At 41.7% G+C, this 287603-nt stretch overlaps 8 protein-coding genes and 2 long non-coding RNA genes across 24 annotated transcripts; 5 read left to right on the top strand and 5 right to left on the bottom strand.

Annotated features, from left to right (window-relative positions):
• Positions 1-19088: 19088 nt before the first annotated feature.
• LOC128916344 (uncharacterized) lies at positions 19089-49010 on the bottom strand. Of its 4 annotated transcripts, XR_008468932.1 has the most exons (10): positions 48433-49010; positions 46348-46393; positions 45108-45271; positions 38349-38536; positions 37308-37664; positions 35139-35328; positions 33651-33724; positions 32853-33014; positions 21053-21171; positions 19089-19423 (listed from the first exon to the last, which is right to left on the bottom strand). It is a non-coding gene; the product is annotated as an uncharacterized LOC128916344 (long non-coding RNA). The 4 variants fall into 4 exon arrangements; XR_008468930.1 differs by having other exon boundaries at positions 32853-33724; XR_008468931.1 differs by lacking the exon at positions 33651-33724.
• Positions 49011-65305: 16295 nt separating this feature from the next.
• On the bottom strand, positions 65306-69403 carry PTTG1 (PTTG1 regulator of sister chromatid separation, securin). Of its 2 annotated transcripts, none has more exons than XM_054217406.1 (6): positions 69192-69403; positions 68293-68395; positions 67833-68011; positions 66836-66929; positions 65829-65978; positions 65306-65462 (listed from the first exon to the last, which is right to left on the bottom strand). In XM_054217406.1, the coding sequence occupies exons 2-6, from the start codon at positions 68372-68374 to the stop codon at positions 65383-65385; spliced, it is 585 nt and encodes a 194-aa protein (XP_054073381.1). In that variant the 5' UTR covers positions 68375-68395; positions 69192-69403; the 3' UTR covers positions 65306-65382. The 2 variants fall into 2 exon arrangements, with proteins under 2 accessions (XP_054073381.1, XP_054073380.1); XM_054217405.1 differs by having other exon boundaries at positions 69208-69402.
• Positions 69404-69589: 186 nt separating this feature from the next.
• On the top strand, positions 69590-83717 carry SLU7 (SLU7 homolog, splicing factor). Of its 3 annotated transcripts, none has more exons than XM_054217402.1 (16): positions 69590-69861; positions 70132-70307; positions 70942-71095; positions 71394-71474; positions 72074-72238; positions 73465-73530; positions 75096-75143; positions 75648-75779; positions 76059-76156; positions 77553-77620; positions 77839-77978; positions 78860-79021; positions 79479-79583; positions 79782-79856; positions 80112-80216; positions 81216-83717. In XM_054217402.1, the coding sequence occupies exons 2-16, from the start codon at positions 70144-70146 to the stop codon at positions 81393-81395; spliced, it is 1743 nt and encodes a 580-aa protein (XP_054073377.1). In that variant the 5' UTR covers positions 69590-69861; positions 70132-70143; the 3' UTR covers positions 81396-83717. The 3 variants fall into 3 exon arrangements, with proteins under 3 accessions (XP_054073377.1, XP_054073378.1, XP_054073379.1); XM_054217403.1 differs by having other exon boundaries at positions 69591-69755; XM_054217404.1 differs by lacking the exon at positions 75096-75143 and having other exon boundaries at positions 69591-69861.
• A 6253-nt stretch (positions 83718-89970) lies between these two features.
• C1QTNF2 (C1q and TNF related 2) lies at positions 89971-100414 on the top strand. The gene is made up of 3 exons (XM_054217392.1): positions 89971-90323; positions 96641-96889; positions 98221-100414. The coding sequence occupies exons 2-3, from the start codon at positions 96649-96651 to the stop codon at positions 98832-98834; spliced, it is 855 nt and encodes a 284-aa protein (XP_054073367.1). The 5' UTR covers positions 89971-90323; positions 96641-96648; the 3' UTR covers positions 98835-100414.
• Positions 100415-108479: 8065 nt separating this feature from the next.
• Positions 108480-133248, top strand: CCNJL (cyclin J like). Of its 4 annotated transcripts, none has more exons than XM_054216995.1 (6): positions 108510-108604; positions 108744-108856; positions 119841-120051; positions 128783-129082; positions 129851-130010; positions 130927-133248. In XM_054216995.1, exons 2-6 carry the CDS (start codon positions 108779-108781, stop codon positions 131363-131365), a joined length of 1188 nt encoding a protein of 395 aa, XP_054072970.1. In that variant the 5' UTR covers positions 108510-108604; positions 108744-108778; the 3' UTR covers positions 131366-133248. The 4 variants fall into 4 exon arrangements, with proteins under 4 accessions (XP_054072971.1, XP_054072970.1, XP_054072972.1 ...); XM_054216997.1 differs by having other exon boundaries at positions 108596-108604; positions 119950-120051; XM_054216996.1 differs by lacking the exon at positions 108744-108856 and having other exon boundaries at positions 108480-108604.
• A 2076-nt stretch (positions 133249-135324) lies between these two features.
• FABP6 (fatty acid binding protein 6) lies at positions 135325-173407 on the bottom strand. Of its 2 annotated transcripts, XM_054216999.1 has the most exons (7): positions 172961-173407; positions 172784-172862; positions 172017-172104; positions 139320-139424; positions 138303-138478; positions 136259-136348; positions 135325-135415 (listed from the first exon to the last, which is right to left on the bottom strand). In XM_054216999.1, the coding sequence occupies exons 3-7, from the start codon at positions 172045-172047 to the stop codon at positions 135362-135364; spliced, it is 456 nt and encodes a 151-aa protein (XP_054072974.1). In that variant the 5' UTR covers positions 172048-172104; positions 172784-172862; positions 172961-173407; the 3' UTR covers positions 135325-135361. The 2 variants fall into 2 exon arrangements, with proteins under 2 accessions (XP_054072974.1, XP_054072975.1); XM_054217000.1 differs by lacking the exons at positions 172784-172862; positions 172961-173407 and adding an exon at positions 165123-165270 and having other exon boundaries at positions 172017-172325.
• Positions 173408-174059: 652 nt separating this feature from the next.
• Positions 174060-216170, top strand: PWWP2A (PWWP domain containing 2A). Of its 5 annotated transcripts, XM_054216992.1 has the most exons (4): positions 174060-174806; positions 187366-188333; positions 213053-213153; positions 215995-216170. In XM_054216992.1, exons 1-4 carry the CDS (start codon positions 174121-174123, stop codon positions 216058-216060), a joined length of 1821 nt encoding a protein of 606 aa, XP_054072967.1. In that variant the 5' UTR covers positions 174060-174120; the 3' UTR covers positions 216061-216170. The 5 variants fall into 5 exon arrangements, with proteins under 5 accessions (XP_054072967.1, XP_054072966.1, XP_054072964.1 ...); XM_054216991.1 differs by lacking the exon at positions 215995-216170 and having other exon boundaries at positions 187366-189060; positions 213053-213070; XM_054216989.1 differs by lacking the exons at positions 213053-213153; positions 215995-216170 and adding an exon at positions 203780-206957 and having other exon boundaries at positions 187366-189060.
• Positions 216171-218103: 1933 nt separating this feature from the next.
• On the bottom strand, positions 218104-248355 carry TTC1 (tetratricopeptide repeat domain 1). The gene is made up of 8 exons (XM_054216998.1): positions 248286-248355; positions 247375-247707; positions 236481-236541; positions 234539-234651; positions 232496-232532; positions 230591-230739; positions 224533-224587; positions 218104-218752 (listed from the first exon to the last, which is right to left on the bottom strand). Exons 2-8 carry the CDS (start codon positions 247696-247698, stop codon positions 218619-218621), a joined length of 873 nt encoding a protein of 290 aa, XP_054072973.1. The 5' UTR covers positions 247699-247707; positions 248286-248355; the 3' UTR covers positions 218104-218618.
• LOC128915968 (uncharacterized) lies at positions 224503-230597 on the top strand. Its single transcript, XR_008468820.1, has 3 exons — positions 224503-224744; positions 225583-225748; positions 225849-230597. It is a non-coding gene; the product is annotated as an uncharacterized LOC128915968 (long non-coding RNA).
• Positions 248356-258791: 10436 nt separating the features above from the next.
• ADRA1B (adrenoceptor alpha 1B) lies at positions 258792-279756 on the bottom strand. The gene is made up of 2 exons (XM_054217634.1): positions 278138-279756; positions 258792-263757 (listed from the first exon to the last, which is right to left on the bottom strand). Exons 1-2 carry the CDS (start codon positions 279108-279110, stop codon positions 263195-263197), a joined length of 1536 nt encoding a protein of 511 aa, XP_054073609.1. The 5' UTR covers positions 279111-279756; the 3' UTR covers positions 258792-263194.
• Positions 279757-287603: the final 7847 nt, after the last annotated feature.

Genomic DNA, 287603 nt, shown 5'->3' with positions numbered 1-287603 from the left:
GTTGATAACCTCCCCTGCTCTGCCAGCCCGCCTAAGGATCGAGGCATGGAGTGCCATGGTGGTCCCTACTGTTGAAATCCAGTACCTTCCCCTTGAATTAGTGCTGCCACAGCTGCCCGGATTAACAGGCATGATGGCCGGCAAAATTTAGGCTGATTTTGGCTGATGGATGGGCTGACATGAGGGTCATGTCAACCAGCCAATCTCTCGGGTCAATGAATTAAAATTAGGAAAAAACACAATTAATAAAAGCTAAATTAGGACTAATAATTTGTGAGGGGAAGTCTTGAGTAGTCCAGCAGCAGAGAGGCAGGGTCTGAGCTCTCCGCTCCGCAGCTGAGAAGACAAAGTGTCCCTTGCGGTGATTTTCTAGGTTGGATTTGAATTATTAAAAGCTTTCACAGAAGAAAAAAATTTAGACAGGGAGCTTTCCTAAGAATTATCAGACATGTGATGCATCGGTCCATTTGCTAAAAGTAAGGGAAATAGAAGTTGCAAATATTCTAGAAACAGAGGCATGTGGGTATGTATTACACTGCACTGTCTGGCTCTTTGCGGTATTTTTTCTTTCCCCACGTGGCCTCTGTGGGTGATTTAGTTGGTCGCTGCACGTGTCCTCACCACTGCGGTCTCTGCTTGTCTCTGAGTTCACGCTTCTAGCCCTTCATCACCCTCCGGGTCACGCAAAGGGACTTCACCAAGGTGGGGGAAAGAGTAGGTGCTAATGGGATCTGCCTGCAGGCTTGTCCGAACAGATCCAAGCAGGCCAGCAGCGCTTTAAATCAAATCTCAGCCTGGAAAAGAGGAATCATTTGAGCGGTTAAAAAAAAAAAAAAAAAGAAAATACTTTAAAACCAGCGAGAGTGGAAAAAATATTTTACAGGGATTTGTTAATGGTTCTACCTCAAAACCTTTCCTTTCTGCTTTCCTCCTGTCTCCTGTCACCCCTGGGCTTTACCTGCGGTAAAACCGAGGATGGGCAGGTTGGATACCTCTGGCTGCTCCAAAGTGGAACAGCTCCCCGGGCTCAGCTCCCCGTCATTTCTGCCCTGGGAGGGCACAAGCGATATCTTTGCTGCCTTTTTTTATCTTCCACAAGCCTACGCCCGGTTTGGTAGAGGGGCAAACAGCTCCCGCGCGCTCCCTTCCCTGGCGCGGTGCGGGTCAGCCACGGGGAGCGGGGAGGCAGCCAGGCCGGGCAGCCCGCTGCCTACCTCCACACAGCTTCATTTCCCTTAGATTTAATTGCTTCATGCTCATGGATATCTTCCTCGTACATCTAAGGGCCAGGGCAGGTGTCGCTGGCTATTTTGGCACCAACCGACTTCTTTTCTATACATTGATAAACACAGGTCCCAGTCACGCACGTTTTTTCCTTCGCGATGGAGTGTAAGAGGAAAAGGCTCCCAATTTCCTGGACAAAGTTGCCAGTGGCGGCAGACAGAAAGTCTGGCTGTGAAGGGCACAGGACAAACCGTAGAAAAATAACGTGCTGAGGATTTCTTCTGCTTCTGGGAGGACTCTGGTTTCTTCAGCCTTGAAGAAAACTGATGGCAGCCGGATGACCGAGAAGCCCGGCCAGCAGGCAGGTCCAGGCTGCTCAGCCGGGCAGCGGATGGGCAGGAACAGGCAGTTGCCTTTGGTGCCTGCTGACCCAGGACAAACTGATGTTTTGTTAAACATCATTGGCACAGCCAGTCCTCTTTCAGTAGCCTGAAATAAGGCTCAAATTTCACGATTTCTGCTCCAGCATTCCGGTGCTCGTGGCACGGGGCTCATCCCGCTCATGCAGGACTGAGAGCATCTCGCCCGTGCCCCGCTCCGCACGGCCCCAGGGACCCTCAGGACCAGAAGAAAAAGGAGCAAGAAACAGAAAGGAGCGAGGAGCCGATTCCTCAGCAGAACGACATGCCGTGTTTTGCAGCGCAGTCAGTGGGATGTGGTACCCTGGTGTGCCCCAGAAGGTAAGTGTGGGCTGGGAGAGGAGCCCAAGCTTGCGGCAGGACGGAGCAAGGTGCCTCCGGCAGCAGCTGGAGGAATCACAAAAATACCCACTGACTCCTGGGTCAGTGCGGGGGCAGCGGGGCTTTGCGCCTGCCTGTAAACTGCCACGTGGGGCCGGCAGGATCAGACTGGTGGGGTAGCAGATTTTACTCCCAGATTCCCTCAACAAGCGCAGCTGAGGAAACTGTTGATTCCTTGAGTGTTACATCGTTTTAATTTCTGTCTTCGTCCATCTTTCTTCCCGCAGCTGAGCCATGAGCCGAGCTGAGACACCACATTCGGCAGAGCGCTGCAGGTTTGCAGGGCAGAGCGGCGTGTGCCAGGCCTGCCACGTGGGGTAAGGTGGCAGTCCAGGGGGCGTCTAGTGCAAGATGAAAGCACTATTACTACCACAGTGGTTAAATAGGATTTTTTTTTTTTCCCCTTAAGAACATATATCATATGCTACAAGGTCTGACACCAATGTATACACTTCCATTTGTGCTGCACAGTTCCCATAGCTTCACAAAACTTTTATTGACCAATTTTTCTGTTACACTGGCTGTACAACAAACAGGGTTCAGCCAGATAGATATATATATATGGTTATATATATATATGGCTATATATATGGCTATATATATATATATGTGGCTATATATGACGCTTTCTCCCTCTCCAGACATGGGGTATTTTTCATGAGTGAGAATGAGCAGCTCATTTTGTCCTAAAGTCAGCGAGCAATGCAGACTGCAGTGCAAAGGACTGAACGGCAAAAGCCTTGTTGCCTCTAAACAGAGTGCAATAAAAGGTAAAGTGACGATCCCCCCCCAACGATAACTGTTCCCCACAGGCATCAAGGTTTTTCTGTCATCTTTTCGTGCTCTCTGTAGGCGGGAGCAGCCTGGGACTGAGCAGAGAGCACCAGAACAAAGTGGTTTGTGACATACAGCAGCAGAGGGCTCCCCTTGGGATTGCCAAGAGCATAACATGGGATCCAGCAAAAGAAACAGTGAAAAACACAGTTTATTTGATTTTTTTTCTGACAAACTAATTAATCACTGAGGGAATCTATCTGTATGGCATTTGATCTGGCTTTCCAGAGTTTTCAGTTACACCTTTCATCTGTAATAGAAACTCTCTCTGTCTTTTTTTTTTCTTTAAATAAGCTTTTCCTTTCTCTTCATCCCACCTTTCACTGACATAATAAAATACAATTTTCTACTTTTTTATCATTACATTTCTCCATAGCTACTGGAGAAAAGCAGTGTTGAAGTGAAGCTGTGACCACAATGGAAGTTTGGATTTCTTCATCATAGGGAAGTTCCCATTTAGGAGACAAATGGCCTCATTTTGGAGGAAAAGAGTTTGCTTTGTTGTTTAAAGACTTTGTTTAAATACGTAGGCTGTTGAGGTGATGAGATTGTTTGGTGCGTTCCCTCATGGCTGTGTCATAGCACCGGGTGGTTGTGTTCCATCTCATTGATAGAAGACAAGTGGCAAGAGCACACGGAAACGCAGCATTGTGAACATGATTGCGGGTGGGTGGGAAACGAGCAGGAACAGCCTGAAACGTGCCTCGCTGACTGCATGGCGAGGTACCTCCGTGAGCTGATGCACACCAGCCGCACGGTGGGCGGGGAGACGTCGGGGAGCAAAGCGAGCCCGGCGTACCTTCGTCTCCAGGCGCTGAGTGCCCAACGGCAACGGAAAACCAGTTTCCGTTCCAAATGGGTAAAAACTCTTTGTATTAATCAAATCAATGCGAATTATGCAATTTAGATGACTGGCAGCCGTAATGGGCTGTATGAAGATACTCTGCCAGCTTAAGTAGAACTGGGAACGCAATCAACTCTCAGAGCTGAAGCAGCAGCTCACAGCTGGGGTTAAAAGCGCAGAGACGAGACAACCCCCTGTTGAATATCTCTGGACTAACAGCGGTGGTGGGGTTAATGGGTCTTTCCAAAAAAGACATGCTATTGATGTGTCCCCACTTCTGCTCGCTAATCGCAGGGCTCTACTTGTAGGCGTCGATTCACAGTCCCTGATAAACTTGGCTGCGGTGGTGGGAAAGGTTGCTCCCTTCTACGCCGGCTAAATCCATCACCTCAGACTAAACGTACCTGGTGTGAAGGGTCCTGCCTGAGGCTTCTTCACCGCATGCCTGCTAGCATGCAATGCGTCTGCATTTACACCCGGAGTTATTGATGCGGGGCGGGAGCTGCAGTCACGGGTAACGCAGCGGCGGAGGAGAGTCCCCAGAGAAGGAGTTTCTCCTCGCAGCTCTCCCTGCTCTTGCCGGCGCTCCTGCTTGATCCACCCCTGGGCAAAGGCACACAGGCTGATTTAAGCTGCCATGACGACAATCAAGGTCAACCCTTGACTTTGCCTCGAAATGGGCTATGTACTCCTTAGGCTATTTATAACCCACACAGAGGTATTCCTCTGCTTAATCAGTCTCCTGAGGGTGTGAGTCACTCCACGAAGGGTCGAGCACCTACCACACACCAGAGGATGAGCAGCTGCTCTGCCTCCCGTGTCTCTCAACCTTCCTGCCCATGCAGCTGGAGGCACAGGATTAAAGGTCTTCTGCAAGCACTGCAGCGCCCGGGAGGGTGCAGCCCCGCTGGGGTTAAACAGCAGGATGGGTGGAAGCGGAGGGGACTGTTTAAGGAGTTGTCTGAGGTCGGAGATAAGGGGAGAGGGAGGGAGGGGGAGAGGGAGGGAGAGGATGCAACACCAGCGCAAAAGAAAGCTGAATACAGCTGGACACTTGCGTGGCAGCGAGCCATTCTTTTTGTCCTTGCAGCGAGGACTCCCATCGTGTTCTGTGGTGGGTGACTTCTGGGGATGAAAAGCCGCCCTCGCCATGTGCCGTAAAGCGCAGAGATTGTCTGTTCCCTGCGACACGCAGGGCAGTGACTGTGACCCCTGAAGTCTTGTTTGACTCAAATCTTGCTGTTTCAAGGACAGTCTGCACAACATTTCTCCAGTTCTAACATCCCAAAATACTGAGTTCAACACAATATTTAACAGACCTTATATATGGTGAAAGGACCCCCCCAGCTCACCCCAGAGCACAATTTCCCCGGGGTTCTGTAATGGAATAAGAAAAGCACTTTAAAGACAAGAAAGTATATTGAGTTCTCTTACTCCAATTTAGATTAGCATTTTAATGTTGTTTAATTAGTTAGTTGCAGGATTTTTGTGCACCAGTTTATAATGTTGGGAAAGTGTATTTTACAACACCGCATATACACATAATAAATTGTGCAACGCAGATGTTGCCTCTAATTGTAATATTTTAAGTGAAGAGGAAAACACTCTGCTTAGCTTTTAATTAAGTTTATTCCGAGCAGACACACAAATAAAAATTTACTTGTCTCTTAAGTAAATGCCATCTGCAATATATTTCCATACCACAACCTAGCGCAAGGCATATCTGCAGCCTGCTATCTTCCTGCGTTATCTTCTCTATGGTGGGAAGCCCATTGGTACGGCGACGGTGAGTCCCAGCCATGGTGCCAGCGCGGCTCGGACGTGACGCTGCCCCGTCTCAGGTGCGTTTGGGGCGAGGGGTGCCCTTGCAGGAGTGGCAGCAAACCTCTGCCTGTGACCCCTCTCCGTACGTCACTCGTCCCTGTGGGACAGGCAGTGAGGCTGGCACCGCGGGCCAGAGGGGGAACTGCACTGCGCAATGACTCGCTGAGCCTCGCGCACCCAAGTTTTGGCATTATTTGAGCGGTGGGCAGCGATAGGCGCTGCAGGGAGCAAGCCAGAAGCGCCCCTTGCGTCCTCACAGCTGGCGTCTCTCAGTGTGCTGCACAACCAGGGAGTTTCTTCCTTTTGTAAAAAAAGATAAGTTCTAGTGAAATAAGCCTTAACACTGGCTGATTTATTCTCCCAGTCCCATTTCATGTTTCCAGCGCACAAAAGATACCAGTGTAAATGCCTGACGCCCGAGGAATCCGGCCACATTTGTCACTGTTTACTGATGTACAATTTGCATATACAAGTTCACTTCCAGCAGCACGGTTACAACGCCTGTAAAGTAAGAGGCTCAGTTCCGTGTCAGGCCATTACGAGAGTCATTTTTGCCCTGGGACCAGCAGCTGGCAGCCGGGCATCGCCGTCGGGAGCAGGGTGAGCCAGCTCCCAGGCACTCCTGGCATTGGCCCCGCTCGATACCAGAAGCCTTTAAGCTCAGCCCAAGGGTGGAAAAGCAGGACCTGCCAGGTGCCTGGCAGCTGCACGGGCCCCTCGGCTGAAGGACGGGATTTTCCCCCTTTTGCTGTGGCGGTTTAAAGCCTCTCGGAAACATGGAGCCCAACAGAGGTTGCTGCAGCGCGACCTGCGGCAGCTTTGCAGGCTGGATTCCTGCACCAAGGCCATTCCCCCTGCCCAGCTGGTGAGACACACCAACACCCTCCTTTCGGGTTAACAGTAGATTTACTCATCAAAAGTAAAACTGCCGCAAAGGAGCCTCTTCACAGGTGGGGTGGGTTTTTTTGCTTTTCTCTACGTGTGCACGCACCCCCACCCCCCCTTGCAATGCAACTGGAGACAAAAAAATAATAAAACTGCCCACCACTGCTTTTTTAACGGGGGATTTTACATCTGAACCCTCCTATCCACTATTCATTCCAGGCTGATTTTAGAACATACTCAAAGCCGAAAAGGCTAAAGCCTGAAGCCACCTTCAGCTGGTGGCAGACCGATGGGTTCTGTGTTCCTGCGCGTGAATGTCAGACGCTGTGGGGAAGGGACACACGGGGCTGTCACCGTCCCCTCTTGTTGCAGTTGCAGTATTGGTTCATCTCTACATCAAGCAGAATCAAAACCTGGAAATATATAGATATAAATGTTTATTTCATCTTTTGCTTTCTTTTCTACTTAGTTCTTGTTCTTGGGGAACCAGGGGGGAGAACAGGAGGAAATTATTGACTAAAGGGCTGTTTGTGCTCTCACACGGAGTAAATCATTTTAATTTGTTTTCATCGGTTTCCTCTGAAATCTTGGGGGTGTTTGCAATGCTCGGGAGCACTGAGCTTGCGCTCAACACGGCTGAGGCTCAGGTGGACGTTTCTCCTGCCCTGGTCCCCTCGCCCCCACGACGCTGCCGTTGGCGTGCCGAGCCCAAGCCCCTGGCCAGCCCCAGCGCTGGGGCGAGGACCCCCCCGCGGAGTCACCCGGGGGCCTGGGGACACAGCCGTCGGTGCCACTCGCCCAGCGTCAGCTTCTTCTGGAGGTCAGCCCTCCTGAGTTGCCACACAGCGACCTGCACACAAAATAATTAGCTCACAGACACTTCCTTTTTCTTTTTAAGGAATCTCGTAGTATTCCAGGTAGCCCTACGTTTCTCGCCTTATTAATTTTGCTCCGGTTAAATGAAAGCTGATAAAATAGAAACTGCTGTAAGACCCAGAGAAAATTAGGTTATGTAAGCTCTTTTTTATTTATTTAGCACGATATCAAAGTTGTTTCTTATCATTCTTCAGGTACATTGTGCTCAGGAATAAATTAAACTGTCTATTCAACAAAGAGGAGCTGCTTTTTCTCCTGCTAATTTTCTCTCTCTTTCTCAATTCTCACTCTATTATTAGGGGGAAAAAATAACAAGCTTAGCTGAAGCCAGAGGAGCCTTCCAGCTTTGCGCATTCACACCGTGCGATTACCTCGCGTAATCCAAGTGGTCCATCTATCGGTCTCTGGACGATACGACAAGCATCAAAGTCAAAAGTACAATGATGTTTTTCTTTACATAATTACTTGCTGATGTTGACAAATGGAGTGACAGCTGTGCCCTTTTTAGGGCAAGATTTGTGCAGAAATCAAAGTCACGTAAATAATTTCCCTGGGTGTTATTTTTTTCCCCTCTCCCGTTGCTCCCTGCTCTGCGCCCGCAGCCCCGGCCCTGTGCTGCCCTCCCGGGAGCAGCCGCGATGGCTGGAGCCACAGATGGGTCCCCGCTCCCCCAGGTGCCAAATTCTGCCTTGAACTGCTTCCATTGCAACATGGAATGGGGTTTTTGTTATAAATTGTGATGCGAAGAGCCAGCAGAGACCTCTACACCCCCGAAACTGAGAGGGGGCAAGGAAGGAGGAGAAGGGGGAGGGTAGCTGGAGACAGAGCCACCTCTTGGCAAATACAGCAGGGCCGTGGGGGTCGGGGGGTTACGGCCCCTTCCAGATTTACCTCTTGCATCCACCCACCCCCGGCTGTCATTTGCAGGCAAAGCTCAGAGCTCCCGCGGGGCTGGGACTCTGCTGGAAGCATCCAGAAGGAGAAACACATACCGGCGGGGAGCGGTGTTCGGGGTACAGCCAAGAAGTCACCTCACTGCCCTTCCCTGGGGTGCGGGCTGAGCCTCTGCCCCCCCCGCCCTGCTTCCCCCCGTCCTGCCACCCCCCCCAAGCCAGCAATGGCTGGTGCATGAGAACGCTGTCAGTCCCCCACCACATGGCACAAAAGTACCAAAAAAACCCCTAAGAAATTCCACCTCTGCTTCGTAAAGCGCTCACGGCCAGCGGGGCAGGTCTTCCAGAAATCACATTGTGTTTCTGGGGATGGCAGAGGCATGGGTGAAGGCGACTTGCTCAAGGTCACCAACCCAGCGAGCGGTTACTGGTGGTTGCAACCACTACAAATTTAATGTGACGTCTGTTTCTTCTGGAGCCGCTGTATTGCTCTGTTTCACCTGGAGGGCAGCAGCGTCTCGAGTCACCCGCACCGGCACGAGGAGGAGCCGCGGGCTGAAAAGGGGCAGGTTGCTGGGTCAAGCTGTTTCCTGACCACACATGGCTGTGTGATGCTCACGGTTTTGGCTAACACCAAAGAGTTTGGCAGAGCATGACCATCACATATACGTGTGCGTACATGTGCACACGTGTGTGTGTACACACTGGGGAGGGGTTCTCTCCCTGTGCTTGCAGTGAAGGGCAGGACGGCGTAAGTGGGTCTATCCCATGACATTGCACTGCAAATATTTAAGTAAGTGTTAAAATAACTAATCAGAACCTGACCCAGCAAATAGATGAGCAATTCCTGAAAGGCAGCAAGGTTCAGCTCCTGTGCTAATACTTTAACTGTCTATGTTAATCTCAATTAGGCAGAAAAGTCTATACTTATTAAAATTGTCAGCTTTCTATTTTATGAGTGTAAGCGCAAGAAAGAAGTCAAGCAAATGTGTGGGTGACACTGCTGAGGGAAAGCACAAAGTACATGGGGACAAAAGCCTTTTTGTCTCTTTTTTTTTTTTTAAAAAAAAAAAAAAGGCTAGTATGACGTCAGGGCTCATGAGCATGACAAGAACCTGTCTGCCATTGCGCGCCGTGCTGCTGTGCCAGAAACATCAGAGACAGCAGAAGGTGCCATGAAGGTCTCGCCAGCCTGCCACCTCCAGGGCATCATTCCAGCGTAAAGCTGGAGGAGAAGTGGTGTCTAATGGGGAGAGCAGAGGAATGAAGAGAAACTGAGGCGGGGGGGGACCTGGGGCACAAGGCTGTCGCAAAAATAAAGCCAAATCGCTAAGGAAAGAAAGGAGGAATGGAAGAAGCCAGTTGTTTCTCAGCCCAAGATAAATGATACTGGGAAATTTTATCCAATGCACAGCAATAAAATGTTATAGAACAGAAACATTTTCTGTGTCTGTCTGTGGGTGTTTACATGTGCTTCAGTGCATCAATGCAGCTAGAAATGGCACTAACAGGTAGTGATTTTTATTTATCTTATTTTCAGCATGACTTTCTTGTCCTGCTTCTTCAGCTTCACACCTGCCGGCCTGAAAATGGCAGTTCACCAGTTCAGATTTCACCATCAGCTTTGGTGGTTATCACATTTGTTCTTATGTAAAGGCTAAGAAAGACTTCAGTTCTTCTGTTTAAATCACAAATAAAATCAATCCTTTCTGTTCTTTCTTTTTTTTTTTCCTTCTTCCAAATGACAACAAAACTGTGAACACAGGTAGGAAAATAATTGATGCATTCTAAGAAACTGTCAGGTGTGAAAAATGTTGAAGGCTCAACAACCCTATTAATGCTATGAGAAGTTGTTAGACAGCAGATTTATGTAGCAGCACCAATACAGCATAAGATATATACGACAGAAATTAAGACAACAAAATTCTGTGCAACTACTCCCCATTTTTTTCTTCTAGAGCCGGCGCTGCAACACGGGGCCTGAAACCCAGCAGCTGACAGAGGGACGTGGGGCAGGTCCACCTAAACAGAGACGCCCATCGGCAATAAGCATCCCTCGGGCATTCCCACGGGGTTTTCGGGAGCAGGTGGCAATGAAAGGGCAGAGCTGTCTTTTCCCCCTTCCTCCATGTTTCTGTTGCTAGCTCATTTGCCCAGGAACTAGATGAGTTACAGGTTTAAATTGTGTCCCCTCTTAAGGAGCTTCCCCTCTCCCGCCCTAGGCACTCTGTCGTGTCCGTGAGCTGGTCTGGGTGCCCTCAACACCAGAGGGACCGTCAGTGCCCTTCTCCCCTGCTACCAGCCGTGCATATGGTTGGCCAGGTCCGTGCCCTCCCTTTGCATCGTCCCAAAGACGGGCGGGTTCCTATGGCCATGCTCCTTTGTGAAGCTGAATATGAACACCCTCCCCCCAGAAAAAATTCTGGTCTTATTTGTTTTCCGGTATTTGTAACCAGGCTTAGAGAGCTGAGGGCACTTTTCAAAGACTACCCGTGCTGCCTCTGGTGCCCCTCGAGGAGTTGGCTTCAGTAATTACCTCTTTCCTTCTCTCCATCCCTCAACACTATGTCCTTTATTTCAAACTGCACACTATCCCGCCCTGATCGGATTCAGGAAAGAGACACCCTTTTTCCATCCAGCCGTGGATAAGCCAACTGAACAGTATCGGCCGTGTTTGTCTACAGATAAAGGACCATGACAGAAAAACAAACTTTTCTGTAGTAGCCTGATTTTTTTTTTCTTTTAATCAAAAAGAAAACCAAACCCCTGAAACGCCTCGATTTCCGATTAGAACCGGAAACGTTCTGACATCCTACAATACTGCCTTTGCATTTCACTGTTCTGCTCGCATTTCAGAAGTTTAAAATGAAAAATTAGCTTTCAAAAAGAAGGATCTTCTTGATTAGAAAAACTTGTTGGAACTGTAATGGAAAGATCAGAACAACTTCATTAGTCTTCATTAAATAAAATAAATGTTATTTCTATTCCCTTCACATACAATCATATATTACAACTATTAATATTGCGGAGATGTTTCTTTTGTCCCAGAATTTAACGTATAAAGCTGCAAGCCTCCTTGCATGAAAAACAACTTACGATCACTAGAATGACGTGCAGTTCATCTTTTTTACGTTCATTAATTTTCTGTAAATAGAGCACAGTCGCTTTACATTGTTTGCACTAATGGAGAGCTCAGAGCAGTTTACCCTGTTACTGTTTATCATTTATTTGGGTGATAATTTTAAAAAGCTTTTAAATTAAAATGATAAACGTGGTTAGGGGGAAAGATACAGCCTTTCAGGATGTTTCAAGTATGACAGATTATCCCAGCGAAAAAGATGGCTCTCATTTAAGAGACGTGCCAGGGCTGGCTGCACATCTCAAGCAATTTTTCAAGCCCCCCACCTCGCGTGAGGCATCTTGCCCAAAGCCATTTTGGAGCATAATGGCACCAGCCTCCTGCCCGTCCCCCCCACCGGGGGCTCAGCCTCATCCAGCCGGTCCCTGCCAACACCCAGGGGTGGCTGTACCCTGGTAGAGCCCGGGCTGTGACGAGCGACCCACCACGGCTCTGCTCCGCTCCACGGCTTGGGGTGTCAGGCAGCTGTGGCCAGCGAGGGGCTGGTGGCTCCTCCAGCTGAAGCCACCATAGCCTTTGGCCTCGCTGCGTCCCCAGCCACCGCTCAGAGCAGGAGACGCTGGCACAAGGTATAGGACCTGGCATACGTGGGCCCATATTTGCACCCTCTGTGCATGCTGTCCAATACACATGCTCTCATCATGAAAAATATCATGTTTGTGACAGGGACGTTGCAAGCAAAGTGCTTGAGGAAAGGAGGGACCCTTGGTCCCTCAGCTGCCACCCTTCTGCAGTGCTCAACCAAATAGACACCTTCCAACCCTAGATTTAATAATTTTTTTCTCCCTAGATTTAATAATTCTGAAACAACAACTAATACTTTTGAAATACAAGCTCTATTTGCATTCCCGTTGCTCCTCAAGAGCCCTGGCCAGGCTGGGGCCCTGCACTGCCCTGACCAGGGGACGGGACACTGCCGGTGGGGGCTGTAGCAATGGGGGACACCCAGATATCTTGGGTTTCGCCCCAGGCTGTTAATAGGAGACAACTAGCTTCATAGCGAGCAGTGCTGTTGAGTAAAGACAGCCTGGAGAAAGTAAGTGACTGCCCCAGGTAGCTGAACGAGGGTGGTCCATGATAAGGCAGAAGGTGTCCTCAGCCCCCCCGCTGCCCCCCAGCAGCATTCCAGGTGCTCTCTCTTGCTGCTGTGGGGCTAACGTGGAGCTGTGGGAGCTCACCTATTATAGCCAAAGTACATTTATTCCCACTGTCAGCCTTATGAGCTCTGCTTACCAAGTCCCCCAGGGCTCTGCATTGCTTGCATCAGGTGTCCCGGTGCCCGTGGGAGTTTTTCGGCCGGGCAGGGTTGTTGGCGTAAGAGCAGCTGTGACACTGGCTGTGTGAGTGCTCCTCCGGGACCTGCTCCTCAGCTGAAGGGTTATAGAAATATAAAAATTTTTAAAAAGGGTATTTTTTTTGAAGGGGGAAGCTTGCTTAAAATGGTGAAAGTAGAGACAACACAAGTCTTTTCAGCACACAGCAAGGAAGAGGAGCATTTTGCCATAGGCAGGAGCAAAGCCGTTGATCTAACAGGTTGGTCTAACCTAGATTAGAATTACTTCTTTGTTTGTTTGTTTGTAGCTGTGTGTGACAGACAGTACCAGGTTTGACGTGTTAACTCTCTAACTAGGCTCTCCTTCTGCTCCTACAAGGGCTTCAGTTGCCTCCCAGAGAAATCTGGGGTGGGTAGGAAACCCTGGCCAGCTCTGGGGAATGATTTAATTTCCTCTCGCTAATCTGGTTAGGGGCTCTGAGACAAGGAGGACGAGGAATGGCAGCAGCAACTAGAATAGCTGCCCGTAGAAGCAGCTTAACTGTTTCTGATGACTATGGAGGGAGCCTAAAAGCCTAACTTAGACACAGAATTTGCGGGTCTAAAAAAAAAAAATAGTATAAAAAAGAGCCAATACTCCCATTCTCTCCATTGACTAGTCCCTCTAAGCCCTCCTCATGTATATGCATCAGAAAACAAGCCACATGTGTTAGCACAGCTTGGCTGCTAAAATCAAATCAGGTGCCTCCAGTCAAGATGCAGAAGCGAACACCTTAACCCTGCCAGTCGTCTTCAACGGGCAGCCTCCTCACCTGAGGCTGATGGCACAGGACTGCGTCATGTTGATGGCCACCACGCAGAAGAAAGTAGGTCTAAAACATTATTGCATTTAACTTGGCTCTTATGCCTCACTCAACATACTTTACATACTCATTTTTCCAAGCCTCTCCTGCCCATTAACTAGGACACCTTGCTCTTATAAGGCCAGTCGGATCACTCATCTAAATTTACGTCAGCTATCCATCAGCATTCATTATCTTATTACCATGCTTATATTATTATTGCAGCTTAGCCTGGAAATTACTTACTAAACAAAAAAACGATTCCAGCAGACAACTCAAACAAGTCTCATTTAACAAAATATCTTTTGTTTTCCTTTTTTCCCCACTAATACATGCAAGACCGCTGTAATTTCCTCTGGGCAATAGGCTTGCTTTGACTAAGCTTCTCAGGCCTATATTTCCACGCTTGCGTTTTTCAAAATTTAATAACAAATATTTAAAAAAAAATTAATCCAGTCAGTAGTGTTTTCCCTTGTCATCTCTAGGTGCTGGGACAAGAGGTGGGCTCTTGCTAATCTGAAACATCTAACACCAAGCAGCATGCAGTCAGCTGAGGAAGATGCTTTATACTCACGTTAGCTTCCAAAATCATGGGCCATTCCAGCATCTGGATGCTGCGGCTGCTTCCATTCATTATGCAGCCAGTGAGGCACTGCTATAAACTATAAACCTAATGTAAATTTAATATGTTGTCATTATGCAAACCAGTATTCTGCGAGCCAGGCAGAGACAGAGGGGTTGGTCGCCATTCCCCATTTTTTCAGAAAACACCAAGACTGCCCTCAGACTAAGAGCAGGTCAGACTTTAGTATCCAACATTTCTAAATCCACCCCCTTTCACTCCACATTTCAGCAAATTCAATAATGTACTTCCATAGAAAAAAATGCAGCAGATATAGATACTTCCCAGCAGTGAGACAGTAAGAAAGAATTGAACATTATTTGGTACCAGTTGTAAATTGAGTTCATCATAAAGCACTTAGGAGTAGGTTTTGCTCACAGTATTTGATTTGGGGAATGGCATATGGCATATCAAGTGATTAAGGCACTAAACTGCACATTTAAGGCCTGCTTATAATGAAGTTCTTGAGATTTTTGCAATTAATGGGAAAATTGGGCCTTCCATAATCTATTTAAGTAGAATGTTTCATGTACCATGATAAACTCCACAGCAAACAAGCTGCCCAGGCATTTGTGTCCCCTCGGAGCCCAGAAGCGCTCTGAAACGCGAAGGGCCCCTTCTCCCGCCCGTGGGGCAAGGGGCGGACGACGGGGCGCAGGCAGGGGGGTGCCTGCCCAGAAGGCCAAACACTCCGAGTCACGCGGCGCGATCTCCCCAGCGCCCCGCACGACGGTTTGAGCTATACAAACAGCTTTTCTCGTTCTGGTTTTGTCTGCTTTTTAAAATTTAGTGCAAACGACTTCATCCCGGGAGCTCCGCTCTCGCACATTGTGTCCTGCTCTCTTTCTTTTCATGGGCAATGTATAAACTCCTGAAAATAAGGAATTTTAATGGGAATGCTGATTCAGCCTGAACTTTGCTGTACCAGCACAGAGTACATTGAAAGGACAAAATAAAAGGACTTTACAAACTCCAGCTCTATGTGCCTGACGATTTTCTCTAGGGAACAACCTGGCAAGTTATCTGACAATACCCATCCAGAGAAGCTTTTGGTTTGCCTGTGCGCTGTGCATGCCAATGAGGTCTGGAATAAACAATCCATGCAGCAAAGCGGTGTATTATTTATGCATCGTCACATCCATCTATATAGAAAATTGGCTCTAAATTAAAAAAGCAGGTATCAATATTGCCTACATGCTGGCTCCCAGGGAGAAGCTTGAGGGAATAAGGCAAAATCTCAGTAATAAGGGCTCTTTTCCTCCTATCGATGTAAACAAACAGCCTGTGCCACTGGAGCAATGCTTATGTTAGTAAATACCCTGAGGTGTTTCACGGACATCAATCTGCAGAGAAAAACTGCCTAAGATAATAAAATTTCAGCACCTCCCCAAGTCAAGCCCAGGCCTTGCTGCATGTTTGGGGCTGGGGGCGACGGGTGAGGAGGAGCAATGGGTCAACTCTTTTAATTTTTCGGAGCACAGCTCATGAAACGATATCCTCCGAGCCCTGAATACCGCACTGGTTACAGCTTGGTTCGATCAAATTCAAGGACAGGAGAAATTGCAGGAGGGAAAGCAAGTGGAATTGGCTGCGAGCTGCAGGAATACGTGTTTAGAGAAAACTTCTGCAGCGGAGTGAACTGAGAGGGGACCACTCGTATGGAAACCAAATGACTTGGCAGGTAATTTTCCACCCTCCTCCCGTGGTTGCTGATTCTCGCTGCAGCACAGCCAGGCCAGGCATGGCAGCCTGGAAGGAAATGTCAGCCCCCGGCTCTGTCACCTCCAGGAGCCTCGTGCCCTGCAGTGATTGTGATATAGAGGACAGAATTACAGTTTCACTGTAAAACCAAGCAGGCTTGCTTCACTGCAAGACCAGGCAGTGGATGAAGTCAGGGGTTGTCTGTGATGATGGTAATTTGCGTGGCTATTCTGCATGTCGGCCAGGGCGTCTAGTAAAACAAGTGAAGGAATCAGCTAGCCTTAATTAACGAGCATAAAAATCCAAGCTTTGCTCTAATTTCCACCTAAAGCTCCCAGCGTTTCCGCAGCAGTGACATACTGTCCTTACTCATGCCACCTCCTTTTCTGTCCCCTCCTTCTGAGCACACAGGGCTACAGGGATGCCGGCTCCTGGGCTATGGGACTGGGCTCCAGTCACTCAAGTACAAACCAAACACAAATCTGTATTTTCCTTTATCTGCTCTTTAACTCTCCTCCCTGCTGCAAAAATCACAGCAAAGCCAAACCTCCACTGTGCAGAAAGGTTGGGCCATTCGTTAATGGTTACGAATGACCCTGAGATCGCTCTGACCTGGTGCCCATGCTTCACAATGCTTGTGGTGCCAAAGAGCCATGAAAATTCTGAAACTCCATCTCCCAAGTCCAAACACCCCTGAAATCCCACAGACCCTTTAAACATTGATCTTACCACTGGTGTTGTCCATGAAACTTCCTGAGCAGGTGGTCTATAAAAAGTTCAGGTTAGGTATTACCTGGCATCTGACTTAACGAAGCTTTGTGCCAGTCTGTACAACCAAGAGGTGACGGTGCCTCTGGAGTGTCAGCTCAGATGACTGCTCCAGCATTTGCTTGGTCATTCAACACTTCCATCTTGGTAAATCTCAGAGGGTTTCTGATCACACGTCCTTAAAATGTTTTCAGTTATCATGAAAGGCAAGGCTGGTGCTGCTTCCCGTGGCGTCAGAAACCCCATGAGAACTCATAGTCTCTTGCCAGGCCCCTCTCATTACCAAACCTGGGCAGAAACCAGATATACTGGGGGAAGGAGAGGGAAGGGAAAGGCGTTGGGTTAAGAAGAAATGAGCAAAACTTTCTTTTCAAACCTCAAACTTTTTTTTTGTACCAATTGTGAATGAAGATTGAAGTTGGCTTTTGTTCTATTGATTGAAAAAGGGAATGATGGGTGAAACTCATAGTGGGAAGGACGTGAGATTTTTTACAGAGGTGCTCAGATATGATTGATTCATATCACTGAGATTTAGAAGGCTGAAGAAAATCCATAGAAAGGATAGGGAGGGTTTTTCAGACCTCAGACACCATCAAGGCCACAAATGCACTACTGCTTTTTGAATGTGAAAAACCCACATATTGTAAGGAGCCTTTGGAATCCAGCATTTTTAGCTGAACTACTCTTACTACAGATTTTAGATTTCCCCTCACAGTATCTGTCCCTCGTTTCATCATCCTTCTCGCTACAACTTAAGAGAAGTAAGAAGCAGGAGACTCACAACTTACAGGCCTACCACTCACTGCTCTTTGTAACATTTTCTGAGTACATTTATTTAGAAAGAAAGAAAGAAAATGAGACTTTCGATAGTCAGGAAAATCTAGAAAAATGCAGTCCCCGCAGTTACACAGTCCTGGTCCTTTACGTCAGGTTTGTGCCAAGGACTGACCAGTTCCTGGAAGTCTACCAGCAATCAGATACGAATCCCAACCAGATACAGATCCCAACCAGATCCTATTTTAAATTCAAATGTCCCACAGGCTCACAACTTTACTTCTTCCTTTTGTAAGTAAGGAACTTTCGCTTTTGACTAGTGAATATATCAAGAAACCAGAGTTTTCTTTGGGTAGCTATTTCCCCAGCACCCTGTTAGACTCTCGTACCCACGTACACCAGGAATGGGTCCAGCAAACCCCACACTGCAGCACTGCAGCTGAGCACAGGCAAAAGCTGACTTTAGCCCCCACTGTCGGTGGGTCAGCTACGGCAGGGCTGTGCCACTGCTGCCTTTTCTTTTGATAAATTTTTGCAACCAGCCAAGTTTTACGACCAATTTGATTTTCTGCAAGTCTGCAATCTGGCCAGTCTTCCTGCCCTTCCCTGTGCCCTCGGAAGGTATGCGCTAAAATGAGTCAACAGTGGGGAGCAAAAAAAACAAAAAATGTTTCATAAGAAGTTTCCCTAGGACTGAATTCACAAATTAGTGAGACAGGCAGTTCAAAAGCTATTTGTCCCTAAAATACAGTTTACAGCATGGTGCAATTGTGGGACAGACGAGATTAGCTGCCGGAGCTATTAGGTTGTAATCTGAAAAACTGTGTCCTAGGTGAGCTGAGTGATACGTCCACTGGAGAAATTTCTAGTGGTGACCCTTGAGTTTACCTCAGCTGATCATACCGATTTCTCAAGTGACTCGATGCCACCACCTCTGCAGATCCCAAAGCATTTCACTGGTTTTGCTAAGGGACAATAATGGCAGAACCCGTTGGGCAACAGGCAATACACAGGATTTGCTCACTACGTCTGATTCACTCCAAAGCAGCTCAGATGATTTCTAACTTTCCTGCTGCTCGCTTTCTTTAAACTACTTCCCTCAATATCAATAAAAAAGTGTTCACAAATGAGTGTGGTAAAGCTAACTAGTCCAGTAAATGCATGAGAATATATTTCCTTCGTCTCTAACAATAAAATTAAAACCTAAGAGGGTTTCACCCTTCCCAGCACGTTTAGATTGTTCTTTTACCATTACCTTGGGTAAGATACAAGGCAGATGACATTTAATTTGGGTGATAAGGAACCCAAAGGGAGTTGTTTTTCTGCTGCTGGCAGTCTGGCAACCACTGGAGCTCTGTAGGGAGAGCTTTCCTCTTCCTGCATCTCTGGAGAAGTGCCCACGACACGGAGCCTCCGGCAGCCTCGGCTCTCCCATTCCCAATCCCGCAGCGCTGCAGGAGCCTTCGGGGGGGGGCACACAGCACATAGCTGAAAAGGAATCACAGCAATCCCCAAAATATTCTGGAGGATCTGGGGGGGCGGCACATGCACAGGTCCTACGGGTCCCCTCCCCATGCCCAGGGATACCCATCAGCCTGCCCACGCACTCAGGAGTTGCCAGCCTCCCCCAGCAGCTCAGGATCTTTCACTGCAATACTTACTTGCAACATCTACCAGCCCTGACTATTTAAAGCGATCAGAGATTTACATCAGGAGACTTTAAATATAGAAGTAATTTTGTGTAAACTCTTGCTTTTATTGCAGCTCAGAAAGGAGAAGGGAGGGAAAAGCCTTTCTTTTTTTAGACTTGGCAGGAAACAAGCAGTTAAATAAGTGAATACTATAAAATGAAAATCTTAAAGTGATTACAAATATGAAAGGAGTGAATACCAAATTGAAACAGCCGTTTAATCAAGATAAAGTACAGAAATCCAGCAATTGGCCTCCTTCCATGATCCTGTGGAGCTGCGCAAAGGAGGCGGCTTACTGTAGCATTACCAATCTCAGTTGTTCACTGCTGACTGCCGATACCCCAAAGTCTTCCACTCTTTGCAGCTTTTCACATGCAAAATGACTTCCTCTATGGATCACCCTTGATGTAAAGTGGCTTTAATTATTCAACAACTGAAATAAAGATGAAAAAGTAATTGCATTTTAATTGCTCTAATAATGGCAGGAAGCTGCTCTGTGACTTAAATACTGAAAGGTGAAGATTAAGGCTCTTTGTTAAGATGCCTTTCCTTCAAACCCAACTTCTTTGTATTCTCTGCCAGTCTTTGCTCCTTCCCTCACCCCATAACCAGTCACACCAGTGTACACCAGTTTTATTCTTAAACTCCTGAGATGGTTTGGTCTGTTGAGACAGTGACATCGACAAATTGGAGCTTTTTACCATAAGCAATTTTAAGGTTGAGGGATTTTCTTTAAAGCATCTACAGACTGGGCAACAACAGCCCTTCAGAGATGGGTGATGGCAGTGGGAGGTTGCAGCAATGATGCTATATGGTGGGGAAATTATGTCGTTTAAGGGGCAGCTCCTGTTGTTTGACAGGCCTGGTGGCCCCCTGGCTCTGGTGGCCAGGGGGAAGCTTGGGTTGGTTTTCCTTCTTATCTGCAATTGGCACACAAAACCTTCGGGATTTTGGAATGGGAGGGGAGTGCATTAGAGAGGATTTGTTTGCTCCTTGCCCATTATGCTAAAATGTATGTGGGAACAAGTCCTGTCAGCCAGCCGCAGCAGTGGGAAGCAGCCTCACCAGGCAGCAGCCTTTGGCAAGGAAGTTTCAAGACCTGACCTAGCCTGACATTAACAGCACTTTGGAAATTAGTGTGAAAGCCACTGCTCGATACCCATGTATCACCTCTGACTGTCTCAGTTATCACAAAGATGTTTTTTTCCTTCTGCATGAGGAAGTTTTCTGCTTTTGTTGCCATCTCTGTCACAACGGGAGCTTCAATTCCTCACACCAGCTTCCTACCACAAACCAGAGCGCTCTCTCCTGCACACAATTCCTCCTGTGACTACACCACCCGGCAGTATCAAGTCAGACAGAATAAGCTCAGGAAAGGAACAGGTGCGGGTGGAATATAGAGTGAGGCTATTGACTTGGAGTGCCAGACACGGGCTGGAGTCAGCTCCAGATGTGAGCTGAACAATAACGAAAATCTTGTACTTTATCACCTTTTAAAGTACACGGAGGAATGTCCAAACAATTGTTTTCAGTGAATGATTTCAGGCAGTCATTAGCCTCACACAGAGAGAATAACACACATAAATACACAGGCAAGTCTATTGTGAGAAGAAAAAAGTTATCAACACAATTTTTAAGAAAAAAACCTAATATATGGGGGGAAGCAAACTTCATTACTTCATTCTATCTCTCTCCTCTCCCTCTCACTATTCCTCTTCTTTCTTTCAATGCTTGCGATGCTCAGTACAAGTTCAGTACTGATGGAGGTTATGCAACATTTTCATAAGCAGTTCAAAAAGAAGCCTTGTGGTTATAAAGACACTGTTATTGGGGTAGTTTATTTTTTGCTGGAAGAATCATTAATTCAAATTGCAAATTGAAATAGGAGCAAATTCCTCTATTTATTAACGAACTAATTACTCGTTTAAATCAAAGTGAAAATATGCCAGATATTGGCTATGCCTCAGCAGGCCCCTGCTCTGCGGGTATTAGACTGCTGCAGGTTGGACTGACCCAGTTCCCACCAGGAATGAAACAAGAATGGAACTGTAAGTCACAATACCTCCTTTCTGGTCCCCCCAGGTGTCCAGAAGACTTATGTCCCAGGCGGTGCTGTTACCAGACGGGCTGAGGCGACCCTTCGGTGCAAAACTGCAACGTGAGCAACAGCACAAAAGGCTTCTGTGGGATGAGATGAAGCTTATTGAGAAAAGATTTTGCTAAGTTAAAAGCAAGAATAAAGTAAATATTATAGACATTCTTCAGCCCTGTGTAATGGGAATACCGCCATAGTTAAGGCTGAATTGCAATTTGCATTCAAAAGTAGGAAGAAATTACTCTAGTTCGCATTTCAATGCATGAAATTCATCTAATGAATTAGCATATGTTGCTGTGAGACAATTTCCAGTTTCAGAGGAAGCCAAAATTTGTGCATAAAGCTTTAAAAGTAAAATATTTTCTGGTTTTTTGCAGAAATACTCTCAAAAGTTCCTTCCTTAGAACATTGCCTCTCTTCCCCACACGCCACTGGGGAGTCCTGCCCAGGGGAACCCCCAGATTCCTGTTGCAATATGGAAATTTTGTGCAGCCTCTGAACTTTTTTCCAAGCAGGGGAAAGACCAGTGAAGCCATTTGTGGGCATGTCAACAAGAACATGCAGTTGCCCTGAGGAAAGGGGCTGGTGTGGGGCTGGGCGAGGAGGAGAAGGGGCAGCAGCCATGCAGGGGGAGCTGAAGGCCCGCCATGAGCAGAGGGACTGGCCATCACGTCCAGAAATGCCCCTGTGCTTCTCTCCAGGAAGCCTGGTGCCCCTGCAAGGCAGTGATGCTTTATCTATGAAACATCCCATAATGCTATTTATCACTGGCTGTACCTCCAAACTCCTCAGTAAGGAGCCAGCCAGCACGGCACCTGGGCAGCATGGGACGCTGTGAGCTGCTCCACGCTGCAAGGGCCCTCAGCTGGTCCCCTCCCTCCTACCCTGCTGCAGCTCCATGCTCTGGTCCTTGCGGGATGATTTTGGGACGCTCAGTAGTGTTTCACTCTCACTATCAATTGGACACACCAGACCTGAATATAGCACTCAACAGACCAGAAGGAAATAGGGGAGATGGTACCAATGGACACATGATCCTGAAATCCCCACCCACGCCTGTGCTCCTACATCAAATTTAGCACCCCACCAGAACCATCTCTGCCACTGATTTACAGATGCTTTAAGCACTGGCAAGATTTTCTCCCTCTGCATGCAGCTTGGACCCTATGGCTGGCCAGACCCTCTCTGCTGGGCTGCAAGGATAAAGGTAAAACTCACCCATGTGCTGCAAGAGCCCCTGAAGTATTTCTCATAACACCCTTAAATGACGAATCACCTGTAGTAATTGCTATATTTTTGGGTCACCTCAAAAAAGGGTGCTGGCATGATCCAGCACAGCTGCAAAACTGGACTTAGTCTCACAAAAACAAGCTTTCTCACAAGGGACTTGTGCTTCCTGTTCCTTCTTCAAATACCTTATTGTTACCACTAAAAATTCAGCACCTATATTGTTTAAGCCATCAAACCTATTATGAACAAAGTGCTAAGATATTTTAAAGTAATGAACCAAGCACGGTACCTAACAGCGAGGCCATTGCATTGTTCCTGGCAAGTGTGGTAGAAGGATGAAATTATATTTGTGACAAGGGATATCACTCGATTTGAATATCAGCTCTATTAAACAGAAAATAGCGAATGCATCAGCTCTACACCACCTCTGATGGCATGCTGAGGCAAGTATTTGGTAGGGTCAGTAGGTAAAAACTGAGCAGAATAATTCTACTCATTGCTGCCTTCACGGGAAGCTCCAGAAGTAATATGCATTTACAGGGAAATTTAACTGAGCCTATGGAGATTTATTCTGTGAGAATTTTCCTCTCTTCCATGGTAGTTGTTTGGGTTTTCTTTTCAGTTTCAGATTATGAAAATGATTATTCAGAGGGGAAAATAGCATTGCATAGATGCCACTGTGCAAACAGTAACTTTTGGAGGAGTAAAACATTATCATCAGAGAACATGGCAATTTGATTTACAAGCGAGCAGACAGGAGAATGTGACAGCAAGCGAATAAAGACTAGCTCTCACGGGGTGAAGCCACCTGTAGCGCTGACGCGGACTGATTGTGCAGCCGCTGCAGAGCCTCCCGCCGTGCTCACCGGCGTGTGTGCAGGCTCTGCGCTTTGCAGAGGACGCAGTGGTCTCTAGCAGGTTAGCCGCGGCGGAGATGAAGTTAGCCCCAATTTCCCCTTGGCTAAAGCTTCCTTGAGGGTATGCAAAACAATACTGTGCTAAAGGATAGTTCAAAGGGCTGTATGTTGCACCAACACTCCGTAAATTCAGCTCAACCATCTTAAGAGAACTTTATGTCTCTTTCTAGAGCCTTCTTCGCCTCATCAGGTTTCCATTTCTAAGGCAGAGACCCCTCAAAACCCTGTTCCAATCTCAGCCTCTGCTGGCGACCCTACTCTACAGCTCACACACTGGTCTAGGGCCTTATTATAACCCGTCCGCAGACAATTTCAGTAAAGGCACAAGGGAGAACACTTTTACAGAAAGCACGATCAAACTGTCAGTGCCCTCATTAAGCAGAGGGCACCTCGGTCCCCAGATGCACCGGGAGCAGCGCGTGGGCCATTAGCAAAACCGGGGCTGCCCAGGACACAGCGCAGGCTGCTGCGGGGCTTACAGCGGGATGAGTCTCACTGCCCTGGCAAAGGAAGAGGCAGAGAGCAGCGAGGTTAATTAGTTCGTACTTTTAATTAATTTGCCATTCTTAATAGATGCCACAGATATAGTCCTGAAGTCTTGCTTAACGGATAGGGTAAATTTATTACATGTCAAATGGGCAGCATATGCTTTCCCAACCAGCTGTGCCCACGTGTGCGTAGCCAGAGTTCCCGTGAGCTGTGGCTCAGCATGAGAAGGTATTTCAGTCTCCAATGCTCATTCTCTCCATTTCAGACTAACCATTAATCTGGTACCAGACAGGCTCCACCAACATGGACCATGATGTGCTGCGTGTGTGTTTGTGTGTGCTGCTTTGCCAGTGTGTGCACACACTGCTGGGGTTTCTTGTTATTGCTGGAAACGGTCATGTTTGAACCTGCCACCGTTTCTTCCTTTCTGGTCCCTCTTTTGCAAAGGAGGGAAGGAGTTGTTCACCACCTGCAGTGAGACCTGACCTGCTGCTGGCGGGGCAGGAGCTGATTCCGACTTCCTGCTGGGTCCTGCCAGCATCCCTTCCCGCAGCGGGCTGCCAACACCGGTGCTGCTTCTGCCACCGCCAGCCCACAGCTCCGCTGGTTCTGCCCCAGTTGCCACTCTCCAAAAGCACAAGCACTTGCTTAGTTTAAGCATGAGAGGCGCCTCACTGAACTTAAAGAGATACCCATGGATTTGAAATTAATCCTTTGGACAAATGTCTGTAGGAGCAGGCTTCTGCTCCACAGTCAGCACAGCCTGAGGAGGCAGGCTCTGATGCCCCCTAAGCTCTCACACCCCCTTTCAGTGTTGCACCACAAAACAGCACAGTTTAGCCCCAGAAATTACCAGCTCACCACATAGAAATGTCTGCCACGATTCCCAGCGGCTGAGGTATTGTGGTTCTTACACGTAAGCCAGCGGTACCTGGATCTGCATTTTAGCAGTAGGCAGCTGCCCTCTTCACATCACTGAGAGAGGTTAGAAATCTGATGTCAAGTGAAGAATGGTATTTCTGTTTCTTCCTTGGTGCGTGAGGGGAAAGGGGGGAGAAAGAAGAGGTGAGAGAATCAGACCTGAATGTTTCCAACAATAATTAATAGCGAATCTGGGCGGCACACACAGAGGGCTCCATGGCATCCATACAGACGAGCTTGTTTGAGCCAGAAAGCTGGCCTCCGAGACTGTCGAATCAGCCGGGAATATTGATGTGATTAACAATGATTTGATTTGGAAATCAATGCGAAGGAGATTGTTTGCTTGCTTTGTCCAATTTAGTCCGTGAAATACTGGCTTCAATGCAGGGAGAAATTCAGCTGAAGCAGGAAGGGGATTTTGAGGAGGGGTGGAGTGGGGTGTGTTTGTTATTTTATCAGACATCCGTCTGGATTCTAGCTGGTGAAAACTTGAGCATTCAATCAAATGTTTTATGTGTGTCTATAATAATCCAAACAAAGGAACAGCTGACAGCTCATGATCATTTAAAGATAGAGCAATTTCTATTTAGCAATCTTGTGACTGCATTTTCTGTATCTACGTGCAAGGCTTCTTAATCGTTGTGTGGGTTTTGTTGCAGTGTGGCTGCAAATGAAACACTATGAATTTACAGGAAGCCCAACACAAGCACTAAGTCTTTAAGAGGAATATTAAGAAGCCATTCTCCTGGGTCGCAGCGCAAAGAGGCTGCATATGCACAGCTATTAAAGGTTGCCAGGTAGAAGCTGTTGGGCTTATATTCTAACCCGAGGAGGAGTGGTAATTCATCGCGGATAATTTGTATCAGAAAGGAGAGAAGCATTTTTTGAACTTTAGTCACATTAAATAGTCTCTTCCACTTTAGCTCCAGAGAGTTGCTTCTGCCAATAACTCCTGGGAGCACTGCAAGAACCCCTGGGTGAATTTTTTTGTGGTGTGGGCTGGGAAACAAACTCGTAAAGAATTGATAAATGGTCTCGCCTAACTTTAATGTGTTTTTTGAAATATGTGAAAAGCTTAGTGATGAAATCCCAGACCCCATCTGAGGGTCTCATTCTGCCACATTAATTTTGCTGAGTAGCCACTTGCTCCACAGGAACCACTATAAGAGTCAACACAAGGAAGAGCAGTAAATGACACACTAGAGCTGAAAGCTTGTCACCTTAGTATTGCCCTTGGGAAATTTATCCTCCTTAAAATCAGCAGCTTTGCCAGTTATGATGTAATTATTTCATCACTCACTGTGGGAACTTGATTTTGTCACCCCCCCGCCATCCAACAGGTTACTCAGATTCCCATTAAATGCTTGGTCTCTCCACCTAGTTACTTTGGAGGTGCAAGACTCTCCCTAGCCTGAATCAAAATTAGATGTCCAACGCTCAGGCAATTAAGAGCAAGGAAAGTTGATGGAATATGACAGCGAGACAGCCCTGCCTTGCGTGCAGGTCCTTCCCACAGCCCGTGATCGGCACAGGCTGAGAGGATTGCAGGACACAGGCTGTACCAGGCAGCTCTGCCTACGGAGACAGAGCCATCTGATGATTCCCTTCCTCCCTCGCAGCTTCCAAGGCAGCACCCCTCTTTGGGTACAAATGGAGGTGTTGGAGGCTGTTTGCTCTGCTGTGGGAGGCTGTGCGAGTTCTGCTGGGTAGGACTGGCTTACTCAACAGCACAGAAAGGAGCAGCGCTGCCTATATGGCTTACTGGAGTCACCGATATCTTAGATACTCTCTGTTGAGACTGCTCACAGACACCCCTGGTTAGACCTTATCCTCTTGCCCTTGCCATCCTTAGACCCAGCCTCACCATAATAGCTGTTCTCCTTCAAGACTAAAACTTCAACCTCCTCAGAAAGTCCTCACCTTTCTGATCCAATCCTTCACCTGCTAGGAACAAAGCACCTCCTTTTTGACACAGGAAGTCACATCTGCAACGTTACCACCACAATTTCAGCATGTCCACGTAGGACTGGAGTCCTTTGATGGAGAAGTCCCACCAGCTGAAGATACCTCACTGCCTTTGAGCAGTGGGACCGCTGCAGCTCTCCTGTCTGTGCCAGGACATGTTTCCCCTTCAAACAGCTCAGGAAAAGTTGAAATAGCTACAGACCAAAGGAGGTGCCAAAATATCCACTTATAGTAGATGCTCTGCTGCCTAGAACACATTTTACATACAAAAGCACTGAGTGGAAACATTGAGTTACTCTATATTTTGACATTGGGCAATACCAACATGATCCAAAGAAAAAGTAGGAGAACAATCTTGCAGTGGAAAATGCCATCAGCAGTGAGGCTGAGCCCAGCCCACAGCAGTTAGCAAGTTAAAATGATTACAGCAGTTTGGGCTGTGATCACCTTAGACTTTAGAAGTTTTTCACTAACCTTTTTTCTGCAAGTAAATTCTTCACACAGTAGACAATTTGAGTAGTGATTCAATTCACTGCAGTCTCCTCCATGAGTCATTACTGAAGCAACTCTTAAACAAAGGTTAAGCATTTTAAACAGAAGTCTCTACCTTTCCAGATGGGATGCAAACCCCACTTGGTCACAACTAGAAATTCAGACAAAAGGGACTTCAACTCCCACAGGTGAGATCCATCTACATCCACAGATGTATTTTTATTCCATCAATTCAGTGCTATCCTTCAGCCTCTTTGTGCAGCTATTCAGTGAGGCTCTTTAGTTCTCTGGTGTATATTTATAATATTTATTTACATAAAAAAGACCTAGATGATTTGGACAGCGGACATAGCTTTTCAGATCCAAAAAAACCCCTCTACCATTAAAATTATTAACTAATTGGAGTAGTTCTGCAGTACGGTCAGCAGAAGAGACTATTCTTTCTCCTGTACGTGGAGAAGGAGCATTTTTGGTGCTACTGTGCATTGTGGAAAAGCAGCTCTACCCACAGGAGGGCAATGCCAGGTGAATTGTTTCTATTCTGTAATATGCTCTCCTAGCAAAGCACCTGAAGAGCTGCCTCTTTCTCTTTTATTTTATCAGTGTGGATGGAGAGTGACAGACACACAGTACCAGCCCTCACAGCACTCCACACCTCCATGGTGACAGGGTCTTCCAGCCTCTGTGTCCAGTCCAAGACAGCTAAAAGTTTTCTTTCGCTACAATGCTGCCCCCAAAGATCTGCATCCGTAAGGATGCTCGGCACTGCGTCTGGGGTCAGACTTCCAGCCCTGGAGGCAATCGGCTCTGCAGCTCAGTATTAAGCTCAGCAGCTATCTAGGCTTCTACACAGGCGCAGTCATACTTAATTCCAACACCATTCAAAGCTAATACCACCACTGTCTGTAATGCAATAGCTGAGCCATATCCAAACTCTGTGTGTGCGTGAGATAAACACTACACAGGCTCTTGGCTTGCCTATTAAGGTGTTTGCCCTGTTGTTCTTACCGACATCAGCACTGCTGACAAAAAGCAAGCAATGCATTTTAATAAATCTGGAGAGCTGTGTTCAGCTTCCCAAGCAGCTCTGCAGGCAGCTTGACAAAAGGGAGCTACAGGCTGCTGCAAACCAGGCTTCTTCGGGGAAGGGGGAAGGAGATGGAGTGAGTGCATCTGAGGTTCAGATGAGCAATCATCTTCTGTGCAAACACACAATCCCTGAAGCAAAGGCAACTGCAGAGCTATTTTGATTAAACAAGCCTGCGATCACTGAATTTCTTCTCCTGCGGAGTCCAGGAAAGGAGTGGGACAAATTCCCAGTGCCAGTCAGTGGAAGTAATGGTTTTGAAAATACCCCTTTACTGACTTTACCCCTTCTTCCAATACCACCTGTAAATTCTTTGCTAAAACTAATATTCTTAGAGCAAAACCGCCTTCCCCTTCACAATTCCACCAATAGCATTAACTGGCAAAGGTTCATTCTGTTTCCTCCCCTAAAATTCTTGACAGACACTTAGCAACCTATTTCACTAGATGCCCAGACCCCCGTTTGCCCCCCTTTCTCTTCCCTCCCCTTTCTGAAACGAAGAGCTTTTTTTTTCTTTTTTGAGAAACGGGAGTGCATTAACACGCATCCCGATCTAGACTCCACAGGGTTTGCGGTAGCGCCCGGGTTTGCCGGCTGGCGCGGTGCGGTACAGCGCGGTGCGGTGCGGTGCGGTGCGGTACGGTGCGGTGCGGTACAGCGCAGCTCCCGCGCCACGCTCTGCACGGTCATTGCTGTTACATTTCTGCCCTCTAATGGGTAAAAGGAGCTTCGCAACGTCTCTTTTTATTCCGAGGAAAGGGAGGAAAAGCCCCGAAGTAGTGAAGGCGCAGAATCGTCCCCATGGGGCGTGCGCCAGGGCCGAAGGGGCCGGGAAGGCTCCGGTGCCAGATGGCAGCAGGCAGAGCTCAGAAGGCACCTATAAATATTTGTTCTGCTCAAATAAATACACACGTTTTTCAGTTTCTCAGCCAATTTTGAGGAGTTTGCATCGGAGAATTAGGCTTTACCACAAGATTTCTTGGACCTCAAAAACATTTCATACGAGATGGTTTTATTTAACCTGAAGTTCATAGCAATTTTTTTTTTTTTTTTTTTTCCCTGTGGATGTGAGCTGCAAGGGTAAGGGGAGAGAGGAAAATCCCTGAAGGAAAGTAAAATCAAAGAGCAGAAACATGAGGCCGGAGATTGCCATGTGTATACCCAGGATGGAGTAATGAAAATTTGAATGCTAAGAAAATTACAGAGACGAATTTCACAGTTGCCAACACAGCAGATTTAGCTTCTATGAAATGATGGAGAGTCTTAAAACTCTTAATCTATTAAATTAGAGAGGGACTAGATATAATGGAATCATCACATTATATCCAAAACAAGGAAGCCAGATGGGTGACAGATTTTTAAAGGCTTCTACAAATATTTGTACATTTGTTGCAATGTAAGATATGCTGCAAGAGCTTGTCCTGGCAGCCCCAGCAGGCCATCGGTGCAGCAGGTCCGAGCAATGCAAGCAGCCATGAGCTGCTCCGGCAGAGCAGCAGGACCCAGTGAGCAATGAGGAGGTGCAGTGATTCAGTGTTTCCTGCATGCAGTTTCTGAAAACAGCTTTCATAAGTTGTAGCTCATGTATTTACTTGGTTAATTCCTTCCAATTGTGAGCTCTTGTTAGAATTTGTTTCTGTGTTTTGAGTAGCAGGGGGGAAAAAAAGTCCTTTTTTTCAGTGGGAAACTACAGAACAAAACAAACATTGCTGGTTCCTTTCCAAATTGCATTTTTCATTCCATTATAGTTTTGCAGCTAAAAGCACTGAATTGCTGAAAAGAATTAGATCTATCTACATCTTCTCATCACAAAAAGTGACTGGGAGAATTCCCATTAAGATGAAATCTAAGCAAAGGTGGATCACCAGCTGCAAGTAAAATTATATAGGGCACAAATGCTGCTGAAGCAAGTTATCCCAGCATCATTCCCTGTCTTTGGCCTTCTAATTGTGTTCGTTTTCTCCAACTGCTGAAAGAAGCCAATTTGACTTTAAAACCAACAAACAAACCAGGAAAACATAACAAGGTATGCCATAGCTTCTAACATAGCTTCTTGACTGCCCCTATGCAAATTGAAGATAACATTTTTTCTCAAGTGAGAAAGATTCGGCTTATGGTACAACTGCCTCAATACAGTGTCCCAAAGTAGATGGTGTTAATGCTATTTTAATCCGCAGTTTGGCATTGATCCTGCCATAACCACAGCATACGGACGACAATGCAGTGAAGCCCTGTGTGTCTGCATGCTGCACGTGGCACTTTCCAAAATAGGCAGAAGAGCTTTAATCCTTCAGGCTGACCAAGTCATTCCCTGCATAAGATCCAGTGGAAGAGAGGACAGACGTGACTGGATGATGCCTCTGCAGCCCTGTACCTCCAGCCTATTTCATGCTGCGCTGGTGTATAAAAGGCCTCGCTGCTACTCAGCGAAGGACAGACACACCTTAGCTCTCCTCATTCCTGCGTGTTCACCTCCATGCCAAAGGCAGGCAGGGCTGTGCAAATCCTTTGATATGTGGTTGTACTGTGATAGGGAAATTTTACAACATAGAACTGCTAAAGCCTAGATCCAGCCCTGAGCCCAAGCCCTGCATCTCCTTGATGTCTATCAATGCCTCTCAGCACATTGCATGGTCTAGACTAGAGGATTTCTTAAGATTCCACCCAGCCTTAATTTTCTTTGATCCTTCTCATTTCTTATTGAACCAGAAATTTCCCATTACAATACAGATGTAATTCCAGACCTTTTTTGCAGCTTTTCCAATCTCCATTAGAGCTTCAAAACCCTGAATAAAGTGTAGTTGGTTTAGCACAGTCAATGGACTGCAAAGTTCCATCATTTAATTTAATCTCTTTTGCTGTAGTGCAATTCCCCACCTAGAGCCCTGCCTATCTAATAGGTGTATATTCTTCTGTGTCCTGGTCCTGTTTTGTCTGATCGCAGCGATAGAGGTGGCATACGGATTAGACACTGGGATGTCCATTGTGCTGAGAGGAGGCTGGAGACAATGTCAGCCATCTGAAACGCAGAATGGGAGGGCCAGAGGGCGTTGAATGTTTCACATCCCTTGCATGTTTTCTCTTAGATGTATTGTGAGAAATGTGATCAATGCAACTCTTTTTTTCTACAGATTAGAATAAAGAAACACAAAAATCCTCTTTGATTACCTTGATAACACCTCCTCAGCTGGCTCATTATAACCTATTGTGAGGTATTTCCAAAAATGAACATTTCACCGTATGGGTCAGGAATAATCCTGTTGGTACAGATAAAAGGTGCCAATGCTCAGTTATAACAACCTGTGCCAGCTGAGGATTGTGCCTATCCACACCACAGGCATCTTCCAGTGCAAACCAGTAGCTTCAAACCTGCCCCAGCAAAAAAAAAAACAAACCCAAGAGTGACGAGGCAGTCACACACCTACAGCGGCTGGAGGCCAAAAACTCCATCAGAAAGAGCAAAATTCCGCGCCGCAGCACTGGGAGCTTCCTAGCAAAAAGCCCTTGCTGTTTCAGCTGTAATGACGTAAATCCCTTCGACGCATTTGTGTCAAAACCATTGATCAAGAAACATTATTAATTAGACCTAATCCACACTCCGGAGGCACCAGAACATATCGTCACAGCTCGAGGGGGTTTAGGGCAGCAGAGTGTATGTCTCAGCAAGGTTTCCTTAATTTTATCCTCATGATTTTGAAGGTGTGAATGCACAAAGAAAACAAAAGAAAAATAGCAGCTTTGCAAATTTAACCCTTCCGAGGTGCAGCTAGCACACTGAGCTGTCTGTGAGACTAAAACCTACCGTGGCTGTACCTAGACAAACAGTATGCCCTCTCAGAAGAAATATTGAAATATCATTGAGGTACGAAATAATCCAAGTGCAAGCACACCTATTTGCTTCTCAGAGCAGGCAGACAGCTGGCAACTGTGTGGGCAAAGGGCTAAATAAACCGCCTGGGTTATTTACTGCAGGAAGGTAAAGTCTGAGATCCCTGTCAATGCTCCAGCCCAACACAACTGGTTGCCCTGTCCCTCCACCATGCCACTACAAAACCAGCCCTCTGCTAGAGAGAGCAGGAGGCCAGGCACAGGTAGGAGGAGTAGGCATTTGGAAAGTGTCCCAGGTCTTAGGCTCTCAAGAGTTAAAGAAACCAGAGGAATCTTAATCAACGATTAAAAAAAAAAAAAGAGCTAAGCAGCAGCAGTTCCAAAATTAATGAGATTTTGATAACCCCCCTTTAAAAATGGAATATTTCCATTTTAAAATGTACAAAAACTAAAATCTTCATAAATATCCTATTAAGAAACTTCTGCTGCTGTTTTAGAGTTTCAATTGAAATACAGTGCATGAAGGTTGCCATAGCTACGAGCAAATTTTTAAATAACTGTTTTTCATCAGAGCAGCTGCAGTATCACCCAGAAACGAGGGTGAAGTGGGGAAGCTGGAAGCAGTCCGACCAACTTCAAGCTCCTAATCAACTGACTCTGAGATTTTCACACAGCATAGAAACTTTTAATACGCTTTCTGCTTTTTAAAGAAAATATTGCCCTTTGTTATTTGGCAGCACCCCAGCAAATGCTGTCAGCGCTGCGTGAGATCTCAGTCAGGAGAAGAGCTTTGATTTCACGTTGTAAAAGATAAAAATTTCCACTGCTAAGCCCCTACCATGGTGCAAGTGCCCAGGCACTGAAGGATGTGCTGTGGCCTCGGGTCCGCTCTGGAGAGCTTTCTGCATGAACCAGTTGATTGACAGCAATGCACCTAAAAATGCCATGAGAGCTGCAGATTTCTGTATCCAGGAAAAACTCTCCCTTGCCTGAGCTTGCACTAGAAAACACAGAAAGGAGGAAATGTAAAAAACAAGTGAAACTGTGAAATGTTAGCAGGAGGCTTTTGAAGTGGGGCTGTGATTTAGGTGATCCTGCCTCCGATGGTGTTTGGTGATTCGTGGGCATCGGGAGGCATTTTCCTCTCCTGTAAGGTCCCTCCCTGGCAGGAATAGGCAGAGCAACTTTCTGAGCAACCGTGCAAGCAGAAAATGGGCATTTCTGCACGGTGGGCATCTGTTCAGAGGGGGCTAGGCTACGGAAAACATTGACAGCCTCCTTTATACTCAAGCCTTTCAACCAGTGATATTAACTATGGCAAAATTCCTAGAAAACTTCAAATAGATTCATTTTATGTTCTCAGCCAAGTATGTCCCTATGTCCCAGTCTATAAAATGAGAATAAATAAAGAATAAAATTTCTCACAGGAATACAAAGAGATTTAACTCCAGCACAATAGTAATTGAATTGCTATCTACAGAAAGTGGAAATGCTTGGCTGAGTTAGGTTTTTTTCCCCAACAACAAATTAACAATCATTATTTAATACACGATTATGAATCTGAAAGGATCATCCCAGTGATGATTATTCTTATACAAATTGGTTCATTTATCTATGACCTGCTTCTAAGAGATACCTCCATGGTGCGGTGGAAGGGCTGCCTGATTCTTCTGTGGTGATGCATGAAGGCTTGCGGTGCTCTGCCATCACCTGCACAGCAGCAGAGTTCAAGGTTTACAGGCAAGCAACAGATACTAATCAACGCAGACAAATCTTCTGGGCGGTGTATTTTTATTTCAAATCTGATTTAAAAATTTCCTTCACGTCTCTAAATGAAACAGCTGCCTTCCTCAATGACTGTAGGTTTGTTTGTTCCAAAATATATGTTTTTTTCAACATGTAGTAGACAACAAATTTTTTGTGGGGGTAAAAGAACGAGAGAGGAAAACAAAAGGGGAAATTCAGAAAAAAAGCTTTTAAAAACAGAAAAATGAAAGTAAAAAAAATCCTATCTTTGCACGTTCTTCTAACAAATTACATTCTTTGATTATATTATCCTTAAATGCTGAGACAGTGTAAGCCCTATCTTTGGCACAGAAAAGAAAAAAAAAAAATGAAAAACTCCCTCATTTTAGAAATTAGGTACTTAATGGTAGCCAGAAACATCTCAGTGCCTCAGTGAGACAATGGCATGGCCAGCTTCAGGTGGCTTTGCCCAACACTCCTCTTCAGATTGGCAGTGGGCGGTCAGAAAACAGAAAATAAGGATGACTACCAGAGACACAACCTTGCAAGTATCTTTCATAATAACTTTAACTTAATGTAAATTTAAAAAGTGTCTCTTTGCCAGTGCAAAAATAGGTTATTACAGTAGAGTGAGGGAGGGATGCCAGTGAACAGATATTTCTATATTGGAGTGCATGTATCCTGTCGAAGGGACAGACCTTCCAAGGCATCTTTAGGTATTAACTTTTCTGATGCATAATTCTTTCAAAGGAAAGAAACAGAAGATAAAAAAAGCACAACCTGCTGTATGGTTGGGCTGCCAGAAAAACAGATTGCGAGTCACTGAAAACTAGTGACCTTACTCAGCATATTGTGACTCCATAGCTTTTACGCCCTGCTGTTTCTTTTCCGAGGCAGATGAGAGGCTTGTCAAAGCTGTAGTTTCCATATATACACATGCACACTCACACTCACATTAAAGTGCTATTTCTCTCAGCTGTGCAGACACCAGGATTACTGAACCTGACATAAACTCATCATTTTCCTGGAAGCAAAAAGGGATGCTAGCCAAAAAGATGAGCCACAGTCGGCAACAGCTAACCTGTCTTGGGGTACCAAAGGGCAGCAAGCGCAGAGCCATCTCTAGAGGAGTGTGCAATGCACAGCCAGTCGTTTGAAAAGGCCTAGGACCATTTGCTGAGAATAAATGCCTGTCTGCAGCCTGCACTAATGCCTCTCATCAGCATTCACTGGACAAGGCACACACGGCATAAAGAAGAAATGCAGAGGCTTAAGGAGAAGATGATGGGTGAGGGGCAGCAAAAGGGAGCAGTGCTTAATGCCACAGGGCAGTTTTCTCACCTTACTTGCAATGCGAAACATGCAAACACCTACAGACCTGTTACCGCTGCGGCAGCTCCTCTCTCTGTCTGCCTCCGTCCACTCCCTTCTCTGTGTTGCTTCACTCTTGGTTTCCATTCTGCCTTTGAAGTAGTGCACAAGCCCCTCCAGCACTCACAACGTTTGCTTTTTTTCACCAGATTCAAGCACTATCTTGAAGCAGGGAGAAAAGAATCCTGGGGGATGAGCTACAAAAAAAAAAAGAAAGAAAGAAAAAGAAAAAAAAAAGCCAATCCCACAATCTATGGGAGAGAAAAGGAGAAAAGCCAAAAAAACCACAAGAGAGATGCCCCAAGAGAGGCAGTGAGAGATCAAGGACCAAAAAGTGTGGACAGAATGTCAGCCAAGGGAAGGGGAGGCAGCAAACAGCACAAACAGAGGCAGTGGGTGACTCTGGGGCATGCTGATACCAGAAGACAAAGGGTGTAGGAGTTTGTCCTCATTTGTTTGTTGTGAATAGTAAGCAGAAAGCCACAAGTGAAGAGCAACAAGCATGCAACAGAATTCAGGGCTCCTTCTCCATTTTAAGTGTTTGGACTGTCAGTTTATTCGCCTGCAAAATGTAGGCAGCCTTGCTGGTCTGACAGAGCTGTGCCAGGGGGATTCGGCCCATTGATTTATTCAGCACAAAATAAACAGAGTAAGATCTGTGAATGAGCACCAGAATATGTCATAGATCAGCTTGAAAAAGATAGAGAGGGTGTATCTATTTAGCAAATGCTTTACTTGTCCCAAAAGCAAGTTTCAAATCTATAGCAGCACTAACAAATATAGCTGAATTCACCTGAATTATTCTGCCAAGAGGAAAAATAAGTACAATGAAAAATACAGATTTCACTCTGAAATGAAGCATTTAGAGGACTGGATTAAAGAGATCAGTTTTGTAAGTCAGTGAACAGGAGAAGATGAAAAAATGCAGTCATCAGAGTTGCGATGCTTTCATTTCTGGTGCTTGTGTACAAAGCTGGTGAATTCGGTAAGGACTTGTATCAATTAATACACATAACACGTCGTGCATCTGACAGAGCATCAGGAAATGAGTCACTGACTTGCTTTACCTTCGGCACTGTGACTCTGCATTACTTTGGTGTGCCAAGAGGCACGTATCCCCGTGCAGGCTGGCTGGGGTGTGAGCTGCAGGCTGGGGCAACCTGAGGACTGCCCTGGTTACAGTGAAGTAGAATAAACGTGTACGCTGCAAGGCAGCATAATTAGACAGACGGAAGGTACATTGGTTTGAAACCGCATGCTAAAAATATTTTCTATTCTGCTGGAAAGATACAGCACTGTCAGTAGGACAGTCTGGGACTTGAAAACTTATCTGGTTTAAAGATCCTAAAAATATCCAGAAGGAAGATGCCTTGTCATCCAGGGCAAGCAAGGTTTGAAAGTAACTACAGTAGCCTGTAGCAAAGGGAGAACACACTGAATGGTCGGTCACCATGGGGCTGAAAGGCAGGCTTGCTTCTGCTTTCAAAATAGCTCTGTGTCTAATAATTTTAATCTGTTCCCTCTCACCAAGCATCAGTTGTAGAGCACAGAAAACACCTAGGCAGCTTTGAGAGAAAAAAGGTTTGAGAATAATAAACTCTGGGAATAGCTTTTTCCTTCGCTATTTTTCACATGGACAGCTATGATCAGAACATACACTTGCTCAGGACACAAATACCAACTACTTTTTCATTACACAGGGGCTGTGAACTGTTTTCCTACATGCAAGCCCAGCATTCATGGAGAACTGGAGCTCAAGAGCTGGAGAGAAGTTTCATGACTTTCACCTAGACACAGGCAGTCTGTGGCACTTGGGGACGTTCAGTGCCATGCAGACATATCTACCAACTATTTGGTAGTGATATCTCATTTGCAGTGCACTGGAGGTGCAGTAATCTGGTGTGTGAATTTGCAGGGAGTGAAGAACCCCACTCTAGGGGTCCACACACATGGCTCAGACCCACCACAGGAACCCTCTCACCCTTCCTGCGAGTACAATCGCAGGCACGAGCCATTATCAGAGTAACAACAGCCCTATATCTGTTCCTTCACTTAAATGATAGTGACTTGTTCACCCCGCCATGTTTTAACTACTTAAGCTTGAGATAACATCAGTAGTGCTATTATTAGTTCACGACTTACTGTAGACTTGAGGAAAAAAAAAAGCATTACTTACACCACATTTTGTAGGACTGCCCTCAAAGAGATGGGACTGCAAAGACTCCTGTACCAAAGACCATCTTGATTTCATTAGAGGCCTTGTGTGGTTACCACCATACAAACATCATCTCTGCTGCATCACTGCCTGGAGGCTGGGTTTCATAGTGAAGAAAATGGATGAAGTTTTGCGCCTTCAGCCAAATGAAAAAAAGAGAAGCTTCAGTATCATCCTTTGCTTTGTGCATTTCTCCCTCTTGTTTAATGGATATTCCTGCAACAGGAGCTGGTGGAACTGGTGAGCTCCTCCAAGAAGCCTTCTCTAGACTGGTGAGCATGATACATTTCAGACAGCCACAAAGAAACTCTTCAACCCCTAAAATAAAAATTTACATGAAAGACACATCAGTGTGAAGGTACATCTGTATCCAAAGGCAACAGCGATTATATCTGATCATTTTTAGTATAAATACATTTTCAGAATAAAAGGCACATGAGAGTTTTAAGCTACTTAGCTGAACGCGCTGCTCCTGCACCTGTGGGATTTTAATATTTCTATGCTTTTAAGAGCAGTGCACCACAGGGATAAGATCAGTGCGTGATCCACTTTAATGAGCTGGAAAAATATAATTTAGGAAGGTGTGATTACTGCAGGAAAGAGGTGGAAAGCTCATTGGTAACGATAACCCTTTACATGCTTAAAAAACACAAATATTATTTTCCTGATGCCTAAACAAAAAATTTGAACATAGATCCTCCAAGAAATAAAACATCCACCTGTGACTTGAATGAATCCCCCTATAAGGGGATGCTGGTGCTGCCGAGCCTTCAAACAGCACACGCATTGCCATCACTGATTACTCTAGAAGCTCCCTAATTCACACACTTTGGAAGCACATTACCATCTTCAGGAAAACAAATCTGTGTTCATGTAAGCATGCTGGTGGCTGGTGCAAATGTATATTCTTTACAGTCACAAATGAGATTTTTTTTTTTGGCTGAAAATGGGTGTTTGGCATAAGACAAAGCAAAAGAAACAATAACTGTACAGCAGCAGTACCGGACAGAGGAGGTTACAGCAGATTATCAGTTAACAAACTTGGTGTTCAGAGCAGGGCAGTCCAAGATGTCTCTGGCCTAGTGCAGCTCACCATAGGTGCCGTTAAGAGCACTGCGCCACTTTGCAATATTTGGGGATCGTCATTCAATCAACGGCATCTCACGGATTTATATGTAACCTTGATAAAACTGAGGGGAAAGAACAGAGTGAATTAAAGAGCGAGCAGCAAGACAGAGCCTATCAGCTAAGAAGATACAATCACTATATAGGTATTTAACATGAGAGCGCCTAGCCTTTGCAATGAAATTTCCCTGTTAAAATGATTCACGTCAGTTATTCTTTCTCTCCTACTTGCTGCTATCACCATCCAGAAGAGTCAGCAAATGATCAAGTGCTGCTTTGATCTCCCGTGTATGTGAAGACAGAAATATCCAAGCTGAAGAACTGAGCCCCATGGGTCTGACAGCGGATTCAATTACAACCCATGGAATTCAGTTCTCAAAGCTGAGATTACACGACATTCATTTTAAGGCTGTCCTGACGCACAGTAGTATCTCATACTCCTGCTTGCTCTCTCCAGTGCCTGGCCTTCTTCCAGGTGCTGTAAAACAGAAGAGTGAAACCTTCACTGCAGCCAAAGCAGACTGTAGGTCAGATGCAGAATAATGGCTTTAGGACATATATATTGAAATATAGGCTATTTTATGTTTTCTTTCAGCACCAGAAGTGGCCACACATATAGACAGAATGTGCCCTAACACATAGCAGAATTCTTAGCAATAAAAACTGAAATTTATAGCCAAGAAGTATAACAGTATAACATTTTGCACTTTTCTGGAAGCCTTTGAGAATTTCAAAGAGGTAAGGTATAAATTTCCTTCTTTTTTTTAATTTTATTTTTTTATTTTATTAATACGACAACACAGACACAGAGGTAAAATCTTCCAGAGTTGCACAGCAATCTTTGTTAACAAAATAATCCATCCAGAAGCTCAAAAAGAAGGAAATCTGTCACTGGTGCATCCCTTCAGAGTTGTCAGAGTCTGGGTGGCAAAAAGGCAAGCAGAAGCCATCAGTATTGTAGCTGCATAGTTGTGCTCCGACACAACTTTGATGTGATGGGCTCACCCCAGGGTGACAATCTCATCCAAAGGCGGGAGTATTGGACTACAGATAAATACCGTTCAAACACACTGAAGATCAAAGCTGACATCTCAGACAGGAAACACCTTGTCGCTTCTTACAAACCTAAGAGAAGTCACACATTTCATTAAGCTTCATACCCCAAACTCAGAATTTTTGAGGAAAAATAGATTGGATAAGATGTTGGATGAAGCATTATTCTGTAAATTAGATGTTATGTCTGCATAGCACCACGATAAACAGTGTTGTTTAAGTTATAAAAAAAAAATCATTTCAGATTTATTTGGAACATTTTAAACATACTTCTTCATGTTCCAGTGAGATAAGGCATCACCAAAAAAATCCCTTCAAGTTCAATGAAAAGAAATATTTGGTCTGTAATAAAATATTTGGAGGTCAAGAGGGTTTCAGATTAAATCTTTTAGCCTTAAAAACTAAATTTAAGTAAATTTATTTAACAGAATGGTTCAAAGAGAATTAATTATTTTGTTTTAGTATTGCTTTTCTTAAAACGTAAATAAGTATAAATATTTTTGGAAATAAAAATGTTGAATGAAAAAAAAAAATCAAAAAGCATCAAGGAGTTTCTAGCTTTTCCCTGAGAAAGTAATTTGATTCAAAGCTGCAAAATATTTCCAATTTTTCAGCTAGAAACAGCCCAACTTACTCAAACCTACAATTTGCCCAGCCCTGGCAGGAATTCAAAGGTTCCCCAGTAAAGCTCACTAGCCAAGCCGAAGACAGGGGTACGGTGACTGTGCAGCCAGCACTGTGTGGATATGAAAACCTCATTCTTTGTACAGCCTGTCCTAGAGCAATTACTATCTGGTTTCCTAAATAATTTAATTTAACTAGGAACAGCTCTTAAATTTATCTCTAAAACCTTCATCCCAAATGAACAACAAATGTCTGAGAAAATTGCAATGAATGATTCTTGATAACACCCAGTGCCACTTTTTCAGCTAAATTAGCGACACACGCAGCCAAATCAGCAGAGGCTCAGGGCAGAGCGCGTTGTTTGGCAGGATATCCAACAGCTCCTCTGCTGCGGCATCCAACAGTGTGCCCGTGTCTTTATGGCTGTAATTGTTTTCTTAGGCTGTTGAACCAGTCAACCAAACAACGGAAATTAAAAATATGCTTCTTTAACTATTTCACTTGCTGGGAGGGGAACCTCTGAACAAAAATTTTTACAAAATAACTGTCTTGTGGTACCCACAGCCGAGTTCAGTCCCACCGGTCTGTCAGTTGACTCCGTGAGACTTCTATTACAGGAAAGAAAAAACAAATTAACAAAAATAACTTCTTGTTAAGGTCCTCAAATAACACGGAACTTCATCTGCAACTTTGAAATAGGGTACTACAGCAACATATTTTGCTTGTCTGATGTTTCTGATTGTTCACTGGAGTACTGCTTGCTAAGGATAGTGTTGTTGACGTTAAGACATTTGCCAGCAGCCCATCCCTTCTGTGGTAGTCAGTCTTCCACTCTCAAGCAGGAAAAAAATCAAACCATCATCAATGAAAATATATTATGGTGAAACAGAGAAAGGATTTGGAAGAACAAAAGATGGAAGTGCCCAGCCCTTGGGACAGTCCCCCTGCCTGTGTTAAGTGCATGGCATTTCTGTAGAGTACCCGGGAGAAGCTGGCACTACCTGGGCACCAGTGTGGTCCGCACGTGCAGCTGGGGACACCGAACTTTGGCACTCTGCGTTGCACAATCAGGCACACTAACGACTAGGAAAAATACTAAATCCCCCTCCACAAAACACAGTACATGGACCTGCGGTAGATCTAAGCTAGCTAGCTCGGGCACTGCTGGTGGCCACACCACGCCAGCCCCCACCCAGGCCAGAAGGGCAGCCGCGTGATGGGGCGCAGCGTGGGCTGCTTCCCAGCCCTGTGCTCATGGGAAGCTAAACCCACCCCTCTCACTTCCCAGGCGAGCGCTGACCCAGCAGCTTGCTGCGGAGCTGCTGTCTCCCAAGGAAGACGAGCGTGGAGCACAGACAACCCCAGACAGGGCCGTAGATGAATAAGTTTTAAGATTACCACCTCAGGCTGCCGCAGCAGCTCTGCTCCCTCCCAAAGCTCTGGGACAGACCTGTCCCAAAGGTGTTCCTGGGGAGGACAGCCCAGCTGAGCTCTTTACCAGCTGGGCCAGCATTTTAGTGAAATCCCTAAAGGGCAGGTATGGATTGGTGTATCCTCATAATTCCACAGTCACTTTCAAGGTAAGTTGGCTTTAGAGGTTTTTTAACTAAGCAGGAGAAAAGGTCAAACTCTCTCTCTCAATTTGCCTGTTGAGTTTAATACCGTCACAGTGCACTAGTTCTCTCTGATCTTAAAAAAACATAATGCCAGTTTCAGCCACGTTCTGCTTTGACCCTTTATCAAATTCATGTGTGCCATCCTCTATCCTTCCAGTGTCATTCCTGGAGTGTCTCCCTGCCTCTGAGCACTCATTTACTCAAGTGTTAAATTCATGTGTTTGCAAACAAGAAGATAGCCCATAAAATTATATTGTTCTGCCTTTGCAAGAGCAGCAAGGAGGTGAGTCTTTTCAACAGGCCATAAATCTACCTCTTGAAAAAACATTATTTTTTCCTATTCCAGCAAGGTCACTTAGTACTTCATAGCTTGGAGATCTTATTACACAAGAATTAACTATTCCTACAGGACAGATACTTAATAGGCAATCATCATATAAAGTTTTACTGCTACACCAAAAGGCAAACCTTTTTAGAGTGATTAACTATTGTTAAGTGCCTGAAGACTATTCTTCCATAAGTTTCCTTTTGAATTAAATATGTTTTAACAGGACAAGAACATAAAGATCCTAAAGCCATCAAGTTAATGGAATGTGTAAATTTTCTGCATTTTCCTTATCATCCCCTACTTTTACTCTCTATGTTGCCATTACTACCTTTCTTTTTAATACAACATCTACATTTGTCTGAACATACAACCAAAGAGTGAAATTTTAATGCTTCTTAACCAGTCAATGATCTACTGCAGCTTCACATGAAATCCAGATACTATTCAAATGAGCTCATCGTGGGTGGTAATTAATTAGCACCGATGGGGAACTTGGAATAAAATATTAATATGGTCACATTTCATTAGAAGCATAATGTATCTTCTTCACCCTTATTTAGTTAAGTACATTTTCCCCACAGCTAGTGGAAAAATACATATCTCACAGCTACACTGACCTCTGGTTAGTTGAAACAAGAAAGCAAAATGGAAGATGAAGTCATTCTAGAGATCTTGAGATTAAAAAGAAAAGAAAGCTCACAGCCAGAAAGGACCACAGTGACACCAGAGGTGGCCATACACTCGAACTCAGCAGGAGCTCTCAGGTTAAAACTGGCCTGCTATGTCGCAAGGCGTGAGAGCTGAGGGTTTCGGAAGCGGGGCCGTGGGCTGCATGCTCTGCAGAGCAGCGGGGTGTTTTGCTTGCTGGGCAGATGTCATTCATGCCCCATGACAGCACTGCCAGGTGCAGCTGCAGACTGGCCTCACGCCCGCCTGCGCGTTTGCTGGTAGGGCACTGGTCAGCGAGAAACTTCCGCTCAGCATGATCAACCCAAACCTCAACATTTAAATTCCAGACCAGCAATGTTTAAAACACTTACCTGAACTTTACGGTCTTCTCCATTTAAAAAAAACCATTTCTTTGACTTTCTCTCTTTGCCACGTTTCTTGAACTTTCCCACAGAGGAAGCGTCCCCACGTCCCCTGACCAGGCCGGCTGCTCACCCTGGCCTGGCTGTCCCTGCTCAGCCCACGGCAAGCAGCGTCCCTTGCTCTCCATGGTAATTCAAATTTTTTCCCCAACTCACTGTTGCACGGGGCCTTGGGGAGCCTGCCTTGTCCCCTCTCAGGGTTACACCACACCACACCAAAACCAGTCAAGCCCTTTCTACACTGAAGAGGTCTTCTTCCATCACTCCTACCGACAGCTGAGCAGCTCTGCTCATGAATTAAGGATCAACAAGGAAGTCTTGACACCATTGCTTAGGTATAAGGCAAATGTTGCCAATATCTTAACGCATCTGAAATAGTGTTAATCCCTTTCAGCAGACCTAACATGCAAGTATGGCTCACATGCAGAGAAGCTACTAATCTTTCCACGCTCTATGAAAATCATGTTCACCACTGAAAAATCCAAGTCCGAAGTTTCAGTGCAGGCTTAAAGAAAAGCACACCCAAGATTTGCTCTTGAGCTAAACTCTGCCAGTATCCACAGTTCACATCAGACATCGACACACTGGTGCTAAGCGCACCCTGCTCCACGACAACATCCCAGGCTCTCACCACATCAGTGAAGACTATCAGCAGTGTCAGATGAAGAACTGCCTGTAGGTATTCCCTCTCCTGAACCCTTCAAGATGCCAAATGCATCAGGTCCATAATGGATTCAGCCCAGGAACTACACAGACACTTTCACTGTCTGTCCCTCCCCACCCCACCATCCCTGACCCCCCAAAAAGGTGTTTTTTTTTAAAAAAGGAATGGTTAATTGGTATTTGGAAAAAAAAAAATCACATCTCATAATGAATTGGTATTAGCCCAAGCACACATTTTAGGCTTGGCAGAAGCAACTGCATTTGTTCCCAATATGCTTTCTGAAACTCCCAGTTATTTCCTGGATGCATTTTTGATTTCAAGCCCTGGTTATATTTCTACTGACAATGTCTATGTCAAGAATAACAAACATTCAATTTCCTCTCCTGTAGAATTACTCCACTCTGCTTATCTGGAGGTTCAATTCTGCTGTCTCCATTTTAATCACATTTTCCAACAACACAGTACTTTGTGCAACAGACCATTTTCCTTCATGAAAGATAAAAATGATTGCATATTCCATTTCATTTTTTGGCCTAAAATTTACTGCTGGTTTTTGCATTTTTTCACTAATTTAAAGAAAAAGTACATGTCAAAACGCATACCAGGCATAAATCACTAGGAAAAACATATATTTACACCTAGACTGCCATGTACGTACATTGTAGCTGGTTAAAAGAGTAATAGGGAAAATCGCATAATGATAAAGCTTATTTCACATTTCTAAAAAGTTCTGGCCATCAGGAATAATAATAAAGACTTCTGATACTAAGTATTATTTTTAGTAATCTCTATAGCATATACTTACAGTATAGTGATTATATAGTATAGTTTCAGTTATACTTACACTAAGCCATAATACGTCACTGCCCTGAAGACACAATTTCAGCAAGGTTGGGGTTTTGGGTTTTTTATTGAAAAATACAAACATTTATGAGCTCCATAATTTTTTGTGTATATTCTCAGATGACAGGATGAAACACAGTGCAGAGGAATGTAAACTGTGTAAAACGCATATTTTGCACGTTGACACAACTGCAGTAACCGCTGTATTAACAGTGCCCAGATGCTGTAAGAAACAGGAGCCAATTTGCAGTGTGCGAATAAGGGTAGCGAGAACCGAGAAGTTAAAAGCCCTTGCAGCTCTGTGAAACCCCAGCTCTATCTATTCCTTATAATTTCAGCAATAAATTTTTACTCTAAACAACCAAGAACTTTCATACCAGCTGACTAATAAGGATGAGGATGAAGGAAAAGGCCTACCTCTTCAAATACGGAGCTGTCTCCAAACCCAGCAATACTTCCTCCCGTGGTCGGGATATCTGATCACCATACCCACGGCAGATGCTGGAGGTGACACGTGCTGTCTCCCAGCCCATGAAGAGGCAGGCAGGGTGATAAGATGAACTGTTCATCTGAATCAATTCCTGAGAAATGTAGCGGAACAGAGTGAGCTCGAAATGACTGATCAATCCATGTGTTTCAGATGTGTTCTCAACACCCAAAAACATAGGAAGAGGGAAGAAAGTAAACAGGAGATGATAGATGGCCATTTCTTGTTCCCTTCCAATTTCCACATTTTTAATAATTCAAAAGAACTGGCCATGTTTCAACTGCTGAAAGTACGCAGATATTTACAGTATTTGTCACTGCATAACCACTGTACTATATATTAGTGATCCAAAACGGTTAGACTCTGTATAAGCAGTTAAAAAACAAACAGGCAAATATCAATTAATCACCTTTTTGTAACCCTCCCATTACTTAGAAAAGGAATGTGTCCCAGGAAGCAGTTTATTTAGAAAAGCACGTTGTAATAAATAACTGTAATGATAGTAATCCATTAGAAGCCAGAGATTTATTTTTTTCTTCAAACAGGTGCAATATATAAATACTTGAAATATAAAAGATTACTGTATTTATTTTTTGTATTGTAACTATACTGTAGTTATTGAAAATAAAGTAGTCTATGAATAGCAAACTTTCAATGCATACAAGGCCTGTCTCAATATTAATTCACTGAAATAAACCAGTGTAATATTAGAATAATGAAACAGGTCAAGTACTGTGGAAACTGGCCATAGTTGATTCAGACAAAGGTACATGACGGTTAATAAAGTAGTCTGAGAGCAATGAATTGTGACCCAGTTAAGGCACCCTAACCACTGCAAGCTATTTAGATAGCATTACTCAGCCTGTGGGCTGTGGACCACTGCTCTCAGACACCAGAAACTGGTCCATGAACAATCTCATTTAGAAGATTAAAAAAATGCACATCTATCCGCACACTGTTGGCAGCGATGCACGAGCACTGGCAGACAGTGTTGGGAGCCAGCTTCTGGATGCTGCCAGGGACTGCCTGCAGGTGCAGACGGCTCCTTTTCGGGCATGTGAAATGGTCCAGGATTTTTGTTTCAAAGGGGCTCCATTAGAAAAGGCCGAGAAACGCTGACGCAGGCAGCCAGCGGGGACCTGACCCTGTCCTCCTCTGGGATACACTCACCTCCTATTCAGTTTTTTAAATCTTGTTCCCCTTGAGTTCACCAGATCTGATTTTAAAGAAAATAATTTTAGTTGCTATTTAGATTCAATATAATGACATCTAGAATATTTAGTCAAGTATTTTGAGTACAACTAATAATTACAGTGAAAAATAAAGACATTCTTTGATGCAAGCACAGACTTTTAACATAAGATCACTAGAGCTGCCAATAGGGACATGGATCTCCAGTATCCACTAAAGGATTAAATGCAGCTTTGAATCAATTTTTTCAGACTTCTCCCTAATGAATCCTCACAAGAAGGTCACAGGTACTCATTGACATATCTGAAACCTCTTTCTTGCAGAAGAGCCCCCATTGCAATCTCAGGCCCTTGTCCTGCCACCACAGCAATCTTCAAACTCCTGCTCCCCCCGGGAGCTCCCAGGCCCTGCTTATCCAACAACAAAACTGTTTTAAGAACCTGTGAAGCCCCGTCCCCGAAGCAAACTGAGATGGAGTACGGATACCTGAAAAGCTGCAAAAAAGAGAGTAGCTGAAGCCTTGCTCACCACATTAGGGAATTGGTTCAAAAATGATACACAAAGTCTATTTCAATAATGAAAACTGACTTTCCTTCCCCCCCCCTTTTATAATTATGGGAAAATATGGGATGTTTAATTTGACCACTAAAAAGACATAAAAATATATTTTTTTATCATCAAAATAATTCATATTTTCATCACAGAAAATAAGATCTCAACATACTCCCAGATGACCGTGAAATACAGCTGGTCCCAATAATAGCGTGCACCAAAGCTATGGCAATTAGCAATTTTTTCATCCACTAGCCAAGAAGAAGAAAAATAAGGCAAAAGAAAAATGTTATTTGGACAAATCTGGAATTATTATTTTTAAAAATTATTTTCTGAAGAAAAAAACACATTTGTTTTAGATACTTTACAAGGTATTTTTTGGCCTAAAACAAAAAGCTTTTTTTTTCTTTTTTGCTATTATTATTATTGCATGAGAGCAATTAAGAAAATGAAAACAGTATTTTTAAAGAAAAAATTAAGGTTTAATTCTGAAAACGTTAGAATATTTTTACTTTTTGATTATTTACGTGCTACTATTTGCTGCACTCTGTTGAGCTTTGTAAATAATTTCAGTTCATTCAAAACTGCATTTTTCATCAAGCAAACTGTTCAGCAAAAGAGAGGAGTAAACTGCCTGTCTCTAATCAGGCTAATAGATGGAGGGATGGGAGCTGCTTTATCCTGCAGACTCCAGAAGCCCATCTCTGCACTTTTCCAACTCAACAGGGAATTTGTTGGAAATTCAACCATGGAAAACTGCGGCATTTCCTCCATCCCTTTTTTCCATGCTGTAAAACAAACTTTTGGATGCCTAGACAAGCTCAGAGCACACAGCAGAAAAAATAAATAAATCATCCTTAAAAAAGTAAGGGATCAATATGAAACAAAACCAGGTATAGCCAGTTAAACCCCTCGGCTGCAATCAAACATTGTACATTCAAAATCAAATGTCAAAAAGTGGCATTTGGTGGAGCGAGAGAAAAAAATACATACATCAGCTAACTCACATCCTCTCCCTGTTTAAATAGTTGTTATTTAAGTGTGTTAAGATACAGATTTAAAAGAAAAAATTGATATATAAAAATCATAATGCAAGTAAAATATTAATGCACGTAACACTACCACCATCCCTTCTTTCTGAATTGCCATTGGATTCAGAATAAAATAATAACAGCGCTGGAAGGACAATAGCAAAAAATTCCTGCCCGGTGAAGAGAAGCATTAGAAAACGTGCAGCTTCCCTGACACAACAGTATTTTAAAGTCATTCTAAATTTCTCATCGCTTTCGCAGAGATATAACTCAAAATGACTTAAAACACTTGATCTTGATTCTGCTGCTGTTTACAAAACGTAAATCTATCGAAGCTGACAGAATTACTCTGGTTTAAAGCTGGAGGAACTGAGGAAGAATTTGGCATTTTGATTCAATCTTTAATGTGCAATTTGCCTTTCACGTATACAAAGCGCACTGGCTCTCAGACAGAAGATAAGCATGTAATAAATCAGCTTACTTTTTTTTCAGCTCTTACTCACAGTGGAATCCCCAAAATTCATTTTATTTTATCTTTTTCCCACTCTTCAGCTTTTTCTCTTTCATTTTCCTTCCTCCTCTTCAATCACCACAGGTTTGCATTTCTCATTTTCTATTTTACATCACTCCGCTTTGTTCTCTACAATGGAAAGACAGACAGGCAGAAAGAAAGGCAGACAGACAGCAGGGAGAGAAACACAGCCAGTCCAAGGTAACAAGCTCAGACACCCACATTCTGGAGGATCTGTTTCTCTCTCAAAAACATTTTAACTTTATAAAGGGAAGGGAATCAAAACTCATTTGCATACGGGTTCATTCCATCTATTCAGCTCATATGTTTATAGCTCTGGAAAGTCCCTTTCTGATTCCCTGGTTGATAAAGAGCCAGGAAGGTAATGCAACAGTGGGGAGAGGTGAGAACTGTTTTGCTGACCTTGCAAGCAGCGCTTAAATGAAGCGCTCCGTTCGCCGTGCCCGGAGGACGCAACTGGGAGATTTGGGTGCTTTTTATCCTTTAGGTTTCAAGGCTCAGACCATGCATGTAGAGCTAAAGATTCAAGTCAGAGAAACCCCCACTCTTGCGCAGGAGGAAGCTCTGGTCAGGCGCTCAATACTTCAGCTTCCTGTCTGTACACTCCGCGGTCTAATCTGGGGAAATCCTGAAAACATTATCAGATGCATGATAAGCTCTTTAGCTTTCAAGTACATAGTGATTCAGTTTCGGTCAAAGTCTCATTTGAATACAGTTTTTAAATCTAAATAAAAAGCAAGACCCTAACAGAAAAGAGATTAGACTTGTAGTCTAACATCATTGGTATCCAAAATAACATGACTGATGTTTAAAACTGGCATTAAAAAAAATCTACTTTTCCATACCTGCATCAAGATGCTCAGTGTGTGTCATTCAAGCTGATTAAAAAGCAGTGGAATTATATGTCTGGTTAATTAAATGCCTTTATTTATCCACAAACAAATAACGCACCAGAAGCAGCAGCAGGGATTGCTTACCCCATCCCAACGTCATTCACTTGAGGCGGATTGTTTCTGAGAGAGAGAGTGCTTGAAACTCTGGTGCCCACTCATCCCACAGACTTCTCCCGCAAAGCTGGCAAGTGCAGCAATCCTTCTTTTGTTCACTGTAGACACTTGTTTAACAGGCATTAAACAGATGTTTCCAAACCCATTTCACAGCCACTCATCATAGGCTAAGAGCAGGCTCTGCTCTTTGATCGGTGGATTTAGCTCTGCAGGAGTAAATCTCCACCACCACAGACCGAACCCCCAATATTTTCCAATTCGGATGGGTACTGAATTGGGATTCACCCACAGAAAATCACTCCCACTCCACTGGTCTCCATCTCAGTTCAGGCCAGGGAGCTTTTCTAGGATACATTCCAAGAGGTTCTCCTTCACACACAACTTCTGAAGATCTTGGAGAAGCTCACTCCATCGACAAGTCTGGAAGCAACTAAGAACGTTTTCCCAGATGTTGCAGGTCTGCAAGCAGTCAGGGCTTAATCTGCTTTCCACTCCCAGAGCATAAAACATATCAAATGCTTTTCCTGAGAGCTCTGATGCTTTCTGCTACACTCGCTCTACGGGCTACCACAAAAACAAGCTCACATATGGACCAGCTACTTTGAAGAAGAGGAAAATGGGGAAGATATTTCTTGCTAATAACCACATTCCTCCAAGTCGCCCAGGTTGTCCATACACGGGGCAAATGTATGTACCATCTTTTGTTTCATCCCAAAACCTGATTTACAGGTCTCCAACTAGGCTAATACACAAGGTACATTTCACAGGAGCACAGGTTTCAGGTAAAAAAAACCCTCATCATTTTAATATCCGTGTTAAAATATATAACAGCAGTAATTCATACTGGAAGGCAGATCCATTGACACTGAGAGCAGACCCAGCTGGGAAATAATCCCAAAGTTTTGAAAGCACCTAGAACTGGGATTTTGCTTTTTAACAGCATGAGAGACCTGGTGTTGGCTAATAAAATACCATGTCCGAGCTCTCAGATGCTGCGCTAGGTCAAGTTTGGGCACGGAGAAGCGAAGGCCCTAGTAGGACCTATCAATAAGGATGCTTAAATTAATTTGCATGAGTCATTGCACAGGAAGAGAGGAACGGTCATATTTCAGGCTGGGATTCAGCTGTATTTGCAGTGCTCACTGGTACGACTTTCAAAATGCATCCTCGCTCTAGCCCCAGGTTTAAAAACCTCTTTGTAAAAGACAGTGAACTAAATTAATCTGTTCCCTGCTGAGCCATACATCCTTGATGGTTCTTTAAGCAAAGATTATTCAAGTTTCCTGGGTCCCAAAAGGTAGGTTTCATTATGTGTGTGTGTCAGAGCTGAATAACCTAAAGCAGAAAGTAACTAAACAACCTGAGTCCCATGGTGAGAGAATCGCATTCCTCAGTCCTCGGCGTATCTTCCCAGCAAAAGCAGAAAAGCAGCCAGTAAAGCCTAAACATGTACACAGGCCTTTAGAAAGGAAAGATGACAGGACAGGTTCTCCACTTCGCTTTGTGAAACAAAAGCAAAGATTAAAGGGGAGAAAATAAAGAAAGCTTGTACGCAGTGACTGGTAAGGGAAGAGACAGACAATATTCTGTGCACTGCTCTTGACAGCTGACATCAGTCAGGATGGTTATTATCATCTTAACATCTCATCTGGAAAGTTTTGACTAACTGAATTTGTTTTTTGACAGGAAGTCTAGATCTTACACTAATTCAGTGGCTGGAATTTCTTGAGGCAATGTTATGTTAGGCCAAACAAAACAACACTACTGCCCTGAGTGCAGCACTATCAGAAACACAATAAGTGGCCATGCAGTGCTTTCTAACGGCATAAAATCGCAGCCCAGGTGCTGGTACCATCACCACCAGGTAGTTCCAGCTTCTCTGCTTTATTTATTGCTGTTCACTGTATTCTGTATAACTATACAGAGCTGATTTCCTTCTGTCACTGGGGAGGAAGGTCCTCCCAGAAGGGAGGATCTCTCCCAAGCTAGTTAAAATCTTTACAGCGGTATAAAACATGCAAGCATCAGAGATAAATCAGGTCCTGTATATAAAATAACTTTCACAAAAACATAGCCTTCAGAAAGCACAGTAGACATATAGTCACTTCTTGCATGATTTCATAAATCTTCCATCCCTGCTTATAGTATTTCTTTGTGACAGACAGTGAGATAATACTGTGATTTATGAATTCCAAGAGGAGCCATATCTTGGTCCCACTGAAAACTATGGCAAAATCCACATTACCTCTGAAGAAACTGGGATTTCTCCCTCAATGCTGTTAAAAGCAAACTTCCACTTGGTCTCCCTTGAAAGATGAGTTCTGTGGGTCTTTTTCTACGATATAGAGCCTTATACAAACATATCACAGAATCGTCGGGGTTGGAAGGGACCTCTGGAGATCATCTCCTCCAACCCCCTGCCAGAGCAGGGTCACCCAGAGCAGCTTGCACAGGAACGTGTCCAGGCGGGTTTGGAATGTCTCCAGAGACGGAGACTCCACCACCCCTCTGGGCAGCCTGTGCCAGGGCTCTGCCACCCTCAAAGGAAAGAAGTTTTTCCTTACGTTCAGATGGAATTTCCTGTGTTCCCATTTGTGCCCATTGCCTCTTGTCCTGTTGCTATATATATATATATATAAAAATATATTATTTTTTACTTTTGTGCATCTAGCTGTCAGGTTTCTTTAAGATGAATTGACTTACAAATTTTATGAGCTCTCCTACTGATTTCTGTCTCATGGCTTTAATATCCAATACAACTGATTCAAAAAGAGATCGGGCTGAGAGAGAAACCTAGGAAATACTTTGTAAATCATGCACTGTTCGTAGACCACTTTGCACATTTACAAAGGCTATAGTCATATCACAAGCCAGGAAGGATTTGATTAGACAATTTTTATTTTGCATTGTGATGGGCGTATAAATTAGGACATAGTGCTCCCACCTCTTATGCAAGCAGTGAAGAGCTGTCAGGCATGCTTGGGTAGATAGGGGATGGTAGAAACCGCCCTTCTGCGTACTCCTGATGACCTGTGTAGCCTTCAGAAGCTGCAGAGCTCTGCTCGTGGACAGGGCTCACAAAAGAGGGAGGAACATGCCAAGACAGGAGCTGCAGCTACCCTCCATGACATGTTTTTCTAAACCGGGAAATGTTCCCAGTAGGAAATGCCTGCAGAGATTCATATAGAGGCATTAACCTTCCCCCCAGAGTCTGTTTGTGTACGTGAGTGCATGTACATGCACATATTTCTTACCCTAAAGGAAGAATTTTGCTCCGTAGTTGCACAGAGGGCTCGGATGTTACCAGAACAGCCCTCAACCCCTGCAGCTTTGCTCAGGATCCCCCACAAGAGCCAGATTATCTGTCCTAGTGTCTTAAAAGTCCGCCAGAGTTATTCTATTCAGGTTTATCATTCTCTTAATTTTTTTGCTGTGACTGGCTTTAACATCTGTGAAAGCAAGACTATGAGAGCCAGCACAACGCAGTCAGACCCCACACAAACTACAGTGCACCTTCAGACCTGCTGCTGCACCGCCGTGCTGGCCTGCAGCACCCCTGCTGCCTGCTCCTGCCTGAGAGCTGAAGCCCTGGGCTTGCACGCACTTGTGACAAATGGCTGTCACCAAGGCAAATGCAGCATTTCAACGGGCAAAAAAAAAAATCTACTGCTGCCCCATCAGTCAGCTTGAGCGAAAAGAAATGATGCAAAGTAGTATCAGGCAGCACGGTACAATTTCTGTGACAAGCTTCATAGATGGCTTCACTAGATGCTTTGCAGTCAGAAGTTAAAGAAAACAGGAAGGTTTCAAATGAGTTACGAAGGCAGGAAGTGAGTCAGCCCTGAGCAGGAGGGACAGCAAACAGCAACCCCTTCCACTGCAGACACCCAGCCACGGGACGTGGACACGGACGTCCAGAACTGGAGTGAAAGAACCCGAGACAACCTGTGCCAGCAGGGCAGGAACAGAGAGGAAAAGGGACCCTTCCTCACTGACCACAGCCCAAAGGAGGAAAGATTTTCTCCATGCAGAGGACTGTCTTCTAACCAGTTTTGCTTCTTGTAGAAGCAGCCTAAGCACCAAGCCACCATCCCCTCCCTGCCCAGGCACACCAAAGCCTCCTGCACAGTTCTGCTCCGGAGGAGTGGCTGAGACGAGTCCTCCGGAATAACTCAGCTGGGATGGGGATTTCAAGTCCCCTCAAGCATCTTGAAATTTGAATGCTGGCTTCTCACGCACTCAGATGAGTGCTGTGCTATTGGAAATAGAAACAACAACACCTCCTCCTCAGTTGCCATCCTACTCTGCCTGTGTCCCTCATGAGAGGAAATTGCTCTGAAAACACTGTCACATCAGCCTCCAAAGCACAAGGAAGGCAAGGAACATGTTAGCAGGACTTAGGCGTAAAGAAGACTCTAGCTGCTTGCCTAGAAACAGATGCTTATCAGAGAATTCATGTGGAGTAAACAGAAGAGCCATAAGCCGTCAGTGCTACCGCAGCTCAGCAGCATTATGGCAGGAGTTCTGAGGATCTGCCTTTTGCGGATAGGTACAAAAGGGGCCCAGCTCCTTTCGTAGGTGTACCTCCAGACACACAAATTACATCTAAAAATAGAACCTGGGTTCTGAAGTCACACAGACAGCTTTGAAAATTGTACCCTAGATATTTGACAGTATTGCCCATCACACAAAAATGTTGCATTACCAGTTGCAGTACCAGGAAATAACACTCAGCCCTTAGGCCTGGACAGTCACACAAGCACCGAGACCCTAGATGGGTAACAAACACCCACCAGCTTTTGCAGGCTCCTAAACAGGGCAAAATAGCTAAAAGAATTATCTGTTCTACAGGTAGTGCACCAGGTTCCTAATATGTTGGCTTCTCTTTCAAGCACACTTTTGAAGCTATCAGGAGAACAAATAATTTTTTGCTCTGTATTAATCAGAAAAACAGGATGCTAGTTTCAACTGAAAAATATAAGTAAAAAAAATCTGGAGGACAGGCAGAACTGGCTGAGTTCTAGCACTAGAAAAGGCCCTTGCCCCTCTGCTTTTTCTGACAATAATTTTCTATAAAGCAGAAAACCACTGTAGCAGAAGACTTTAGAGTCAGAGCATGGTCAGGACACAACTGAAGTAGAATATGAGCTTCCTTGAGGCAATTAGATTGCAATGCAAAGCATTTCCAGATCCTTCCTAGTTTCAAAAGAAACTCAGAGTAAGGCGTGGGAAGATGGGCACAGAAGAACAAAACGCTTCAGAGGAAGGTTTACTAACACTGAAAGAAGCTGTTGAGAACTTCTTATCTGAAAAAAAAAAGACTGGGGCAAGACTAGGTAGAAGGTAAAAAGCAAAATCCAGTACCTGGTTGCAACTTGCCAGTTTTGAACATCTTCCAGTGGAATAATTATTCTTAGAAAAGTGCTGTGCTGTTGGAATCTATTTCCCACAGGAACGTTTCCATTTTCATTTTGGTTTTGTCTTTTTTCTCTCACATATGCTTTGATAGGTCATCACACTTCTGAAACCAGGGGACATTGCTTTTACTAAATGAAGTTTCATTCCTAAATTTTACAGAGTAAGATTTTGTAAGTCAGCTTTGGAATTAGAAGTCTTGATTTCATAAGAATGGGACACTTAGCCGACAATTTTAAATATCTAAAAAGAATTTAAGTTCCTTCACAAAATCCAGGAAATGAAACATAACAGGCACATAACAGGCTCTACTCCAAGCACAGGATCATGCAGCTGCTAAAAACAGTTCTCAAGTGTTGTGTATTTTTTAGGAAGGAAGGTGATGGGCCAGGACTAGGCAATACCTAAACAGCCTTAGGAAGAAAACTCTATGGACAAAGCTTTCAAGCTGAAAAGAGGTTGAGAGCAAAGTAACTGTCATTCATTGTTTGCTGGGTTATGTTTTGACAAACAGAACTTGGTACATTCCCTGAAAATAAACAGAATCCATCAGAGAGAATCACAACTTGTTTCTCCTACCTGGAGTTTCCTCAAGCAGCAGGTACAGAGAACCCAACCCTGGCTAATCAGATTTTAAAAGGAGGTTGCCACCATGCTGAATGAAATGCGAAACTCTCTGAACTAATACATTCCGGCAGCACCTTGTATTTGATTAAGGAACAAGATGATAGGTTAGCTAAACATGATGTTAGTTTATTGATTCCTGAAGCTGGAATGGTTTTGCTTAACTGGCTTTCAGAAGACTGAAGCCAAAGAATAACTGATTCAGGCTTGATTTTGGTTTGGGTTTTGTGTTTTTTTTTCTCTTGTTACAAAACTGAGTCATAGAGACTCAGCAGAACTGAACTGTAACAACAGCCAAAGAAAATATTCCTGTTGAGGAAACAGTTGTGCTGAAAGCTGATATCCCCTGATGGGGACATCCCAGCACAGAGGGCGTTTGTGCCTGCTGAGATCCGCCACGTGCCACAGCCTGTCCCTCTCGAGCCAGATGATTCACCAGCGTGTGGAGCAGCCCTTTTATCGCTGCCCTGCAGAAGTATTCGGTGCTGCTCTTCAGGCACCAGCAGGGACCTATTCACCACACGGACTTCTCACACCTGCCCGAGCTGCTTCAGAAGGAAGGCTGGCCACGGCATTCACCCCACAAGCTGGAGAGCTGCCTATTGCTCTGGAGAGCAGTAAGGGCTTGCAGGGCCCTGTGGTTGGGATTTCCCTGCAACAGTCCCAGGGGACTGTCCCTTCGCTGCAGGGACAGGCACACGTTGGTTTTGTGTCTCTGTGGATAGCTGGGAGTTTACCAGAGAAGGCAGAACAGGATGACTGCACTTCACCTCCCCAGGAACTCTGCTCGCTCACGCTGAGGCACAGCTTGTTTTCTCTCCATCTTCTGAGAGGCACAGTCACACTGTAGCTGGAAAAAAACACTGCGGGGAATGTGAACATTTCCAGGGATTTTTGTTTAAACCCAGTAATATCCAGCATCCCAGCTGGCTATTTACGGAAGATTAACAGCAGCAGCTTGCTTGGATGTCAGAAGAAATTTGAGCAGCAGCAGTAGAGAGAAAAGTGACAGAGAAATACTAAAAGGCACTCTCTGCCATTGCACAGCAACCACACTGTCACAGTTCACAAGAAAATATCTTTGGTTGGTTTTTGAAGAAAGGGTCAACCTTTGCCCTCTGGGAAGACAAGGGTCTATAACCCAGGATCAAGGAGAATTCTTCTTATTTGGCTCCATGTCACACACACAGACTGCTGCGGCCTTAGACAGAAATGGCAGTGGGGAAGGCCGGGAAGCCCTGCTGAGAGCTGTGGCCACGTGGCTGGCAAAGCACAGGGAGCTGCAATGGACGCGGGACCCATACGGCAGTGGCCCTCCCCGGGTTGAGGCCTCAGCAATACAGCCCCACAACGGGACGAATTTAGGAAAAGCTTATTCCTGTCTTCCTTTTCCTGCTATCCAGCAGCAGGGGCTCCCTCCAGCGGCTCAGCTTGACAGGCTGACAGCCAGGAAAACCCTGGCTGCTGAGAGCCTCCTGCTCCACCTCCTCCTCTCCCACCACCTGCTCACCCCTGGGCTAGGCACAGGCTGCCACTTCCTATCCCTGGCTCCTTTAGCCGCCTTTATCCTTCCTAACACCAAGAGCTGTCAGCCACGTCCTTACCTCTCTCATCCTTCCACAGCACCCACGCTGAAGCCCCTCAGAAGCCATTATGGAGGTCTTCGGATCCTTCCGCTGCTATCCTGCATAACCATTCACAGTGATGATGCCCTCTCTCATGGTGAAAAACATTATCCTCAAATAGCCCAAATCGTGTCATCGGCCTCTTCTTCCCACCCCGACTTTTCCGCTTTTCCTCAGGGTCCAGCTCTGCCATCCGCCGGGGACCTGTCTGAGCAGCAATGCAGCGAGTTCAACGCCTCGCCAGACAGCAAACGCCCTGCCTTGTGACTCCTGTGTCGGTGCATATGTTTATGACGTTATAGGAATTACAAACAATTATCTTTGCATTAAGTACATACAAACGTGTCCACATTTAAATTCATATTAGCTTCTATACTCACAGGTGAAGGCTGGACTGCCACCAGGCTGAGCTCCTGCTCATCACTGCAATAACAAGGGCCTGGCCTTCCCCTTGGGTGGCTGTCTGGCAGGAGGGGTCCTTCCTTCAGAAAAGCAGCTCTGTCCCTCACGCCACTGTGGTGGCAAAAGGCCGCCCATAGGGAAGGGATGAGGTCTGCCTCTCCTGCCAGCACCAGGAGCTCCCACCTCATGGCTGTGGTGAAGATGGCCCAGTTCTCGCAGTCCCACCACCTCCCAGGCATGGCGAGGGGCTGCCTGTCCCGGCCCCACCACGCTCTTGGTGTGGCGACGTCCAGTTCTGCCTCTACACATGAAGCTCACCCTGCAGGCCTTCCCACCACACCTGCAAACCTCAGAATTTCAACTTGTTTTCAACCCACAGCAGGCAAGAGGGGGAAAAGACTCCAGGAAAATAGCAGCTCCCACGAGTACTGCACAGCTACACTCGCTCTGCAGAGGCTTTGCACAGGAGTCTGGTTTTTGCGATGTGCCAGTGTCACTATTATATGAAGGACTAAAGGTAGGATTCCCAAAGCAGTGCTAGAACACAATTCAGGAGAATTGAAAATCCCACGTGAGCACTACACACTTCACAGGTACCGACAACGCTGTGGCCACAGGCCCAGAAGAAACACCCGGGAGTAACCTTGCTGCTGGTGCAGCCAGTCACCAAGGGGTAAAAAGGCCAGACAGCGAGGGAGGACAGCCCGAGGACCATGGCATGTAAGCCATGAGGCTCAACAGGTCTGGAGTGAGGCAAAAGGGATCTTGGATGTGTCCACAGAAGCTGCAATTATCCCCTCCTGACTGCAGCCCTTTTGAAATTCCTGACTGCTTTTACTCAGTGCTTTGTGAAAATTTTGCTGACAGAAATTTTATCTGGATTAGGGAAGAGCAGAAGATGCAGGATGCGGTCTCTAGGAAACACTGAAGTAGATGCCACAGAATCGTTGAGAACCCACGTGAAGCCAAGGCTGCAATGCTGAGAAAGGCCAGATTTACAACCCGCACCCCAAGGGTCATTTTTAATTATGTTGATGATTTACCTCTGGACTGCTGGGCAGAAGAAATGAGGTCATATTTACCTTCAGAGCTGCCCCAATCATGCCTTTAATTTTTTCTGCAGAACTTTGTCTCAAGTTGGGAACACGCTCTTACCACAAAGAGAGGCAGGCTGACAGTTCAGCTCCAAAAGATATTTTTATCAAGGAGACCCAGGGTTAATTGTCAAAATGAAACCAAATGCATATACCTGAAGCCAAACCGAATGCCTGGATGTAAAATGTTCTTTCCTAAATGTTTAAATAACTCAAAAAACAGCTGTTTGTCAGGTATTTTCTCCAGGACTTGGCTTACTAAGGAAAATATTGAACCCCAAAATACCATGGTTGTGAGCACAATTAGTGCTATCTAAACTGGGCGCTGCTGCCAGAACATGCCTCAACGGTATGGCAAGGTAATAAAGGTTTTTGTCAGGTCAGAAATCAGTGTTTTCTGGGACATTCTGTTGGCTGTTTTAATATAGATGAAGCTTACTGTGCTGATTTTGTCTGGGATAGAGTTAATTTTCTTCACAGTAGCTAGTATGGGGCTATGTTTTGGACAGTATTGATAATACGGGAATGTCTGTGTTATTGCTGAGCAGTGCTCACACAGCATCAAAGCCTTTTCTGCTCCTCACGCTGCCCCACTGCTGGGGGGAAGCTCAGCAACCAGCTGCGTGGTGTTGGGGTTAAACCATGACAGTCCTTTTTGGCACCTAATATGGGGCTCGAAGGGTTTGAGATAACGACAGATTTGATTGGAATGTGCTAGAAAGAATTTACAGCTGTTATTGCTGTTTAGCTATTAATCAGCAGACTCCTGTGCTTGCCGTGGAGCTTGCTTACCTTGCTGTATATTAGAGTCTAGTGCTTGTCAGTGGCTGCGTTTTGCTTTTCTGCTTGCTGTACTGCCCATCATCTTACCCTGCTGTGCCTGGGAACATTTTGATAACAGCAATGGCCATGTGCCTGGGCTGGCAGATGGCCAGGGCAGCGCTGCTGTTTCCGTGCTGCCGTACTGGGACAGGCTGGAACTCCAGCGTGAACTCAAAGCAAAGGGACTGCAACCCGTGGTTGAGTCCATGGGGGAGCAGGACACCCCAAAGCATCTGTGGCCGTGAATAAGTCCACACCAGAGCAGGTACATCTCAAAGCATCTGTAGCCATGGTTGTGTCTGTGCCACAGCAAGCATACCTCTGAGGGGATTGTGTCACATGGATAAGTCCATGTTGGAGAAGGTACACCTCGAAGCATCTGCAGCTGTGCGTGAGGGCATGCTAGAGCACTTCAAAGCCTGTGGTCATGGATAAGCCCACAACAGAGCAGGTACACCCCTAGAGGCACTGCAGCCATGGCTAAGGCCATGTTGGAAGAGGTTTACTTCTGTAAGCCTCTTACTTTACCACTGTGGCTGTGGGTAAGGCCACACTGGAGCTAGAAGTTGAATTTAAGATACAACAAGGGTAATGTGTGTGGAGACATATCCTTCTTGGTGACATTTTATCTATCACCATGCATCATTATGGCTAGCTATTCTTTGAATCTTCAGTGTCCCATGCAAAAAAAGCTTTCCTTCCCATCTTTCAAACCCCTTTGTGTATAGCGACACCAAGTCATTATACCATCTCAAAGGTAGCATCCCTAATTCTGCTTTAAGTAACTGAAAAACGATACGAGAAGAAGAACATCCATCACCACAATGGTACCTCCATCTGCCTTGATCGTAAAGGTCCTCAACAAGTCTTAAGACAAGGTTAGCATCTTGGTTAGTGATATCCTTGCAGACTGGATCTTAGATTTTTTTCAGTGCTATGTAAATTATCATTGATAGTTATAACGAGAACAAACCAAGTCTCACCTTGCTCCTGGTTTGAACTTTTCCAAAGTTAGTATTTGGATGGGTTCAGGTCACTTCAGATAGTGATATCAAACACATAAAGGACATACCTGATATGGTATGATGCCCTTAAGCAAAGAATTCAGACCTGCAGGAAAAATACTGACTTGGAACAGTTTTCGAAGCAAATATATACATTATAAACACCGAGCTCTCCCCTGGTCCAGTCTTTACAAACAACCAGTTACTAAATATATATTGTGTATATAAACTGTATATAAACCTCATTATAGACATGTTGACCTATCAGTGCCTGTGTCTCTTGGAGTACCACTTCGGGGCTAGTTAGAGGGACATTATTGCATTTCTATACAGTACTTTACTAACACTAATAAAACTACAGCGAAACTAAAAGTTACAAGATTCACGACTTTGCTAACCCTAGAGAGACCAATTGCCTCCAGGCTTCTAATTTCTGTTCTTTTTAAACAACGAAAGATAAAAATGCCCTTGGCTGATATCCTATTCCCTGTAGTCAGAGTAAAGGCACACCGAATTCCTTAGTGCTGACTCTTATCCTCCATTTCACACTAATGAAGCAATGAAACCCATTACAGATGCCCGCACTGTGCATGATGTACCAAAGGCAAACATCACGCCACAGCTGTCAGGCTGCAGGAGTGAGAAGCCATAATACATGCTGTTACCATGGTGCCACCCGCTGCCAGAACATTACAAATGGGATGAATTATCTGATGCGCACTGAAGTAATTTTACTCAGCCTGCTAAGATATTATTTTTATATGAATCTCCAAGTTCTCCTTACAGAAATTCAGGTAAGGATTTAAAGTGATTCTCACAGCCAGAACGCTGTCAAAGAAGATGCTTCACAGGGTGACAACCAACTAAAAAGGTACCTGCTCTGTGTACTTGGTTATAATCCAGATTTCCCAGTCATGGTACACAGTTACACTGGCCTATTAAGGCTCATTCAAACTGAGAACAAGCCACCAAGCAAGCATTCGTTTTCATCACAGCCACACATTTAAAATCCCAAATATCTCAGATCTTTGCAGGAAGCGTAAACTGATCAAGCAAGTAAACCAAAACATTACAAGCAATTTTAAGTAGGACTTATGTTGCGCAGGGTATTGCTCAGACACCATTTTGAACTCAAGCTGCATCTATTCCTGACAATACCCTAACAGAAAATACAATTTTGTAAGTATGAAAGGCTGTGTATGTTGTATCAACATTTAAACCATTAAGGAAGTTTATTTTTCAGTCACCAGTAGAAGTCAGTGACATCTAACTGAAATGGTGAGAAACAGTGTAGAATTCCCAGCAACCAGGCCCCCTGCACCTCAGCAAGCCAGCACTTCACGGGCCAGTTCTGCAGTTCTGAGCCTAAGAGAGTCTACATTTTCTAAATAAGAGACTACGCTTTTGTGACTGTGATCTCGAGTCACTGCAGGCAGGAAGCTCAATCCACAGATGGAGTCTCATCACAGCTTTGTTCTAGTGTAAGTCACAGGAACATGCGTTTCCCTTTAACCCCAGCCAGCCGAGTTGAAAAGGGGGAAAATGAAAGCCAGCTGAAACAAATGGATCTTTCTGATGAATGTTTACAAAAACATGCTTTGTAAAAGCAAAAAACTTGGACCTGTATTAACCAGAAATCCCAATGAGAATAAAAAGCCCCAGATGAGGTACACTACTGTAGGAAACAAAAATATCCCCAGTCACCTAAAATTTGGTGCTGAGAATTAACATCTAACCAAAATTGAAGTGAACTTCATCATTCATCTGCTGTAGAGATGACTTAACTCTGTTTTTTTTCATGGATGTGTCTGAAATTGGACATTAACATTTAGTTATTTTTAATCTTTTAAACCAAAAGGATCACGGCTAGCATTTTAAAAAGCTAATCAATCTTTAAACACTATTAATTAGCTATAGTGGTAGTATAAAGAAAACTGGGGTTTGCATTGTGTTGCTGAATACAGATTTATCTCCCATACATATGATTCCTAGCAACACTCCTGGTTTGGCTCAGGTGGGCTACATAGTGAAACATGGCTTTTGATCTCAACTATTTACAGCTAAAAATCTTGAAAACCTTGCTTGCTTCTTACTCAGATGTAGCTTTGACTGGCTTATGTTGCTTGCCAGCAGCTATAAGAGACAGTATTTGTAGAAAATCAGATGAAACACACAAAAAAAGAATCCTACAGAAAGTGTTCCTCTGCACCCAAAACACCCTCTCATAATTTTTACAGAAAAAAGGAAATTGCGGGTGGGTGAACGAAAGGACACGAACAAAACCTATCACCGTTTCTTTCTCCCTAGACTTTGAAAGGGTTTAATCATTTAATAAGATTACACTAGTGTAAACTCATTTAGTTTATTCTAGCGTTATCGCCGTGTGTTCTCCACTGCAGCAGCATTCATTCTCATGCAGACAGACCAGCAATATTCTCAAGTCTCTGACTCACGCTGTGCTTTCTGCACACCCATTCCACTGTCCCCACCCACAGGTATCAAGTTTTTGAGCTTCAAGTTTAAAGTCTATCCGTACCAAGAGGCCTATCAGAATCATTTAATTATCACCTTTACAAACATTATAGAAATTAATTCATTTTGGTATGAAATCCTACAACTACTAGCATGTTTTAAATGTTTTGATACGTGTGCATGTATACACACGCTATGTGTATACATGGCACAAAAAGCTTATTTCTGAAGGTTTGAATAATAGATGTAGGTGCTTGATCACAGCAAATATCTTAACACAAAATAATTGTTTTTACCATTATAAGCATCCATAACACATACAAAGCACTAGTGTCTCTCTCCAGATGAGATATTTTTGTACATACAAAAACTTACAACCTACATTTATGTTGATTTAGTGTCATACCCTTACAGCATCTCATACTGCATTACCTGGTATTTTGTGTACAAGTGGCAATTTTTACCTGTGTGGCTGCATAAGAAGCAGCCACGAGATGGCACTGTGTAGCCTGTTTCAGTGCCTTCTCACAGGCGTTTTTCTGTAAAATTGAGTTTAGACTCTTTTCTCCCAGCTCTTTTTAACTAGTAAAGACAAAAAAAAAAAATCAAAGGAAGATGCATTTTGTCACTTTCTTTTATAACTGCTATGGCTTAACTTATGTGGCTGGTAGACTATACCCATCAAACTTCCATCCAGCTGATATGGCCAAGTTATTTTAGTATCAAAAACTATTAAAATGCAGTTAAGGATCAGCCAAAATCTGAAATCTCCATACAGAATGATATATCTTCATATGATGATTTATATGAATATCTTATCATCCTTAATTATATCTTTTTTCTTCTGTTTGGTTTGAGATTCCCCTGAACTCTTTGAGGTTTCAAACCAAAGACAAGAAACTAAAGAGAAGACCAGGTATTGTATAATTCATTACAATTTAACGCTTTAGCTGATACCCTGACAAGTTTGAGGGAGAAACAGAATGAGTGCCTGGTTTCACTTCAGCAGATGCCTGATAATTCAGAAACAGCAAATCGATTGAAGGTCAGAATTTACAACAGGATAATTCCCAAAAGGCCCATCTACCTCCTGATGAGTAAAAAAAGAATAAATATCCAAAACTAGGAAACAGTGAAAACAGGTATTCTCTGTTCAGCCCATTTTCCTTCTTAAGACCAAAGGAGCCTTCATTACATGTCATCACAGCAGGGCAAATGCACTCCCTTCAGCACCTGCAAACCAGACACCTATTGGAAAACAAGGGCTCCTTTGCTGTCTGCATTTTTAGGTTTCCTAGAAACAGCAGCATGGTTACACAACAGAGGAGCACATGGTTACACACTCAAATCCCATCTGCACATGCAGTCGGGTTGCAGCCATGGTATGCTTCCAAGAAGCAGAACTGGGATGCAGCACTGACCCACACCAAACTAACCCCACTCTTTAGCTGAGCGTTTTCATCTTTTAGTCAGCTTGCAATCATTAAAGCATATTTCTTGTTATTTCAGACACTACTGTAAGTGTAAGCTGAAAAGCTGGTGTTGCCATTGCTTGCAGTTACATAGTGCCACAGTATACTCATGGTAACCCTGAGATGGCAATTCCTCCTGTTCAGAGCTCAGGTATATATTAAAAGATCAGAAAGGCTTTCTACCTTAGCAGATGACCAGAACACAGGAACCACATTGTGATTCATGTTAAGGATGAGCTAAAAGCTGAAGGCAACTCAGGCTGCTGTAATCTGACTGGATCAGAGTACTGCCCAGGAACTGTAAAAGCAGTTTAACTTAATGTGAAGGCTGACCGCCTCTACTTGTCTTCTGTGATGAAGAGCTGTAGATGAGGCCATTACAATGCAGGAGAAGAGATTATTGAACCTCTGTGCTTATAATTCGAAGGATAGGGTTCCACCAGCCTTTCCTCACAGGGCACAGAGTACACAGCAGCGAGAGCTACATAATGCCATGATGCTTAAGAGTAGTCTACAGCTGCATAAGAATCCAATATACCATCTTAGGCAACCACTGTGAAGATCAAACAAGTTCAAGAAAAGAAAAGTGTGAGAAGAGTACTAGCTCTAGTACTAATTTACACTAGTAAATTAGTTTAAAACCCTTTCATGTTTGACATAAAGGATATGTTATGTACACAGCACGCTCAGAAGGGCCTCTTAACCTATCATGACCACATAGACTAATCAGCAGATACTAAGTCCTGGATATAGTTTACAACAGTAAGTTATAGTCTTGCTTAGAAGCTTATCCAGGCTCTGCTTTAATTGCTTGTCAGATAGTCTCCTTTTCAAAGCACTCTTATTACCTACATCTTGGGTCTACTGAAAATAGACAAGTCAGTATTATACAGATTAGATTACCCTTTATTAAAATATAAACTACATGAAATTTGAACTCAATAGAAGCTTCAGAATATGCATTAAAGGTCATAATTCGGAGGTGGCATGTCAATGATCTCATCCAGGGTAGCAAGGAAATCAGCAGTTGACTGTAGCAAGTCTGAAAGTTAGAAATAGAGTAAATCAGTTTCTCATGAGAATTTATACTCTCTAACATAAGCCAGCTCCCAGTAGATAAGCATAAGCCTCTTGAATGACTAAGGAAAATACTCTTTGATTGCATAAGCCAATTCCACCCAACTGACCAGTTAGCAACACGCTGCAAGAGACTGCTCAGCAACATCACTTTGAGACCACTACCTGTACTAGTAGGGTTGACTGGTTAAATTCAGCTTGACTATACACCAAAAGCTGCTTGATATTAGTGTGCTATTCTGGTAGTTAGGACAGCAGTAGCCGTTCACTACTGCAGCCACCTAGCTTCCCTCCCAAACCACTGATGAGCACTGTATGTACTTCCACTTACTAGACTCCCATGAAATCTCTTCCATCTTCACAGGTGAAGGAACCATGTTCACAAATTTGTCATATGTCCTTTCAAATATCATGAGGGGAACACCACGCAGGTCAATATTGCTTATTTTGTGCTCTTCAGGAAGATCAAAACTCTCAAAGTCTGTTTGAGACACAAACTAGTTTAGTAACAGTGTACAGTACCAGTAGCCTGGGAAGCTGCAAATTCTCATAGATTAAGTGAAGTGGGGGCAGGTCCAAAACAGCACAACCCAACAGTCCCCTCTTAAGGGGTATTTACTTGCAGTTACACCTTACCCATTCATAAAATTCCATACACTAGCACTTGCCAAAAGACTAGACTGCATAACAACTGCTAACGTAAAGCAGAAAGTTTTAGTAATTTCTTTTAGTCACTATACTAAGTTAACTTCATCAAGCATAGCATATGTTTCACCAACACTGAAGTAGCCTTTGGTACAGTAGTTTTTGCACACTCACTTCCACATGAACTGGATGGTTTAAGGACACAGTTTGAAGGACTGAGATAGAATACCTGCAGTGTGCTGTGCTAAAAACAGATTTAGAAGTTTCATCTTAAACTATTATATCCTACAGCAGTAGGAATCTCTTCAGTTACAACTTACCATCTTGGTATACACTCTTAAGAGAAGTCTGCTCTTTAGTACTGCTTAAGTATTCCTTTGAATACTTGTCTACTAAATTGCCATTTAATGAATTAAGAGGCTATAACATGGTTCCTTGGAACTAGTTGCCTGCCAACATAATATTGGTCTCAGACTACTACATATCTGGAGCACAACTATAGCAGTTAGAAATATTTACAGAAGAATGAGATGGTATTTTAGACATAGCAAGCACCCTTCAGTTTAAGAAAGAACTCCGGAGAAATGCTTATGCTAGCTTGTTTGCCACAACAGCTTGACCGAAGTCTTACAACAATGTCCACACTCATGAAAGCCTGATGATTCATTTTAATAATTACACCAGTAGTATTACCTTGAGGATCAAAAGGAAACATATTTTCTATTTCTGGCCAGTCTTCTTCAGCCACTGCATCACAGCTTTCTAATCCAGCAGTCTTTTCAGTAATCTTAAAGATAAAGTCACATTATTTGACCTACTATAATTCCCCATTATAGCACCTTTGTAGTGGCTTTCCTGTGCTATATAGGTCTAGAGAATGCCAGCCATACAGTCCTCAGTTATGCCTAAATTCTAATACCTTCAACGCAAATAAGCTGGAGATGGGCAAATGCTCCAGTTGAGTTATAGTGCAGTTCTATATATAGTGGCAACAAATCACTGCACTAGAACCTTTGGGCTCATAATATTAAACTCCTGATGCTTAACACATGAACAAGACATTAACACAGACTATTTTCTCTAGAGCCACTTCTTTGCCATTAGGGCCCCCCTAAGCTGTTGTATTCCTTGTACCGATGTAGAGGTACTGGTTTGGGCTAGGATGGAGTTATTTTTCTTCCTAGTAGCTCATATGATGCCATGTTTTGGATTCATAATGAAAACAGTGTTGATAACACACAGTTGTTTTGGGTATTGCTGAACACTGCTTACACAGCATCAAGGCCTTTTCTGCTTCTCACAACCCCACCAGTGAGGTGGCTGGGGGGTGCACAAGAAGTTGGGAGGGGGCACAGCTGATCCAAGGGATATTCCATACAATATCACGCTAAGCAATAAAAACTGGTGGGGAAGTTTGTCAGGGCTGCCATGGCTCAGGGAGTGGCAAGGCATCAGTGAGCTGGTGGTAAGAAGTGGGGTTTGTTTCTCTTGGAGATTTTTAATTATTAAGTTGTCTTAATCTCAACCCATGAGTTTTCTCACTTTTACCCTTCCACTTCTCTCCCCTGTCCCACTGAGGGGGGAGTGAGAAAGCAGCTGTGTAGTGCAAGTAGCTGCTTGCCAAGGTTAACCCACAACAGCAGATAAGCTCCACATTTCCCCATCCCCTGTAGAAGTCCGTTGTACTCACTTTGTTTGCAGTGCAAGGCTGATTTTTCTGTCCTATCTTTTCTGTCTTGCTTGTGGCCCCCTTAGTTCTATTCACATTTCCAAGAGCTTTTCTGACAGAGTGAGATGTGGCTGGAGGCGTACTGATGGTTTTTTTTGGAAGTGGAGTATTAACTTGTGTTCTTTCAGAGAAGACTTTTGCTGGTGAGCCAGGGGGAGAAAAAAGCAAACTTTAGTACCATACCAACTTGTTTCAGTTGTTATAAAAATCATTGTTCACCATTTATAACTCAGGAACAAGAGCCTCATCTATGGCAAAAGAAGTAAGCACAGAGCAAATTTTATAATTCATGAACTTAATGGAATTGGTTAGATGAGTAGATGTAAAAAAGAAAACTATTACTGTTCAAAACAGTGAATAACAAAACATGGTTTATGCACACCACTTGATCCCCTACTAGCTTAGGGCAGCATATACGTACAAGATCCTGAAGGGAGTCTTAGCTGATTCTTAGTAGCACCAACTTCACCATTCTCCTTATCGATAAGGATCAGTGTTGCCATCTTCAGGTTGATAAGACCACTCTGGATAGTCCATACAGCAAAAAAACAAAATCATTATTGTAATTGCTCCCACCAGAGCACACTTTTTAAGCAAACTACATTAAAGACAACATAGCTGCCATGTGCTGGTCCCTAGATGAAGGGGAACAAACCCACACTTCACATCATTTCATAGTAGTTTAGCTACAGACTTTTATGTTTGAAGGCATTACTAATGCATGTGGTGGGCTTATAGCCCCAAAGGAGTCTGAGAAAGTTGCAAGGTCTCACTAGCAATCCTACACAGGAAGATCAATACCTTTGGTTTGCTTTTGGCACTTCTTTGTAGTGTTTAACTGTTTCCTCAGTACAAGAGAGGAGTACATCTCCCAGCTTAACAATCTAGTCCTTAGCTCAGCTTGTCACAGTTGAGCAGCTAAGAGTATTACCAATTATTTTACTAGCAGAGACATCTTTTTACCAGAAAAAGAAACCGTTTGAGGACACCCTATAGAAATGGGTTAGTCCACAACTGTTTTTCAGCCCTATCTGAGACAACAGATCAGAGCACTCCCTTGCACTGCTAGAGCAGCCAGGCAGCTCCCACCTGGAGCTTATGACTGCCATTAATGGGCATCGGACTCCTCACTGGAAGGAAGCCTGCAGAAAGAGCTTGGTATACCTTGAAGTCAAAAGCTTAAGCATAAAGTCAAAGCAAGGCTTACAGCCGCGCGTCTCACCGCTCCCCTTGCTTAGGTGCCCTGGCCGCAGCTCCAGGAACCCTCTCCCCGTGCAACCTAGCTCTCAGCAGCCGCCCTCCCCACCCAGCCGCGCGTACCTGGGCCAGGGCTCACCTCAGGAGCTACCAGCAGCTCCGAGCGCTGAGGCAGGAAAACAGCACCCACAAAGACAAGTGTGAGGGCAGCTCCAAGCCGCGCAAAGGACGAGCAGAGCCACGGACACTCCACCTCGGAGAGCAAGGCCACAGTACCCCCACCCCAACCGCCGGCAGCTTTTAAACCGGCTCCGCATCGCCCATTGGCTGCTTCGACCGACGCTCAGCAGCCGATTGGCTCCGCAGCGCCGCTTCCGCCCCGCCTCCCCTGGCCCCTCCGCGGCTCCACCCCCTGCGCTCTGGGGGGTCAGGCCCCGCCTCCGCGTTGCTATGGTGACGGCGTGGCACCGCCCCGGTAGTGGCAGGGCCTTGCCGGGGCGTGGCCACGGTGCATTGTGGGGCTGCGGTGCGGCCTAGCCGGTAAACACGGGAGGCAGCGGCGGCGGCGAGGGGTGCCCGGGAGGGCGGCGGGCGGCTGCTTTGAGCCCCGAGGGAGTACCCGTGTTCTCGGGGGCCGGGCCCTGGCCGGGTGCTTCCCCGCAGTCTCTGTCCTGCCCCGCCTTGGAGGTACGCGTAGGCCCAGGTGTGTGTGTTGCGCAGGCCCCGGCCTGTCCGCGGGCTTTTCCGTCAGCCCCGGCCTGTCCGCGGACCCTGCCCGCCCCTGCGGCCGTAGGTGAGTCCGTGTCCCCCTTCCCGCGGCGGGGAAGGCCCGATAGTGCGTGTCCTGAGGCTGTGTGCAGAGCTGCTGTTGTTTCTCCGCATTGTGTATTGAATTAGAGAAGTGAAACATAAATAAGATAATTTTATTTTCAGTACTGGCACTTTTATTTGTGAAAAGCATAGTACAGGGTTACAGGTTTAACTGGATGATACAAAACCACATTGAAGAACTGTGCTGTCAAATGGAATTGATCTGTAGGACTTTCCTTTTTCTGATATAAAGGGAAAAAGCAAAATGGCATCAGGGACGGTAATGAACGCCACTTCTTCAGGAGGATCAAATGATGTGAGCCTGGAGGAACCAAAGAAGATGACAAGGGAAGACTGGAGGAAAAAGAAGGAATTAGAAGAACAAAGAAAACTAGGAAATGCACCTGCTGAAGTGGATGAAGAAGGAAAGTAAGTTTTATTAAAGCTATCGTTATTCTAAAGCTATTGCTTAAAATGTCTTATTTCCTGTTGTGATTACAGAATAATCATGAGGGTGGTACATGATTTCTACGTTAGTCATTGTAGAAGTAAATAGTTGAACTTTGTGAATTTGCTTTTAATATTACAGTCACCCTCAGGAAACAGATATTTTCAAAAAAAGTGTAGGTTCAGTGTTTATCTACTGCAGTCTGCTGACAGTGTTGCTGAAAAGTCCCATCTGTGAGGCTAGTTACAAGTGGTATTTTAAAAGTGACCAAAATATAGTACTGGGGAACTTCACTGCGTACTTTATCTGTTCCTTCTCGCTTGCTTCTACAAGGCTCCTTGTTTCTGAGAAATGTTCCTCTTTTGGGCCTTGTAACATTGTATAGAATAAGGTGTTTGATTTGGAGACAGGATTTTATGTGAATTAGATGGCAACAAAATTGCAATGAAAGTTGGTGTTTTTCTAGTTAAATTAGAGCTTATTTTGCAATGTATTTTAACAACTTGATTATTTTATTATCACTCCTAAAGCACTGAACTTTGGGAGTTATTTATTAGGCTAAGTTGTGGGTTTTTTTCCATATGCCCTCTACTTACTACACAACATCTTTTACAGAGATATTAATCCTCATATTCCTCAGTATATATCCTCAGTACCATGGTACATAGATCCCTCTAAAAGACCTACACTAAAGCATCAGAGACCTCAGCCAGAGAAGCAGAAACAGTATAGCTCCTCTGGAGATTGGTACAAACGAGGCGTTCAAGAGGTATGCAAAATATTTTTGTCATAAAATAAAGACTTGGTTTGATTTTGTGAGGAAATAAGAAAAGATACATTGACTCCCTATAAAGACATAACTCTGGTTACATGTTTTTGAGAGGGAGAGGAGCTGGGAATTCTTATTCATCAGGCGAGTTGCAGTGTTTGGTAATAATCAAAATATGTGTTCTGGGTTTGGGTAGACTGTGCACACTTTAGTTTCATTGAAAAAATAAATTAATTATTGGAACACGTATATGAATCTTGCCACAAGTATGTACAACACTCTTTTTTTTGTTGTTTAGCATGCTATAGCAACTAGGTATCGCAAAGGAGCTTGCGAGAACTGTGGTGCACTGACACACAAAAAGAAAGACTGTATGGAGGTAAACTTGACTTTTGTTGATGTTTTAATGGTTTTGAAAACAATGTGAATTCTCATCTTGGTGAAAAATAGCTAGCTTTAGAAAAAATAAAGATCACTAGTTTTGAAAAATGTTACAAGTATTGAAAGGTGGCTTGAAAATTTGTAAAGAAATTGTTATGTAGGAAAAATGAAGGGGAAAAATGCTACCATTCAGGGTTTTGCTCACCAGTTCTATTTGTGATAAGCACTGCAATAATAGGTGAAAATGTTTAGCTCTTCATGTTAATTTGCATTAACTCAAGTGCTGCTGTGCCTGTCTTTGTTTCATGTCAGCTAGAAACCATACGCAGAAATTGTGCTTTAATTGCTTTCTTAATTGTGGAAAATAGAGTTAGAAATTCATCAGGTTTGGAGTCAGTTGCACTACTTTAAAATACAGAAATTAACTACTTGTGTTTATTTACAATTCACAGGCTTATAGTGCTGAATAGGGCTGTAGAAGAACTTGATTGATACTGTCTTTAAAGGGATATCTGAGTGAGTAACATATATTTTAGTCTAATGGACTGATCCAGACTTTTCTCTTTTTTTTTTTTTTTTTTTTTTTTTTCCTTTCAGAGACCCAGGAAAGTTGGAGCAAAATACACAGGCATGAACATTGCACCAGATGAACATGTGCAGCCTCAACTGATGTTTGATTATGATGGAAAGCGAGATCGTTGGAATGGTTATAACCCAGAAGAGCACATGAAGATTGTAGAGGAATATTCCAAGGTTGATTTGGTATGTAGGTGCTATGATTTACTGGGGAAAGCTTCAGTGTTATGTCTTGGCTGAGAGGAAGTTTTTTTACTTATGAATCCTTTTCATTACCATGATGAAGCAGTGGACTGTTTGTACTTGTCGCCGTGCAGATTGGCACCTTGCTGTTGCGGTTAACCTACTTTCTGTTTGCACCAAATCAATGTGGACGCTATTAACTTTTTAGACGAAGAAAAAAATAGTTCACTACCTTGGCTGGATGTTAGGCCAGTTCCAAAAGGTGGTTAAGCGTCTAACTAACTCCCTTCGGTGCCTGGTCCTCAATATTTTCCTATAGTGCATAGGAAAGCTAATGCTAAACGCGATCTAATCAGTGTGTATAAATGTCTAATGAGAGAGTTTAAAGGCAGCCGGACTCTTCTCAGTAATATCTAGTGACAGAACAAGAAGCAGTAGGTGCAAATTGAAATACAAACAATTCTATTTAAACATAAGAAAAAAAAAGTTCTACCGTGCGGGTGATCAAACAGTGGAACAGCTTGCCCAATAAGGCCGGGGAGTCTCCATTCTTGGAGTAAACAATACCTGCATGGACGCGGTCCTGGGCAACCTGTTGTAGGCAAGCTGGCTTTGAGCAGGGGGGTTGTCCTTGGTGGCCTCCAGAGGTTCCTCCAACATCAACTATTCTGTGGTTCTATGATGTAAAACAAATACAAAAATTCACTACATGCTGCTTTAGAATCTCACTCTAGATGGTAGACTTTGGTGCTTCCGGGATGAAACATTCTTGAAGTATTAGTCGTGAAGTACCTTAAGCAGTGAAGTTCCTAACTAGATTATGAGGACACAATAATAGAACATGTTTGTTCTTAAACACTATTGAACTAAAATAAGCTATCTCTTTCTTAAATTAGGATGCACGTAGTAATGGTATAGCTTTGTAAGTTAAAATGAAAATAGTAAACTATTTTATTTTAACAGTATAACATAAAATACTAAAATGGTTAACGTATATATAGCTTCCTTTCCATGAAGCTCAAAAAACAATATGGTTAAGCATAGGAGTAGAGGAGAGAACCTTTGGGCTGCTGATTTTTACCAGCACCCAGAGAATTAAAATCTAATTTTTTTGTAATAAGGAGTACGTTTTAAATGACAACAGTCACAAGAGCTGCTTATGATAAGTATTACTACACACTTGCTATTTAAAAGAAATATTAAAACAAATGCATTTTCATAATACGCAGGCCAAACGTACACTGAAAGCCCAGAAGCTTCAGGAAGAGTTGGCATCAGGAAAGCTGGAGCAAGTGGTAAGTGAACTAAACCCTAATTTATTTTTGTTGAGGCTGAATAAAAACGCAACAGGTTACTCCTGCTCTTTGATGCTTTTATTGTCTATACAGGATTTGCTGTTGTTTTTTATGCCCTTCAGTAATTTAAAGATTTTCCTAGCACCAGCATATTCTGTGTTAACGTTCAAGAATTTGAAGTATCTTCCTTCAAATGAGAGTGGCTTTGTTTTCCCTTTATGGGCAAAAATTCTCTGTGATTATTATTCTTGCTAAAATTAACAATATGGATTTTTCGTTCAGAAAAACTTGTTTTCCATGTAGTAGTTTTGTTTATGTACTGAAATGCTTTTTGTGTTTAAAGATTGTTACGTCTGACTAATGTTGAGGTAATGACTGTCACGTGACTGTGGATTGTTTTAGTAATGCTCAGTATAATTGGAATAGGAACGTATTTTCTTTGTCTTAGAACTTGTGTCTTCTTCAGTCATTGCTATGACTATTTGCAGTGTCTCTGGTTATTTGCAGGCTGAGTGAGCATGTGTATTTCTCTCTGGCTTATAACTCTGCAGAGTTTGCATCTTCCACTACTACAAGATCCTCTTATAAAATTCTGAATTTAAAAGGCATTTCTTAGAATATTCTAAGTTTATAAAATGGGGAAAAAGTAGAGACTGTTATTGGTCAGAAGTAGGTTTTTTTAATCAATGTGGTAAGGGAGAAAACACCAAGCAAAAGACTACATACGGTTGGGCCTCGGTTTTCCAGAGGTTGTCACGTTGCATTTTGTCACTAGATGGCAGAGTGAACTTAATCTCCAACCCAGCACAAACTACAGCGTTCTGACTTTGACGATAGACAAGATTCTTTCTCTTTTTGATGCCTGTTCTCACCACAAGGCAACATTGTTGGCTTCATGTACTTAGTCCTTACAAAGTGGAGCTGAAAGAAGAAAAGCATGTTTGAAATATAAGACCTCTCTCATGGAGAGGACAAAGACCGATGCCAATTTACATCGTCAGTGCTGACCAATTTGCTGGTCAGTCTTCCAGGACTTGCAGTTGTTTCCATCTTCACTGCTGCAAGTTTTCTCAAGTTAGAGGCTAAGCAGGTTAAAAAATAAATTCTGGCTCTGTTGCTCCAAATTATGGCTTCTGATTCACGCTCAGTATTCCTGTCAATCCTAACTCAATACTTGCATAGGCATATCTTCTTAATTATTTTTTTTTAAGCTTTCAGAGTGGAATCTTGGTTATATTTGCATGATATGAAATATTCTAGTCTAAAACATTAGTGTTCAAAAGCATAGCAGGCTCTAAATAACAGTGACAGTTCTAGAATTTGCCATTCTTGCAAAGGCTTGGAAAGTTAGTTGGGTGAAAAGGTCTCCAACATGTGTCTGTAATAGAGACGCTTCTAAGCTCTTTACTAGAACATTCAAAATATAACAGTCTTTGTGCATTTTGTGCCATGGATAAATTGTATTTTGCATCAAAGCTCTGCTTCGATTGCTCTTTATCTCCCTGACATCTTTCCTCTGTCCACTGTCTTGTCTTCTCCGCTGATGTGCTCTTTGTTTGCTGCAGAACTCCCCAAGACACCAGTGGGGAGAAGAGGAACCAAATTCACAGACAGTAAGATGATTACCCACTGCATCACACCACGGGCAGAAAAAATACCTGTAGTTAGTGAAACAGGAGTAGCGTAAGGGTTTCAATGTTGGGTTCACGCCACTGGTTGCCTGTTCATTTGGGCAGAGATTGTTGGATTTCATAGAGGGGATTTTGCTTTTAACTCCAATGTGTTGTCAAACCTTAAAGATGCAAGCAAATAACTAGTTTTTAGTATATGGTATATTTTGCCCAAGATAACTGTTTTCTTAATACCATCACAGCTATGTCTTTGTAGCTCTTTCCATACAAGGAAGTGGAAATCCTTTAACAAGAGTATTTCTGAAAACTGTTGAATGTTAGATTAGCACGTTACTAGCATGACTGCACGCTTAAGCCCAAGTATATGATGCTAACTTTTAACTACAGGATTGCAGAATTTTTAATGAAACCACTAAAATCAGATTCTCCTACTTGTCTCTAGAATGAATGTCCTCTTTTATTTACAAGTTTCCCATCTCTCCTCAGGAAAGAGATCATAACAGTGAAGATGAAGACGAAGATAAATATGCAGATGACATTGATATGCCTGGGCAGAACTTTGACTCCAAAAGACGTATCACAGTTCGAAATTTACGTATCCGGGAAGATATTGCGAAAGTGAGTAAAGAATTCTTTACAGATGTTCTTTTGTATTCATGAAAGTTAATTTCAAAAAATTCTATGCTTAATTATTAATGAGTTTGCGTATGGGTCTTGGGGTTGGGAGATTAAGGTCAGTTCTCAGTTCTATTCCTGCTCACATTGTGACTTTGTTAAGGTCATCCTTTTACACAGATACACCTTTTTAAAATGTCTAGGCTGGGGGATACAGTAGTAACTTCAGTTCTTTTGAAATAATAAATATTTAATGTCTTGTATACTGTTTTCTTTCCCTAGTACTTGAGGAATCTAGATCCAAACTCTGCTTATTATGATCCCAAAACAAGAGCAATGAGGGAGAACCCATATGCCAATACAGGCAAGAATCCAGATGAGTAAGTTAAAACAGTGTCATGCTTGTTAAAAACTTTGTTAAAAATGAGATTAATAGTTTTATATTTTCTTTTATCTGTATATCCTTTTACTAATGAATCTCTAGTCAGTTACGGATAGAAGTAGTAGTAAACATGGGAAAAATTGTTTTATTTAACAGCACTTTTTGGTTTAGTATATGAAAGTGGTATTTTAGTAAGACTGGCCCTTAATCTTCAGGGATATGTGGACCACTGTTTAATATAATGATCTGTACAAGGATTAGAACACTCTGCGGTATTTAGAGGTGATATCTGTGAACAATAATGATGATTATGTAAAGTATTTCAGTAACCAAATCTTAAACTTCATCTCTTGTTTGTTGGGAGGCATTCAGCATGCAGTATCTGTGGTACCTAACTAAATGCCCGATTAGGAGCAAAAGCTCCTCTTATATTAATGGAGTCTGTACAGAAAAGGTCTGAAAGCTTTGGTGTTTTCTAGATAGGCAACTTAATTAAAGAATGCCATAGGCTGGCTTTTGGCTGCACATAGGCCTGTCTCACTTAAAACCCGAGTCAAGCACTTGAGCTGTGACCCTGCTGTGACCTGTGTGGGGCTGTGGACATACAGAGTAGACAGGCTGTGAGCAGAAACATTTATTTAGAGTACAGTAATTGGATTAGCTCACTGCCTGAAATATAATGGCAGTGGCTAAATGCTAGCAAATAATGGTCTTTCTACCTCTCCTTGCCCCCAGCTAGAATAATGCCAGTCAGTTCTCTTTTTTTAAATGCAGATGCTTTCAGTTCTCTCCAGAGTCATACTTTGACCTTTGTTGAATCTGTGTTTCTGCCACAGCAATGCAGACTCTAAACTTTTCACAGTGGGAAATTGGATTGTTAACATTATTTGATTTTCAACCTGTGTTTCGTGTACTCATTGTGAATCTCCTTAAGGGGCGTGCAAAAGGTAACTGAGACCGCTAAAGCTATTACCAGGCTTTAATCCAGTAAAATACACTGCGTCTGGGTGGGAGGAGAGATTCATAAATCCAAAAGCTGAGAGTCACTACGCTAGAATATTGCTTACCATTCATGCGTATTTATTGTGCAGTTAGATACAAGCTTTACTCATGGTGCTTGGTATCCCAGACAAAACTCCAGGTCTGTGTCATAAGATGTTCCTGTATAAACACAGACATCAAGTGTTCTGAGTTGCTGTCTAATACTTTCATGAGTCCAGGGGGCTCCTAGACTTTCATTTCATGTATTGAGTTGAATGCCCCTTCCTCTCCCTCTATTCTTAACTCTCAGGGCACAAAGAAGAATTTTTACTTTCCTGTTGATGTTCTATGATTGTGTTTAAATGGAAGTCACATTACTTGAATGCTAAGAATCATACTGTTCTTTTCTGCAGAGTTGGTTACGCAGGTGACAACTTTGTTCGCTACACTGGAGATACCATTTCAATGGCACAGACTCAGTGTAAGTGGGTTTTGGGTTTTTTGTTGGTTTTGTTGTTTTTTTTCTTTAAGGAAAGGGTCTTAAAAGACTTAAGTTAACAATGCTTCTTTCTTGCAAAAGAGAAATTAATCTTTTTAGATTGAGGCTTTTTTCCAAATTACTACAGAATTAAAGATTGTAATTTGAACGCATGTGTCAGTTTTAGAATAAATATTGAGTGAAACCTCTTGTGTACACAGTGTTTGCTTGGGAGGCTTACGACAAAGGCTCTGAAGTTCATCTTCAAGCAGACCCTACAAAATTAGAGCTACTTTATAAATCTTTCAAAGTGAAAAAAGAAGATTTCAAGGCACAGCAGAAAGAAAGCATCCTAGAGAAGGTAACAGACATTTGGTTTTAATTAATAAGAATTCTGTTGAGTTTGAAGTCTGGGTTACTAGTGCTATGTGAAAATGCATCAGCTGTTCTCAGCAGTTTAGATTCATACAAAGATTTTTATATCTATACACACTATCACATCAATTGGATTCATTATGTTATTTAATATAGGAACCTTTGGAGATCTGCTGGTGTTTCTTTGGATTTTTGGGAGTTCTGTTAACTGTCAGAATTTTTTCAGTGAAAAAGTATGTATGGAGGAGTGGACATTTAGATTTATTTTTTTTAAATATTACAAGTGGTTGAAAAAATCCTTCTGCTCTTTAAAAGTGGTATCTTTTATAAAATACCCAAGTAACTGTCTCCCAAAACTATTTTTAAATTTTTCTTTTCTCTTAAATGCAAAAAGCAGAATCTTCAGCTTGAATTTTGGTTGCAGTCTTCTAGATAAATATTTATTTTATATTTTGCTACTGGTTTCTTGGACAACTGATAAAGAAATAGATAATCCATTCTAACCTTCTCAACATTCAAGTTTGGAAGGGAACATGATGTACTGCTGTGGTTATACCACAGCCTCTTGGTTTGACCTGAAAAGTTTTCCTGTTTTGAGTGAAGAATATCACTGTTGTAACCCTCCAGGCATTTAAAAAACCCACCCCAAAACAAACAAACAAAATAAAACCCCAGCAAACCACCACCAAAAAACACCACAGCGGCTATAGGAGATGTTTTTCTCTTAACTATTCACTAAACTGTTTCTATCCACTTCTTGTGTGTCTTCTTCAGAAGGTACTGAAAGTGAAGATTTTTAAGTGTATGCTTAAAAAAGGTGGGTTTTTTTTGCAAAACAATTATATGTCATTTCTGTGTGCATTTTAGTATGGAGGACAAGAACATCTGGATGCCCCACCAGCTGAACTGCTGTTAGCTCAAACAGAAGATTACGTGGAGTACTCTAGACATGGAACAGTCATCAAAGGACAAGAGAAAGCTATTGCTTGCTCTAAATATGAAGAGGATGTAAAGATCAACAACCATACAGTAAGCCCTAGCTTATGTAAAAATTATAAAAAAAATTAGATTCCGTCCCACTGGAAGGGAATGAGGTACGGTAGGATACAGTACAATATAATTAATACAGTAAATAAATTTCTCCTCTTTCAAATGTGACTCTCTCCCTTTTCTATTAAGGACGAATTTCAAGTTGTCATGGTTGCAATGTGAATTTGAGGAGTTGTGATGGCAATCTTAAACTGAAGGGGAAGTTATTGTATTTCTCTTTGATTTTTAATACAAGTTGACCGCATCCTGTTGCTTTTCTCTTGTTGAAACTGTACCTGTAAGGCTAATGTGAAATAGCAAAAGTATTTTCATAACTTTCCCTTCTGGATTGTTTGAATAATTTACTTATCAGGATATAACCTCAAGAATGAATTGCAGCCTGCGTCTTACAGGAGTATCATTGTGGACATAACCGTTATGGTGTCTTCTCTTGCAGTGCATTTGGGGTTCATATTGGAAAGAAGGCAAGTGGGGTTACAAATGCTGCCACTCGTTTGTCAAGTACTCATACTGTACAGGAGAAGCTGGGAAAGAAATTGTTGTAAGTATTGTCTTATTTAGTCCCTTGGAAAGAGCTAAAAAACATTCATCTTCCTACCTAAGTTTTAGGCAGTTTTGCTTTTGCAGGGGCCAGGGGGGAGGTTTGGTTGTTGTGGTTTGTTTGGGGTGGATTTTTTTGGTCCTTCCCCTTTCAAATGTGCTTAGTAAATGGGTATCCTTCCTCTTGTCTATTATATAGAATACCGAAGCAAGCTTACTGGAAGAGCAGCCCAGGGAGGAAGAACAAATGACAAAACCCAAAACACTGATGGAGGTAGGCTGTTTTGCTTTCTCAGGAAAGCAGATATTTTTCCTCAGCGTCTTAAGAGATGGAAACATATATATAACTACAAAATTCTGTAAGTCATAATGAGTCTGAAAATTATTAGGCTGCATTATTAGGTCATTAACATCTCTATTGAAAACTAAGCTCTAAAAGAGCATTAATAGATGCTTGGGATTTAATGGCTTGAACATTAGTAATGTTTGCAAGTTGAATCTTAACAGCAGCTGGTTTTCCACCTTACAGATTCACCAAGAGAAACAGAAAGAGAAGAAAAAGAAGAAGCACAAGAAGAGCTCAAATTCAGATAGCGAGGGTGAAGAGAAAAAGAAGCAAGAAAAACTTAAAAAGGTGCACTGCATTCTTCAGTGGTTTTGTGGCGAAAAGATTGGGAAATATATTTTACAATGATGTCAGTTTTATGAAGCCTGTAACACAGTTCTTGTGGTGTTCTGTGGGATGCTCTTTGATGCTAATTTTGAGTTAAAGCAAATTTAAAATGCTGTTAGATGTTCTAAAGTACATTCCCAGGTTTTCAGGCAAACGTGCAATAAATACTTAGTTTTGGAAGATTTAGAACATTTCCTTTCTAGGCACCTATTAGAGCTGTAGATCTATAAAAGACATTGCAGAACACAATGATTTGGGTAAAAGATGGAGAGATCAAAGGCCCTGTCAAAGCTTAACTTAGCACTTTTTATCCCAGACTTGGGCCCAGTCTTACAGTTGATGCAATAAATCCATCTGCCAAGCTATCTACTGACTGCTGCTCAACAGCCCTGCCGCAAGCACAGCGGCTGCCTCTGGGCAGTCACGGCGTGAAACTAATCTTAAACTCTGGTTAATCAAAGCAATGTACAAATGAAGCTTCTTTTCAGTAGCAAGAAGGAGCAACATAAGTAGTCTGAGGAATGGGATAACATGTTTCCAGAAACATTTGGAAAAAAAAAAATGCACCCCGACTGAAAAAAAGAAAAAAAAAAAAAAGGAAAAAAACCAAAAACAAAAATCCAACAAACCCAAACCCGTAAGACCATATGCTTCCTTATCTGCATTTGTACTTGCTGGATCATGGTTACATTTTAGGTAAAGCCAAGGAGTTTCTTACTTGATTTGGGCAACTGGAAAGAGATAAAGTATCTTGTTTGCTAAATATCATTTTACCATCATTTTATGTTAAACACTAAAAAGTAAGCATTAACTGAAGTGTGCTGTGGGTGGGCCAGACAGATGCTCACTGCTTATCCCACCGTTCTACCTGCTGCTTGGACTAGAATCTAATACAAACTTGCGTTCGTTCTTTTGCTTAGCTTTCATTGTGGGGTTTTTTTTCCTTTGCTTTCACTTCAGGCACTAAACGCAGAAGAGGCTCGTCTTCTCCACGTTAAAGAAATCATGCAGTTAGATGAGAGGAAGAGACCATACAACAGCCTCTATGAAACCAGGGAGCCAACAGAAGAGGAAATGGAAGCCTATAGAATGAAACGGCAGAGACCTGATGATCCCATGGCCTCTTTTCTTGGACAGTAGTTGCAGTGAAAATCATTCCAATACACGAGACTCTCTTTTTCGTACTTGTTTACAACTCTGTAAGCACTTGCTTACCTTCCGCGTGGGGAAGTGCCAGAAATAGCAGAGACCTTTTTTTGCATCAAAGAAGTTGGTGAAAATTTCTTTCAGCAGACATAAGCAGTCCAATACCTACAGCAATTTTATATACATATGTATATATATACAGTCACAAATGTATATATATACACATATATATAAAAAATTATATGTATATATAAAATACATATACCTACTCTGAAAATTCTTTATTGGAAGAGAAAAGATCTGATATTGGCTGGAATTCTAGGTTTGTTTGGCCAACTAATACACACATAAAGTCATGATACATTCAGTAAAACTGACTACTCAGAAGAAATGTTCAGCAGGTGTCTGTAGAACAAAAATTGTTTAAATAACAATTTGATCCAGCTCCTGCAGCCTCTTATTTGTAAAGGGAGTTGCCTGTCATGGCTTTAAAAGGAAAATAGTTTCTTTCTTGATCACTTTGTAGTAAATATTTTGGAAGTGTAAAAATTGATTGCTTTGTACAATTTTGTTTGAATTAATATAAAGGTCTTAAATGCTATCTAGCCTTTTTAATGAAGAGGTTAGGAGAAGCCGACTGTAGAGCATCTAAGTTCTAATTCTGTTTCTGCAATTTCAGTTGCAAAGATCGGAGTTCTTTGGTTTGCTGTTTGATAACAGTATTCATCTTACCCTGATAACTTCCAGAGTCCTGTTGCGCGGTGTAATACCCAGTGCCAGGCTCTAGTACCTTGTGAGAATGTGAAGCAGCATCTGCTTTGTGTTTGGCAATAGTAGTCCTTAAACTGGGAGTTTTCCCCTTTAACTATCAAAAGTTGAAGTAACGGGTGAAAAACTTCACAGCACAACTTCAATGTTGGAAGACTTGAGAATTGTTTCTGTTATGACTTAAACTGTCTTATTAAACATGGCTTTTATAACCACATTTAATGTGGTCATATTATTGGTAGGACAGGAAGACACCATAATCCTGGCTTTTTATTTTAAAATTAAGAACCTGATTACAATTTCCACTTTGTAAACAATGAAGGAAGTTAAAGTTACTGGAAGCAAGTGAAACAGTATGTTATGCCTGCAATGTGATGTACCTGTCCTTTCCACCTGTAAAGCTGGTTTCCTTTCTTTTATTAGGTTTTCTCCAAGTCTGCTTCCCCTTTAATTTTATTACAGAAATACTAATTCTGAATGCAGACTTTATTTTGTAAGACTAATAAAATAAAAGTCTGCAGTCAAACTTATAAAACTTGATTTTAAAATCCTCCTAGCACTTGCAAAAAATATAACTAAGTAGTGAGATCAAAGATCTGGGGGTGGAATTGTTAATACAACCAAGTACCAGGAAGAGAAACTTTTAAAAGTAGAAATCAGCTTTTGCAGAAATCGCTTTTATGTCTTCACAAACAATGTGTATTTAGACAGTCAGAGGGGGGAAAATATTAGGAATATAATTTTCCCTCTGCTATACTAGTGACTCACATTCTGGGTTTCCACATTAGCTCATGTTTTGACCTTTCTAGGTTATGGATAATTTCAAGGGAAAACTGCTCTTTTCCATAAGTAATTACATACAATAAATATACATTTAAGTATCACGTGCGTGATTTCACAGCCACTTTGAGGACTGAGTATTTTACTTTAGCATACAGAAATGCTAATACTGGACATTCTGCATTAGTCTGCAATGTAGTTCTATATTAAAACTATCCGTGATATTCTCGTTGATAATCAAAATTTTAGGTTGAGTATTTACCGGGTTCCAGAGATCCTCTGGTAGGACCTGAATGCAGACCATCCTTGGATGATTTTTCTGAACTAGCTGAACTATAAACTGTTATTCGTCTCGGGCTGTAACCACCGGAGCCCTGGCCAGCATACCTCCAGCTGCAGAGATACCAACCGGAGCTCTTGTAGTCAGCGCCCAGTTCAGTTTGAGGGAAGATGAGATGTGAGAAGGGTCCGTGTTACCGTTTCCTTGAGCTATTTAGATACCTTTCTAAAAGTAGCTAGAGACTTGCAACTCAGAAATAACACTGAAAAAGAGCAACTTAGAATAAACAAATAATTCATCAGTCTAGGCAGCCTGTAAAGTTCAGGCTTCAAAGAAGATTTAAACTTGTTTGGGGAGTAGCATTCTTCCATTCAAGAGAAAAATGGAGACAGATGGAGAGGTGCATGTATTTTAGAAGCCAGTATAACGCGTTCAGTGCTACAGAGAGATACGTTTATTACGAATAAACATGCTGAATTCCACCTAAAGCACCCTTGTGGATGGATTTTCTTTTCAGTACTGGGAGACGCGACTGTAACTTACTTTCTGACGTGCTCTGTCGCGCTCTGCCAGGAGAGAGCCTGTGGGGAAGATGGGCCGGTTTCCGGTGAAGCAGAAAGGCAGCTCCAGGGGAAAAAGCAATTAGTAGTGTTTTATTGAAAATACGGTTCCTTGAGCTTATGAATGATGCAGAGTAGATCCTGAGTCTCAACAGTTAAAGGACAAATAGAGCTTAAAACGTGTCCTATTTATATCATAAAGGTTAAATGTTAAAGAACACTGTGGATCCGATCATGAGGATTACTTTTCCTCCATCTGCTTCCCTTGGATTTGGCATGCAATATGACTGTGCATCTCCAAAGACAGCTTCCTATTGCACAAGAAGAATTTTTCCTTTCTCTGATGAGTGTGAAACCAGTTTGTAGGCTAGCTTGGACACAAATGAACAAAACAATGGAAACGAGCGTACTCTAGCAGAGGCAGCTGGGGTTGGGAACTCCTGTTTCTTGCACGCACAAAGACGGAAGCAAGGCCGGAGGAAATTCCTTGGCCTGGTAACACAGACTAGTCAAATTCTCAAATCACGATCCGAGGCAGCCCCTCCCAGCACAGCCAGGGTGGCTTTAGCTCCATCTTGCCGTCGGCAAAGCTCAAAAATTACTTTCTCAACTCCCTTTTCACCAATTGCTTCAATTGCCTCTTTTTTCATCCTGTTGAGTGCTGGTTGTCTGCAGCGTACTCCGTCTGCAAACTGTGCACTAGCCCGCTGACGTGAAGACATTTGCATTTTTAAAACGTAGATTAAAACATTATCCTTTATTTTTTTGTTGAAAAGTTCAGCATTCTGCGTTATCTTTCAAGCCCTGCCAGAAGGTAGTTCTTTTACTGTCTCCACATTTCTTTGTAATTGGATCTTTATGGCTTTCCTGAGTGGGTTAATGAAAGCGATGCACTGTTCTATGCAAGCATAATTGTTTTAGGCTGTTGAGGGATCAGAAAAAAGCAGGAATGATAGCAATTAGTTACGGATGAAACGGAGTTCAGCTTTTAGGAAAAAGGAAAAACAACAGGAGAGAGGATTTTCTGCGCCTGCTAGTGCCTAGTGCAACCCAGTAACAGCAGATCTGGGGACAACTTTAATTACTCCATTCAGGCCAAAGCACCGTGGCCTGAACCACGTGCAGGCAACTCGTCGTCGTTCTGTCAGCACTCCTGTTCGCATCCATTGTGCCGGGTGCAGCAGAGAGACAGACAGAGATATCATTCTAACAAACTAGTTATTCTACATGAAACAAATTTGTTCACATCTCTTAGCTGACCCAACCAGAAACCCACCGGGGTAGTAGATAGTGACTATTTTTGCTTCTGCAAAACGCATCTCAGACCTCAGGGGAACAGAGAAAAAATTCACTTTGCCCAAGAAAACCTTGCTCAGTGGACACATGAGCAAACCCGAAATTTCTAAGCTACAAAATCTTAAAAGTAAGACCAGTAATTCCAAAGCATTGTAGAAACAGCCTCCACCCAGCTGCATTTGGATCTAAGCACAGTCCTTGGCCTGTTGCTCTTTGTCTCCCACCACCTCTCTTAAGACTGGGACCTTTTTTTCAGATGCATTTACTTCCTTAGCGCATTTGCACACGCATATGCTCTTGATTTTTAATATACAGCTAAGAACTACAAATCTGGCTCCCACACCACCTCACAGCAGGGTTTTACCCCATTGCTGCTCTTTACTCACAAGCTGCTAGAACACACGCTCGCGGTGCATCGGGGACGCGGCTGTGGAGCGCAAGGGCTGAGGACGAAGTGCCCCGGCAGCAGCACGGTGGCTCTGACAGCAGCACGGTGACGGAGCAGTCCCCTGGCACCAGCAGGGCTCCTGGCTCTGCACGTCCTGGCTGGGAAGGGGTTATGCCCAAGAGACCTAAGCTGGGGGAGGGAAATGGTGCCTTCAGCTGGCTTCTGGCTTTGCTGGGCTCTCCCTCCTTGCTTTAACAAGAGTCATGCTGGGCACGTGCAGAAGGAAAAGCCCTGGGCTGTGGGTTTTAACACCAGAGAGGCAGCACAGCCCCACCGTATATTCTGACAATACACTAATATTGTCTCAATATTCGGGGAATAGCTGACAGACCATTTTTAGCAAATTATCAGTTCTCTGAGAACAGAAAAGCCAGTTCTAATGCAAAATTCTCTGCTTGGAAAGCGGCAGCAGGAGAGGGGCTTTCATCTGTAGCTATTACTATCTGCACAGGCTGTCACTGTTCGCACGCGATGGAAGTCATTTTTCACTCGTCTCTGGGGGCTGCTGCTTTGCCCTGAAGGACAGAGGCACTGTACCACAACATGGGTGAGTGACATTTGTCGCTGGCTTTCCTGGCTTGGGCGAATGCTGCCCATGTCCCCAGGTACTCGATTGCTGATGATGATGCCACAGACTCCAGAAGCGGGGCTGGAGTACTTTGGGAAATACAGGGCGTTTTCACAAGAGTCTTTTCTTGTCTGTGTTATCAGATACCTAGGCAGGAGCCAACTGGGGCAAGTGAAAAAGATTGCTGAATTTCACTTTGAATTAGAAGGTGCATGAGACAAAAGAAAAAACACCAACCTTAACACATCATCTGCACTGTGCTCGCAGTGGCTCACTGGTGCTTGGGCTGGTTCCCGCTTCCCTCTTCCTAAAATAAGCTCTATTTATTTTTATCTTAATGGGTTAGGACTGCAGTTCCTAAGCAGAGCTAATGGTCTCAAGGGCATCCTTGAAGTTTAAACAGAGATTTGACTCATTTTTATGGGGGCTTTTGGAGAGGGACAATCACTCTCTAAAGATTGTTCACAGACTTCCAAGCTCCTTTTAGGCAGGGCAATAAAAGTTACTCAAATCACCAGTCCACGCTAAGCCAGGAGGCCTGTCGGCTAGAAAAACGCTTTTTCCTTCCCATTAGTACCTCAAAAAAACCCCTCCAAAGCACTGACACTCATCTTTGAGGAGAGGCACGCTTCCATTGCCATTGCCCAGTGCTACGGCAGGCTGTATTTCAGGCTGCCTCCAGCCCGTGTGAACTGCAGCTGTTTTGGCATCTGCTGAGTCATTTTACTCGGTTGCAAAGTCGGTATCTGTAAGGGTAGAACGCGTTAGCGCTCAGAAAGCAAACAAGGGAAAATCCTTCCTTGCTGGGACACAGTCCCGTCCTGCCATCCCGGGGTGGGAGCCGGCCATCCCTCACCTTTAGGCGCCCATAGGAGACAGCGGAGCTACAGTTACACTTTTTACCCTGTAGGTGCTGGGTGATGCACTTTCCCCTTGCCACACGAGCCATGCCTTCCCCCGGCCAGCTTTACCCATAGGATGGGACAGCATAGCGCGCTGTGCTGGGGGCACGGGGGATGCGGGCAGGGGATGGGACTGCCCCGGCCTGGAGCAGCCCCCAGCCCCAGCCCGCAGCACCCCCTGGGCCGGTGCGGGGGATGCACGGGCAGGACGGCTTCGCTGCCCAGGAGGAAGCATCACAACAGGCCCCAGCAGCCCATCCACGGCACGGACCGGCACCCCCAGTCCCACGCGTGTCCCGTGGGGATCTGCCGAGGCGGACGGCAGCCCGAACCGGCTCCCCGTGATCAAGGTGAAACCTGCCACAGCCACGGCAGGAGGCTCTTGCTAAAAAGCAGCACAGACGGGACACGGTCTCTTGTAACGCTCCCCTGCAACGTCTAGCTGAAACAAAGTGAACAGAGTCTCAGGGCTGCTCTGTTTCACTGTGAACGGGCCGTGTATTTATTTAACAAAGTGTGCTGCCAAACATGTTCTCCGGCAGAGCTGTCTGGGAGCCCGGGTGAGCTCAGCTCAGCGTTGCTGCACACACATATTTTCCATCTGCCTGGCAGGAGGTTCCCAGCCCTGCCTCTCCCCACGCCGCCGAACTAGGTCAGGCTCTCCCTGCCTCCAGCACGCCACCGATCCAGGCACAAAATCACCAGTAACTGCGGCTTCCCCAGTCACACCTGGAATTGCCCGGCAGGACTGCCTTTTTCAAACATCGTTTCATCCCGGGCCTGTTTCACACCAATCCCAAAGCCCCGCGACAGCTGCTATGGGGCAGGTTCCGGATACCCTGGAGGTATTTTAAAGACATGTAGATGTAGTGCTGAGGGACATGGTTTAGTGGTAACTTGGTTGTGCTACGTTAACTGTTGCACTTGAGGATGTTAAAGGTCTCTTCCAACCAAAACAATTCTATGATAAGCATAAGGGCTTTTTCTGCTCAACACCGTTAGTGTCTGAGGAAACCACTGTGGCTTCCCAGGCCGATCCGACTGGCACCCTGGCAAAGCCCACAGGAAGTTTTCATCCATCAGCAACCCGAGGCAGGACCCGTGCACCTGCAATGCCTTCAGCCTTTGGCTGACCCCAGCCCCACGCGCGGAGGGGGCTCTCCAAGAGAAGGGGGATGCTCCTACGGACTTTATGGAAACAGGCAAAAAGTGAGAATTCACATCCGACCGATCACCAGAGCTGCCCCAGGGGAGAACGGCGCTCTCAGCCCGTGTCTGGGGGTGTCCCCGCTGGCGCTCACCCCAATGCCGAGGGGGCAGAGGGGCTGGGGCAGCTCCCCATGGACACGCCAGAGCTCCGCAGCCATACGGCAGCTTTTCTAAAACAGCCTTCACCCCAGTGAAATTTCAGGGATGACTGTGTGGGTTTGGGGAGGGGGGTTGTTCTCCTAACGGCAGGGAACAATCACTGAGCCGTCAGGGAGCTGGGGATGGGGTGACGGCTCCAAAGGAGCTCTGTGGGACCATCGGCTCAGCAGGAAAACAGCCCTGTCCTTCCTCGGCCAAACATTCCCACCCCTCCCAGGAGCAGCTCAACTGATTACAGCTCACAAAGCAAACTATATACATACTTCATTTTTACGGTACATCCATTCCCACCATGTTGCAATAGCAAGTGCAGGAGAAAGCTAAAAAAAAAACCAAACACACACACACACACACATCTCCAATAAGGACGAATTCTGTCAGAGTAAGGAATGATACTTCCAGCATCCTCCCAATCAGCTGATAACCGCACCGAGCAGAAAATATTTGCTGGCTGGAGAGCAGCAGGGCAGGCTCTGGAGCCCTGCCACCGAGCACACGCCTGTCCCAAGCCCCGTGCAGGATCCTGGCTGGGGCAGAGCAGGAACCACGCACCCACAACTGGGACCTGGCTGTGGCCAGGAGCACCAGTGACCCTTCCTGGGTGGGTGAGGATGGCCCCAGGGCCATCACTGCCCTCCCAGCAGGGTGACGGGTCCCCCATAACCTCCCACGCTGCCAGCCTGGGTACATGTAGGGCCAGGCCCTACGCCTGGGTCATCTCGCAGCTCCTGTTTAGACTCTCCCCATCGCTTCCTTAAAAAGGCGAGTCTGGTCCGTACCAACCCCGGCAGCATCAGAGCATCCTGCAAAGTGGGGAGGGAGGGAAGGGGTGGGCAGGGGGGGAGCGGGGTCAGGAAACTCTTCAACCTCTCGTTCCTGTCTCTGCACCTCCCTAGGGGCTGCCAGGGAAGCACTGACAATTTTGAGAGTTGTAAGGCAAATTCTGGGTTTAATGGGCTGGTTTAAGCCGGGATATCAACACTGCCCAGAGCTGCAGCACCGTGACTTGCTGCAGCGGAGAAACACGAAGGGACAGGGATTTACTGCGGCTCAACGCTTCTGTGTTGGCAGAGCTAAAGCTGAACTCCAGCTTCAGCCACTGCTTCTGGTGTTGCTGCCTCACCTTAAGCAAATGCTAGGGGTTTTGCAATTACTTTACAAGCTTAAAACAAAATCCCAACCCTGACAAAGAGAGAAGCATTCCCGCCCTGCCACCCCTATGGCAGAGTCTCTGTATTTTGTCTCGTGCATCCACCTGCAACAGGGCTGAGGTACATGCAGTTTCCTCTCAAAATTCGTATTTGCAAAGCTGCTGCTTCACCACGATGTCCTTTAATTCAAGCCTGGAGTGATCTGCCATTGCCTGTTCATCTAAATTGTTTTAGAAATGAGTTTCCACCCTTAGGACAAGATCTGCTTTCCCCGCTAATGATCCACGATTAAGTGTCAAAGTTGTTCCCTAAGTTCAGTCCACGTCACCCATCGCCTTACAAATTCTGCTTGTGCAAGCAGCGGCAGAGAGAGAGGCAGAATTGGTCGGAAATGATCCAGGCAACTCCTGAGCCTTTCATACAAGACTGCGAGGGAGAGAGAAAGGGAAAAGCTCCCCAAGCACCAAGAGCTTTCCAGCCATATGTGAGTAAAGATTTCTTCCCATGCCACGTGACAGAGGAAGAGGCACAGACCCATTACACAATAATAAAAATATGCCTTTGGCAACATTGAGCCAAAACTTGGAGCTGCTGCTGGAAGCTAGCAATCCGCACAAAAAGGATTAAAACGTTAATAGAAAAGAAAGACTGAAGTCAATATTGCACACCCCTCAGAAGGACGCTGCTGCGGCAGGACGGGGCTCGGGCTCTGCATGTGACAGTGATCTGCAGCAAAACATCTGCTTAAAATCGTGTAGGTTTCCAGCGCCTGTCAAGATCTCACTAAAGAGATTAGTCCTGGTGAGTACATTCACTTTTCGTTTTGTGTTTTTTTTTTTTTTTTTTTCTCTCTCTCCTCGTAACCTTAACTTTGAAAACTTACCAAATAAGGTCTAGATCATTGAGCACTCAGGTTTCCAACGCCTGCACAGGAATCCATACAGGCAACAGTCGCCAGTTAAAAGAAATACTCCAGGAAGGAAACATTCCTCAGACTTTTGCTGGGAGCACCTACCTCGTACAGCTGAAACCGCAGCCTCTCCCTTGCTCCGGTATCCATCAGCAGCTTCTGTAACAGGGCTTTTGCCCGGGGCTAGGAAAGGTTTGCCACAGGCACCCCTGGCTGCCTAAAGTGGAGACGGTGATGCAGGTTCAGGCATAGAAGATGCGTCGTTCTCCTTTATCTCCTTTAACATTGCTTTGTGCAACAGCAGATAACAGATCAAACGCATATCTGACACAACTACTTCATTGGCTTATATCAGAAATTAAATAGGTCCATTTCAGCTGCTGTCACCAGTGGCACACCTTATTATATCTAAATCAGCCCCGTGCACCCAAGGGCTCCTTATGCTTCCACCCCAGGGATGCTGCAGGGCAACCACTAGAGCTGAGAATTAGGCTCACAGGGATAATGATTATTTTGAAAACTAATTAAGACGCCTTGAGGTTTACTGGGAAATTGTGAAGCAGGAAGATGGTTCTTTTGCTTAAGAAAGCCTTGAGTATCGGAAGGAATCAGAGTAGAAAGTCACGGTTGTTTGTTCGCTGCTGGGTCCCCCCTCGTGCGATGGGACCACCCTGCTCCTCCTGCCTCCGAGCACCGATTCCCCGCAGACTCCCCTCTTTCCCCACTCTGCGTTTTTCCTCCTCATGGGCAGGCACACGCCACCACCGCATGGCACAGCGTGGCTTCCCTGGCCAAAAGTCACCGTCTAGCCACCACACGTGCCACCAAACCACCCCACATCTTGCAGACCCTCAGGGATTTTCCCTCCGACAGGATTTCAGCCCAGCTGCCCTGTAAGCACCAGAAAGTACAACTGATCCTTCGTCCCTGGGGCTCACCCTTACAAGCAAAATCTTTTCTTACAGGAACACCTTTTTATAGATCTATAGAATTGATCTGGCTTCTTAACTGTGAAGTGGGTCAGGAAGCTCACCTGCAGCAGGGCTGGGACAAGGGTGGTCACACAGGGGCTCGCAGGAGCCACACAGAGCAGGAATGCCGTGGGCAGCCAAAACTATAGGGGAGACATGGCAAGAGACGTGTCCCCCCAGGCTCCTGCCTGTGACGCCCCTCCAGCAGCAGAGACCCATCCCATACTGCAGGTCCAGACTGGGGGCTGTAAGGAGCCCTGTGGGCACACAGCTGCTAGGGATGGAGGCTCTCGGGTGACAGTGATGCACTGTAGCTCCAGCAACAAGGGCGTGCACAGAAAAGCTATTGGAGAGCACAGGCTTGCAGTCCTGCATCCAGCACAGATGCTCCATGTGCTACAGAAGCTCATGTGATGCTCAGGTTTCAGCGTGGAAGGTCGGGTTCAAATCCTGCTGATCGTACAAGAGTCTGCTTCAAACAGGCTGGCGGGGGCAGCTGGGGACCCAGGCTGCCCACCCGCTCCCGGCATTTCTCCACCTGGGGAAACCCAAGTCCCATTCTCCCTGGCCCCTGCGGCCGGGAGACCCAAGGCACAGGGCAGCCTCTGCCACGGGCCTGAGCTCCGGTAGGAAGAGAAGAATGCACCAAAGCAATGAGCAATAACAACAAAATGTCCTAAAGCAGAAAGGGGGTGTCACGTAAAGGCCATGGGGCAGAGTCAGAACATCCCATTTCAGGCACGCTTTCTTTGAGTCATTCATATATTTTATTATGTGATTATAGTGAAGCCCCCTAAATGTGCAGCTCGTTAGGAAGAGAGAAGCCAGTAATCACTCAGCTCTGCATGTACCACACTTGCAAGTCAGAGATGCTCTGTCTTTATTGCTTTATTTGCCCTGACGTGTTTTCTATAAACGTGTGCCCTAGCTCTAAGATTCAGGAGTGAACGCTTTCCAAAATTGTTCCCTTCCTGGTTTGATTTCTGACAAGTATTCCCCAAAATTACCCAGTGGGGATCCACAGGACAGTTTTACAGACTACACTGATCCCAAGGGATGCTCTGAACCCACAGCAAAAATTTTGATTGATTCAGCTGAAGGACACAGGGAATCATGGTCTCTTAAACCCACCTGATAGACACCAGTCTGAGCTTCATCTTCTACCTCAGGGCCCAGACATTTGCAGCACATTTTGGAGTCTCTCTGCTCTCTCTGGATGGAGGTTTGACCCAGCTGTGATGACAACATGAGGTCTCACCCAGAGCCTACCCAGAATCCGGGAGACTAAATGGTCCTTCCTCCAAGACCCTCTACCTCAGAGCATCTCAGTGCTGCCCTTGTCCATCACATGCCTACCATGAGTTGCACCATCTCCTGAGCCAAAGGGCTTGGTCTTCTTCAACCGAGCAACCTAGAAAGCACCATTGCCACTAAATATTTCAGAAGGCATCATTTCAGAGTGACTCAATGGATGGATAGGATATTTCTAAGTATTGAGAAGAAAAGCATTTCTGCATGCATGAGATCTTGCCTTTCACCAAACTGTTGTCACCAAGGGAGAGGCAGTCCACACATGAAGGGCCAGAGCATCTCTGCTCCGGCCCAAGCTCGGCACCAATGCACCTGATAACCTCAAGCAAGCCCCGGTGCTGCCCCAGGCTCTGCTGGGGAGAAGACGGGGCACGGCAGCCCTAAGGCCTGGCCAGCCATGCCCATGCTGCAGACACCTGAGCTAGCTTGTTTAAGTGAAGCTGGTCCACTTTCTTTTCCCATGCTGAAATCAGTGCCCGGTACCGCTGTGTTCCCCCCGGGTGCTGAGGAGCTGAACCTTTGCATTTCAATGGCAGGTACAAACTACAGCCATCACCAGGTCAGATGCAGGATCTCCTCTCCTCCCCTCCACCACCAGTCAGCTCTCCTAACCCCTGGGGCACAGTGCACACTCCCACACAACAGGCATCGGTCATGGCCAAAAAGTCTCCAAAACCCTATTAACAAAGACATTAATTAAAATGCCACTAGAAAAGTAAGACCTCAGCTGAAACCGTGCAGCAGGGGCTCCAGTGCCAGGCCTGCCGCCCGTACTGCGGAAAGATGCTGTTCTGTTTCCAATTTGCTTTTTGGAGCTCATCGTACATGCTACATTGAGGAGCATTTTTCCTTTTAAGGTGGAACAGCATGAGGTTTGTTTTCTTTCAAAGAGAATTCTTTAAGAGGTTATTTATAGATCCTCTTGTGAATGTGACTGTGCTTTGCATCCCACACGCGCTGCTGTGATGTGGGATGAAATGTTCTTGTGGAGCCGTTAATTAACACCGACTCGGGAGCTGTGCCACAGCACGGCTCCAGGTAGTCAAATGTTCCCCATCTATCCAAGTACTGGTACTACTGACCTCCCAGCTTCGGGGCATTTTGCATTTGCCGCTTCTTATCCCATCAGGTCAACTAGCCGGGCTGTCTGAGGGTAACAGAAGTACTTATGGTAAGAGCCTTTAAGAGAAGGAGCTGCCCTCCTGCACTGTGCTCCCTCTTGCCCATTTCTTCTCTACATGAAGCAGTCCCAGCTTTTTTCCAGGTTATGCTCCACAAAGACATTTTTCCTTGCCACAACTTATTACTGTCATCCACCTCCAAACGCCTCTCATTTCTCTTCTGCCCCATTTGAGGTGGTTACTGGGAAGCAGGGATGCAGCTTTCCTTGGGATCTCCCGACTCCGCAGGCATTCTAACATTTTGTTCCCCTTTCTGTGAACTGAGAAGCCTTTGTTCAACTGTCCACATTAATACTGGTCGGTGATTCCCATCTCACAAAGCCATTAAACTGACACCTTTCACCAGCAGCAAATAAACTTAAGTATAAGAAAAGCAAAAGAGAGCTGAAGAACAAAATGGCTTAGCAGCCAAATACAGCACGGAGATCTGTTTTGCATTTCCCACTCCTCTGCATGTTCTTAATTATACATAGCACAGAACTGGGGGGCTCCCACTCGGCATTAATATGGAGCATATTGCTTGCTGGATTTGGAGCATGTAATATGCATGTCCACCCCCTTCAGGAGCCGATACTGGGATGAGAGAGCTAAGGCCAACATGAAATTTGTACAATACTTTAAGCATCTTATTTCCGGTGCAGGAGTTTAACATAACAGTACTGGGGAGATGCTAAAGCCTCCCAGTATTTGTCTTAATGCCAAGCAGGACCTTGCCTGACCAACAGGTCACCAACACATTGAAAGGCCTGGGGTATCCCAGCTCATCTTCTACTGCATCTGTGTTGCACTACACATTTGCTTCAGCACCAAAGCTTGATGTGAAAGGCAGTTTGCTAGCTTTGCAATCCTCGCTTATATTCTGTATTTTGTTAGCAGGACTTTGGGATGTGATGAGAAAGTCCATGCCAATGGATGATTCTTGTAAAATATTTAACCCTCTACCATCAGAGGTAGCTGTAACGAGGGAAAAGACTAAATTTCATAGTAGTCTTTTCCATCAAACAAGAGTGTGCACCTCTTAGCCCAGGGGTAGGAATTGTATCAAAGTGATACATGGCTAATTCCTTTAAAAAAAAAATCCTTTGGCTTTAGCTTGATCTCTCCAAATCAAAGAGCTGCTGAGCAAACAGTGAACCGGCCACAGATTTGTATGGGGCATTTTTAGGCTTCATGTCTCATTTCTCCAAGGGCTACTCCAGCTTTGGAAGCTGAAAGAAAGAAATTGTGCCAGGGGATGCCTTTCATCCCCAACCAGTTCATTTCCATATTCACACAACCGGAAAAGAGCCCGACTCCATCAGCATCTCCCCTCAGCCCGCGGTCGGTGCCCGCCAGGGACCACCAGCCCTGCTGACTGTTAACATCCCTCACCAGCAGAGCAAAGGGAGGAAAAGATCCTCAGCCTGGGCATGGGGAGGGGATGGCAGGAGCACCTTTACCCATGGGTAGTCAGAAACTGATGCCACAGGGGAAACTCTTTTTTACTATGTCTGAAACCATGCGCAGACCCCCAATCCTGTTTTAAATGCCTCTAATACCCAGAGTCTTGGGTGGGTCATGCATGAAGATGAGGTCTCATCAATCAGCACGATTTTGAGCATCTTCTCTAAGCTGCTGATGTATCTGAGCACTATTTCAAGATGCAGTGGAGTTACTCAGGAGTTGCACATGGAGCACAGCTATTTGCAGACAGCTCCATGCGCAGATATCCAGAGGAATATTTTACTGTATAATAACTGCTCTGTATCATTAGCAGGTTCATGGGAATAGCTTTATTCCAGAAATTATTTTCTATCGCTATCTCCCCATCCAGGAGCAGAGTGAGACAAGCCCAGGAGGCTCAGCCTCCCGCTGTGAATGGAGGCAAAGCCTGGGATGCTCCCAAAAGGCCCTTGGTGTTTGCTATACTTAAAGCAATAGCTCACTTTACAGAGCCAGGAGACAAACAACCACTGGGGTTTTAAGTTACCCGTCTTTCTAAGGTGAATGTTAGTAACAAACACAAAGACTGAGCTACTGCCCCCCCAGAGAGGCAGGTCAGCATGGCAAGGGGTTAGGAATCCCCCGTCGGAGGCTGCAGCAGGGCTGGTCAAGGTTGCAGGGGCGGCTGCACCCCGACACCGAGCCAGAGACCTGGCTGGCGATGCGGCTGCAGGTTGTGCAGCGCCATGCAGCCGAGCTGTGACAAGGAACGGGACATCCTCAGCCAGCCAAGAGGCTCAATGCGCACTGTCAGGCAGAAGGCAGTAAGGACTGCCCTGGCTCAAAGACTTCGCAAGCCCGTCTTCTAAATTCAGCCTGCATCATACAATGGGTTTTGTGCTCGTTAAGAAACCCCAGTGACCCAACCACAGGGCAGGTCTTACCGGGGAAGTTTACACCAAAATCCTTTCTCTTTCCTCCACTCTGCTAGTCCCAGGCGGCTGCTTTCTGCACCCCTCTGCCATCGCTACTTGGGTTTCAGGGAAAAGGAGGCCTGGGGAACAAAACGATGGCCACAGATATAGACTTAGAGAAGAGCAAGTTTAAAAAAATATTGGTTAGACCTATAAAACTCCACGAGCCAAATCCTTGAATTCATGTCACGCCAAAACAAACAGCTCCCACACCCTGCCAAAAAAAGCCCAATTATCTCCCACTTTCATGCAAGTCTCTACAACGCACTGTCCGGGTGGAGGGGACACCGCCATACCCACACATGCCGACTACCACACACAACAGCCATGTCCCGTCTCCTATTTACAGGCTGCGCCATGATCTCTGCTGTCCTCCTCCTCTGGACTGTGCCCTGTGTGGCAAACCACATCCTCGGGGGCTTTGCCAAGGGAGCGCTGCAGGAAGGTCCCCAGCTGGCATGCAGCCTGCCAGGACCCCCCGGGCCACCCGGCCCCCCCGGTGCACCTGGGGCTCCAGGCACAGTCGGCAGGATGGGCTTCCCAGGCAAAGACGGCAAGGATGGCAAGGACGGGGATAAAGGCGAGCATGGCGATGAAGGTAAGAGAAGAGAGCTTCTTAACACAACAAGGGTAAAACGTAAAAGCAATAGGGCAACAGCCCAGTTAACAGCAACCTGTCACCTCAAGTCTGAGCCCCAGGACAGACATCTCATAGGAAACTCTTCTAGAAATTTCTACTCTCCCCCTTCCAGAATCTCACACTTGTCAGCTCCTGCCAGGAGGGTTCAGACTTGCATTATTTGCTGATAGCATCTTAATGCTGTATCCAATTCCTATGGGCTTCATTTCGTTATGAGGTGAAATATTCCCTGTTCTGATATATGCTCTTTAGATGTGACAAAGTGGTGGTCTCTGACTCCTGCTCTCAAGAAAAACAAAGTCAGGTGAAAAGAATTAAGTACTTGCTCCCCGGAGCGCTCTAGCTGGGTGACAGGCACTGCTCTGACCATGCTCCATCTAAATCAAAGCTAACAACCACCCTTTAATCCTGAGGCAGAGCTCTCCTTTAGATCCAGCCGTACAGTCAGCAAGCACCAGGACCAGCTATGGTGAGAAAGCAGTGATTTCCCGTTGCCACACTAGAGTGCACTCCTGATTCAGCATAACACCAGCGCGCCAAAGCTGCATCTTACTCTCCTCTCCCACCCCCAAAAAATGGAATCTGGAGAACAGGTTTCCACCTGCAGCTGCATTTAAATCTAGTCTTGCCACAGCAGGTCGAGAGACAGGGAATAAATCCCCATGAGTTTGTCCTATACCAAACACTACCGCAATCAGCAGCTTCAGCATCACGGTGACAGCCCAACTCGCTTCCCATCTGAAGGCAGTCCCTGCACGGGGTGTCTTCTGGTTCATGACTGGTTCATCCCCCAGCTAGGCTGGGCTTTTTACTACCCCTAGATTTTTTGAATTTTTTTTTTTAAACAGCAGCTTCATGTTAAATGTGGCGGGGGTGGGGGGGGGGAAGACAGGAGATTAAAAGTACTCCATCTGCTCAAATCTAGGTTCCAAAAGCTTCACAAACCTGTCCGACTCCTGAAAAACCTAAACATTTAAAGCTTGTTCTTGGCCAGCTTTATAATTAATTGCTCCTTTTTCTCAAGTGAGCCAGATAATTGAACCAGCCTTTCAGTCCTTAAAAGGGACAGCCTGTCCTGCTCCTGAGTCCCATTGTTATCATGCCAACAACCTACCTAACATGGTTAGTCAGTCCTGACAGATGTCCAGCCCCAGGTGGTATTTCATCAGGATTCTCACCAGCGAGGTTTTCCTCCTAACTGAAAATACACTGCTGCAATGATATAATCCTTTTTGACTTGCCACATCATCTCTTTCACTGAAAAATTTACGAGGTTATTTGTCTTCCAGGTCCACAAGGCAGAACAGGAAACCCCGGCAAGCCAGGACCAAAGGGGAAAGCAGGAGCTATTGGCAAGGCAGGCCCACGAGGGCCCAAGGGTTTAAAGGGTAATCCTGGAAAAAATGGGGCACCGGGAAAGAAAGGGCCCAAAGGGAACAAGGGCGAGACCGGGCTGCCAGGACCCTGCACCTGTAATGCCAACAAAGCCAAATCTGCCTTCTCTGTGGCAGTCTCAAAGAGCTACCCAAGGGAAAGGCTGCCCATCAAATTTGACAGGATCCTGATGAACGAGGGAGGACACTACAATGCTTCCAGTGGGAAATTTATATGCAGCATCCCAGGTATTTACTACTTCACTTATGACATCACTTTGGCCAACAAACATTTGGCCATTGGCTTGGTCCACAATGGGCAGTACCGCATCAAGACTTTTGATGCCAACACTGGAAACCATGATGTTGCCTCTGGATCAACCATCCTTTCTCTGAAGCAGGAGGATGAGGTATGGCTGCAGATCTTTTACTCAGAACAAAATGGGCTCTTTTACGATCCCTACTGGACAGACAGCTTATTTACTGGCTTCCTGATATATCCTGATCAAGATTATCTCAATGAAATATAGGATGAGAAACCAACCCCTGGGGAAAAAATAGGAAATGCATGAGACCTCAGTCCAGCAAAGTGTAGCCTGCACACGGACACGTGTGGGATTATCATACAATTCCACATTTTTGGCGCTAACAGCCTGTATTGGCTATTTAGATATTTACTTGATGCAATCAACTAGTCCACAGGCTACCAGGACCAGTAGGACTCACGTTTAAGCAGCCTCATGAATCTCTAAATCTCGAAACCACCCATTATGTTTTCCATGATGATTCCAACACGTCACAGACACATAACTCAAATACTGGTGCAGAATGCTTTATTTTATTATTATTATAATAAAGCATGGAAACCAACAACCATTTCCTGAAAGCTGAGGTCAGAAGTGCTACTGATGCTGGAGACACTATTGCTGCACCTCCTCCCCCTACACCCCATAATAGTAAAAATCCTTGTCAATACAGAGTTACACTTTACTAGCTCCTTAAGAGTCAGGAAATTGTCAGCTATAGTTATAAAAGTAAGAGTAGCTCTCGGCCTCATCAAAGCAGTACTAATAAGCCAAGGCATCTGGTCTAAATAGGAAATGACACGAAAGAGAGATCTCATTTTTGAGGTTAAAGGTAAGATTCCTTGTAAGACACAAGCCATTGCACTGAGCACCACCGGCGTTTCTCAGATTTCAGCCTCAATATACCAACGCTGGGGTCCTGCGCCTGGTTTCAGACAAGCGTCGGTAAACGGTGACCAGAGCCTGAACTGGACCGTGCAAGCCAAACACCTGCTGGGCTCCGAGCCACGGTGGAGGATGAACTTTACAGATAAGACTCAACTGTCAAAGGCAGTGTGAACCTTCACGCCAGAAACAGACTCGTTAATAACCCCCTTACTTCATCCCTGCCAGCTTCTCCTGGAAGGAGATACTTGTGGTGCTGCTGAGACTCTCCTCAAGGCATTAATGCTACAGCGAGACCCTATCTTACTGCTGCTTTGCCTTTTTCATGTTATACGTCAAATATTACAGATGGTCCAAAAATCAGTGTTTTGGTTCTAATCTGTATGGAATAAAAACGACCAAAACCCAGAAAACTCAAAAGCTGAACTTTTTCTCAGCTGAGCTTTTTGCTTTTGCTAAGCTGAACTTCGCAAGTTTTTTTCCTCCTCTGTATCAGCTGATGCAGGGACATACACCAAAATGTTCGCAATTACCAGAGCAAAGAGTTCTCCTGATACAAAGCCACTTGGTCTGGCTGCCTCGCCCCAGGGCGCCCAGCACTCCTGTAACACAGATCTATCTCTCTCAGTAGCCCAATGGAAGGAGTCTCTTCCTCGCTATCTGATGCATCTTCTTGTTTTGCAGCCTTATTTCTCATCTCCTTTATTACTTGGTAAAAACCCTCATGAGCTTCCAGCTCCTCTAATCCTCATATTTAGGCATTGAAGGGATACCCCGTAAGAATGAAATTTTTTTATTATATTTTTTTTTAATCTCACTTTTACAAGTCAAAATACTTGCATGATTTTCATGAACTACAGTAATTGTGTTATATCTTACGAAAATCTTTTCAAATACATTATTTTATAAAATAAAGCTGAACGAAAGCACTGCTGGAATAGTCTTGGTATTTATAAAAGTGGTTCCCCAGAAAGTATTGCAAAACTACGTTATGGATTCCACTGACACTATTGCGTTTAGTGATGGATTTCGTAAGGGCTGGTGCAACAGGAGTATTTTTCCCCCTCCCAGCCCAGCAAGCTGGGGAACACACAGAGTTTTTTGCTCTCTGTGCAAGGAAACCTGCAAGGTGGAAGAATAGGATCTGCCTGTTCCCCTGAAGCAGCTCACCCAGGCGGCAGGTGTCCTTTCCTTGGCAGTGCCTGCTCAGATAATATATTTCTTTTTCCAAAGCTCCCTCATTTAGGGTGTCTGGGGGTGCATTTGCAGGCAGCTTCCCAAAAGCAGCAGCAGTTCAAGAATGGCATTTCTCCCTCAATGCCCAGCCCCACGCTCCCCCCCCCGGCAGCCCAGAGGGGGAAATGACCACTTTTCGGGTGAGCTGAGTTGAATTCAGGTCTGTGCCCCCACCCAGGTCCCCCAGCAACTGTAGGTGCTAGGGGCAGCTCAAGGGAGGTGGTGGGACACATGGGAGGATGTTGCCTCTCCACACCACCACCCAGCTGTGCTGCACCCAAAAGGGAAATTACATAGTACATCTTTAATTAATCCAGCAGCACTCACAGCCCAGTGCTGTCAAAAGACAGACTGTATTTCCTTCCTCAGTTCTTTTCCCTTGATTCAGTGCATTCCCCATCCCCGGAAGTGGGTATTTTCAGGCTGGTTTTCTTTTTTGTTTGTTTGTTTTTGTTTTTTTTTTTAATTGTTTGTTTTTTCTTTGTAGTCAGGTTAGTTGTTCACTGATTTTATGAGCTGAACCCGCTTGGCACCAGGCAGGTACCAGAGCCAGGAGGGGATGGGAGAGCACCACAGGGAATGAGCCTGAGAAGAAGAGGGTGGAGGGGAAGCAGCAGTGAGCAATTAGATCAGCTCAGCCGCTCAGTCTTCCCTTGTTATCTCCAGAGAAGGCCCCAGCAGGGAGTGTTTCCTCCCAGTGCCAGCCCCCTCAGGGGGACATGAGCCGTTTTCCCCAGATGAGAAGCAAGGGAAATTATTAACTGTCTGGCAAAGCGTCCTTTTTATTTCTAGTGAAAAGGAAAACTTGCAAATGAGTCTTTTAAGTCTGGAATATCAAAATGCAAATTATAAAGAGAACCACCGGCCCCCACCGAGTGCTCAGTGCGATAGCGCTTGCTTTCAGTTTGGGCCTACAACTTCCTTCCCGCAGGAGCAGACAAGGACTGCTGGCTCCAGCCTGCTCCCAGCCACCCTGGAGGCCTGCCAGGCCACCCCACCAGGTCACAGTGCTGCCCTCCAACCCCAGCATCTGCTACTATCAAGGACTTTGCGCAATGGAAAAGCCAAACTAAAAAATTATAGCAGGCAAGAGGGAGGAACATCTTCTCCAGATTGTTTAGTCTCCCATAGGGCTGAAGTCATTTAAAGATACACATATCATAAGTATTTCTGTGAAAGAGGCATGAGCATTTCACGTGATACATGTGAGCTCCTCTTGCACAGGTTCCTCTGAAAGATGGATTTCCTCTTATGATGTCTTGAGATCAACTTGCACACTGAACAAAGTGTCTCCACTCAGCCCATTCCTGCAGGAAGAATCATCTCAAGCAGCTGTGGGGTCCCCTCCTCCTGCCTCACCCAGGAGAGGAGGGATGGGAGGGCAGCTGGCAAGGTACAAGTGTGTCTGGGTCACTACAGGGACAATCATTGAAATATTGAAAGGGGGGGAACACGCAAAACTCAAAATGACTGGCTCAGACTTTGGAGAAGTTTAAAAATAATACATTCTGGCTTGCTCCTGCATCTTCAGGCAGCATTTTGGTTTGCGCTGACATTGTCCTCTGGCCAAGTAGTTATTTACTTTGTTTTAAAAATGAATCTGAAATTTATGTAAAGACTTTTTATTCCAGAAACACAAAATTTCTGGAAAACCACCAAATAAAGAGCTCTGTTTTTCACAGCCAAGTTGTCTCAAGAGAGCACTGCTCCCACGCAGGGTGCTGGCCGCAGCCCAGGCAGCTGCGGCACCTCTGGCACGGTGGGAGAAGAGCTGGGAATGGTGGTAGCTGGGCCATCAGTAAGGAAAAAGGAATGTCCTGGCTGAAGAGGATGCGATCCACATCTGCCACCCTCACACAAGACCTCTTATGCTGCAGCATCCTCCTTCACCACAAGTGTCAGAGCTGCCCTTTGCACTACGATTTAGCACAAGCGAGTTCCTCCGACACATCCAGCATCCAGGGCAGGGAGGCAAGGAAAGGCAGGAGCACCCACCTTTAGTGCTCAGTTCACGACAGAGAAAAGGCTCAGCCGGTTCAGCTTGTGGCTCATTAGAGAGCAGCAGTGACCTGGCTGTGGACACACCTGCCTGCCCCGCTCCCCTCCAAGGCAGAGGAGGGTTTCTCTGCCACAGGAGCTTGTCTCCACTCCCACAGCGCCTTCTCCCTCCCACATCCATCCCCAACACCATGCAGCCGAGCGCTCCCAGCAAAGCCGTTATTTCCCACTCACCGAGCGCTCTGCACAAACATCAGCACGGTGAGAAGCGCTCAGCACTGGATGAGCTCAAGGACAACTCCTCCTGCCTGGTGCAGCTTCTCACCCCGTTAACTCAGCCTCGCAAAGCCCTTTCCCCCTGCTTCAGGGATGCTCTACACAAAAGAACACCAAGGGTTTTTTTGGTTGTTTTGTTTGTTGTTGTTTTTTTTTAAAAAAAAAAACCCATACATTTCAAAGCTAAAAATGAAAAGAAAAAATACTCATAAAAAATATTTTCACTGGGGAAAATTAACATTAACCATGGGGTCAATGTACATGGAGTATCTGGAAAGTAATGATGTAACGTCACAGCTGGAAACAAAGGGAAGGCATATGTGCAAGGTAGCACATCCCCTGCACAGCCCTGCAGCATGGCGCTGATTAGCAGCTTCAGCACTCGGTCAGGCAGACCAATGCGTTCAAGTCTTGATCGCATCTTCCTTCTGGGGGACTCAGGAGGATCCAGACACATTTATCAGTCACCCTCGTTTGCTCTGCTCCCCAGGTGAGCCCACCCTCAGTTACACCAGTTAATACTCAACAGCCAGTATCACAATATTAAAAAAACAAAAAAGGAAAAAAGTTTCTTTTTTCTGTTCTTCCAGGTTTTGTCAATGCTGCCTCGCTAGGTAACGCCTTGTCCCTGACTGCCATGTTATGGCAGGCCCACGATAACAGTACCCAGCCCTGGGGGCCGCATGGCTGCTGGCAGCTCCCTGCACTGTCCCCTCTGTCCTGCCTCCCAGCAGCCGCTGCCCCGCTCCCGGCCCCTTCCCACTGCCAGGGGCCATTTCTGCACTGGAAACAAGCCGGGTCCAACAGTTAAAACTGCAGAGTTACATCAGGACAGCACAAGCCCACAATACGCAGCTTCCCATGCCCCGCTCAAGCTCAGCTGTAACCCCCGTAATGGCCCTGTTATTCCTCCCTGTGTTTTCCAGTGACGGTGTGCAGGAGAGGCCGTGTCCCCTGGGTGCTTGGCAGGCAGGTCAAGAAGGAAGAGACCTCTACAGGGACAGGCACATTCACAGAGTTTCTCATTTCTGCATAAAGCACTAGCTAAGAGGAGGAACAAGGAAATGAGTGCTCAGACCAGGAAGAAGCAGGGATGAGGGGATGCCATGCTTGAAGGGGGACATCTTGGCAGGGGGGGAGCTGGCTTGTGCATCATGCCAGTTCTTGGGCACAAAGCTCAAGCTATCCCAGGCTGCTTGGCAGAAACAGTTCCACAAGCCTCTCCTGGGGGCTTTCAGTGCCCCAAGGCAAGGCACATGCATCCCAATTCAACCCACTCGGCATCAGCAGAAAGTTAGGAACTGCAACTGTTCCAAAGCCTTTGACTAAAACAGGCTCTTCAAGCTACCTAGAAGCACAGCAGAATTCTCCTTAAACCCTAGAATACCATCTGTAATGTTGTTCTTCCCTTGCACTGTCACAGGCGTGGTCTGGCATGGATACATACCCAACAGCAGCTCACTGGGGTTAAAGCCCTTCATACCTGCCAGCCAGGCTTAATAATTACAGCTTCTAAGGGCAGTCATAACCCTGTAACATTGCCTTAAAATATATATATAATTCATAGCTTGCTTCTACCAACAGCAGAGGAAAGCAGGTTGCAGCTCTCCCAACCCATGAACCCCAGGAGGAAAGGGGCAGCCCTGCTCTCAACCCTGCCCTCACCTCTGCCAGCCACAAGGACACGGAGCTCCCCAGCCTCCAACCAGCTTCCTAATGGGTTTGTGTTACACCCGATCCAGCTGAGTCAGTAAAGCAAGGACACAACTCCCCACAGCTTACAGGACCTTCCCCCTGCTCTTTTTGCTGGATCAGGCCCCTGCTGCCCAGCCCCACCAGGGCCAGTTCTTGGAGGGGACAGGAGAAGGCAGATTGAGGCACAACTCCACAAACCGCATCATCACAGTTTAACACCACTGAAGGAAGAAGCTCTGCTTACCTCTTGCTGCTCTCTTTGCGCTAGCTTCAGGTCTCCCTGTGAACTAATATGCCCCTCTGAAATTGCAGAGAACTAGCCCAGTAGAAAAATTAGGCTTGGTAAAGTAGATCAGATAACAAAAACGCACAAAGAGCAGCAGAGGAACCACACAGACAAGTCAGTGGAAGGTATAGATGACCATGGAGAACAAGAGCCCTTCCTCCTCATCAGCAGGAAAACATTACACTGTGTAAAAGCACCCAAATCGGCTTAAATTAGTGCTCAGCTGTTGCTGAGCCAATCTAGCTTTGGAATCCTCATGAAATGGGAGGCACCTGGCAATAAGAAGCTGGGCTGCTCACCTGGGGAAGGAGGAGTCCTGCGTGTTCCTGGGTAGGTTTGGGGTGGTCCCTGCTTGTACTGGTGTCCTTGCTGGGTTTGAGAGAAGTTCCTCTCTACCTCCAGCAGCAGGTGAGGTTGAGGGCTAAACAAGTGGCTTTTTGATGTCTTCCTGACATAGTCTCTCTGGCAGGAGCACAGGCAGATGCTGGTGCTGCCTGTGTTATACCTGAGACTTGACTAAAAAGCCCATTTTTTCTATTTGGGCTCAAACAAGAGCCTTACTGACATGGGTGCAGGCTCCCTCTGTGCTTGGTTCTGTCTCTGTACCATGGTGTTTCCACCGCATTCATTCCCCAGCTGAGTCCTGGCCTCTTCCGTGCCCGTCCTGCTGGCAGGTGAGATGTGGGCTGCCTGAGCCGCTCCTTGGTCACTTTGGTGTCCTTGGTTATTTTCAGATAGCTCTGTTGCCTAAAAAGCAATTTCATAGCCTCAGCACTCAGAATGGTAGCGCTAAAGATGTAAACTTGCTTAGTTAAACTGATTTTTAAGGGAAAACGCCCTCAACATTAACTATTTTGTTGACTTACAAGCTCAACTTGCATCAGTGAAGTTTTACTGACTCTTGCTTACCTGTGCTTTACCCAACAGTGCCTTACTAATGATGAAAGAGTAACATAAAATTTCTCAAAGTTAATACAAACTCTGCGCAAACCTACTTTGGGAGTCTCAATGGGATTTTACTTTCATGTCTCAGTCTTTTTTAAAACACTCGAAAATTAAATCAATGCATTTATTTTGTGGCTAAAACCTGTATTTTAAACCAAACTTTACCCATTATATCAGAACCTGGTGAGGATTTGGATGGAAAAAGATATGCTGTAGCTGCAGTCAATTTTTACGATATCAACGAATTAATGATAATATGTGTGTGTCATTCATTTGACTATCAGATTTAACAGTACTGGATTCCCTGGTTTATGTCCGTGGCCTTGCTGGCACTCCCTCCTTCAAAATAAAGCAGTTCCAAGGTTCAAGGCTATGTCTGAGCTCTTATCAAATCCAGAATTACTGTGCTCTCTAATTTGTTACTGTGAACATTTTATGATATCAAAGACCCTGTTGGTTGAGTTGTGTTTTTTTTAAATCACGAGGGCAGTCTATTTGAGCCCTGCTAACAGCCGTGCTACAGAGAGGACACTCTTGTTCATGATTTGTTTCCATTTTTAATATCAATGGAGCTACTGAAGGAAACTTTTGATACACCCTACTTAATTTATTTTCAAGTGGAACCACATGGACCATAGTCTGGAAAAAAAATATCTTTTGGCTGCAAAATTAAAACCAGTATTATATGGAACAGTTTTCTATTTCACATGGAATCTCAAGATTTTTTTAAAATAATTCAGATTTTAAAATTACAAGTTTTAAATCAATAGATGCTATAGACATGATTTTTGGAAAATCTATACCATGTTCCTATTATTGAAACATTATTTCAAAGAACTGATATTCTTTCTTTCAAATAATACACTATAAAACATTGAGAATTATATTGATATAATACATGTATATAAAAAATGTTATAGAAAATAAGTATATTATTGTATGAACCATGAACAGACTACTTGTAAAGAAATGCTCTGGATGTTATTCAACAAAATAGCTAAGCACGTGCTCAGTTTTAAGGTAAACATGATAGGTTTTTTAAACATGATAGGTTTTTTCTTTGCTTTAATTTAAGGCACCTAATACTTTGTTTAAGGGTTACTGGGATGTACTTAAAAGAAAATAGGGGACAATTATTTCTGACGGACACTTGGTGGCAGCTTTTATATGTAGGCTTAATAGCTGTTGCCACTTAACTTCACTGCTTCCCTTTTATAGCAGGGGACAGCCAGCAAACACAGACTATAAACAACCGGGTATGTTTTCCCCAGAAGATTTGGTCAACAACTTTCTTTGATCACAAAAATATTTTCCCACGAACACTAAAATCAACGCAAATATTTATTTCGACTGAAGCAGACAGATTTTTGTTGTTCCTTTCCTTTAGGAAACCAACCAAGGAACAAACGTTTTGTGAGGTTCTTTTGCAAATTCCAGTGCAGAATGAGTGGCAATTATTTAAAAAAAAAAAAAAAGCCTAATTCTGAAAATGAAATTTTAAATGGGAAGGCCGTTGCTAGGCCTGGTAAATGTTGTCATGAAAATTCTTCATCCTTAACGGATCAACAGTAAGATTTGGGTATAAAACAAGTTTCATGGTGACTTTTTTGGCTCCTGGAATTGCTGAAGGGGAGTGCTAAGAAAGACTTGTTGAAAGATTTCAGTTCAATCTGCTGAACTATCTCCTGGACTATAAACATGGCCCTCAAGAGGCCTGAGAATAAACCTATGTGGTGCCTTGGGCTCTTTGGGTATAAAACTTGGAAAGGATGAGGGTCCTTGGGCTCCCAGGGCAAAGCAATGCCTGAGACCCAGCCGGGCTGAGCTCTGATGGCAAACCATAAATCCCCACGTTCTGCGGCAGCACATCAGGGTCCTGCTGTGGCTGGTGCTGTCGCTGCTGTGTAACAAGGATGGGACCCGTCCCAAAGACACAAGATGGGGGTTATGACAAAGTATGGAGAACGGGGGGAAGCACATCCCAGCTCAGTGTCCGTGCAGGACGGAGCTGCTTTCTGGCACTGTGAGAGGGAAGCCTTGACTTGTGGCCCAAAAGGGAGCTGTGCTCCTGCCAAACCTCATGCTAAGACACAAGCAAGCACTACTACAGGGTTCTGGCAGCTTAAGATAAGGCATCTCGTAGGGGGAACTGTAAAACAAGGAGAAAGTCCATCTCTTCTGTTAATAATGAGCGTATTTATTGAGTATGCGGAGCCTTCATTACTGCGACAAGCTTTATATTTCATTTTCTCCGGCAATTTTGCCTGCACTACAGAAGACAACTACATGCAGCAGACCCAAGGCAGCCGTGTCCGGGTGTTGCCGTTTTGCCCGAAAGCCCCCCAGTTCGGCGGCTGCGGGGAGGGGGCTCTCCCACGCCACGGCACCCCGAGGGGCTGCAGGGTCCCGGAGAGGAAAAGAACTGCCCCTGCCTGGGGCAGCCAGCTGTTAATTAGCGCCAATTAACCTAAGAGACACAGCGGCAGAGGGGGTAGCTGCCTCCTCCTCCCCTTTCCGCTCCCCCCCTCCTCGCCCCGCGGAGGCTGCGGGCAGCGCTCCCGCCGGCACCGCCGAGCCGGGCCGTGTCCCCCGCACACGCCACGCCGGGCGATGAGGGGCTGCTGCCGGCGGGCAGGGGCGACCCGCGGAGGGGGCGTTTAGCAGCGCCTCGAAGGTAGTAAATAAATCAACGGCGTTAAGTGATGATTATTAGCCGGGCGCGGGAGGCGGGCGGGGGCCGGTGCGGCGGGCGGGGGCCAGCGGAAACAGCCGCGGGGCTGCGGGCGACTTGTCCGGTTTGTTCTCCCTCCCAGCAGAGCGGCCCCGTCTCTTCCAGACCTTTGTCTGGATGGGAAGAAAAAGGATGGAGGAGCAGTGGTGGAAAGGGGAGCTGGCAGCAGACGTCCATCAGACCTTGAGGACGAAGGTTGGGTCACAATTTATTCCTTTCCTCCTCGCGGCGCTTTCCTCCCCCGCAGAAGAGCCCGGGCACCGGCCCTCGGGGAGGGAAGGGCCGTTGAACCGCCCGGGCTGAGGCTTGGTGTGGGAAATCTCGCCCTCGGCAGGTCTCAAAGGCGCAGGTTTGCCCAGACCTCTTCCGTGTGCTCTGCTTTTTGATCCAGACTTGTTCAAAACCCAACCTGTGAAAGCTGCTACCTAAAAAATATCTGCCTGCAACTTTTCAGTAGCTTCCACTTAGGCGGGGTGGTGATGACCCATTGCATTAATTCCAAAAAGGATGCTGATGGTGACCCGCGTCTTGTAGGATCTGGAGAAAAATCGTTGCTGCTTTTTCAACAGATAAATGCTAAAGTTTGAGGAAAAGGCAGGATTCCATTCCCTGGCAGACTGTAGAGGAGCGAAAAGATGTACCGACATGGCTTGTAATGGCTTTTCTAGAAGTTAGTGAATCGTTTATGCACAGAGTAGAAAACCAGTAAAATGTCCTGCAATAAGCAAAATACTCCGGTTGCTGTGTGATGAACTGGTGCGTACTTGTACGGAGAGCAGGTAGAACTAAGGCTGTTCATTTACTTTTCACATTTCCTTAGGTAGGCTCCCAACTTTGGGGAAGTTCTAAATGCAGTTTAGTAACTCTTCAGTTACTAAAGTCACAGCTAGCAAAGTTAACGCTTTGGACATTCTGTTCCCTTTGTTTTCTTTACAGGCGTTTAGCAATAAATTATGTCAGGTGAGTTAATTGTTATCAGATCTCTGCGAGGAGGTTGGTTTGTTCTCATGTCCTCCAGCTGAGGCAGGTCTTCCTGGCCCTGTGGTGGGGGGAGGAATAACTGAGAGAATACAGCTGATGGGGTGTTAAAAGGTGAGGGGAAGCTGTGATTATATATATGTATATATTTTAATGTATTCACTACCATTTAATCAACTCTTTCATTCTTCAGCCTGCTTTCTGGATGCATCTGATGACTCTAGATAGCTAAAACGTCTTTGCATGTGGATACTAACCTAGGCCAGCCGAAATGACAAGAATTGTTTGAATTCAAAGAACCCGCAAAGAGGGAGAGGGGTCTCTGGGCTGCTGCAAGGAAGGTCTACAACTCTTCCTGCTTGGACGATTTTAATCCTAATTCTGCTTGCCTTGTAAGGATTACCTTTCTTTTTGAAGGAAGGGCTACATGAGAATCCAGAGTGCAAATATATCAGGCAAAAATAATCACAGCCCCTTAAACTACTTTGTTTCACTTTTTGTGTTCCCCTCCCCACCACGTAATAGTCTGCAGAAACAACTCTTAAATATGTTGCTGAGGTCTGCTTTTTTTTAAGTCTAAAGCGTCAGAATTTCCTGTAGAATGTCGTGCAACTCCTCAAAAGGATCCTTCAGCAAAGTTTGGGAAGATAAGTAGTTTTGAAGTACTGAAGTCAGTTTTGTGAGCATGGACCAGTTTTAGGGATGCCTGTGGCCTTTGCGTAGAACAAAATAAGCTTCAATAGTGGTATCCCCATTCTAGGGTATTAGTGTGTTAGTGCATTATTAGTGTTTTAACATGCTAATACTGGAATATGGAAAATTCAGGCAATGGTACCCTCAAGCCTAAATGACCTCTCTGGTTTAAGATACTTGCTGAGGAGTCCTAGTCTGGAACAGTGTCTGTCTCTGGTCTTGGGTGAGAAGAAACAGGTCTTAGTTCCAGCACGTGAATCTGACAGGGAAGTTAAAGATGTTAAGGGGTTGAAATGCGTGTTGCAGGCTATTCTGCTTTTTTTGAAGAACACACTTAAAGTCTGGGTTTAGGGTAAGGAATAAAATGTCCCTTTTAAATAACAAAACTCTTTTCCTGAAACAACTAAAGGAACGTGAGAAACACTGTTTTCCAAAATAATTTAAACACACAAACATAGATGTATGCTAGATGTATGCCTACAATGAAACAACCCAGGTTTACAACTGGAAAAAATGTTATGCCACTCTTCCCATCCCCCTAGCTGGATTTGGGAGTCCTTCTTAACCTCACTGAAAGCTGGTGTCCTTTGTGACAGATGATGTGTGCTGTATCTGATGGATATGTTCTGCATGAGAGCAGATACTGAATGCGTGCAGTATACCTGGCTTCTAATTCGGAGAGGGCTGAAAGATGCTGTGAGGCTTTATGACTTCCCAAAGGCTCTAGCTCAATGCGGAGGAAATTATTAGCCCCTGAACTGTCTGACTAGTAAAATATCTGTGCTGTGATTATTGGGATGTAGTGTTAAGCTTAGCAGGACTGTTTTGTGTTAGTTATTTAGCGTGCTGACCTAGTGGAGCAAAACGCTTAAATTCCAAAAGCGCTACGCACATCCTTAGGCTTTAAATTAAAGGTTAAAGCATTCCCCTGGATTAGGTCAGAACATTAAACCTGTTGCAAGACCGAGCCAGGAAGGAAAATGGATCATACTGTGCTTGTTTGTACTAGAAGAATCTCACACCAAAGGTGTTGTGTCGTATGCATTGACACTTTCTGGTACTTCAGCTACTTCTACAACAGCCCGACGATACTGGTAATGGAAAGGTACTGGCTGTGCCACACAGCTGACTTCCACGTCAAAAATCAGAGACGTCTCCGAATGGATGTGGGACTACTGCAGCATCCGCGCAAAACTCTTCTGGTTGCTTCAGTAGCCCTGAACACTCCTCGAGTGTGGAAAGCTGAGGAACAAGGCAGTGTTGAGGTTTGTTTGTTGTTAAAAGTTGAGGAAATACTTTGCTTTAGAAGGCTGTTTGAGTGTCCCAGAAATAAGTGATGTCTGTTTGCTACTCCTCCCCCATTTTTGTGCTTATGTTGGGTTGTTTCCTTCCAGGATATTTTCATTTCCTGTAATTAATGAGTATTACTAGAGCTGTTTGCATTTACTTTTTTATTTATCTCTTGCATAACTTCTCAGAGCAGGGCCAAACTTTACAGGACTTGTTGCTTATGAATTTAAAAGGTTAATAATCGTAACTTGATCTTCTTAAAGGTAGTCCAAATTACTGTCCGCAGTTGCTTTTAGCCAGGTGAGGAGAGCTGATCCTCTTTCTGCTGAAAGCAAACAGCCCTTTACTGTTAAGTGGTAAAAATGTCTGAGTGATTTCCTCAAGGTGAAAGCTCCTCCCCACCTGTCCCCCACCTCCTCTTGGTTTAAAGATCTTAATGAGGAAATGCTGTTTACCACCATGATGTGTTTCATTCCGTTTTGAGGTGCAGTGTTTCCCTCGGCTTCATCCATGGGTGTCAGTTTGGACTGCAGTCTCTGAAGCAGGAATAATTAATCCATACAGGGTTTGTTGTGAGGGGCCGTTTTCTTCACTAGCATTTGAGTACTGTCACTATAAATGCATTTCTTGCAGTTTTAAATCATCCTGTTACTAACTTTGTTCAGCTTCTTCCTCTTCTCCCTGCACCCAGCATATGTCCCTCTGTTTTCTGTAGTTGGGCCAAAGCATCTGGTTTACTTGACCTGCTGGTAGCGTGAAGGTCTGGATGTAACAGGTACTCTTTTATCTGTTAGTCTGCAAGTCCACTCTTCCCTTGTTATTTTAAAAACTGGTCATCCCTCCAATGCTTAATTAATTAAATGGTAAGTCTGATATAGTCAGATCTGCCTGGTACAGCGTGAAACGGAGATTGGCGCAGACTAGAACAGTTACATTCTGAGCAGAGGGATGGCGTTAGGATAGTGTAGGTGCTGCTTCTGGGTTTTGTTTTTAAAACAAAATCTGGATGAGAACTTCAGGGGTCCCGGATACCTGTGGACATGCAAAAGGTTTTGTGCTCTCTTCCATTTCATTTAATAGAGAGGATAAAACATCAACCTTTCATTCTGATGCATCCTTCCAGTTTGAATTGGCTGTAAAAGAAAGTAGGTGTAATATGCCTTGAGGTGTATTAATGTCAGGTTTTTTAATCCAAGACTGGCAGTCCAGCAGCAAAAGCATAATCCATTCACTTAATGGAAAACACACACAAAACCCCCTTGCTTCTGAAAATCAGCAACAATAGCATTACTGGTTGTTAGCTGTAATTTGCTTATGTTGTAGATGGCAGCATGCATATGGGGCTGAAAGGAACAGGTGTCCTAATAAAGTACATGGTTATTCATGATCTCTCTCCTTTTTTCCTTAAAGTTGGAATTTCAATTTTCACACTCCTTTCTCTGATCTTTCTCAGATTAGCTGCTGAACTTCTGAATACTTTGAAGTGTGTAAGAAGGACTTAATGAAAGAATTGATAAAATACCACAGTGGAACATGTGAAGTAGTGGATTTTCAAGCACAATACTAGTTCAACTTTCCCGCAAATTTTGAATGCCTGGGACTGTTGTGAGGACGCTGAAGGGTAGAGTGGATTCAAACACAAAAAGCTTTTACGTACAGTTGAAATACTGTCTTGGTCTGCTACAGGATTTTTGTGTGACGTCTCAGTAGTATGCCTGAAGTGTCTACACTAACTCAAATCTCAAGGAGTGGAGTCTGTATTTATCTGTAGATATTCTGAAAGACAGAAGTGGATGATAGGGGAGATGCAGGAAGAGCACAAAAGATAGTCTGAGATGGTCTTTAACCTAGGTAGAGGGGGGGAAAACTACTGAAGGTTCTTTGCAAGAATAAGTGAAACAACCCAGTGTAAACCAAAGTCATTGAATGGGTTGGAACTTGAGGTTCTGTTTTACGTGGCCAGAGTTCTGGTCCTTTGTGGGAGATACACTTGAATTTGCTGCTCCTTTTGAATGTCCAGGAACAGTGGTAAAACAGAACAAATCCTTAATTTATGCTGTTTCATTCACGCACCAGTGGAATGTGTCATAAATCGGTAAGGGTAGCTGCTGGCAGCACTGCTCTAGGCAGTGTGACGAGTGTGTTTAAGCTGCTTCTCTTCTACCTGATTGGTCACTGTTGAATGAGGGTGAAAACAAAGGATATGTTGCCCATGTACCCTTCCTTATTAGAAAATCTCTGATTTTAAACTTTCACTGGAAATAATGAGAGGAACTGTCTGATGACATCCTTTTTGAAATGTGGTTCTGTCAGGTTTGTCTCTTCCTCCTACGTAGTGCCAGGTGCTGTGCAAGACTGGCACTTCTAAAACCTGATTAAGACTTGTCTAAAACAGCCAAAAGTTGCTTAAGTAATTGGAAACGCTGTAACTTTCAGGAGTCTGAGAGATATGGTTATGGCAAGGCTGAAAAGAGGAGTAATAGATCATGCAGTGAATCCTAGACTGTCCATTATTGCTGTATCTTCTAACAGGTATAACCATGGGCCTCCGTTACAAGGTGGCGTAGCTTGTGCTTGCACAGATGACGTGGCTGTTTTTGGAGACTGACCATGCGTTTCTGCTCTGCAAGGAAACACATCCCGCTGGCTGTTCCCCAAGAGCGCTGCCCTGTCAGTTATCTTTGCCCTTCCCTTAGAGTTTTTGTGGCCAACGTGAAGATTAGTAAAAGCTAAACGCATCAGCTGTACTCACTGTCACACTGTTCACAAACACACTAACTCTTACCTTTCTGACCGATTAATTAAACTGCAGTCATCTGCCTAAGCACAGAAACGCTTACCAGCAAGTTTCCTATGAATGATTTTGTTACTGGAAGGCGTAGTGCTGCAGTCAGTGCAGAGGCAGAAGGATTGGTTTTGTGGGGGAGAGAGCATAGCATGGCATCGACAGCAGAATTAAATTGGTAGCCTGCTACCTAGTCTAATGCAAAGAAGCATGCAGAGCGCTTTGAATTTTCAAACTCCTATTAAAAAAATAGTATATTCTAAATTTTTATTTCTATATCATCTTCTTGCCTGCATAAATAATGGATTATAGAGGGGTTAGCTTTTAGTGGTTTCTCATGTGTGGTGCAATAATCGTATGGAAGAGATCAATTTGTCACCTTTCTTCCACTGCTGGAAAACTGTTTGCTTAGAACACAAAACAGGAAGGAGTTTGTCTCTTTCAAAGAACAAGTGTTAATGGCCTGCTAGATAAGCTTTCCCTTTATTTTTCATCTACAGGCATTTCTTTTTCTGGTTCTAATGCCAACAACTTCGCAGTATTTTTTATTCCTACTTAAGGATTTTTTTTAAGAATCTGGTGGAGGTCACGTACACACAATTTTTCCAGAACTTACAACATACAGAGGGCTAAATGATTGCCAAAGTTACCATGGTTTTTTACTGGTTTTCTGACTTAAATACTCAGTAGCCTGCCCCTGCCCCCCCCCCTTTTTTTTTTTTAGTGTTTTATATTGACACCACACAAGTGGTGTCTTGGGTTTATATACTTTTCCACTGGATTAATAAGAATCATGGAGAACTTGTTGAAGTTTAAGTTACACTTCACTGTGTATCTTTGTTCATCAGCTGGATCCTAACTTTTTCGGATTTTGGGTTAGGATCAGTGGTGAACATCTGTGAGCCCTGATGGCAGGGACCATACGCTGCATTCTGTTTACATACCCAGAAACAGAAGTAGGTAAGATTTAAAAAGAATAATAACGTAGTAGTAAATGAAACCTGTGTCTGTGTGGGGGGGTATTGCAACAGCTGTTTCTAGATGAACAGGCTGTACTGTTACTGAGTAGCTGTGGTTTAGGTGCTTCATTTTGCTCCAAAGATGAGAGGGTAATTTACCTGGCTGTCCACAGAGGATGTAGCTCTCTGGAGATGCTGGTGTGCAGCAGCTGGTACCTCGCAGCTGAGGTGGCTGGTGCTTAGAGAGGGAGGAGGGCAGTAAGAAACACTGGAGCTGTTGGGGGGAGTCAGGAGATGCTGCGTGTTTGACCCGTGGCACAGAACAGATCCTGACTGAAGTCCAAGCCCACCAACATGGTGGAAAACCAGATTCAGTTAGCATCTCCCCGAATTTCAGAACCCAAGGCATATTTTGTTACAGGGTTTCATTTCCCTTGTCAAAAAGCCTGTAAGTTTTTCTAAAATACCTTGATGAATTCCACTTTTGTTCTGGGAACTGACTGCCTTTGTGTGACTTATTACCATAATGTCACATCACTTGCTAACTCTTCTACTGCTAACTTTTTCCTCCTGACTGCTTGTCAGTTCATTACTGGCGCTGTATCAGTGAGAGAACAGTTTTACTGAAAAGAAATTGGACAGAAAAAAATGTACCCGTGGAATTTCTTGCCATGTTGAACACCAAACCATCTGATGTGGTACTCTGATGAAGATAAGTGCTGGGTAGAGTGGCCTGTACCAGCTGCGGCTTTCCCGGAGCTGGAGGAAGTGATCCTGTTTTCTTCTCCTCCACTTTCATCGCTGTTTGGCTGATTTAGTTCAAATGGCCAGTGAAAGCCTAACCTTCCTGGGCTTGCTCAAAAGCTTTAGTTTAAGTCTTGCTGCCTAGTGTCTCCTTTAGGGATGGATTCTGAAGTGCATTTGCTCAGCCCAGTTACAGAACCACCCAAACCAGACCAAATCTTGTCTCCTGAGCTCAGGTAATGGATGGTGCCGGTCAGGTTACTGGTGTTGAGCTGTGTCTCTGCGGTGAATGAATGGCTCATGTCTGGAGCCTGGCTGTCTTTCAGATGTGATTGCTGAGGATGATTTGTCGTCTTTAACAACACTTTAAAATGTTTACACTGATTCCCTTCTTTTGGAAGGTCAGGTCTTGAAGCTGGTAGGTGGCAGCTTGAAAATTGTCTACACGCTTAACACTGTCTCTCAGTCCAAGCCTTACTTTTCAGGTTTTGAGATTAAGTGATGATCCCTTTAAATGCTGGGTTCTGACTTTCTGGAGGCTTTTTTGTGGAGAGACACCGATCAATAAGTCGAGCAAAGCTTGTTAAGTAATTTCCAAGACACCTGTGAGCCTCTTACGTGCTGCTGCTTTTAGCATTTCAATGTGGGAACTGCTCAGTAGCCCGAAGCCAAGTTGCTGAAGTAGATACGGATGAACAGGTCAAAGATAAGCAGAAGCAGCATGTGAAAGGGCAGTTCCAGCAGGCAGCAGGACTCCCGGTTTCTTTTCGGTTGCTTTACTGGAAAAAATTTAGAGGAAAAAATTACGCAATGGAAAGGATTTATTTTATTCTTACTCCCCAAAAGTTCATTTTCTTTTCGTAGTGTTGTATTTGCTGATCCTGCATTACTATCCCCAAAGCAGCAACGGCATTTTTTGAAATCAGAGTCTTTTTTTTTTTTTTTTTTTCTCTTGATGAACTTATGCTAAAGGAGCCTGTGGGGGGTTGATGGAAGTGGGCGCATACCCACAGCCGTTTTGATAACTAAGGCTGCTATTCACCTCTTGGATCGTTAGTTACACTGTGTACAACTTGCTTTCCTATAAAAGAAAATCTCATCATTTAAGACTGATCTGTGAGTGTAAAAGCAGTGCTATTGAACTACTCAGTAGCTGCTTCATGCTACGTGGTGCAGGGCAAGGCTCTTGCCTATACACAGATAATGACCCTGGACCAATTAATACCTAGGAATTTGATCTTATAAGAAGCCACAGCATGTGTCTCTGTTCCTCCTAACCTTAATCCTGAAGTTGAACCTTGTCTGTGCTGTCAAGTCTTGTTATACAGAACCCCACGTGGGGTTTTTTGGTGGAAAAAAAAAATAAAAATGAGAATGCCTTTCACTTACACCCTTTACTAGTAACCGATTTCCAAAAAATAACAACAACAACAAAATGCAGATGTTTTACAGGAGAGTAAGTGTCTGTGTTAAACCCCTAGCAGAATAATCCCATTGGCTTAAATTCAGTGCTTTGACTGGTCTTTGAATTTTCTAGTGCAATGGGCTGTGTAGGGGTAGTTCTGGCCTCTGAGCATCTCAGTTTCGGATGCAAATCTCTGGATCTCTGCTTTCATTCTGAGCCTCTAATGCTCACCCACTGAACTGTAACATTTAGACATGTCAGATTTTTTGACTAGATGTATAACTGGAGTTACTGTGTATTTCTTGCATTTGTTGTTATGGTCTAAAAAGTAAATTTCACATGAAATATGTACGCTGACTTCAAAGTATATAGTGTAATTTTTCTGTGAGACTTAGCTGTTGAAACAGGAAAAAATATTTACTTTCAAAAAATACAACTTGAAGCTCCTGTGAGTCGCCTAGAAGAACAAAATATTTCAGAGGTAAAATTGCCACATGATCTCATGATAGCTTGGACTTTTTGTAGACATATTAAAAAAATTGCAGTTATTTTAACTGATGTAAGCACTAAGCTTGAAACCATTTCTGCCAGAACATTTATGTTATGGGTATGCTATGAATTCCTGCTCTGAACGTGTGTATGTCAATTGTACTGATGGATTGAAATCTCTGTACATAAGGCAATAGAAAAATCAAATTTATGGTTTTTTTCTGAGTATAAAACAACAGGGGGGAACACGTTCCATTGTCTCCCTGCTTTGTAAATTGTTACTGGTGGGCGATTTCTTTATAATCCCCCAGTAAAGGCTGTCCCAGGTTTCAAAGGGCTGTTTGCCTGTCCACAGCATGTGTCTGTTCAGTCCGGAATGTGTTTTTTTTCCACTGACTTTCTTAAAAAAGGCCTGGGAAGCAATCATCCGTAACAGCGCTCGGTTTGCTGTCTTTGTAAGCTGCTTCTCGTTCTGGAGCTGCCCTGGTTCCCAGTTACGCGCCCCTCTGAGCCAGACTGTGCAGCTATTTTCTCCTGATAAGTTGAACCTCCTCGTGGAATGTCTCCTTCCAGGGGATGAAAGGACAGTGGGCAGCCACCGTGCCAGCTGGGCAAGGTGATGCCTCTTACTTCTGTAAATGGGGTAGCCAGTGCAGACACTTCCCCTGAACACTCTTTTCTTTTTTTTTTTCTTTAAAAAAAACCCAAAACACCAAAACCAAACCTCCTGATTTATTTAGTAGAATTAACTGCTATGTACTGCTTTGTATTCCACTATAAAATACATTTATCTTGCAGCACTGTACTACCGCTAACTTATTTTCAAGTATATGTAATACAAACCCAACATATTGCCATGACAAATTACTGAGAGATACACCTTGCTGAAATGGTATTTTTCTAATCCATGCCTGTCAACATGTATTCAGCCCATTTTAATTCTAGCCTGGCTGTAGTAACTGCGTTAGTATATGACCATGTCTAAAGGGAGAAAGTGTCAACTTTTAAGTGGCATTAGATTGTTGCAGATATTCCCAAGGATCTTCACTTCTTCCCTTAACCTTCTCTTTGCATAATGGCTACAAACTTGTGTGTAAAAACCCTTGCAGGTGAAGATCTAGCGTAGGTAGACCAAAACCATATATAATTCTGCCTCTAAAATGAAAATTTGTATATTACATGTGAAATACAGTCTGTCAGTTCAATAATTAGGTTTTATAATGCTGAAATAGGTTACTATAAAAAAATACTGGAATTTGCTATAATTAGAAAAGCCTAATCATTCTCGGTTTTTTTTTGATTCTTAATGTCTACTTTTGTTTCTTGCTGTATCCATGCACCATATGAAATTTTTTAAATGTTAGATAGGTGTTATTTATTATAAAGACCTAGGCATTTTTTTTTGTCACAAGATGTAGTAACTTGGGCAACTGATGAAGGGGCAATATCAGAGAAATGTATCTTGCCTATGAAACTGTTAAAACCTTAATTAACAGTCCACTTTAGGTGAACAAACTTAAAACAGAATCCTTCAGGAATGATTTTCATGGCTAAGAAGTTTGGAGTTCTGTAGAAAGCAACAGCAGGTTGTTCCTGGGTTGCAGCGTTTGACCACGTGTTTAATGCTTGTGAGGAAAGCGGGTGGATGACCAAAGTATTAGAGGTTAACTGACTGCCGAAACATGCAGTAATCCAGCCCCGATTTGTGTGTCAATCGCAGTGCCGAGCATTTGCCATAGCAGGTGGTGGGTGTTGGTTTGGGATTGCAGACACTGAAATGGTATTTGTTTCAGTACATCTCTCCCCCCCCTCCCTTTTTTTTTTTTTCCCCCAAAGGAACTTAAGTTGCCTGCGTATAAGGCTCGTTCACCGCAGATTGGGATGCGCCGATACTTCATTGATCTCTTGACTGTCCTCAGCAACCGTTGCAATCTCTGCCCTACAGCCCGGCATCTCGCTATCTATTTATTGGACCTCTTTATGGATCGCTACGATATCACTGTTAAGCAACTGCACATCATCTCATTTGCCTGTCTTCTCCTAGCAAGTAAGTTGCCTGCTGTTTATTAAGGTGCTTTTTTTTTTCTGAGCAGATGGTTGTTTTCTTTATATATCATGTGCTGTTTTCACTGTGTTAACAGCTTCCACCTACTTAGGGTAAGGCCTAATGAAGTCCCAAGTGAAGGCATAAAGCAATCTGTTAATAAACTCTGCTCAACCGCATAGCTTGCATTACACATCTATATGCCGCTGTTTAATGCGCAGAGAAAGTTTTGGCAACTGAAGCTGGGTCAGCGGAAGGGGACAATGAAGATCAGGGAGGGATGGGGTGGGAAGAAAGTGGCAAGACTGGGAGAGGCTAGTTCCAAGGAAGAGTTGGCAGTAGGGAATGGCATCCGTGTAACACACAGCCTCTCCTGGAGACGCGTCCTTGGACAGTCTGTACCTCTGTTATGATCACTGGGCATAATCAGTTCCTTGCAAATCACAGGTTTCTTATAACAGGGGCCAAAGGAAAATCTGCTGGTGCAATGGAGGGGATTGGGGCTAGGGCTGGTTTGTAAATTGTTATGAAAATTTTTGTGTGCCCTTAATTTCAAACACATCAGAGTGAATGAAATAGCAGGTTCAGGTAGCCTGGAGGCTGATTCCTGCTCAGAGGTGCACTCCTTCAGCTTTCACACCATCTCTTTTTTTTTTTTTTTTTTTAGTAACCTCGTAACTACAAGATGCCTTGCAGCATTGCTAGTTTTTTTGAGTTTGTTGTTTTGGTTTGGTTTTTTAAATTATTTTCCCAAGTGCATGGATAAATGTTACCTTCAGGAAAAGAGACTAGGATTTTCTGTAGATACATTTGACAATTTTAAGTATACCCCTCCTCCATTTCTCCCCAGCTTAAAAGTGATGCTTCAACAGTTCTAATAACCTCTTATTTGGATTTAGAGGAAGAATTTATAGCTATAGTTTACATTTCCAGTGCTATGCAGATAGGATGAAAATGGTACCCTCAAACTTTGTATGACTTGTCGGTGTTGGTACACTGGTAAGGTCTTGGGCAGAGGTTCACTATATGAGATTGGGAGAGCTGGACTAGCTGACTTTGGTAGTTTCTAGGATTTAAAAAAAGCGAAAAAGCTTTAAAGATTTTTTCCTTATGTAAATGCAACTTTAGGCCACCTCTATGCAACTGTGAAGCAAAAGGAAGTTCACAAACTGCCCTATGATAACACTGGAGGGAAATGTTTTGCAACTTCTGCCTATTTAAAAAAAAAAAAATTCACTTAAAAGAGCAAGCCTAAGCCTAGTGAGCAAATGAGTGTGAGAATCTTCTTATAACTAAGATTAGAGCAATGCAGTAGCATGTATACGTTCTGATCCAGAATTAAATCATCCCTTACAAGGAGGGGAAAAAGTCTTTTACTGTAAAGGCAGCTTTCCTACCAACATGTAGAAACAAAACATTAACAGTTGAACCAAAGCAGTTTTGCACAAAATTAATGCCTAATTAACTTCTATAGATAAGGTTTAAAATGCTAGGGCCCAGTTTGGAGACTTTTGGGACCATAGTGAGCTCTGTTGTTTACTGTCTGGGCCATCTTACTGTGCAGTAAGGATATTCTTTTTTGGTATGTGTAGTTCAAAGTGATGCGAGTCAAGTCAGGAAAAACCACTTTACAGTAAATGGGAATTCCTGTGTTTAGTTTGTTACTTTCAGAATTATATGAAATGGAAGAAAACTTTTACTATGACTTTTAAAAAAAGTTTTGTAGTACAAGATTCTAAGTCAGAAGTATCAGCCTGAAGTCACCTTGAAAGTTCTCATTGTAGCAAAGAAGAATAAAACTAGTCCCTTGTCTGTTACTGCAAATGCAGTAATTAGAGCTTCCCGCAAAGCATTACTGTAGGAAGTTGCACAGTTTTTCAGCAAAGGATTGCAGCAAAAGTGCTCTTCAGGCTGTGTTGCAACACACTTGTACTTTTAAAAAATGATAGACTGTAGAGAGCAAAAACTATCTTTTTTTATTTTTAGGTAGTTGTGGTGTTTACATCGTATCAAGATGTTTAATGCAGACTGTCTTTCAATAATTGTTACAAACACACTTTGAGAAACTCTGGGTTTTGTTCTTGATTGCTTCCTTAGAAAGGAGCAAGAGATTGAGTACTGTGCAGACCACAAGCAAGATGAGGTACAGTTAGAGGCAAAATTACTTATTCCCACAAATTACTGTGTGGGGTTTTTTGGGGTTGGGAGGGGCATAATAGAGAAGCTTTGAGATGCAACAACTTCTAAACTAAATGCCAGTTGAGGACAATTTTTAAGCTCAGAGAAATTGTTGTAAACTTGTGTTTAGCTTTGAAGTTTGTTGCTTCTATCTTGGATGTAAAGGATCTCAAAAGCTTGTCTCTCTTTTTTTCCTTTACCTACAAACATTGCCATCGCCTGTTTTTTGATAGCACACAACAGCCATGCTGTCGCGATGGAGAATGCAGCATTTTGCTAGATGTCCATTAGTTAGCTGGAGCTAATTTCTCTTGCTGTGTTTTAGAAATTAATTTTGACTGGCTCATCGGTTTCCCCCGATGGGGGAACTGGATGAAGATAGTGCTTCCCACTTTGGTAATAACTGTGAAATTGATGAGGGAGTGAGACGATAATAGTGTTCCAAACAAATAGCACTAGCAGCCAAGTCATGCTCAGCCTGAACTTGCTGCAGTTGAGGGGAATGTGGGTGTGTGTCCATCGAATCATCCAGTTGTTCACTAGCCAGATGTATGTTTCTTTGCAGTGTATGCACAGTGTGATTATTGGAGAAGGCCTCTGGAAATTCCTGCCAGATAGTTTAGCTCCTCAAAAGAGCTATAAAAGCTTTTAAGTTTACTGATGCCATCAATGGTTATTATTTCCTCTGAATCAGTTCTGAAAAAGAATGGTAAAAATTGTTCACAGCGATCTAGAGGTGAACTGAAATCGATTGGGAGAGGGAAGGAAAAGTTGCTGGAAAAATTGATGTCACAGTTACTTTAGGAATGTATTTAGAATAGTATGTCTCTTTCACTTGCATTAAGGGAAACTTCATGATCAAATCAGAATCATAAACTAAACATGTTTTTATAATACAGAAAGACCTGCTCCACATGGGATGTTTTGGCCAGGTACGTTATTTGAAGACAGAGGACCTCCTTTTGACGTCCAGCTGTGGTAATACAAGAGGTTGTAGGTTCCTGCTGCTGCAAGAGCATTAGCGAAGTCCAGTGGTTTTAATTGCGCAAGACAATCCATCTGTCCCTTGCTAGACTGCTTCAAGCAATTGGGCCGGTTGACTGCTGTTAGGTCAGGGAGATGCTGGCTTTTGGTGAGACATAATGCTGGGCAGCTGGGACTGGTGGGCTTCAGACAAGCCAGCTGGATCGAGAGCAGGGTAGTTACCAGTAGAGCTGCACAGAAGCCAGGATTGCTGTCTGCGCACTTGGCTACGGACGGATGCTCTTTTTGCAAACAGATAAGCGACTGAAAATGTTACTACTTTCCTTTTCTCTGAAAGCACCCCAATGCTTTGAGTGAGCTCTGATTTTTCTCCAGAAAAAATTAGCTGGCTGATGCTTTCAGGAAGTGGATTGATTTAGTTTAACTAATGTTTTGCCTGAAGGGGAATTGAGGAACCTTCAGTTCACCTCACCTGACAGGGGAGAGGGCAGCCCCTGGTAGAGGAGCACTGTTGAGCAGCAGCAGATTGCAATGTTCTAAACTGTGTCTTCATCGGGCAATTTATTACAGAAAATGATTGTGTTATTTTAAGGTGCCCGAGCCCGAAGTGCTCTGTTAGAGAAAGGGATTGTGTAAAGATATCCGATGTGCTTTAGCACTACTTGGCTCAAACTGCCTGCCGAAAGCTGTGCAGACCAGCTGCCTCAAAGTAAATGAGATGCACTGACACCGCATTCAGATGGTCCAGCCCCAGAAGCAGTGAGCTCTGGGGAGAGAGCAAGCACCTGGGCAGTGAGTCCTAAACTGCTGCTTCTGTGAGTTTTGTAACTGTGGTATACGGGGCCTGTAGTGTCATGGTGTATCAATATAGTTAAAGTAGTGCAGCTTTTGCTTGTTGCTGTAAAATCCTAGCTGGGTCTTAAAAGCTGTTCCTTTTTTCTCTGAAGAGCAAACCCTCTGCAATAGCAGGTGCTTTGGTACCTGATAAAAGCAACATCTCTCTCAGCCATTCAGTGGCATTGAATGTTCCAGCAATTCTAGTTCTTATGGCCCCTCTTCCTCAAGAGGGTTCTGCTGCTATTGAGACATGACAACAGTTTTTAAATTTGAGTATTGTTTTAAGCAAGGCCAGCTGACTGTTCAGCACATCCAGTGCTGCATTGCTTCACAGACTACCTGGGTACTTCTTGTGGTTTTCCTGGCTTCATTTTGCCCAGCTTCTTAATCTGCCAGTGGATTCTCAGTGGCTGACTTAATTCAGGACGATAAAAGAAATTACAGCAAGAAAAGATGCCTGTGCTAAATGGGCTGAGTATAGGACATAGGTAATCCTTTATCACCTAATTCCCCACTGTCTACATGGAGCTGTTGTCAGATGTCAGGCAGCTTTTCTGTTGGACTGTGCTTTGTGATCCATTCTCCATTTATTGTCCCACTTTCACGAGCAGGTAACTGTTCTGACAGAGACAGCGGAGCTACTTATTTTCAATAAAAGATAATAGTGGGCGTCAGTCCAAAATATATATTAGTGCAAAATGTAGTCTGTAGTCTTATTTTTTTATATATTTCCCTGTTGCTGTAATACGTACAGAATATTTTCTTTAGTAATTAAACCTTACTATAGTAAGGCATTAAAAACTCGGGTGCCTGGAGCTAAGTGGTTTGCATGTGTGCTGGGTATTGTACAGACAGATGAAAAATCCCTGACTGCTCACTTTGTAAGACACTGCAGAAAAAGGAATTAAGCAGGCTATCTCTAAAATAGCCTGCCTCTTTCTTGCCTTGCTTAGAGCACAGTTAGAAGCTGTGTTTGTGTCTGTAGGTGGCATGGGAGAGAGTCTCAGAAGCTTGTTGTACCACCTTCTGGAACAATGTAGGAATAAAGAAAAGTAGCCCTTCAGCTGTGTAAGCAGCTGTGGGTCTTGTCTTTATGCTGGGCTAGATGAGCTTGACTGGTTTATCCTTCTTTTGGATTTATTTTAATTGTTTATGGGACAAAAAGTACTTCCACTTTAATGACTCTTTAAATTGGCAGTCCTTTTTGTTCCTTGGTCTTCTCAAGGACTCTGAAAATGTAATAAAACAAATTGCCCGCATGTCCTGCTTTTGTCTTGCTACCCACACAAAACCCTGGGAAGATCATCTACCCAGCCTCCAGTAATCAGTCAGATCTGTGTGCTGCGTAGTGAGGTGTACATAGAGACCCTTGCCTCCTGCAGTGGATGAATCAGTTCTTCAGGGTACATTTGACAGTAGTGATGCCCCTCTGAGACCTCTAGTTTTTTATAGTGAAAAGCTCGCGTGGATTGATAGGCTCTTTTGCTAATGTGACAAATGTACTAATGAAATGTACTCTTCATAAGACAACTTAAAACAGGACTGATCCCCTTGACAATAGGACTTACTCTGGCTTTCATTCATCAAAACAAAAGTGTGAATATCTAACATCAAAAGCATTCACTTTTTTTTTTATGGGGCAGCATGTGATTGTAGAACTTGGAGTGGGACAGAACATGACCTAAAGTAACTTGAAAAATCTTTGCATCGTTAATTACAGTAATACTACACACTCTTAAAAACGTCCCATGGTTGCCCCCATCTATTTAGATTTTACAGAAAAGTTGGTCACAAATGTAAACCCTACATTATATGTTCATCTTATTTTATTAATCCTATTGACCTCAGTAGGCTTCCTTGTATAAAAATTTGCAGTATCCATCTACTACTTAAATTAAGCATTGCTTTAAAGGCTTATGATTCTGTTACCTCAAACCAAAACTATTTCTAAGGGCAATAGTGACAACTAAATGGTTTTATTAGTAACTGGAGCTCAGAACACAATAGAAAACTCTTAATTTGAGATGTCTACAGTGGCATTTCAAAAGCATGCAAATGACTCATGCACAATTCTCATGAACTTCAGACTACAGACTCCAGGTGATAATGTAGTTGAAACAGCTTTGTTTTTCTTCCCGAAGTGTGATGTTGATTAAACCAGTCAGTGTTATTTGTTTGGTCAATACTAGACTTACAGCTGTCTTGTCTGAGCCTTTAATATTCTTGCAGCAACTGTGTCGGGGGTCCTGGTTCTCTCAGCATAAATATGCTGTGCACAGAACCTCAGTTTCTGGTGTAACTGAAGGAATGAAAATAGGAATAGTATATTCTGGTATCTTTAAATTAGGGAAACTAGGAAACTGGAAAAGGACCCACTGCGTTTTAAAAACATCTTAAACTTATTCTTTCCCAGCTTGCCTCTGATCTCTTTGGTTTCATGAAATGAACTAACTTTTGCTGTGTTCTCCAGATTACAATTTAAAAATAGGTGGGAAGTACTTGCTAAACTTGGAAGCAAAGTGTTTAGGTCAAGGTGGAGTAGGGAAAGAAAATGTGATCAAGTTGCTTTTATGTTGCTTTGGAAAGTAGCTCATTCAAATTTTATAGTTTATTTGAAGCAAAACTCCTGAGTTGATTTCTCTACCCCATTCCAACTCAGTTTTGGAGCCTTTCTTCAGCTTATCTAACTATATTCGTATTCGGTGTCTCCGATCTGCTGCAGTGGCCACTGTTATCTAACACTAAAGCTAGGAACTAGTGTGGTGAAAAGCAGAAGGGGGAAAATAATAAATAACTAGTAATCTAAATCACTAAATCTAGCTGATTTCAAATATTTTTAACTTTAAAAGAAAAATGATCAAGTCAAACAGTTTTGTCCCATGTTGGTATGATACTTTCCCAACACTACTGTGCTGGTAGTCTGCTCTCCAGACTACAGTCTGACCTTTTGAAATTTCCAAGGTTGAATGAGAAGAAGGAAGGAACTAGAACTTACAGATGCCAGAATGACAGATCTTGTCCTTAGTTTCTTGGACAAGCGGTGATTTCTCCTCCTACTGCTAGCATACTCCTTAAATTTCTGTATCAGGCTGTGATATCACCTGGGGGGGGGAAACAAAGGGTTAACTCAAATTTCATTTTTCTTAAACAGTTCTAAATTCAGGTGATATGGAGATTTATGAACACATATACAGGCTCCTGAATTTTAAAGGGCTCTTCCACTGACAACATGCCCACAATCCTTTCCTGTTCTACTTCGTATGATGGATGAATTTTGTTTTTCATTGTTATGCTCTTTTATGGTGGGCTGGCTGCTATATTACATTTTAAATGCATTTCATATCCACGGTACCTGAACAGGCTCAAAGATGGAAAATCCATTTTTAAATGTGGTAAAAAGACACTTAAGCTGCTAATAGTGTCAAAAATTGTCACTTTTTAATACACTGGAGACAGCTGCGATGGAAATGTTATCCTAAATGGATAGCAAGATCTTACTTACTTTTAAAATAATTTTATAGCACAACACTCATTTTAATTGTTTTTAGATTTGACAAGAATACTCTGAAGCCACGTGACATGCTAATATCTTGTCAATTGGTCTGTGTTGGTAAAGGAGGACTCTTTAAGAGGCAATGGAAGGGTAACTGAAGCAAGAATCAATTGTGGAATATATGCCCTCAAGAACATAGAGAAAAATAACTACAGACTACTTTTAAGTACCTATGGGTACCTTATTTTGCAGCAGGGATGTTTTTTAAGTTGTACTGGAAACTTATTACTAGTTATTGTTTGTTGCTAGCTCTTAACAAGGAGTGTCTGGTAGATACGTCATTTTTGGCTTGGTAAACCAACAGTGTGAATTTAAGACTTAATTGCTTTCTTAAGTTTGCAGCAAAGGAACACTGTTAATCTATTACTCATAGATCTAATCCTGGGAATCGAATCTGATATTGGATGCTTTTTATGAAAGAAGGGTGAATAGAATGAGATCCTGTTTTTCTGTACAAAATGACAGCACTTTGTAGCTACTACTGAAAACTGAGTCATTCTAGAGACTACCGCTGTTTCGTAGGCTGGCAAATACAATTTAGAAAAAGGCGCAGCTTTGCTCAGCTATCTTGACGCTGAAAATGTTTGCTCTCTCCTAACCCCCTAGAAATTATTTATGTTAATCACTTGGTTACAGGGTACTTCTCCTAGCCTTCCGGTGACCTTAGCTAATGCGGCCCCCCAAGACAAGAAGGAACAAAGGAAATTCTGAAGCGGCAAGGGCAAAGGTGGTGTTGCCCGTGGGTTTTTAATGTCTTCCTTTTTTTTAGTATGTGCATTTAGCTTCCATATCCAAAGGAGTTTTTTTCCCCTCAGTATTAGATCTTTCTTTGCCATATTTTCCCTATAATGCTTGCTTTCTTCACACTTGACTGAATGCCCTTCAGCAAACGGCTTCTGGTTATTGTCAGAAAAGCTATCTGTAATCCTAATAAGTTTATAATCTTGGTTTTGGCATCAATACTATACAAATAATTAAAAACAAACAAACCCATAAAAAGCATATAGGAATATGTTGACCAGTCTGTTGGCTTCTCTCCTTCTTGTGTCACTGTACTTTCCCATCCCTCTTTAAAAAGCACCTTTTATCATTAGACTTTCTGGTTTGGAGTGTGTTCTTTGTTGGCTTTTGGACACTCAATCATAATGATAAATCTTATCTGAAAGCCATCTCTTTTGACAGGTAAATTTGAAGAAAAAGAAGATAAAGTTCCAAAGCTGGAGCACTTAAATAACCTGGCATACCTGTGCAATGTGAATGTGGTATTGAACAAGAAAGATTTGCTTAGAATGGAAATGCTGCTTTTGGAAAACTTTAACTGGAACCTCTGTCTACCAACGCCAGCACACTACATTGACTACTACCTCTATGTGTCCCTTGGCGAGAATGACCTTCACAATGGCTGGCCAATCACCTCACTGACCAAAATCAAAGATTTTCTGGAGAAATATGCGTATTATTTCCTTGATTTCTCAGTGCAAGGTAAGAGGCTTAGTTTTACACTAGAACTATCTTACATTTGGCAAAAGGCAAAAATCCGAAAGAGATAAGGGCTTTAAAACTTGTCATAATACGGATTGCACAAAAACTGTGTGCAGAATGGCTTCTCTTTGAAGTTACTTCAGATGGCAAACGGTAGGGTTTCCCTGCACTATGCATAAGCCTTTTGTCTCTTTTTGGAAGTCTCTAGATGAGATCATTTATTTTTTTCTTCAGCTTAGAACACTAATTGGTAAGACTGTCAGAAATGGGGCCTAAGTTTTGATCTGCCACAGAGCATAAACTACTGTCAGTTGCAGACATTATATTATGCAGTTCACGTATGAATCTTTTTTTTTAATGATTTGGTTTGCTGCATCACTTCCAGTATCTGCCTGTGTGAGAGGCAGTGAACTGCAGCATCCTTGTAAGCCAGGTTCAACACTAATGTAAAGATGTGTGTAATTGTCAATACCTAACTTTGGTTCACTTGATACCAGTCTACAAATTTCAGCATAGTCTATTTTGTGGCTTTTTCTAAATGAAAGAAACTATAGTGAAGCCTTGATAGTAGTTGCAAACAAGTAGTACAGAGATCTTTAGGGAAGCTTCATCCAGTTTTGAGAGACTTCTGGTCATGAGCTAATACTCTGAGATGTGTGGAACAAAGTTGTGGATTTAATTTTGTCCTGTTTGCCATGTATACACATAATAGGCTCACTGCAGAGACTAGTAAGAGTATAATTCTTCCTTTTGTTTTTACTTTTGTAGATCACACTTTCCTCTATTTTCGTCCATCTCTGATTGCTGCAGCTTGTGTGTGCGCCTCACGTATCTGTATGCAGATTTCTCCTGCCTGGACAACACAGCTGGAATTGCTAACATGTTATTCCTGGGAACATCTTGCCCAATGCATTGAAATGATGTTCATGTAAGATCAGAAAGAAAGTAATCTGTTTGTGCTCTTAGGAAGATGTTACTACTCCTTTTTTTTTTTTTTTTTTTTTTTGTAATTGTTTAGCTAGAATTAAAATAGTACGATATTACACTGGTAATCTCCATCTTCAGTTTGGGGGGTGGAATAAAAGGAAAAAAATCAGGTCACTTTGCTAAACACTACATTTTAACAATATTTGCAATGTGGAATGGAGTGCACAATTTAGTGTTCATTATGTTTTCTTGTACTGGTTTCTTTGGGTTTTTCTCCAGTAAAGGACTTGACTGTGATGCATCAATACTGGTCGGGTATGTGAGCACATACAGTCTTAACAGAAAATAAAAAAAGTTTAATAGCATGCTTTAGGTTGGGAGTGATGGTGAACCTTCTGAATCCCTACTTAAAGCAGGGCCAACTGAAGTTATAAATCAGACTGCTTGGGGTGTTGTCTAGTCAAGTTTTTGACTGTCTCCAAGGATGGAGACTTGCTAACCTCTCTGGGCAACTTGTTGCAGTGTTTCATCATTCTCATGGTAATCAAAAGTGTGAAAATGCTTCTTCCTAATATCTAACAGGAATTTGCCTTGTTCCCTTATTGCTACGCACTTTGATACTCTGCAGATACTTACAGAGACTACTTCACGATGTCTTTATGTTGTAGACTTAAGGTTCCAAGATAACCAGTCCATCAGTAAAAACATACTCATGACGCAAAATTATCCATAAACTTGTTGTTAGTGTGTGAAGATCACAGCAGGTTAATTAGAAATTAATTGTGAAAGCAACTGAAGATTACCATATACAGCTAGGGCCAAAAAGCTGATGACATAGCGCGGCTGCTGAAAAGTTTGGGATATATGCAATACCTTTGAACTTTTCTTTGATAAATCTTACTTATAATTTGTTTCAGATATTATGAGAATGACATCAAAGAAGCCAGTAACGTAAAAAAGCAAGTAACAATTCAATATCAAGAACAGGAAGCATTGGGAAATTTGAGCCATCAAGCCACCACTCAAGTTCTTTTCCAGCAATCTAGTTATCACCCTTTAGCCCAGCATTCAGCTACGCTTTCCCAATTCCAGTCGCCAGTGCAAGACTTGTGCTCTGCTTATCGTGACTCCTTACAGCCCCACAGGCCCATCAGTCTGCTTGCTGCCAGTGCTGACAGCTCACTGCGCTCCTACGCAGCTGTTCAGGCCAGCCTTCGGCCGTCTGCCCAGGCTCTGCCCATCCAAATGCCCATTGCCCTGCAGATGGCATTAGGAACAGAGCCCATTTCCACGGCTTACAGCAGTAGTTACTTCAGTGGTTATCACTCATATGCAGCTGGGTGTTTTGATGGATAAATATTGATGTCTGAAAAAGATGATACGAATAGAAGCTGAAGAAGAGACCGTGTGTGTGATACAAGATGTGTGTCTGAATGAAAACCATGAAGGAACAGAATCCTTGTGGCTCACTCATTCAGAGGATCTGGATCTGCTCATCACTGGAACCTGTGTGCCTTTCTGCCAAGGGTTGTACCTTTGGCTCTTAATAACAGAGAGAAATAGAAATTCATTAATATACCTCACTCCTTGTCACTTTGAAAGGCATCTGCGTAGAAACCCTGTGGAGATTACTTCCTTCTAGTCTTCAGTTAGTGACTTGTCAGAGTTGGCTGAAAGCTTATGTTGCAGAGTTATTTCAAGCTGGAATGCTTGTTGAATTTCTGGCCAAGTAGCAACGTACCTAGAGGGTGATGGAAAACACAGCGTGCTCTCCTCTCCCAGTGATGTGTCGCTTGAACAGTGGCAGCTTATACTACTGGAAGCTTCTACTAAAATGTACTGAAATTGGTATCAGTTAAATGTGAACTTTGTTTATGCAGAAATCTATGCATAGAACACTTTCTATTTTCTCTGAGCAGGAGTGATAGTTCAGGAGTAAAACTTTAGGATAAAAGGAAAAAAAGAAAAAATGGGCCAGAAGACTATCAAATCATTTTTGACTTAAAATTTTCTTGGAATCTAAACGTGGTGCTGCTGAACAGAACATCACTCTCCTTCAAGTATTTTAGAAACAAAGCCAAAACCTTAAATCATCTCTTAGATCTTTAATGTGCTGCTGCTTTTGAGAGTGGAGATTATTGTTAGTAAAATTGTTCATGAGCTTTATCAGGGATTTAATGTTACTTGAACAAATCCTCTTGCAAAAACTCTTGAAAGTTTCACTGCCTTCAGTTATTTCAACTTTTGGGCCCAATGACTTGTGGCAGTAGTTCAGGCTCAGGACAGTGGAACGGGTGTTAATGGGGGCACAATTTACTGTGAAATTAGAGTTTGATGGCAGTGTTAGACAATGCTGACTTAGTTTTTTAAATACCATCTTAGCATTCTTTGGAAAATGTAGCTGTTAAATTGCAGATTGTCTTGTGTATTTGCAATAAGAGAGACACCAACTGTCACATATCCAAAAGCTGCTTTCTCAACTGAAACCAGGGATGATTGTTCAAAAAACTGTATAGGCTTTTTTCTTTGTTAATGTAGCTATTTACAAGAAATGGACTTTGGCAAAGGTGAAACTTTAGTTTTGATATATGCAACAGCTATTGTAAATTTGTTTGAAGGCAGTACTCCTGGTTTGTCTTTTCTCTGAAGGTTCTCAGGACAGCAATAGAAGTAATGTGCAATATGCTTTTACTGACTTGGGGTAACTGTTTCAAGTCACATGTCACAGTGCTGTTTTAACTTATATTTTTAGAGAATTGTTTTTAAGGGTGTTTTAGGGTGGAGGGGAAAAACTAGCTCGCATACTAATGCGTGTTTGTGTAACTGTCTTCTGAGACTGCGACTTTTGGTATCAAGTTAATAATTTCTTCCATTCAGCAGGCTCGAGGAATCATCTTGTTTTATTTTTAATTTTTTTAAGATGCAAACTGTAAATGAAGAGGCAGTACACTTCAGAAATTAGTCTAGAATTTTAGAGAACTTAGTTAATCTTTTATTCTGTTAGCTTTGTATTTATATTAAACTTTATTTTCAGAAGACTTCAGTGTATTTTTATTATGTCATTCAACAGATGTAAAGAACAACGTATATGTGGCAGTACTGTTGTGTGGGTTTTCTTTTTTTTATCACCCTTATAATTTGTGTCATGTGCAGTGTTATACTTTGACCATTGTGCTTAATTGTGAAAATACTTGTGAATTTCCCAGTGAAAGTTTCCAATAAACAAACACACAGTTGAAGTACCCTTTTTTTTTTTTGAGTGGTTTCTCCTTGGCTTTTAAGAACTAACAAAGAATATATGTGTATACCACTTACAGTGTTTTATAGAATAATGGTTGGACAAATGTGATGAAAAGGCCTTGCCAAATAATAAATTGTGAGGGATTAGGCAGATCAAGAACTTGGTCACTGCACAAGAAATAAGGTCCTATTCCAATAAAGTGTTGGAAGTACAAAGTGGGATGAGGAGATGGCTGAAGAAACAGGCAGAAAATGTGCAAAGACAAGGTAAGGACATAAAATATAAGAACGGATTGTTGCAGCTCACGTGGCCAGTGTGACTCGGGGCTGCCATCTTACCTGAGGAGGTTGAAAGGCTGCACAGGAGAATGCAGTTGTACGTTCAGTCTTTTTTCTGGTGACTGCATCTTCTAAGCAGGAATTGTCTGTTGACTTTTGGGTTCTGTGTGTGCTGTTGTGTCATGGGTGGAGTTGGGGCAGATTAAGTCCAACAGCAGACTCTAAAAGGGAAAAGATTTGTGAGAATTTGAGTTGACCGACACTGGTTTGATTGACAGCTCTTTCCAGAATGCTTTAAATGTTGGTGGCAATTCCACACGTTGAATTTCTAGGTAAATGCCTTTTCATGTGACTGTAGTGGTTTTTTTTTCCTTTTGTGAAAACTTACCTTTTCAGGAAGAGCGAGATGACCTAAAGACACTTTTCTGAAGACTTTGCCACAATTACTCTTGGAGGGAGCTGCGGAAGCAGAGGTGCTGAGTTAATTTTTAAACAAATGGGTGCAAACCTTCCCATCCTGTGCATGTGCTATTTAATGCTGTCAGTTGGAGGATAGTCATAGATCAGAATTTTTACATGCTGATTAACTTATACTTCCCTGACAGACTTTGAAGAAAGGCTGCTGCAAAAGCAAATGCAGCAAAACTAAGCATGATGTCTATGTCATGGAATACTGAATTAGCCATTCCGCCCTTCTGTCTGTGCTTCTATGGGAAGCTAAAAAAGAATCCTTGAATAGTGTAAACATCACTTAGCAACAGCTAAAACCAATAGGTATTATTGACATTCCCTTCACAGCAATCGCTAGAAAGAAAAATTAACTCTTTGCCAGCTGAAACCAGGACACGTGCAGCCTGGTTTGGGTGAACTGATGGAGTCTGGATAAAGCTTTGTTGCAGCTGGAGAGTTTAGTGATCTCTATTAAGGGAAATATAAAAGGGAATTAAAAGCCTTTTTTTAATGCAAGATATCTGAAGTGATTGGGATTATCAGTCATGTACATAGGCCCATCAGAAAATGAACTTTTGTGTACATAAGACACATGCACTGGCTAGTTACTGATTGGCTTATGAGGGGAAGCAGCTAACTGGATCCAGAAGGCAAGACAGCTGGAAAAAGGAGTCTGAAAAGGGAAAAGTTTGTGGAGCAGGTATTGGGCAGAAGTGATTTGGAACAGTGATTCCAAAAACTGAGTTATATTCAATTCCCACTGTGTTCAAGAAAAGAGGTTTTCACATGCACTCTATGTAAATAACAGAATTGCATTGAGAAAATAAGACTCCATGTTTACCTGCAATTACTTGCAGTAAAACCTTAAATGTCTTCTAAGAATTTGGGTCAAGAGCAGATACTGATGAGAATGAGAAAACCCTATCTTTCAATGAGTGATAAACTGACTTTCTCTTGTTTTCAAGCTCCTAAATTTCTGCCCTATTGCTGGCAGGAGCCTAAAGACTTTCATAAGGTCTTTCAAGTTGATGTGATTTGGGCAGAGTATTGTCCTATTCTCTAGACAGAAGCTGAATAGTAGGCTAAGTAGGTGGCAGACAACATCTGAATATGCCAAGTATGTATCATATCCTGAAATACTTAGGCTGGACAACATTATTAAATGCTGTGTTGCATCTTCTGATTTTTGTGTTCTGATTTTCTGAGTATTCGTCAGATCTTTAGGAATGGGGTAAGCATTAATGTTTGAGGATAACATTACTGTGAGAAACAATTCTTCATGTTTGCAATACAAAGAATGAGAGGAAAAGACAATCATCATTCTATCTTATTTATTTGTATTGTTTGTTTTTCAGTGCACGGGGAGAGGCTGGCTTTACTGCCTTAAGCAATCCTTTTGCTGGTCCTTTTGTAGACTACACCAGAAGAAGTAGAAATCTGGAATAAAGAAGAAATCAAAAACTTGGTTGAACAGTGTAATTAGAGCTTCAGTATCACACATGAGAAGAGCTACTGACTGGCTCACAGAACACGTCCTTTACTGAAGCACCATTTACCCTTTGGTAGAAGATGTATCTAGTAAATAAGCTGAATGTTCTTGTCGAGTCTGAAACACACTGTGCAAAAATATTCTTACACAAAAAGCACAACTTCTAAACACAGGGTTAGGCATAACTTAAATGCATGCTGTGTTAGGCATGGCTTCACCAACTCTAAGTTATCAAGGTTTTAGACAAGTGAGGTAATTGTTCTTCAAAAAGCAATAAATGATTGACATTATGCCTTTCAGGGAGGGTGTGTCCTTTCTTGATTCACAGAGTCACTTCTGGTCAGTCTCTGCTGAAGGCGCACTCAGAAATATGTAACTGGCACAGACACAATGCAATTCAGGAAAACTTCTGAGAATCAGAAATCATGATGTCTGAATATCCTATGATGTGTTTTACAAGTTTTACTATAAGTATTGTGGTTTCAGTAAGCTGAAAGCTTACTGAAGCTTCTTCCAAAGCTATGTGGGCATTTTGTTGATAAAAGAGGATACTACTTGAAATCCAACCTGTTTTGGTTTGGTTTTTTTTCCCCTTGGTAAGACTACGGAAATTGTTTTCTACAGAAATTCCGTGAGAAGTTGCAGCTAGACAGTTTTCTAAGAATGAAACAAAGTTAATACTTTACAGCAACATGGAAGTAGTAAGTGAAAAGTATATTATTTTTTATTCTTGAGACATAGGCATAGCGAATATAGTCAAAGACACAGCAGCTGGATATTTGAGAACTCACCTCTACCAGCTTTCCTCCAGAAATCTCTGCAGTATGACGATAGTTGGGAAACTCAGCTACTATTTTCCCATCTTCCATTTTAACAGTTGCCTGTAATAGAAAGAATTCAGTATTCTCTGGGGTTACTGGCATTTATATTATCAGATACACTGTAAACATCGGTACACCTGATGCTTAAAGTTTTTACTTTTAAAAAAGCAGAAGTTATTTGCTTCATGAACAAGACTAAAACGACACATGCAGCTTCATGAACAAGACTAAAATCCTTCTGCTTTAGTTCTTAAATGTTCACAATTTAAATTAAAAAAAACATTCATCTAACAATACATGCAAGTTCCATATCTACACAATATTAATTCATAGCTCTAAAAACAATCTGACCACAGACTATGTTTCTCATTCAGTCCTCAGTGTTTCATGTGTTTCTCTTGTTTTGACAGTGAAGCAAAAGGCACGATTGTCTGGGTTAATTTTGAAGTAGCATTCTTGGATACTAATAACCTGCCTGCAAGCAGCACAAAAGTCACTGTGGACAAGCAATGTGAATCTTTACCCTAGATCCCGTGTTTCATACCTCTAACCACACTAGAATTCATCTTGCTCATTTAAGTCTAGGTTAAACATGACTGCACAGCCTGCAGTCACACCTTAATACTATCATATGTGCCAGTTGCTGTAAGAGTTGCTTCTGTATGGAAGAAGTATGCCAGGATGCTGCTATGAAGATCACAAATACTACAGCAGCTCAGCTGAACACCAGTTCCATCACAAAATCAGTCTTGTCTGTATAACTAGCCAGTCTTGCCTATGCTTTTAGTAATAAAGACAGATGAGCCAATCATATTTAGAGGAGAAAAAAGTAATTTGCAAAATGAAGAGATGAGTGGACATTTTTTACCAGACACAAGGAAACTATCTTACTAGTTTTAGTCTTGTTTAGTGACACTGTACTAAAAGGCAGTGGTTTCTCTGCTGAGAGTCATTTACTCTGCCTCCATTTTTGGCTACTTAATAGGCTTTGGACTGCTGAAGTATCCAGGACCAAAAAGAAGAGAATAGAATTTGTAATACTTCAAAATACTTGAGTTTGCAATAAATTGACCAAGTAGAATTGTGTCTTATTCTATCTGTTAGGTTTCACAAAGGTTTCTCAAAGACAAAGACAGACATGTTTTTTTTCCTCTCATAATGAGAAAGGTATGACTAAAAAAGCATGCTGGAAATCATGCAATGCTATTGCTATTCTCAGTTTATCACAGCTCCCTGATGCAATTGCTGGTTTTCCTGTCTCCTCAGTATAGAATCATAGAATCATCTAGGTTGGATGTATAAAGCTTTTATGCAGTAATCTATGGTAGGGTTCTGGACACCTCAAAATGCAGAGTTTAGCTGTCACAAACTGTTTTATCCCTTTAAATAAATGAGAAATGAATAAGGTAAGTAAGGCAACTATTATACAGCAGGTTTTGTATCCAGATTTTGTCCATGACAGGAGCAGATTAATATTGTTTAATCTGTCTTTCTAGAGGCTGCTGAAGTTGCAAGTTGCTTTGTACTTCCAACAGGAAGGACAATACAGAGATTTATTTTTTTCCCATTCACTTTACACAGTCTTTTGTTTAAAGCTCAGGCACAGGTGACTTCAAAAGGTGAGCACTGCTGACGGGCACGGGCAGAGCTAGGGACCACAGCATTCCCCTCAGAGCGCTGCAGTTGGTGTGTGGTGCTGGACAATGACACAGCCGCCAACCAGCTCTTCAGAGTTTTAATGAGCATTATGTTTGCTTGAGCTGTGACACCAGTAGATACTTGACACTCTACCCTTGTTCTTTATTAGTACATACAGTTCTGAAGTTCTAACTGCCTTTAAAATCGGATTTAGATATTTCGCTGGGAGCATCATGAAATGGGGGGAAAATTGCAGGTTTCTAAGCTATGACAGGTGAAAAAAACAATTTAAGGAAGATGTCCCTGAGACAATTTGATTTTCACCCTAAATTAAAAAAAAACCTGAGTGTAGAATTTAAGAGCTAAATTAATTTACCTTGAACTTTTTACCACCCATTGTCTCCATGTCGGCTTCCTTGCCAATCGTGAACGTGTTGGTCGTGGTGCGGCCTCCTGGGAAATGCTGCGTCCAGGTGAAGTCATTTCCGTTCTGCACCACCTCAGTGACTATTTTGCAATTCCTTCCCATTTCAATCTTGTCACTGGGGAGACCTTAATCATTAGGAAGATACGGTTTATCAAAACTAATACCCTACCAGGTGTATTTGAATTGAAGCACGCTAATGGTACGTTTGTTCTCAGACATTGCTGTCTGAGCGTCTGGTTTGTTGGGGGTTTTTCATTTTTTACAGCAGTATCAAAGATCTGAGGTTAAATTACTGGTATAAAGGAAGATAGAGGTACATCAATGCATTTGCTAAAATAATAAGTTTTGGTATTGCATTCTTTTCCCTGGGAAATGATACACAGAATAAATGTATATATATAAAATATATCTAAATATTCCCTCCTATTTAATCTACACGTGCAGATGTGTGGACTTTAATTTGTATGAACTTGTGCCTTTGCTGCACATACCTATTTACTATTGCTTTTTAAATAAATGAACACAAGCACTGAACTTGTGTGCACAGATCAGAGTGTCCCTAAGAGCTTTTATGGGGTAATCTCTGAAATCTCTGAAAGCATTCACAGAAACATGTTCCTGTGTAAGATTTTGACAAGCATTTTCATACTAAATATATACTCCCACCGACGAATACTAAGGACAGCAAAAGTGACCTTCACAATCATCATACTGCAAATGTCTTGGCTCTTTGTTCTGCTGCCACTGAAAAGGAATACTACTTCTGTAAACAGGACTATCTCCTGTGCCTGACAGTGCTGCTCATAAGAATGAAAACTGAATCTGCTTGCTGGAGTGCAGAGCACTCCTACCATTCTTAGTCCCTGTTGATCTCAGCACATTTCAGTAAAAAAATCTTTCTTTTTTAAAAAGTATTTTAACTAATTTTAACTAACCTTTAAGACTTACACCCCAAGACATACTTACCAATCTTCATCACAAAGTCATCATAGTTCTCATCGCCTTCGAATTCGTATTTGCCTGCGAATGCCATGTTGCCCTGGAGATGTGGTTGGTAGAGCAGAATAGCAGCTGGAACAAAGAAGAATGGATAAGTGCAGATGGCTTGAGGCCCTCGTTTTTATAAACCAGCCCAAGCTGTTCAGCCCACCTATACCCACACCCTTTGGAAATATACTTTTATGATCTATGTGAGTCACCAGCATAGATGCTATTGACCTGTATGAAAGTCAAGGTTATAATTCAATTATACATCCTTGGCAATAACCTGGAGATCAGCAGAAATCAAGGACAAAAAGTTCGGTTTTCATTTTAATGCATATTTAAACAAAGTGGTATATTTTTCACTGGTTTTGCATTCAGGATAGAATAACGGTAAAATATGTTATAATAAAACAGGGAGAAAATGGCTTCAAAGCAGGATCCTGAGATCACAGCCTTGCTCTATTTGGAAGCATACTCTGTGTTAGTTAAAAATGTGAAAATAAGAAACAAGCTGCACAGATTCCTAAGTAATTCTGGTAGGGTATGGGCAATGACAAGATTCTGGATAAATTACTACACCCGCACATGTCTTACCTTATGTCCACACAGAAAGAAGAATTATGAAATATTTTACACTACCCGAATGTAAAGTACATTAGATTAGTCCATGGTATCATGTTCCCACCCCTTATTTAATATCAAGGGACACATAGTGCTTTGCATTGCTCAGCAAGAGTTTGCACAAAGTACAAGAAATATACTCATTTTGGAAAAGCAGACCACTGATTTATGTAAGATAACCATATGTTAAAAGTCAGGGAGTCTGCCGAGTAATTTAGAATGCATATAGGAGATATCCTATGCCTAATGAATCCATTGCCACACACAGATAGCACGGTAGGAAATTCCCAGCTGCTGTGTACTGGCATTGCTCCACTGGCTGAGGATACAGACCAACAATTTTTAGTCTGAACAAAAACATTCCTAGGATTTATGTGAAAATGGTGTCACAGATTGGAATTTTATTTTATTTAATTAAAGAAATAAATTTGGGAAGGAACAGAAAATCTATTTTTTCCTGTTTTATAAAACTCTGGAGAAATATATGACAGTGTTCAACAAGTTTTGCTGTATGCAAAGTGGGTTCCATTTCATAAATGCAATTAATTTAATCCTACATGCTAATACAAAAAACATGTCTATTTAGAGACAAGAAACTGATCAGAAGAACAGGAACATAGGCTAAAACATGATTAAAAACATGGAAAACAAAGGCCCACTAAACTTCAGCATTGTTCTCCTTGGTATAGTTTCAAATTAATGTATTCTATGTAACCATTTCTGTATTTCAAATTAACACATTTATCCATACTCCATTCTGTCAGAGATTAAGACAAACTTCAGTAATAGGATGAAACTTCAGTAAAATGTTAAATATCATAAATCATGGTATATCATTACCGTAAAACTATAGAAATTAGAAGCATTGCTACATCTAACAGCTTTATTACCAATAACATTGTCTTTGAGTTCACACAGGCAGTTGTACACTCCCTCCCTCAGCCTGGGCTCTAAATCCCGCGTGTTGGAGAGCGTAGCGTAGTTTGCAAACCACTCTACTGAGCTGAGACAAAATGGTGCCTCTTTGCAAATCCTGCCTCCTACCGGTCCTCTCTCCTACAGTGTCTACTGGCTGTGCCTTGACATAGCCTCACAGATTCGTGACTGGACGTAGATTATGTCACACCAGGATTAAATTCAAGAGGAGTTAGAAATAAGACAGCCTGTACTCAACTATTTTGTCACAGCATACCAGTGTGCACAGTAACTCCTTAAATTAGTATCTGTTGGAGGGGGATGAGATTTTATTTGCTATATATATATACATAAATACTTAATGGCATATTACTTGTCAGGGTATGTTGCAACTCAATGAAAAAAATCCTCCCTAATTTGTCTTAATTTTTTATTTTACTTACTAAGCTGCTTTCTTTCATGCAAAGCCTCTGCTGTCTGTAAGTTATACAGCCTTTAAACCAAACACAGAATATGGAGGGTATACGAGGTTTGAGTAGGAAAACATTCCCTGTCTTAGAAAAATTTTTGCACTTTCAAAACTTTTCCTTACAGGGGGAAAATGAGAGGGATTCCAGAATAACACACTGACTGATGGGTGAAAAGTCTGAATCGGGAGAGGAGGGGACTTCTAATGGAAAAGAATTTTCTAACCAGAAGAAGCTTCAGAAAATTCCAAGTCAGTTTTGTGACTCGTGTTTTGTTATCTAATGTTTATTAGTTGTGAGTTTATATTATTTCTGGGGGTTTTTTTACCTACTTCCTCTTCTGAAGTCTGTGAGAAAGTAACTTCAAAATCTTACATCTTCTTATGAAAGAAGACATAAAACTTTCAAATGGAGATGTGGTTTTTGAAGTTGACAACAGTCCTTTTAAAACTATTGATTTGGGTGCACGTTCCTGGCAGGAAAGCAGTTTTCTAGAACAGATGCAGAAAGTGAACAAGAGTGAAGCCTAACAAAATCATGGTCAATTTGTAAAATAAAAATGGAACAAATGTCCTAGGAATTACTGCCTTCCCACCCCTAACCCTTCACTCTCCCCATATTTACTCAGCTTTAAATTGTACCATGCTGTGCAGTGGCTGACTATATTGTGCTGGAGTTCATGATGCCACAAAAGCCATACCATCTGCTGTCTGTATGCAATTAAAAGCACGTCTCCATACTTGAAACAAAAGAGAACCACATACCTTCCCCCTCTGCACATTCTCCGTGTCCTGTGATTAGCATTCAAAACACAGGAGTGTGGGAGAAAAGTACAAAACTGGGGTTTTCTGTATCAATTACAAATACATAAGATTCAGGGAAAGAACAGAGCAACTTGTTTCACCACTAGTGTTTCCTTTGCACTTTTGATTTACAAGTGTCTGTAAAATGATTCTGATTGTCCCACAACCATATTTGGCACTTAGTTTTTTTAATTAAAACTCCTTCAGCTTAATCCCAAAATTGCTGAACTCAATGACCAATTGTGCAGGAGCAGACAACTGAAAAGGAAACTTCCTTTATCAGCTGGACCCAGATGCTTAGACCCTATCTATATAAAGAAAAACAGCATTAGCATGGAAAACAATTAGGTGGTTGCACATACATAGAAGCCTCTGTTCTTATTTCTATGGTATTGTAAAGCTAAGCAGATACCAGTTAAGCTACAACAGCGTAAACTCCACGCCTTTAATAGAGGCAAAAACCCTAGTAACTTCAGTCATACATAGATTTGAAAATACCATTTAGAGGAAAGTACCATCAAGCCTATTTCATACATGAGAAAGCTGGAACACTGAGAAAAAGTGACCTATCAGAGTTTATGATACAGTGAATGGATAATGCAGCCAGTAAGAAAGTCCAGGCATTAATCCAGTGTCCACAGGATGGCACATTAAACATTCTTATAATAAACAAGTTCTTAGAAGCAAACAAGAGCTCTGAGCAACCATTTACTTTTAAACAGTCACTCAGGGAGTTTTACACTTGTTCCACTGATGGGCTATGAGAATCTTTACAGCTGCTTACCACAACTGGCTGAGCAAGTCCCTAGTTAAGATTCTTGCCATCTCCATGTGGCTCTGTGTGTACTGAAAGATAACCAGTGTCCAGCCCCAACTGTGCTTTTGGAGAGTGGGTGACCAGTGAGACTGTCCTCAGGTTAGCTGAGAACTGAGGCCTCTGTCTTGCATTAGGCTCTCAGTGTTCCAAAGAGACATGCTCAACCCTGTGAAGAAGGTAAATGAACTCAAGCCATAAACTCTTCTGTTTACGTAAAACTTACTGGGGGACAATACCACTGGTGTAGTAACACCACATGGACCTTGGAAGACAGATCAAACTGGATAAGAAAAATGCCACGGTTCTGTGAAACAGGAAAAAGATAAGCAGATTATATGAACAGTACTTGAGCTTTTATGTTCTCTCTCTATAAAGATCAAATTATATTGATAGCTTTCTTGTGATCAGATATAAAAATGCTGACATCGACACAACTATATAACACTTAGAGCTTGCCTGCAGTGGGAATGTGGTGGACATAGAGCCAGCATGTAGTACAGTAAATTACCAATGAATAACTATTTCACTGGGTGGCTCACTCTTTCCACACCCCAAGTATGAGTTTATTCACCTCCAAGGAGTTGTACGCTATGCTGTACATGAGAGTTCCAGAGCAGGTTACAAACACCCATCCAAACAATAAAGGTAAGTGTTAATAGATGTGCTTGCTCTGCCTGGCTGCTGAGGACTGGAATCAGTTTAGAACAAGTTGTGAGCAAATGTGCCATCATCTGTACCTGTGAGTATGTGATGTTGCTTTTGCATACCTCTACAGCAGTGCTTCATCCTTGGTGGGCCAGTCATTGAGCTAAATGGTACAGAGAACTCCAGAATTATCCAGTAAAAAAAGAATAAATTAAAACAAAATTGCCTATGTATACATGTATTTTAAATACAGTACGTGTATTTAATCCATTCCAATTACTACAATGTAGAGCCCGCACGCTGCTGCAAACAACCTTGGTTACGTTATACTTCTGCTTAACAGAAAAATCCAACCAAATGAACAATTACAACTGAGACCAGTGGAAAAATAAAAGACATTTCCCTGGCACAAGGTGAGAATCGTAACAGAGAAAGGCAAAAGAATAACAAGCTTCAGGTGTAAAAGCTGAAAACAGCTTTCAGAAAGCACCCATTATCTTCACTGTACTTGGCACTATCTATCATTTTCAAGGGAGAAAGATGCAGCTGTTCTTTATGTAGGTCAAAGAAAATATCATTATTCCATAGGAGACTGTGTCTGCCATCTGGTGGCCAACTGTTAGGGCCCGTATGCCAGGCAGCATGTCTTACAAGGAGCCCCCACCTCACCAATGTAACCCCCTGACTTCAGTTAGAGCATGCAGCCAGCCCCGTGCCACCGTTGAGTCTCCAAAATGAATCGCTGATCCCCTCATTCTCTAACTGTAAAAAATAATATTTCCCCCCCGAGCTGCTTATAATCAGATCAATAAGAGTCATGTTACATGTATCATTTATATAATATATAAAAATATATCAGTATTTATACAAGCAGTTATCTTCATATGTTTCATTTTGGGACATAGATCTAAATGAAGATGACTTCCGAAGCATTGGTTTAGGAATTGGTTTTATACATGTCATATAGTGTTAGCCTTTGCTTAAACACGGATACATTTGTATTGCTATCTTGGCAATCAACAAGACACAGGACTGCTTCATAAAGATTTAATTAAACATTATAGATCAGAGGCCAAAAGCTGGCTCCCTTGAATTCAGTGGGAATCATCTACAGTTGAAGTAACACTTCAATACAATTTAATGAATCTAACTTTATGTGCAAATGCTATTTGCTGGCATTTGTGAAACTCATAGAGTGGATTCAGTTGTCACAGAGAAAGGCAAATCAGGATGTCACAGAGAAAGGCAAATTAGATGGAGCAGCACTGTTTGCGACAGAATGCAAGGAAATGGTATAACCTTATTCCGCAAGGTCTAAGGTACACAGGCTTTTTACACTGAATTTGTCTCACTGAGTGGGAAAAAAAACCCAAAACAATCCGAATACATGCACTGACGGTTGTGCTTACCCAACTTTGAAACCTGAGTCCCTGATCTAACATCAACACATAGTAAATCTCATATTTGAATGTCTATTGTTAGGACTACGGGCAGGAACCAAAGTACTATTTACAGTGAGAAGTTATGCAGAAAAGCTCAACATTGTATTTGAATTTATCAGGATGATGCGAGTTGCAACCATGTGGCTGTTGTAGACAGCTAGGATGAATAAATTGTCAAAGTAAAACCCTTGGGGAAGCTTCTACCAAAAGGAAAAGTTCATCTAAAGCGAGCAATTAATTCCCTCTGTCTCCCAAGTCAGCTACCTCTGATATGCAAAACAGCTGAGTCTTCAAATGCTGGTAGGAACAGAGGAGATATTCAGGAGCCAAATCAAAGGCCTTGGATATCTTTCAGAATTTACTTGCCACAAAGTCATAAATATAATGCTTTTGCATTCTTTTTGTCATGTTGGAGTCACCCTGCCCTTGAATGTCTCCCAGCATGCTTTAAAGTTGATTAACCTTTCAGATGTGTTGTATAAAGCCAACTGAGATAGATACACTCAAAGACAAAATGGAGATAAGGAAAGTAATTCCATTAGTGAATAAACTAGGCTGAGTGAGTATCTTTGAAGTGCTTTTAGAACTGGAAAGCAATTGAACAAGGAGTACAGATTCAAAATAAAAGCAGGAACCCTCCAGCGAACAGAAAGTTACACTTAATGATTCTTTCAGAATGAAACTTGATCAGGAAGGCTTGTAAATCCTTAAAACAGCTGTATCTGGCAATTATTCAGAAATCCTCCAAAGTAAATGGCTAATTATTATTAATTCCTTTGGTATTCAGAGTAATCATTCATAATGAATTCAGAATGAACTCATTTGGTGTTAATGTAATGTGTAATTCCATGGGAGTCCTATTATAATGTTGCCTTATTAAGTATCCATTTAGTATAGTACTATGTGTTACTATTCTAAACCCATAAGCAGCAGAAAAGTAATTACCAACAAGATGTGGCTGAATTATTGGAAAGTTAATCCTTGTAGAGAGTCAAATATTTGAACAGAAATGCACCAGCCAGCTCTCCATGACTTCTACAGGTGTCACAGTACAGACTCTGTCCTTCCCCAGATGTGACATTCTGATGGGTAGGATTTGCCTAACAAAAACAGGAAAGAAAGAATCCTACCAGAAGCTCAGAGATAGAAACATTTGCAGGGGAGGAAAGCACAGATCTTCCAAAAATCCAGTATTTTTGGGACTCCCTAAAAGGAAATTTGATCATTTCCTGCCAAAACACTCTATCAGGAAAACTGTTCGTCTGTTTGGATCTCCAGAAAGGTAGTTCCCAGAGAACAAGATAACCAAGTGATTCATTCAAGCTGTACAAGCTGGCATGGCTTCTGTAAAAAGTATTTGGTTCTGCTGCCCCTGACTGGTGTTCCTGATCTCCGAGTGCGACGTTAGCGGGACAGCTGAGGTCTGGTTTAGGCAACTAAAAAGACAGAAAACTAAACCTAAGGGAAAAAAAAAAAAAAAAGAAAAAAGAAGTGCTTAGTTTTCAGGTGGTTTCGTCAGCTTTCAGTTCTCAGAACTGTCTCAATTGCATGGTCAGGCCCTGCCAGTGCAACCGGAGGTACAGGAGAGAGGAGGGGAAGATGAAGGGCACCATCATCGCCAACATGTAGCCCTTTCATTGGCCTAGAGGTGACTGCAAACCACAGAGCGATTGAGAGCAGCTTAAGGATATGACCTTAAATTGCTCAAGTGATTCCTAGCTGTTCCTGAGCCACCGCCTGCTTTCTGCTGTCACAACCGTTTATGCAGTAGTGTAGCAACCACAGCGAGAGCCTGATTTGAATTAAAAATACCAAAGATGAAATAAAAAGGTATTTTTCAGCTGGATCAGTGCTCTGATCCTGTTCTTCACATGATCACACAAACAGCTGTACTGGCATAATGGTAGAATTGGCATGGAGAAGGGAACAAGCAGCTGGTGGAATATCAGCATGAGGTGGCTATTCCACTGAAAAATGCTCACTGTAATCATGGTCTGAGTTATACTTGATGATCTATATTAAAAGAATAAAGAAGTCCAAACTGATAATTGTAAACAAGGCTCTAGAGAGGAAAAGCAGAAATATGCTCATGCTAATTGAGCTAGTGATGTGTGCCTAGTTCAGGTTCACTGAACAAATTTTCTGCAAGCTGAAGACTCAGTACAAATTCTCGGAACTCATTATTTCTGTTGTCTCTTCAGAGCCCAACATCCAAGTATATCAAGTCATCACTCACGGATTCAGAAAAACAAAGAACTGGGAGGGACATCTCTGTTAACATTTCAGTGTCTTCTAGAATTGATAGCACTCTATGCAATTTCTTGTCTTTGTTACTGTAGCAGGCAGTTTACTCTTCTTTTAATTTCTAGTTTAAATTAATGCATAGCTATTCTAAGCCTGTTTGTACTGGTGGCAGCATTGCCCCTTCTCTTAGGTAGAACTTCTTTCTCTGAGTTTACCCCAAAGTCCTTTAGAGAGCAGTTACACCATCTTTTTTGCCAGGGTAAATAAATTGGGCCAAACCACGCCAAACTCTGTTAGACACTTCTGAAACGACAGACTTTTTCTTCCTCTTATCATTCATGTGTTCCTCTTCACGTACTCCAATTTCAGATAACCATTTTGGAACGGAGGTGACTGGGACATATAACATTTTCCAGCTCTACAACAAGTTTCATTGGTACAGTCATCAGCTTTTAAACTAAGATCATTAACAGGCATACTAAAACGTTTTGGGTTTACAGTAAGATTGATACCAGCAACTTCTTGTGAATCTGATAGTTCTTTTCTTGTTTCAGTATTCTTTCCTTTAATTAATTATCTTATACTAAATGTTATCAATTGCATCTAGTCAATGGTAAATGGGCAGATATAGAAAGCTAACTTGATTTTTAAATTTTAAGAATTAATTTTTAAGAAGACTTGAAGATTTTTGTTATGCCGGTTTTGACTCATGTAATCTGAAAATTCACAGTAAAAATAATTTTGGCTTCTATCGATTAGGGTCACACAAACCTGTTAAGATTTCTTTGAAATATCATCTTTGGATTAAGAGCCACTATGGAACATTTTGAACCTCAATGGTTTTAGTCTAATACAGACAATTTTAAAAAATGTTACTAAAATGAAATATATAATTCAACCTTATGTGCATAGTCTTCTGGTAAAAGCAAACTGAGTTAAAGATACTACTTCTATATATTTCTTTGTTCCATATAGTTATACTAGAAGTCCCTAACAGAAAGTAACTGTAGTTCTAATAAAGTTAGTAAGTGACAATGCTAAAGATAGGAATCATTACAACTACTCTTTTGGACTTTTCTGACCAAAACCCAATAGTCATCTCCCCTTTATCTACACAGTCCACGTGATGTGTTGTAAAGATTTTATTACTTGATAGTATCTATATGATTGTGCTTGCTGACGCATCAGGACAACATACCTCCAAATGGGAGCTTATCTTCAAGGTAATCTAGTCTAATTTGGAGACTTTTGTCACATGGCTGTGGTCTTCTAAGCAATCCTCAGTCATCACCAAAAGAAGGGAAAAAACCCTACGTACCAACATAAAATGAATGTGCACTGTACCTGCATTTAAAATTAGTGGGAACTGACAGCAGGGTGGGTAACTTGTTCTACCATGACAGTAACTGAATGCAACAGTCTGTCACCACCACACGCCAGCACCACCACCAAGAAAAAAAATCAAATTCTTTCTTAGCCACAATGTATTTGGAAAGTATTACACTCCAGAAGCCTCCTCTCTACAGCTACAGTTACCTACAAAATTTGTACAGTAATTTATTCAAATTAGGCTTAGAAGGCAGCAGGATGAACATGGGATGAAGCCAGGACTCAGTGTTTCAGGAACTTATCCTGCTTCTACAACATAAACTGGAGTTCTGCATGGACTGTGATGGTAACAGGCCTGTTATGATAGCTGGACAACTTGCTGAAACCAGTCCTAGAGCTCGCATTTTCGTATGCGCTGAACCAACTTGCATATTTTACAGTTATTCCTACTTCTCACATACCTCTTCTGCAGCGCCCTACGACTGCATGGTAGCAGGCAGTATTCACGCCGCTGTAACAATCACAGAATGCTTTGCTCCACCTGAGAAACGAAGCAACTGATGGTTTAATGTACACGATGTTGATTTAGGCTTTCTTGGAGAAATATTGCACAGAGCTTGCCTTTAACTAAGTCTACTGAAGTCAATAAAGAACAATACTAACACCATGTTTCAACTTCTTTTTCTGTAGGAATTCTGCTAAGAGCTGCTCTGCTTCTTCCCAAACAAATCAGGTTATAAAAGAATAAATAACTTTTTAAGTGTTATCTACTATATAGAAGAGAGATTTTCAATATCTACAGACATATAATATAGGGAACATATAAAACAGAAAGTTCTTTAAAAAAGAGCAAATTATAAACAAATTATTTGCCTTTCTCAATTTTACTCACATTATTGGCTTATTAAACATAGGCTACTGGTGTGTAGCCTATGGTTAATAAAGAAGAAAATGATGAACTTTTATTAAGTAGATAATGTTTGTTGTTAAAAGACTACTATTTAGTCTTGTGAGACAACGTATTTTGTTGTATTGAGAATCTAACAGGAATTGAAGGTGTTCAGGATTTTGTAGAACTCTGTCATATTTACTTAACACAAAAGATTTCTTCACCTTGGTGAGGAGTCATTCAAAAAAAATGAACACATTTTGAAGCACAGGGACACAGGATTTTTCCATTTGTCTCTGTTTCTGCCTTACACTGTTTAAAGAAAAACTCATTAGTATTAAGTACTGTTTCAAGGAAGAACAAAGACATTAAAAGGTTCTGTCTTCGTCTTGTTTTTTGTTTATTTTAAGGAACCAATGTGCTGAAAGTGACGGCAATCCAGAGAGACATGTAAGGGTCTCAAATATCCCCAGCACTTTGTCTAGTCTAAATTGTTCCCATATCCACGGCCAACCTAGTTTTATCATGTGTAAAACTAAAGTTACCTCCTTAGAAAATATTTCTAACTTGCAGTGTAGATCTGGAATTACATTATCTCTGTTCAACATGCAAGCTTATACATAGTTTACATATAAAAAAGTTTATATTTTTTGTTGGAATAATATTTTTACATACCATGCTGCTTCTGGATTTTTTTTAACCACAGTTAATACTGGAAAAAACACAAATATTTATTTTTCCTTTGCTTTTAAACAAACACATTTTTAAAACATCCGAAATGTTTGTTTTCAAATCCACGAATGCATTATATACAAGTGCCTTTTAATGACTGTAGCAGTCCTACTCCCGTCACCTCTTCCCTCTAGTTTGGGATACTCACAGCATTTTCTTTAATATATTGCAGAGTTTACTCCATGATATATATGATGAAAAAAACAGGCTAGCAATGAGTGCCGAGCAAGGGGTTAACTTTCAGCTGCAATAAGACAATTCCCCATTTAGAAATACAGATAAGTGTTTTCTATGTCTCAAAAGAAAACTCTCTAGGTCATTCCAATACATTGAAATACATCTTTTGATTCTGAAACAGACTGTTTCTACTGAAAATGCCAACACAACTTTTTCTTATTTCCAACATGGAAGATATTTTAAAAAATTATTTTTTTTTCTTAAGATACTTCAATTACACAACTTCCTCATTTTCATGCATCTTTACTTCTGTAATGTCAACATCTCTGTATCTGGATTATCAACGGTTACTGAAGCAAATACACAAAGCTGCAGAGCTAAAGAAAGGCCAAATTCCCCACTTGGCCTGCCAGGGGAACTCCTTCTACTGCAAGGGTTACTCAGAGTTCAGTATGCACGGAATAAACACAGCATACTTTATTATGCATCCTGCTTTCCAGACTGCTGCTCCCCAGCTCTCCCATCATTAAAGCAGTAGTATTGTATTTTAAATACAGATTATGTAGTTTGCCCCAGGTCATATGAGACGGGATTAATAGCCAGAAATCCTGATTCACTGCTGTCTGATAAAACAGTAGACACCCCTCCATCTTTTAGATGCAATGGTTTCTCCAGCACATTGCCCTGTATCTCCACCAATTTTCCTGAAGTGTATTAACCTCCATGTACTGCACTTGTAAAGCCTGCTGCTTTATTTGTGCACATAAACCCCATCCATAGTTAAATTCTGCTATTCCAAAGGATTCCTTCAGCTGTAGTTCCTGAATCTCTGTTAAAGGCAACGTTCATTTAGATACTACTTTTTTTTTTTTTAAAGGCACATCTGCTTTGCAGTTGACTTCTTATATTTTAAAATCATGTTTGCTAATTTCCTCCCATCTCCTTCACTCTCTAAAGCTTTTCCTCTATTCTCTTCTCCTGCAGCTCACCTGAACAGAAGAGTTAGATGGAACAGACAGCTACCTGGTGATGGTGTTAAGCTGTTTTCTGCCCCAGTAAGCCAAGCAAACAAGGATTTTGTCTTAAAGAATCTCAAAGGCAAACATGAGAAACCAGCATTTGAGTGAATTTTTCCTTACATTAGTGCAGTGTTTATAATTTGCCATACACTCTGCAAAAACAGAAAGAGTTTGAAAATGTGTGAAGCAGAGAAGGATGCAATTCTTTTCTTAAAGTATGAGAAAAGCCATTTTTCCTTGCATATAAGTACATTTTTGGGCTTCGGCTACGCTTTGATGTGTACGATTCACAGTAACATCTCACTGCATATTTTACAACAATCTGAAATTGTCTATATTTCCCAATATTTGGGTCCTCAGAGAGAAAATACTTTGACAAAATTCGCACAAAGTTTAAAAAACAATTGCATGCACCATTAATGCAGGATTCTAGTGCCCAGGGTTATCCTTGTGACTCCCCTGGTGAGCATGCTGAGGTGGTTCTAAAACCAGTCTGAATTTCTGTGAATGTTCCTCCAGAGCAGACATGGCCTTTCAGAGCAGACTCTGAAAATCCAGTAGAGACATCTGTGTCATAAGTCATACTGCCATCTAGTGATAAAGCTTTAATTCTGCTTCTTTGACGAATAAAGGTTCAAATATGCCACAGATGGACTTCAGTGGCAAAATCTGTAGCTTATAAGGCTAGTTGCAGCTTGTGTCCTAAAACCCAGCAGATTTGAAGAAACCAAAATACTTAAGCTCTTCCTGCATGATATTGGAATTTTTACTGCATTTAAAAAATTCTAGATATAGGCAGACTATTAAATATATTGATTGAAAATGCTATATTGTGCTTGTTTAATAGCAAGTCTTACACCAACCTTCAAAGCTTTTTTTGCAAGAAGAACCTGATGAGAGTCCGTAAACAAGCCACTATCATCTCTGCTTGAGTTTATGCTCTGTTAACACAAAGGGGCTCTGTTCAGCTTCAGGTTGCTAAGGATGGCCTTGCAACACAACGTTGCCTTGGTTCAAGGTGGGCTGTCTTTTGCTTTCATTGTGCTGTTTTTTTTTCATTTTGCTTCTTAGCAGAATGCAGAATTCTGCATTCAGAATAAGCCATGATAATGATTCCTGCACGCAAAGACAGGATGACAGAAAGATTAGGCTTTATCATAAAAATCCCTCAGAAAGTGTGATGAGGACATTCTGATATTGATTTGAACTCCATGGTCTGTCTCCGAGGATTGAAATATAAATTTCTTCAACCCTTTGTGATTATTAATTACTAATTCTTTACAGATCTAGTACACTTTTCTCTTGAAGCTGCCAATATCCTTTACAAATAGCATGTTGCAAAGGCCAGAGGAATTCAGCTAGTGCTTTTCTCAAGGTCAGAGAGTGACGTCTGTGTGTCTGCTGTGTCTGCTGCTTAGCACATCTGAAAATTAGTTCTCACCTTGTCTTAAGATTGTTGAGTTTCTGTTGTGAATATGGGATAGTCTTCAAGGATATGCTGGTTATAAACCACTATCCTACTGCATTCTGGAGCCTGTAAAACAGGCAGGCTGAGACGCTTGTTTGAAGAGAAATAAATATAATTTATCCTGCTCTATTAATCTCCTTTGAATGTTAGGCTTATGCAAGTCTGTGATGATTAACAGACTAATATTAACTATTTCATTACTTTCATTTTGGCAGACGGGATAGGGGAGAAACAAAAATGCTGAAACAGAGAAAAGAAGATAGGAATGAAGGCTAACGTATGGAAAAATAGAGCTAATACGAACGGGAGCAGGTCTCCCACTGAGCAATACTGGAATCAGCAATATAACACTTCATAATTAACAGCAACTAAAGCTATATTTAGAAGGCTAAGTTTCTGGTTTGCCCACATTTTTATGCCGTTTTCCTCTTGCCACCTGTGGAAACGCTAATACTTAAGTACAACGTATGAGGAGAGGCTGAAAGAACTGGGTCTCTTCAGCTCGGAGAAATGAAGACGGAGGGAAGACCTTATCGCATTCTACAGCTACCTCACTGGAGGAAAGAGAGAAGATGGAGTCAGACACTTCTCAGAGGCATGGTGATAAGAGGAGAAAGAACAGACATAACAGAATATGAGAAGTTATACTACCTATTATGTTTTCATTTATTTTTTTAAAACCATGAGACTGGTGAAATACTGGAACAGGTAGGCCAGAGAGGTTGTGGAATCTCCATCCTTGGCACTATTCACGACTCCAGTAAAGATGGCCCATACCATGTAAAGTTTAAGGCATCATGCCTTTAACTAGACATGTTTTGAGTGGGAGGTCAGACTAAATGACCTCTGGAGGTCCCTTCCAGGCTAAATTATGAGTCCCTGACAATATAACCATTTCTACCTTGGCTGGTGACCCAAATGAAAAATGTCCTTTGTCCACAAATGAAACTTACAACATAGCAGGAAAATACAAGCATGAAACAGATTCCACTTCTTTGCCACATCTCTCTCAAAAGTTATACTTGGCACAAACCTGGAAAATAATTTTCAAATATTTTAAACCGCTTATAAAGTCAATTCCTTTTCCAAGTATTCAAAATAGTGCCAATCACATTGATTTTTTTTTGTTTACTACTATGCAAATGAACTTTGACAAAGTTATTTTACCAAAACTCTTAGCTTACTAGAAAATGTAGTAATTAAATAATAGCTTTATAACAGTAATTTGGTGAAATGATAAAATCAACATATTTTGAAAATATTACAGAAAATTAAAAAAAATTGAAAACTTAAAAAAGTATCAAAAAGACCACTCTAGTTCAAAATAAAAAGAAACGTTTTTCTGCAGAGGAACATCATCTTCTGAGAACATATATGTCTCAAAAGTCCCAATCTTTGTAAAAAGATGATTCAATATAAAAATCATTCTATTGCTATCTCCAGAGAGTGGCATTAAAAAAAAAAAAACACCTAAATTTTGCTAATCACACATGCATGGACTGTGATACAAAATCTGGGTGCATAACATAGATTTTAAAGCCAAGGAGAATCTACTGGTTTCCACTGTTGATTTCAAAAACATCATCCTGCATTTCTATATAGCTTTTCTACAAGTGATTTCTAGTCTTAGGCCCAGTTTATATCTTGATTTTGTAGGGTTTATGTGCACTGTTGCCACACAGCATTACTATTTGTAACCCAAGTTTCACCAAGAGCTCTTTGGCCAGAGGCATTTAGACCTTCTGTGCCCTAACTCCTCCCAGCTGCATCACTGCCTCCAGCTTCCTCTCCTAGAAGAAATCCTTATTAGATTATTGTTATATGCTGCTATTCTTGTGCTTGCACAAAGGCTGACCAGAGGGCTAGACAGAAGATCTACTTTCCCTCCCCTCTTCAGGCTCCTCAAAGCTGAAAAACAGTTTGCTCAGAAAAGATGTATGGGCTACGTGGGTCCCTGCATACAGGAGTAATTCTTGCAGAGAAGCACAAAATCACTAGGGTGGTTATTGGCCACTGAGTGATGCTCATAAGGGTGGCAGCAGTGGGAGAGGTTTTTGGCCAGACCCTGTAATTAGGGACTGAAGAAAAGCAGAAATGTAGAGCAGTATGGGGAGCTGCAGTGAGAGGTTTCACATCTCTTCCTTACTCCTGAGAAAGGATGCTCAAGCTAGGGGTCATCACAGCACAAAAAGGCAGGAAGAGAAATGGCTTGAATCAGCTTCATAGCATCTTGCTGCTGTGCACTGGATAAGCTTACAAGCAGGAGACAGGCAAACTGAGAACACAACCACTGCAGGTCCCCTCTCTGCTCAGTTGCTGGTAACTGGAATCACAACTAACTGAAATAGCAGTGAACAGTGAAATGCTTTCAGTACTAATTTTCAGTCTTCTGTCTGAGGAAGAATCCTTCTCCTGTAATAATGGTATTTTTTGAAAGGTTTGGCTTTGTCTGGTCAGTGCCTTCTCTTTTAAGTCACTGTGACCTACATACAGACATGATCCAAATAAAAAATTAAAGAGAAAGAGAGCTTTATGTGACATTGCTTGGCTGAGCCAGCTCTGGAGTTGCTGTGGCCTCTGTATTATTTTTTCACACAGGGTCAGATATGAGTTTATAATTTTTGTTTGGTTGTTTGTTTCTTCACTATCATAGTATCTCTCTTCAAAATAAATAATCTAGGGTTTACCCACTGAAGGTGGCATTGATGGACACACCCTTACTAGTGTTGTTATCCTAAAAAAACAACAAAACAAAAAAACCCCAACAAAAACCACCTAGAGTTATGCCCCTGTCGGAATAAAACACAGGACTGAGGCACACAATGAAGTTACTGTGAGTTAACACGTTACCACTGAGCCACGGTAATTGATGCATGGGTTCCCTTAGCTGCTTGCCAACATGCAGTACAACATGTTAGCTTAAATCATTTTCACCAAGACACTTTGATGAGGTTTGGATGGCACAAGAAATTACTCTAGGGACATGAAATCCAACCCCTGCTATAACTTACATTTAAATCAAGATTGGTAGGATCATTACTACCTGATGACTGTTCATTAAGCCTGGCTGAGATAAATTTGGTAGTTAGTTCAACTCCCAGTGGCTGCAGACTTGCTGCAAACTGATTTCATAGCACAAAGGTCTATTCCATTTGGAATAACTCAGTCTATGAACTGATCTCTGTCTGGATCACTGCCTGGAAGCAGAGTTGTACTACTGTTCCAGAACATGCAATTCAGTACCTCAGCTGGCACCATTTTGACAAACAAAAGAATAACCAAGAACTGAACTGCCCTGAAGGATCCTCTGCTTTGCGATTTGTCCCTGCAGGTCAGGGCTGTGTCTCACCAGTACAGCAAGGGGCACTGTCAGGGCTCGTGATATACCTGCACTCTGCGTATAAACAAAGAAGTGCATCCCAGTGCTGTCAGTGCAGCACCTTTCACTAGCCCTACATTACTCAGCAGTGAGCAGAGAGAAACAACAGGCATTTCAGCACAGCGAAGGAGAAGCAGCTGGCTAGAGGATGAAGGAATAGAAAGAAGCAATTATACTATTATGGCCATCAAACAAGCCCACATCACTCTTACTTGTGCTTGGGGGTGCAAGGCCAGCTCGTATGCACCCTTGGCTGATGATTGTTTTTTTGACAGAAATTGCTCCCTAAACAGTCATGTTCAGTGATTATTTGTCTCCTTCCTTCTTCTTCTGATTACAGCCAGACTGGGATATCCCTGATCCGCATAGAAATGAATATTTTAAAAGTCAGTGCTGTCCTCAAAGGGGCTTGTGCACCATTAGGTCTCCAGATTTACTGCACTAGCAAAGAACAGTGTAGTAATGAGGTAGCAGCAATAGGCTACAAATGAGAAGAAAAGAGCTAAAAGCAAAGGATTTTGTCTTGGTACATACCTAACTGTAAATTAAAATTATCATTGAGGTCCTGCCTTTATATAAGGAATTTTCACCAAATTTTGTAACCATACTCATAGACCCCACTCTGTATTCGTGACTCTTCTTGATTCTTGACTCAGCACATGCACTGCATTTTGCCTATAATCATGAACAGCCAGGAAGTACTACTATCGAAAAATAAAGCGTATTTAAACATGACTTTAATATGTTACTGTGTTATATCTAGTTCTCCTGTTTCCTAGGTCTCTGCATGAGAATTTTTCCCACAGCTAACAGCAGTTTCTGCAGAATCGTAACTATTCCCCGTGGTATATGACAGTAGCACAGATTTCCCCAGAACTATCAAGAAAGCACAATTATCATTTGCAATATGTGCACCCAGGCCAATACAGTTGGCAACAAAAATGCTAATGAATGCAAGGAACTGTGCTCTCAATGTATAAGACATGTCACAGCCTCAACACCTGCCTTCACAGTTTAAAGGCCACTGCCTATTTCCATGTTGCTAATTATCCTAGTATGCCCTCAAAAGAATGTTCAAGTCCAAGCCACAGCTCAAACCTATTCCGTTTTGGGTGTATTGCTTTACATTAATCCAAAAGCAATCACACAACATAAGTATCAGTCCATTTTTCCTCCCCATTCGTAGCTCTTGTACCTCTCTTCTGGCCATTCACCAGCTCTGCTAACAGAAGAGCCCTGAAATCCAGTTATATTCCACCTTGACTCACCGGATGGACCTTCTCTCCCATTGAACCATATAAAGTGCTGTGGTTGCTTTGTGCCTATAATGACTGTCTCTACTTGCTTAGCCCTCTGAATTGATTCATTTTTTCCACCATTTGGGAATTATTCAAGAGTTTATTTTGGCTTGACCAGGTCTGACTCACCCTGGGTGACTTCAAAAATTAGAATCAAATTGAGATTGGCGTAGAAAAACCAAAACTATAGTCAAATTGTAACTACAGTCTCTCTCCTGATGTGACAAAGAATTCCTGGCCTCCAATCTGAATTGCAGAAGCAGTATTTATCTGGTCTATCACTGGTCCAAGCTTGCATCAATCAGCCAATCTGATTTTATTCTGAGGGAAAAACATAATTAGCATTATGAATCCCTTTTATATTAAATTTATGGCATAGAGGAAAAAAAACATTACAATTACAAAAATTTCACTGTACCACAGAGATAAACCCACCAGGTGAAAAACATTGGGCAAAATTCCAAGGGCTTTACTGCATACTTGCTCAGTTCTTTGCCAGGCAAACCCCTCTGAAATCGATGGGAATTTTGCCTGAGCAGAGATCAAAGAATGTAATCCTCAAAAACAAGCAAACAAATTTATTACAAAAAAGTTGGATTATTAAAAATACAAAAAATGCTACAATATTAAAGTCTAATGTACTACTTATGATTACACAGTCAGTGAAACATGCAATCGTTAGGACAAGATTTCTATTGAAAAAGAAGTAATGGATTGGATTTAGGCTTGGAAAAAACTTAGTATGCAAATCCTAAAGGAGCAGAATTTGACCTGTCTACAATTTGATCACAGCACCTCATCAGCTAAAGGTATCAATGCCAAATGATTGAAGTCTTTACTCATTTTGAGGACCTTCAGAACCTCCTAACTTTTTGCATGAGGGCAACCTTTTTGAAAAATGAAGTTACTCAGAATAACACAAAAGTTTAGATAAGTAGTTTTTCTTATGGAGCCATCTAGTTTAGACATCTAACCTAAAAAACCCTATAACTATCTTTTTTCAAGAGAGCCTCAGTGAAAGTAATTTGATAGCACCAGGCAACTGAATTAACTGTATCAATCATATTACAACAAAAATGTATCAAAACAGAAGTTTCTCCTAAATGCATCTTCCTCAAAGGTATGGAGGATGCTTTGTGATGGTTGATTACGCTTCAATTACTGAATTTTAAACAATACTGATTTTCACATCTTTGATTCTGCATCTCAGAGAGGATAAGACAATTTCTCCTTCCTTCTTCTGTTCCTTCCCTTTCACTAAGATATTTGGCTGCTTTGGCTTTTATGCAAAATCCTAACTGCAACTTCTCCATTGCTGTTAAGACAGCATGATTTAACTTTGCTAATTCTTTTGGGACACGGACCCTCGCATTGCATTGTATGATTCACCATGCCTTATTTACTACAGAAATGTGTCACTTGACAAGATACATCATGAAATTCAAGTTGCATTTCAGAACACTTTTGTCATTTGAATGGATGCCAAATCAGAACAAACTGACCACCCCCAGACATGTAACAGACTGAAGTACAAGAACTGGTGATGGAACATTCAGTAAACATAACATCTAACCAATGTAGTAATCAATGACGGGGGGTGAAAGCAATGCTAAATGTCAGTGGTGCTCCAACATTAACTATCTAGACTGCAGACCTCAAAAACACAAAGACTGAACCTTGTATGAAATGCAGACTTCTTGGAAGCAGTGTTGCAGTTTTAAATCATTCCCAGTCTTTCCCCTATAATAAATAGAATGACATGGTATAGTTCATTTTTTTTCTAACAGTTTTCCTTCTCTTTTTATTCCATTAGTTAGGTTGAGCCTAAAGAGAGGAATCCTATAATTTTACAAAAAACAGCCATTAATATGTCCTTCCTTTTCAGAATGAAGTATCTCTATTCCGGTTTAATTTCTATGTTTTTCGAACTTGTATAAACTATGCTGGGAAAAATGCATTTTTAAATCAGTTCTCAATCATTTTGCAGCCTAACTATGCCTCCTAGAAGCATGAAGAAAACCAAATACACTTCTAACCCACCATTCCAGTGAATAGAAATAAATTTAGGTTGGCAAAGGTATCTTTTCCTAGTAGAGTATGTACTATTCAGCATAGTGGTTTTAGCTGTAGTGGGGAAGGAACTCCATCTGTTGAAATAAACTGTGCTATACAGCTACATCAGCATATCCTTGGTACTGCAGACTTGGCCCTTATTCTGTGATAAGCTTCCACATGGGGAATTAGATTAGAACAACTATAGAGAAATGTGGCGTAGTTACACCAACATATTTCCTCACAAGGATGGCAAAACAGTTGTTGAAGACTTGCGTTTTTCTTTTTATTTTTTGCTGGGGGATGGGAAGGGAAAGTTTCAGTTTGACAACTCCAGAAATAAAAGAATTCGTGTTAGAAAGGATACTAATACTGCATCATCCTTCGTATGTAATTCAAGATCAGACATTACTGCTATTACCGCAGTGAAATAACATAGTGTGTTTAAACATTCTGCGCTATTTTCATGCCTTCTACTTCCATTTAAAAATCTGCAGTACCTACTGAGCACCACTATTCAAATTTCCTTCCCTAAGGCAGGCGTAGTACTTTATTTCATAACTTATTCTCTAGTATTTAAATTAGCCAGTAACAAAAAGCGAACCAAAAAACCCAGTATGACCAAACTAAAAAAAACACACTGAGCATTTGCCTAGAAAATACAATGTTATGTGCTTTAATTACAGCATTGAAACTCCTGGCCTACAGATACTGCAAGATACTATGTAGAAAATGGTATAGAGCCTCGGTAGATTCCGGACCAAGAGTTGATATTTCCCAGAAAGAAAAAGACAGGACTTTGGTACGTGACAAAAAAGCAAGCATTCCTGATAACCTCAGGAATATAAAAATTGGGCTTTTGCAGCTTTAGAAGCCACTTGACCAATGGAAGAACTGCAAAAAACTGAACAACCCCATTCCAGCTTTCTGACAGAGGCACATTCACAAAGTTCTCACTGAATTCAGCCTTGCCGTCAGACTCCATGGACTGCGGACAGCTCTGTAAAACTGTGTGACATGGGTAAAAACATTCTGTAAGACAACACAGACTTCCTGCTTAGGTCCTTGTAATGCCCAGCCCTATAACGTATTAGTTCGAATTCCATTGAAATGCTCTGAAACCCTGCTCAATGTCCCCAAATCACCTGTCAAAACTCTTCAAGAATTCCTGCTAACAACACAATCCTCTCTGAATATAAACAAGAACCCAGCTCTGCGCATTATGCTTTCGCAAAACTTCCATTGACTTCAATTGTCAAGTAGGACACAGACAATAATCATGACAAACAACGAATTCAGGAGCTCAAACACAAGATCCAGCCACTCTTATCTTACACAGTGCAGTTAAAAGGAACAAACAATGTTTTGTAAATTATCAAGATTAGTTCTAATTACATTCGTTTTCTGTCTTTAGAGTTGTCTATAGCTAGATATGCAGAAGTCATGGCTAAACACAGGCTGAATGACACAGTGACAGAGATGCTATTATACCTTGGCATTTGTAATTTTATCGACTTGTCTGTGACATGACCAATGAAAATAATTTCTTAGAATTTCCATTTTGACTGCATCACTCCAACTCTACATACCTAAAACTTTTGGACAAGCAACATTTACCATCTTGCAAATTTTTCCACTGATCGCCATGTGTCCTTATCATTGACAGAATAATCAAATCTTTTATGTTAATCATCTCTGACATAGTTTTGAGGACCAGCTGCCAAGCACTTACCCTGACATAACAAACCACAGTGGTTTATTGATTACGGTATCAGAACCACAGTCTATTTTATTTTGGGGATGATGGAATGTTTCTTCTATGGCTATAAGGCTTGAATTAAAGGCAGTCTCTGAATGAGGGCAACATAATTTCCCAACAATTGACAATCAAGCACACCCTTGAAAGATAACAGAGCAAGCTCTTAGCTTGAAGGATTCTTTCTCTTGATGTGCAAAAAAATTGCAAATAGTGTTTTCTCGGAGTTAGAAGTTACAAGATAACCTGGTAAGAGCAACTAAAAAGTGACCGGATTTTATCAAAGGAAGTCAATTGCCAAATACCACGCTGGGTATCACTGACGGGGTCTGACAGGAAGATAGGCTGAGCCTGAATACCCATAAATTGATCCCACCTGGAATTTGATTAAGTAACGGTAAGAAAACATGCATATCAGGTATGCATAAGATACAGGTGATACACTTTTCCTTGTTTTGAAATACATTTAGCATAACAGGTTCTACAACTTAAAGTCCACAAGAAAACAGAACATGAGACACTGACAAGAATAAAAATCTGTAATGTAAATGTAAGAGAACACAACATCATATATTGAAAAGAGCAAAACGGTTTAAGATCTAGAAAGAATTGGAGTGGTCAGAAGTGCAGGTATCTTAGCCATCAGGACCTAACATTCACATTGTCATTTCACTGTGTTAATGATTGAACTCTGCAGTCTTGTGGACAGACTGTATCTTTTAAGTGCTCTTATTTCAGGGAGCACTGAAAGTCACTGCATGCCAAGCATATTTTGCTGTCAATGCACAGGGGAATGTTTGTGTCCTGAAAGCAGTTCAGCATTTTCTCCCTTACATACTTAATGCTCATAGCGTTTTGGCAAAGAAAGGTCCCTACAACTTTAAGCTAACTAAGCCTGGTTAGACAGTGGCCCAAACACAAAATTGCTAATAGAATTAAGGCGTGTGACAACACAGTGTTATAGCATAGTTATTCTTTATTAGGTGAGGGAAGGTACTCCCACCTGAAACTCCAAGTACCACACATTTCTTGATCCAAATGAAAAGCTGTTCAGCACATGGCAAAGAAATGAAGAGATTTTGCAAGATTAACTTCACTCTTAAAGATGAGGTGGGATGACAGCACTTAGCTTCAGCTGCTGAATGCTATACGCATACCCCTAGGCTACTGACAAGATGGCAACAACTCCTCAGCTAGTCATCATTTTGAGGGAGGAAGACCTTATTTGAATAGCTAAAAATTTGTACTGTTTCCAAAGGAAGTAAGGACATAAGGACAGAACAACTCTCTCCTTCCAACTCCTCTCCAAAAGGCTGACTGAGAGCAACCTCTGTAGTTTATTTCCCTAATTATTCCCCCTCAATACCTGTGATATTTTAAAATTAATAATAAACTTGTCATTTTTATTAAACACTAGGGACCATTTATTATTTTTATCAAGAATGCAAGAATACACAGAGTAGACAGGGACACATACAGTCTGAGGTACATTTTCAAGATCAGAAGAGCTGAAAATACTTGTCTGTGATGACAGCATTTCTTGACTTGGTAAACCATGCACGTCAGATAAGGCCTGAGGAAGCAAAAAGGTGGATAAAAGGGAACTCTGTGGAAAGACAGAAATAAAAGAGAAACAGATAGACAAAGAAGGAATGAGAACCAACCCTTTAGCAAAATGTTACCAAAAAAATTCCAGGAAAAAAAGTCTGGCATTGAAAATTGCTAACTGCAAGTTTTTATTCTAATTTTAGTCAGAGAACAGAGCATCTGATAAAGAGATGAAATGTGCACATCAGGCACAGAGACATTAGCATACACAAATGGGCCATGACCTCTCCAACTGTTGTTAGTGCTTTTTTGTGTGTGTGCTTGCAGACACCATGAGGGACAAATTCATCCTCAGTGTAATTGGATTAAGAAGTCAGCGGAATTCTATCAGAAATGAATATTACCCTGAATATCTTTATATTGATGTGATTATATGGCATGGGAAGATTCCAGCTCAGTGTGGCTTTTTCCCTCCCTCACATGAGAACTGCAGATCTCAATACCGGCTGTTTATTTTTTACTTTTTTTTGTCGGTGAGTTTTTAAAGTTTTTTTTATTTTGTTTTGTGTGGTTGTTTTTGAGGGGTTGGTTTGTTGTTTGGTTTTGGTTTTTTTTTTTAACTGAGAGCCTATCTGGATGGCATGGCTAAGCAGTACGCTACAGCCTTCAATACTTTTGTTTGCCCCTTTTAAGCAAGGGGAAAAGGCTTGAAAAGCTTGGATACGTTGTCATTTATGCTACACCCCTTCCCTTTGAACCGTTTCAAAACTGTATCACAAGAGAGGCAGCAAGAACCAAGTTAGCGTGGAATCCTCCACTCAGGGCAGACATTATGGGCTCCATAATGTCTCCATTTTATGACTTTCAAGTCATTGGATAGATAGTAGACGGTACGCTCAAAGAAGGTTCCAATTACAAAACATACCAGTTATGAATGGCATGCGGACAAAAAGACAAGGATGTGAGATAGGTAAACTGTGAAATCAAGGTGACTTCAAGAGTGACTCCCAATCGTAAGCACACTTTTGAAATCTACCTAGAAAATCCCAACACAAATTTGTTCTATTTTGCTTACTTTACTGCAGTGCTTAGCTCTGATTTGTAGCCAATCCATTTATAATTGTTGCATATAAGGCAATGTCTAGCTGGAAAACACATTTGCCTTCACCAGCCGTTTTACTGAAATACATCCAATTGGTCATGTAAACCAATTAGCAAAAAAAGCTGAATGTGTCAATAACTCTTAATTTAAGGAGAGAAATTAATTCGTAATTTATGGAATAACTAGAGGCATCTTAGAGACTAATTATCTGGTTACTGTGTCTTTGTCGAGGATAACATTTAGCACTTACACAGCACTTTTCATCCCCAAGTTGTTTTTAAACATACACTATAATTAAACCACATTACGCTTCTTTGAATGAAAAGTTATTGTCCATATATTTCACAGCCAGCAAAGCTGAGGCTACAAATAAGTGACAAAGAGAAGGACACAGTGTCAAAGATGTGCTGGCAGCTGCTTGCTTCAGCTCAGGAAGTACAATGGTTCCAAACAATTACTAGTCCATTCTGTTTCCTCTATTGTCCCACCTCTTAAGTTCTGACAGCACAAAAACCTAAATGAGAATAGACTATGTAGGATTCCCATTTCTGTAAGTAATTAAGGTCAGTATTTTACCATTCCTGTTATCCCTGTTTGACATGAGGTTTATCTTCAGGGAACACAGGTAAGGAAAAATCACACCTCAACAGCTGGAAGTTCTCTTGATCTTGGGGTCAACAGAGCTTTTCTACAGATGCAAAACCACCTCAGAAACACTACTGTGTTTCCACAACCAAAGAACAAAAGACTTGATTTGACATATTATTTAAGGCAAAAGAGACTTTTGTAATTTGCCCAAAGGCTTCTATGAGAAATTCTAAATTAATTACCATGTTAACTTACCTATACTTGAGTTTAGGCCTCTCAATTTATCCTAGCTCCAGTGATAATATCACCAATGCATTACAGGCATGTCAGTAGCATACTTGTTTCAACCCACAACCTACAGCAAACCAACTAATTCTTGAACAACATAGCCATTAATTTGAGATGGGTATTTTTGCATGGAGGCAGGCAGGGATCATGACAGAACAAGATTGCAGTTATACTATGGGCTGGAGGATAAAATCCAACAGGCTTACCTGTGATACAAACAGGCTTTCTGGTATTGCAGGAAAAGCTGCAGAGTTATTTGTATTACGGTGGCAGGTAAAGGTTACAACCAGGATTGGATCCAATTGTTTTGTGCTCCATACAAACATATAGAGAGACCTCCATGTACCTTGCAATCTGCATTTTTGAAAGGACTTTAATCAGAAGGTAAACTAAAAAATAAAACAAACACACACAAACACCCCCTAAACAAACAAAAAACTCCTTAGGCAATATAGTGCCCAAATATACATTTCCATCTCTGTACCCCTGTTAGGTAGCTTGTATCAAACCAACGTGAGATGCATTTGTGAAACAGCCCTTGAGCCCAAGGGATAGGTGCCATACATTGTCGGGGAGGAGAGCAATGCTGCTGCCTGCTTGTGTTGTGCACTGCCATGGAAAACAAGAGCTAATAAAGTGCATGTAATTCATACACAAGTACATAGAAAATACTGCAGAAAAGACACGACTCGGGAACAATTTTACAGATAAAACAAAAGACTGGTGCGTAAGTTTCTTCTAATTCAAAAATTGGTAATATTAACTAGCTAGCATGTTCCTAGAAATAAGGGGACGAGAGAACAAGCCAGAAAAAAACCAAACAAACAACACACTAGGAAATAGTCAGAAGCCCCAACAAGATCTTTTACTTCAAACTTCTTCAGTACTCCACCTTATATCAGCTAAGAAAGAAAAACAAAGTGACAGTTATGCCCTCCTAAAAATGTTTTCTTTCCACTTCCATATCAGTCATTTCCCTCCCCTCCCTGACACGTATGCAACTGATTGCCTATTTTCTCACAAAAATCAAACATAATCCAGCTTGTAAGTAACAGTTCTGGCTACCCTATCCAAATAAGACACTTTTTGTCCCTATCTTTGCCCCTTCATTATTTCATTAAACACAAATTTGAATATAGACGTACTCTACTTCAGAGTTCAAAAGGACAGTGAACCTCCTAGATAGTTCTTTACCTGCAGCAGCGTAAACTTATTCAGCATCAATGAAAAGAATTACTTTAACATCTAATCAACACTCTGCAAACAACTAATATTAAACCAAAACATTCAGCAGAGAATCCTAAACAACAGATGTGATGTCAGATATTTTAAAAGTAGAGTAATATAATAATGTGCAGAATCCTCTGTTAAATAATATTTAGTACTTTTAACTAGAAGTCTAATGTTTCAGATTAATAACAACTATTATTTGATTACTGCTTTTTCCAGGTACCCTACATTCAATGCAATTTCTTTTCACAAAACACGGGTGACCATCAGTAAATAGTAAATATGGTTTTCAGAGGTGCTGCCCAAATACTTCTGTTGCTTGTTTTACATTTCAAGTCAAAGACAGTACCTCCTGGAACACTCTAAAGGCTACTCCCCAATCCCTATTCTGGAATAGCTTCCTTGAAGGAATAATTTTCTTCATTCTTGGACAAATACTTTAAAAATACAGAGACACAAAAGTGAATTTAGTCCTAGAGCAGATCTTCATGTTCAAAGAGAGCCATTCAAAGGATTAAACCTTAACTAAAGCTATGTGATACAGCTGTATCAGCAATGACTGGCCCTTACAACAAATCCTGGAATTGTTTCTTCTGCTATGCAAAGTAAAAGAAATAACTCGGCATTTAGAACTGGCACAACTGCAGGGCTCTCCACACTGACAGTTATGGCACCAATAAGTGTTAAGGGCATTTCTACTGGTGCTAGGGCAGCTTGAAGAGATTATGCCACAGCAGCAAGGGTATCTGCAAAGGATAGTCACAGTTCAAAACTGCACTATGAAAATTTCAAGTCGCATGGCAAGGCCTCGCTTTGGAAAGCCTTATTCAATCAGAACAGAGTATCCATAAATGAAATTGTTCTGTAATAGTTTCTGTGAGCAAATTCTTCTGCTATGTGAGCTATTACTCCGTGTAGGATGCTGATTTAGCAATGATTCAGGGAAAGACTGTTACTGACTCAATTAGTAAATCACTTGAGTATTCTGTAGGGATCTCCTACTCAAATTCAGGTAAGGTCCAGTCCTACTTGCCATGTCAGGACCACATTTCAATACGTAACTGATACATACTGTGCTGTAAACTTCACTGCAAAACACAGAAATAAGGAATGAAAAAACTTACAAGTTTTCTCTTCAAACTACAATTGAAGGGGTAAAGATTTAGCGAATACAAAACAGGTATCTATTAACTAATTACTGGTAGAATGTCAAAGGAGGTGGTATTATCACGGATCATTAAGGAGGAAAGGAGCTGGAATCTAACAACCACAGGGGAGATCTTTAAAAGATTGACAGTGTAAATTCTAAAATTAACACGGCAGAAAAAAGAACAATGTCTCTGCTAAAATAAGCTTTCAGCAACCCTATAGATTCTGGAAACTATGACTGTGTTTTAGACCAGTAAGTTACACCTAAAGATAAAGGAATCTGAAGAACTACAGCAGAATTTCACAACTAAATGTCTACATATGACACAACTAAATGTCTGGCAAGACACAGTTGTTTTTCCATCCCCTATCAAATCTACGGAGCTTGATTAGAAAGATTTAGACACTTTGAGAACACACATGACTTTCTATAAATTCATCATTTTGAAACTGGCACTTGATCTACTAAGAATTAGTTATAATAAGTTAATCATCTGATACCATGGTTTGAGAGACACTATAGACCTAGCTTTTAGTGCATGTTGAATGTATTTATTTTTATTTATAATAAAATAATGAAAGATCTTTTATTAAAAAGACAGTTATATACATGCAAAACTGGAGATACAGTTTTAAATGTCATAATATGAAACAATAACAGTATTAGCAATTTTGTATCTTCAAAGTTGTTTTATTTTATCTGAATGGAAAAATATGTGGAGTTACAATGTGTATACCACCAGTACATGCAGATGCACAAACTTCAGAAGACAGCAGAAATCAGTCAGATTACAAGATAAGACAGGAAGTAGTTTCAGACTCGCATTTCTTTAAAATTATAAATAAGAGTGAGACATGTCAGCAGTGAGCTAATGCCAGGGCTTCACCCCAAGGGCTCATGTATAGTTGCAGGGTTGTTTTTTTTTTTAAGGCAACCCCAACTATGCTAACTGATTTAAATCAATTCTCTATGTGGACATTAGGTAAAGCCCCAACAGATGACTTCATTTCTTGTCCACAAGAAATTTAGCATACAATTAACTTTTCAAATTGCAGGGTAGACTTCTGTGGCATGTGTGCATGCAGTGAGATTTTACAAATCCTTTAATGATCATTCATAAACATAAAACAAACTCTACATTCTTATGGCTACAAAAAACAGCTACCAAACAACACAGGAATGACTGCTTCTTTTCTCCTTCCATACCAATTTTCCGTAATGAATCAACAATGAAGTTTCAAAGCAGCTTAAATATAATTAACAAATGTTTTAAGAGCACTACTTTCCTAACTTGTTATAGAAGCGGTATGTCTGCAGCATACAATCAAGACCCAATCTTTACTTTCTATTTGTTTGCTTATATTCCTCTGCATTGCTTACATACGTTGGCTTTCACTGCTTACACTTTTTAAATAGGAAAGCCTTGAACATGTCACACCAATAGCAAATCATGCCTTGCAAACACTGAATAATTTTAAAATGGATTTATTAACACAGCATAAAACTACGGTCCCTAAACCCTGACTTGCGTAGGTTTTTGCAAGACCCTCAAATCTGCCTTAGGGTCAGAGGAAATTGTTGTCACTATAGCAGTCACAGGAAGCTATTGCCACTATGATTCAGATTGACCCGGGGAGAAAAGTACAGTGTTTCCTGTAGTACACTGTTTCTCAGTGTTGTTGCTGAAAAGCCAGCCAAGACTGGAGGTACTGGATGTATATAAACCACAATCCCTTTAATATGTGGCGTCACAAAGTCTCAGCAAGGCTGCTAGAATTTATAAGCCTCTAAACTAAAATTCTTAAGCCCCAACCTAGATATTAGGAAAAATATCTACTATCCTACCAAGACACTGTAAACACTCCCTATAAGTCCACACACTCGTTTAGAGGTTTCATATGCCTACACTAATATAAGTTGCAGCATGAGCAGGCATAGTGAACTTAAACATATTGAGCTAGCCTGGATACCAGTAACACTACAAATTCCAGCTACTAGGCAATTACCAGGGTGCAGCCCATTCTGGAGACTGTTATCACAGTTTTACTGTTATTGGTAGCTAAAGTAGCTTCAAGGAACCTGAGTATTTGTAGATACGCTGCAATCATGCACTTCGGCTTCACTGCAACCCTGATTATACTCCATTTATGTATATTGCTCCATTACAACCTTGCATTTTGCGTTGGCTCTTTTGTGGTAGTGCACTTTTACTGAATTTGATGCCCAGAGAATGATGTTACCACTATAATAGACACCCTGACCTAATGCACTTATAAATTGAAATACACACACGCATACTGTGACTATTCACAGGATTTAAAATTTTCTATTCATAGTTAGGTCAGTGCAATAATACAGATTTGTTTTGTCATGACCAAAATGTATCACTAGCACTGAGCAGCACAGACCTTTAAGCAGTCGAATCTGCACAACCTGATCCTTATCTCGTCCCAGCTTATACACACAGAAACAATTCTTTCACCCGTGTATACAGATACAATGGTATCTACTTCTTACAGGCATCACACGACCACATCACATCCGTTCTCTCACTCAACCCAAACTTACTGCAACTTCTTCAGCTACCCAGCCTGCCAACATGCTGTTAACACATCTTCACAGAGCTTTGCATTTTTCCTGCCATCAAATTAATCATTTTATTCCCTCCAATCATATCCATTCCTCTCAAATTCATAGCTTTTTATTTCTACTTCTCTCCTTTCTGCCACTTGCTGAACACATGGAGACTCATTTCAATCTACAGAAAGTGTGTTAGTGCAATTCGTCATTAATTTCATTCATTTTATTCTGGCAGTCGCTAAAGGTTCCAGGATAGAAACAAGGCCCCAACTATGCCAACCGCTCTGCATACCAGCCACAGAAAGACAAACCCTGCCCTAAAGAGATTATAGGCTAGATTTAAAATAAACAGAAATTAAATGGCAATCGGAAGAATTTGGGATGGAAAACAAATTATATAGCAAGTGCTTTTTTGTTAAACTTAAAAGTTTCATCCTGCATTTACATACCTACTGTTAGTGTACTTTCATGTAAGGATTACCTATGGTATCATATTTCTGTTGGCCATTAGAGTGGCATATATATGTTCTTATTTACCTCTTTTTAGAAGCACATATAACACCTTTCAACATGCAAATTACAAACAAAAGAGCTGTTTACTTTCCATTTTGAGACCCCCTAGTAGTTTAAACTGCTTGGGTCAAGCACATAATCTCCTCTATTATTGCAATGAAACAATTCAGAGGGTTAACAAGCCATACACCCACGTTTGTTTCCTTTGCTTAGCATACGGATTGCTGGGGATTCCAGTAGCTGTAAAAGATGACAGTTAGCATTTTAATGGTAACTGTCTGCCATAAGTAACACCTGCTGAAAAGCAAGGTGGATTTCAGTAAGCATTAACCTCGCTGAAGTTTTGCAAGAGGAAATCTTCCATTTTACGCCCATCCTCTCCATAAGTCTGAACTTAACATAACAAAAAGCCTGCTGGGCTGAGCTATTGGATCTCAATGTCCCAACAGCTTAAGGGTTGAGTAGTCTCTTTGTATTAGTTGGTAATTTCTTGTAGGCTCGGAATTTACTGCTATCCTTCTATGCCACGGCACAGCAGCACCAGAGAAATGAACTGTGGCTAACTGAACTGACCGGCTAGCACAATAAAAATCACCAACCGTACAAAGTATCTACACAAGCCACACTGTTTTAGAGTAAGGACCATGACACTTCTGACCTCCCCTGCATGAAAGCTGTCTGGCAACTTTGCTTTTGCAAACTTCTGAGTGCAAATGTTCATAAGATTTTGAAATATCGTAGTATGTTTCCTGAGTAAAAAATAATTTAAAAAAAAAAAAAAGAGACTATATGACAATACATATCCCTGTACTTGCCAGCCCTTCTAGCTAACGTGAGGCCTTTTCCTCACAATATTAGTCTTGGGATGAACAAATAGATTACTACTAGTCTAAGACAGTAATAAGGAAAACAGCATTTGAACAGATGATCATACCTCTAACATGCAGAACGGTTCTGTGCATGCAGAGTATGGTTTGGTGTACTGTTGAAATACAATTGGAGTACCTCCAAGCACAGTGAAATTCTTTGCGTAGGAGGGCAATGTAAAAACAGTTCTGGTGTTACGTATGAGCTATCTTCACTAATATGTTTCTTTAATCTGTCCTAGGACTCATCTGAATAAGCTAAAAAAATTATGGGAAGCAAATCTTCATTTTCTACATGTCAGGTGTTGTCACAATTGCACAGAAGAAAAATAACAAGAGAAAAGAACAGCAGACTCCTTCCATGCTTACGACCATTTATTTTGTATGAGGCTTCTTCAAGATGAGAACTCTTTACAAATTATACACAACTTCTGTGAACCTTCCAGAGCCACTATTGCATTCTCCTTGATGGAACATACAGAAAAACCTGAAATCTCATATCTGAATTAAAACGGAAATCCTTCCACAGGGATAGCTTTGAAATTAAGGTAACTCAGTAGCAATACAAATCTTCTCATTATTCTCTAGAATTCTGGCAAAGAACATAGTTAGCTTTAGAGGCTCCTAGATGGTTGCCATCTTTCAAAGCACTATGGTCTCAGGATATGGAATACAGATCTTTTACAAATACAGTCTAACAAAACTGTTTCAAAATTATTTAGAAAGTAATATTAATAGTAGGTAGTTTTGGGAAAGCTTACCAAATCTGATTTCTTTTAAGCCACAGATCATATGCTGAATCCATCTGCTCTTTCTCTGTGATACAGACCGACAAAGCTGCAAGCATGGCTGGAAAAAAAAATACTTGTAATTCAGTATCTACGACTCCTTCCCTCAATAAAAGCATTCTATTCTACCCACCCATGCTACAAAACCATTAATTTAACAGATATGGTGGTACAACATAAAAATGTATTAAGCAGCTTTATCTTTAGCAAATCCATTTAACTATATTTCTAATGCATTTGCCTCCAGAAATGTGTCTAGTTGCTCCTCCTGATGTTCCCGTATCTTCCTTACACGCTTTACACCACCAACAATGTAAACATTATGATCACCATACAAAGTAAACCACTATCAGATACAAAAGGAAGAGTCTTTATGTCTGTTTCGCAAGTCAAACCGCTATGATCAGGACAACAGAGTAGATTAATTATGCCTTTATTATTTACTAAAATCCTATAGCTAGCAGCTTGCAAGATCATGGGTTACTCGCATACAGTTAAACATAGCTTTTTTTGCTGTTACAGAAGACTATTTATTCCATGTCCTCATTTATTATTACCAAAAAGAAATAATTCTTTGCATTACTGCAGTCCTTTAAGTACATATAACTCACTCTTCCTACGATGACGAGAAAAAAGGCGAGTATAGTACCAGGCCTTAAATCTGATCAAGGATTTTTTTTCTCGTACCTCTTGCAAAAATTTCATTAGTTCTTCATGCCCGTTACTTAAAAGTTTTTTACCTGACAACCCAGGGTGTAGCTCTGTTTCTATTGTAAGCATATGGTTGGAAGCAACCTTGAAGTCTGCCAATAAAAGTCACTAACATAAAAGAAAAGAAATACTTTATTATTAAAGAAAAACGTCTATATTCTACTTGTTACTTTTCAGAAAATTTCTATTGTTGCTTAACAATATACCTCTCATAATAGCACTAGGAAGAATACAACCATCCACGCTTCAAGATCACTTTTGTCTTTCTGTTTCCAGTTGCTCCTACTTTCCTTAATCCACCCTTCCCTCTATGCTAGCAAGTCCCTCCTTTCTGCAAAGGACTCAGCTTCCCAAAATGTAAAATCATGCATATAACAGACTATAACTTTTAATTTTTCATTACTTTTTGTTTAGGAAATACAAGATTTCCAACTTGGGGGAATAAGTGCCCACACCGTAGCAACTACTGATCCCACAGGAAGAAAAATCAGATTCAGAACATCTTAAGGGAAAAGGTTAACTCTTTTTCTCCCCTTTTCACCACAACAGGGCATTTCTTTCACCTTTATCCGATGTACCTAATGCGTGCTATTTAATCTCTTAAAGCGTTGATTCACTTCACAAAAGACAGCCGACCCTCTGCCTTCCTCACATTTTCCCTCTCCTCACATTGTTTTTCGCTCCCCCCTCTCCCCTCAGCCAGGCCCCCCCCTCACCCCCACAGCATGGGGAGAGGTAGTGCAACAGTAACACCCCCCGCCCGCACGCGGGCGGCGACGGACACGGCAGCAGACAGAGCGCCGTAGAAGCTGGGAGGCAGAGACAGCCTCTCCCCGGGGGGGACGCAGCTCCAGGGAACGCCATCCCCCCTGAGGGCCGCCCTCCTGCCCTCGCCATCTTGCCTCGCGCCCTCTCCCTCTCTCTCGGTCGGCCGACCAGCCGGCCGCCCGCAGCGCGCATGCTGGCCACCGCGCGGCTCCAGCGTCGCGCCCCCCCTTGACGGACGTTCCCCTCCGCCAATTACCAGCCTCCCGCGGGAGCAGCTCCTCCTTCCACCAATGAGGTAGCGGAACGGCCCTAGAGGCCCAACCCCCCTAATCTGTAACGGCCTGTAGATCTCTAAGCCACACCCCTTCTTCCTCTTCCCGGCTCTTCATTGAATGAAGTTCTCACTGGCCAACGAGAAGTTCCCGCTAGGCTTGACGGACTGCTCCACCCTCCAGTAGAAGTCGAAAATTGCACCGCGCCCGCCAATAGGTTGCCGGATGCGAGCCTAGGGGGTGGGCTCTCCCTCCCAGGCGGGCGGGGAAGGCCGTGGTTATCGATCCCGCTGCTGGAGGGAGGCGGCGGTGAAGCAGCAGAGAAAATGGCGGCCATGGCTGCGGAGGCGGCAGCGACTGCAGCGGTGCCGGGTGATGGGGGGGCTGGTGAAGCTGAGCCCGAGATGGAGCCTATCCCGGGAAGCGAGGCCGGCGCGGACCCTCTCCCTGCCGTCAGTGAGGCCGTGGAGTCGGTGGTGCCTGATGGGGAGGAGGCCGACGGGGGGAAGGTTGCTCCCGGCGAGGCCGAGGAGCCGCCGCCTGTGCAGCTCGCCCGGAGCCCGGCCAGGACTCGGGAGCCGGAAGCTGAGAGGACGGAGGAGCTGCCGCCCTCCGCCCCGGAGGTGGGCTCGCCTCAGGCCGAGCACCGGGGAGCGCCCAGCCCGGGGTCCGAGGAGGAGCCGCAGCCCTGCCCGCCGCCTGCTGGGCACCCTGAACTTCCCGAGGAGGAGCCGCAGCCCTGCCCGCCGGCTACTGGGGGCTCCGTGGAGCCGGAGCCCGGGGAGGAGCCGTCCCGGCCGGAGGAGGAGGAGCCGGATGCTGCTGATGCCGCCGCTGTCGAGCCCAAGTCCCCGGTGCCCGTGGCTCCGGCCGGAGGGGAGACGGAGGCTCCGCTGCTGCCCGGCTCCGAGGTGCGGGTCACCCTGGACCACATCATCGAGGACGCCCTAGTAGTCTCGTTCCGTCTGGGAGAGAAGCTTTTTTCTGGGGTCCTCATGGACCTCTCTAAAAGGTGAGATCCCACGGGAGAGCCCTCCCTAGCCCCCGCCCAGACACGGGGCCGGCGAGCTCGCCCGGAGCCGCCCGCCCGCGCCGCCCCGCGCCTCTCTCGCCCCCGAGGGGGGCCTGGGCCCCGGTGGGCTCGCCCCGCGGCGGGGAGCGGCCTGAGCTGCGGCCGAGGGGCGCGACGGCGGCGGCCACCCCTCCCCTGCTTCGCCCTGGGGACAAGTGGCTCCTGCCCCCGGGGAGCGGAGGCAGCAGCTCATGGGCATCCTCCTCCTCCTCGACCCCTTTTGGCAGGGGGTGGAGGGAGCGCGGCGGGGCGGGCAGGGGCCTCCGTCCCTCCCGGGGCCGAGCCCCGCACTCCCCGCCCGGCCCCGACGCCCGGCCCGGGGAGCGGGGGGTTAGCGGTGCCGGCCGCTGCCCGGCCGCCCGGTTTGTCGTGCTGCCCTCAACAAAAGTAGTCCCGAGTGGGAATTCGGAGAAAATGGGGGAGCTGGGAGCGGGGCGAGCACATGGGCACATCCTTTGGGCTCGGTTAGGATTCCCTTCGGGCCTCCAGCATCCCTGTCTGCCGGGGAAAAGGGACCTGAGCTGAAGATGTGGGCATTTATTCTAGTGTTTGTACAAACGTACAGACCCGGAGATCTGTTTTTCCTGTTGGCTTGTGTCTCGCATTGCCTAGGTAACCTTGGATTTCAGTACATGCTATTTTTCAGAGTAATGGTTTTCAAGTCAGGCTATTACAGTCCTGAAGTACAGTTATTAGTACTGATTGCTCCTTGTATGCAATGGATGGGGTGAAGCTTAATGGTTCTTAAACATCCTTTTTTTGCGGGGGGACGGGACTTTTATGTATCACAAAATAACTTAAAGCCTTACCAGACTGTGAGGTTTGCTTTTTTTCCATTTCCTTCCTATAGCAAGGGGCTCTTGGGACACCAGAAGTTATCAGTGATACTATGCATCTTGTAAACACTCTAACTGCCATTTACAGGTGAAAATACCTCTTCCTCTTAGTGTTTGTTTTCTAAATGTATAAGGACTATGCAAGTAAATGAGAGACAATGAAGTTTGATCAGGGTTATTTCAAATAATTGGTATGGAGAAAATGCAGCGCTCTCTCCCCCCAGTTTAGGCTGCCTGTGTGGTTGTACATCTTTTATCACTCCCTTTTACGTTATTAGTAGCTGCTTAATGACTTCCTGTAATATCAATATTGTCAGTGCTTTCTAAAAGAAAGGTATTAGGGCCCAGCACTTTTGTCCTGGGCCTAGCTTCTTGGTTGGCTTTTGAAACAGAAGACCTTCTGTAAAACCCAAGTTCTGTATAATGTCATGGGAGTAAGTTTTACATTTGTCAGGTGTTGCGGTTTGAAATGCTAAGTTGTTATCAGTTTGTCTTTTGAAGCCAAGTTCTAAAATGTGATCTGCAAACTGTACTCACTTCTAGTGTGAAATATTAAATGTCTCTAAGCAGGCCAGAAGCCATTACAACTTAAGTAGTAATGCTAGTTAACATCGATTCTCTTGTAGGTCTGAAGTTTACACCAGCGAAATTATATTGTTGCCATGGTTAGCAGGGTGACAAAGCACATGCTTCTCCACTGCTAGGGGTCCATATGCGTGAAGAAGGAAAATATCAGCTTCTCACTCCTGAGAGAGACAAACATCCCTTCATTTGCCTGAGGTTTTCTTGTGCACTGAGGATCCTTCTCTCACACAGCAGATCTACTGCAGCCCTTTGCAGTAAAGGTCATCTGTAGCAGGCAAACTGTCTGCTTCTTTTGCATTGTGGCATCAGTGGAAGCATGCATCTCAGTTTCCCCTATTTTTAAGCACAGGCTTGGGGCAGGTCTTCGCAGTAAGAACTGTGGACAAGTGATACATGAAGGTTTGTGCTGTTACTCCCAGATTCTCCTAGGCAGTGGAACCACTTATTTCTTTCTCTCCATTCATATGGTCTTGGACTTCCTTCAGAGGTTACATGTTACCCTGTTACATGGTAATCCAGAAGATGAAATTTAAATTCTAAAAGACAAGCTCTTCAAAGTGCCTGGACAAGAATTGAGTTTCTAGACACAAGGCCTATGATATTTGGCTGGTGACAAGTAAATATTTGCAGATGAATAGGATTTTCTGTTCAACTCTCTCAGAGCAGGAGATGCAGTGGTAAGCAAACTCTAGAAATACTCCAGGAGCTTGCTAGCTGTAAGAAACTGAAGTATTATCGGTGGACAGGTGTTACAGGAGTGCCCAAGGTTTAAATTTTATTCTAGACTTCATGAAAGCTGTCTCTACTAGCTCATTCAAGTGCATGGGAATAATCTTATAAACTTTCCTAATGCAAAGGGGATCAATATCTTTAAACTGCCAGTCCTTATTAAATAAAAGCAAAATTTTTTATTAGACTTTACTCGTTCAATAGCTTCAAAAAGTAGCTGATGTGTTCACTGCATGTGCTAATGCTGTTTTCATCATATACTTGGAAGAAAATAATTCCTAGTCCTTTTTGGATCTTAATTTCTGCTTTCCCCTCCAGGGCAATGAAGGTGATACTTCCATACACTACTAAGAAGAGTAAGTTTTAATTACTGTTTTAAGCCTGTCCACTGGACTCTTTTTAGCCTTCTCAAGTCATGTTCTGAATTACTTGAACTTCAAGGTGAAAGAAAAGCAAAAATGTCCCCATACATTTCTGGTGTTAAAGTTGGGGGTTTTGGTGTTGTTTTTTTTTTCTTTTTTTCCTAAGTCTCTTTCCACTGTTGAAATGATGCACTGACTTCGCATTTTATTCTCGTGGACTTTGATATGAAGTCAGTGTTGCTTTGTATTGAAGGTCTGCTTTCCTCTTCCTCTCCTACCCCTGTTAATAGGAGGTCCATTTAATAGTTTATAACATAAGAAAACAAGCACCTCAGTATTCAGTGGACTTTATTCCTACATTTGTTTGAGGTAAGGAAGTATTTTCTCTGACTGTTCTAATGGCAGTCTCATGTATCTGTCAGCAGCTGCACAGGAAGCTTTGAAAATCAGCAGAAAATAGGAACCTGCATCTGTTGAGTCCCAAATGAATTTCTTATGCAGTAAATCATCATTCAAAGAGGGACCTATCCCCACTTCTGTTACTCTAAAGGCTTATTGCACAAATTAAAAATGTGATCCTACTGTTAAGCTTTATTACTACGGTTGCCATTACCTTTTAAGTGCCTTATTGTGTGCTAGGATGAGGTTCTGATGCGAGTTCCTCAGTGTATACCTGATGGAGTCGTGCTGATAGGGAAGATGGGAAGTGCGGCCAACCATCAGGCAGGCACGAGAAGGCAATCCTGTCTTACTTTGTCAGAGTGGAGAGTGGAATGCTTCATGCACGACTGTAGTTAATTTTCCATGCCATTGTACAAATCGTCAGTGAAAACTTCTCGTTACGTATGGGGCTTAAATAGGGCTTGTAAGCTAGCCTGTATTCAGCATTTGACTAACACTGTGTTTGCCTAGGGTAGGTGAGATGTTAATGCCACCTGCTGGCTCAGAATTAGTGTAAAGCTTGCTCTGCACCTGGAGGAAGTAGACAGTAAGGAAATACCTGATGAGCATAGCATTTGTAAATCTCAAAATGTAGGGTTAAAAGGTCCTGGGTTAGTTTGCTTTTCTGGAGAGAGCACAATTATTTCCGCCTAAGGGGAGGAGGGGGATTAAATGTATGTTCAGTCAGAACTTGGACTTCCTATTGCTTTATCATTTGACTAAAATTTTCCTTCTAATACTACAGATGCCATGGACCCATGTCCATCACATGTCCTATTGTCTTTTTCTCTAAGCTGTTTCCCTTTTGACTAGTGTGTGATCAAAATAATTCTTGGGGGGGGGAGGGAGAGCAAAAAGTTTTGTGACTTCAAAGCCTTGGATATCCAAAAGATGCCCAGTGTATTGCTAGTAGGCAGGTGTTTGAAATTATGTCTTAATTGGGGTTTGGCTGTGGAAGGTAAGGAAAGATTTCTGCAGCAAGGTGTGCATGAACTATATGATGAAAACAAACTTTTATAGATGGCTTCAAATTCTCATAATCCTAGTGGCAGTTTTCCGTTACAGCATTCTTTCTTAGTGACTCTTGAATCCTATGCTTTTTCCAATTTATTCATCCAACTTTCTACTGCAAAGGAACAAGGGTCAATAATGAACTGTTGTGTCTCTTCCCTAGTTCATGTTGTCTTAATCTGTAGAACATCTGTTAGATTTTTAAATAATTTACATTTAGCACTTCTTGAAACTTGTGGTCTATGTATGCTTGCATTTTGTTGGTATAAACTCCAAAGGGTGAATCTAGTGTGTTGTAACCATATACAACAAGAAAGGCAGAAAGGGGGGGGGAAAAAAGGTAGGCCCGAGTTGAGAAATTCAAGATCTGCTGATGTGAGACGGAAACAGAAGAAGTCTTACTTGAAAAAAATGTGGCATGTTTTTTCCTGCTCTTAAGTTCTCTTTTACTAATAACTTCATTTAATAAGTAGGGACATTTAGTCATCCTTTTCTAGGGAAAGTTTAAGATCTATAGAAGTACTGATGTTCTGTGATATATGTTCTCAATGGTGAAGAAAAGTCTGTTAGCCAGGGTTGTGCGGGGGTTGTGTTTTGTTTCATGGCTTTTTTTTTTATAAACTTACACTCAGTTTGCAAGGTGTTCCTACAATTCATCACCTGTTCTCTTCTGTTGTTTCTCAGATGTGTAAAGGAGTTTGGTGAAATTCTAGCATTAAAGGAATAGCCGTAACAATGCTTTGATATTTGCTTTTATCCTGAGAACACTGGAAGCATAGGTGTGATGTGAGTGTGTGTTTGTGGTTAGAAGTGTAAATTACATATACTTTGTTTGTGACTGACAGCAGTTATATTCAATGGTATAGTGTCAAATTTGGCCTCAATTAGAGGACAGGGTTGGGTCAGAAGGCCTTGTGATACTGCTTTCAACCTTAAATTTTTCTGTGATTTTGTAATATTTCAGCTTCTTTATATGAAAATAGTTTCTCTTATGTCTCTCTTCTACATCCAAAACTTTGAGTGTTATTTGTGGTCACGTATCCAGTGTTTTTTGAAAGGCTTACTCATTTCCAGGTTTCCACTTGGAAAGTGAAGATGCCTAACAAAACTGAACTAGCTTTTAGGATTTTGCTGGTATAGGTATAAAGCATGTTATAACTGCTGCTTATACTGAAAACACTTGCCAACCTGCTTCTGATTTTGAGCCAGTACGAGGAGTGTGAGTTTTCCCCTTCTCAAACCAGTAATCCCTAATTTTCCTAATAAGTAGGACATCTGTGAATTGTGCCTCAAAATTTCCTTTCCTAAAGTAACTGTAGTCTGCTGCTGTTCTTTGTTGGACTGTGATGCAACAGAGGATGGTTAAACTGTTCTTCCTTCTTCTGGTATGCTTTTCTGTATTCCAACAGTGTGGGTTGCCATTGCTTTCGAAGAGCAGCTTGACTTGACTTGGCTTGAAGTGTTGAGAGACAGCGGATGGAGATGGAATTTTCAGTCTGCTTGAAAGAATTTTTTTTTTCTTTACACTCATAGGGGACTGATGAATCTTGTCCATCTTGACACTGAATTGGCTTAAAGTTAATCCATTACTAAATGTTATCATTCTTTTCCATGTGTCTTAGGTCTGTCTGGTATGTGGATGATATCGAAGTGTGTATTCAAGGTATTTTATCTTAATCGTAAAGCTTTGCAATTGTGTAGCACTTCCAAATACATCAGCAAAGCACCTATTTTAAAATGCAACCGACTTGAAACTAGTAATGCCAACATGTAAAAAACTAAAAGATAATTTCAGTTTTAATAGACCTTCAGCTTTAATAAGCATGCTGGTAGAATTGTGGTAGTAGGAAGCCTAAACAAAGCATTCTGTCTTTTAAAGTTTACTTTTATATCCTTGATAGAACTCCAAGTTACAGAAAACTGAAAGAAATTCTGTGAATTCACTTGTCAATCCTTTCCAATGAAAAGGTGAGGGGTACCTTCCCACTCCTGTGGGGGGAAAAGCAGTGATCAGGGGACCACTTGTGTACTCCTCACAGCTTAGAGATTCTTCTGTCTCTACAGTGGATAATTCTTCAAAGTCTGCATCAACATCCTGACTACATGGACTTCTGTGATTCAGTTTCCTGGAAGCTGAAGTGTTTCAAAGGGCTTCTAACTCCATGGAGAGGTGGACTGTAAGCTAATACAGTCTGTGGTGTATTTGCATATAGTTTGTTGTCCATTAGCTGGTTTCTACTTGTGCAGTGATTGCAGTAGGAGACCCAGGTGACAGTGGCTAGGAATGATTAAAATCAGCTGCTGCCTTGGATACTTCTGACCAGCTTTCTTGAGATACTCTTTCAGACTCAATTCTACACATAGCCTGCTCTTGTCTTTTCCTCTGCCTTCAAAGTGCCAGAAACAAGATCTTCGATTTCAGGCAACTGTATCTGCTTAAAAAACACTAAACTTAATATTGATTAGTAAAACTCTATGAGTATGTAAGCTTTCCTACTAGTTTGCTTAGATGTTGGTTCTCGCATATTACTTCATTTGAACTATCGTATCTCTAACCAAATTTTTATTGGTGATGAGAGTTTATGAATAGGCAACATCTCTTCTTGATGATGTGTTATTTCCAGAGAGTCACTTACACTGCAGTCTTTTGCCATATTTTTGGAGCTCTAAATTAAATATGCATTTTCTAGTCTGTTTAGCCTAGTGTTACATTGCTCAGGAGGTGAGCAATCCATCGAGTTGATAGTTTGGCTTCTATGTATGCTTTTTTCAGTAAGGTGCCTGCTGCTTAAAGCAGTGTGTTCCATGTCATGCCTTATCAAACCAGGTAAATCGTGTATTAAAAATAGGTTATTTCATGACGTGTGTTCAAAACACAGATTATTTTGAGAAGTTCTGAAATACTCAGTGTTCAAATAGCTATGATCTAATTGTATATTACATTGAATATTATAATTTAAACCCTCAGTTTAGATACAAGCATGAAATATACTTAGTTCTAAATTATTTCAGCATATTATTATACTCCCAGCATTCAGAGTCTTTGAACTTTTATCCATGCCATAAAAATTGCTTCAGTTTTTGCTTGTCGTGGCTTTTGCAAGATGCTATGGATGATATTGAGTACAGGAGCAACACATAAAAAGGTTATCGGAGATTCCTGTAGTCTGACTTAATGGCGAAGATGAGTTTTGATCACAGTCATTTACAACAGACTTGATTTAACACATCACAACACAGAAAGTTACTTGATGAGGTTGATTCAGTGTGTTTGCAGACAAATGTGAAATACTTCTGAGCTGGTTCAGTGGGTTCTTTCCTTTGGCCTTTCTTGGCAGAACAAGGTGCTCTTTCATTTTTGTTTCTTTTAATAGAGAAGTAAAAGTTAGACATTGGAGGCTAAAGAGGAGAGCTTAAGACTTTACATGGTAATGTAAAAACACTTTGCCCCAGGATGTGTTGTTTAGATGTTTATGTATATACAGTTATGAACTTAAATGGGATTTGTTCCTTATCTCGTGTTAATTTTTTAAAAAGATACTCTTGAACTGTGCTGTGTATTGCGTACAAATTGAGTAGTAATATGTAGTCATAGTAGTAATTCTGCTATAGAATTTAGATTTGAAAAAAGTGTTTACTTCACTTGAAGTACTTAGGTTTACACATCTGTAATACAAATCTATATGGCCTTAAGTGACAGGCTTCTAGGTTTGATACCCAGACCAGCTTTTACATAATCACAAAAGATACCATGGCTACCTATTCATTACCTTGCAGTTGACAAACTGTGGAAATAAAACCTGACTATTCTTATCATATTTCTGTCTCTGCATACCCATGCCAATGGAAAGTTCTTCCCAGCGTAAAGATCACTGGACTGCTGGAATTGATCTCATCTGCCCCATTAGTCTCTTATTTAAATATAGTTCCTGATATTCCTGTTGCTATATTTGTCTTTAATGCATATGTATGTTGAAGTGATGCGTATAGTGGAAATATTATTAGGTCCTACTGATTGCTCTAGTTATTTGTAAAACTTCTTGGAGATGAGTTTCTTACGATGGGTCTCAACCATCATTTTTTTTAGAGGTGCCGTTTCAAAGCAAAAAAGAGCCAGGACAGCTTTACAGGAGAGGAAGCTGGCAAAACGGAAAACTGGTTCTAATTTTGAATAGGTATGAAGCAGTAGTGCACCGCTTTCCAGAATTGCCTTAAATTAGGTTGAAATACTTATTTCTTACTTTAGTTATTCCAACAGTTCAATTTTAGGTCCTCCATCAACAAATCGTTCTATTCCTTCAAGCAATATTTGTACAGCGAGTGGGCTGTACAATGACCAGTCGGAACTTGCACAAATGTGGTTTTTTTTCTTTTTTTTTTGAGCAAACAATAATGGGAGTAAGTGTTCCCAAGAATAGCCTTTTCTGGAGGAAAGTGATATTACAGTAGGACAAGAGATACTTGGGGTCAATATATTAAAAAAATCTAGTTTGTTAGAATAAAGGCAAAGCAGTTCCTTATAGTACTTAAACATGCAACATGTGACAAACAAAATATGTAGGTAGTCTCACTGATGTAGCATAACTGAAATGGTTTATTTTAAGAGCCCAGTCATTGCCTGGCATGTGGATCAATAAATGTCATGATACAACTGAGTTATGTTGCTTGGATTTTTTAATCTTTTTTTACATGGTAGCCTTTTAGTCCATATTCATCTCATGGCCCAAATGCTTGCTCTTGCAACCTTTATGTCTAACCTACATACACGTGGCACTCCTAGACATTTTAAATGTGTAGTTGGTGTAATTGTACAAGAAGCACTTGTCTTCAAGGTCCACTGACTAGATGTATGAAAATAGGGCTTGAAAATCTAGTATGTGCAATAAACACTTGTGTTCACTGTTGAAGTAATTAGATGCTGTGTTATGCCTTGTCTTGAATAGGTTTGTTAAAATCACATCTTCATTCTGCTTCTTCTCTTAAGAAAAATATGCGATTCCATTTTGCCTTCACTCTCTTCTTATCTGGTTCTTTGTCTTCTTTGTGTGTATCATTTACTGTTTCATTCCTGAGTTTTTCTGCCATTGTTCTCTCTTGTTAATTTTCATATCATTCTTCCAAGCTGCAAAGCTGGAGAACTTTATTCACCAAGGAGGAAACAAAGATGATATAAAACCTGACTGTTTATGGGCACTACCTGCCATTGGATGGGGCCAAAGAGAAGACACCATACATTCAGGTGTTGGAAGTAATATTCTGTCTCTGGGCTTACCAAATTTATCTTGTACTTCAGGTGGACTAGTCATGTCTTTATGTATTGACACCCCTTTTACAGCAATAGTGTCTTCGTTTGCTCTTACATAACTGGCACAAGACAATATCCCTGAATGTTCTCTAATTCTGCAATTCATTAATTTTTGGGTAGACAGAGGCAGAAGATTCTAGTTCGTTTATTAAAACAGTACCTTTTGTGAGACAGACTCTAACTTCAGAGATTCAGTCTGGATTGGGTCTGTGTCTTACTAAACCAGGTTTGCATCTTAGATTAAAATTCCACTTTGGCTGTCCTGTGCTTCCGCTGCTTGGCCTGTGTATTACGCAAATGCTTGAAAGAAAGGATAGTCTAAGGTGCAGTATTAATCGTCGGTGCTTTCATAGGCTCAGTCATATGCTGAGCTTTCCATTAGGCTTTTTTATGCATTTTGAGTACTAATCACGCTGACTTTGCTTGTGAGGCAGTAGAATGAAAATCAAGGAAAAGAGAGATGAAGTACTTAAATGTGATGCTTCTGGAGAACTTCCTCTTCATCCACTTCTTCCTTGGTCACTGCTAATCATGCTTCATGTCCTAACATGGAGCAGCATAAATGTATTCTAGAAGAGAGGCTTTTGATTTGTACTGTAGAAATGTCTTGTGAGGGTCTGGGAAATGCAGTTCCCGAGACAGTGAAAAGAATTGTAAATGATGTTCTTCTGCATGGGTTTTGCCCATTCGATATCACACTCCTGTCTAGTCCTACTTTTGTGGTATTTGTCTGGGATTGAAATTTGCACAGGAGAGATCTTGTCTTGCCCAGGAGTTCTGGTTCTCAACTCTTACAGTAAATTAACTTTTCCCCAAATCCTGTAATCTTTATCAGGTGGTGAAAGATGAGATCTGGATCTTACTGCTCTTGCAGCTGAAGTTCCTGATGCAAGTAACACTGAAAATATTGCTAATTTAATTATTATCAGCTGATGGTTTCTTTTAAAGCCCTACTTGGAATTGAATAATTTACTCATAATCCTTAGTGGAAGGAAAAGTGTTTGTGGAAAAGCAACTTTACACTTGGTGGGCTTCTGGAACCTTAGGGGACTTAAAGCTTAGTTATGACTGAGTCCGTTGTGGTTTAATGCCAGGCTGTAGGCTGGAGAAATGCCTGTATCAGCTGCTAAATGTTTATAATTCATTGTAGCCCTCACTAGCGCAGTAGACTATTTAGTTACACTGCTCACTTCTGGAGGGATGTGTGGTGTTCAACGGGAGTGTGCCCAAACCTCAGAAATGAACTTTTGTGGGGTGTTAGGGTATTTTGTGGCAAAGAGCGCCCATCAGCTCATGGATGAGGACAGAACTGCTCTACCTGGCCTCCTGTCTCTATCTCCAGCATTCAAAGGTATGAAGGTAACAGTACCTAGGTGCAGGGTAACAAGGGTGTCTGTGTTGATACTAAACTGTAAATTGTCACGTGTTCAACTTCCCTTCTTTTTTATGACGACAAAGTTGGTTGCCCCTTGCTTAGGTTGTCTGCTGTTTCTGTTCTCCTTTTGTAATGAAGTGCAAACTGGGTGGCTAATTTAATCTTGATTGGATGGGTTGCTTGCTTGCTTCACTAGCAATTTTTAAGCGTAAAAAGAGGCTTAACGGATAAGCAAAAGGATAAACACATGATGGCTTTTATTGATGACTGTAAAGAATCTTCTAACATGTTTCTTCAAAACCAATTTTGAAGAAATAAAGCCAACATATAGGCACTTGTATGAACTGTGTGTTTCTTGCAGGAGTGTGAATGGAAAATAGGCGGGTATTCAGCATTTATCTTCAGTTGAGAGGCAGCTGTAGATTGTAAATAAACTTGAGTTCAATCAGTTAAGAGGACGTTGCAGTTGAGCAGCTGCAGTGCAACATGAACTAGCGCTAACCTGAGGACAGGTCTTCATTCTCCTGTCGGGTGGGGTGTGGGCTGGGATAAACATAAATTGTGTTTGTTTACTGATTCGAATTGGATCGCAACCTTGTCTATTGTGTTGTTACTGAATTAAGGCCAATCTATTAAAATACCGTCTAATCTAGTGTGTGCATGGGAGGTGGCGTCAGGAAGAGCTCCAAAGGAGTGACCAGCCTCTGTGTAAGGCTGGTGCCTTGGCCTGGGAGGTTGGGGAGTGGGACCGAAGGAAGGTTGAACAAGCTTTCACAACCCTCCTGCCCTGTTCTGGGGGTTGAAAGATACGTTGTTGTGAAATGAATGTGTTTATCCTTTGATTACTTGTCAGGAAAAGGCAAGCATAATGCCTTGCAAACTGATAAAATGTTTCCCTTAATGCCACTCTTTGCAAGAAAGTATTGGTTACCTATTAGGCAACATGCTACTTCTGTTTCTACAGGGAAGTTGAGCCAATGCCCGAGTGGTACTGGGATTTTTCATTCTAGCCTCTCACAGCTGGTTGGGGTGGTGAGAAGTGCTGTGGCTGCCAAACGGGGCCTCAGAGATCTAGAGTGGTCTGCAGAAAAGTAGGCAAAGGTTTAAAATATTGTTTGCTCACAAAACGGGGGAATAGTTTGTACTGTGTTGAAATAAGGGTAGTTTTGCTGGAAGAAACTCAAATTAATAGGCTAGCAAGCTTGTTAGTTTGGAACTAGATGATCTTTAGGATCCCTTCCAACCCAGACTATTCTATGATTCTAAGTTTTAGGCTGTAGTGTGTTAGATGACCAAGTGCTAATCTTTCGTGGGTGAAGAATGGTGGCAATCTCTGTTCGATGGAAGTATTTATGCAGTACATATTTCCCTTAAATAAATCTGAAACATGTTTGGCTATCCTAAGATAAACATCCTAAGATTTTGTGCTATCCTAAGAATGGAAGAATTTTCTGAAAGTTGCTGAAGATGCCTTCTTCACATAAGTTGACTTGGTATGGATGAATTGACTTGATGAGATGAGTGTGTAGTTTGTATGTTTTAGCATTTTCTAAAAGTACAAAGTTAATTCTTCCACTTCTGTCTCTAGGTGATATTTTTTGTTATATTTTCAGGGCATCTTGTTGATGAAAGAGAAACTGATAGTAAGCAGAGCTGTGTATTTCATGTTCTCTGACTTGGTTTTGGTGTCTTGCTTTTTCAAAGCTTATAAGGCTAGATATGAAGCTTTAATTTTCCCGGGACTCATGTCTTTCAAATGATGGCTACATGTTGTGGGCAGGTTGTCAAATGCTTTTTAATAAATGCAGCAAAAGATCCCTCAAACCTTTAATTTTTTTTTTTATTTCTCTTTAAGGTTTGGACCCCATGGAATCCCTGTGACCATATTTCCTAAAAGGGAATACAAGGATAAACCCGAAGCCATGCAGCTCCAAAGTAAACCATTCCAAGATGAGGCACAGATGAAGTGTGAATCAAATGCTGCAGTCCCTGATGACTCTTCTCTCACGCAGCCATCAGAACCTAGCATAGCTAAAAGCCTATGGACTTCGAAACCACCTCCTCTCTTTCACGAGGGAGCACCATATCCTCCTCCTTTGTTTATCAGGGACACATATAACCAGTCAATACCTCAGCCTCCGCCCCGGAAAATTAAGCGGCCCAAGCGTAAAATGTACAGGGAGGAACCCACTTCTATAATGAATGCTATCAAACTACGACCCCGGCAGGTCTTATGTGACAAGTGCAAAAACAGTGTTGTTGCAGAAAAAAAGGAAATAAAAAAAGGTGGCAATGCAAGTGACTCTTCAAAATATGAGGATAATAAAAAACGAAGAAATGAGAGTGTGACTACTGTGAATAAAAAACTTAAGACTGACCATAAAGTGGATGGAAAAAGCCAAAATGAAAGCCAGAAAAGGAATGCTGTGGTCAAGGTTTCAAATATTGCCCACAGCAGAAGCAGAGTGGTTAAAGTTTCTGCACAAGCAAATACTTCAAAAGCGCAGTTAAATACAAAAAAAGTTCTCCAGAGCAAAAACATGGATCATGCGAAAGCTCGGGAAGTCTTGAAAATGGCCAAAGAAAAGGCACAAAAGAAGCAGAGTGCAACCTCCTCTTCCAAAAATGCACATTCAAAGGTCCACTTCACGCGGCGTCTTCAGAACACCAGCTCAGGTTCCCTCCCACCCCGATTGCGTTTAAAGCCACAAAGGTATCGGAATGAAGAAAATGACTCTTCTCTCAAGACAGGACTTGAGAAAATACGGAGTGGCAAGATGGCAACTAAGCCCCAGTCTCGCTGCTCCTCCACCCGCTCAGCAGGTGAGGCCCCTTCAGAAAATCAGAGCCCCTCAAAAGGCCCTGAAGAGGCCAGCAGTGAGGTTCAGGACACGAGTGAAGTGCATGTAACTGTTGATCAGGATGAACACCAGACATTGGGCAAGAGAGGCAGCAAAAGCAATATAACGGTTTACATGACCCTTAATCAAAAGAAATCTGACTCTTCCAGTGCATCAGTTTGTAGTAGTGATAGCACAGATGATTTGAAATCTACCAACTCTGAGTGTAGCTCTACTGAAAGCTTTGATTTTCCTCCAGGCAGCATGCATGCACCTTCCTCCTCCTCCTCCTCTTCAAAGGAAGAGAAAAAGCTCAGTAATTCCTTGAAAACGGAAGTCTTTTCCAAAAACGTCTCTAAATGTGTCACACCAGATGGCAGGACCGTATGTGTAGGGGACATTGTTTGGGCCAAGATTTATGGCTTCCCTTGGTGGCCAGCCCGTATTCTTACCATAACTGTGAGCCGGAAAGATAATGGCCTTTTAGTCCGACAGGAGGCTCGTATCTCGTGGTTTGGCTCCACAACAACATCTTTTCTTGCTCTTGCACAACTATCCCCCTTTTTAGAAAGCTTCCAGTTGCGCTTTAATAAGAAGAGAAAGGGTCTTTACCGCAAGGCCGTCACAGAGGCAGCTAAGGCTGCTAAGCAGCTGACTCCCGAGGTTCGGGCCCTGCTGACACAGTTTGAAACGTGAACATGGACAGTAAGGTAGGCAAGAAATCTGGAGGCTCCACAAAATTCATAGCCTAGTTAGAGAACTACCATGAAGGACTTGCCAAGTCAGAAGTTGCACTCGGTTGACTGCTCTTTTTATACTAAAGTTGTTCCATTTGTAGCGGTTTCTTGACAGTTAAGCAAATTGAACATGCAATCAAAATTAGCCTAAAGTGAGGACTTCAGTATTTTTCAAGTGAGAATTTTTTTTAAAGGAAAAAAAACCTCCTCAAACACCCAATGCATAGGAGCCATAGCCTCAGCTGAAAGGCAGCTTATTTGCAGGGAATTTTTTAGTAGTTTCTACCCAGTATATAACTAGTTGCTGTGTGGCAAAGGGTTAACACAAGGGATGAAAGTAGTAGCTGTGACTTTTTTTTTTTTTTTAGGTGGCCCATCAGGGAAGTGTAGATATGTAAGCCTTGTCTAAATGGTCTTTAAAGATTATTTTAAAAAGTCTCTAATGTATTTAATCTGGCCAGTGCAAATTGGTTCAAATCATGCTTAAACGTCTTCAGGAGGCATGCCCCGATCCACACAGGCCAGTTTAAATGGCATTAGAAGACGTGCTGAAATTTTAAGGAAGAAGAATCATGTAGCTTAAAGACCAGGTTAAATGGGGTTTTATCGTAGTGACCACTTAAACACTCAGCCTTTCTATGCACATGGGGGCACAAATATAACACTTCAGGGTCTGAGAAGCTGAGAGGGATGCCTATAGCTCTAAGACAAAGCTGAGAAGTCGCTCAGTATTTGGGATCAAGGGCTGTTAATGCTGCATAGGTGTGTATCATAACTTCTGGTCTTTCTTCCTGAAGAAATCTTTCAGGCCGTTTGCCTGGAGGTTTAGATTAAGAGAGGCTTTGTTTTGAATGTGTAAATAATTGATTGCTGAAATTGGTCAGATTTTCTCCTGACTGGTTGTTCCTAAATTCTTAGGATACGTCCTAGTAAATTACACTTTGTGAATTGTCAGATGTGTAATTGTTGCATTTTTGGATGTATCTAACTTCATTTTTTTTTAATATTTCCGTTTAAGGTATCTGTTTGCAGGTCAGAAAATGAGAATATGTAATTGTGTAATGCTCTGAAATGTAAAAAAACAAACTGTAAATAAAATTGACTAAATCTGAATTATTTGTGTGTGTTTCTCAAAAAGCTTTGAAAAAAAACCCAGGATGTTAGAGTACTTCATATGTATGCCGTATTTAGAGGACACCCTTTAAAAAAGTAAATTGTCCTTTCTCACGCATTCTTAAAGATAACTGCTTGATGTAAAGTACTATTGGTATACTTCAGTCTTAATTTTGAGATTAAGCCATTATCTGTCCCTTTTGTTTCAAAACTAGCTCTGTAGAGGGCTTTCTGCAAAGTTTATCAAATTTCTCCCTTAATGAGATTTTGTTCCATATATTTCAATACTGTGGATAATGTCACTTATACAGTGGGGAAATGTTTTCAGTTTTCTCCATCTATCAAAACCTAATAAGACCCACTCTCCACTGTTACCTCAGCTTTTCTTGCATGTCTTTTGCTCAATGTTGGGGCATTTTCATGCAACTGACTTGACATTTTTTTTCTTCTAGTTTTGGTCCTTATCTGACCATGTGAATTACTGTCTCTTCTCCAACCCACTCCTGTTTCAGCCTTGCAATACCTTGTGAAGAATCTCTCAGTGTTCATCCCAAAGCAGTTTTCATCCTGTTTTTTCCATAATTGCCCATGTAGGCAATCATGACAGATGTAAAAAAAAAAAAAAAATTTAAGCTCAGGCTGAAGTTAGATTTTTTTTTTTTTTTTAACAGACATCAAAATGGGGGTAAGGATTTAATCATCAAACCCTTAAAATCTTTTTAAGTTAAGATTAAATTTCATATGTTCATGGAAGTGTCTGGTCTTTCAAAATCATTGTTTCTTTTTAACTTTTTAAATTATTCTGTTGTGCCCACAGAACTATTGGAAGTCTAAAGTGTCAAATACATGGGTAAATTTTCTTCAACTTTACGGTAATCTCTGTTAGGTGCTAATTAAGCTTCCAAATATACCAGCTTTACCTTGGCATTATAACAGTTATCAAAAACCCCCACTGGTCAATGCTTTTTGAATGTGATAAACACACAATAAATTTCATAATGTGAAAAAAAAAATTTAAAAAATCCTGTTTCACTTCTCTGTATTCTTTCCTGCAAACAGAAACAGTTGCTCTATTGAAGTAGATAAGCCGTACTTTGTTATTAAAGCAGACAGCTTTTTGAAGTCAAGAACACATACAACGTGGTTTGGATGTCTATACTAGTTCCTTGAGGTTTAGAAGCTCAAGCGAACTGGTTATAAGTTAGTTGTTTTAAGCCAAGTAGTGGTGAAATAAATATTTACACTGTTAATTTTTCTTTAAAATACCTGGAAGCTTTGTACTCTTATCTCCTAATTTATAGAAAGTTAGAATAGTACTAAAGCATACATAGTTAAAGTTTGCTCAGGTGTTTGCTGGTAAGATGGAAGAGTAAAAAGTATGAGAGGGATTTCTTTAGATTGTTTTATGTTCAAAAGAACTGTTTTGAAAGGCATTTAAAGAGTCTTAGGTTTGATTTGTAGCTGATCATTCTTTCAAGAAGTCTTTCCTAAGTTTTATAGTGAATGTGCATTGTCACTTCAGACTTAACAGGTCTCAAAACAGCTTTTTTTTTTTTTTTTTTACAACACCATGTTACATGAGGTTGTAAATATCCTATTTGTACTCGTCCGTGATATTCCTTTCACTCTGAAGTAGCTAACACTAGACATAGCAGAGTTCCCAGTGGAGAAAATGGTGGGCTTAATGTGAGGCCTGGCCACAGTAAGTAACCTTGGTTCAGGCGGCGTGGATGCTGCATGTCAGTTAACTGTGAAGACTTGGATAAAGCTGAGTGCTGTTTTAGCTTTACACTGCAAAACCCCCATGCTTTTTGTGGCTGTCTGCTCCCAGCGATGCCTGCACGTGGAGCGTGGACTACTGCTCCTGCACTTGGGTACACAGCCACCGTCTCTGAGCCAAGCGTGACGGTGACAATGCCTTAGCGAACACCTGGTGACAGGAGCGCGCCTGTGCAGTGCCAGGATAGTGCTTCTGTGTAATTAAGCTCCCAACTGTTGCAAGCAGCCTGTGTCTTGAGAAGACAAACATCAGTAGAAAGAGTGGCTGTTAGTTTTCTGTCAGCTTAATATAATAAATTGCAAATGATGTCTTTTTGAATTAATGAAATTCCTCAGTGTAGGTGTTGAATATGTATGATCTTTCAATTTAGGGGGGAAAATGTGACAGGTGGTGATTGAGTTTCTAGTACAAGCCTACTTTTCCTTTGAGTATCTTTAGCTTCAGTTAAAACTTTTTGGGAGAGAGAAGTTATTGTGAAACTTATAAAGATTTCCTTTAACGGGAGTGTTTGAATGTGTGATCATTTCATTAGCAAAGACAGAAGCAAATGTGAAATGCTTGTATGTCGCTGAACTGGAGTTCTACAGGAAATTGAACAAATATTTGGTATTTTTCTCTAATCAGAGTTGTAATTTTATGTCAACACTTAAATGAGGTAATCATCTAAGATTGCATGGTGTTTTCTTTTAGACAGTTTGAAACCCACATAACCATCAGCTGCCTTACCGGGAGGGGTGTACTTAGTGGGGGTAATTTAGGTCAACTGTGCAAGGCTGAGATTTATTTTTTTCAGCATGTTGTAAAATACTTTACTTTTTTTAATGTAGTTTCTAAATGTGATTAGATTTAAGGAACAGCATGTCCATGGAAGCAAGGAAATGATAAGACTTGCTTTTTGCATTGCTACCCTTAGGTTTGTTTCTAGTTAACTCTCTTAAATCCTGAAACTGATTTCCATTCATGTCTTCTATAAGCTCTTGCTAAAGTTGTCAGAGTGAACAGGAACATAAATCTTAGTAGCTAGTCCTCAGTAGCATTATCATCTGTCCTCGTGCATGTTTTGCGAAGTGAAAAAGTAGAGCTGCCTTCATGGCTGAAGAATTCTGGAAAGGAGGGTGACAATCAGTTCATGTCCTCTCTTTATAATTGTATTCTAATAAATGCCTACAAGAATAAGCAAATTCAGCCAATGCAGTGGGATCACTACACTAATTTGTAGGTAAGGACTGTGAACTGGGTGCAGAGTAAGCTTATGATTAAAAGGGCAGTAACATGGCAGTATTTTGTGTCATAAGCCATTTGGTAAAAATGTAGGTATAAAAAAGTGTAGACAAAACAAACTTGAAAGTGATCTTACAGTACAGAGTTTATAGTGGCTACAGGCTGAGGTGCTTTATCTTTCCGTTCTTTTTTTTTCAGTTTACTTTTTAAGGGTATAAATAGAAAGGTCATAAGGAACCTGAGGGAGAAAAGAGGAACTCGGTGTATTGAGGTAGGTGTGATACTGGAAGGAGAACTATGAGTTGATTGTTTGAGAATAATGCGTTACTCTGCAAGTTCAGTAGAAGGGAGTAGTGCTCTCCTATTTTAGAAAGCTTGTAGAATAATTTTGGTGAAATGTACGTCATTGTCCCACAGTCAACTGTTTGGACTTAACTTTGCCTAGAATCTCTTTAACCCTTGTGGAAATGGAGTGACTTGCTACAGGATTGTATCAGTTCAAGCTGTTCTTACATTAACTGTGTAGGGTTCTTTGGTTTTTTTTAGGATAAGATATAGTGGCATACCTTTTGGGGACCTAGACAGGCTATGCTTGCAATAATATAATAAAATTATCCCTATAAATAAAATAAAGTATCAATAACAACAGAGATTCCTTACAGCTTCTTCAGACATGGCTGAAGTGACCAGAGATCATCCATGTTTAATGGAAAAAGATAGAGACCTGTGGCATTAACAACTTGTAGTAGCTGTCAAGCTGTCAAAAGGTCCAAACTTGTGAGATGTGGATGCAAGTATTCAGCTTGAAATTATTCTTAATCTGATGGGAGGAACCTCTGCTTTGGTACATGTCCTTAACAATCATGATGGCAAGTACCTATTCAACATTTAAAATACCTCAACCACTTTTGTGGTTGTGGTCACTCTTTGTGACAACTTCATATTTTAGTTTAAATAGTTCCCTCCTATGGTGTCATCCTGTTAGTGTATTTAGAGAGCGTAGCCATTTAACAAGACAAAATAAGATCCCCTTGTAAGATGGCTTTTCTATTCCCTGCTCATCTTACTGGCTTTTCTTTGCACCTGTTCTAGTTTAAATTCTTTCTCTGACATCGGTGGCAAGAACTTTTTACAGTAATTTAGATGGGTTTTTACAAAACTCTTATGGAACGTCAGTGATTCTTCCTTAAGTCAGAAATATGTCTGACTGTTGTTTTTTAATTGTTAGATCCTAATAGCAGCTTATAGTTTCCTATGGTTTACTCATACATTTCAGTCTTTCTTCTGTAATACCTGGGGTGTGTATACCAATCCAGACTGTAATGTAGATTATGAATTATTTTCCTAAATTAAACTGACACAACTGCCCTTCTGTGAACACAAGGCAACATAGCGGTTCCCAGGCATGGCTGTGGGAGCAGTGATTTGGTGACTGGCTTGCTATCATGCTTTTTCCCTGCATGGTTTTGTCGTTGCTACCAGATTCAGCAATTGGTGATGGTTCTCCCTGGGGCAGCACTGGCACTCAGTGCCAGGTACCGATTGTTCAAGGGAACTCGGACCATGGCTCCATTTTTTTTCCCCAAGAAAATGCTATGTTCTTGGTGTGAGGTAGGATAAACATCAGCATGGAAAATGAATGTCATTGATAAGACCAATGCTTTTATACCTTAGAAGACCTGAGCCACCTTGCACATCCACTAGGGAGACAAATGAGAGTAAGAGGTGGTCTTGCCCACCTGCATAACCTTCCCAGGTAGTTTCTATATGCACAGGGCTGAAAACTGTGATTTCTTGTGCTTGTGCGACTGGAGATACCAGAAAAAGAGATACCTTCTATCAGGAATAGTGTGGTGAGCAGTACTGTGGAAGTGATCGTCGCCCTGTACTCAGCACTGGTGAGGCCTCACCTTGAATACTGTTGTTCAGTTATGGGCCCCTCATGACAAGAAAGACATTGAGATGCTGGAGCGTGTCCAGAGAAGGGCAATGAAGCTGGTGAGGGGTCTGGAGAACAAGTCTTATGAGGAGCGGCTGAGGGAGCTGGGGGTGTTCAGCCTGGAGAAAAGGAGGCTGAGGGGAGACCTTATCGCTCTCTACAGCTACCTGAAAGGAGGGTGTAGAGAGGTGGGGGTTGGTCTCTTCTCACAAGTAACAGGTGATAGGACAAAAGGAAATGGCCTCAAGTTGTGCCAAGAGGTTTAGATTGGATATTGGGAAAAATTTCTTCAGTGAAAGGGTTATTAAGCATTGGAACAGGCTGTCCAGGGAAGTGGTGGAGTCGCCATCCCTGGAGGTATTTAAAAGGTGGGTAGATGTGCCACCTAGGAACAACATGGTTTAGTGGTGGATTTGGCAGTGTTAGGTTAACGGTTGGACTCAATGATTTTAAAGGTTTTTTCCAACCTAAGTGATTCTATGAAATGTACAATCTTCGTTCTTCTCTACTTGCCTACCCATGGTCCGAGGGGATAACGTTAACACAAGCTGCAGGTACAAGTTGGCACAGGGAACAAATCAGGATCCCCTGTTATGAGTTCAAATTCAGGCTTTGGTCATTCAGTGTGTGAAAACAAACGGATCTGTGGGATTTGTTTGGTCTCGTGTTTGAGAAGTTAATTTCAAAATCAGGACCATGCATATTTTGAACAAGTGTAATGCAGTTTGTATGCCAATGATTTTATTCTTCAGTCCAGAGAAGGAAGGGCGGGCTATTGGAACTGAGGATATTCAAAGTCTACAAAAACCTGCAGGATAGGTGCGGAGGCAAAGGGGAAATACGCTTCTCTTTAATTGCAACTAGGACAAGAAATAATATTTAAAATGATAAGACAGGGAGTTAAGATTAGGCACTACAATATTTATTCCAGTTGTTGTAGTGAAACCTTGGGTGTTGTTTGGAGAGTTATATAATTTTCGTAATTACAGGTTTTTAAAACCTATAGATTAGGCTAACCTTTGTCAGGAATGGGTTAAATTAATCCTGCGCTTGGGTATGGGGTAGAATAGATGACCTACCCTGACCCTGTCATAGCTCTGTTTTCTGTAATTTTGTTTATTAATTCTGATTTTGGAAAAACAGAATCTTTGTAGAAATATGCATATAATGAAGGATTGTGCCTCATGCGTCCCATTTTCAGTCGTGCAGGAATCATGCTTGGTAATAGAAGTATGGCCTTCTGACAATAGAGTCTTAGCATCCACGTCTAGTCGAACTGCACTGCATCTGCTGCTGAGGGACCTCTTCTGTGCAAAATCATGTTTGGATGACATTTATATAACATGTCAATTTTAAATTAGTTTTATTTTTTTCTTTTTTTAAATCTAGATCAGTTTGCATGTTTGCTTACTAATGGTTTTGATGTCAAATATGCGATATGAATAAGAAATATTCCTATACGTGCCAGCCATGTGCTACAAATCTGTGATTTGGAAGGCAAGCTGTGTTCTCACTATCTTGTTACCATCACTAAAAGATTCTGTAACGGAAACGCATCATAATTCTGGTGACAGAATTGTCCTTGCCTGTTTTTAACAGATGCATAAAGGGGAAGAGGCTACTTGTGTTGGCAGTGAAATAAGCAGATACAGTTCCAAGCAAACATTTACTTAAACGTTCATTTTCCTTCATTTTTTATTTAGTATCATTTAGGATTTTTGTTTAGCTTTCGGGAACACTAGTGTTTAATTGTTCTTCTGCAGTGGTTCAGAATTTTAAAGCATGTGGTGCAAGTTTTGGTAATTAGTATCTCTGGTGAAAAGCAACTAAATCCATAAAAACTGGATTTTTTCAAAGTTTAGTTAGGGTTAGAACCTCAATCTGCTCTGTATGACTTGATTAAATGCTTCAGTTGACACAGGTATCTGTGTGAATGGCATTTCATAAAGAGTTGTGGACTGTTTCATGAAATCTGGCTCTTTAGTCATCTAAAACTGAAGTCATCTTGATACTGGTTTTAGTAAGGGGCGCATCACGTCAGCTTTTCTAAGACATCACCACTGAAGTCGGCCCTGAAATCAGTTATATACAGGAATGCAGATGAATGTAGTAAGGAACATTTCTTTACCTTTGCTAGTACTAGGAATGGTCTAGTTATTTTTGCTGTCGTGTTGGTGATACGTGTGGAACCTCAATTGGAAGGTGATCGATGACAAAGTTGTGTTCTTTTGTCCATCTGTAGCATTTGTTTAGTAGGCAGAGATTTTGACTGACACACAAACTTTTTTTCGTTTTGGTAAAAATAGCAAGAGATGTGTTTGCTAGAGGTTCTAATAACAAGTGGTTGAAGCCTGAGCAATAGGGAAAGGAAATTATTATCAAGTTACTTTTACTGGTTTCATGGTGCCCGTTTAACTTGGACATCATGAAAGACACTGGAAATGTGTTTGTGAAAGCTCCCAATTCCCAATGAAGCCTTCAAGAAAAACAAGAGAGAGAATGCTTAGTACTAAAAATAGCTCTTCCTCTACCTTCCCCCCCACCCCCCAAAAAAAAAAAAAACCAAAAAGCAAACCTGTTTTCCTCTATTTCTGCTAGGGAAAAAAACCAAACAAGATTTTCTTTCTCTATACAAGTTGCCACTAAAAATCATAGCTGAAGGTTTTGAGCAGTGAATATTTTTTGGTTGGAACATCACATTAGCAATACTTGATTTTAGGGGGAAAAAAAACCCTTCTCCTTGAGATTGTTCAAGTGTTGAGGGATTTGGGGACTTAATCTCTTCTGATGCGTTTATATAAAAAAAGCCGGTTTTGGCTGAGTTTTAGGAATTCTGAATTCTATGTTATATATTTCAGAGAATCAGGCATGTAAACTGAAGAATGTGTGTTACTGCTCTTGAGGCCCTGTTTTTGAAGACTGTTTTGGGCTGTAGAGTAATGGAACAGTTCTGCTTGCTTTTCAGTAATTCGTTATCTGGAAAAGAAGCCTATTTTAACTTTCCCTAACTAGTTAAAATTTGAATCTGTAGCAGTAAAACTACATGTGCTGTTTCTTCTGTTACATAGTTTTGTATAGAGACAAAGTATTTGTCTCCTAAAGAAGTTGCATATGTGTCACTGTAACTATTTTTAAATTTGGGCTCTACTTTAAGAATTATGTATCTTCTCCTTCACAGTATGTGATGGGAAATATTACTATTTTTACTTTCCTTGTCCTTCTGGGCTTTTCTTTCTCTTTGATGGCTGCCTATTGTCTTTCTGCTTTTCCTTTGAAGAGAAAACAAAATACTTTCAAAGGCAGTCCTTCTCTTTGGACATCAGTGAATACACAGGATTGTGAAAATTTTCACATTAAAAAACCAGAATCCAGGTTACAGTGATGAGTCCCAGGAAAACGACTGTGTAAAACGCAGTTGAGCGGGACAGATGGGACAACATCGGTGGTGAAAGGCCATAAGCTGCGTCGGTGCTTGTCCTAACACACATGTTTACGTTTAGTACTGGTGGTAGTTTTTATGGTGACTCCATAGTCTCCAGCAGTTGAATGAAGCTGCTTGAAAACAGAGTCCGGCCTGCTGTAAGCATACTGTGCATCGCTGGAGAGCCCTACCCTCAGGATTAGGCATTGCTATCGCTCATCTACAAACTGAATGAACTCACTGAATGATTGATAAAACCAAGGGTCGGGGAATTTAATGACATGAATATTGAGCCGACGCAGGCAGTTTGCAAGTGTAGAAGGGTTGGTTGTGAGGGCTCTGGGATGCTCCATCCTTTGTGGCAACCCTACTCTTTGTGCCTTTTGTTCTCCGGGTCGCCAGTCCCTGCTCCGCAGTGTGAGAGACGTTCCTCCACAATACAAGGAGAATAAGATACGTGACTGCACGTGTGTGGCTTTAGTTTTCAGTCACTGTATCTGAGGAGCCTAATCTTGTATACTGCCTTAAACCTTTTCTATACAAAACACTGCTATTAAAACACTACTATTGATCCAAATAAAACAATGTAAAACCAACTATATTTAAACTGGGCAGATCAGACAACCCCTAATAAGCTTTCAAACTTTATAGCAATCCAGCCCAAGGTTATTCCTCTCTGGGCTAGGACTGTGTAAATCTGTATGCAGCACTCCGAAGTCAGCTTCGCTGTGGCAATACAAAGGTTCCCGTATAAAATATTTCATATTCATTAATTTGCCAAACATGCAGGTAACAAGTGTATGGTTAGTATGTATCAGAATAATGAGATTCTGCAATAATTAGAAACACACTCTTTAAATTAATAAACCTATCTTCTTTAAATCTAATTTTTATCCCGGATTTTTGCCTCCAAGTCATAACATCCTTCAAAGCAAGTGGTCCATTTGCTCTTTCACCTTCTGTTGTCTCAGTTTTCTCCCATCCTATAATCACTTCAGCAAAGATTATAATGCCACTGGCAAAAAGGCTTTGGGCTTCAGTTTAAAGACTGTGAGCAACCAAATGGGAACAGTTTTTGTAATACTTGTAATAAAGAATGAGCAGCAAAATACTCCACAACTGTGACTCACCCACTTCTCTTTTAAGCAAATTTAATTACTATACTAAAGAAATTCTTGCTAGTTTGACCATAACAAATGTAGTATACCACGCATAGCTTTGTGTGAAGATACAAAGCCAAAAGAAGGCACAATCTCATCTTTATGGTTTTTACCTGGAGGGGAAAACTGATCTCTCATCTGAGTCATGTCCTAAAAAGGGGAGGAATAGCTGGTGGTTTTCACATTTTAGAAAGCAAGACCAATTTAAGATGTGGAAGAAAATAATGATTAACTGGATTTTGCTACCAGTTGTATTGCTGCAATGGCAAGTTGTCTGCCTCACTGTCACATTTGTGTGCATTTTTCAGTATATGAAAATATCTGGTTTATCACAGGCTGCATTGCACAATGGATGTAAAATGCTATCCATAGTCATTAGATAGTGCCCTAAGTTTGTTTGGTTTTTTTTACTCTAAAATACAGGAAGGTCATGGTCAGCATGAATTAGAATCCATCGCTTCAGTTTCCGCTTATTCTACGTAGTTACTTTGTCCAGCAAAATTTCATAGTATCGCTGGCTTCCAGCACCAAGTTCTTCAGTGGGCAGTAGAGTGTCTGCAGAGATGTTTGTATATGTAGATACTTTGTTTTGCCGTCTGCTAGCTTGCTAAACAATGTGTAATTTCCCTTTAACTCTACTGGTGAAGTCCAGTTTAAGGTCAAAAAAGTTGGTATCTGATTTTTCTGTGAGTGTTCAGCGTTTTTTCCCAGTATGCTGTTGTCTGGAAAGCAAAAGTAGTACACCTGGTAAGAATTCAGGCAGGCGAGGAGGCTAATTGTTTTCTTTTTAAACCATCATCAATGCTTTGCTCATGTTAACTGGATTTTTTCTACCATAGGTCTCAACAAATGGCAGCATTTTACATCAGACTGAGGAGTCCTGCTGCTCCCTTACAGTGTCTGACAGACCACTGTGGATTCAGGCTGGGGGCACTGAAGTTATCAGTGAAATTGGCAGGTCTGTCTGGGTTAAGCCCTGCCTTAAGTGAAGGGTGCACTATGCCATCAACTAATCATATGCAAAGCAGGTTAGGACAGAGGTAATGAGCTACCTGTTATTTTATTTCCCTCTTCTATTTGAACGCTTCAGAAACAGCTATTCTCCCTGACCTAACCTGATGTCAGGATTGATAAATATTTTATTGGAAAGATCCACACTAAGTTTCTCTTTGGGCTTGCTTCTTGAAATTTTCATTACACGATCAGATTAAATAACTTGACAGGTTAAAAAAAAGAAAAGGAAATTTAAAAATAAAGATTTTTGTCTCTTAAACCAGCAATCATCAAACATTTTTGCTGTGTGGATCACATCCTAGTAGGATCTACTTTGCGGGCAGTTCGTCTGCTGCCTGTCATTGTAGGCACGGTTTCCTGCCTTTACTGATGTGTAAAAGTCAAATCAGGAAAGAATTTGGTAACATTTTAGTCCTTTTAAAAGAAGTTTAGTACCTAAAACAAGGGAAAGACTTAAAAATACAGGCAGGTAATCTCGATGAGAAACTACAGATGACATATGGACCGGCGTTAGGGAGCCATTCTTCTAGGAAAATGAAGATCTTTGTTCATTGTTTTGGTTTGGTTTTTTTCCTTTCCAAAGCCCTGATCTGAGGCAGTAACACTTAACAAGCATGCTTAACTTTCAGTGTGTGCCTAAGTTTGCAAGGAAATTTAAAGCACATGTTTAAAGTCAAGCAGATAGTGAACATTACCTGGAATTCTAGCCCGAATATGTATTTACTGCTTAGATCCATCGTGGGTGTATGCATGTCTCTTGTATCTTTTTTTGTCACGGAGAGGAAATAGGGCAGTCAGGAGGGCGTACAGTTCCTGTAAAAGGAGCTTGAAGAAGTCATGACTTTTACTTTATTAACATTAAAAAGTTTGATCCAGTACTGTATCATTGCATTAGGTCTGGGATTAGATTTTCGATAGGCATTGGTTTCATTTTTTATAAATTGAGATTTGCTGCTGGTAAACCAGAAGACAGGACTATACTAGAGGATAAGACTAGGGATGTTTCTGGAGTCACTAGGGATGGTGTGTAACTGTCAGTGGGAGGAGCGAAGCTCCCGGTGCTCGCTGAGCCTGCTCTGGAGTCTCAATGGTAAGAAAGGAAGAGTACGAGAGCGCTGTAGGACCTGACTTGGGCAGGAACAGGAGTGCCTGGTGCGTAATGAACAGACTTTGTCGAGAATTGATTCTGAAAATCAGTGCAACTACATCGATTGCTAAGTGTGTAGGTGGGGTGTGAGAAGTAAAACTGCCTGCCATCAGGACGAGGGAGCCCCGTGTTGTAGTCAACTGGTCGTTTCCTTAGACATAATAGTAGTTGCGTGCATGCTCAGATAGCTGAACCAAATTCTTCTCGTTTGTTCCTCTGTAGATCACAGAAGTTTGCTGGCTAGTAATAGCGTCACTGAGGCTTGGATTTGGAAGTGTGGACATAGTGGCTGAACTGTCATCCAACTTTTTATAGGATTTTTGGTGTTTCTGAGTAGAGTTTGGTTCTCTGACATACTATAAAAGCTTCTCTTTGCAAGACTTCATGGATACATGATGCTAATTTAATATAAATCTTATTTTGAGACTTTCATATGGGTTGTATGCTTTAATACCCAATATTGGTTGTTTTGCAGCCTGGAATACTGTGGTGTTTAGTTACCTGCACCAACAGTAAGTACTACTGAATACAGTGGAACTTTTCGTGTAGTATCCTCCTCTTTGTAGAGGCTCTGCAGGTTTGTCTCATGCATCTTGGAGTGGACCACAGCTAAAATAGGTTTAATTATATATCAATTCTGAGTATCATACCCAAATGCCGACCCATTGGGTATTGGAATGAATGCCTGCTTGTCTGCTGTCAGCACGTAGCAGCTCAGTGCGTCTGCCTAGATCTGTTAAATTTCACAATTAGTACTCATTCCTTCTGTTTCAGCTTTCCCAATATTTTAATTCTACTGCATTGTATAGGATATAAAATGAATTATTTTTCTGTGTGTTATGTTTTCCTTTTGTGGCACAGTGAGCAACTGAGCAATTCCATAGTTATCCCCTTTGTCTTCCTTGCCTCCTCTTGTGGTGGGACCGTTTTCACAAATTCTTCTTTCCTACTTCATATTTTTTCATATTATTTTGGATATTATTCGGAAAATTCTAAATTGTCTGTTTAGAAAGGACCTTAGGATTTTCCTGCCACGCTATGAGTCTGTCTTTAAAATTCAGTTGTGTTATTCCCAATGCTGTTGTCAGTACTGGAAGATGTATACGTACCTCTCAAATAATCCTAGCGGTCAAAAGCTCAACAGAATGGTAAAAAGAATCAACAAGACGGGCCTGGTCCTGTTGGAACCTTTTGTGTTCTTCTGTGTGTTTTCGGAGCAAAGGGGTTGGAGCAGATGTTCTTCAGAGGTCTCCTCCGACTTGGGTTACTCCCGAATTCTCCAGGCTACTCCAGAGGCAGGTCAGTGCAGACTGTGCTGGTTCTGCACTGCCCCGAGTTACTGGTGGGCGGTGGCCTCATGCCATTGTTGTTACTTGGACTGCTTCTATCTGCTTTATCATTGTTTTATTCCAGTTCTGTGGAGCAAATGGGAAAACGTAAGCAATAATGGAAAAGAAACACGATTAGCAGCTTTATACTTCAGTGCTCCCATGCGCGCTTCGGTCTTCCATTTGGAATGGCATTACAGTGTCAGACTTAGCTTTGTACTGTGAACAACACATCGTTGTACAGACTCTGTATATTAATCTCCCTCCTTTGTTAGCTATCTTTAAATGTCTTAAAAATTTAAATTCTCTCTGGATGCTGAAATGGGGTGAGATATAACATGGATTGGTACGGTACCTTCTCTTAAAACTCCAGTCTCAACTGAGGAGTTTGTTCACTTGTGTATGTCTTGCAATAATGTAAATATATTTTTTTTTTTTTGGTCTTCTCCACACAATGCACAAAGCAGGTGAACTGGTAACTTTTCTGGCCACCTCAGATTTTGCTTACCTACTTTTGCAATATATACTGGAAGGCATTTAACCATTTTCCCTTTCTCTCCCCTTTTCAGCTCAGAGACACTAGTCAACTGCTGTTTTTATGGAACCTCACTACACTGCCACGAAGAGCACCAGCTCATCAGGACTGAAAGAAATCTGAGACTGAATTGTCCTATTTTTCCTCTGAAATCTTCACCAAGTAGTAAACATTTTTTGAAGGGGAAAGGGGGTAAATATGTTAAAGCTCCCCCTCGCACCCTGTTAGGACACCTGTACCTATTGTACATTTTCTTTAAAATTTAAAAAGATGTTAGGAAATATTTTATAAAACTTTTTTGCAATAAATGACGCATGAAATTATTAAAGACTATATGACACTTACATGCAAGGAACCACTTGAATTATTAGTATGAAGAATCACTGCAAATAACTGGGTTTTTTTGTAATGTGACAGTCACGTTTGTATGTTTTGATAGGTGCCAGTGACGGAGCCAATTGCCTGGGAAGCTGACTGTAACTTTTGAACTTTTATTTTAATTCTTAACTTTAGCATTGCAATTTTCCATTCTATGAGGCTTAGTTAGTATTTAGTGCAGGTGTTAGCAGAGCTGTGATCTGTGATCAAAAGCATGTCCAAAACCAATTGTATTGTAAAATATGAACAGTCCTGCTATATGAGACCAATGTTTCCCATAGAGGTGATGGAAAGGACAGTGACCACAAACTCCGTGTATCTCCGTATTATGGGAAAGCTCCTTCTGTGTGAATATGGTTGCATTTTACTTATGCTATTGTAACACTTAGGGAATCGAGGATTGTGGAATAACGTTAAGAAGGGCTACAACGCAGAGAGCAGCATTTTGCTTATAATACTATAAAAAGATGGGAATCATGAATGGAGAGTGATTAAATGGAATGGCATTTCTATTTCAAATCATGGGTTAATTTTTCCTTTTGACATAAATATTTTTCAGATAGGTAACTAGTAGAGCAAAGGTTTTCTTAGTGTTTCTGATGGTTGTTGATCTGAGTTGCATTGACTTCTTTGAATAGCTGTGAATCAAAAAAAGAAACCCAGTGGGTTTTATCCATTTTATTCCCCTCCCTCAAAGGTGTTCGGTAAGACTTACTTCAGTGGAGCTTGTGAAGGCTGGACGCGCTGCTGAAATCTGAGTTATTAAATATTAATTTATGTGTCACTGATTATTGACATTGTGTGCACACTTTCTCAGCAGTATCATTTCTTACAAAGTTCTTAGCAGGGGATTTATTATATAACCTGGGAAAAGAAATATTTGTTTTGAAGAAATGAAAAGGTGCACATATTCTACTAAAAGTCAAATTTTTGTTTCTTATAGAAGTGAAAAGACTTGTGGTAAACTCTTTTCCTCCTTCCTAATATCCTGTTTCGATTGGAGAAACTAGAGTGTCTTTTGTCTGGATCATTTAAAAACAGAGACGCCTTTCTGAGAGGCGTCTGTACCAGCACAAGGCAGTTTCACAGCCTTCGTGTATGGAGCCTGAATTAATCACGTAGAATTTGAGGTTAGGACAACTCTATTGTTTGGCTTTGATATTGGCAACAGGTGAAACAAAACTTGTGAAACAATCGGAGAGGGGGGAAGTGAGAGGCTGGGACGGGCATCCGCATCCAGGATAGGCACATCAGCAGTACACACATACGGAGGCCGTTCGTGCTTCGTGTTAGTTCAGTTTCTATTTTTCAGAGATAAATTCTTTATTTACAAAGCCAGAAATTGAATATTTACTGCCTACTTATTAAAAAACAGCTGTATAGTGTGCTATACAGTAAATTCAAATTGTACCATTTCTGAGAATAAACTACATTATTTTTTTTTTAATTTGAAGTTAATATTTCTTCTACAGTGCTTTTCCTTTTCGCCAGTTGAAGAGGATTGGCAGTTTGGTCCTGTTTGTGGCCTGAGATTTGACTACAAATTAGAAGAATTAAGACATCCGATTTGAGGATAGGGGAAGCGATTTGATGTGGTGTCTGTGCTAGCCTTTCACCTCCGGAGACCAAACCCCGATTGTATTGACAAAGAATGAAGGTCTTGGCCTAGTAAATTACATTTTTAACACACCCCCACTCCACCCCCCCCCAAAAAAAAACCCCAAACAGAAAATAACCACCAAACAACATGGCACAAAACAGTTTCTGCTCAGGAAAAAGGCCCGGGACTGTAATAGCAGGGTTATTGCACATGGGATTGAAAACTGATTGATGTTGTAAGTAGAAGCCAGTAGTGCCTGCCTGTGTGACATCCGACTCTCAGCCAGTGCTCTTATTTCCTCACCTTCCCGAGCACGTCTACACAGCAGCTGAAATATAAAAAAATACGCTTAAGAGAGATGCAGGTCTCTGCATTGGAGAATATGGGTATATAAGCAAATAGCATAAAAATAGACAAGGTAGCTAACTGTATTTGTGTTTGTTTTCACAGAAAGTATCGCAGCCATTTTGTTGGAAACCAGATTTTCATTTTGAAATGAAATTGTCAGGGATATTCTAATGATAGAGAATTACAGTAATGTATTGCTTTTCACTTTTTTGCTTTAGTTGCTTAATATTTAAGCTTTGCTCCGTGCTACCTTCTTGTCTGTATATTGAATGGTCACTATGCCTCTTTCATTTTGTAGACTTGAATGAGGAAAATATGATTCACCCTTTAAGGTTTGCTGGGAAGTAAATGATAAAGAATGTTGTGTAACATTTATTCAAATAAAGCCTTGATTTTTTTCAGTGCTCTTTTAAAGGGAAATAATGTTGAATAATGTTTTGATGTCATAACTTCCTTGTTTTATCAGTCCTTGACCCAAAAGCCTTTGATTTATGTTAAGCTTTTTTTTTTTCTGAATTAAACAAAAGATTAAACTGAGGTTATTAGTCCACTGCTGTAATTCTATCACCTGGACAAGTCTGTATCTAACCTTACCTTTTACCACAGTGGCTAAAAGATACCAAGTCATGCTCAACCAGCCGGATGCTTCCCACAAGCAATAAGAAAAAACTTTTCTTTTTCTTGTGTAATTAACAAGAAAAGATTTACGTGTATGTTGTAGAGACAGGTACAAAGATGCCCTGATGGCTCTGTTCCATGGCTGCAACTGAGGCACTAAGTCCTGGTGAAAGGAGGCAGGTGGATGTGATGGGAGGCGGTTGCTGCCCCTTGCAGCCGCGATCCCAGCGTGGTGGGTGATACCAAGCGAGGGGCAAGGTTGGGGCGAGCTCAGGGCCCCCCCAGCCCTGTGGGGCAGAGCCGGTCTCCCGGCCAGCAGACCAGGGCTGTGCAGCGAGGCACAAAGCAGCTGAAACACAGAAAAAGTGCTGGGCCTTTGAATACCTGCGCGCTGCCTGCCCATCTTTTCTCTGGCTGGTTTTTACTTGCAATGCTAACAGTTTCAGACAAGTCTGTCCATTGCAGGTAAGTGTAATGGGGTATTTCTCCAGTTGGAGAAGAAATGCCTCGCACTCAGCTGCGTTATCTTGCCATGGTGCCCTGTAGGAGGGGGAGCAAGTTGTGCTGTAACAGCTAACTCCTGTACCGGAACTCGCCGTCTCCTGCACTGCCCTCAGAGGACGGCCACGATGGCAAAGATTTCTTCAAATGGCAGAATCTGTAGAGTTGCATTCTCCCATTAAACAGAAGGTAGCATTTATATATTTTTTTTCCACTCGCGTTTTTATTACTGTAAAGAAAAGATATCCTAATTTTAGTTGAGCTCCTAGGTTAAACAAAAAATAAGCTGCTCAGGTAAACTTGACTTCTAGGATGTTCTTATTTCAAGGAAACATTAATTTTTTTATGGTGCGCGCCATTACGTCAGGAAGTAGTGGGTGATACAGAGGTACTAACCCTTTTGTAAGAATGGTGTTTTGTTGCAGTGACCTGTTGTTGATAGTCAGAAGTATTTCCCAAAAATTGAATTAGCATCTGGAGCGATGGTGCGCATGTCCTCTGGCTGCAGCGACTGTTGTCTTGGCCCTGGGCCTCTGTGATGCTTTTGAAACCAGTTGGTGCCTCCTGTAACTGTGAGCGAGCATCCACATCTGTCTGTTGCTTGGAGCAGAGCTCCAGCATATGTGATTTTCTCTTCCTTCACGGGCTTGTTTCTTATTCTGCCCGGATTGCAGGAACTCCCATCCTCTTTCTCTCATTATTCATTCATCCTTGCAGCGGTTCCTCTTGAATTGGTTATCCTCATTAGGCTGCGGTGGAGAGGGGAAATCCTGCTGAAATGTAATTGCTCACTAATGGCTTTTCCTTTGTGACATTGTGTTGGTAGCGTCTCGCTGTGGGAGTCTGCTGGATTTGCTGCGTGACTGTGAAGCCCACAAGAGAGGTTAGCCAGACAGATTTCAGAGTTCTGCAATTACTCCATTGATTAATCTTCACTCCAGTAGTTCGGTGACGAAAGTATAAAAGTAACCCAACCTTCAGCGATGAAGCCAGCGCTACACAATGCCGCTCAGTAATAGTGTTTACTGCTGCCCTGGAGCATCAAAAGGGTGATACTTAATGAGGGCAAAAGTGCAGGGAGCAGCTGCTCCTGGCGCAGACGGGTTTTGTGCGGTAGCTTGCCAGCTAAAATCTGAGGCAGCAGTACAGAGGAATCGGCTCGCTTTTAGGGTGACACCAATGGGCAGATTTCTTAAGGAAATCGGGTAGATCAGCAACAGAGAGATGATGTGGTAAATTCAGACACTGTCACATGCTCATTCTGTGTGAGCACTCTCTGGTGCCGAGGCAGGCGAAGCCTTGTCTGCGGCTGAGCAAGTCACGGGAGGGACACGCTCGCGTTGCCTTCCTGCTCCCCGGGCCGATCTCCCCGACTGGCAGCGTCCTCCACGGCTGCACAGAGTGTGAGGCGCTGCTGCGATTTTGCACAGTGAGGTCCCTCTCAGGCTTTTGCACTTTCTGGGAAGCTGGGAATGCCACCGGGCTGGAACCGTTCTCTGATGGGTGAGGTATGGCTGTGACTTGCGAGGAGGTCCCAGCAGAGAACCTGAGCCGGCTTGAAAAGCAGCTCATCCTTCTGCTCAATCACAGGCAAAGCAATGCTCGGGCTGCCAAATGCTAAGGAGCGCGCCGAGAGTGTCAGCAGCGCGACGCAGCAGCACCAGCAGGGCTCTAAGCAACTGCTGGGGCGGAAACAAGGCCATGTACGTGCGTATGGCCTTGGTATCAGCTGCCACTCTCTGTCGCCTTTTTTTTTTCTCTTGCTCACTTGTCCTTGCTGTAGTCATCATCGGCAGATTTGTCATTCTCCCTCTTTGTGCAGGGAGGCGAGTGGAGTCGTGGCTCTCCGAAGGCAGCGCGGGGTGAGCTTCAGCGTGTGCTGGGTGGCAGAAGGAAAAGGATCACGTTGTGCACTGGTACACACGGTGCTGGCGCCTGGTTCTTATTCACGTTCTGTAGCCTGTTTGTGGTTCTGCTCCTGCTTTTCCCTTGAGTGTTTCTGTGGTCTTTGTTTTTACTCCCTTGCTGGGTTTGGAGCACAAGCCGTGGGCGCTCTGCGCTGGACAGGTTGGACACCCTTGCGGAAGATTTGGGGTGTTCTGAATTTGGGGTGAATATTCAAAGCCCAGGAGGGGTAGTTCTAATTTTGAAATCCGGATTTGCAGGGAAAAGCTCCTCATGTTAAGAGCTTAGAGACTGGAATTTCCAAATGTGGTTGTCTTGGTCATTAAATATTAAAGGAAGGCTGTGCCTGCTGGAGGGCGCACTCAAACGTTGCAGCATCTGAGCCATCAGAGAAGGGGCTGGGGCCTCCAGAGTGTAAAAGGGTGGATGTCGGACTATGCTACATAGCAGGTCCCAGAAATACTAATATCGTGCAGATAGATATGCGTAATCCTCTCATGATTTGCTCAGTTTGCTCTGTTTGCCTTTAGAAAGCCAACATTGCGAATGAGCCGTGAGAGCAGGGGCCAGGGTAGCCGTACATCATACACCTTTTCTTTAATACTGCAAAATCATATCAGAAGCCATTGGTCGCATCTTGGCTTAGTAAACTTGCTGCTGGCTGCAAGTGGCACGGCCTCAGCTGTGTTTGAGCTTGGAGCAGGGACACACAAGTACATTGGGGCACAGAGAGAACTGTCGCTTCAAGGGCAGGTCAGGGGCTGTAGCCGTAGGCAGTAAATCCACCAGCTTCCAGCCTTCTCCCTCCCCAAAGTTTCCAAATGCTGCGATTCTTCCTTCCTCAGGTAGAGAAGTGCCCCACGATGGAGGCCAGAGCCAAACGAGCGAAGGGAAATGTGTCAGCCTTCCCTGGGATACAGAGAGATGCACTTCTCAGAAGCTGTGCTCAAATGCAATTAGGCAAGCAGAGCCCACAGTCCCGCTGCCTCTCCAGGGACCTGTTTTATTGCTTGGCACTCGCCAGCACTGCTCCAGGAATACATTTAGGAAGCTGTTCCAGCAGACAGGCACAAAGCTACCTCCTCGACTAGATAACACCATTTCCCCCCCTCTTCCCGACGTCCCGCGTCACCCATGCGTCTGTCTGCAGGAGGGTGTTGCTCAGGAGCATCTCCCGCACTGCCAGCACCAGGGCTGGGCTGCATGTCACATGCCAGAGTTAGAAACGGAACAGAAATAACCTGCCTGACAATGTGTTTATCCCAGATGAACGGGCATGACTAAAGCCTGAGCGGTTGAAGTCTCATTTTCTGCGGCTGCTGGAGGGTCACGTTGCTGGTCGGCAGCTGCGGGGTCCCACACTTGTGCCCCCAGATGTGGCGCAGGCAGCACCGGGAGCCAGGACCAGAGTCCCGGTCTCGGTGGGGCTGGGAAAGGCAAACCCATTCCTGTTGCGTCTGCTTAAGGAATACTGGCTTTGTGAATCATCTTCTCAGGAACTGGCGGATGAGAAATGGGCAGGTCCGGGGACTCCAGGCTGGAGTCGTAGCTGCAGATGGTGAGGTTGCCAACTGGGGAGACTACCACAGAACACGCAGAATCACAAAAATGTGGTTTAGTTTAGTTTTCAGTTGTTTTAGGACCTTTAATCTATTAAGGACTTTGCTTTGTCAGGGAAGGCTGTAACGGCTCTGGCTTAATGCCACAGCAGCCGTGAGCCCGACAATTTACTGTGCCTCAGCAGAAAACGGGCTGACCGGAGCCTCTGCCGATAAAAGATACTCCCTGGCAATTACAGCCTTGTGAGCGGGAGGCTGCACAGGTTTAAAACAAAAAAGTAAGCTGCTGAACAAGAAAATGCTGGGATTCTTCCAAAGAGGGAAAGCTTGTGAATGAGCAACATATTAATGCTGCACATCAAGTGTGCCCCTACGCATCTTTACCTACTGTTAGAGAGAGGTGGCACTTTGATATAATTGGTTCTTGGCTGCAGCAGCCGGCAACAGAGCTTGGCTGTTGCAGTGATCCCTTGGGAATAACACAGCTAATTAAAGCCTAGGAACTGGTGACCAGCAGCTTCTCCTTTCTCGCCGGCTGTCTGTGCTAATCAGAGGTAGGTGGATCTCATGGAAGACTTGTGCTGAAATGTGCTAATCGGGGAAGGAAGGATTTGGCTTTAAAACTTGGTGCTTTATCAAATCCTAAATATCCCAACACGATGAGCTGGGAGAGATTTCAGATCCCTGCTTAATAGCCGGGTGGGAGGGGATCGGCAGCACAGTGCTACGGTAAGTCACGGCGTGTGTCAGTCCCACAGCCGCTTTTCCGAGTATTACCTCCTGCTGCCTCGCTTAGTGCTGCTGGTTTGGCAGCCAGATCTTATGATGTGAACGGAGAGCTGCTTTTTTTTGCTTTTAAGAGATGCTAAATGCCCCAAATCTTTGGTGAGGTTGAAGGAACTACAGGTATTCAGCTCCTCTGAGGGCCAGGCCTTGAGACTCACAGTCAGAATCCAGAATTAGCTGGAAAAACCTACTTTTTGCCCAAGTGGCTTTTCCCAGAAGCACCACACTCCTGGGGGCTTGGCAGAGCCCGGGTGGGTTTTATGCCCCCAGAGGGTGCCCTGCAAGCTCAGCTCATCTTCTGCACCTGGTTTTATTCCTTTCCTAAGGAAAATTGTTGGACTTTGCTTTGTTGGTTACTCTTGATTTGCAATGGGATGGGATGTCCTGCATTTTATAGCACCTGCCGCAGCGCCGGGCACTCCAGTAACCCCAGTTACGGGCAGGCAGCCATGCTGGAGGCCATGCAGCCGAGCTGCCTGGTGCTGAGGGCCCACGGTCACGAGTGGGCTGAAGTGGTGGTTCGTTGCTCCATGGGGACAGGTTAATGTGCTGGTGGAGGCACTGGTCCCAGAGGAGACCTGGGAGAAGGGGAGGAGAAGTGAGAGGTGAGCCAGAACCTGATGCTGGCAGGGGAGCGGCAGGGTGCGCAGCCAGCATGGCCCCCGCGGGCTGGCAGCCATGGCTGAGGGAGCCCGCCCGGGTTTGTGGTTCACGCTGGGGGTGGAGGGGAGGTGAGAGCCCACAGAGGTGGGCAGCAGCACGGCTGTGCCATGTACGTGGGGGAAAGGGACAGATCCAGCACGTCTCGTCATCGAGGTGCCAAAGGGCGGGAGGAGCGAGGTGGGGCTGGAAGGAGGGGACAGGGCCTCGCACGCTGCCGAGGGCAGAAAGAGCGAAAACGAAAAGGGCATCCACTGCACGGTAACAGAAACGGCCCTGGGTTCGTTCCTCTGCCCACTTGGTCGCGATGCTCTGTCGGGTTTGCTCGCCAGGTATGTGGCAGGATGAGTGTTTGGGGGACAGACCTTCTCAGGGCATCCCACCTCGTGCTGAAGCAAAGCGATGTCAAATAAAACAAGATTTTGAGGTTCGTGGAGCCTTTCTCTGTAGCTGGGTGGAGAGCTGTGCTTTGCTACAGTGAGAGGAGGCTTTTTCAGGGGCTGAGTGTTTGCTTTCTCAGGTACCCGTTGTATACACCTTAGAGCTTTGTGAGACATCCATTTCGGAAGCCCCACGGGTCGGCCACCGCCGAGCGCCGTGCTGCAAGGGCAGAAATGCAAGCTGCAGCTACACGGCTGGGTGGGTTACAGAGACCCAGCAGGGGAGAACAGATTGAATTACTGAGTATGGGACGCTACAGGCACCCTGGCAAGTTATTTATAAAACCTCAGCAATTGTTCCAATCTGTTGAATAAATGAAGACAGACGTGGCTGTACTTCACTGCACGTCTTGGGTTTATGGCACGGGGAGCCCATCGTGGGGGAGGGAGGTCATCCTGAGTGGGCCGAGCCCTGTCTGCAAGCCCTGCTGGGGCAGCTCATCTGATGGATTTTTAGTAATTGAGGTTTTGTGCTAACCCAGGCACCCACTCTGAACTTTCTCTGTGTCCAGGTTTGATTCAGGAGGTGGGGCTGGCTTCAGTGGTGGCACAGAAGTGGAGGGTGAAGATGGCGCTTGGGTATCCTGCTCCCATCACGCGTGAAGAGGAAAAGGTAACAAAAGCGATGTAATCTGAAATTTAGTGTTGTAAATAACCCACACGGAATTATCAGAGAGCACAGAGAGGTTTCTAGTTCCTCGTTCTTTCTCCTAATATTCCTGTACAGTAAGAAGGTTTGCACAGTCTCACAACTGAGAAACAGTAATGATAGAAGCTTTAGAGTACGGTAATGTAGTAGAATGACTTGAATGACTGGACTGGCAATTAGTGGGTGTTACCTATTCAGGGAGGGCAGAGTAAGTAGAGGAAGAAGCAGCAGCAATTTTAAGTGCTGTAGACTAAAATGGCTACCGGGGACGTGTCAGTGAGCGTGATGATGAAGCTCAGCAACAGGATGCACGGGCCCACCAGAAAACAGACGAGCCGCTTTTCAAGCTCCCTTGTAATGAAAAGATAAACTGCTGGAGCCACACTGCGCCCTCTGCGCTTCCTAAAATTATTTCCAGAAGGGCTTTCTAATATGAGATCCTGAGTATGTGACTTTGAGCCCTGTTATAACGTCTAGAAAAAAAAAAATCAGTGTCCTGGAAGTTGGTGGTTACAGACAGAGTCCTGAGTTACCCACGGATCTGGCCACATCTACCCACATGTAAATGTAGATTTTTTCCATTTCTACCTCGGCTTTAAAAAAACTAAAACTAGAAGGAAAAATTGGGTAAACTTGACTAGAAATAAGAAGATGAAAACCAAAATGTAGATTTCTAAGATGCTGGACAAAAGGAATATAATTTTTTTGTTAAAAACTGCAAAAGGAGGTAATCTTTGGCTATACGGCCAGGAGGCTCAACAGTGAATATAAAGGCAGCAATTAAAAAGCAATAACATTGCACATGGGAAGACAAAATAGGTAGCTGCTGTAAAGTTGATGTAAGAGAATACAGTCTTGATAAGGAAAGCTTAAAAAAGGCATGACTAACAAAGATAAGGATGATACAAGAGAAACTTTATTCTATTGGGAACAAAAGCAGCGCCCAAAATGTGGCAGCGGCCTGTTGCCGACCATAAAAGCACCGGTGTTGGGTATTTCTCAATTTAAAGCCAGTGGGATGCTGTATTTGCCATTCCATTAGCACCCAGGCGGAACAGTAACGGGACTGAAAAAAAGCCCAGCTGTTTCCCCTAAAGCAGCCACCTGGCTCAGCCCCTGCGCCTGGAACGTGTGCTGGGCACGCAGACAGGGCCGGGGGGCAACGGAGGGCAAAGATGAAGACCCAGGTTAATATAGGCTGGTTAATCTGACATCAGGGATAGGGATCTGGAAACAGGATCAGAAATCCAGAATTAAAGGCAAACATGCAATTAAAATCCATCAAAAATAGACCTTGTCATTCAACCAGGCTTAGTGAGTCTAATTACAAAGACACAGCGCCTGGCATGGCACTCTACAGGATACGCAATATTTACAGATAACTATCTACAGTATAAAATAAATGATGCACACGTGGAGTAAGATTGTCTCCCTGACGGCTCTCAAACAGTTTGCCACTGTCCTTCAAACAGGGATGTTTCCTGTGAGTGATTTCTGCTGAAACCACTGCTAGACCTTGTAATACGTGACACTTTCATCAGTGGCTGAGAAAGCTGAAGTCTAGCAAGTAACCTAAATGCTAGGAAGCAGCAGCCTGGTGGGAAGACACACAGAAGAACATACATTGCTCAGGAAGCCGGGCCTGCCAAACAAAGCGTGACTTAATTTAGCATTTAGCTGCATTAACACAAGGAAGAAAATGTCGTCCACAGCTGCAGGAAAGGGGGGGTCTGTATCTCTGCTATCCCAGAAAAGGCCGAGGGGAGGTCTGGAACTTCGCTCATCTGTTGCCAGAAGGGTTAAGACAGTCTCTGAGGGTGTAAACAAGGAAGAACAAGGAAGAATGTCGGGCCTGCCTTATAGATTAGAAGGGAGAGAAACCTCAGTGTCAGTTCTGATGTCAAAAAAAGGAAGGTTTGAGACAAAACATTACGGAAATCCTGGAAAAAGTTCTTTGTAGGAGAGCCGGAAAGCAGCCCTGTCTCTTCAGCTGATGGAGAAGAGCAACAGGCCCCTTCGTTGCTGTGCAAACACGTTCGGGGAGGGAAGGCCGGGTACTGAACCGGCAGAGTAAGAGGGAACAAAGGCTGGGGCTGAGGACAGACAACTGGAAGAAAGGCACGTGCTTGTTACAGTAAGGGTGAGCAACTATTGGAACAAATTAGCAAGGAACTTGTTGGTTTAAGAGCACTTATATTTAAAAGATTATGTTTCATAAACATTTTTTTCCTATTAGAGGTTGTAAGCCCAAGATGTGTGACTCAAAACAGCCTGGCATTGCGGTGGAATTGTGGCCAGTTACACCAGGAGGAAGTACCAATTACCTTTCTGGTGACAGCTGTGATGACTAGTTTAGACACACACAAAAAAAATCCCTTAAAAATAAAAAGCAAAATAAATGCATTTGTTTAGGATTTGGACAATGCAAAAGGAACTTTCTGGCAATTAATTGGAATTTTACCTAGAGGAGAGCTTGCTGCAATGGCAGACCACACGTTTCAGAGGTTTCTGGTTCAGCTGGAGGGTGGCACTCTGAGTGGGTATGACCCATACAGTCCTCGGTATTGCTGTGCCCAACTTCCAGTGACACTAACCCGCCTCTTTCACACAATGCAATTAAATTACAAACAAACACAAGTGGGGAAAGCAAATCATCTACAGTCCTTCAGCTTCATTTGTTCTTCCCTTCATTTTAAAACTGTAGATACACATCAGGCATCCAGCAGGGAGGTTGCACACTTACTTGATGTTGTGTTTGCACAGGGGTAGTAATATTAAAAGTTTTGTTGTGCTTTTATTTTCCAGAATAAGTTAACCCGTGTCCACCCCAAGAAGGCACATTTGCAGCCCTCCAGCCCTTTAAAGATGTGAAGCGGCAACAGAATGGAAGGAAGAATGGACTCATTTGTAAGGCAAGTAGCAGGTTGCTAAAAGCTACTGCTTGCAACTTTGCACAACAGCCACACGCTGCTAAATAATATATAGACACACACAGTGCATGTAAAGATAGCAATTAATTGCTAATAACAAAGATATATATAAAAATTTAAAGTATAGTAGCTCTAAAGTGGTTCCATTTATGTATGTTCTATGGGTGTACGCATGGGGCAGTGGAGTGACACCCAGGGCACAGACCCAACCTGCCTCACATTCAGTGACGTGGGACCAGTGCTAAGGTTGGCAAATGAGACGAAGCGTAGCTGAGCTCCTTTCCGCACCCTCATCCCCTGTGCAAAGTTAGTTACTGGAGCTCAGGAGTCAGTGGACCGCCTGGCTCCAGGTGCAGACACCTCGTGCTGCCTCCAGAGCCTGCCACCTTTTCCGCTTTGAGGCAGCGTGGAGCCTGCAGCAGCAGGAACTGCCAACTCCACCCGCCCGGCGCGGTCCCAGGAGCTGTAGGGAAGCGGGATTCACACATACTCCCGTGGGCACAAGCCAAGCTCATGAGCTCCAGCCCAGCACTGCCCCTGCCCAGCGCCCCTTGGAAGCAGCTTGGACACCTTTGCTCTGTAGTGTTCCAGCTTTCAGGAAAGACTATTAACATTTATACTAATCTCAGCACTGCCCAACCCAACGAGCCTTCTCTGAATCTGAAGAGCTCAGCTGAGAAGGCAGAGCGGTTTTAGAGCTAATTAGCCCATCTGGACCTGCAGAGTCTCTGGGGTGTGAGCACACTTCTCTCCCAGCACAGCGCCCAGGAAGGCTCAGGCCTCTGCCTGGGTACTGGAGCCTGGCACACCTGGCCTCCGGCTGGCAAACCCCTCTCCAGCAGCACCAGGGAGCAAAATCTGTCTTTAAAACCTCCCATCCACACACCTACCCCTTTGCCCAAACTGTACCAGTAAAGGAAATTCAGCCTTGCGCGTTAGAAAGTTTACTCCAGTAAAGCACGGCGCAGTTACAGTTTCAGCACGTGGAAATCCTAGAGGCTTTTTGCTGTTATTTACTTAAGTGACATTTTAATTATGCAGAAGATGTTAAAGGCTGCATAGGCATCTCTTCTCTCTTCTTTTGACAATGACATTTCAATTCCCATAGACTTAATACACACTCACTGCAGACTTGAGATAGTTTACAAACAGGTGATGACAAAGTCAAAACCAAAATGCAGCAAGACAGACAGAGTTAAACAAGAATCCAAAAACCCCTGCACAGCTGCAGAGACAAAAATGGAAATAAAGCACCGAGAATGCCTTAGCTTGAGAGACTGTTCCTTTCAGGCATACCGGTGTAGACTGGAGCTCTGTAATTTCAGTCCGTAAAGTACACATGGAGAGACTTCCTGAAATAAATCTGACAACCCATAGCCAACAGACAGCCACCACTGATTACCTAATTCAATCATGTACTGAAATCTCCATGGAGACAACTGAAGAATCTGCCTCCAATGTAAACATCCGCATCAATATAAAAAGTAGTAAGTAGTAATTACAAAAGACACCCCTTCTCCAAAATCTGAATGAACTCCTTCAACAGCATATATAAATATATATATATATACACACAGACACACACTTCAAAGTCTTCAAGGCCTAGTATACTATGAAAATCTTTTGCAATCATATTTAACATCACTTATTTGTTTGCCATTACAGATATCTGTAACATGAATGAATCTTAGACAAGCAAATTTAACTAATTTTATGGTACCATTACAAAGAGTGTGTGTGTGTGTATATATAAGGGCACAAAATTTCCTTTTTGCCTTCAGAAAAATTAATAAAAAGTAAACAAACTGTCTTGTAAGGGTGGCCTGAGCTTAATTTACTGGTATTGCTATAAGCAAGATGAAAAAAATCCAATGCTTCAAATTAATGTCTTGCAAGTATGTTATTTGTGGGTGACTACAAGCACTTTTAACAATAATACCACCATGTGAAGGACTCAAATAAGGAAAGAACTTCACAAACCAAACCAACAGAAATGCCAAGCCTTTATTACAAAGAAAAATTACTCCACAGAAGAGGCTGGCTTGCTTCCATGCATGCTGTCAGTCCTATCCACCTGCTGAGTGTGGAGAAGTGCTTCTGCTCGATTCGTTAATTCCCCAAGACACCATTAGGCTTTGTTCTTGGCTACAGGTGCATGGGCATTTTGATTCAACAGAATTGCTTGCTAGAATTTTGTTGCCAGCATTGAATGGGCCAAAATAATGAACCTGCCTGTTGGATAAGCCAAACACCACAAGGGAAGGAAAAAAAATATTGAAAAAAATAAAATCATCACACGTTGGACACAGTTATCACTAAGAGAAGTCAAATGACTTGCTTTACATCCACATTGTAAATAATTTCACAAGCAGGGACATGAGTATGCTTGAGTCATCTTCACTTGGGGAGCGTGAAGAATGTTTGCTGAATCCTTTTATTGGTACGTGCAAGCACACGGTCACGAAGCCTGAAAGCCAGCAGAACTAGACTGAATTCATGTTATCTATTGTTGTTGGGATTTTGAACAAAATTGATGGAGTATGAACCAGTTGATGAATCCTGCTTTATCTGAAAATTTTCTGTTGACAGGCCAAAGGGGCGGAGAACCAAATTCCCGAGATCCTTCAGTTTGCCTACAATGAAAGGAGAGATAACACATTAAGGAGAAGGAAAACTCCCACTGAATTATGCCCAACTACACAGTGCAGCTCTACAAATTTATCTACTAATTTAAGGTAAATGCTGTGGAAATCTCTGCAGTTTGTTGAATATTTAGGCTGTTACACGAATTAAAAAAAACCCCTCCCAATTGTGATGTAGTTACTGTCAGCTCTGAAATCAGAGCACCATGCTGGTTCTGAGCGGTTTGTCGGGCAGCCCTGATGGAGGGCCAGTGGCTGCCGACAGTCATGGCTGTGTGGCTACAGCCACCCAGAAGCACCTGATTTCCTCCGTTATAAGCTCCTGAGGCACGAGAGTTTAACAGCTCCCAACAAAGCACTGGTCTCCCCTATACTTAAGCTTGGATATAACTCTGATAGTTGCCAACATTCAATTTTCTAACAAAGTTTTCAGTTCTGGTCATTTTAGGTGCAGCTACAGCTCTCTAAACAATCAAGAATATTTTAACTGCCAGTTTCCTAGACTACCGAAAGACACAATGAAAGCGCAAGTTCAAACCCCTCATTTGTAACTATTAAAAATCCCTTTTTAAACATGTATATTGATATGAAGAAAAATAAAAAAAATAATTCATCTTTGCAACTGTGTTTGCACCTGCAAACTCAGCAGTTCCACCTGAAGCATACAACTTTACAGCCGTTTTGCCTGCAGAAAAACTCAGCGTGATGAGACTCAACATCATTAACTCACTTTTGAAACTACAGTTCTCCAGGGCTAACTCACCACTGCTAGGAGCTCTAAGCAGCTATTATTTAACAAACTTTGTCAAACATACATCGGGTATGACAGTTAACAGAATCTAAAGGCTTCTAGCAATAGATGTATGATACGTGGTTTTGGACTCTAGAAAACGAATGTTGCTACCACCTATAAAAGGGGATGGGCAACAAAAGTACATCCTTTTTAAAAAGTCATATCTATACAGAGAAGATAGAATAGATAAAATACATTAAATTAACAAAGAAGCAGAGGTAACAACTTGCATGTTGGCTAAACACAAGCTGAGCCGCTGGCATGACAAGCCAAAGGAGGAAGATGGTCAGTTTTCCAAGGAAAACATTATTTTCCTCCTGGCTTCAGTGCAGAATCGTAGACTAATTTCCCAAAGAATAAACAGGAGAAGTCCGGACAAGTTGAAGCCTACCCTAGGTTTGCATCCACAGGCTACACACCAGCTTTCACAAAGCCTTCTACCTCTACTAGATCTTCAAGGTAATGGATTTTATTTTGCTGGGAGTTTTGTGCATGCACACAGCGGAGATACATTGACAATAGCTGGCACCAGGAAATCCAGTTGCGCAAGCGAAGTAGTCACAATCATGTAACTAAAACGTGCAAATGCCACACCTATTCCTGCTCACACGTGCATGTTTTCTGCAAGCCATCGTGAGAAACATCTGTTATTCTAGTCATCTTCACCTTTATTTCTATTTCTAAGCTAACATATTAGAATCTAACTGCCAAGTCATATAAACACTTATTTAGCTTCCTGCTTTTGTTTGTTTGAAAATGCTGTTCTCGAAACAGAAATTGTATCTGAGCCTGAACTTATCGCATGGAAGTACGCCCCTTATCTCTTACAATCTGGCAACAGTTCAAGACAGGTTAAACATCATCAACATGAACTAAAATACACTATTTTTTCTATCACGCTTCCAAAATTGAATTGAGGGCGGGGGGGCTGTTTTGAACACAGTCACAAAATATACAAAAAGTAACAATAGCAGGTGCAAAATGTGAACATTTTAATCTAAGGAACAACTCAGTCCTGCATAAAGAAACTAACAGCTAGCATTACTGCGGCACACCTACATACACCAAAGTAATTAAGATCTTGCATCAAAGCGCTGGGTCACAACTGGGTATCTTTCAGAGATTTATGTAATTATGTTAAAGCAAGACTGGTCTTTGAGAGTGAACGTGGAACTTCCATGGCCTTACACAGGAAAAAAAAAGACAACCTTAGCCTAGAAAAGCAGCAAGTTGGTGAGACAGGATTTTTCTTTAATTTCTTTTTTTTTTTTCTGTTTGGATTAACAGATGTGGTGGTTTAGTGATCTGGCCCAAGTCATTCCAGAGGATGGCTCAGCTAGGATTAGCTTCTTTGTACTGCTGGTGGGGTTTTATTTTAAGCTGTTTAAACTAAGTTAACTATTAAGTTCATAATTTTATACAGCATCCTAAAAGCATTTTGGTTATAAAACCATAAAGTTGCTCATAGCATCTCTATGACTGGGATGAATAGTTGCTATTGTACTTCTAGACAAACATTTGGTCATTGTTTAGCTTCAGGTTTGGGGTGAGAAGTGCCTTTGTCTACTGGTGGAAGAATCCTGGCATAGTCTGGCATCGCTGGAGTGGGCTGTACACAGTTCACAAGTTATCCAGGCACTGCAGCTGGCTCAGGAGCAGGCAGACAAGTTTGCCCGTTTCAGGAAACTGTGAAAGGTCTTTTCTAATTGGAGTTAGTACGATGGCTCTTTTCCGGTCATACTGGAGCCAATAAACACAGAACAACTGCCTTGGTATTCTTGCTTGTAGCTAGGCCAGTTCTTTGGGAGAAGCTAAAGACTACATGACATATATAATACTTTATTCTTCATTTCACTGTGATTGAATATTTAAAACAATACAGTCATTGGTCACCTTCCTGTTCTATCACTTAAATTCCCATATAGCAATGCCTTCTGGTGCAGCCACATTTAATAAATCGTTAATGAAGCAGAAGAAAGCCTTGCCTTTTCCGGGAACTCGAGCCCAAAGCACTGCTCCTGCTGTCTTGGCGCACATAAACCCATCATTGTAGGAAAGCACTATTTCCTCCTCCCCCACTCTCCTTTCATCCCTAAATTAAGATCTGTAGTTAAGTCCAACCTCCTCCTCCCCCCAAAGAAAAGCTCTCTTAAAGCAGGGACTGTGCTTGAAGGAAGGAAAAAGGCATGTGGAGCTGTGACTCAGCTGCAGAGAGTCCTCAGCAGCCAGACACTCACTTGTCCCGGAGCACAGTCACGTTCTCCTCTCCGAGACCATATTTTCATTTTGTTCATCAGATTTTGTTCTTTATATTCTAGAACAGCCTATGTCTACTTTTCAGCTGGAACTCCAGCATGTTAAGTTTCTTCAGCAAAGCAATAGTCAGAGGTTAACATGAAAACTTAACCAGTAAAAATCAATTTAGGGCTCAAAAGTCTGTGATTCATTACTGACCTGAACTGCCACGTAACATCCTGTTGCAAAAGGCAGATGCACGAAAAGATTTCTCACGATTTACATTAAGATGTAACAGCCAAAATTAATTGCTATTCAGTCTTTCTGGCAATTCTTCTAGTATAGTTGCTGCTGTTACTGCAGGGTTTGGAAGTTGAAAAGCTAGATATTGTTTATGTTAAAAATTTTTTTTGGATAAAAGACAAATTTCCTGATGAGGTCTCAACTTTGTATAACTTTCTGTATTACCAACGACATTTCTTAAGCAATTAAAAAAGAGAGGGCAAATCCTTTTCCCTTCCCTAAATAGTGAGAACTGAACTAAAAGGAACTGTGTATTTGCTCTGGTTTGAACTATTTAAAGTGACCTCCCTATATACAGTATTGGGGTTTAGCAGCTTAGCTGCAAATACATCATACCCTTCAATGTAAAGAAAAAAGAAACTAGCTCTTTAGGCACTAAACCTAACAAATATCTTTGCTGATCTCAAGTAGCTGGCCTGTTATTGGCAGAAAGGCCCAGGTGATACGCCCCGATAGGCCTTCCCATTAATCACCCTGATAATCAAGTACATCTCACTATTTTCTGGAATGCACTCATTTATAACTTAAGCTGAAAGTCCCAATAGTTTTTAATTAGATTTGATGAACTCTGTGTGTATAAGATGGATTACACAGATTGGCATATGTTCCATCCTTTTTTTTTTATATATATATCCAATATACTTGGCTCCTCTGCTGCCATGAAGAAAACTGTATTGTCACAGCCCCCAAGCTGCTAAACCTTACTAAAATTATTCCAAGCTTCCCCTCTTCTCACACCCTCTCCCCAAAGGAGCTAGTTAGCACAATAATTAGTTTCTCTTAACAAGACTAGTTTGTTACACGATAGCTGGAAATCTTCAGCTTTAAAGTCAGAAGAGAAATAAAAAAGAACACAGAAAATGGTCAGTGTATGTTCATGTCCTGGGCAATTCCTAAGGCAGAGGACGCTCAGGTTATGAAAGCATAAAGGCAAAGCCACATGGATTTAAAAGCTACTTTCAAAGCGTGCTCTAAGTTAAGCTTTCACTAATGTGAAACTTGGAGGTTAGTCCATACTGAGCGAAGTTCAGTGGCAAGTGGCAGCACTAACCTGCAAAGGCTGAACGGAAAATATGTAAATAATTTAAATACAAATGTCGGCTTTGGAAAAGTTAGACCCTTGAAGAACACATAGCAGAAATGGATTTGGTTTGGCAACAAAACATGCTTTTTCTAGTGACATCAACTTCATCAATCACATGCAACTACCACTTGCACACAAGAATTCACAGGGAGGTAGTCTGGCAGAAAAATCCAACCAAGAATGTGTGCTCTGATTTATTTACACACAATCACTAAAGAAGTGCTTCCACTTCTGACAAACTACGTGGTAATGAGCTGTAGCACTGGAAAACAGGAAACACACTTGGGGAAGGAGGAAGATGCACTCCATTTATTTTGGTTGGTTTGTACACAGCTCCAGTTTTCATGGCAGTCTTAGTGGGGTACACCAGACTTAAGCTTTAGTTAAAAGAATAAAAGCCTAGAAAAAAACAACGTTACTGGCTGATTCACTGACTAAAATAAGAATTCAATTCAATATCCAAACTTCAACGGAGCCAAAAAATGAAGTGTGACGTTCTTTCTAAAGATTTTGCTAGTGATTAATTTAAGTTTAGTGTCAGTGCCTAGCCTGGAACTATTAGTGTGCATCTGACTTGCTCTCCTGGAATGAAAAAATCATACATCCCAAACACCTGAGCTGACTCCCCTGACATTCAAATGAGTTATATTAATTAAATTATCTTTTCTACAAGCAAGTAGAGTCAACAGTATCCTTTGGTATCGAATTGTAAAAAGTCAAAAGACAATGAGCTACGCAGTTAGGAAATCTAATTCCACTTCCAGCAAGGCCAGATGCCTATTTGTAACACAGGGTAGGTCTAATTCAGCCTCCACGCAAACAGAACTGAAATACTACATAAATCAAGGTAAACATGAAGACTTGGAGGTCTATAGGTTGGAAGTGCTACAAAAAGAAACAAATTCATTTCTTCAGACACAAGATCAAACATGCTGAGCTATGACAGCTGGTTGACTTCTTTTACGTAAAGGTTTAGTGAAAACCCCATTTTATCCCTTTCATGGGAATGTTTCCTTTGAAGGTTTATTTGCAGAGAGAAAGGGCAGAGCAGTTGGTCTATTTCAAACCATTTTCCCCCTACTTTTACATGCATTAATATTACATTGTTTTCGGTCTTGAGTATTTCTTTCTTTAAATGTAACTAACAGCCTTTTCTGTAGGAGAGAATTATTTGGCTGGAACTTACTGTAGGCGAAACCAAGCAATAGAGAACTACGAAGAAATCAGGAATTTTGTTTAACACAGGACAAGTATTTCCTTTAAGATTTACCTTCTTTAAATTTTATACAAGAGATTCTACTCAAGCATTTTCATTTTTCTAGATTATTATGCAAGTTATATGTACACGCTACTTACCTAACATTTCTTTCTTTAATTTTTCATTACGCTCTTCAATTTGTCTAGGTAATCGCTGTGGAGAGAGACAAAAATTGGTTATGCTTATGGAATTTTCATACACGTATCCAGGAACACTGTTTATGGCTTAGAAGGAGTCCTTATGTCAAACCACACTTTCATCTTATTTTGGAAACCTGTAATTCATCTGATGACATCAGTTCACATAAAGAGTAAGTCGTAACTTGTGACTGCAGGTTTCATACAGACATACATTTTTACTGCTGAAAACCAGATCTGATCTATTTGCTTGGGATTTTAACTGAAAAGCTTATGGAATTTAAGAGACTTGCAATTGAAGTGTGTTTTAGCCATATCTCCTCTGCTGCATGCGTTAAATTGGTAAGAGAGGCTCGAGGAACGAAGCAAGCACAGCACGTGAATTCTGAACATCAACACAGGTATAATGAGGAAAACATCCATAATGGCAGTTCTCAGTGCCATCGTACTTATGGGAAATCCACATGGTGAAAACACTGATGTCTTCTAAATACAAATATTTTATCAGAAGATCACTTAATTAACTGTCCGTGAACTTCAGGACATAGTTTAACGAGCAGCATCTTATTACGCAATATATGGCATGGTTCTGCAGAGGACACGATATTACAAATGAGGGCCTTGACTTGGCAATTGATCATGGGGAGGGAACTCCAACAGCTCATCCTGAGCAAGGTACTAGTCCAAGTAACAGTTCATTAACGGGCTTTTTCCCCGCCTCAGAACTGGCACCAGTGTTAAAATCTGTTGCACCATCACCAATAAACTTATCACACATTTCTAATGAGCATTATGTAACTGCATAGTCTATGCATTCCTAATGTTTTGCTATATGACTGCAATGATAATTTTTAATTAGAATTTTATATTCATTACATAGTTTTAGTTAATACAATTTACTATTGTATCATTTACATTTTGCATTTTCTATATATCTGTTAAATACAATATTAAACCACAATATATTATGAATGATAGTAACTTTTTATACATATTTTTCATATTTTTCAGCAGTACTATTTCAAGCTTTTATACTATGCTCGCCACTGTATGATTCTGGCAGTTCTGCATGCAATTATAACTACGCTCTCTTCTTGTGGAGGCCACAGCAAGTAAGACAGATCTATTGTAGTGGTGTTATCGGTAAATTGATTACAGTTGCAGACTATGGTAACAGGTATGGAATTCACTCCCGATTCGCTTCCCTTGTGGTAATTGGCTTCTCAACATAGTTAAAGAATTCATTGCCTAATCTTGTTCTGTCCTGTCATTTACAGCTCCAGTCATCATGGATAGGTTTGTCATCCTGATATCGTTGCTGCAGTGAAATAAGATGTTCATCTCAAGAAAAAGCCCACTGACAAGGCTGCCTGACTCCTCTTCAATGCAGGATACACTGGTGAACACAGGCAAATACAGTTCGTTTTTCTATACCCAGAAAAAAACCCAAACAAACAAACAACAGAAAAATGAGTACTTAGGAATACAATGCAGATATGTTTCGACGGCTAAGCTTGAAAGCAGCCCAGGCCCAGCATCACCACCAGTGAGCCAGATCTAATGAGCCCAGTCAGACCTCATCTGCCTCCTGCTGACCCAGAGGGACTTATTAAGTTGGGTGCAGATCTGGACCTAAGCTGCCTGCATGAAAACATGTGTGGATATCCCCAGGCTCTAAATTCAGTTTGCATTGTGGCTGTGAGATTTACTCAATCTTGGATGAGTTTGGCATATATAGTGTGTGTGTCTCACATTTGGACATTAGGCTTTAGCAGGAAATGAAGACACAAATCCTTCATCTAAAATACATACTCCATGTTTTGTCTGTCTGAATACTACTATTCCAGAGACTCAGCATTTCTCGCTCCAGAAATGTATTTGCAAGGTTAGTTATCTATAGAAAGCTGTCCGTTACCTGGTGTCTACGATACTTACCTCAAAGTACAGCTTCTTTTGGTAAACAAGTTTATCTGGCCTGCCTATCCCTCAAAAACTGTGTTGAAGCTAAAATTCACATAACACCATTATACACCTGCTAAAAACAAAAGCTAAAGATTGATACCATATAATTAAACACTTTCTGGGAAAGCATCAATAGGGATTATTTGACCACAAAGCACTATAATTTCAAACTGTTTCACTTGGCATTGAAGATACCAAAAGTAACTAAAGTGTGCAACACTAGGATTTACATCAAAACACTATCACTGTACTCATGAAATATAAACAGTACTAAAATTTTAGAGCAGGTACCAAATCAGGAATCAAAGCAAAGAACTACTGTGTATTTCGTATTTTTAAACTGCCATTTAACAAGATCATGACATTCCCTAAAGCAGTATGTGAAATATTTTCTATGTACAGGAAGAAGAAAGATTTGCTCTAACAGTGAATGAAGTTAATTTGCAGATTCTCTTGATGCATCATTTTCATTACCAGTGAGGGGGGAAAAAATGCTGCCATATTTCTGCGAAGAGCAATGCACTTTACCTGACAATAAAGCAAAGCTCCTTAGTCTCCTACGTATTAGATATCTTAACCACATATCTGAAGTCAACATTACAGCTATAAAGGGTTTTTTATTATGAACTTTAGAGATTTATTATGAATATTTTAAAAAGTGTAAAACCTGCCATCAGTATTTCCGTAACAATTTTTCAAGAGGGGAGTTTTAAGCTTCAGTCTAAAAAGATTGCTTCTACCCTGCAACTTGACAAACAACAGGACCAACTCAGGGCAGAATGTCCTAAATCCCACTGCAGTGTAAATTGAGGGCATTTTGTACAAAGTGTTCTGCACCACTGTGAGCCTAAAGCCTCTGCCACAGTAAAATGAGGTCAAGGAGCAGAAGGTATGTGAAACAGTCAACCTCTGTACTTCCCAGCTACAAAAATTAAGAATTACTGATCGTTCTAAAACATTCCTGGAAGATGGCCAGGAAGAACAGCAGCACTGTTCATGACTCTCTTCTAGCCCACATCTCCACTGGTTACTGAGCAAGAGCTCTTTTGCGAGACTATTAGAAGCATACTCACTGAAAGGAAATTGTGGTTTTGCGAGAGGTATAAAGGACAGTATCTATACTTTCAGGTAGGTTCCAATCAGCCAAAATATATGTGTTTTAAACTCCCTACATTTTGTACCAACTACTGACGTCTCAATCTGTGGAGTCCTGACTGGTGGTTCGTAATCTGCCTGATCCTCACAGTTGTTCTTTGTATGATGAGCTGCTAAAATGCACTCCTTAAACACTAATACTATTTTACCAAGTAACTGGCTAGATTACAGTAGGCCTCACTCTGGAGCTAGTCTAATGCTAAAAGACTATAAACTACAGAAACTAAACCCCATCCTTTCCTTCAGAAATGTCAGCAGAGTCCTTGGCAGAATTCCTGGATCAAATAAGCCATAGCCTCAACTAGGGGACTATAAACAAGGCCAACACAAATACTCTTTTCTAGACTGTGATGCACCCATCACATTCACTATGCGTGCAGTAATGATGTTTGACAAGCTTGTCATTTATTAAGCCATTGCCAAGAGCTAGGTGATAAAGTGCTCTCCTGCTCTCAACCAGATGCATGCAACAAGCATCAGGGGGTTGTTTCACAGTACAGTAAACTGACCTTCTCAGTGGGTGCTGCCAAAAGGGATGGCCCCAATTCCTGCACTGCCTTGACCACGTCTTCTTTCCTTCTCACTAGCATTTGCAGTAGGACTTGTCTGACTGCAAAAAGCCAAGGCAATATAAAAGTATTTACTTTGGGGCTTTTTGGTTGCTGACTTTTTTTGTTCGCTTGTTGCTGTTTTTCCCTTTAGCAGAGTTAGTTGTCTGCCAGGCTCATGTATAGAACCAGCCATCCCCTAGGGTCGGACATGAGCTAGTACCAGCGCTAGCACAAGGAAGCAACCGGACAGCTTTGTAAGCAGCAGGCAGTTAGTAGATCGGTTCAGCTGTTTTGTGAAACCATACCCTTACAGGAGTTAAAAGAGAGTATTTTTCTGCCACCAGTGCAACTGATCCAGTCCCAAAGGAAGTCATTTCAGGCAAGGCTCTTGTCTAATATGCTATAAAAGCAGTTTCTAATCTGTCACTTACAACCATAGTATGGGGAAGGGGGATGGTGGGGAATCCCTACTAATGATTTATTTTCCCAAATGGAGAGTTAAAACAGTTAAACCTAAGCCTTTCAAAAATATTTGTGTATTGACATATTCAAAGTGGTTTTAGAGATCATTTGGTGGGTGAAGCAAATGACGTTTTTTCCTTTATGGGGCAGAATATGTTGCAGGTTCACTGATGTGGAGCTGAACTAAAATAATGATGCCCTTTGAAAATTTAACCAGATATAACTAAAGTCAAGTATTGGCATGTGGATTTGGGTGCCCAACTAAGAATTACATTTTAAAATTGCATCTATTTACCTTAAAATGGAAGTAAAATATAGTTCGGCTGTTGTTTTCCCTGCAGAAGATGCTCAGCTCTTTCCAGGCTCTCCGGTGCTTGCAAGCCATTAGCTACCATGCCCTCAAGCTCCCGCTTTGATAAAAAAGTGACCACCATTGCACTTTTTATAATGGCTACATTTCATTAGCACATGTTCCTTCAAAACCATAGGCTTGTGATAGACACATCTCTACCACATTTGTCCTTTCAACACAGCCTTCAGAACCTCTTTTCAAAAATAAGAACAGCAAGCAGGCTGTAAGAAGAGCTCTCTGCACAAAATAGATTTCCCTTCTTGCTACCCTTGTGAAAAGACTCTCTGAACTTGTCAAATCCACAGCTATTTTCCACACTGAGCATTAACATACTAAATATCACTACAAAAATCACTTCCTGCTGGTGTTTTACACAAAGAGTTACTTAAAACCTCAAATCAGCAGGCTGTGGCAGTGACTTCAAATCCCCATTGAGCAGGGATTATTTACATGTTGGATTGGGGGTTCAGGAAGTGCTAGGGCTTTACTTTTTTCATCCAAGCTGACACATCCTAAAGGCCAAGGAAACTTTTCAAGGATTTCCTTACGCTTACAGAGACATGGTGAAGATTCTGCAAGAAATGTTTAATCCTGAAGTATTTGTAATTTGATTGAAAGTGGACATTGAAACACAGTACTAAGCTGATTTTTTTTTTTAAAACAAAGAAAGTAACTGAATGAGGAGAGAGCTGTTTGCAACCATGAGGTGCCCCTTTCCTCAAGAAAGTCTAAGTTTTTGAAGATTAATAGCAGACTTCAGTCACTAGAAGTAAAATAACTCCAAGTGGCCAATACACACACGAAGCATAGCAATGAAAAAGAACAGAAAACAGCTAAATCAAGAAACAAAAATATCAATGTTTTAAAGTAGCTACAAATATAGATACAGACTGATACAGTCCTGTCTCTTTGCCATTCTCAAAGTTATATAATCAAGTCATCAAAAAAGTAATTATTTTATAATTACTCCATAAAGGCATTTGACTGCAAATTTGCCAGTCAGAAAAATAATCCACTGAAAGAAACCCAGACTCCCACTAATTAAACAGCTAGCAAGAACTGTATTACAGGGTGCTTGTATTCTGATCTCCAAATTGCAGATCCTTATTAAAATGATAGCTACTAAATGCAGCAGTGGTTCAGGCAACCTTTTCTAGCACGTGCACAAATACAATTAACAGCCTTAATCAGAAAACTAGAAAGACGTGTGTGTCTGCGGGCACGTGCTATTCAACAGCTAAACATGTAATTACATGTTTACAGCTCAGAACACATGTTTGCTTTCACTCATTTTACAAAGGTAAAAAGAGGACTACGCTTTATGGACTCGAGACTTGTCATGGAAGTTGTGGCAGTTCATGTAATCTTCCTGACATAAAACCAGATGAGAAAACCACTACAATTTCAGACTCGGAAAAAAAAAAAGAAGTTATCACCACTGCATAGAAGCTGCTTGCATAAACAGCACTGAGTGTTTAGAATAGGAAAGAAAAGACCTTGGTTTAAAGTTAGACCAAAATATACTAAAAAGGCTTACCATGCAAGCTTCTCTGGCTTGATGAACTGATGGGTCTTTTTCTAGGACTGCCTTATAATCTTCCAGAGCTTCATCTAGTTTTTCGGTTTTTTCATATAGTTCTGCTCTCCTCAGCAAAGCTCTAATATAGTTAGGATCTAACTCCACCGCTAGAAAACAAAACCAAAGCACAGTATTTTACTTGAAACATTTCTACACCCCTCAAATGAATTCTTAAGTGTGTATAAACTCTTAACAGTTATCTTTATAACGTAGCTTAGAATCAAGCAGAGTCACAGTTTAAAAGCTAAGTCATAATTCAGAAAGGCCTACATCTGCTTGTGAAAGTCTAATGCAATGATCATATTTCATTTAATGTCTACAATCTGTCATGGATAGAAGTGATTTATAATGCACAAACATTTCATTTTGCAATACTATATATACAGAGATTCTAAGTGACTCTTCAGAAATTTTAAGGACCTGTAAGATATTTTTCAGCTTTTGCATATTTAAAAGCATAGATTATTAGATTACAGCTAAAGTTAAATATACCTAAAGATACACAGAGCAGGGAAAATAAGTATTTCCCTGCTTACCTGAGTTCAAGTTGAAACAAACTCCAGGAGAACTACTAGTGTTCTTCTGACTTTAGTATCAAGTGGTCAAAATTGGGTTGGGAATCCACAAACAGTTGTATTAGCTGTACAAGTTAGCAGAGGGGCATACTGACTGAATTTAAGCTTTTCCTCTCCTTGTTCCCTTGGCAGCCATGACCGCATATACAGATGCGGTTAAGACTGAACACTGAACAGCAACCTGCAAATGGTAATTTCTGAAGAATTTCTTCATCCATTTTTCATCATAGAAAGAGGAAGAATGAAAGACTGCCAATTTTATAATTATTAACCCATTAAAATGGTTCTCAGGACAATTAAATCTAGGATTATCTAGCTAAATATTCTGGTTTATTTCTTCTGGAAGGACAAAGACAATGCTACAGTCAGCAAGTTGCAGGTTAGTGTGAATTACTCTGCTGTGCTCCAAGTGTTGCATTGCGGTTTGTAAGCCAAATCCCTGGGGAACGTCAAGCGATGGTAGGTTTATGTCTCACTGCTGCAAAGCAGGCTGATTCCCTTTCAGCCACTACAAAATTAGCAGAAGTGTTTTTCAAAACGCACCACCACCAAAACAAGGCAAAGCCCCAAAGTGACAAAGGCCAGCTAGAATTTTTTACCTTCAAGAATGCTTTTAAGCATGTACAGACTCGTATTTACTGTACAAGCAGTACTGGCACGCAGCCATTGGATTAGTTTTCTGATCGGTAATTTGGACTTTTTTCCCCCAGCTGTCATGGGGGGTTTAACAAATATTCAAGCATGGGTGAGTGGGTGGAAGCAATAAAGCAATGCACAGCTGAAATGATTTCACCAGAAGTTGCAGAGAAAACTATGCAGGACAAGAATGGGAGAGCATAAGCCCTTGTGACAAAGCAAAAGCCTTGTATAAAAGGGACTTGATAATGCTTTTAATTCTATAAGGCCTCACGGTTCTTTCGAATCTGTGATTAAACCAAGACTGGTGGGGGGGGGGGAATGGCAGGTGGAAGTGGGTTTAAAATAGTAGGTGTAAAGAAGCAGCTTCCATAATAAAAAGACTTTTCTATTAAAAATAAGTACAAACAGCAGCCTTATTGGCACAAGAGAATAGAAAGCAAATTATTACAGACAGGAAAATGTTGATAGACATTTTACAACATAAATAATATTAATAATTCTAGATTCAGGTGTCTCCCACCACAGCTTTTCTATAAATTCTTTAAAGACCCTTACGTCCAAAATGACAGCTCTGCAGTAAGGCACTAATGGGCATAATTCATATATGAAAGATCTGGCACGAGAGCAGCACGCTGAGAAAAAGTCATACCTTTGCTGCAGTCACTTAGGGCAGCTTCTGTCTTGTCCTAGAACACAAAATAGTTTTGTTATTCTTAAGTCATATTTCTTGGGGAACAGATTATTTGCAACTGCAAGCAAATGGTTTGTCTGGCATTCCAAGGAATTGGGATGTTCATGTAATCAAGGCTTTTCATACCGTTGCTTCTGCTGTAAAGCTCTTTACCAGTGATTAACTTCCTCTCAGCGAAGGCTGCCAGTGTTCACATTGCAGGGCTGCCCCACTAATCGGTCGGCACTCAACAGCCGGCAGCGCGCTACGCTCAAAAGGCTGAGTCACATCTGCAGGCCTTGGCTTAACCCACCTCCAGCTTTTCTACCTTTGTCAATTAATTAAGGGGTTGGAATAGACGGTTCCCAAGACTCCCAGATAAATTCTTGTCTGTACTAAGACATCTGGAAAGCAGACACTGCCTTTCGCACTAACACAGCTTTCTCTACAAGGGACAATGAGTGAGACTTCCAGAAGCGGTAGGGACAAGATTTTAGTGCACCCAGATAACCAGAGCAAGAAGATGAGAACCAGGCAATCTGCTTATAATGAAACAAGAAAAAAACCAAAACCCAAAAGAGCTGAGACAGAGATCCAATTTTCACCCAAACTAAAAGGGCTTTAAAAAAAAATACAAAATAAATCAGACTGTTCCATGCTTGTATTGTTGATCTAAGTAGTAGTAATCTTTCTACACCCAAAGAACTATTTTCTCCTCCACAAAACAGAATTTGTCTCAGAGGTTCTTGGCTTACAAGCTTTTATTGTAGTGCAAAGCAAATGGGTGCAGCAGGTATGGAAGAACCAACGTAATGGGGAAATTATTAACAATATGAATCTATTTTCAGACTAATCTATTGCTCTGTCAGGTTTCACTGATCTATGCTGGTGAGATACACTAGTTTCTGCAGAGTTCTATCATCTTGGGCTCATTTGGGTACTATTGGATTAGTTTCCTGGTGATGTGAATTGTTAACATCTGGATTATGAGGAGGTTTTTCAGTTTATAGCTTTCCTATTTGAAAGGTTCCAGCATCTGTTGTTACAGATTTTATTCCATTTTTTTTCTTGTCTGGTCAAACAATTCATTATCCCAACAGCAAGTTAGATAATTCTGGCTGAACAAGAATACTCTACACTGAGTAAGAATTTATTTATTCATGCCTAAATATGGCGGCCAGGTGCATTTCTAAACAGAGCTGCATCTGTCTCTGGAGGAAAACTGCAAGAAAGTTCCCTTTGCAGGAGGGTAAACTGAGGACAGGAGTTACTGTGCTGTTTTTCTATAATAATCTAATCTTAAAAACAAAGGCAAAAATAGGGAGTCAATTCTCCATATTATGAAGTGAAAGTGAAATCTTCTGTTTAGACAGATTGTGTTCTACGCCTTCCATGCTACTTAAGTGTATTGCTGATTCTGGTAACATACGGGCACCTGTCCCTGGTCAAGGAATAGAACACCTACAAAGAAAGCTGCACCCATTCTATCCAGACCGTGCCCTACTCTATAGGTCTGTCCTACTACATAGTAAGTGTGAAGGAAGCAGACTCACTAAATTAATAAAGCCATAGTTAGGAAGTCCTGCTTATGCCCCAAAGCATTTGAGCCAATTAAATGAAGGCAAGTATCTGACAATCCAGGCTTTTAGAAAAAACACTAACGAGCTACAATTCTAAACAATATAATACATGGTCTGCATACAGTAAATGTGCTTAAAGACATCTGTTCCACACGAACTTTGCATTTCATTAAAATAGAGAAAATGAAAGAAAAATCAGAGTTTTAAAGATAATCCTGCAGAGCAACTTTGAACAGCTTTTCCAACTGCAACTTTCAGGTTGATATTCATCCTCAGTAAAACCAAGCATACCAGCATTTCTACTGGGAGCACGAGAGATTGAGCAAGTGGCAAAACCTGCATACAGCTTTATTCTTTTGCCCTCATTTATGCACCCCTAATGCCTTCATTATTGCATTTGTCATGTAATCAATACATGGTGTTTTGTAAAAAGAATATTCACCTGTTTCATTTTTGCAGCAGCTCTGTTTGAAAACAAAACAGCCCTGTCCTTCTGGAAGCAGGCTGGACAAATCTGCAGAGCCTTCGTGTAAGAGTCTTCTGCCTCTCCGTAGTCTGCAGATGCAATAGGAAAAAAAACCACAACAAAACAGACCATTTATTTCAAATGCCAGTACAGTCAGTGAACCACATGGCCAAGATTTCTTTGGAAACATTTCTCAATATATGATGCAATATTAAACCAGAATCAGTAGCTGCTTTCAGACAAAGTGCATTACTAAGTAGTACATAGATCAATGACAATTAATTATTTCAAAATCAACACCCTTGTAAAAGCAGAAATATAGTCCTGAGCTTGTAACAGGTACAGCATGATATGCATATAATTCTCATCCCTGAAATTGTTTCATTCTATTTGAGTAGCAGCCTTAGAGGTAGAATCTCTTTAGATTAAGCGTGTCCTTGATCTGAAAGGAGGCATGTGCTGAAACATGTCACTGCACCGATACCTGTTCAAAGCAGTTACGAAGATATTTTATTTGCCACATCATCTTCAATAACTGACTTAAAGGTCAGTCACCACAAAGCCATTATCACCCGAAGGTCATCCGTCATCCATCTGGTCTAAAGCAAGGAGCAGTGGTAAACCACATGGGATTATCAAGTTATTAATTTTCTAATAAAGGTACAGTCAAGAGTGAAAAGGCCCTATACTGACTCTGAACAATGCCCTGCCAGCTGACAAGTGCATTGTCCTCAAAACAGCAATTCTTTCTGTGCACATTAGCTGGCGACCATCCAGGTGCTTCAAAGGCTGTGTGTTTCTGATTAGTAAGCACTTTGGCAGGCACTGGCACACTGAAAAGATCTGCCAAAGAATTTGTCAAGAAGAGGCTATGGATGAGACTTCACAAAATGAGTCAGCCAGCATTACAGATTTGCTGCTTTCATGGTCGAAGCAGTTTCCTTCTCCCTGCTCTGATACTTGCCTGAAATGGTAAATCATTCCCCAGGAATCTTGCTCTCTTAGCACACAATAAGAGACCTCCAACACGAAGGTCACTGTCTGGTTATCAGGGACTTCTGGGAAGGGAAGTTGTTTGTGTTCCTGCTGACTGAGGAAAGTATGAATCTGCTTTTCCTGGTTTCTTTGTGAATCCTCTAGCCACCAGAACACTAAATGAAAGGCAGGTGTCAAAATCACTTCCCTTTTATGTTTTTTTAATTAAAAGCACTGTTGCAGTTACTTATTACTGACATCAACCCTGTTGTTATGTATTACCTACGTTCAGAACAAGTCCAGTTCTGGCATAAGCTAGAAATTTACATACCTCTAGAGTAGGTTTTGTAAATACATGTATGTGTAGGTGTACATCTATATGTATATATACACACATATACCTATGTGTGCATCTCCATATACACATGCACATGATATATATACACATTTATGTATGTATATAGATGTACATGTAAGTACATATAGATGTCTATATATAGGTACACACATATAGATAAATAAAATATATAACAGGTACAGTCAGTGGATAAAAAGATGCAACTATACAAATGTATGAGAGACCTACTGAGCCGAAGTCCTGCATTAGCAAAACTCAGAGCCTAGTGGAAGCCTTTTTTGATTAGTAAAAGAAACCCTGGCACTTGGAAGGCAGTCAATTCTGTATCATGTTCTTGGATTTAAACACTTAGCTTTCATGAGAATCCTGCTTTAGTAATCCAAGTCTTTGTGATTTCAACTTAAGGAGGACTGCTTTCCCCTTCTGTTCTCTAGAGCTGGATGCAAAATGATATAGATGATAAATTTGGACAATGAATGATAGGTGTGAGATCTTCCTATGGGTTTTCTGCAACATTACCGTGATGGCTAAGTACTAATTAAGATCCTCTAACATCCATATGGTGTGAAAAGATTATCAACCCACCTCCTTTCTTGAACTGCTCATTTCCTTTCTCCTTCAGCATTGTGCTCTCCTTTCTTCTTTTCTACAAAAGAAAAGACAATGTCTCAAAGTATTTAACTGAAATGAACAAGTAGGTCAGCTGCAGTTCCAAATAAAGTATGAACGGAAATCAGAATAAAATATAACCTGAAGAATTTTAACTAGTACCAAGATTGCTTGCTTGTAGTCACTGTTACATGATATACTTTATATATCCACGAAACCTGGAGTATAACAACAAGGCAATTAAAAAGCTCCAGTTCATGGACACAGTATGCAGAAAGAGCATTCATAGTGAATTACATGGTTTAAACTAATACGTTAGCTTTTTAGCTGGCTGTTTGTTTCTCCTTTCCAACTCAATTTAGTTCAATCAGTGCAGGTCAACTATGTAGAATATATTTTAGATGTAAAGTCTCAAAAATTTTGCTTGAGATTATTCCATCTCAGAAATTCATAGTTGCTTTCAGAGATGTACAAAGCACGTTGAGCTGACTGCATCAGAAAGAGGTCCATGGACGGTACTGCCCTGAAAGATTTCTTATGCAGAGAGTGACTAAACCATCAGAGGGAGAGACAGGAAGATTGTTCTGTTATACAGTGAAAATTGCACATGCTGAGCAGAGTTGTGTTTTCAACCATGAATATCTTAACAGTACCCTTGGCACAAGCGAAGTTGACATGAATGCTCTTAGCCTTTGACAAGAAAACACAGGATGTCACCAAGCCATCTCTTCAGCCTATTTACAATGGAAGTCTTTCACATGCAGACATACCTCACACAAGTAAAAACAAAGCAGTGTAAGTAAGAAGGTAACATCAAGAAGCAATGCTCACATTCATGAATCATTTCTATGGTAGAAAAATGATCATTTGAACCACTGATTTTGCCACCAACACACACAAAGGACTTAAATCAAGGTGTCTATAAAGTACATATCATTCAGCAATTAAAAAGCCAACACTAGGAAAAGGAGCAGTTTCCTTCCCTGCAGATTGTGTAAATCAAGGATTAATGCAATTATCAACATCGCACAGAACATCTCCTTGGAAACAGCTAAATATAGTGCTCTTTGTGGAGCGCTGCACCATCTCACAGCTATGCCAAGTAGCTGACAAACAATACAAAATCAGAGGTTCTCTCCCTCTTGCTTTTATTGGTTTTGGAAAGTAATTCACCCGACCACTGTCACCATCTTAGTAATAACAGATCACAATGCTCTGAAAACTAAGCTCAGGGGGATGGCATTCAGTTGTGACACACAAAATTACACAGTAAAATATCATCTGACCCTTTCAATATATGCCTACATCACTAAATTTTTTTCCTATTGCCTATTAAATATGTTTTCTAATACTCATTCCTCCTCACATTTAAAAAAACAAAAAGCATAGGTCAAACAAAATGTGCACCACTATTTAGAAATTGACTTTCCTCCAGGGTGGACTGACAAACCTACACAAGTCCTTCCGCAATGTCCTTGCGCCAATGTACACAAGCCAGTTGGTGCTTTCTAAATATGAGTATACAAACAAATCTGAGCACTTAAGGCACAAGCCGCATTAAAAGCACAAATTCTTTGTATAAATGCAGGATTCTGTTCACCACAGGGAGTACTTAACTGCATTTGAAAGCTGTACCCAAACTTTCAAAGTGCCGGACAGAACAGCTCCAGCGAGGTCACTGCCAGACACACAGCTGGCCCTCCGCAGAAAGAAATTTTTAAAACATCTTGAATGGATATAGAGTGAAAGTTAGCACAACAGAACTAATTTTCATACCAGTGAATAAAGCAGCCAGATTTCAGCACAGAACAGGTTTGGAGATGATGATCCTACTGGAAAACATGAAAGATCTACATAGACAACCCTCATTCAAGATAAGAAATGCTTGAAACACTAGCCCTACTGACTTCACTGCTCATGACCTATTTAGAACTGGCCTTTAAGTGCCATTAACTGATTCACTGTTGCATAAGGTAGAGTTACAACTCTACAACAATGAAAGAATTTTTTCATATAAAATGAGAACTATAGCATGTTTGCAGCACTCCTGATGCAGAAACCCTAAAAATCAAGAAATACTGTACTGAAAAAAGTTCTACCTGTATTACCATTATTTTGCTTCATTTTATTAAAATTATTACAAAATATTGCATGTTTACCCCAGTTAAGTATTAAACACTAATATAAAAAGTGATTTGAAGCAAGAAGGCTTCAGGAGAATAAGCTTTATATTTAAAAAAAAGAAAAAAAAGAAAAAGGAGTAAAAGGAACAAAAAAAATTCTTCAATGTGGGATTCCGTCTCAGGTAGCCAAGAGGATTGTGACCTAGAGTCTCAAGAGCACAGAAGAAAGACTGAGGTGGTGGTATGGCCATGTTCGCTGGGGAAACATGGGCAGATGAAAGTTCTGAGAAACTGACGCGTTTAAGGCCTGTCACACTGGGAAGCTGGTGATTCATACAGCTCTCCTCAGAAAGCCCGTTCCTTGGTATGTCCTCTTGCCTGCAAATCAAACTGCACAAACTTGAAGGACAGAGGACTATTAGTCACTTAACTTACACAGATATGCAAATGTCAGCGACAGTCTTGCGGTCACTTCTGACTATTTGACCAAAGAAGGTGTTGCCTAAGCATGTTCCAGAAGCCAGACGCATTGTTAAGAACACAGAATATGGTTTTGCAGCTTACTCAGCTCCCTGGAAAGCAGCAACGCAAGCAGTGCAGTCCTGGTTCAAACCCCATATTTCTGTTATAGCTTGACCAACATTTTCAAGATATCCCTGTATTATGGGTTTCAGGCTGTCCCTGAAGTTCCAAACTGTACAAGTTTTTGCACTATTTTTCAAAAAGATAAAGTCTATAGAGTACGTCATGCATCATTCTGGATTTGTATTTGAACTATGACCCATAAGCAATACATAATAGCAGACCATCCTCTGGCTTTTCCACAAAATGTAAAAGCATACATATTAGCACGTACATCCTAAACGCACTGCCCTCTAAAGGACACTATGTATTTGTGAAATAAATACATAATTTATTCCTCTCTATATACATTTCTTTAACAGAAAATCCTAACACAAAACCAGTGGAAAATCAACTATTTTGGATGAATTTACATTCAACCTGAAAGGATTGCTCCAATGGATGCTGTTAGAATCTGTCTTCTATTCAAATTGTGGGTAAAAAAAGCCAAAACGGAACAAAAACTACAGCGCTGTTAGATATAACTTCTTCACTCAGTATGCTGCATTTCCAGCTTCGATGGACAATTGCAAATTGACTGGTCATCAGTTTACTGTGATCATATCAAACCAGAGTGAAAAAATTGCAAGTGACTTGTCCTTGGGACAAATTTTGCAGAATGTCATTTTAGTGTCCCCACCCACTCATTTTTTTCAGAAAAAGATTTAAGTAGCTGCAGGGCACGCTACCCTTTCCTCAGCAAGGGAACTAGGTCAGGCTGAACTCCTAGAATGCTCTGCCTAAGGAAAAGATATCTTGAGCCACTACGTTCCCTGAGGCTGCTCGTATACAACATTGAGGTTGCGCACAACTTCCCCAGTTTCCCCAAATTCATTACGATTTTCTGCTATTCAAAGTCAGCAAAATCTTAAGGTTTTTTTTTTTGAAAATTTTATTAACACAAAGATGACAATTTCCAAATGTCAGGCATTACTTTTTGATGTACAAAGTAAAAAAAAGATATTTTTGAAGTCCAGAAGAAATAACTACATTTAAGTAGTAATATGATTCTGAAAGGATCTGATTAGAAATGTTTACAGATTTGGATACTGAATTTTGAATATTTTAAATATTTTTAATATTGTCCGTATTCTGAAGAAATTAGGATCTTAACATAAACCTGCCTGGCAAGCAAGAGGTGCTGAAGATTAAGGCCTGATCTGAAGTAATGAGAAAAGACAGCTTGGCCTTCTGACAATAAAGTGCAACAATTCAAAAGAAAGGCCATCAAATACAGTCCCTGAACCGCAACTACTCTGCCAAAAAACTCAGGGTTAAAAATAAAAGCATTAAAGCGTTATTATACTATTAGAGAAGAAAGCAACCTACACATTTTCACCATTTGTTTTGGAAGTAACCAATTTAATGGAAGTGCTGGAAGTTAAATCCTTAAATATAGCAGGTGAGAGCTGAAGGACAAATACCCTCAGTTTGTAATGCTTCCAACTATGCTTCTGCTGGCTGTTCCTATGCATTTTATTTGATCAATTGATTTAACTTTGCTAGGGAACTGTTCTTGGCTCTAGTTTTGTCAAGAGCAGCAAACGTGTACTCTCTTCTCTGTAAGGCTATTTATACAGTGTGACAACGCACATCTGCATCTCATATACCCTTTTGTAAGGTCACCACGTAGCAGTCAATTTAAAATTACTGGCGTTCAAAGGGTGCACAGAAGCAAAGAATTTAAACAGATAAGGAATATACTTTTCAGCTTCAAATACCAATGCTATTTCTAAGTCATCCGTTAGTAGTCATCTGCTTCCCCCTGCAGTTTTGCAAAGCTATTGCTGTATCACGCATTCAAGAATTTGAATTTCAATTTAAGGTTGTAGTCACTCAAAAAATCCTTTTTCAAATCTTGCTAGGGTTGTCACTTGAAAACTGTGCCAAATCTGCCCTCTACACTGAGGAGGCAGAGTAATAAGTATTGCCAGACTCTAGCCGACCTCTGCTCATTGTAACTCCATGGTAAAGACACATTAGTCTTTCTACTGCCAAATCAGTACCTTTTCCTGAAATTGTAAGCAGCACTTCCAGAAATAAGAGGTCATATCCATCTTTGACAGTCAGTTTAAGGTAACAGGCCACACTAACCGTGACTGTTCCTGAGTGACACGACATGCCATTCAGTCATCCCTGTTCCAGAGGCAACAGCCTCAGGCAGAAAAGTGGAGCTGACCACTTAATCCATCACCACCACCAGTCAAAAAGGTCTCAATTTGACAGTATCAGCATCTTCCTGAGAAATGCAAAAATGAATATAAGACTAAAATCAGATAGCAGCACTGAGAGAAAGATGAAGGTATATTTTTTCACTCTATTAAATTGCCATCCAGAAGACTTTTTTTCGTTTAAAATGTAACTCAAAGAACTATAAATCACAAAGGGAGAGTATAACTCCAGATTTTATCCGAGTTCTTCTCACGAGCACTTGGAATTAATTACCCTAGCAGATACAGATATACTGCTCAAATGTAGTTCTCCAAGTTTTGATTAACTCAGAAAATAAAACGTGATGTTTTGTTCTATTTTGCAAACTGTAAGACAGGGCAGTTTAAGTCTAGCAATCCATCTTTTCCTCCAATTTGACCAAAAATATAGCATACACAGGATTCAGGTTACTAAAGTAGGTCATTTGAATAGGGGGATCACCTTTTAGTATATTTCACAAGATTGCATTGTGATGCTTTCAAAACCCAATTGTCTTACAAGTTTTATTGCTACACAAAATAATATTGAATGCTCATGAGAATTGTTAACAAAAGATATATTCCTTATTGGTATCTGTCAGTAATTTATATTATAAGTTTTACTGCTGTGCAGCCACTTGCCTTGCCTCATGTATTAATAATCTAGTTTTTTTGGTCCAAGCACATAATCTTCCTGGAAGGAGTTCTGAGAGCATCTCCAAGTGATCAACACCTGAGGACTACTCCAAAATACGACTCGCTTCGTTGTATCCTATCTTCTGGTTTGTTCCTTAGCTTTTATTTCAAAAATACTATAGAAAAAACAGCAACTGTGATGGAGTCAAGGTTGCTATACTATATGGACAGATGGAACTAGGAAAACACCAAATGCTGAAATGAACGACTACACCTGAGAATCCATCTCAGAAGAAATCCCAGATCAGTTCTTCAGCCCCTGGAAAAGCAAATTCTATATAGAAGCCATAATTTATGGAAGAACAATGGGATCAACCTGAAGCATGGGGTAAAAAGGGTGAGGAGAGGTGCAGTTTAAAGGAAATTTCTTGATTAAGACAATGTTCTCTAACACATCCTAGAACTTCTGGAGAAAACAGGGGGAAAAAAAAGAAAAGAAAGAAGTTAGTTTTACTGTTTAGCCCAGAACTGAAAAAAGTCTCAAGTATAACTCAAAAATACGTCTCAGAGATCAGTTTCACTTAATTCTTACAGAGTTGCCAACATGATACTAATCAAGAATCTCCTCTATTAGAGCTCTGTTCCTTGTCTTACTGACATATTTCCTAGTGTTAACGTAGAAGCTGAGCATGATTACTACCAGCTGTAGCTCTACTGCACATGCAACAGCCCAACGAAATGAACTGCTTTTGAAGAATATTAGATGTTTATTACAGGGTCTTACAGCAGCTAGAAAGGACAGTTCTGTATCCAAAATGAAAGCTTACTAGGCCAGCTGCTTAAGTCTTTGCCAGACAAGGCCCAAAGAACATGACAACATCTGTCATGATGGAAGAGCATGAGGGATTCAGAATCTTGCTGCTGGATAAACTCATAATTAATGTGTGTCCCTCCAGAAGAGGACCAGGTCAGACTGAAACAATTACCATGTAGCAGCTGTTGGGTGTCTTCTGATTAATTCTGCAGTCTAGACCAACGTCAAAGCCATCACTGTCAATGACAACTAACCAGAAAAATCTGTTTGTAATGCATCAAAAGCAATTTACTGCTCAGTGCCTCTGCTGAGGCAGCAATCAGCATGCTTTTGAAACAACAACAACAATCTTATAAAAGTGAATTTTGTTCCAGCTTGCTTAATTCTTACAAAGCTCTGAGTTGCAAGTCCAGGCAAGCACCCAGGCTCTATGCTACATCTGTTTTTCAAGAATGCTTCTTGCAGGTTTGTGTCTTAATATCCCTTTAAGTTCTTCTTTTGCTTCATTGTGCAGAGAATTCTTACAGTATTGGTACTGGGTTCCTGGAAGTAATTCCTATTGCTTAAAATTAGAAATCTCACTGTATGGGGCTCTCAAAATATAATTGAGAGAACACACAGAACCACTTGCTCCTTCGCTTTGATCTCTGCAGCAGCTTCTGCATGGGTGAGAATTTCTACTCAGAGCTGCTACCATGAAAGCTTGCACATAGGATACACGTAAATACACAGAACAAGGACTAGAATCTGTCTTTGAATCTCCAGAATAAATTAGAGACTTTCTTTTCTACAGACTACTTATTGGAGAACATCACTCTAAAGAATTCATTTATTAAAGCTGCTAAAACATAACAATGGGCTTAGTTTAAAAAAAATAATAATCCAACCAGAAACTATTAAGGTGTAGGTCCATAAATTTGATTTGAGCAGGCCTAACATCCAGCTCTCCTTATGACTTGAGTACATAGTTTATGGTTGCTGCTGCAGCCACAGTTCATAGGAAGTTTTTCTTCTTTAGGTAAGTAGTCTAATTACAGAAAATCCATCTACCCCTGTATGCCATCACGAGACTGCCATTTGATGTCTACTTTTACCAGCATTGCCCTTGATCTAAAAATACAGCATTGTTTTTCATCTGAATCATTCCCCGTAGCTGGTTCACTGCACATTCACACAGAGAGGTGTGCTAGCACAATGAAGGAGGCAGCAGGGGGCTGAGAATAACTGATGAAGGGCTGCCTAAGTAGCAAACACAGTGCTGCTGCTGAGTGTCTGGTCACAACCTAAACAGTCAAATAAACAAGTTCTGAATATTTCTGCCTCATTTTCTCCAACTGCAAAAAAAAAAAAAAAAAAAAAAAAAATCACATTGCCCTTCTTCTCAAAAACGACCTTTTGAGTAATTGGAAGGAGGTTTAAAATGCTTGAAAAACTCTGAATAAATGGATGTACAAAAGCTGTTTTCAGACCGTAGCTGCAGTATTTTTTCTTAAAAGCTGTATAATTTAATATGGAAAAAATATATCTTTTCATATATATATGAATATATATACATATATATTAAAATATAATATATATATAATATAATGAAAAGATTCTTTTCATATTCAATACACAGAGAGTGTTTCAATTTTAAAAATAAAATAAAATTCATAGCCATCAATTTCAAGTACTATAAGGAAAGCTGGAGTGGCGATTCAGGAATGATCCATCGCCGTGGTTTTACAACATAGAGAATGTAAGGTGATGCAGCGTAACATCATGCAAATGGACTACTTCAATAGTTATAACAACTGCTGTAAACTAATTAATCTCTAGTTTCTGGATTTCTCAGACTTTGGTTATAAGAGATACCAACAGTAGTTTGTTAGAGGAAAAACAGCTGTATTTTAAAGACTGCTTATATCATCCACTCAAAAAGCTTTCTATGGAACATAAAGTTCACACTATAAATATTGCCAATCTAATAGTTATGGTGATGCTAAGAGATGGAATCCCTACATTTCATTAGGTATAATCCTAAACCAAGCTGAAAGGCACAATTCTCAATGCCACTGGAAATAAACCTACAGAAAGATAAGAACTGCAGCTGTCTCAAAACTTTCTCTAAGGAAATCTTTCCAGCTTTAAACAGTTACTATTTTGTACTGCCATAGCACCTTTCAATGGAGTTCCACAAAGGTGAATGCAAGCATTCAACATTCACTATACTTTCGCTCCTTTTACAGAAGGAAAAAAAACTGATGTGCAAAATTAAATATTACCTAACAATACAACAGAAACAACACCAGCACGAAAACTAAGACACCCAATTTCCAGGCCTGCTGCTCTTTCTAGTTTAATTCTATGACATAATTTCCCCCCAGCTTTTAGCATTTTGCCTATGAAACTCTCAAGCTGCCTTCAAGTTATAGGCAGCTGCAGAAACCTCATTGTGACTTGTGATGACAGCGTCCTTGTTGTACAAGAAATAAACACAAGTAGAAAAAAGGGACTGATTAGTCTAACTGGAAAAGGCGCAAGGGCAAAGTGATAATGGTTTTTCTGTGTAGTGAAAAAGTAAAGGAGAGTGAGCAGTGAGTCAAGGAAAGTGATCACTGCTCTCTCTTCAGCACCTGAGAGAGAGTGGAGAGTGCCCAGTTTTGGTGTACACTCCATACAAGAAATACCAAAACAGCCATTGACTCCCCAGGGGCAGTCCGGCAGAGGACCCCCAGCATGGTCAGAGACCGCGACCTAAGCAGACAGCCTAGGAGAACTGAGTTTGTTAAGCCTTAGGAAAAGGTGGCTCAGGGGAGACTTAATTCCTAGAGAAAATGGAGATATGCAGATGGAGGCATGCAGAAAAAGAAAGGACAGTAGTCACAAGCTGCAACAAAGAAAATTCTAATTAAATAAGAGGAAAAAAAGTTTCCACCATGAGGATAGTTAAACACTAGAACAGGGGCCCAGAGAGGCAGTGCAACCTCCAGACTCTGAGATGTTTGCATGGCTCTGGGCCGGCTGACCTATTTTATCTACCTTTGAGCAGAGGGTTGGAATAGATGACCTCTCCAGAGGCCCTTTTGGGGCAAAGGATGCACCAAATAACTTCTTGAGATTCTTCCCCACTCCCGTTATTCAAATTAGAGCTCAAAGTATTACAACTGGCAAGCATCATTAAGCCCATTTTATAGATGTCAAAATTGAGACACAGAGATACAAACTGACTTCCACAAGGTGAAGCAGCAGACAAGTGTTACATCTAGTCTCATTCCTACCTCAAGGAAATAATATTCCATGTTCCCCTTCCCCACTAATCCCATATTGCTTTTCCACCTCAAGGAACTGCTACATTAACAAGACAATCTATACTACAGATGAAAAACTACCTTTTTCTCTTCACTGATGTATTTTGGTCAGAAGTCACACCCTACCAGCAAGGGAACTATTTGAGCCACAACTTGACTAAATTTCTCTATACTAGTTTGTAACAAACAATACAGATGTTTGGTTGCCTCTGGCATCTTAGCTCTGCATACTTCTGCTCCACATTCTCTATTTACAGTAGCTGGCAGTAAGGCCACACTATAGTCAAGTTACTGCCAAGCCTCTCCCTCTTTCCAACTTTTTGGGGCAATGCATAGCCAGCATTTATTTACTTATACAACACAGACAGGGCTAGCCAACAGTTAAGAAAGCATGGTCCAACTTTACTAAGTCAGTTGAATCAGAAGAGATGAGCCTGCCTGTACAAAAGAGTAATAAACCCCTACAAATTCACTGAAACATTCATAATATTTAAGCACTTTTAAAAAAAACTAATCTCATATGACCCTTCATTTCTTCTTTTTCATCAAGCACGTCATTTTATTAGTACTTGTCCATTACAGTAGTAATTTCTTCTACTGCTCCTGGTGATTTGGGAGTTTCCAGAATAAAAACTATAAAGCTATACAACACACTATCTTCCCCTGTGAAGTAATGCTTTCCTAAGATGCTGCCTACCTCCTCTTGTCAGCTTCCATTCCTTACTCCACCGTCTCCTTCCCTTATTATAATCAGTTATTCAATATGCTACCTATGATCCAAACCGTGCAGCTAGCCTCTCAGTAAGTCCTTTTCTTTATTAAAATAAGATCCAATTCATGCCTACATGACTATCCTGAAACCTGCTCTGAGTTTTGGAAAAGCACCTTGCAGCTAACCAGATCAAAACAATGAATGCACACAACTAAATAACATGAAACAGGGAGATTTTTGTTCTTATAATCTCTCCGAGTCACAGTAACCTTAAACACTGGTGAAAGTAGTCAAAAATCTGCAACGGAATGCGATGATTAAGAACAGTAAGGAAAGCTAATAAAAATATTTGTTTCCTAAAAGAAGAAACTAAGAACAGTAAAACTAGACACATAAGAGTCCATTTTCATGCTGGTCATAGACCATTAGAAACGTGACACTGACAATATTGTCTTTTTATATTCAACATTGGTACTTTGGATTACCTGTTTTTCTTCCTCTGGCATATCTTTTTCTAGTTCTAGTAAGTATTCTTCATCTAGTTCTGTCTGCTTCCTTGAGCTATTCTCATCATTCTGTAAATTCCCTTCATCGTCCAGCAGAGGTTCTTTTGCCTCAAAGGAGTCATGACAGTCATGGAAACACTCATCTGCTGTTATGGGATCTTTGGCTGAAGATGCTGTATATCCACTTTCAATGTTTTGGGGATTCTGTACATCTTTGGGGCCAGTCTCTGAAGACTTCTGATCAGAAAGCTTTAAGTGATCAAGTAGTTCTTCAGGTGGACTTGCATCTTTAAACTCTTCCATGTCGGACTCCTTGGAGGGGTTACGTTTTTAGAAATGAGAAAGAAATAACCCTCAATAAGCATAATATAAATGCCTCATCAGCAAGTGAATCTCTAAAGTTCTTAAAAGTACTATTGACATCACCACAGGGAAACTATTATCGCTCAGGGGAGGGAGCAACTTATACATGCTTCTATGCACTATGCAGTGACATGGGCCCAGTAAGCTGTTCCCATAAATAAGTTAATTCACAGGCTCAGATTCCCAGGATCGGCACAGCACTATACTGCGGCTTTCCCTTCGCAGTAGGACTGAAGTCTCCCACACACGTGCCTACCCACAGGCCTCAGCACCCCCTCGCTCACCCCGGCCCGCTGCGAGCCCCCCGCCGCCGCCACCCGAGGCCCCGCTTGCACCGCGCTCCCCTTCAGCCCCGACACGGCGCCCCAGAGCCAGGCCCCAGGCAGCCGTTCCCGGCCGTGTCACCTCAGTCCTACCCCACCCCCAGATATAAGGGGCCAGGCTGCGGCCGGCGCCCCCCATGACACCGCCGCCTCCCCCCGGGCCAGGCCCACCCCGGGCCGCCCGCCCCGTCCCCGGGCACAGACCTACGCCTTCCCTTCCGGCCGCCGCGAGCCCCCCGCCCCTCAACCTTCACCCCGCCGAGCACTTCCTGCCGGCGCCGGCCAATGGGAGGAGGCCGCGCGCAGGCTGCTGGGACTTGCAGTCTTGAGGGGGCGTGTAGCGCGTGAGGGGATCGGGGTGCCTCGCGCCGCCGGGGCGGGTTCTCCTGAGGTGAAGGGCGGGAGGAGATGTGAGGTGAGGAGCGGTGCCTTGCCTCACCCTTGTCCTCTCTTTCCCCGAGGTCCCACTCGCCTGTGCGTGGGGCACTGATGTTGAGGGGTTTTTTTTAACACCGGCCGCTTGCACAGCCCTTTTGCGGACCTGGAAGGGCGTCTCTTGTAGTTGTTTGGGCTCACTGCAAGGTTAGAAGTTGCGCCTTGAAACCGCGCCTGTTAGGCTGGGTGCAGGGTAGCTCTGAGGATGCGGGGAGGCTGGGGGCTGCCACCCCAGAGGCTCCTTGAGGGATCAGGAGCAGCCAAAACTATGGGAAGTCCCTGAGATGGGAGAGCCCGGCTCCAGTTCCCCCGTTTGCGGTAAGGGCAAGGCTCAGGCTCGCCAGGAAGCGGTTAGGGGATGGAGGCGGGGTGTGGTAAAGGAAGCACAGGGCACAGCTAGGGATGATATGGGTGGATAGTGGGAGAGAGGAGGTCTTGGGCAAGCACCACCTGGCTTTCAGGCTGCAAACGTGATCATCTGGAAAAAAAACAATAAAGTGAGAGGAAAATCTTGATAAATGGACAAAAAGAGAGATCATATCTACAGCAGCAGGTTGGTGATGTTGGTTCAGGTTCTGTTACCAGTATGACTTTAGCCTAGTGGTTCCTTTATCTAGCGAGTGACTATTTAGCATGCATGTGATACACCTGTATCACTTCTAAGGCACCGTGAGTTGGTTGTTTCCAGTACAGACTTCAGTTTTGCTTTTTCTATTCCAGTGACATGTGAAAACTGTGTTTTACATAATTGAGCACTGGAATAAAACTCCTTTCATCTTGTCTTGCATGCATTCCTTGTGTATCCTGCAAATGTTAATCCCCAAATTTTGAAACAAAATTTCCACAAGTTTTGAACTCAAAGGTGTGTGAAGCAATGCTTTTTTATTGAAAATCACTATGCCAATCCATGAGGCGGTTAAGGCATATTATGAGGTTTTCCTTGCTCTAAAGAGTTTTTCAGTAAGCAAGTACTGATGAAAGATAAAGTTCAAAATGTTCCTCTAAGTAAGTTCTTAAATGCTCTAATTTAAGAAGAAAAACCCAACAACAACCAAAAAGCCCCTGCACTATATAGGCTGTTTCAGATTTGGGTTAGGTAGAATCTGCTCTGATCAGTAGTACATGGTCAAAGATTATCCTCAGAGAACACAGGTTCTTAAAAGCAGAAGGCAATCAATCTTTTATTGAGAGGGTGACTCGCTTTCCTCCGTACTGTGGGGAAAGGCTGACCGTTAAAGCCGTATCAGCTGTTTTGGAGTTACCAGCCACCACTGTTAAAATACCAAGAAAGTATTAAATCTGGCAGAACGCCATTAGTGGACTGATATGTATCTATCCTATATGAGGGTGCCAAGGAGGAGGTGTGTCTTTAGAAATATTTTGGGATGTGTCTTAATTTCTGAACTTCTAACCGACATCACCAGGCTTTGAGTCAAGCCTGAAGGGCCTGTGGGATGTTTCGCATTTCAAAGTTGGGGTAGAAATTGAAGACTCAGATGCCAGATTCATTTTTGATCTTAATTTGTTTGATGTCTGCTTCTAAATTAACATTTCTGATGACTGAGTCTGTTGGTGCCAGTGATGGATGTGGGTATTAATGAGAGATTGGAAGGCTTTGCAGTAAATTGGCAAGAGCACGGCTAGTTACAGTGAAAGCAAACAGGAGCTCTATGGCTGATTTTTCTCCCTCTCTCTATGGATAAAAAAGTAGATTCAGCATTCTGCAACATTCCCAGCTGCAATGGTTTAGCCCACAAAAACGTGCCTTTCTGCGGTTCTGCTAGCACTGTGCAATTTATTCTGACTTACAGATAATATTTCTGAACCTTTGCACTGTCCTGTTAAATACGTCATTTGAAAAGGGAGAAGGAAATTACAGCTGTAGTACAAAATCAGCCCATGCAGTTCTGAATCTGCTGAAATGCTATTTAAATCTCCTCTGGCTGTGCAACAGGGGCTTGAGTAAGTTACTGTGTTTCATCCCCAAAAGGAATTGAACTGGTAAGAATAATACGGGACATCAGGGGTTAGCAACCCATCCAGGGTGGTGTGCTAGCCTTTATTTTAACTTCTCCAAAAGGGAGTTTATTTGCCAGCAAAAAAATCTACAGGAATTGGACTTGCTTAGAGGTTTTGAGCTGCTGCTGATCAGTGGCAAAATACTACCCTGCCTCCATGTGAGTAAGGGGTTTCTAGCTTCCACACAGCTCCAAACTTAGTAGGAGCCAGGACTAGGAACGTTTGCTTTTCAGGAATGCTGTGGTTCCCAGTTCCAGTCCCTGGCCAGCCCTGTTGCGCACCATCCAATATCTATCTGATGCCTTTGGCTCCTATCCCATGGGGTTTCTATTCCAAAATGGCTGTCAATGTTTCCTTATGATCTCATTTTTAAATAGGGTTCCTTAACTTTAAGGAAATACACCATCTTATTGACTTCACAGGAAGAAGTGTGAGAAAAAATTAGCAAATTTTCCTATATAAATTTTCTGCTTGCATCTCCACTCATCTGGAGACACTTTGGGGCTTCCTGAACTTTGGCATATATTCAGCATTTTATTTCTCCCAATGCAACATAGGGGAAAAAGATGCAACTCCCCGGAACCCCAGTTCCCTGCTCTCACTTAGGGGTGATTATTCCTTTATGAATCTTCACCCTCAATCTAGCAAGAAGGGAAAGCTTTCTGATGGTCCTACTTTATTAAAGATGGGGATGTCCCAGGAGCCCTTTTTAGCAGAGTGACCTTTGAGCCTCATGGCTGCCATTTAGGGTTGTTGTTTCCCCCTGAGGTTAGCCTCGAGCAAGCTGCAGCTCAGTGGAAGCCTCTGAATCTCTTTCCTGTGGAACTGCTCCTCGGTGCTTCTATGAATTAAAATCCCAAAGGCTTCACTGGTATTCAGGGACTAGACACCCACCACTCTCTGCCTACCGTCAGGGGACCAATCCTCCAGCAAGCAAATGAATTAATTTCTAACCCCTTATTAGATATCAATGTAGTCAATGCATATGACTTCTGTCCTTCAAGAGCTGACTTAAAGTCTGTATGTCTCACTTTCTCTTCTTTACGCTGTAACTTTCCTCACAGGAGTGTTGTCTTCATAGGTTACTTTATGTTTGGAAAATACAAGGAAAAGTAGGCTTACAGTATTTTCAAACATAGACATTTTACTAAGAAACACCCAAGAGGTCATAGGGCAGTTGCAGTTTTTTATGACTCAATCTTGTTCAAACACAGAACAGGCTACTGCTTAATCAGTCTTTTAGAACCTCTAATTCATTGCTGTAAGTGGAAGTGTATGAATAGCTGAAGATTGTATATATGCAAAAAATGAAATCTCTGTATCATTTGTTTAATCTTGATGCTATGGGATTTTTCAGAGCATTGATGTTTGTTTAAGTGAACACCTGTTGAAAAAATCGTAAACATATAATCCTGAATAAGTAGACATGTTTGGATAGAGTTCAGTGATGGAAGCTTAGCTTGTATTGTTGAGATTTACTCCCTGTTTTGAATGTTTTACCTCTCCGGGAAAGCACACAGCAGTATCCAGAATCACCGAGCACCTCAACTGGAACACTTTAATACTACAACACTTTTATTGAGCTAGGCATAAGTTAAAGAGGTAAAGTTGGAGAAAGAGTGTATATCTCAAAACTTTCCCCAGCAAGAACTTCTTTACCTTTCCAAATTTTTTCCTGTTTCTTCTCAAACCCTCAGTGTGATGATGGTCAAAGACAATGCAGTGTGCCAAAAGAAAAGCTACAGGAAGTGAAGAATGTTACATTGACTCTAGCTTGAGTGCTGAAAGAAATATAGAAAGGACCAATGTGAAAGAAGATTTATATTCTTTTATTTCTGTCGTGAAAGTTTTCTGTCATGAAAATTTTTCTACTAGATTGTATACAAGTACTTTTTTCTTACTGCTTTCAAGATAAAATTAGATTTTGCCTACGTTTTATAACTTAATACTATTGTAGAAGACAAGAGGGCAACTGGGAGGAGTAGAGCATTTTATTCAGATTGTTAAAAACACATATTTAAAAAATTCATAATAGTTACTCCCTATTTTGCAGCAATGCCTAATTGGCAGTTGATGAAATGACTCTGCTGTTTTTAATAAAGCTACGGAAATTCATAGCCTAATATCCTTGAGTTCACTAAAACATCTTCTAACAAGACTGAAGACAACGAGAATTTCTCATATTTCCAAGTGTAAAATGTTCATAAAATGTAACAATAGACATACAATAATTTACATGTTACAGGCTGAACAAACTCCTGAGAACAATACCTAGCAACTAAATCTTGCACTGGGAGTTTGTAGCTCCAGCATTTGTGGCCGCATTTTCAAGATGATTCTGCACACAATTAGGCATCTAGTATGTGTGCATAATTACAGTGATTTCAGGGACATAGTGGGTGACACTTTACTGATGAATTTAATGAGTTTGCTCATCTGCTTGATTTATATGAAAAAACAAGAAAGCTGAGCATAAGAAAAAAAGATGTACCTGCTTTTTAAAAAAATACTCTTTAAAACATTCTGGGTCTTGTGATAAATAAAAGCAGCTTTTTGCTTGTTAAAGCTTGCAGTCTTTCCCACAGACTTGTTATACCCACATATTTAATTTGTCTTTGTGGATAACAATTTTCTATTATTTATTTGCAGAAAGTGGCATTGTTTTTCTGAATGTTTCCACGAACTGGGAGTTATTCCAGTTCTGACCTCCCCTGATGAACATTTCATGTTTATCTAAGGAATATGTGGATTTTCCCATGTAACTTTGAGATGATCATAAACTTGTTTAGTCTCACATACAATTCTGGCTTCATACAATATTAAAGATGTTAAGGTATTTCAAACCTGAACCTGAAGGGAGGTTTAAATTTTGCCAGTAGACAGAGCGAAACCCCTGGATAAAACAGCCAGAGACTCTGAGGACATGCATTGGAATTTTGCAGTCTTTAGACATTCTTAAATACTGATATTTACAGCAGAAGATTCACAAGGTAGAGCCAACATGAGGCCCACAAACTGAGCAATGTATATGTATGCTTCTTGTTTTTCACAGAACCTCTAAGCTTTGCAGGAGGAGCACAGGACTTTGCAGGACTAGAGAAAATTTGGGTTATGAATTCTGCATTTTAAAAGGATCTTTTCTCTGTAGCCTGTTTCAGGCTTGCTCTGTTGCACACCTGAATGCAGGTCCTCTCAGTTAAGTGTTGCACTAGGATCCTTAGGCTGGAGTCTCTTTTTTGACCTGATCATGAAAGCAGGAGCTGCCGTTGTTGCGTAAAAATGGCTAATTTATACTCAAGCATGTAAAGTATCTTCTGCTGCTAACTCCTCATGTATTTTAAAAGTATGCATTCCTTGGGAAAAAAATCAGTCTTGTGTTGTTTAAGGCATGGATAAAGTAAATGAACAGGCATACAACAAGCGTTTGTAAATGTGGATGTTAAGGTGCTTCAAGCCACATTGGGTGCAATACTGGTACAATACCAGCACTGCAAAGGCTCATGAATTACTGCATTCACAGTTAGGGTGCAGATAGGCTAACTGGTGTGTACTGCAGCTAAGTACAATTTCTGTTGCTAAAACACAGCATTCTGGAAAATAGCTTCTCTTTTATTTTTTATTATTATTACAGTAAACTCATGTGTTTTGCACAAGAGGTGAATTATTTTGGAAATCAAGACTGAATGAAAGAGTTTCTACTAAAAGAGTGCATGTTATATCTGGAAGCTTTCAGTCAAAGGAAGTGGTGCTTTCACAGCTTTCTTTTTTTAATAGGTTCTAGTCCCAAGTTGCCTGAACAGCATTCTCTCTTTTTAAAAGTAAAACAGAATAAAACTTCAAGCCACATGAATTTCTATGGAAACCAAATTGCCACTTTATGTATTTAAAGTTTAAGGGAGGAATTTTTAAAGGCATCTGCAGAATTTATTTAGTTGACTTCTTTTTCTGTAAGCTTGTCTATCAGCTTTACTTCATGGATTTCACTGTAAAAAAGAAATGTTTTGACAAAACAAACTGAGCTTTGGTAAATCATCACTTCTGGAAGAGACTTCATTGAAATTGAAGACAGGATGGCTAAGTTTTCCTGCTGCCTTAAGAAAAAGCCTTCCTGATTAACTGTTAAAGAAGCTGAATTTGCAGTGTGCAAAATCCAGAGAACTCTTGGCTGAATTATAGTATTTGTGAATCTCACCCGGAATAGAAATCCAATAGATGGCGATGTTGGATTTTCTAAGCCAGGTCCCCATTCCTTGCCTTGTAAAACTGATCCAGTTCTTAATGAAATCAGGGCTCAAGCTCCCCTGCCTTACAGCCGTTCAGGACTGGACTCTAAGCTAACTAGAAGAAGGGTGAACTGTTCCATAATTACCTCAGGCTCCAGAGCATATGCTAAATTTACTTTTTTTGGGATGGCTTTTTTGATCTTCACAGTAAAGAAACGAAAGCTCAACAAATAAGCAAAGAAAAAATAATTACCATTTTTGAGAGGTCATATAAAGTTCAGGTTCTTTGCTAGAATTAAACATTTGCACACAAGTGCCAGTGGAATCAAATTATTGTGCTTCCCAAAGAACATTTTAAAGGAAATTGTGAAATAGGCAATTAAAGTCTTTTTAATCACAGCTATAAATTAAAGTTTTACTACATCCGCTTTTTAGGTTGACTTATTAAAGAAATTGTGAAGGATTCTTATTAATTTTGAACATCCATTCTCTTTTTCTCTGTGTCTTGGCTGGAGTCCTATACAGATTATGGGAATTTCTAGAAAGAGAGCAAGCTAATATATTTTGACATAAGTAATTTCAAGTAACAACAGCAGATTTCCTTTCCCTGTCATCTTCCACTTATCTGAACGACCCTATGCCAGTATTTTTTAAAGTCTTCCATTGTTTTCATCAGTTTGACTCAAGGTCACAGGGTATAAAATAAAGGTCCTACCTGTTAATTAAGACTATTCTTTGCCTTTATCACTGTTTACATGTTTTGTAGAGGCAGGATGCTCATTGTTCAGTCCGTGTAAATGAATTTGTCTTATCTGAGCTCAAAACTATGCCAATTCACATCATTAGAGTATCTAAAGCAGGATTTGCCATAGTGAAGTCACTGATGCATCTGGTGGGATTGTACCCTACCAGTGGCTTTCATTTGGGCCACGCTGCTTCTTACACTGGTTTCGGATTTGCACACTCAATGATGCTAATTGAAAAGTGAAATGAATGCCACATGTTTGTAATCTTTATGGAGTTCACTGGTTACAGGGATAAATAAAAAATGCAACTTTAACATTAAGCCAGTGCTTGATTAAAATCAGCAATAAGTGTATCGTTGTGAATGACTAAAAAGCAGAAAAAAATGTTTCAGATTAGTTTTACTAGAACTGTATACTCAAATTTGAGTGTGATATTCCAAAAATTATGGATGTTCTAGGAAAAAGCCAAACCATAGATTACAATTGAGTATAAATCGAACCTAATTTTATGCTTTTACAACCAAGAGAACAGAGGAATGCAGATGCATCTGTCCATGTTATAGTGGCATAAATTGGCATAATAGCCTTGCTTTTCTCTAAAGGGAGGCTTTGCTTATCTCCTTATTGTAGTTATAAACCAATCAGATAAACATGGTATAACAAGTTGTCCTGTGACCATTAGGATGCATAAAGGCTCATTTATGGATTTGCAGCCTTTACCTCTTAACGCTTCTCCCTTTCACTTGGTATTTTCATTGTCTTCATTTGTCTTCCATGTTGTGCTCCCACATGCCTTGTTCCTGCCTTATTGGCCTGTCTTATTGGGCAAACAGGAGCATGTGGCTTAGCTGCTTCTGGGCTCTGTGGGCGACTAGCTAGTCAGCATGTACAAGCTTAGTGGCCAGCAGGCTTTGAAATTGGTCAAGGGACAGACCTGTAAAGGTCTTTTCCTGAGAGGAGGCACTAATTTGGGTCCCTTCCCTCTATTCAGCCACAAACTTCCACAATACAGAATTTATTACCTTTCTTAATTTAACTTCTTGTTCAGTTTGGTAGAAATCAAATGAAGAGGTTCGAAGGCTAATAAGAAGGGGATGGGAAAGGAAGCTGACGGATGGACAGACAGAATGATTGTGTGAGCCTAATTTCTTTAAAATACCAGGGTAAAAATTCATGCAAGTTAATGAACAAAATGTTATTTGCAAACTTTTTTATATATTCATCTACAATTAAAGTTGAAAGCAGCTTTGCATAATATATTGGAATAAGGTCTCTGTTCTCGAATCCAGAATTTTCTATGACTAGGCTAAACCACATCTATTTTTATATCTAGATTTCATTCTGTTTCCCAGAAAATGTTACACGCTGTCCAATATATATGAACTTTGTTGATGCCTTTCAAACGTCATGCTTGTTCTCAGCTGGCTGCACAAATATCTCTACACAGGCAGGAGAATGGAGTAAAAAATTTCTGTACACTTTACCACAAAAAGCATGGTTAATGATGCTTTGATTACTATGTGTTCGGAGATAAATTTCTCTTCCATTTCATAGGCAAACCAATAATTACACATCCCAAGAGAATAATGAGGGAGTTTAGAGCTGTTTGCATGTATAAGTATACAAACCTAAAATAGTAAGTAATGGATAAAGAAAGCTTAAGAAGATATGTCATTTCTGTCTGCTTGTAATGTCAGCTGAGCAGATGGCTCCAGTGAGCCACCTATATGTAAAATAGTGGTTTCCCTTTCTTCTGTGAGCCTTTGGAGATTTTCTTTCATACTTAACATATTTGCTGAATGCTATACATAGGTCTGCTAGAAAGTATTAAACTTAACAACTATATGGAAAAATATTTGATAAAAGAAAAAATATACCTGAATAAATAAAGGTTATTTAGGATGATAACAAAAGACAACAGAATACTGTTGTCTATGGATTGTGTGCAATACATGGAGAGAGTTAGATGTTTGTTTGACAATGGGATCTAATTCAGACTACCTGGGAGAACCTAAGCTGAAAGCTGCCTGCTGGCATGTACTAGATGTTGCTGGGAGGACAAAAGGCATTGTGAAACCCTGCCTTGTCCAAGGACCTTGCTGTATGCTGCAGGAAGGTATCTCCAAAAGCTTGGGATCCACAGTCTAGATATATGTTCTGAGAGTAGGCACTTTCAATGGTTTTTTGGAGGGAAGAGTAAAGCTCACTCTTTAAAAAAAAAAAAGTTAGAGGAGGCCCAACAGTTACAGAATGCAGCTGGCATAGCAGTCATTCAGTAGAAGGGACTTGTGTGTTCAGTTTTCTCTTCACTCTAGGGATTGCCTTAAACCCTAGAGAAAACATTTTGGTGGATGTTTCCTGTGGAAGCCATGCCACTGTATAGCTGGGACCTCAAGATATGTTGTGCAAGGGGGAGGGAGTGTCATGCCACAGGGCTGTGCACAGCCATCTGAAAGGGAGGAGTACTGGTCTCTGCTCCTTGCACTGTGCAGATTATTATACAAACTGGAGGTGAAACATAAAACCAGTCATTTAGGCAGAGGCTGGAATTTTCCGAGGTTAGTGCCCTGACCACTGTGTTACTGCTTCAGGTGTTTTTACTGATCTTGGGAATCATGACTTACCTGTTACACAAATAACATGCTTCGTGAGGAAGGTAAGTAGTACCTTTCCAGACCCAAAAAAGTCGTAGTGGGTGAAAACATTTTTTGGTTTCATTAAAGTAACTTAACTAGCATGATGCGTCTTCATATCCTGAAGTATTTTCTTTTGACTGTTTCAGGATGAAAATGGTGTTTCTTTTCTGATGCACCATCCCTGCAATACCGTGTGCTGCCCTATGTGTGTGTAAACCATAGCATCGTGAGCATCGTTTGGAAAAAAGGTAAGTGTATGTGGTGTTCAGTGTATCAAAACAGAATTCAGTTTATTCTCATGGGAACGAGTTGGTTAATTTGTGGTCACTAACAGGAATAAGCAGTTGTTAGTATACCAATACTTTCATACCATAGCTGCTGCAGATTATCAACTCCCATGTTGTGCAATTTTATGCTTATTTGTGTCAGGTGAAAGTCAAGCACAGAAACTGAGAGCAGAGAGCACATCTGTTGAGTAGAAAGTTGCTATTTTTACATTTTCCAAACCAGAACTGCACTTTGTAATATGAATGTCCCCTCTTCTCTCCTTGTCACTTTTGGAAAGATAATAGAAAACTGCACTTCCAAAGAGTAAAGAACGTAGAATGCTCTAGAGTTTCAGTCTGATTCAGTTGGATTGATTTTACCATAACTCTTTTCAAAAATAAGAAGCACTTGTGATAGCTGAGTGCATTGAAGCCTAATGGGTTTAATTTATGTGCAGCTGGGCTGTAACAATACTCTGAGAGCCATTACAGCTGTGCCTCTCAACTGAATGGCTTTGTACAAGCCCCTAGTTAGTGATTAAGCTCCACACAGTAGCTTAACCTGGAGAAATTCACAGTGTTTTATGAACACCTTCTGTGCTAAATGGCAGCAACTCCTCTTTGGAGGCAAATCCATTTGCTCACAAAATGGGTCATCAGAAGGTCTGTTAATATGCAGAAAAATATGCATGATGGAGTATAGTTGCATCTGATAGACCACCATTGTGTGCCAATTGCCATTTCACTAGGCTGTGGATGTTCTGCTTGTCAAATTAATTTTGGCTGTACTAAAAAAATGGGCTAATACGGGCTTGTCCCACAAGGTTTGATGATGATGCTCTGACCCAAATAGTTTTTCCTTTAAAGGAAAACATTGCAACAAATGTAGGACTAACAAAGGGAAGAGAGTGATTTGTATGGCCTCATTTGGGCAGGCTTTGCCTGGTAGAGGTTGTAGAAGATTCCAGTGGTAAAAATAAAGACATTTAGAATAGATTTTTTGTAGAGAAGTCAGGTGGCCTTGCAAGGGTTTTGTATTTTAAGGTGGCATATCAGACTTCCTCCTCTGTAATGTTTGTGGTCCCTCCTTCAGATCCATGGGGTTTTTTTGCATTTTTATGATCTGTTTTATTGCCTGTACCTTCATTGAAGCTGTGGCTGGAGATGAGGTAGGTGGTGTTGGCAGCATATGAGCAGATGTGATATGACTCTTTTGAAGTCTTACATAGTTAGCATATTTGCATGGATGGGTCCCCACTGGTACAGTGTTGCTTAGTATAAGAACAGGCTCTATGGGACCCTACAAAAATAGGAATTCACGAGACAAATAGTAAAAAGCTTAGAAGAAGAGCATTCATCTATTTGTTTTTGGGAAGTCATGTAATATCATGCATAGCTATGGACAGCCTGGCATGGCATGACAAGATCTGTACATGACCTGGGAAAAAACTTGGAGAAGAGAAATGTATTTTGGAGAAATGTTAGGAATCCTTCCATCTTATATTTGTTACAGTTACAAGTTGTAGTCTCTCCAGTCTTAAAATTTAATTGGGTAATGATTAAGAATGAGACACAGTTTGTTAAAATGATACCTGAATATATATATCAGGTATTGCCTGAACTTGTTCTCTCTTCTTTCGTTTATCCCTGGTTGCTGTGCTGGAGCCTACGGTTTGTCATTCCTTCATCTGTCTGATGGTAGGGATTGTATGATACCATCCCTCAGGATGGGGCCTAATAATATGCTAAATAAAATGGGCCTGATGTAAATGTGTGTCTTAAAAATGGCAGAGTATATTTGTTTTGATTGCCTGTGATTATTTCCAACTTCTTGTTTGCTAACTTCAACATGGTGAATAAACTTTTTTCTTGTTCTTGTTTTCCCTAGTATCAGAAATCCTGAAGCAGAGCTCCTCTTAGTTTCCTATTTTCTTGGCAAAGCAGCATAACCTAGTCATGTCCCCAGGGAGGCTGCCCTTAACATACTTTCAGAACTTGGGCTTGAGGAAGGGAAGCGCTACAGGGTAGAGATCCTGTGGCTCTTGAGACACATATGTTTGGCACGTGGTTCAAATACACTTCCCATGCTAGGTAGGACAGCAATGCTGTGCCTGGCTGTGAGAGACAGCAAGCAGGGGTGGATGAGTTGCTGCCCCTGCAGAGTCCAGCAGCCTTCCCAACTCAAACTTACAGAAGAGTAACATAACTCTTATGGAAAAAATATTATTGTCTGCCTGTGGAATGCATTCTCTTCTCTGCTCTTTAAAGCTTATGGGACATATGTCTTGGGGTTTTTGGCTCTCTGAGGATTTTGATGTATGATTCATAAGGTTAGATCCACTGGATGTTCTAAATGGTATGGACTAGCATGATGTTAATGCATATCTTCTCCTCCTGATCAATTACAGTGTTTAGAGAAAGCTGTTTTTTCAATACTAAAGTGGCTGAAATTATCTTTTTATAGATTTCAAAAAAGCAGTAAGGGAACTTTCCTTGCAGTTTTTGTAACATTACATGTAAAAATGTACAAAGATGATAAGTGCTCATAAGTCACTTCAGTATGGGATAAACTGATTTCATAGGTAATCAGAGAATTATGTCATTGTTTAAGGAGCTTAAATGATAATCAAAGATCACACAGCCTTTGTTAGGACTAGCAACTAATTAAAAGAATGATCAGTCTCTGAGAGATACATAGTTAAAGGCTTTAAAGTGATGGAATGCTATTTATTCTGAAACTTTGCAGTATCACTTAGAAATTCTCAAAAATGGATAACATTACTTGGATTTACTTTACAAGTCGTGTGACGCAAAATTTAGCTTGAAGTGTGCTGTCAGGTGGTTAGATTAAACAAATTTATTTCCCATTAACAGTAATTTTGAAGAAGCTTTTCAAAACCAAAAAGGGTTTGACCAACTACTGTAGGTTCCCTCCAAAAATTATAACAATAAGTTAGAAGTATAGTTCTCTGTCATTTAGAGGCTCAAAGAAGATAGCTTCATACTAGTATGTCACAGCTAGATAGAATATTCTTTATGGCAACCTCAATATCTGAGCAACAAGAGTTTTTTTATCTGTTTTATAATACTTTTAAATTTTATAAGCGTTGTCCTTTTAAGAGGAAATTACAGCCTTCCCCATAATCAAATTGGAATTATTAAAATAGGAGATTGGCCATAATTTCAATCAGGATAAGACCTAAAATATACTTATGTGGTTCTTACTGTAACAAATGACCATGGGAAGATCTTGGAACATGACTTTCCTATGCTGGTCACTGAGCTGGGGAATATTTCATCTGACCACAAGCCACATCTATCCCTGTCAACTTAATGAGGGAATACACATTTAAGGAAACAAAAGGAAATGGCTCTCCCTTGGGACCTTGCATTGTTAAGTTAAGTTGTCCCTAAGTGTTTTTAGTACATCTGTTTAAGGTTCATTCTCTGTTTCAAACTTAAAAATGTCACTTAAAATTCCTAATAAGGAAAATCCTGGTTGGAGGAAGGAGTAAATACCATTTTCACCAATTTGTATCACTTCATGTAAAAAAATCAGTCATTAGTTTCATGATTCACAATTAGTTGCAAGAGATGAAAATAACTTCCAAACATGATCTAAAATGTCCTAGAAGATATTCTCAGGAATTCTGTTACAGCACTGTATTTTATAGCTGAAAAATATTAATGACAATGAAATTTACACTACTCCATTGTTTTGACCCTTTCACTTCTTATCTATGTGGCAAAGTAAAAGCCTTGAAATATGCAATACTATTTTCAAAGTGTGCTGAAAGAACCAGAGGCTCAGCGTATTTGCCCTAAGGCTGGGGTTTGGGCTTCCAGCGGTCAATGCTCTTTTGTGCTGTGTCCACGACACTGTTTATGAGGTATTTTGGAGTGATTTATGAGTGTTGCTTTTAGAAATCATATCCTCTGGTAGCCTGTATGTTTACAGGACACTTACTAATGTGCTGAAATGTAGATGGTGAGTTCTCATCATTGCTGGTATTTTCAAACTTTCAAAAAAGAACATGGTGAAGGGTAGAGGAGTTACATAAGTTGGTGGTAAGGGAATCATGGAAGGGAAGCAGCTGCAGAGAGACTGAAGAGCATTCTAGGAGTTACATTGGCAAATTGAACTGCTATGCGTGGTTTTTTTTTTGAAGTCAAAATCATGATGAGGGAACTTGGCTGAATTCCAGTCCTATAGTAATAGGTGCAAGTGTTTAAATTGTTGCGAAATTACTTTAATCTTTGACATTGTTTTCCATTTCTAAAGTGCTAATGTACAGTGAAGTACAACAACAGTAAGGATTTACAGGCAAAATCAGTGGCAACTAGTACCCTGGAGAGGTACAAATAACACTGCACTGCTCTCGTCCACTCTCTGGCACCCATACATGCAGCTAGCACACAGGTATCACACACATTCATACATGTTTCCCCTGCCCACCCCCATATTTATACATTCTTTCTATATACATATGTGTTTGGCTGTTCCACAGCACTTCCACAACAGCTAAATAATTAGATGTGCACTTCCCTGGGTTTATGCAGCGCCTTCCCTGCATTCTGTTCTTGCTTTAGTAGCCTCTCTGGCAATTGACTGGTTAACCTACACTACTAAGTGTTAGCCCCTACACTTTGCTGCTCTTGTGATATGAAACTGCCTTACTGACTTCCTTCTAGGGCTATAGTGAGAAACTGTGCAAAGGTCCGTTTCTTCACCTGGGCTAGACATCAAACGGGTTAGTGTACAAAGAGAACAGACTGTTCAGAATCTGTTCATTCCAGAATCATGTTTACTCTACAGTCAGCTTTGCCATTCAGTGTGTCACAGATGGTCTCATGGTCCTCACTGCTGGAAGCTTGGCTGCCAGCAGGAATGTGTCCATTGCGCTCTGTTAAGAGATTGAAGGTAAAGAACTGGTATGGGTCCTTTTGTCTGCTGCCTTCCTGTAAGGGGCTCAGGAAAGAGTTGGAGTTTTTCCATTCTTGGAACGTGCACATCTCCATATGCGGGTGAGTGATTTTGCTCAGGTAGCCAGGGCTGGGAGATGCTGAAGATAATGTCCTCTGACTGCCACTTAGGAAACTCCCGCTGTCTTCCAGAGAGTCCTTCCTAGGATGTTCAAAAGAGCACCGATTCCAGTTTCTGTAGCTGTAGGCCCACCAGCCCAGCTGCTTTCGACGGTGGCACTGACATTTTAGGATCTGTATAAAAGCCCTCTTGAACTCTTTGCTTGAGCAAGGGTAGATGATCGGATTCAAGCAGCTGTTAAAGTAGCCAAGCCAAAAAATCACCTTGAAGATCGTTTCAGGGGGCTTCAGAGCTGAAAACAGAGATCCTGTCCAAATGAAACAAGCAGAGACAATATCTGAGATAATTGGCTTGCTTGCCGTTAGGAAGTGTAAATGTCGCATCAGATAGCAGTTAGAATCTGCTTACTAAAAATCTTAAATGCATGTTGCTTTAATTTTTGGTCTTTTGGTAATAAAATGTTATTTTTATTATTTTTAAAGCTAATAAAGAAATGTTTTCCACTATCTGAAAGCTAAAGGATCACGTAACTAATGTAGTATTAAAAAATAAAAACTAGTCCTTTTGTTTATATGTACACATCTGTTGCACTAACATCTATTGATCCCAATGAAAGATCAAACCTCCATTGTCCAAGCTGCTGCACAATGCACACGGGGAATAAGGTTGTGCCTTTTTCAAAGAGCTTTTGAATACCATTTTTGCAGAAAAAGATCTAACTGTTCCCACGCTTTTCGGAAGGAGTGCGTCCAGACATACCTTATAACTTCTAATACATTCTCTGGCAGCTCCTGAACATCACCCTATTTATCTAGATTATTATGATAGTACAAACCTCTTGAAACCTGAAGTTAATTGTGGTACTTCCCATATCTCAGGTATTCATAAAAATGGTGTAACCCGAACAAAGAGGTTATTTTATGAATACTTCCTCTTCTGTTCACAATCAAATAATTTCCCTAAAGAGGCTGCCCAAATGAAAAACTCCTACTGAGAAATGCATTTAATGTACTTTTAGTATTAAAAACATGCAATTGATCAGCTAAATTTAGCAAATGGGGCTTTATAAAAGAACGTTTGACACTTTTAAAGCAAAACAGGCATTCAACAGTTATCCAGCTGGGAAAACACCTTTGTGTCTGGCTCAAGTAATCAAAGAGCGGGGATTCAGGAGAGAATTCTATCTCAAGAACTGGAGTTAGATCTGAAGAGTGTTTCAAATGGAAGGTGACACTCAAGCCTGAATGTCACATCTCTGAGAAGCGCGACCTTTTACACTGGAGTGGTTTCAGATTCCCTGGGCTGTGAAAGCAGCTGAGTCAGTTATGGCTGTCAGGATGCCTTAGTGGGGAGGGATATGATTCTAGGCATATTTCCCATCTCATAGCAATGTAGAGGCCATGGCTTGGGCCTCAAAACTATGCAAAAGCACTTCCTAGCTTCTTGGGTAAATAGCTCTTAAATGCCACAGCAGATACCGCTGTTTACCTAGTTGACAATGCTGGCCTAGTGCTGACTACAGAGGTCTGAGTCTCCTTAGCTCACAAGCAAGCCAAAGGGAGGTAAGTATGTGTCATTCCTTGCACATCCACTGCCCTCCTGAGTGTGTCAACTAATCCCTGAGCTGGCTCAGAAGAGGAATTAGGATGCTGAGATGGCATCACCTATCTGGAGAGACTCTTCTTCCCCCTCACTTGAGCAATAGGAGTCAGGAAAGATCCTGTGAATCCAGAATAATAGATTAATAGATTTGTTCCCTGGCAGTGCTTTAGGATGGTGCCAGCTAGCACTAGCTCTTCCTAGGGCCTCAGAGTTAAGCAACATGCTAGCCCTTAACATTAAAATGGAGGTTTTAAATTACAAGGTTCGTCGTATTTCTTTCATGACTCCTGGACTTTACTGACTTTTACTTCATGTGCAAGACTTTTGTGAGTTGAACCCATGTCCCTTATTGCTTTGTTGCTGCTAGTGATTTGCAGGGTTTGACCAACGCCTCTTCTGTCCATCTGATGGAGATCCTACATCTGTCCTGATTGATACTGCGGAAAGTACAGAGTACAACACGTCTAACATCAGAGAAACTATGCACTGTATTTGATAAACTTCCGACAGATAAATCAAATCAATGCAAGCACTTAAAACTGTGTCTTGTGAGTCTTACATACTCTTTGATGAAAGATTCAGCGACAATTCATGTGATTCTATGGAATAAGCCACTAAATAGGTGTTGAATTCTAACAAAGCTTTAGGAAAAGTTGATCTAAGTTTATAACTGCAGTCAAGATGAGGAAGATGTTCCAAAATCTCCCACATGCACAGTTGCAAACCTTTCCAGGATTCATTTTGTAAATAGTAATTGCTAATTTTCCCTTCAGTTTAGAGAAAGGAGAAGCTTTGTGACTTTACAAAAGAAGTACAAAGCAGGATTGTGTACAACAAAGAACTGTTTGGAGCTCATACTGACAAATTTCTGAAATTGATTTCTACAACTCCTGTAGAATGTAAATGATTTTTATCTCTTAAAGCCCAGTAAACCTTGTGAAGTGGCTAAAAAGCTCTCATTTTTTCTTATGTGTGAATGTTGAAAGAGCAGTGGTGAATTTTTCCAGATCAGTTGGTTTGCCTTTCTCTCATTCTGTAACAATTGAAAATCTACACGACATAACCAGGTTTAAATATTTTTAGGCAGGTTAAATACGGACAGAGTAAATACCATGGTATAGTTTTCAATAAAATAAAAAAAATAAAGAAGTTTACTGAAAAATTTTGTGAAATTCCCTAAAGACAAATAAAGTGAGCTAAGCTATAGAGAAGAAACCTAGGAACCAAAGCAGATAAATGAGTTGTGCTGGTATAATCTATATCGCACATGAACCGACTAAACTACATACAGGAAAGACTAAGAGAGCAAGTAGGGAAAAGGTAAAAATCTGAGTGCTAAAAAATGGCTAATCTTTGCAAACTGCTTCAAGAAGTATGTGTTCCTTAAAGAAAAAAAGGTAATGAACTTATGCTTATCTTTCATGATAATCTATTTTTCAAATACCACTTGAAAAAAATGACAGAAGGCCATTTTCAGCAGCTGCAGCAAATATTTTCAAAGCTCTTTAATATTAAAGGGCAGTAACACAAAAGAGCAGAGAATTTCCTCATAGCAGCCCTGACTCATGGAGGCACCTTGTGTTCAGGCCTGATTCTAGAAAAATTACTAAGCCCCAATCATTCATTTAAAAGTCATCATGACCCTATCTGAGTCATTAACAGAAAATCTGGAAATAGATCAGTTTGGAAAGCTATGTGGCCCTGTGATTTAAAAATAAAGATCAGTAGTTAGCATGTAGTAGAAAATTTTTAAAACTAAGAAATTCAGGAATAAATGTCAAGGAGTTAATGATGAGAACACTGATCATTAAACACTACTTCATTCTCCACTTTTTCCTGGTTCTGCAAACAGCACAATGCTAGTGTTGCTTGACTCTTAAATTATACACAAACTAGTGATTAAGTTTTCGCAATAAGACAAGGAAGTATTCTTTTCTGAACAAGGAATATTAATTTGATAAATAAGCAATTGATTTATAGACTGGTGTGTTGATTGCATGTATTTCAGACTGATGTATTAGAACTGGATAGAATTCTTCTGAATGCTTCTACCCTTCCTTTTATATATATATATATGTACACACACACATACACACATGTATGTAACTGCTCTGAAGGGAGATGGATTTCATCGATGAATTTCTCTCTATGGTATAATTTGCTATTCCTAGGTTTTTTTCAAAAATCGTGTGGTAGATGATATTCCAAGAAGGCCCTAGCATTAAAAGAGGTCACTGCAGTCCCAGTGAGAATAAGTTCATATACAGAAGCATGACTCATTTGCTCTCAGATAGCACTTCTCATCTGTCAATCATCCTGACTTCGTGCCATCCTCCTGATTTTACCACTGGGCAATCTGAGCTGGGGGAAGGTAAAAGCAATCAGCTGAAGGTCATGTACTAAATTATTTTCACCAGTAAGAAAGTTTTTGTTTTACCACAAATAGAAGCATGAAACCTGGCATGACTCTTCTAACCACTAGAACTCACCATGGGTAGTACAGCGCATTCAAGTAGTGTGTTTGGTGGGTCCTGCTACCTTTGCCACCACCAAGAGAAGTCGAATTCAAGAATATTTTCTGAGATTAACAGAAACTGGTTGATGTATGTGATCAGATAAATTGCTGGCCCTGCAGAGGCTATATGTGCTGACTACATGATTGTAGTAAAACTCTACCTATGAAGGGAACCATGGCTAATGAAGGGATCCTCGACCACCCAAAGCTATAGATGCTCTGAAATGTAGTAGTTTTGTAATACAACTTTCATCCTGGTGAAGGAAAAAGGACTGAGGAGAGACATGGCAATTTGTCTTTAAATATGTACCTGCAAAGGAGAAGGAAATTAAATTGTTTTCCATGTCCAAAGTGTCAAATATATGAAGCACAGTGATTTGAATTGCAGCAAGACAAACTGAGATTATGGAATGGGAAATACTTTCTGTCTTCCAAGATAGGAAAATTCTGGAACATACTGCCTAAGAAGGGTGTAAAAAGTCCAACCCTGGAGACTCTTAAAAACAGAGTGGACACATATCTACTGATTTATGTATAGCTAATCCAGCCTTTGGTTTGGAGGATGCCATGAATGACCTTTTCAGATCCCTTCTAGTCCTACTTTCTCTGATTAACTCTGCAGAATATAATTGTGTTCATCCGGAAAACTTTACGGCTTAAGTTCTGGCACCCCAGCAGAGTTTTACATTTTCAGTACTGGAATCCCACTGACACTGTAGTCTTAGATCCCCTTGGTAAATATATCCATTATTTAGGTTGAGGATTAACTGTTAGAAAAATGGAATGTCTGAGACAGATACTTATTTGGGCACTTATTCTCTTCAGGGCTTTGGAAAATTTCTGAGTTTTTGTGTTCAGTCCCTCCTTCCTCAGTGGGTGGAATCCCAGCCTGAGTTTTCTACAGAGAGAAGAAAAGCTGTTCTTTAGTATCCAGAAGGTAGTTTAGATGGATGTCACTATACATGCCACGTACTTCTAAATATAGTTTAATTTGGTGACTGTTATGCAAAGCTTTTCACCATATAAAGATATGCAAAATATTTTGACTAGCTTGTATATTTTTAACATTATCCTTTTCCCTACCTTGTTCTTGGAATAACAACAGTGCCTTTTATTTAGTTGCACACATGCTTTACCTCATAATTAACCTGTCAGGGCAAACAACTGCAGGCTCTTTTGGTACCTTGATAAAATGATAAAGCTAAGCCTATTAGACACACTCTCTAAACATCAGACTAATATTTCCTCTCTAATCTCCAGCTACTTTCCCATCACACTCTGATAAACAGATTAGATATTTCCCTGTACTGGTTTAGATTGCTTTTCAAAATGGCTGGAAAATTTTGTGTATGATTATCTCCTCAGTGATTTATTTATGATGGGGGTAGCCAGAGTGACTTCCCTACTCAAACTGATCTCTCTCCTGATGCTTCATGTTTAACAGCTTCACTCTAAGTGAGTGTATGTTTTCTATTTTCTTTTATTTTTCTGCACTACACCCTGTGATTTATTAAACACAGCACCACAGTTTTACCTCTGATTGCACCATTGACACCAATGAAGTTTTTGCAAAGTCTGTGTCCAGCACAAATGGAGAACAGGAAATATTTCAAAAACTCAATCAGCTTGATCGGTTTTGGTTGTTAGCTGGTTAAACCATTAGTTTAACCAGCTGTGCTCACCAGACTTGATAGAGCTATTCAACTTGGAAATACACTGAGCAACAGCAAATATCATAAAAAGGAATTAAGAAGTATTTTATTTAGTAAAAGCTAATTTCTTTTAGGGTCTGTCTGGATCTTTATAATGAATGCTTTATTACACAGAAAGTAAGTAAAGCACCCTCAATGAAATTAGGGAACATTGTGGAAAACAATTTGCCATATTAATTGTCTTCACATATTCTGCAGAATATCTGGCCAGAACATCACTGAGACATTAAAATTCAGAGTCCACTGGAGTCAGTGGGAGTCTTTGAAAGCCTGTGTAAAAGTTCATGAGGACTTCAGTGGACTTTGGAAGAGTCCTTAAAATAGCAGGGTGAACAGCAGGAAAATTTTCTGGACTGGCTTAATCCCAATACTCTTAATTAAGGAAAACCGTGCACTGAAGCAGGTTTTGACGTAGCCCTCTGCAGAGGAGAAACACAAACACACACACACACTCTCTCTCTCTCCGTCATTCCTGCTGCAGCTGTAACTGCTGGTAGCTGCCAATGGCTGAGTTACTGCTGCTTCTTAATGAACAGGGAAAGCTCAAGTGCTACATGTGGGTAGGTAGTAAAATTCTCCCTGTAAAAGTAATAAGCTGCCTCTGACCAGAGTTGTTACGAATATGATTTTAAAGAATGGGGAAAGGATGTGTTTGCCTTTCATTTAAGCTTTCTGTGGTCCTTTTTACCACATGCTTAGCCAAGTCAGCATGCCAAGGTTTTAAAGCTAATTGGATTTCTAAAGCTCCTGATTTCTTTCCTTCCAGCATTCATTGTTTGTTTACATTCCCCTGGACTTATTTAATATAGGAAAAAACCCCACAGTTTACAAACAGTAGAGGATGAAATAGGGAGTATGGTTATAAAATTAAGAGTTGATCAAGCCGTGAGGGACTGCGGGCCTTCTGGAGAAGAGGGTTAGGATAACAGTGAAAAAAGATCTTAAGAAATAGGAAAAGCATCCAAAATCAACAGAATAAAATTCAATAAAGAAAATGAAAGGAAAGATGGTTAAATTACAACTTCTACAAACAAGTAATGATGGCTAGCATTTAGTTGTGGTTTTTGAGCATGTTGGTGTCTCTGTAGGATGCCTTGGGCTGCATATCCCAGCAGTGCCTGGGCTGCCATGCTGGGGGACACCGTGGGAATCCACAGTAACCCCGCAGTCACCAACATGGTGCAGAGCTGCGCTTCTGTGTTTGTTGGTAACTTGTGTGTGTGTTAGGGGAGAGCACTTTGCTGTTGAGGAAGGAGAAATACCAAATTAGGAATAATTGACTAGATAATGATATTGCAGAAGATAATGTGAGAGAAATACAAATACAAATATGATGCAATTGCAAGTACAGCAGTTCTCATTCTTCATTGTATTAATAGGTATGTTACATATATGTCCAAGGATTTAGGCCAGCTATTAAGAAAAGTCCTGAACAGACTACCTATAGCAGTTGCGGGATTCTCTTTGCCGGAGCCTTCTGTCCCTACAGTGAGCAAACGCTTGTGAGGGGTGATGAAGTTTTGATGAAGGGGTGATGAAGGGTTGGATCATTCAACCAGTCCTCAGCCCCTGAGTCTTTCATTTCCCTGTTTTCCAGTTGAGGCAAGGAAGTCACACAGAGAAATCTCCCCTAACTGTCCTAATAGGGAAAAAGTGGTTTATACTCATTCCTCCACCCCATCCAAAAAGGGATGTCTGTTAATAAACGTCTGCAAACCAATACATTATTGATATTAACTAAGCTCAGTAACTCCTACCAATCTAAGGCCTGATCCTGTGTAGACAAGTTCTTAAGCAGGCAAATGAAAGTAGCAGACATACACAAATGCAGAATCTGACCATAAAGATCCCTTATGTATATGTTCATGAGTAAGAGCGAAACCCAAGAAAAACATTTTCCTTACTGTCTCATAGTCGGAGAAAGGTTATTGTTTCTGGGTTTTTTATCTTAATTAAAATTCACAATTTCTTATCATCCACACTGTCTGTCTCTGATAAAGGGTGCCTCATATTTCAGATCAACAAATCACTTCTGTGAGACCTGCATCAACTTCATTCACAATGGCTCAAATTTGAGAGCCTTTTAAAGACTCAAAAAATATAGATTTATCTAGAATGGCCAAAATAAAACCAGGACTTTACCTCCTTTGAAGCTTTGCTGATGGAAATTGTAGTACAGATAGGGATCAGCTCTTTTCACTAAAACCCAGACTTGCTACGCTTCTTATATTATAAGCGATTGCAAAGCAGAGTCGGTACATTTACATTTTTAAAGGGACAGCGCCTACATATTTAACCGGAGAGCTACTAACATTGGTATTTGTGGCATGGTAAGATTGTCTCTGATTGACAGGCAGAAGTTAAGAGATAATCCATGATTTCCAGAGATTCTGCTCTGGTCTGCAGTCCGTGACTGTCCTTCCTACGGCGTTATGCAAAAGATAGTGTTGATGCCTAAAGCACTGAGAGATGAAAATTATTTTTAAAAACTTATGGTACAACAGACCATTTGCAAGTTGGTGTTTAGAAGAGCAATAGAAAAGACACATAGGAGCTTTATTTGCCCAGCCCAGAAAGAAAAAGAAAGGGGAAAGCTGTAGTTTAAAAAAGAACAATAAAAAAAAAGAAACAGGATTTCAGTTTTTCATGCCTCACCCACAGTTGTCATATTAGCAAAATTCTGAGTATATCTTAAATAACAAAATATGGAGAGACAAGAGATGGAAGATATATGAGATATGGAAAAATTCCATCAAGCACTTAGATTTTTGACACAAATCCCACATATCCTTGTATATACTAGTCTACCACCTCTCAGTCCAGAATAGCTGTGATGACTTACATCATGGAGAGAATTCACTTGTGTTTAAATTGTGTTGCCCTCACATAAATATGATAAAATCAAGATCAATTTTAGTAAGAATCTTGTTTGGTAGTCTAAAACTGACAGTAGATAGGGACAGAAACATGATATTATTGTTACTATTATTTGTTCAAAAGAGATACAGACTTTTGCGGTTTTCTAACTAAAAAGAATATGGGCCAAGTTTATGCTTGTTTTGCAAAGGATTAGCTGATTAAGGGAGCACAGAAAAGACATTTCATTTATTATACTTAAATATCTTCAATTACTGGACATGCTTTGATGTCTTTTTCTCCCCTTCTTGCTTCTGACATAAGTAAGGCAATCTGTCTTGGACCTTGTAAGTAAATAATAGGACTCTAGCATGGAATTGAATAACACATCTACAAAGTTATTGTATGAACTTGTATTATATTTTTTCTCTTTTATTACTTAGAGTCTGATGGTTATTGCTTTGCAGTTTCTAGGTATCACTTGAAAGCCCATCAAAGTAGCTCAAAATTTTGCAAAGAGGAGGACTTTAGTGTAAACATACTAAAAACCTCATCATTTTTTGTTCATATCTGTATTTCACAGATAGATATACTAAAGAACATGCAGCTGAGATCCTGAGGTGTGGCCTCAATGCTTTAGGACTGTACAATCTATAACTTTACTTAGTGCTTCCATCATGACTGCCAACCTGAGCAATATCACATGTGTTTGCATCTGCCATTGGCATAAGGACCTTGTGTCCCCTGTCTCGCTGGATGCTGGATGCTGAAAGCAGTGTTTCCTCTGAAATTATCGCTTTTTTCCTATTTTTGATTTCAATAGTTTTGAGGTTTTCTGTTGCTGCCCAGTGGCTCAGTCCTGAATTATTTTTTTCTTGGAGCTTTCTGATCACCCAGCATAGGAGTTGCTGCCATCCCTGAGGCTGAATAGTTAACATGAGTTGATTTCTTTGTATTTTCTCTGTATTGCTTTACATATTTGTTTTTGTAAGACTGTACACTTTAAGATTTCCCTTTGTTCCTCCAACCTACAAATCAAAAACCTACATAGGAAGTACCCCAGAATTTGTGAAGTTTCATCTGCTTTGATAACAAAAAACTTTGTTCTAAAAAATATATGTCTGTAAATAAGTGATAATTTGCATTCTTTGCAAACCAAAAGGCTTAAACCAGGGCTTAAGGAAGGATATTTTAGTAGTAAAATGAATCATCTTGAAATAATGTAGTCCTCCACGTCTGGCAAAACATGCTGTACTGGTGAAGAAATGCCGTTATGATGTTTAGTTTTACAGGAATTGGCTAGAAAATAGGAGGAGCAGGTTCCTGCTATCACCTGTACAATTGAACATTGTACCAAAGATTGACCTGCAAGTGGGCAGAGGGTCAGATTGCCACATATATCATTACTTAGTCCAAATTCTGTATAACTATTAACTTGAGGGCATCAAATCTAGACAGCTAGGCTAGTTAGAGAGGGGAAGAGTGAGCAAGGCACAAATGAGATGAAAGACAAACCAGGCCTAAAGCCTTGCAGAAAGCAGAACCCAGTAGCATTGACAGCACTGGACCTAATGCCTTGAAGTGTTTCCCATGGGAAACTAAGTGGCTTAATTTGGTATTCTTGGTGCAGAGATGCAGAGGTTGGCCTGATGTAACATAAATCTACATACTGTACTTGAATAACATTTTATTTTAAGAATAATTTTGTATTGGCTGACCTGTAGCATGCAGAATATTTTTATGTTTTTTTTTAAATTATTTTATAGAGAGGTTTCAAAAGCTTAATATATAAGGATAGTCAAAATAGTTGTATCTTCATTATGAGGCACTTGGGACCTTATCCTGCTGCCAGTTAAGTTAGAAGAATTTTGTTTCTGACTGCAGTGGATAAGATCACAGGTTTTGTGGGAGCAGGGAGAGTTAGGCTCAGAACTGGGAAGTCAATAATGCTCTGCTGATATCTACTGGAGTTAAGCAATAGGCTGGAGAAGTTAATATGCTTTGGTTAAAGTACTGGAGGTGGTGAGTTTTCCCTTTGGAGGGGGTGTGTGTGTCTGGGAGAAAATTGGCAAGCCACTCTGATACCCTAATTAACAGGAACGAGGCAAAACTTTTACATAGTAGGCAGAGGGAAACATATGATCCTTCATTTTGGATTAATTTTTTTAATAAGAGCATTGGCATAAAATTGGTTTTTCCTTTGTTTAAAGGAGTGAATTTTAATGAGTGTTACCTTATTTCTAGTCTTTAGATAAAAATCATCTATTTTACTCAGCACTTTTCAGCAATGCATATTTAATATAGTCCTGATGCCTAAGAAAGGTTTTGTATGAGGGGGAAGAAAAGAAACATTTATTTTAAAGAAGAAAGATACTTACTTTTCAAAGCTGAGTCACTGAATTTATGGCACAAGAAGTTGTCTCAAAAAACAAATATGTCTTCATTTTGTTTTTTATGTTATACCACAAATAATATTCAGTGGCAAGACAACTGTTTACAAAGCCATGGAGCATTTATGAATGTCCGCAAAAAGGATATTCTATAGCTCTATTGCTATCTGGAAAGAATATCTAGTAGCTACTGGAATAAAAACAAATTTCTCACATGATTCTCTTTGATACCAGTTTTGCTGCATCATCAGGTGCTTAATACTAACGGCAGCATGGTTTAGTCCTACAAAAAGAGATTGTGGGTCATTCTTTGCACTGAACATTTCATGATGCTCAGTACATCATAGTGTCAGTGTTGTAATTCCTCTCTGTAGCTCTATACAGAGCTCTGTCAGAGAGTTTTCCTTGCAACACCTTTTGATTCTTGCTTGAAAAACACCCTGTAAGTGTTAATACTATTTCTTTTCCTTTGTCATGGAATATTTATTTAAGCAATATCCCTGCTTTCAGCAACGCATTAGTTCCCAGTATATGTCTGACACCTGATGGAATAGTCCTTTGTCAGGAATATAAAAATGGGTAGCTGCAGAATATATTGGAATGCCAGAGTGGAAGAATTATAATTTTGGCTGAGAAACTAGTAGAAGAGCTGAGAACACTTTTAATATGAAGGAAACTCATCTACATATAAGCAGATTTGTTAAGATGTGGTTTTGGGCTGTTGCATAAATAACGTTTACCGACTTGTCAAATGTTTTGTGGTTGGATCCTCAGAGATTCAGAGCTGCTCTGCTAACGCCACTCTGCAGAGTCATGGCATTACTGATTGAACACAGAGCAAAAAAAAATAAATTGTAAAGATGCGGATGTGAGGGTATGATTTGGGTTAAGGGTGCAAATACGAGGTGTGAAAAATACAGGCTAAGTAAGAAGCCTGTCATTCCAGTATAGTGAAGGTAAATATCTAGTCTGGACTAAGTAGCCGAAAAGGTATGATAGTCTGCAGTCCTGCACTGGTGAGCGAGTGGGTTGTGACTAAGCAGCCCAGGGCACCTATGGATAGTTTTGTAAATCATCAGTACCTTTTGGATTTTACAGTTTGCCTATCACTGAAGTTGATTCATACCACTGTGTGCTTTTTGTAAGGGTTCATAATAGCATTTCATTTAATTTTCTGACTTCAAGACACAAAGCAAAAGATTTCTGGTATAAAGAATGCAGCACACAGCAAGCTCCTTAAGGAGTCTTTCTTCACTGCTCTACTCTCTTCTCCAGTTAAGAATGGCTGCATTATGCCAGTCAGGAAAAGGTCTTTTCCCCACCTGTTGTAGTGAGCAATGTTTTTAGTTATGCCTAGCATCATTAATTAACTTTGCACTGATACACAGAGATGAAAAGCACAAGTTTCTGGAGTGTGCTGGATAAATTAAAAAAAAGAGATCAGAGAAACGGAACAAAACCAGCCCAATTCCTAGTCAGCAAAACAAAGGGAAAGTAACTACTATTTAAATGCATTTGGATACTATATTGGTTACCATGTATTCCTTTTTTTCCCCCTTCCTTAGACTGAAGGCTGTCAGTTAAGTCCTGGGCCCCAGAAAGGATTTCTAGAGGACAGGAGAGCCAGCAGTCTATACTGCAATGCCAAGATGCTGATTTTTTCACTCTTACAACTGACACAATAGCAACGGTTTCTGAACCTCAGCTCTGTGGGGCACCAAGTGCTCACAGCGCTGAAGTATGTTGGGGGTTACAGGCACTCAGTCTGTGTTGGGTCAGAGCCCACAGAAGTGGGTTTAGTCCTTCAGCCCACCCAGCACCTCTGCCAGCACACAGCGTGCTGTGGTGGAGGCTCTCAGCCTGTCACCTCACTGATGCCTTGGACAGAATTCATATGAGACACAAAATCATGACAAACAATAAATTCTCCACTCAGGTGTTTAAACCTCCCAGGAAAGACCAGGGGTTTTGAAATAACTTCTCAAAGGGAAAACTGACACTCTTTCAAAAAACTTGTTTCTTACATTGCTTCTGCCCAGTGACCACAATGTTTTTCACAGATTGGTCTGCATCTGTGTTCGTTGAACAGTGTCAGTAGCTGTACTGGCTTCTGCTAGCTAAGGATAAACTCTACTGCATTCACATTTGCTTTTTTTCTCCAAAGTTCCTTCAATAATTCGAAATCGAGGAGAGAATCTACTTTATCAGGGTATCGTGACCTACTAGCTACATATCTAGTACTACTACTGGTACCGTATGGTGAAAATCTATTTCTATCCACAGCTATATATTTTTGCAGTAGTTGGAAACTGGCTCTATGTTATAAACTTTCTTTAAGAGCCAGCACAAGGACTTAAATTTCAGTAGCCAAAGAGAACTTAGCTCACAAATTTCCTTCTGTTTGGAATTTTTCACATCCTTAACATTAGCTTTATGCAGATACTGAATCGTAAAAATTTTTAAGTTTGTGATACAATAAGCTAGAGATTATAAAATTGCCTTGCAATAGCTTAAGTAATTGTCTTGCAGTAAAGATTCTAGTCTAAATGATATTACACATTCACTGAAATTGCAATTTTATAACATTTCACTAAGACTAAGTTGCTGAACTCAGTCTAGTTTTCTACAAGTCTCTCAAAATATTCGCTTACCACTCAATTAGAAATGTTTTGTTAGGGTAACTAAGTAAACATGAATACAGAACATTAATAAAGGCTTTTTTTCCCTTTTCTTTTTCCAACTCTTTCCATATTTAGGCTGCCAGATTGTCTGTGTCTCAGAGAATTTGGACAGATATTTTTGAGAGCTTAGTAATTCAATGTCTTGAGATATTCCACTTCAGAGTTAGTGCTAGTATTAAAGACAATACAAGCAAATTTCACAAGGACTTGGGAACACAGAGCAAATCAAAAAAGCAAACAAAGAGCTACATCAAATACTTCAATAATATTTTAAAATTGCAAGTGAACAAAGTACCAAAAGCTTACACGGCAAACTCCAGAAATGCCTGAAGAGACCTATTGAAATCAATGAGAACCTTTCTGTGGGGATCAGAGATCTTCATGTGTTTGCTTTTGGGATTTGATCAGTGATGTTTGAATTAAAAACTGGAACTTTTTCAGCTTTCCAAAGCTCAGGGGAGTTTTGCACCTTATCATTAGATCAGGTTCATTTCCATTTAAGATAGCTAATAATGCCAGAAGACCTATTGTATTATAGTCTGAACATTTAACAGTAAACTAAAAGAAGAACATTTCAGTGCTGAAATTCTTTTTGTGTTTGTATCTAGGATTTTTGTTAAAGCATCCTATAAAAATGTTTCTGAAATATAATTCAATTCAAACAAAGACCATAAAGGGGGATTTAATATATAAACTCTGAAGATTTTGTCTGAGGACTACCTGATGAGTAGACTTTCTGCAGGCTGCACACTTTGAAAAAGTCAAGATCAGAAGTAAACTACTTTCACTTCCCTTCCTTTCATCCATTCACTGCATTTCTCAAAATGATATCTACTTATCATTAATCTGATTTTTTTCTATGGTATTTTTATAGTAAACAACTGACCCTCTTCATCCCCTTCCCATGGCAATCCCTCAGTTACCAACTTACCTAATGGCAGGACAATGAAGAAAGGTAGCCAGCACAAGATAAACATGCCAACCACAATTCCCAACGTCTTGGCCGCCTTCTTTTCTCTAGAGAATTTAAAAAGTTTGAAAGCTAAGGAGTTCCTGGGATTGTGACCCTTGGATTTGGTACTGTTTAATGCGTCCTCATGAATGTTCCTGTAATGAATCCGTAAAGTCAGCTCCTTGGAGTTGGACATTTCTTTCATAACCCCAGCTTCCAGGTTTTTAGTAGTCCTTTTTGCCACTATGTAGACCCGACAGTACATGACAAGGATGACGATTAAAGGAATGTAAAATGACCCCAAGGAAGAAAACAAAGCATAGAATGGTTCTTCAGTGATACGGCACTCTTTGTCGTCCTTGGGTGCTGGTTCTTTCCAGCCCAAAAGAGGGCCAATAGAAATCACCATGGAAAGGACCCAGACACCTAGGAGAGCTAAAATTGCCCTTCTTCTTGTTACCAAAGTTGGATACTGGAGAGAATAACGTACCCCTATATATCTATCTATAGAAATTGCACATAGACTTAAAATAGAAGCTGTACAGCATAGCACATCAACTGCTGCCCAGATATCGCAAAATATCCTCCCCAAAACCCAGTAGCCAAGGATTTCCAGTGTAGCAGAGAATGGAAGGACAGTAAAACTCAGCAACAAATCTGCTATTGCAAGGTTAATTATGAAATAGTTTGTAGGGATTCTTAAATGTCTATTGCAAGCAACAGAGAGAATTACCAAGATATTACCTATAATAGCAAAGAGTATAAAGGCACCTAGGATAAGCCCCACAATTATTGCCCTACTGATATCCAAGGCAGGTGAATCCAGATTGCTTGCTGTCTCATTGGAGTTGTTTGCAGAAAGATTGCCATTATTTAGCGCAGACACTTTCAAATATCCAGGTATTGATGAATTGGATTTATCGCCAAGGTAGGTATTCATCTTAAAAATCATCCTCCATAGCAAGTTACGGTTGGATCCCTTGCACAACACGCAGATGGTTTGAGTTCAGTTGAAAGTTATCTCTCTACCCAAGAAGTTGTTGCAAAGCCCCGGCCAGTTTTAGATTGAGAACTCATCTCCCCAGCAAGCTGTCAGCTATGAGCATGTAAAACTTGCACAGCGTGAAGTCCTCTGAAGCCTGTCAGAAATAATTGGCTCTTCAAACTTGCTTAATTTCTCATACGAACTCGTTTAAACAGAAATTATCAGGCAGAAGTCTTGGCTGGAGCTCGAAAGTAGCTGTTTCCATCATGACGTCCCTGGAATAAAAGACAGGTTTAATGATTTCCCTTGTGCATTTGTAGTTCTGTTGGAAGGATGCCCCTGTCTTGCTGCTCTGACATGCGTCTCCACGAAGGGTTTGTCAGCATTTAGGCAGCTCTGCATGAACTGGCTGGCTGTGCTCACACTGCCTGTGCTAGTGACATCACCGCGCCCGGCCCCGTCACAGCGCTAGAGGGCAATGCAGTTCAAGTTAAAACTTCCATATCAAAGTGTGAAAGCTAAACAAATGGAATATATCAATCTTAATTAAAGCATTTGCCACATAAATCTGGATTGGAAACCTTTAAAAAAACAGCTTCATTATCTGAGAAAAATATACTCAGTGGGATGTGGTGAAAAAAGCAATTTCAGTACAAAATGATCTAGTGCCCTTTGCCTTTCACTCAACAAGAAAATGTATTTGAGTTTATTTTGTAATCAAAGTGAATCACATGCCGTTTTAGAGAACCAATCATCTCCCACCTTCTAAGGACAAATAGGTAGGTTCCAAAAACCCCGTAATCCGTAGATTCAGTATTTAATGATGGCATAAAAACATACACGGAGTAGTTTGTTTGTAATTGTAAACTTTCTGTTAATAAAGAAAAAGTAACAGATTATAAAAATTAAAATCACTATTAAGATCTTTATATTTGTTCTGTACTCCTGTGTACCAGGCATGTCTATGGCTTCATTTCCTCTCTTCTACCTAGATACCTTTTCTAAGCATAGATGCATTGTGAATCCCAGCCTTGAACAGAACTGAGCACCCTTACCCACAGCCAAAGTGAAGGCAGTGAAAAGTATTTAGTAGTCTTTTCAAGGCACTCTATGCTGAAGTATCTTCCTGTATCTTTGCTAAGGGCTGTGAGATCACTGAGACTGTTGTTAACTCATTGTAGCTCTGGGAAGACCTACAGTATCCGGATTTATTTTTTATTTAATAGGTTTTAATGTTAAAAACAGTGGTTTCTTGGTTTCTTCATTTTCTGTAGCTTTGGGTCACCAGGTGGGGAGAAATCGCAGATCTTTACAGCTCGGTGCCATTAAAAACAAAAAGTGAAAGATTAGCTGAACATATAACTGCCAAAATACTGTTCTCAACTTTCTGTCATCAGATTATGTCCTACAGCTGTTGTCTGCAGTACTCTGGGTTACTGTATATTGATTTTCCTGTTACAAAATGTACTGTGTTTAAAATAAAAGGTTCATTTTTAATAAGGCAGCTATGGCTGAAAGTTGCAGCTGAGTGCTGGTTTTAAGGACAAACCATGTAAACAAAAGCTCTCGTTGAATTTTATTTGAGGAGTGTATGGCAGATGTTTGTATAGCCCTTCCCAACAGCAGGGACTATAGCAAAGCACTATCATTCAAAAACTTTTCTTTGAAACATTTACAAGAATGACATGATAACATGTCATGGAGTTACCAAAGGGAAGAGGAACAAACACTCAATTTATGAGTTTAGCCTCCACTTTTCTGCCTCTGCTCTCTCCAATGCAGAGCTTTCATTGCTAATAAATCAGTTAGCAGCCTTTCATTTTGGACATATATCCTTCACACTTACCATTCTTGCTGGACTCCACATAACCACTCTCAGTTTTGTTTGTGATTTCTGATTTTGTGTCTCTACCTTGTCTGTTTAATCTGTGAATTCCTCAGGCTAGGAGCTCTCTCTTGTTGTGAAGGTGCAGGCACTGCACTTGGGAGGTGTGATTACAGCTGTGCGTGGCCAGGGCATCTGACTTGGTACCACTCTCAGGGGAGCTGTGGTAACGCAGAGCGCAGCAGGAGCAGCTGCTTGCCTGGGTGTCCTGGTGCGATTGCATAGCCTACAGTGAAGCCTGCATCTTCCCGCTCTTGGTGCTTGACCTAAACTGATTAAAGCTAGTTTGATTAGATCATTAGGTTCAGACATAACAATGTTTCAGCCTTTGGCATGTAAGAAAATATGATCACTGCAAAACATGGAGAGGGTGGATAAAGAAAAAATCAATGAGGGAGTAAGCTGGTCTACTTCAGTTTTTTATCTGGCAACATATGGGACGTGCCCAGCCTGCAAAGGATAACAGAGTGGCGTGTAACTCCTCCCTGGCTTCGGCCACAGTGTGTTAGGATTTTGTAGCCCTGAGGAACCAGATTTTTCAAAAGCCCTTCAGCAGCCACTTCCAGGAGTCAGCTGGTTCCAGCTTGCTGGCAAGGTCCAGGACACCGTGCCAACAGCAGTGTCAGGAAAGGGCAGAAGGGAAGGGAACAGGGATTGGAACTGGTAGTGGTTGGACTAAAACACGTTTCTTTGCTCAGTATCTTTTGCTGACAGGAGTACTGGAACTAGTCTGCTTCCCTTAACTATTGCTGCTTTCTGTGCCCCTGTAGATGAAACAACAGACAGAAAAGTCCTATTCTAGGGGACAAAGAGTAAGAGAAAGCTACTGCTTATCTCTTATAGCCCTACTGAGATGTGTTTTCACATCTCTGTTTACCAGTCTATGTAATAACATAATGGCTGAATAGCCATGAGGCTCAGCTGATTAATGTCCACAAATTGCTTTGTGATCTTCAGTGGCAGGTGCTATAATAAAGCAGAAACCCATACATAAATGTTAACTATTTACCTATCTTTGAATGAATGACAGAATAGGTACTGTGAAAAATAGGCTACTTTTTCTGCCAAGTTCAAGGTAGCACTTCAAGCTAGTGCAGTCAAAAACATCTGATCAGAGAAGTGCAGATAGACAGTATTCATTGCAGAGTTGCTTTCATTCAGATGAATCATAGTTTTCAATGAAAAAGGAAATTTAATAGCCTGGAGATTATACGCAATATTATTTCAATAATGATGTACAGCAAGACAGGATGCCCTTTAGCTATTCGATGTACTTCTGCTGAGAGCTTTCTGAAGCAGCGAAAGACTGGATACAGAACATACATTTGAGGAAATATAGAGAACAGGTTCATATAGAATCATAGAATGTGTTGGGTTGGAAGGGACCTTTAAAGGTCATCTAGTCCAACCCCCCTGCAGTAAGCAGGGACATCTTCAGCTAGATCAGGTTGCTCAGAGCCTCATCAAGCCTGGCCTTGAATGTCTCCAGGGATGGGGCCTCCACCACCCCTCTGGGCAACCTGTTCCAGTGTTTCACCACCCTCATTGTAAAGGACTTCATCCTAGTGTCTAATCTAAGCCTGCCCTGCTCTAGTTTAAAACCATTGCCCCTCATCCTATTGCTACATGCCCTTGCAAACAGCCCCTCTCCAGCTTTCCTGTAGGGCCCCTTCAGGTACCAGAAGGCCGCTATAAGGTCTCTCCGGAGCCTTCTCTTCTCCAGGCTGAGCACCCCCAGCTCTGTCTTCATAGGAGAGGTGCTCCAGCCCTTGGATCATTTTCGTGGCCCTCCTGTGGACCCACTCCAACAGGTCCATGTCCTTCTTGTGCTGAGGGCTCTAGAGCTGGACGCAGTACTCCAGGTGGGGTCTCACGAGAGCAGAGTAGAGGGGGAGAATCACCTCTCTGGATATGCTGGCCATGGTTCTTTTGATGTTCTTAGACTAGTTCAAAATTTTAAATATGCTGAACTTTTAAAATGTATTTTGTTGTATCAGATAAATGATGCAAAAGGAGTCCTATTGTCATGGCTCAGTTTTGTTTACAAAGTGATGTTAAAAATATGTACTGGCATTTTGATCTGATTTCAGAAACACAGCAGAAGCACTTCTTACAACACCAGTGAGTAACAATGTAGCCTGCTCCTAGTTGGGCATGGGAGTATGAGCTGATACAGAATTTAAATGAGATATCTACATGTAGTTTTATGTAATTCCTCTTAATTCTTTGATTTAATTAGAAACCCTGTTAGCTCACAGAAACAGATAGGACTGAAGAAAAACAAGGCTGTAGTATCACAAATAGTTTAGCTTATTCACTCTGACTTGAACAGTATTGTGAACATGCTATCATATTTGATACCAGTGTTCTTGTCATACCAGTGGAAAGCAGAAAGTCTTCCTCCCATCAAAGACACATGAAAAGCAAGAAGCAATGATGAGGGCATTGGATGCAGCTGTAGAAATATCTCACTTTTCTGCCATTGTCTCTGATACTAAGACATTCTCAGGAAGTGGAGTGAGGAGGTTTGGAGGAGGAGGCTTGGGGAAAGTTGTTTTGTATGATTGTGCATGGGTATGTAAACTCATGCGATGAATAAAACGCACGGGCAGCTCAGAGAAAATGTGAGACTCTGATTGTTTGGCACTAGATTATTTTCTTCATAATACAGCTTCTTTGTAGATGGTGTCAGTCATCAAAAATATACTGACAAGAAGATGAAACTCTTGTCTGTTTTTATTAGAAACTTCACTTAGTTACATAGCTACACTTACTTTATTGCTTGTTTTATTTGTCACAGATGATAGTGCAAAATGTAACTGCTGTTTTGGGACAAGTGTTCTTTCTGAAGGCTTCTTTCTTTCTCTAAGGACCACTGGACAACACTTAAAATCCACAGACAGTGTGATCCACAAAATTTCTTTCTTTTATTTCCATTACTGCTTATTAACAGATCTTTGTTCTTCATAGATAACCTCTTTGGCTTAGCCAGAGTTGTGAAAAATTTCCACGGACATTGGAAATGCACAGGAGTATAGTTTTCTTGCATTTCACAGTTAAGCAGAAACTGCTTTCCTTTGAACGTGTGCATACAAACCCTGAACCTCAGGAAAGGGTCCATTTCCATGATGAGAAGAGAAAAAATGCATTTAAAATGCTAATTTTCAGTTGTCCGGTAATGATATTTAAAAACTTGGGGTTTTATTTTCAGAGTAAGGACAATGTATCATAGGATTGTATTAAAAGCTAGGGTTATTAGCTTGAACTTGCCAAAAGAAGATTGCAAACATTTGCAGTTTTGAATAATCTTTTTTTCTGCAATGATTCAGTGCTTGTCATTTTTGTATAAATAGAATTTGAAGAGCATTTTCTAAGTAAAATGTAGCCAATTAACTAAACTATTATGCTTTTTATGTTGTTACTGGCTCTTCAATCCTCTTCCAGATTTAGGTTTTGTGGGCCCATTTCCCACACTAAAACATGTTTTTTCTCACACTCCTTTAGCCGTCCATTTCTGCTAGAGCTGTGCTAAAGAGTCACAAAATTATGTTACAGATATAGGCCCCATCTCAAAGAAAACTTTGTGAGGACCATATCAGTTCAACTTTTGTGGGCAGATAATGGAGTATGTATTTAGGTCTGGTAAAAAATCAGTATTTGGAAATCTGCAAAAAGTATGTCCCTGCTTTAAAAAGAGAGAAAATAACACAGCCTCTCTCTCTCTCCAGCAGTGGGAGGACTGAGTGCATATCCGTGTGTAGTTTTCAACTTAAAAATGCTTGGGAAGCTGATGGACCCACTTAATGCTGTCAGTCTCATTGACAAAAATGTCACTGAGCAATTGAATTAAAAAAAAAAGACAAGCCAATGTGGAGTTCACAGTACTGCAAATTACATCCTCTGTAAAGACAAACCTTGGTGTTACGGGTTTCTGAGACAGTTTTGGGGGATGATGCTCTTTTAATGCAAACTACATTATCAGAAACTGTGGAGACAGTTTGGTGCACAGGTTCCCCTCAGGCTGCCATCATTCTGATTTTCCCCCCATCCTAGCTGCGACCTTTTAAAGTATGTTTAGATTCTTTCGTAAACCAATTGATTTGTAAGCTAAGAATGAATTTAAGCTCCAGCAGTCTAAACATTATATACTACAAAATTTGGCGTGGCTCAGGTACCTGAAAGAAACCTTGGCTGTAAGTTGCTAACTCATGACAGACATCGTTTCACATGCAAGTGACTGAAAAACTTCGTCCATTTGAAAGATTCACACTTTAAATAAAACACAGCAGAACACAGAATAAGTATTCTATGGGAAAGTTATTACAAAAAGAATGATTTTGTCTTTGATGAGTATAATAAAATAGACCTCTAGCAAAAGTGTGCTGGTTTGTCATGGCTGGCCTGTATCCCATCTGCAATGATAACCTAGACAGAAGCCATCCAAAAGAAAGTGTAAATCCCTTACAATGCTGTGCTAAACTGCACTGAGGAAAGAGGATTTCCTTCCTCATCCCAGCTGGAGATGAGTCCTAAACCTTGATGAAAATTTTGGTGTGTGCAATCTTTCAGGATTTTAATCCAATAAGGGGACATTTATGGAAACCAATGCTTGTGTTTTGCATGGGCTGATTGTTAGCCTGCTCAGTCTAGCAGTGGAACAGCTGTGATAGCTGAACTAGGCCACTGCTTCACCCAGAAAGGCTTTTCAGCCTGAACACTTACCTCTGGGAGATGGCTGTGTGGCTTCTTGGCCAGAGGTGGCTAAAGCCCAGCCAAGGCGAAATATGAGTGGAGTGAGACAAGTCTGTCCACGCCTGCCCAGAAGTCACCATGTTCAATGCAATCATGATTTATTTAGAAAGTTGCCACACTTTATTTGGACTGTTCTGCAAGGCTCTGAGCACTTTCACCTCTCATTAAGTCCTAGTGGTGATCTTGAGGGCTTGTCGGATGCTGGCCTGGGTTTCCTAGTTAAAGCAGTTGAATTGTGGTGGTGAGGCAGGAGGGGGATACCAGGCTCTCCTGAAAGAATCCTTTCCTTTCCTATGCATTTAAACTATCTCATAACTTGACTCTTTTAGAATAGAATTACAATGGAATGAACTTGAGGTTTTAATCTCAATATTATAGTCTGTTCTAGATCATAAAAATTAAAATTAATACAGATTGCACAGTCTTTTTTAAAAAAGGCACATGGCTGGATATATTTGTTTCCATTGAATAAACCGGTCTTCATTTAAAATATTTAACGTGACATTAAAAGGACAGTAATTAGATGTTGAAAAAAGAAAAACATTTTAAGAACAACACATAACTCATGTTACTCACTGTCATAAAATAACATTGTGCCAAGAGCTGTGCAAGATTAGAAGTAGATTAGACATTTGTGTGGCTAATGAAACAATCACTCATAAACTAGCTAAGAGGACCACAGTGTTATAAATCTCCATGCCTCAAGGAATAAAATTGAAGGTAAATTCAGGCTGGATAGAAGCTTCTCATACTGGCAAATTATGTCATAAGTAATTAGTGCCATTTCTGTGCCTTCTTCTGAACCATTTCTTCATTCTAGTAATTAGGTCCTGAGCCTAGAGAAATATTTTTAACAGAACAGAAATGTGGCTGGGAAAGGGATTTTTCAAAGATATTTGCACTGCCTCAATGCTGTAGTTGCACTGAGTGGCAATTGTGCTGTCTCGATATTTTTGACCTTCATCTTTAAGCACCAGAATATTTTATTGGCCCTTAGAAACTTCTGAAAACTTCCCCTGATCTGTGCACGAGAGCCAGGATTACTTCTGAGCCAGATGATAGCACTCTCTTTGTTTTTAAATATCCAGATGGTTTATTCTGCCTCTAGCAGGTCATAGCAATTTGGGTCCCAAAGTACTGGGGCATTTGAAATCTAAACTTGAATTTTACAGGTTGGGACATTTTAGTGAAAGACCAATATTTCCTTTTTTAAAAAAAATAACATAAACTTATTTTCTGTCTCTCCCCATTTCATTAAGTTCTGATCATGGTGTGCACAGTAATTCATTACATCTTTATGACATTCAGAATTTGCAATTGCAGCATAAATATCTTATTGCCAGTAAGTGGATGGGGACTTACTGCTCATAAACACTGAAATTCATCTTGCTGTGGTGATATAGCAACCCATTCTGATGTTTTGCCTTGATGAAAATGGCTGGAAGAGTCAGTGACTGAGTTTTTTGTGTGCAGTAATACCGACCTTAAAATATGGACCCTAAATCTTCATTCAAATACATTGATGACAATTTATCATCTAATTTCATCTGTTCCTTTTCATAAATGGGAATTTAGATATATTGAAGGATATCTTTATTGGAATCAGGCCATTTTTTTGTTCTTGAAGTATTTTTGACTTCTAGTTTTGTTAAAATATGTATATCTCTGAGAAAAGGAAGGAAGTGTAGGGTTCCTGTCTTATTGGTTCCCTGCTCCAGCTAAAAATCCTAGACAATCTGGAAACTTCTATTTTTCCTCCGTATCTCAGTAATTATCCAGTCTTTTCTTTGCTGAACTCATTGCAGTAAAAGTAATAATGTTAA

The sequence above is a fragment of the Rissa tridactyla genome, chromosome 11 (genome assembly GCF_028500815.1).
Source record: "Rissa tridactyla isolate bRisTri1 chromosome 11, bRisTri1.patW.cur.20221130, whole genome shotgun sequence".
NCBI classification, from domain to species: domain Eukaryota; kingdom Metazoa; phylum Chordata; class Aves; order Charadriiformes; family Laridae; genus Rissa; species Rissa tridactyla.
Note: the sequence above shows the minus strand (reverse complement) of the source record. Positions and strands in the feature narration are given on the sequence as shown.

What these genes read in the sequence shown, in the direction of transcription:
- PWWP2A (XM_054216991.1), top strand. Translation starts at nt 174,121, where the DNA reads ATGGCGGCCATGGCTGCGGAGGCGGCAGCGACTGCAGCGGTGCCGGGT. An exon ending in CTCATGGACCTCTCTAAAAG is followed by an intron (nt 174,807 to 187,365) that starts GTGAGATCCCAC and finishes TTTCTCTTTAAG; the next exon opens with GTTTGGACCCCATGGAATCC.
- ADRA1B (XM_054217634.1), bottom strand. Translation starts at nt 279,110, where the DNA reads ATGATTTTTAAGATGAATACCTACCTTGGCGATAAATCCAATTCATCA. An exon ending in CTTCATTGTCCTGCCATTAG is followed by an intron (nt 263,758 to 278,137) that starts GTAAGTTGGTAA and finishes TCATTTGGACAG; the next exon opens with GATCTCTGTTTTCAGCTCTG.
- FABP6 (XM_054216999.1), bottom strand. Translation starts at nt 172,047, where the DNA reads ATGATCTGTGGCTTAAAAGAAATCAGATTTG. An exon ending in TGACTTTGTGATGAAGATTG is followed by an intron (nt 138,479 to 139,319) that starts GTAAGTATGTCT and finishes CTAATGATTAAG; the next exon opens with GTCTCCCCAGTGACAAGATT. An exon ending in TGGGTGGTAAAAAGTTCAAG is followed by an intron (nt 136,349 to 138,302) that starts GTAAATTAATTT and finishes TTTCTATTACAG; the next exon opens with GCAACTGTTAAAATGGAAGA.
- TTC1 (XM_054216998.1), bottom strand. Translation starts at nt 247,698, where the DNA reads ATGGAAGAGTTTAAAGATGCAAGTCCACCTGAAGAACTACTTGATCAC. An exon ending in TGCCAGAGGAAGAAAAACAG is followed by an intron (nt 236,542 to 247,374) that starts GTAATCCAAAGT and finishes TTTCTTTTGTAG; the next exon opens with AAAAGAAGAAAGGAGAGCAC. An exon ending in CTGCTGCAAAAATGAAACAG is followed by an intron (nt 232,533 to 234,538) that starts GTGAATATTCTT and finishes TTTGTGTTCTAG; the next exon opens with GACAAGACAGAAGCTGCCCT.
- SLU7 (XM_054217402.1), top strand. Translation starts at nt 70,144, where the DNA reads ATGGCATCAGGGACGGTAATGAACGCCACTTCTTCAGGAGGATCAAAT. An exon ending in AAAAGAAAGACTGTATGGAG is followed by an intron (nt 71,475 to 72,073) that starts GTAAACTTGACT and finishes TTTTCCTTTCAG; the next exon opens with AGACCCAGGAAAGTTGGAGC. An exon ending in AAGAAAGCATCCTAGAGAAG is followed by an intron (nt 77,979 to 78,859) that starts GTAACAGACATT and finishes TGTGCATTTTAG; the next exon opens with TATGGAGGACAAGAACATCT.
- C1QTNF2 (XM_054217392.1), top strand. Translation starts at nt 96,649, where the DNA reads ATGATCTCTGCTGTCCTCCTCCTCTGGACTGTGCCCTGTGTGGCAAAC. An exon ending in AGGCGAGCATGGCGATGAAG is followed by an intron (nt 96,890 to 98,220) that starts GTAAGAGAAGAG and finishes TTTGTCTTCCAG; the next exon opens with GTCCACAAGGCAGAACAGGA.
- PTTG1 (XM_054217406.1), bottom strand. Translation starts at nt 68,374, where the DNA reads ATGGCAACACTGATCCTTATCGATAAGGAGAATGGTGAAGTTGGTGCT. An exon ending in AAGACTCCCTTCAGGATCTT is followed by an intron (nt 68,012 to 68,292) that starts GTACGTATATGC and finishes CTGGCTCACCAG; the next exon opens with CAAAAGTCTTCTCTGAAAGA. An exon ending in AGCCTTGCACTGCAAACAAA is followed by an intron (nt 66,930 to 67,832) that starts GTGAGTACAACG and finishes TTTATCTTTAAG; the next exon opens with ATTACTGAAAAGACTGCTGG.
- CCNJL (XM_054216995.1), top strand. Translation starts at nt 108,779, where the DNA reads ATGGGAAGAAAAAGGATGGAGGAGCAGTGGTGGAAAGGGGAGCTGGCA. An exon ending in ATCAGACCTTGAGGACGAAG is followed by an intron (nt 108,857 to 119,840) that starts GTTGGGTCACAA and finishes TTTCCCCCAAAG; the next exon opens with GAACTTAAGTTGCCTGCGTA. An exon ending in TGCCTGTCTTCTCCTAGCAA is followed by an intron (nt 120,052 to 128,782) that starts GTAAGTTGCCTG and finishes CTCTTTTGACAG; the next exon opens with GTAAATTTGAAGAAAAAGAA.